Consider the following 288,358-nt stretch of genomic DNA (forward strand, 5'->3'; position numbering starts at 1 on the left):
AAACTAGGTTTCCCACCTGTGCCCCAGTCCCCATCAATTCTGCAACGCCTGCCGCCTTACCTCCCAGGCAGGCCACATCGTAATGATCAGTCTTCGTACTTCTGGCCCGGGGCTGATAAAAGATGGGTCTCTATGACGAATCTGGTTATACAGCACCACCAGCTGAGGCCAAGAGCCTGCTAGCCTGCCACCAAGTGTACCCCAAAAGAGGGGTGTGTGGGCCCGAGTCACCTGGGTGGTTCTTTCAGGATTTGTGACTCTGAGGTGGCCCCTGGTGCTGGAATTTGGGGATGTGAAGGGGATACAGGGAAAACATTCTGGGCGAAGAGTGGAAGATCCATAGGTTCCTTGGTGACCCTCTTGGGGACAGTACACCCGGGAGAGTCATGTTCTGCAGGTACCCAGAGCTCAAGGACTGACCCTCCTCTCCTGCCTCCTCTGGCCTAGGTGCTCCGAGTAGATCCAATTTCCTTGGAGGTGGGGGTGGGGGGTGTTGGGCCTGGGGAATCTATTGCTGCTTACTTGGGGAGGCTCAGGCTCTCACCGTTGACTTTTGCCCAGTTTGTTTCATGTAAGTAGAGCAACCTAGTTTCAAGAAGGAAGCACCAGGTCATTGGTCTCAACATTTGGGCAGGAAGCACCAGTGTAAATCATTCCTTTCAATACATTTGTTGGAGCATACTTTGTTCTTTTAGGGTAACTCTTTTCCTTGGTCCACCCCATGTGTGTACAAGACACACATGCACTTCCTTTAGTAGGTTGTCCCTGACTCCCACTTCCTTCAGGTTGATCTTGACCTACTCTGGTAGTTTCCCTGTCTTCTCCCTAAACAAGTCTGCCTTGGCTACAGAAGGGGAGGAATCAGGGGTTCCCCCACCCTTCTCCTGTTCCCCAGGACTGGAGAAGGACCTGACTCCTTGCTTCCTCCTGGAACACGCAAATCAAGCTCATTGTGGCTGAGGGATGGCTGCCCAGCTGGCTGAGAGTCATGCTCAGCAGTTTCTGCTTATCTGCCCCCTACCCCCAAAGTCAGAGGTGGAGGGAAGTAGCAGAATCAAGCCAATTTCCTTCATGATTGGAAAATATTTTAAATCAAGAGGTAACTTGCAGGCCAGGCACAGTGGCTCACACCTGTAATACCATCACTTTGGGAGGCTGAGGTGGGTGGATTGCTTGAGCTCCGGAGTTCAAGACCAGCCTGGGCAACATGGTGAAACCCCCATCTCTACTAAAAATACAAAAAATTAGCCAGACATGGTGGCATGCGCCTGTAGTCCCAGCTACTTGGGAGGCTGAAGCACGAGAATCACTTGAACCTGGGAGGCGGAGGTTGCAGTGAGCTGAGATTGTGCCACCGCACCCAGCTCTGTCTCCAAAAAAAAAAAAAAAAAAAAAAAAAAAAAAAAAACCACACACACAAACAAACAAAACAGATAATTTGCCATCTTACAAACTAAAGAGTATCCAAATCAAAGTACATTTTAATGCTTGAAAAGCATTAATTCTCCCTCCAAGATTTTCAAAAGCTGGTCCATATCTACAGTTTTATAACCTTCCAATTCATTCATTCAAGTCCAACAGGTCATCAGGGGCTGTTTTTTGTTTTTTGTTTTTAACTTAAAGATCATTTTTCAGTAAACTGAAATGAAATGATTTTTAAACATTTAGTCATAGAGGAAACCTAATATCCTAAATTGTTGATGCTCTAGCATTTGCATTTTATATATCTCATTTAATCCTCACAATAATCTTATGAGATAGACCCCATCCCCCTTTTATAAGAGAACAATCAAGGCGGTGAATTTAGTAACTTATCCAGAATTACACAGGCAATAAGGGGCAGAGCTTGATTTTGAAGACAGAACAAGCTGGTTCCAAGGCTCATGTGCTGGCTTCTATGCTATGCTGCCTCGGTTTCCACATTTTTAATAAGGATAATGCTTAACTCATTGGGTTGATATGAGTACTAAATATAAGAATGTATTTGCATAGTTAGCACAATATTTGACATCAACAAAGCTACCTCTTATTTAAAAGAAAACTCCCTCGGTGGACACACCTTTCCCTTCTCTTAGTTCCTTTCCACTATCTTTATGTTATCATTTTCGTATCAGCTCCTTTGCTTGAGCATATGCATGTACATGCACGTGTACACCTCTTCCTATGGGAAATATCTTCACAGATGAATCAGGAGGTATGAAGTTGTTTCTCAGCCTGTGGTGTGAAAGAAATTAGAAAAAAAATGACAGAATGCAATTTAGAGCAAAGCAATCATTTTTCCTAAAGGGTGGTGTGACATTTTGTATTGGAACACCTCACTCTCTGAGCCAAGTGAAATTCCAACTGTAGCCCCTTGAAGCTGTGTGGAGACTCAGGTATGCGCCTTCACCTACAGACACTGCATCTGCCTGGCTTGGCCACTGCAGCTCCTGTTTCTCTGCATGTGGAGCCTGATAATTATGTGGCCTTCCCATTAAGAATCTGTCTGGACTGCCTTTGCACACACTTGCTGCAGCTGGTCTTGAGCTCAGTATAATCTCTTCTGCGAGAAGCCAATCACAGCCTCTCCTCCCTGTGCAAACAAGAGAACTACGTTATGCTCTACTGAGAGCCAGTAAAACCCCCTGTCAGTTTTCCCTTTCCTTTCTCCTACATGCTTATTATAGAGGGTATGTTTAAAGAGCCCCCTTCTTCACTGTGATCAGCCTCCCCTTCCTTCCTGATTCATCTGTGGAAGTGATTGTGGAGTTGTGAGCACCAGAGCCTTCCTTGAATAATTCAGGCCAGCTGAGCTTACCGTTTTAGATCAGCAGTTACCCAAGATACTGGGGAGTGAACAGCCCAGACATTCTTTGGGAGGACGCACAGCCATGGGCCCAGCATTGAAGGAATTACAATTCCCACAGTCAAGCCCCAGGAAGCAGTGACTGGGCTGGCTTCAGGTGGCTGCAGGACCTTCCTGGGTGACAGCAGCAGACAGCCGGGCTCAGAGGGAAAACAGGATGGGGCACCTGGTGTAGTGGGAGGGCAAAGGAGAGATGCCATCTGTGTATACGAAAGGAAGAGAGGGAAGTTTTATTAAGGACTCTGGAGAACTGTGTTTAGGGAGAGTGAGGAGATTTTAATGTGTTAAGGGGATTTAGAAAAAGAAATCTATTGTCTAAATATCAGGTCCCTCTGGGGCCTTAGCTATTAGTGTGTTCCTTATCTCTTGCCAAAGGAAAAAGTAGGAAACCTTATGCTGGGCTCATTTGTACAGTTTTCATCACCAGCATAATGGGCAAGGTAAGAAGAGATAAGAGGCATTTGCTTTGTTCTCAGCTACCTTGGTGATTTTTGTTGCCAGTGTTGTCCGAAGACTGGTCTGACCTTCTGCTTAACATCTTCCATCCCCCAGCTCTCAGGCCTACCTTTGGAATGCACATTGAAGTTGAAGATGAAGCTCGAATCTTTCCTTTCCAGAGATTTCACAGAATGGCTCTAAAGCCCAGTACTGAAGTGTGGAGGTTGGTGTTCCACTAGTGGTCCAAGCAGCTCCACGTCCTAGTCAAGGTGCTAGGTCAGAGTCTCTAGGATTCAGGGTCACCAGGTGGCTACCACATGAAAGACATTGTATAGTTTGTGAACTTCCTAGACAACAGGATGCAGTAGCGGTACCCACAGGACTGAGCACAACTGCTGTGAAGCCGTTCCATTAAGCGTGCTTGGAGGCAGGATAACTCTGCATTCAATTCTGTCCTCCTATCTTTGCTACTGTCCTCAGCAGTCTCAACCACACAGCCATACCCTTCTGGAGACTGGAAAGATTGCCCTAGCAGGAGTGCCCCTGGGAAAGTCCTAAATCAAGCACCCAGAAATCCTCAGGCAAGTACACTTAATGATGTTGATGGAAATAGGGTAGTGATGATTAACAGAAGCAACAGAGAGATAGGAGAAAGAAAATATGAAGAATCAAGGAAGGAGAAATCAAAGAACTACAGAGAGCTGAAAAGATGGCTTGATAATTTATTTTTCAGTGATGGGTCAGTGTGCCTGATAAACTCAAGAGATTCTCCCCAAGCTCAGAGGAAAAGGGAAAACAAATTGGGAGAGCTAAGGTATGAGACAAAGCCAAAGCCAGAATATCCAAAATAGTAATGGAGTGCTCAGAAACAAAGAGAGCTGATAGAGGAGAAACTTCTTACATCCCCCAGAAGGAGGGACTAGTGATGGCAAGAAGGTGTTAAGAATCCCATAGGTCTATAAGGTGGAGAGGATCTTGTTTAAAGAGACTATGAAAGGTGCACGGATAAACTTGCATTCTGTGACAGACGTCCAAACCGTCACATTGAACGTCTCATCCCATCCCCACCCCCGGCTTCCAAACTCCCATTGAAGAACCAAAGGAAAATAATGTTAGGGGAAAATCTATGTCATTGTTCAAAACTGAAAGAAGGATTCCACCCACATGCCAGACGTTGTAAGGAATTTCTGTAAGACTTAATGCAGATGAGACTAGTTTGACAGAAGGATTTGACAACCTTCAATTCACCTTAGAGAAAAGCCTCTCCAGGGAAGGACCCCCACCCCCAACCCCAGACTCAGTAATGCTCCCAAACTGGTGATGACAAGAGCTGCAGGCAAAAATAAACCACAGAGGCTGGGCACGGTGACTCACGCCTGTAATCCCAGCACTTTGGGAGGCCGAGGCGGGTGGATCACCTGAGGTCAGAGTTTGAGACCAGCCTGATGAACACAGCGAAACCCTGTCTCTGCTAAAAATACAAAAAAAAAAAAAAAAAAAAAAAATTAGCTGGGTGTGGTGGTGGGCACCTGTAATTCCAGCCACTTGGGAGGCTGAGACAGGAGAATCTCTTTAACCCAGGAAGCAGAGGTTGCAGTAGGCCGAGCTCGCGCCACTGCACTCCAGCCTGCGCGGCAGAGCGTGACTCTGTCTTGAATAAATAAATAAATAAACATGTGGGGCAAGTCTCCATCCTCTTGAAACATTTAGGAAGTGCCCAGGTACTGGGGTGCATACAGAGCAGGGATCCCACTGACGGGATCCTAATTCGGGGCCTGGTACAGAGAAAACATTGCTGGGGAGCAGTGGCGAAGGCAGCCACACAAGCTCCCTGCTGGCTTTATGTGTTTACAACATGCGGGGAAAAGAAGCTCTTCAATATGAAGGCAAAACTCCGCTCTCTTGGGGGCCCCCACAGAGCACCACTGGCTCTTAATAGTTTTCTTTCATCTCTTCATTCCACATTTGTTCATTGCAAGCCTGTTGTGTTCCAGGCACTGGATTAGACACTAGGTATTCAACAAGGGACAAGTAAAGTGTTTTCTGCTTTGCGGAGCTACTCAGGCAAAAGAATCAGGTTACCTCCAAAGTTAAAAACAATCAGAATTGACATTGACATTTGACATAATTGCCAAAGTAAACAAAGCAATACTCATGGAATTTTGAAGGGAAATGATTGTGACACAAAATTCCATTTCTTACCAACATATTTCAGATAACCTATTAAAAAATAAACCATTTATGTACCACTCCAAATGAAAACAAAAGAATCCACAGAGAATATTCCAGCCAAGCAAATAAGCTCAATAAAGTAAAAGAAATGTCAGTGAATGACAGCAATAAAATTTAATGTTGAACCCAACTCCTGATTTTTAATATGTTGTACTGCTCACTGTTGGTTGTCAATAGGATGGAAATTTTACTTTCCTTCCTGCTAACAGAATCCCAATTATGTTTGGTGGACAGCATGCCTCTGCCCATAGGAGAGGCAAGACAATGCCTTGGCCTTTGCTGATGATTAACCTGGGGGCAGGCACATGACTAAATCTGGCCAGTGAAATGTCAGGGGGAGTCTCCTGTTAGGCTTTTTGGGGAGGAATTTGCTTCTTGATAAAGACAGGCAGCAAGGTAGCTTGACTTTCTGCCTCGAAGTTGGTTGTCAAAAGATGAAATATCTGGAGTTGTGGCATCCATCTTGTGACTCTGAGGAGGCCAACAGAGTCTGAGACATGCCCACCTTGACACTGAAGAGCTAGCTGCTGAGCCAGCCCTGGACCTGTTTCTTTCTCCCATGTTTCTGTGTGGGGTGATTACAATCTCCGTAATGCCTGAGATAAGGAAGAAAGTTCTAAAACAATATACATGAATTAGGAGTTGGGACTAAATAATAATAAAATAAATCTAAAGGCCCATATTATTGTCTTAGAAACTGGGAGGATGGGGTGGCATAGGAGAAGGGAAAGTAAAAATGTGCTTCTTTTCCTTCCTTCCTTCCTTCCTTCCTTCCTTCCTTCCTTCCTTCCTTCCTTCCTTCCTTCCTTCCTTCCTTTCTCTCTTTCTCTCTTTCTCTCTTTCTTCTTTTTTTTTTTTTTTTGAAGTCTCGCCCTCTCACCCGGGCTGGAGTGCAATGGTGCGATCTCGGTTCACCTCCACTTCCTGGGTTCAAGTGATTCTCCCACCTCAGCCTCCCAAATAGCTGGGATTACAGGCATGTGCCACCACACCTGGCTAATTTTTGTATTTTTAGTAGAGATGGGGTTTCACTGTGTTGGCCAGGGTAGTCTCAAACTCCTGACCACAGGTGACCACTCCTGCCTGCCTCAGCCTCCCAAAGTGCTGGGATTACAGGTTTGAGACACCATACCAGGCTCATCTTTTGTGGAAGAGAATTAATAGCTACTGTGAAATCTTTCCTCTGATAGAGAAATTTAAAATTTATTTAAAAAGTTAAAGGTAACTAGTAATAGGATAAAAATAGAATTTATCCAAATTTCTAAAAAAACAAAGAGAGTGAGCAAGAGATGTTGTGTGTAATATTAACGTAGCAAGAAGAAAGAACAAAGAAAATCCCAAGATAGAAAAGCTAGGAAGCATATATAATATGATCAGATCGGTAGAAGTAGGCACAAATATATCTGTGTTCTTGTTAATCATGAATAGGCTTAACTGCTCCTTTAAAACACAAAATCTGACTAAAGGCTTGTAAGAAACACACCCAATAGTGATTTATATCACTATTAAGCAAAAACCATTGCTCAGTAAATGCAAACCAAACAAAACCTGGGGAGGTGATACAATGAGGAGAAAACAAAAATTCACTACAGAAAAGAAATTAATATATACACAGGATCATTTTAGTCAAAACTATTAGAAATATAAGAAAAACTACAAGGACAAATTTATAATTCCTTTGTATTGGTAGACTGTAACATTAATGGCCCCCAGTGAAGCAAAATTCCCATTACCCTGTCCTTGTGTAGTCCCCTCCCACATGGACTGTGGGTTTGGCCATGAGACTTACTTTGGTTGATGGGACGTGAGTAAAGAGAATGATGCATGCAGAGACTTCATAAACTCCTGTGCATTAGGGCTTGTGCTCTTGGAATGTTTCTGCATCATGGACAGCTGCCAATCTAGTCTACTAGAGGCTGACGAGGGGCCGCATGGGGCACTGCCCCCATTACTGAACCCAGCCCCTCACCCCACCTACCAGTTGAATCTGGCTGTGAGAGTGAACCCAGTCAACCCACAGAATTGTGAGCAATAATAAAATGCCATTGTTTTAAGTCACTAAATTTTAGTGGGGCTTGTTATGCAGCAGTAAGCAATGACCACACTTTGTCAAACCCGAGCATCTCTGTCTGTCTATGGCTTCTCAAAAGGAAAGAAATTAAGTAAAATTATGATTAATTTGAATAATTTGTCCAATATAATTAATAAATACAAATCAAAATTTTCTACTCTGTAAATATATATTCCTTTCAAGTATCTTTAGAAGATTTTTAAGAAATGATCATATGCCAACCCTCAGGATCTTAAGTAATTCTAAGAAAACACTTTTTAGGTTATAGCCATTGACTATAAGACAATTAAACTAGAACTTAATAACAAAAGGACAACTTAAACATCTAGTCACTTGGAAATAAATTTTTTTTATCCATACTACTCTCAGATCAAAGAGAAAGTGAATGCTACAAAATGATTATGAGAGCAAAATCAAAACATTTGGGATTCAGCTAAAGTTATACGCAAAGAAAAATTTGTAGACACAAATTTTCTTTTATTATCAAGAAACAAAACTCACTAAAGTAACAAAAAGTAACTGAAATGAGAAGGAAAAAGCAATAAAGTAAAACTAAGGAAGGCAAAAATATGGGTTTACAATTAAAGCATACCTTAATGAATTTAAAGATTGGAAAGCAATGCAAGAGCATTTTGAAAATAATGAAACCATGACAAGACTAATCATGAACAGTAGTGAGAAAATTAAAAATGCACAATGTTGGGAATGAGAAGTGGCATAGAAAAGGTATTTTAATTATAAGAAAATGTGTGATTGAATGTTAATGAATTTTAAAATTTTATTTAAATTAATAAATTTTCCAGGAAAATGTAATTGCTAAATCGACTCAAGAGCTAGAAAACTTGAAAAGACTAATAATCAAAGAAGAAAGGGATATATTGTTAAATAATTACTCTATAAAAAAGGCCTGTTCCAGAGTTATACCATGGATTTCTTTCCACTCAAGAAATTTCATGTTCTTGCTGTTTAAAATATTCCAGAACATTAAAAAAGAATGAAAAAGGTCCCCATTCAGCTTCTGAAACTAAAGGAATCCTGATACCCCAAACTAACTAAATTAGCAAAAACAAAAAGCAAAAAAGAAAACAAAAGACCGATCTGACCTAAGAGTATGGGTGAAAAAGGTAAGTAAAATGCTACCAAATCAAAGTTCAAATGGCATGAAAAATCATACACTGTGACAAAGTAGAGTTTGTTCTAGTAATTCAGGTAATGTTTCATTAATATAAATAATTACATCTTAAAATAAAAGATAGAACTGATAATTATCTACAGTGGCTGGAAAATTTCTTTGTTAACTGGAAATAGGATATTTCATTTATGTAAAGAATACCTCTGTCAAATCAGCGTTGATAAAATCCTTCGTATTAAGACATTTGGAGTATTCTTATTAATGGGACCAAACACGGATGACAATTTAACCACAATTATATAACATTTTCCATACAGTTTGATTTGTGGTGAAGAATCTTAAGGTTTTTTGATACTGAGTACATTTATCCATTCTTTTCCCCACTTCAAACAAGGTATTGTTTGAAATAATACTTTTATCACATGGCAAATTATTTAATATTCTTGGTTCCATGCTCCCCCCCTCAGGATTTATATTCTGTATTAATTATTTGTCTGTCTCTGTCCCCTTCCACAACTTCACACTGTTTTGCATTAGTTTAACTTCATAATATAAATTATTGATTTTTCGGGTCACCTACACCTTGGAGAGTCTGGTGAAAACTATGAGCTGTTTTGCCTGCTACTCCCATATATATTTATGTTTGTATCCATGTCTCTATATACCAAATTGCACATATTATTATAGGTATTTATAGACTCTCCGAAATTTATGATGGATCCCAGGTTAACAACATCTGCAGTAAATACTCATCTATACTTATTCTAGCACATTTACATTTTACATTTTTTGCTCTTTAACTCAATGGAAATGTATTTTGATGACTATTTACAATATATTCCTAAAAATGTACAGTATGATCCAATTTTTGTCCCTCCCCATAAATATGTTATATACATGCACAGAGAAACAGAAAGCTACAGATACAGCAAAATGTTTCAATACTATGGGTGGTAAAATTGAGTGATTCTTTGTCTATTCTCTGCTTTTCTTTATTTAAATTTTCCACAATGAATATATTTTGCTTTTGTAATAAGAAACAGATGAATTTCTTTCAGAAGGAAAAGCAGTGAGAATGGCTTGGTTGGTTACAGAGCTACAGGGAATGAGAGGTGGGAGAGTTTCTCTTCCTTTGTGGGTAGAGATGATTAGGGGGTCGTGGAGAGTGAAGTTTGAACATCAACTGTTTGCACTGGTGCACCAGGGCAGGCAGGAATCAGAGGCTGTCTGGGCCAATCTCACTGCCTGGACACAGGCGCCTCAGTGTGAACCGGGGCCTGTGATGGGCCGATACTGCTGGTTCCTGGAACAAGGGCCCTGTGTCTTCCACTGTCCAACACAAAGGACAGAGGTCCCCTGTTTACTTTGGATTAGAAATGTTCAAATGAAGGACAGCAACAACATTTGAGTTTTTCCTCTTTTCAGTTTCTTACAAAAAAAAATTGTAGTAAGTTGGAGATTTTTTTGGCATCTTCTGTGAATAAAATCAATCAGACTAGATTGCTGAAGGAGTCTTAAAGAGCTTTCCTTGTTTACTATGTTTTTTAGATTTATGGCTTAAAGCTTAAGAAGTAGCAGTGACTGACTAGGCCTCTGAATTGTCCATTCATTTCCCAAGAAATGGGGCATTCCCAATTCCTTGGTCAGTTGGGCCAAGTGACCTTTGACCTTTGGCAATAAGCTCATTCTAGGCTGGAAGTACTGACATAATTATGGAAACACTCCTTCCTTTTGTCCAACCTCCCACACTTCGAAATACTCCTTTCCTTTCAGATGCTCATTCAAAACCCCCCTCAATTAGACCTGCTAAGACATAGAGTTTTTATCAGAGATAGAAGTCTTTAAATCCCACTTTTTTTTATCTCGAGTTTCTATTGGCCACCAGCACGAATGCAGAAAGGTAAAGTGTAGTAAATCCTCATTTAACATCATTGATGGGTTCTTGGAAACCGCAACTTTAAGAGAAATGACGTATAACAAAACCAGTTTTACCATAGGCTAATTGATATAAACAAGAGTTAAGTTCATACAGCATATTTCTGGTTACAAAAACATCACCAAACTTCTGAATAATGACCAAAACACTTCTAGTATTGAACACTGAAATAAATGTGAGCTATACTTACATTTAAGAAAGATGAATAAAAACAAGTAAGATTATTATTTACCCACTTATTCCAGTTCAGGGGAAGGGGTGGCTGGAACATATCCTGGCAGCTCAGAGCACCAGGCAGGAACCAGCCCTGGACAGGGCACCGGGCCACCGTAGGGCGCTCACACACACACCCACACTCACTCAATAGGGCCCTGTGGACACAACAAGGAACCTGACGTGCACATCTCTGGGATGTGGGAAGGAACTGGAGAGCCTGGAGAAAGCCCACACGGACACAGGGAGAATGTGCAGACTCCATTCAGACAGTGGCCCCAGCCAGGTATTGATTTTTTTTCTCATCAACATTATAACAAAACGACAGTGAACAAAACATTATTTGAGGACCCACTGTGAGCCAACAGATTTTAAGATATAGCCAAGCTCACACAAAGAAAATTCCCTAAACATAAGTCATTTCTTTACACATCACGTTTTCCAAATTCCAATGAGAACAAGCATTTATTCCCCCACAGGTAGGTAAGTGATGTTGAGAGCAGAAGTGATTGCTCTAAGAAACTGTCGGAAAACCAAGAGTCAGTAAAGTCAGTAATTTATTTGGCGATTCATGCTTCAGGGGACAGGAGCCATTTGTTGGGCTCCACGCTTACTTTAGAACCTTTTGTTGGCCGGTTGTGGTGACTCACACCTGTAATCCCAGCACTTTAGGAGGCCGAGGCAGGTGGATCATGAGCTCAAGAGATCGAGAACATCCTGGCCAACATGGTGAAACCCCGCCTCTACTAAAAATACAAAAATTAGCTGGATGTGGTGGCGCACCCCTGTAGTCCCAGCTACTTGGGAGGTTGAGGCAGGAGAATCCCTTGAATCCAGGAGGTGGAGGTTGCAGTGAGCTGAGATCACGCCACTGCACTCCAGCCTGGCGACAGAGTGAGACTCCATCTCAAAAAAAAAAAAAGAAAGAAAAAAGAACCTTTTGTTGCTTCCTTTCCCTGGGCTGTGTTGTCTCTCTCCTTGCCGCCCCACTTGCGCTTGCTCTCCTACCACCTTTTCCTTTCCCTCTTGTCCTCTCTCTCTTCCTATTTCTCACTTTCTCTCTCTGTTTACCAGCAATAAGAGAAAGTAAGCGCCTATACGATATTTTATTTAATGTTAACGTCATTGATTTTAAGAGATCTTTATGTTGTCATTTTTTCTTGTTTTAATTAAAAATCTAAATTTAGTTGACCTTTATTCAGATATAATTCACTTAACTTTTTTCCCACTGTGTGTGCATGTATTTTAAATTAATAACAATCCTTTGACTTCTGTGCTGATCCAAAAGGTGTTTTATCCTGCCATTTTATTTCTTACTGTTAGACAACTGACCTCTAGTGTGTGTGTGTGTGTTTTTTTTTCTTGCATTTTTATAAACTTGACAATGTATGTTTGCAAATATAGTAGAAAGTAACTCAGCATAATCCAGTTCTTGCTCATGACACAGCCTTCACCTATGCTCTGAAACTGCACCTCAGATCTGAGAAAAATGTGCCCGCCCGGTCCTTGACTTACGTATCACTAAATATCTGGCCAGCAGGCCTCTTCCTGATGCCAGACACAAGTCAGGCGAGTAACTTGCTTCTCCATTTGGGCAGGACCTTGGGATTCCCCTGGATGAGAGTCCTGGGTGGGGGTGGGATAGGTCCCCTGATATTACTGTTGGATCACACTGAATGAGATAACCAAATTTTCCTTCTCATGATGCCACTTACAAAGAGCTTCTGAATAATTATCTGTTTGATCCTTACACCAACCCTGGGAGGTGAAGCTACTAATGTTATCCCCAATTTAAAGATGTGAAAACTGAGACTCACAGAAACTAGGTGACTTGTCTAGGGTCACACAGCCAGGAAACATCAGGGTGAGAATTTGAACCCTGGGCTTCTGAACTTCAGATCCAGGGCCTGGCACAGAATGGGCCCAGCAGACATTTCTTCTTCCCATCGCACCTGCCATGAGCTAAAGAAAAGTCATCACTTCTGTCTTGTAGGACCAGCTCTCCATGGAAGGACATCCCCACCACCAGGACCTCTGGCAGAGAGGAATTAAAGACCCAGTTCTGTTGTGATATTCATTATTCAGATCTCAGAACTCTCACGGATCTCTTGGATGTCCCCTGCTAGCTCAACTGATGAGACTATTACTTTATGTACCACTGCATGAAAAAGAAGGGAATCTCCTATTTCTCACACAGGATAACAGTTGAGCATCATTACCACAATAAAATAGACATGTTGGCGGCCAGGTTCATGTAAGGACTAAGCGGCCCCATGAATCACATAAGACTGGCTACTCCTAGGACACTCCTCTCTGTGGTTTGCTAGGTAGCAGAGAGGGGAAGCTAAATAGTAGTTTCTAGTAACAACTGGGAAGGTTTTTTCTTTTTAAATAAAAATGGAATCGGCATAATTGGGAATGAAGATAAAGCTTGGAACCAAGTTAGAGAAGGTAAAGTGTACGTAGAAGGGCTGTTGCAAATATAAAACTTGGCTGCGTTCTTTGTGAAGGCTCAAACTTGGGAAGGTTAAATACCATAAGTTTTTTCATTTGCTCTGTATTTTGATCCTGAAAATAAAGCTAGCTTTGCCCATTTATTATTTTTAAAACTTGGGGGAAAGGAGAAGAAAGGGACAATTTAAAAAAAACTGTCTGGAAACATTACAGCTGAAAGAAGCTACCTAGGAGCTGGGTAGAGAACCTAGTGACTAAGAGAATGAGGAATGCCGAGTATGCGTCCTGTGGGCGGGGTCTACCCTCGCCGCTTTCACATACGGGAATCTTGACACCAAACATGTTCTTACATGCATGGTGGTGTGAATGATTTGGAGGAATTCATAGTTAGTACAAGGAAGAACCTGGAACATGCTTAATGATTTACCCCTGGAGATCGTAATAAATAATGTAAAATTTGGGAGACATCTCTGAATTCCCTGGCTCTTGCAGAATTCAGCTGGGCAGTCAGAGCCAGTATTGTGCCCTTGGGAGTGTCGCTGGAAGTCCCAGGAAGATAAGAGATGTCTAGACATGAGACTTGGTTGAGCCAACCCTACTCACCAGCTATGCTCCCAATCAAAATGCCATCCTTCTAATTCTATTAGAATTATTCCCACACTTACTGCATTCTCATATTCTCAGAAGCACACACACACACACACACACACAAAGAATATTCCATACTGCCAAGTTTAAATGGCTCCTGTTAACTCCTAGTCGCCCTTAAGGGCTCAGCCAAAACCTCAGCTTTTCAAGGTCCCCCTTGATTCTTCAAACATGGTCAGGGCCACCCATGAACTCATACTGCCCTATAGACCTCCCCGTGGCATTCATAGCAGTTCCTTTGTCCCCATCTCGGGGTGTTTTGTCTGATCCCACAAGGCAGGTATGGATGCCCTTCTACCCCAATATACCTCTCACTAGATTCTTTTGACATTGCAAGCATCCTGGGGTGTTCAGTGGAAGGATCCCCAGAAGGATGTGGAGGCTGTGTGCCTCCTGGGTGGAAGTGGGAACCAAGCTGGACATTGGAACCATGGGGATTGGGCTTAGAGAAGAAAGTAGCTGATTCTGTGAGCTCGACCGCATGGCACCATCTTCCTTGCAGTGGTAAGACCTCTGATGGAGAGCTGCTAAGGTGCTGTGAATTCCAGGCACTAAGCCTGTGAACTTGGGTCCCTCAGTGGGGGCTTGCCATAGTCAAGCATAGAAGGAGGGGCTCCTCCACAGAGGCCAGCCCCTGTGGGAGCCACCCAGTCTGAGGAATAGGGCTCTACCTCATTTTCCTGGATGACATCACCCAGGGATAGCAGGGATCAACGGATGAACACCAACAGCCTGGGCTTCTCAAGCCAGATTTAATTTCTCAAGCCAGATTTAAAGGGTCTTTTCTTTCATCTAAATTTATAACTATTATGCCCATAGAACAATTACAATTACATAAGGACTTCCAAAATTGTTAGTTTTCGTGTCTACCTTCCCTGTTAGAAGTGTATATACCTAGCACAAAGTCTAGAAGGTGCCTGATTCTCAATCAGTATTCGTTCAATCAATGAGTGAACTAATCCTTGAAACATCCTTAAATCTTCCAATAATCCCAAACCCTTTGTTGGAACCTTTGACCAAAACAAAATCATAAAACCACCACTACCCCACATGTCTTTGGGAGCTAGTCTATGTTAGCCTTGCAAGTCTGAAAGCATAGGTTTTTTTGTTTTGTTTTTATTTTTAATTTTTTTTTTCATACAGTGTCACTCTCAGGATATGACAGCACCGCTTTTGAAAAACAGGTTGTTGTTGTTTTTTTTAAAAAAGGTAAGAAGACAACACAGAGTCGGCCTCACACCGTGTGGATTAGATTTCTTAAGTGCTCACCTTCCACCTCTCGTGGTCGTACCAGATCACCCTTTTCTCTTGTGTTTTTCCAGATTTAACTGCCTGATCAAATAGTTTTACGAGAATAAACTCAGGAAGCAGGTTGAGAAATGAGCAGCTGAGACTGGAGTGTTCACTTTGTAAAGCACATACTACGAGAAGATCTGCACTCTAGGAGGTCTCAGCTGATGGGGAAGATGCTAGCACAGTGTCCTATGGTCAGAAAAGATGACCTGGCAAGATGCGGACTGGAGGACAGGCAGGAAAGGGGATCCCTTCATGCTGAAATCAATGCAATGATGTCTGATATATAGAGAAAAACAAGTCCTGTATAAATATGTCATTACAAGTGACAAGATAATAGCGTTCTCTAGTGTATGGATTCTATTTCCTTATGTCATTCTGCTCAACCAAAAACAATCCTATTTGGCAGATTTCTGGCACTTTGCCTCTTCTCCTAATGACAGATCTAAACACATATATAAAAATACGTGGCCACAAAGAAATAACTTCTAGCTTTAAATGTCATTTGGCTAGAAATGTCTCAGGCAGTCTCTCCTAACTTTCCTACGATATCTTTGAAAACAAAGAAAAAGACAAGAACTTAAAACAAGCACCAGAAACTTTAACCCAATCAAAGACTTATCCAGATTCTTGGAAGCATTGTTCTCAATCATAAGGCAAGAAACATAGGATTGATACAAACCCATCCAAATTATGCCTCATGTAATAGAAGGCAATGGGAAGCCAGCTGCCCCTATTTTCTTAGAGACACAGAGATTCACAGTCTGTACCAACCAGAACACTAAGCAGGCACTCCTGTGCGATGGAAGTGCTGCTTTTTGAGGATGCTAGTACTACATCTATTTGGAGATAGCACCTCCTAGGAAATAACTGGCCAGGAAGTGTGTATATATGTGCGGGAGGGGTAGGAAGAAGGAAAACCAGCAATTTGTACTGTATCTTGGGAGGTGTAACTTTAACTTTACAAGCTAAACACTACAGACAAGGGTGGAGACAGGAAGAGTCCTAATAGCAGGACACTCTATCAATTGCAGTTTTGCGGGTGACTCTATGGGTCACAAGAATAGAGAACTAGATGGGGGAATGTGCTACCTCAGTAGAATGAAACTGTTATTTGGCGCATGCCTGCTAGAAACTGAAAATTGGTCTGGACTCATGCATGTCAACTTGTACTCCAGGTCTGAAAAGGGGGTGCATATGTATGAAATTCAATAGAATGTACAAATAATTAGGATTAATAAGTGACCTAGGTCAGGAGATCGAGACCATCCTGGCTAACACGGTGAAACCCCATCTCTACTAAAAAATACAAAAAAAACTAGCCGGGCGAAGTGGCGGGCGCCTGTGGTCCCAGCTACTCGGGAGGCTGAGGCAGGAGAATGGCATAAACCCGGGAGGCGGAGCTTGCAGTGAGCTGAGATCCGGCCACTGCACTCCAGCCTGGGCGACAGAGCCAGACTCAGTCTCAAAAAAAAAAAAAAAAAAAAAAAAAAATAAGTGACCTGATCAAGGATGCAGAATACAAGGTCAATTAATTTCTATGTACTAGCAGTAAATAATTTTAAATGAAGTAAAAATACCATATACAACAACATAAAATCATCAAATATAAGGAATAAATACAACAGAATATGTTTAAGATCTCTACATTGAAAACTACAAAACACTGAAGGGAAAATGTTTAAAAGACCAAAATAAATGGAGAAATATACCATGTTTGTGGATCAAAGCATACAATATTGTTAAGATGTCAATCCTCACTAAATTCTATTGTAATCCCAATCCAAATCCCAAATGTTCTTCTACAATATGGCTTTGCCACTGCCCCATTAATAGAAGTTTACTTTTTCTCTCTTTGAATCTAGATAGGCTTGTATGCTGCATGGCTTCCTCAGCAGGTGATAAATGGCAATTCAGCTTCAACCTGGATTACAGGAATAGCCATTGTTTTAGACTACAACTGTCATGTAAGCAGCGCAGCTGAACTGAGGCACCATGACATGAGGAAGCCCAAAGTCAGCCTATCTGGAGGGATCGCATGGAGAGGTCCCAAGACTACACGAAAAGAAGATGATATGAACGCCTGGCCAGCCCCCTGCTGCTCTAGCTTCTTGCTGTTCCAGCTCCAGCCATCATCCAACTGCAATTGCATGAGAGAACCCAGAAGCATAGAGCTAAGCCCTTCCCAAATTCCTTCCCACGGAAACCCTGAGAGATAATAAATGACTGTTGTTGTTTTCAATCACTGTTTTGAAATTGGTCGTTAGGTAGCAAGAGAAGCCAGAACAGGGACCTTGGAGTACACAGAAGTTTCTTAATCAGTATACAAAAAGAGCTAACCACAAGCTTTAAAAAGTGATATATTGGATTTTGTTAAAATTAAGAATGTCAGTTTATCAGAAGATACTACTTAGAAGAGAGTGAGATGATGACTGGCAAAATGGGAGAAGTTTTCACAAAACATATCTGACAAAAAGACTTGTATACAGAATGTAAAAGAATGCCAAAAAGTAAAAAGAAAAAGACAACAAACAACCCAATAAAAATGTTCACAGAACCCTTAAAGAGTCACTTTGTAAAAGAGAATAGCTAATAAGTATATATCAAGTTTTCAATATTATTATTCATCAGGAAATAGGAATTGAAACCACAATGAGATACCACCACACACTCACCAGAATGGCTAAAATCAAAACTAACAAAAGTAAGCATTGGCAGTGATGTGGAAAAATTGGAACCTTTATATACTGCAAATGGTAGTATAAAACAGCGCGACCAATTTGGAAAATTGTTTGGCAATAGCCATTGAAGCTAAATATAGTTATGACCCAGAAATTTCACTGCTAGGTATACACCCACTAGAAAAGAGTTCATATGTTCACCGCAAGGTATATACAACAGTGTTCACAGAGCTTTAATTAATAACATCCCCAAACTGGAAACAATGAAAATGTTCATAAACAGAAAATGGGCAATAAATTATGGTATATTTACATAAAAGAATACTCAACAATAAAAAGAACAAGCTACTGATACCACAAAAGCATGGATGAAGATCCCAGACAGTATGTTGAGCAAAATAAATGGGCATTAAAGAATATATACTGTATGTTTCCATTCATAGTAGTCCCCCCTTATCTGTGGTTTTGCTTTCTGAGGTTTAGGAGCCAGTGGTCAACCTCGGTCCAAAAATAGGTGAGTAGAGTACAATAACATATTTTGAGAGAGATGGGGGGAGGGAAGGAGGAAGAGGGAGACCATATTTACATAATTTTTATTGCAGTGTATTGTTCTATTTTACTATTATTGTTAATCTCTTGCTATGCCTAATTTATAAATTACACTTTATCATAGGTATGTAAGTAAAGGAAAAAAACATAGTATAGATGAAGTTTGGTACTATCTACAGTTTCGAAAAGGCATCTACTAGGGGTCTTGTAACATATACCACGTGGATAATACAGGGACTACCTCATATAAAGTTCAAGAGCAGACAAAATTAACATGATAGAAGTCAGAATAGTGGTTACTTTGCAGGGGTAAGAGGAACAAGGGAGCTTTCTGGGATGTTAGAAGCATTCTGTATCTTTATCTGGATGGTAGTTACACTAGAAAATGCATGTGAAAAAATTCATTGAGCTATACATTTAAGATTAGTGATTCCACATATTTTACCGAATATATATTATACCACTACTAAAAAGTAGAAAGAAAAAAACAGAAAAAAGTGCCAGAGTATTAAGCGTATAACCAGACTGTCGTGAGAAAACTGGCATACACCACCACCCTATTTTTTGGGGAAAGGGACAAGAATGACATAAGGAAGTTTTTAATGGAAACTAAACTATAATAAATTAAAATCCACTTTGAGTTCAGTGAAAATCAGAATTAGTGCTGAAGAAAACTGAATTAGTTATAAGAATGAAAAAAAAAAAACAGGAAAAAACACCTCATAATTAAGATGAAAGGGGCAAGTCGTGAAAACAAGAGAGAAGATAATAGGATAGATTGGTGACCAACATTCAGCTAACTGACACCACTGAAGAAGAACCAGAACAAAGCAGACCAGAAATAATCAAAGATATGGCAGAAGAAAAGTATTTGAACTCTAGGTACTAGCAGAAGAATTCTTTGTGTCTCACTCAGAATTTGTGAACAGGAGCCCATCCATGGCAGAACTGCCTAACTGACCACCATAGCTTATGCTCCCCTTTCCATGGCACAGAATTGTCAGCAGGCAGTTTCCCAGACAGGAACTACATTTCCCAGCTTTTCCTGTATCTAGGACAGGCCATGCACTAGTTCTCATTAATGAATGTTACACATGTTATTTCCACACCATTGTAGTTAAAAAGTCAGTGACAGACTGGATTAAGAAAATGTGGCACATATACACCATGGAATACTATGCAGCCATAAAAAAGGATGAGTTTGTGTCCTTTGTAGGGACATGGATGCAGCTGGAAACCATCATTCTTAGCAAACTATCACAAGAACAGAAAACCAAACACCGCATGTTCGCATTCATAGGTAGGAACTGAACAATGAGATCACTTGGACTGGGGAAGGGGAACATCACACACCGGGGCCTATCATGGGGAGGGGGGAGGGGGGAGGGTTTGAATTGGGAGTTATACCTGATGTAAATGACGAGTTGATGGGTGCTGACGAGTTGATGGGTGCAGCACACCAACATGGCACAAGTATACATATGTAACAAACCTGGACGTTATGCACATGTACCCTAGAACTTAAAGTATAATAATAATAATAAATTAATTAATTAAAAAAAAAGAAAGAAAACAACCTCAAAAAAAGAAAAAAAAGTCATTATGCCTTCTTCTCCCTTTTCTGCCAGCTAGCTATTGATGCTGGTGACCTTAGAAGCCATTAGTTGAAGACGGCATGTGTTCCATCAGCCGAGGTCCCTGAATGACTGTGTGGAGCACAGCCTTCTCCTTAAGCCCCACCACAAACCAGAAACTACACATTAGACACTTCTATTGTGTTAAGCTACTGACATTTTTGGATTTATTTGCTTCAGTAAATATAAAGCAATGGGAACTCTCAGAGTTGGCTGATTGGAGAGGTACAACTACATTGGAAAACTGTTTAGATTACCCAATAAAGTTGAACATGTAGATACTCTTTGACCCAGCAATTCAACTTCTAGTTATATATCCTATATGCAATGGATGTTTATAGCAGCATGGTTTACAGTAGTGAACAATAGGAAACCACCCAAATTTTCATCAAAAGTATGTCAGATGAGGGTTGAGCTCAGTGGCTCATGCCTGTAATCTCAGCACTTTGAGAGTCCAAGGCGGAGGGATGGCTTGAGGCCAGGAATTCAAGACCCACCTAGGCAACATAGAAAGACTCTGTCTCTACAAAAAATAAAATAAAAAGTAGGTCACATGAATGGTGACATATTCATAGCAATAATAAACCATAGAAAAATAAGCAAAACAAATTACAGATTATACAGTAACATGGATAAATATAAAAACATAATATTTAGCTGAAGAAGCATGTTCCATAAGAATATATATAATATGATTCCATTTACATAAAATACAAAGATCAGGCAAAACTAAGCAATATACACCTATATCTTGCTTAAGGACTTTAACCCACTCTTGGAAACCCTGCTGCTAGATAAAAAGCCATTAAATAAAAGTACTTTTTCATTCATTAACTTTCTCTGGGAAAATTATGATATACTCCATTGAAACCCAAGATACCTAAACAAATTGTATAGATAAAAATATGTTGATCAGGCAATGAAAAATAAAAGCTCTAAAAGTAATAAACACCAGCTTGAAAGGAAACAAAAACTATCTTAAATGTATGTGTTGACATTTATTGCATTCACAGAGATTGTAGAGAAGTCTACTCAGAAAATATTCATGTTATTTAAATGGTCTTAGAACAAGAAAGGACAGAACATTTCTCAATGCACTTCTCAAAGCTGGTATAACCCTGATACCAAACTGGACAATGACTATGACAAAAAGAGAGAGATGACTTTAAATTATTGATCTGACCTAGGAATATAAATTCTTAGAAAATCATAAAGAAAATACTAGCAAATTGAAATCATCAGAAATTTGGAAAAAATACTCCATGACCAAGTAGACCTTGTTGAAATAATGTAAGAATGGTATAATTATGGACATAAATGCTTAATTTATCACATTGTAGGTCAAAGAGAAAAACAGGGAATTAATAGCTGTCAAAAGTAATTTGATAAAAGTCAATATTTACTTTTGATTAATCATCTAGTAAATTGGGAACAAGGGTTTTTTTTCTTAATATATATTTAAATAAAACTGACTGCCAATATTATTTTTAATGATAAACACTAGAGGTATTCCATTCAAACCAGGAAAAAGACAAGGAACATTCTATCGCCTATTCTTATCAGTTTTCTGGAAGTGCTAATAAATGCAATTAGATCTTTAAAGAAATTAAGTAGTGCAGGTTGGAAAAGCAGAGAGAAATGATCATTTTAAACATATTATCAAATTTTCTACCTGGAAGACTGTTAGATGGATGGAATGGAAGAGGCAGTCCTCCCTCAGTGTAGGCAGTAAGAGCGTGTATTTGCTGTGAATTTTAAAAACTGATAAATTGACTAAAAGTCTGCCTGCTTTTATAATCACTTTAGAGGGACAGTTCTAAACAATACCAGTAATAAAATATTCCTCCTCCTAAAAAATACTCTAACTTCTAAACAATTGTTGCAGTTGTTGTTGAGTTTAAATAATGCATGTTTCCACTTAGTTGATTTTCATTACTTATCTATTAATAAACATTGCATCCTACATGGAACTAATTGAGACCTCTCAGGTAAACAGTCAGCCCCTGATACATATGGATTCAGTTACACAGGTTTGGAAAGTAAGTTTATAACAATTTAGAGTCATTTAATCCCATTTCAGAGGCACTTTGTGTCTCCAATTCTGTGGCATTACATAGTCCTACACCGAAAGAGACTTGCAATAAACAACAATGGCACAGTGACTGTAAGGATAAAGAGGTAGAACTGGAGTTACTTCAATTTAGTTGTGTGACCATTGCCAGAAGAATTCAAAAGGGCAGAGTTTCAATGTCTTGATCATTTTCACTAAGAATAGAAACTCATTCTTTTTTTATTTTCCTTAACTGCTCCTTGTAGATTAGAACTACCCCATGGGCAGTGCGCTGACAGTAGCCTTAAACATTCTATTTATTTATTTTTGAGACAGAGTCTCGGTCTGTCACTCAGGCTGGAGTACAGTGACATAATCTTGGCTTACAGCAACCTCTGCCTCCCAAATTTGAGCAATTCTCCTGCCTCAGCCACCTGAGTAGCTGGGATTACAAGTGTGCACCACCATGCCCAGCTAATTTTTTGTATTTTTAGTAGAGATGGGGTTTTGCCATGTTGGGCAGGCTGGTCTTGAACTCCTGACCTCAAGTTATCTGCCCACCTCGGCCTCCCAAAGTGCTGGGATAACAGGTGTGAGCCACCGTGGCTCGGCCAAGAATGAAAACTCATTCTAAAGCAATGGATCAAGTAATGGCAATGTTTGCTATCATCCACCTATTTTCTATGATTTTTGCATAAGAAGAAAAACTGCATAGGTTTTTATAAAATGTAATAGAAATAAATGATGAATTTCTTGGTGAAGATATTTAATGAAACCATCATTGTTTCTGAAAGTATAATTTCTACCAAATTCATCCTTGTCTTTTAGACTTTTCCAAATTGTTTGTATATCTGGTGCTTCATGTGATAAAAACTTTTGAAATTAAAATGAATTAAAAGTGGGTTTTTTCAACTATGAACAAAGATTGATAAATCTGGCCGTTTCATCCAATGAATATGAAGACGCACAAATATCATTTTCGATGAGGGCAGTGACAAATTTGTAGAGGTTGCGTCTCAAAACCAGAAACTATTGTTATTATTTTATAACTCATTTCTGTGCCAGACCACTATGTAGGTATGCGTTTTCTCTCTTTTTCAAAAAATACATTGTTGTCATTAAAATGCATTAATTTATTGTTTTTCTTTGTTGTAGTATTTTATAATAATTGGTTTTTTACTGGTGTGATAATATATAAAAGGTTCAATAAAAAAATCCACTGTTTCTGCTGTTTTTATCTGTTTCATTATTACTATTAAAAACAATTTCATTGTATATAGGAGAGGGGGATTTTTAAAAACCCAGCCCGCTCCAGGTATCAAATACGCTAGGTACACCAATGCCAATATTTTGAGGATATTAAATTGCTAACACAGCTTTCTCTGAGGATCAAGCCCATTGTGTTGATTCTTTGTCTCATGGTCTTCATTACCTGCACAGAGCTATAATACTTTAAAGTTAGTATGGGTTTCACATAATCCGGGTCCTTGGCTGTTCTTTCCAAATGTAGAAAATGGCTCTTGCTTCCAGGAAACTCCATTAGTAACTTTATTGGGAGCAACTTTAAAGGGTCAAATACAGCAGATGTTTAAGGCTCAGTTCTTTATGTGCATCAGTCCCCTGCACAGTGACATAGTGTCCAGCTCATTTTCTGAAGCGAGTTGTCTCACAGTACAGCCTCTACCATAATACTTGGACTTACAAACAATAAAGGCAAATTTTCAAGATAGCACAGGTAAATTTCCGAATGAACAAATAAATGTTAAAGACAGCCTACATCCTCAAAGCTTCCTGATGTTTGTCCTTGAATGTATGCACTGCACAGATACAGGGCGACCAACCGTCCCAGTTTGTATCCAGTTGAGGGTTTTCCGGGAAGGCAGGACTTTCAGTGCTAACACCAAGGAAGTCCAGGCAAACCAAGATGACTCAGTCATCCTAAATGTAAGATTAGTTCATCTGCTCTGTATATATATTTGTAAAATTTGGGAATGCTTTTGGTGGCTAGCAATGTAAAACCCTCTTGATAGTTGTATGATCATTGTGGGTATTCATTTTCTTATATCACAAGTGACTGGAGGTTGGGAGATCAGGCTGCGTGTGCCACATACAATGCCATTCTTGTTCCAGGTCCCTTTCACATTTCTGGTTCTTTTGATTTTGTGATTGCTAGAATGTTTGCTATCCTCCAGGCATCATCTTAGTCCCAAGGCTGGAAAATATGGGACGAGAGGGAGATGAATGACACCAGCAGGCTTCTGACTTTGTCTCACGGGCCCCACTGTGTCCCCGATCCCCTGCTGGCTGCAGGAGTTGTTGTTAAACCTGGAATTTACCTTATAGCCTCTAGGGCAAGGAAAGGAAGACAGAGGCTGGAAATGGGCTCCTATAGAACTGGAGTTAATTCAATTCAGTCATGTGACCATTGCCAGAAGAATTCAAAAGTGCAAGGTTTGAATGTCTTGATCATTTTCACCAAGAATGGAAACTCGTTCTAAAGCAATGGATCAAATCACAGCAACGTTTGCTATCATCCACCCATTTTCTATGATTTTGGCATAAAAAGAAAAACTTTCTAAGTTTGTATAAAATGTAATAGAAATTTATGATGAATTTCTTGGTGGAGATATTTTAGTGACAGCACTGTTGTAACAATAGATGCAAGGAAGCCAGGGAGGATCCCCTAGCGATAATCCAGGTGGAAGGAGATGGTTACTTGGACCAGGGTGATATTGGTGGAGTTGGTGAGAATTTGGGGTGCATAGCAATGATAGGAATGGCAGGATTGACCGATGGTGGTGTGAGAGGAAGAGATTTCCAGCCTGAGCACCCGGGCAGTTGGAAATGCCACTTACTGCCATGGGGAAGAAAATGAAAGGTACAATCTTTTTAGGGGGTGCAGAGGTTACTTTTGGACATGCTAAATTTAAAAGTAGATATCTAAGCAAACTTGCCAAGTAGGCAGCTGAATATACCAGTCTGGGCTGGAGGTATGGATTTTGAACCCTCATGAAACAAGAGGGTCTGTTTCATGAGTTGGGATTTTGTCCTACCAATGCTGAAAACAAATAGGAAAGGACAAATAACCAACTTCATAATTAAAATCTTTAGGATTAGATGATTTAGCTTGGATCACACAACTGTAAAGACCAGATTGCATCTATTGGGATCCCCACCCATGCTTTGGACTTCAATTGTGTTAACCTCTACATCCTCAGGAATTGCTCTGTAGCACATTTACATGTGATCCAGGAATGCATCAGTAACCGGTTTTTAACTAATGTGATGTCAGTGAGTTTGTGACACAGCTGAAGCTGGAAAATCTCCTCCATGTCAATGGATTCAGAGAGGTCCCCCATAGAGGCTATAGGCCTTTGTTATAGGACTTTGGCTCATCAAGAAACAAAGTTTTTAATATTGCTCACCTATTCTAAAATTGTTTCTATGCCTTTCTGAAACTTTTTCCCTTTCAAGAAAAAGCCATGGGGGCAAGGTCAGGGTTGGAGGCCTTCCAGCAGTCTATGGTGGTGATAATGGGCATGCCTGCTGCGGTCCCCAGTCTCAGGCTTGCTATCTCTGGCTTGTAAAGCCTGGTTTGGGTACCAAGGGTGATACTAGGGTTTTCTGAATACAACTGTAACTTGCAATTAAGAGCAACCCAAAGTAAAATTTGGCAGCTGTGGAGGTCATGCTACCACCTCCTTACTTAGGAATGTAAGTACTTTTTACACTCCTACCAGCATTCTGTGTGGCCAACTTTAATTTGCATTTCTTTGTGTACTAGTGAAATTGATCATTTTCTCAGTATATTCATCAGCTGTTCTTTTTTCTTCTTTAAATCCTGTCATTTTTAACCAAAATTCTTGTTATGTGTAGTCTATTGGTTTTATTTTTAGTAGCGCATGAATTGAAATTGTTTACTCCATAAGAATTTCCATTTTTTTCTGTTCTGTTCTAAACGGTCTCTGAATATATCCTGAATATCATCTTTGAACATTTTATTTCATTTCTGGTGGTAGCACTTTAGGGGTGTCCTGATGTTTAAAACCAGCTAACTTGTTAATCCGCCCCCGCCCCGTGAGTGGCCAACTGGAGTCAATGAAGAAGACTTCATTCAAATCTCCTCCAATATTGCTGCATTTGAGGGATTCGTATAACACAACTGAAATATCCATGATCAAGCCAAGCCTTTTCTGTGTGGCTTCCTAATAAGATATATCTGCACAATGCTGTTTAACCATATCTACTTAGGCATTTTGGATTCTGCACAGTCTTCAAAAGTGAATGCCTGAAACCAAACACCCAACTCACTCTCCACATACTTTCTTACATCTTCTGTGCATTTGGACATGGTGGAGGGATGTGGGGGTGGGGAATGAGGAAGTGACTGCTAGGGGCCCTGAGGTGGTAAATGCTACCAAAGTCAGGATTTCTGGGGGAAGTAAAAAGCTATTTTAAGCAGACAAATTGCTGTCACTCTAGTTTAGGTTAAACCCTACAAGCTTCTCTGGAGTTGCAGCTGTCTTTGTTCAGTTGGGATAGCTGTAAAAATAATAGGGCCCATCACACAGAGCACACATAGTCTTGTATTCTTTCACATCAGCTCTAGGGTTCTGCTGGGATTATAGAAACTGTTGCCCTTGCAATGGTCAAAATAAAACCATTCCGACCGAGGGCACCCTGACGCCACAATTCACGTAACCTCATAAATTCGTTAATAGATAATGTAGCATTTTTATAAGCTCTCTATGATGTTGTTGAAAGCTTGCTGATAGCATGAAAGAGGACAACTGAATAACAACAACAAAAATTCACCTTTCATCATCACAGCAGAAAGCATGGAGTATTTGAATCTCTAAGAATAGTTCTGCATTAAATCGACAAGTTGTCTACCTGGTGCTAAGACGGAGAGAGAAGAAAAGCGGATGGCACTTTAAATTCATGAAACTAGGTTTCCGTTTGGGAGCTGATACTTACAGATACCCTAATAGGACTTCAGAAGGATCTAGGGAGCCTCCCCAGCCCAGTGAGTCTCAGGAAGAAATCTCTAATATCTCCCAGTCTGTGGCTTCTCAAATAAAGCGACTTCACTTAACTGCATGAAGTTTATCTTTATCCTCATATGCAGCTTGAAAACTATTCTCCCCCATCCATCTCTGCATCTGTGCCAACAAAAGGAAATATATATATACTTGTAAGCGTATATGTATTTATACGTATGTATGTATATGTGTGTACATGCCCCCCACACACCAACTTGTAAGATAATAAAATTATTTTTCTGTCAAACTTCAAGCAAATGTTTAAAGTCTGAAGATAATTCTAGCTCCAAACATCACCCAAGCACAGTAGTCCACCAGGAAGCATAAAGCTGATAATTTTCTCTTCCGGTGATCACAGCTGATTCAGCACTGTAGGATGTAGAGTGAAGATGAGAATCTAAAAACTCTGAATCAGAAGACAGAGCTGCAGCTTCTGAAAAACTTCCTGACTTTATGTGTATCTTTAGATATGCCTTGGAAACCCTGGAGTGTCATAGTAGTTTGATTTTTTTCACGTGGGCTGTGGATTTCATGCAGAGGTGGTAGAAATGCAGCGAGTCCACGCATTGTAATAAGGTGTTGCATGGGCGCCGAAGGGGCTTCTCCACCTGCTTTCATCTAGCACAGGCCCCCTTTTCCTCTCTCTCTTCCTGTCTCCTTTGCCCACCCTTCCTGCTCATCAGTCACATTTTTCCAAACATTTTTGCTCTGCAGGTGATTCGTTTCCCATCAGGTGACCCTTGCAGCATACAGAACCATGCTCAAATGTGTCTTCTGCGGATCATAGTTGCCAACTGACCTACTCGTCTTCCTCAAACCCTTTTTTGTGCTTCTTTCTTATAAACCTGCATGATGAAGAAGCTACAACAGGAAAAATGTGTGGACATGAAGGGAACTTGTGAGTAAGTGCTGTTGAGTACATGCCTGTGTGTGTATACATGCTAGGGACACCTACCAGGGAGGTCCAACTGGATAAGGCCTTTGAGTAAGATTCTGATGGTATAAACCAATTTGGTTTACACACGCTTAGGAGTATGACATGGTTTTCTCATCTTTTTGGAAAAGCTTCTACGTCTGAGGGATGTGCGTGAGGAGAGATGGGCGCAGGGAGTGGTGAGGGTGCTGGGTGTGAAGGCTTACATTGTATTTGGAAATCAGCTTCAGGTTTGGTGTTGCACATTTTTCTGAGAGTTTTAGAGCTAGTGTTTCTTAATTTTTGAGTCTTTTGTAAAATATTATCAAACAGCCAAGACTAAGAGAGAGATGAGGGCAGGGAAAGGGGTTTGAGGCTGCTGAAGCCCCAGATTCTGATGTAAACCCCAGAGGGGTTTCAATTCAGGGATCTCAAACCCTTATCTGAGCTTTATTTCTACTTTTCAGAGGGTTTCCTCACCACTCACCCTACCCCACCCACAGAAATAGTCATTTCAGACCTACGGGGGTGGAAGCATTTTCTGAGAACCAGGTTGGGTACTGGTAGTTTCTGGTACAATCTTTTAGCAAGATAGGGCTATAAGAGATCTTAAACATCTTGGTTTAGTTTAGACATAATGGCTGCAATCTTATTTATGGAATGAAGATTAAAAGACATAACCAAAAAATGTTCGTGGGGGTGGGCTGAAGTGGGCTGCTGATTAAGAGGTTAGCTTGATGACATTAAGATGAAAGTGAAGGGGTGGGGGAGATGACTGGATTAATTAAAAGCATATGGCCAGTGTATAGACTACAGATGCGTTTTCACAGTTTAAGGCTTCTGTTCCTGGTAAGAGATTTAATGTGAATATAACCCTTTAGGATATAGTCATTCCTTCTGTGGCCCTTTGCTTTAGTTGATGTATTTGGCAAACAGGATACAAGCCTCCTACCCTGAGGGTCTGTGGGGGAAAGCAAGTACTGGCCACAGCACACATCTCAGGTTCGGGACCCATCCAAATCGTCACATCCTTACGGAATTCTCCCTGCCTCCACTGCATCCCCAAACAGCTTGGACATGGACTTGGGAGGGCTTTCATTGGCCTCCAATTGCTGCACGCAGGGTTTCTGCCTAAGACACCCAGCGCCCCTCGCATTTCAGTGTGGGGCTGACGTTATTCTCAAAGCCTCATCACTGATGACAGTGAGGTGAGCAAGAATCAAGGGCTTCATTTTTTTAAAACAGTCTATCAGCAGCTTTCAAAGTTGAATCTCAGGTCTTGTCCTCCCCTAGGCTTTAGTGATCTCTGGTAAACTGAATTAAAGCACATCAAATGCTCATTTAGGAGCACATTGGCCACTTTATCCAAAGACACTTGCAAAGGGTGTAGGAGATTGGCCTAGTTTAGTAGCATCCAGGCACAGTGAGGATGTGGCATCATTGTGACCTCCAGCCTCCTGCAGTCTTTAAACCTCAGACTCTGAGTCTGTTTTGGCTGCTATAACAATATACCTTAGACTGGGTAATTTATAAGCAGTAGAAATTTATTACTTACAGTTATGGAGCCTGGGAAGTCCAAGATCAAGTCATCAACAGATTTGGTGTCTGGAAAGGGCTTGCTTTCTGCTTCAAAGATGGCACCTTCTCACTGCCTCTTTTATAAGGGCACTAATCTCATTCATGAAGACCTAATTACTTCCCAAAGGCCCACGTCTTAATACTATTGCATTGAAGATTAGGTTTTAACATATGGATTTTGAGGGGAAACATACATTCACACCATAGCACTGGGTTAGCCTGAATTCTTCAGAATTGGGCCTGATGGAACAGGGAACAATATTGTAAACAGTTAAAACAAAAGCTGGCGGTGGGGGTGTGGGCAGATGCGGTGGCTCGTGCCTGTAATCCCAGCACTTTGGGAGGCTGAGGCGGAGGGGTTGCTTGAGCCCAGGAACTGGAGACCAGCCCAGCCAGCATAGTGAAACCTCGTCTCTACAAAAAAATACGAAAATTAGCTGGGCTAATTGAGTAGTCCCAGCTACTCAAGCGACTGAGGTGGGAGGATCACTTAAGCCTGGGAGGTCAAGGCTGCAGTGAGCCATGATTGCATCATTGCACTCCAGCCTGGGTGACAGTGCAAGACCCTGTCTCAAAAAAAAAAAAAAAAAAAAAAGAAAAAAGGGTACAGAGACAGTGCTAGCCACGGAGATGATCAAGAGATTCACCTTCACTATGGGCTTCTAAAATCAGATTATGGTAATAGCTGCACAATTTTGGAAATATACTAAAAAGTATTGAAAATCATTACAGCATGTGAATCATAGCACAGTAAAGCTGTTAAATAAAAAAGAAAATGTGGATCGCAGACACCTACTTCTGGTGGATGGACAATACCTGGTGACTCTAGCATAACCCAAAGCTGCATTAGAAAACCCTAAAAATTCTGCTTTCCCTGAACAAAGTCAGTGAGCAGAAATTCCAACAATGCAGATTCTGCCTTAGGAATGGGCCTTCTGATGATTACTAAGACCCAATTAGCGAATGGAAGACTTTCGGTGAGGTAGTGCCCTCCCTAACCCTAGATTCATACTCAGCAGTCTACCAGGGATGGAAGACCAAGGACTCTGCATTGAAATAGGTGTTGTGATGCCTCCTGGGATGATTCCAAGCTCTGAGGTCAGGGATCCTAGTGTTGGGATGTGGCAAATCCCCTTTTCCCTCTGAGATTCAGTTTGTCCATCCAGAAGCTGGGGATGGTTTCTGCTACGTTTCTAATTCATCTGGATGGGATGTTTATGTGATGCTCTGAGATGTTGATCAAAGAGGCCAGAGGAACACAGATTCCCTGAAGACTTAGACTTAGGTAATGACAGGAACTTGGCAACTGACAGACTACAATTGTGCGTGCATAATAATAGTAATTAGTGCAAGAATAATAACTTCATTTTCTATTTCCTATTCCCACTTTTATTCTGGGCAGCCCACAAGCCCAATAGAAAAAAAATTTGGCCACTTCTGGGGTGTGGTCTTACAGTAGTATTTTAGTGTTTGTTTTAGTACTAATTGTTTAAAAAAATTATAAAAGTGCTATGTTGCCTGTAAGAAATTTAGAAAAGGCAGAAAGCAATAAAAGGTAATATAAATTAAATCAGAATCCCATAACCCAGTGATAACCACTATTAACATATATATTTGTTGTATTTTGGTATGTATCTTTCCAATCATATAGAAATATATTGTTTTACAAAAAGTATAATGTTTGTAAGCTAATTTTAATTTAACAACATATTGCAGTCTTTTTCCAAGTCATTAAATATGCTTCTAAAATTATCTTTAATGGTTGCACAGTTTTGTATTACACTCTATTAATAGAATAGATAGGTTTATCTATTAATAGAAAATTAATATATTACATGTATTAATAATTACATCAATAAATTATTATAAAATTAATATATAGTTTATGTTAAGTATAAAATTTTATATTATTTAACATATTTTATATATTACTATTTATTAAAATGTGAAATTGATATATGTTAATATATAAGGATATATTAATATATTTAATCTATTTCCTATTATTGTAGCTTTAGGTTACTTCCAACTGTTTCTGATATTGGCAATAACATTTTTTAGATCAAGATTTTGTCCATATAAAAATAGGCATTTTTTCTTTTTGAGACAGAGTTTCATTCTTGTTGCCCAGACTGGAGTGCAATGGCATGATCTTGACTCACTGCAACCTTTGCCTCCCGGGTTCAAGAAATTCTTATGCCTCAGCCTCCCCAGTAGCTGGGATTACAGGCATGCACCACTATGCCCAGCAAATTTTGTATTTTTAGTAGAGACGGGGTTTCACCATATTGGTCAGGCTGGTCTCGAACTCGTGACCTCAGGTGATCTGCCCACCTTGGCCTCCCAAAGTGCTGGGATTACAGGCGTGAGCCACTGCGCCCGACTAAAAATACGCATATTTTTATAAATGCTCTGGACATGGACCCCAGATGTGTAATTTCTGGTTCAAAACATAAACATTATTCAGATTTTTGTTATTTATTTCTAAAAGGTCCTTCAAAGAGTTTGTGTCTATTATACACAAGCCATCAGGGCATTTCTCTATATCTTCTTTAATTCTAGTTATTGTCATGATTAAATATGCCAGTTTTGTAGGTATGTATTCAACGGTATCTCATTTTTTTAAATTTGCATTTTTCTGGTCATTATTGAGCTTGACTATTCAACATCAACATTTGTTTATATTTTTCCTTTTGTGAATTGCATGCTCATGTCTTTTGTTCATTTTTTGTTGGACAATTCATCTTTTTTTTGTTGATTTATATATTTTATGGATAGCAAATCATTGCTTCCTCTATAAGTTGCAAATATTTCCTCCCAAGTTGTTGTTTGCCTATTAATATTTTTTGGAGGGAAAGATATGTTTATTCTTTTTAAAATTTTTTTATTGCAGTAAAATATACATATATAATTTACCATCTTTACCCTTTTTAGGTGTACAGGTCACAGTAATAAACACATTTATATATTTTTTCCCTTTATCCTTCCCTCCCCCTTACCCTTCCAGACTGGCCTGTTATTTTTATTTAAGATTTTTTTGATATACACATTTCTTCACATTGTCAAAATCTAATGATTTTATTCATTTACAATTTCTCTTTGGTACAATTCTCAGAAAGTACTTCCCTACCCAAAATGTATATAACTATTTTTCTTTGGAGTTTTTATAATTTCACTGTTTACATTCATATCTTTACATTACCTGGTATTGATGTGGATTTATTGTGTGAAGTAGAAATTTCTTTTTTTTCCAAATGGTTAGGCATTTGACCAATTATTGAAAAATTTACTGTCATTTATCTAGTTTGAAGGGCCACCTTTATCATGCATTACAATTTCATGTATATTTTGATCTGTTTTTGGACTTGTAATTCATTTTCATCAATTCGCCAGCCTTAGCCTATGTTGCTCCCAGACTATCTCAACTAATGTTACTTGTTATCCATTTTGTTATATGTTGTAATATGTGGTAGGACGAATGGCTGCTGATTTCATAGAAGTTTATTCTAGATATTTGACAATTTCTGTAGCTATGGTTATTGGAAACTGTTTTTCCATTAGATATTTGTAACTAGTTACTGCTTTTTAACTATATGCTTTAGCATGCCACAACTAACTAAATTGTTTTTATTAGTTTGAGTATTGTTCCATAGAAAGCAGAAAAATAACTTATTCTAAAAAATGACAGAGCAATCCTGAAAACAGACTTTGGTGTAATTCCATCACATGGGAGCAGATGTTTCTTCTGCACACTTTCTCTTTCTGATTGTCCCACTGGGGCCTTCGGCACCGCAGCAGCCTCTGCACACGTCTCAAACACATGGCTTGCTGTCATGTTGCGAATGGACAGGAGCCATCTTCAGATTCCCAGATTCACTAAAAGAGATTTAACGTATTTCTCTCATATGTCAGAAAGGAACACAATACTGAACTTCAGAATAAGCTATTCAAATTTTCAAGACATCTAAGAGCCAAGCAGATGTGTTGAGGAAGGCAGTCAGGAGTAGGAGGTGCCCTTGCAGATAAATGAATGCCTTCTGTCACCAAGATAACAAAGTACTGAGCAGTGTGTCCTCTTCCTCGAGGCCAAGGATGCTTCCATTTCATATTTTAGTTGTGGTCCAAGGAGAGGGTTGAAGTGGGCTGGAATTGCAATTAGTCAAAGGAGATGGCAGCAAACTAACCAGGTTGTCAGAATGGTGACGAGAGCTTCCCAGTGAGTACCCTGGGGATCAAACAGGGGACCAAGGCCCAAGAACACATTTACCCAGTGAAAGCGCTGTGAGGCTTTTGTACACCAGGGCTACCACCATAGCTGCCACCTCTGAACCTGCTGATGCACTTTACTCCCCTTGCAGTTCTGATATTTAAAAAATTGATTCCCTCATATTTCCTGCTAGATAATAATATCTGCAATTGATGAAGATTTCATCTGTTTCCCATATATGTCTTTCTCTTCTTTATCTTTTTTGTGGGTTTTACTGCATTGACTAGCCATTTAAATTTTTTTTAATTTTTAATTTTTATGGGTACATAGTAGCTGTGTATATTTATGGGGTATATGAAATTGACTAGCCGTTTTAGACCAATGAATAAACAACAAGCACACAAGACAGACTTATCTTTACCCTATTATAAACCACTGGAATGCTTCTAATTTTTTACTGCTAAGTATATTGTTGGCAGTTTGTTCCTGAAATAATGTATTAATTATACTAAGACATTTCTTTCTTGTCCTTATTCACGAAGAATTCTCTTCTTAAAAAAAGAATTAGCCAGGCGTGGTGGCTCAGGCCTGTAATCCCAGCACTTTGGGACGCCAAGACCTGGTCAGGAGTTTGAGACCAGCCTGACCAACATGGTGAAACCCTGTCTCTAATAAAAATACAAAATTAGCTGGGCATGGTAGCGTATGTCTGTAATCTAGCTACTCGGGAGGATGAGGCAGGAGAATCACTTGAACCTGGGAGGTGGAGGTTGCGGTGAGCCGAGATTTCGCCATTGCACCCCCAGCCTGGGCAACAAGAGCAAAACTCTGTCTCAAAAAAAAAAAAAAAAAAAAAAAAAAGAATTGATGAATGTCTCTTTGTTATTTTTCTAAACTATTTATATGGTAAATTATAATAATAGATTTTCCATTGTTGAGCCAGAATTTTGTTCTGGAATAAACTACTCTATCTGGAATAAACGTTGACAATATACACTGTGTGGTATATTATTTAAACTATACTACTCAAAAAGATTCTCTAATATTGTATTTAGAAATTTTCCCTCTGTGTTGATAAAATAAAATGGTCTGTAACTTTTGTAGTCATTTTTGCATCAGGGCTATGTTAGCTTATTTTACAAATTGAATTTTACTTGATAAATCAGAAAGCCTTATATATTTTTGTATTCTCTAGAGCAATTTTTAAAAGCCTCTCCTTTAATTATTTTTTTCTTAAAGGCTTGAAATAACTCTCTCGTAAAGTGTTTGAATCTGCCCTTTCAGAACGTTGCCTCCCAAGTCATTGGCGAGTGCCCATCATCAATGTGTTTTTTCTCTCTCTCTCCTTATATTCCACATTCCCTGGTCTGACATCTTCAAGGTCCATTCTCAGATGTGCTCCCTGGCTCCAGTATCCATGGGTGAGGTCCTATAACTCTTCCTGGAGCAAAATCCATATTTCTGTCCTCAGGCTGGGTTGGCACATGATCGTTGTTGCCAGCCCGCAGACATGAGTGACACTGTTGCCAGCCCTTGTCCATGAGTGACGAGGACGGATATCACAAGGTACCTGCTTCAGGTGAAGTCTCTGAAGTGCCTCCAGGCAAGGGGAGATGCTCTCTCTGATAACGGGGAGATGGCCACTCCTGCTGGTGCAGACAATTCAGGGGAATCTGGGAGTTCAAGATTATTAGGTTCATATATCCAAATTTCCGCATCTTCGTTCTCACAGATTCACTCTTTGGGTATCACTTGAACATGTGAGACTTACGGTGAATACAGGTAGTCTCTTTTTCTATTTTGCTACCTTTACAATTGGATACGGGGCCTGACTTTTGACGTGGTCAGCCTTATAGCTGCTAGAAATGAGGGATCTCATTAAACGCTTCTATAGAAGCAATGTGACTTACATAGCATGCTTTGTGTGTTCAGAGTTGGCTGTCCTGATTCCACCATTTTCTTTTTTTCAAGACTTTCAATGCAGTTAACAAAAGCTGGACAACTCCATAATCCTTGTAACTGCCATTGCCATCCAACTGTCCAAACACTACCCCTACCACTTAACCCAACACATTCCCTTCTGGCTGTGGCTCATCCCAGGTAACCCCAGGTAAGACCTCTAGTAATTTTGATGTCAATGCATGTTAGGAGTTCTTGTCACCCTACTTACCACCAGTTATGGAGACTGATGGCCATCTGACCCAAGAGTGACCCATCTGAAGTCCTACCCTGAAGGTCCACTTTCTAGGACTGCTCTTACTACCAACGGTTATAGCCTGAGTTCCCCTTAAAGCAGAGTCTGAGACCAAAGCTTAGGTATGATTGCTCATTTGGGAGTGTGGATCTAGGGATTAGGACAGGAGCAAGGGAAGAATAAAAGAAATAAACAGGGAAAGAGGGAAAATCACCACAAGGATGTGTTATCAAGTTGAACAACTGCTACAGGGTGCTCAATTCCAATGGACAATCTGAGACAGGTTATGATATGTGGCTCAAGGTCTTGCTCCTGGGAAAAGACAGGGGAAAGCATTTATCCACTGGCTCCCCTTTTCTCCCAATTCCTGGTTGAAGGTTGCTCCAAAGGACATTAACTACTTTTCATCTTGGTTGAGTGGGCAGGGAACCACTAACATCCTGCACTGAGGAGTGTCAGAGAAGGCCTGACACAGGGTGAAACAAAGTGCTGTTGGATTGCACCTGCTGGAAGCTGTTCAAAGCCAGAGCAGAGCTGGTAGCCATAGTTGTAGGTGAAATAAGAGCTGAGGCCCAGAGGACTAATTATAGTACCCACAGTTTGGGTACCCACAGTTTGGGTACCCACACTTTGGGCACTACCTTTAGTCCTCTGGAACTAAACACTGTGATTAGGAGTTTTCTGTTACAACTTTTAAAATGTCTGAGGTCTGCAGATCACTTGAGGTCAGGAGTTCGAGACCAGCCTGGCCAACATGGTGAAACCCTGTTTCTACTAAAAGTACAAAAATTAGCCAGGAGTGGTGGTGCGTACCTGTAGTCCCAGATACTCAGGAGGCTGAGGCAGGAGAATCGCTTGAACCCGGGAGGCAGAGGTTGCAGTGAGCCGAGATCTCACCACTGCACTCCAGTCTGGGCAACAGAGTGAGACTCCGTCTCAAACAAACAAACAAAAAAACAAAACCAGAATTAGTAAAGTAATGAGGCTTTCTATCTCCTGTTGAGTTCATTTTGGTAACTTACATCTTCCTTTGAAAATCATTTCATTTCATTATGATCTTCAAATATGCTAGCATGATTTTCTCTCTCTCTCCCTCTCTTTCACTACACTTTTAAGGGGTTGCCTAAATTAATGTTATTTGGTTCTTTTTTTTTTTTAGAAAGAGTCTCACTCTATCTCCTAGGCTGAAGTGCAGTGGCACGTAATCTTGGCTCACTGCAACCTCTGCTTGCCGGGTTGAAGCAATTCTCCTACCTCAGCCTCCCTAGTAGCTGGGATTGCAGGCATGTCCCACTATGCTTGGCTAATTTTTTTTATTTTTAGTAGAGACGGGGTTTTGCCATGTTGGCCAGGCTGGTCTTGAACTCCTGGCCTCAAGTGATACGCCTTGGCCTCCCAAAGTGCTGGGATTACCCCCGTGCCTAGCTGTTTTTGTTTTGAAGGTTTTTTTTTTTTTATCTTTTCATAAAAACCAGACTGGATGGAATTATTAACGGCACTTTTCTGTTTTTCGACTAATCAATTTCTGCTTTCATTATATGAATACTTTTTAACAGCTTTATTTTACATTAAAAAACTTTCCTTTTGAGATAAACAGTTCATTTATTTTCATTATTTCTTTTTAAAAATAATAGCATTTTAGAATATGATTTTTTTTCTGACTATAGCTTTGTCATCTGCTAAAAGTTTTGAAATCTGGTGTTTCATTATTGCTATTTTCAGAACAGTATTTAATTATATGTTTTATTTCCTTTCTTACTCAAGAGTTATTTAGAATAATATTGCTTAATTTCTTGGTGTTTTGATTTTACTATTTAATATTTTTCTCACTAATTACTTGTGTTGTGATTACGGTCAAAGAGCATTTACATTTTTAAGAATTTATTGACATTTTTTCATGGCCTAATATATTACTTGAGTTTATAAACTGGCCTTTTAAAAGGAATATTAATTAGGTACTTGTGAACTATAAATGTTGAAAAACTTATTGATTATTTAATTCCTTTATGTATCAATGTAATACATCATTGTCCATGATGATAAGAAATGATACATGTTATTGATAAGATTATAGTCTTATCAATTTCTACTTGAGTTTTAAGATCTAATTTTTAATATTTAGCGGCTATTTTATGCAGGACATAAACATTCATGAGCTTATCTTCTTTGTGATTTGCATCTTGTATTGGTATACTATTCCATATGTTTTTTTCTTGAATTCTTTGTTCGATATTAACATTATCATTCCTGCTTTAGTTGTTGCTTTGTCTTATTTTCATTTATGTCCTATATTTTTGTACATCCTTTTAAAGAAGATCTTTATGGGTCACTTTATTTTAGGCCTGACATTTGTAAATACTATATATGACTCAGATTTCTGTGGAAGAAATAGAAAACCCCTTATGTGTTTTAAGTGGAAAGGGATTTAATATAAGGAATTAGGTGTCTACAGAAGCATGAGGCTAGGCTGAAGGAAGAGGTTGGCGGCCCCCAGTGGACTACTGATTTCAAGTTCACAGCACCACATCTGCTGCCCGTGGGTCGAGAAGTTATTGCTGCTGCTGCCAGCACAACTGCCTTTCAGCCCATGAAGCTGGTTACCAGGCACCGGAATGCAGGTCCGGCTGCTACCAGTAGTCCTGTCTGTCCAAACCTGTTTCCTGTCAACCAGCAGCAGAAAGGTGGCCTCCACTTCACTTCCACCTGCTAAAGCTCCTTTGAACGCATCTTATTGGCCCAACTCAATTTGCACCTAGCACCCTCATTTGGAAGCCCTTTGAAAAAGGTAATTTTTAGTTTTATGACCCCTCCAAGTAGGCGAATGGAATGGAAGTTAGGAAAGCCAATCCAAGAATCTACCATATGGTGTTGAAGTTAGCCTTCTGAATTCTGAGAACCCTTCTGTTTCAAATGGAGAGTGTAGCCCAGTCACATTTATTATAGATAATATTGATCTAACTTCTTTATTCTTATGCTTATGTACATTTCTGCTTTTCTTTTTAATCTTTTGGCATATTAACTAAGTGATTTTTTAAAGTAATTTGTAAGTTTTGTATTCCATTTATTCTACTATTGATTATCTTTAGTTGAAGTATACATAAATAAATATATATTTAGATTATGTATATCTTTAGGTTAAGTATATACTTCCATACCTTTTTCAAGGTCAAGCATGAATTAGTATCTGTCAACCCGTCTACCGGATATCCTAGTCAGGGGGCTCCTGCTGGCAAAAAAGAGAAGACTTCTGCGAATCTGAATAGAAGATGATTTCAGTGAAAGGATACTTGGTGGATCATAGAGTCGGTGGGAGGCCTGGAGAGCCAGGCTGAGGGAGTGGGCAGGTGGCAGGAAGCTAGACCAAGCCCCACCCAGGAGCAGGTTGTTTAGAGTCCTGCTACTGCCACTCCCACTCCTTACCTCCCTTCCTCTAGGTTCAGACCCTGGACAGGGCTTCCAATTAGCTGAATTTAGGCCATCCACCTGGGCTCTAGTTGTTAGGGGTGTGAGAGGAAAAAGTATTTGGCTTTATTTATTTATTTATTTTTGAGACGGAGTCTCACTCTGTCACCCAGGTTGGAGTGCAATGGCACGATCTCGGCTCACTGCAACCTCCGCCTCCCAGGTTCAAGCGATTCTCCTGCCTCAGCCTCCTGAGTAGCTGGGATTACAGGCATGTGCCACCATGCCCAGCTAATTTTGTATTATTAGTACAGACGGGGTTTCTCCATGTTGGTCAGGCTGGTCTTGAACTCTTGACCTCGTGACCTGCCTGCCTCAGCCTCCCAAAGTGCTGGGATTAAAAGGCTGGCCCCACATTCCACCAAGACTCACACAGTGACTGATTCCTTGAACCTAGGAAGGTGTCAGGTGCTCTACCCCCAAAATTGAAGTGTCCACGGTACATATCCCCTCATTGTAAGAGACGAGAAATTTAGTCTGTTTTCTCTTCTTCTTTTCGGTCTGATCAACAAGCATTTATTGACTGCTTTGAATGAATCAGAAATTGTCATAGGCACAAATTATGTAAATCAAAAGGCCAGTTCCTGTCTGCAAGGCATGTATAGCTTGGTACGGGAGAGAGCTAGATACTTAAAGATGCTGTTTTACTGTGATAGGATACATACTAGAAGCATGTATGTTCACAGGGTCGGATTGGAGCAGAGGAAAGATGCTTAGCTCTGTCTGAGTGGGAGAGGATGAGTCTGATCTGATCTCAAAAGAGGATCATTTTTCAGGTGTTCAGGGTAGGGGAGAAAGACACAAGCACTCGGATACGTGGAACCACATGGTGCACAGAAAATATATGCACTTTGTTGTCACCAGGACAAGTGTCACCCACATAGGCAGAACCAGAGGAGCTGGGGCTGGAGAGGTAGATGGGGCCACTTCACGTTGACCAGCAGAAGCGGACCCAGCAGAACATGGCCATCCCTACCCCAGCCACATTGGAGCCTGCTGATTCTCTCTCTCTCTGAAATTTACTGAGTCTTTGGACCCACAGAGCTTCTAACACTGCTGGAGCCTGGAGAAGAGGTGGGAGAGGGGGAACAGAGAGATAGTGGAGCTGAGAGAAGGGTGCTGAAAGATGCACCCTGCTTCTGGCTCAGTGAAGACATGACCTTCCCCACAGTTCAGTAGGCACCAGAGAAGGTGGCAAGGCTTGAGTGGCCTTTAGGTTAAGGGGCGCCTGAGGCATTTTCTGAAGGGAGGACCACCTGTGTCAGGAAACTTGCATAGGGGGAGGCCTCGCTGGGCCAAGAGAGGACAGCATTTGGATGGCTGAGGACCCACTGGTATTAGCCAGAGAAGTATCAAATGCCAAACAGAGTGACCACAAGAGGGACCCTTTGAAAAGAAAGAAGGAAACAGCAGGTGCTAGAGAGGATGTGGAGAAACACGTACGCTTTTACACTGTGGGTGGGAGTGTAAATTAGTTCAACCATTTTGGAAGAGTGTGGTGATTCCTCAAGGATCTAGAACCAGAAATACCATTTGACTCCACAATCCCATTACTGGGTATATACCCAAAGGATTATAAATCATTCTACTATACAGACACCTGCACACGTATGCTTATTGCAGCACTATTCACAATAGCAAAGACTTGGAACCAACCTGAATGCCCATCAATGACACTGGAAAAAGAAAATGTGGCACATATACACCATGGAATACTATGCAACCATAAAAAAGAATGAGTTCATGTCCTTTGCAGGGACATGGATGAAGCTGGAAACCATCATCCTTCGCAAACTAACACAGGAATAGAAAACCAAACACTGCATGGTCTCACTCATAAGTGAGAGTTGAACAATGAGAACTCATGGATACAGTGAGGGGAGCATCACATACCGGGGCCTGTTGAGGGGTGGGGGGCAAGGGGAGAGCATTAGGACAAATGCCTAATGCATGCAGGGCTTAAAACTTAGATGATAGGTTAATAGGTGCAGCAAACCACCATGGCACATGTATATCTTTGTAACAAACCTGCACGATCTGTACATGTATCCTGAACTTAAAGTAAAATTTAAAAAGAAGATCTAGGGATCTAATGTGCAGCATGGTGACAACAGTTAATAATGTTGTATTATATACTTGGAATTAGCTAAGAGAGAGTTTATCTTAAGAGTTCTCACCAAAACAACAAAAATTAAAGGGAAACTATGTGACTTGAGGGATGGACAAGTTAATTAACTTGATTGTGGTAATTATTTTACAATACACACCTATATCAACTCTTCATGTTGTACACTTTAAATATATACTTTAAATACGTGAAAAAAAAAAAAGAAAAGAAAAGAAAGAAAACCCTTCATGTCTATGCCTCCAATGGGCTGAGCCTTCTGAGCCTTGGCATTTGTTGGTGGCTAATTGAGGACGCCAAGGAGGGAGTTCACTACAGGGCTTGGAACACAGCAGTACTTCCTTAAAATTCTCCTTAGAATCTCTTTCTTCTCCCAGTCACTGCTCAAATCCTACCCAATTCCACCACCTCTTAAATCTTTTTCCTGACTGCATTTTCTTACGTAGAGCAATCTACTACTGCCATCGGTTCATTCACTCACCAGAACCTGTCTTGCCAGGACCTGACCTCAGCAGACTGAGTCACACCTGCATCATCCTTGTTGGGGCCCAGGTCTGCATTGCACTTCCGGCCCCAGCCCCACTGTTAGCTCCATCAGGTTCTCTGGGGCACACCAAGGAGGCCGTTTTCTCTCCCTTTTTCTGAATTAGATCCCCAGAAGCAAGACATCAGGCTTCCTGGACAAATCTAATTTTGCTCATGAACTTGACATTCATTGTTGCTCAGTTACCTGAGCCCAGCTCTTTCTGCCTTTTCAAACTGCACTCAGCTGTGCCCTTGAATGAACTGGGGCAGAAGTCCTTAGGTCCTGATCACACATGCTGTTCCCAACTTCCCTTCCCCTTGCCATGCTGTGGTGAACTCTGAATTCCAGCACGTCTCCACTCTGCTGTAGAGCCTTTCTAGGGCTGGCAGACATTCTGCCACAGAGCTGGTCTTTGTGGCTTTATGCCCACAGTAATTACTAGGGCTGGGCCATGCAACCCTCTAACCTCTTCAATTTACAGCCTCCAGGATCTGCCACCCCTGCGGCGTTTGGAGGGTGTCTAACCACAGACCGGATGTGCGTGGTAGCAGGTGGTCTGCTTGATTGCTGGTCCTTCAGTGACCCCTCTGCTCTCCAGCGGCCAGACAGGGATTCGGAACATGCCCAAGCATGTCTGCTACTGACATCCTCATCCATGAAATTCCCAATATCTGCAGAAATTGTGTATTTGTACATGTTGATTCTATAATAAATACTGATTCCCAGCTTGTACTGCAGAAAAGCTTCCTCAGCTTCTCAGTCTGGCTTACGTAAAGCACCATAAGTGTGATTCTCCATTCACACATCAGGGCCCTTAACACTCCATGCCCTCATGGTTCTAATTCTGATTTTGAAACAGACCCCACCATTTCCCTCTTTTTGAAGGTGACTTTGCAAGGATCACATAACTCCTGTTGGGCCAACTTCCTTTCCCTTGTACCATGAACATAACAACCAGGTGGTCATCCCGAAAGCTCATTCTTGTCACAGTTCTGGGGAGATCAGTTACCTGAAGGATACTCGGGTTGAGACCCCAGACAAACCTTACCAAATATGACCTGAATGTTCCAGGCTGCCTTGTAGACCTTTACTATGGTATCACATCCCAATAAACACAATCCCATCTCAAAAGAAAAAAAGAAAGATTGGTAAGTAATGCAGGTCTTTACTTCTTTTAAACCCAGGAGAGAGGATTAGATAGCATGTCAGACAAAACTATCTCTTAAAACCCTTTCTAAGCAATTCTTGTTATGCCTGAACTTTGATTTCTCATCACAATGTCTGACGGTGAGTGCCCTATACCTAAATCCCTTCAGTATTTCCTGCATTTCTTTGCCTCTCTGTTCCTTTCTTTCTTTCTCTCTTTTTCCCTCTCTCCTTCTGTCCTGTTATTACATTTCCTTAGTATTTCATTGCATCTACTTCTCTGGTCAGCAAAACAAAACCATCTCCTTTGAGGCCCACCCTTCTTAAAAGTACCAGAGGGATAATTTTTTTTTCTGCAGCTATTTTTTAATTAAACTTTTTCTTTTGAGATAAATGTAGGCTCACATGCAGTTGTAAGAAATAATACAGAATAGTCCCCTGTGTGTTTCCCCAATGGTAACATGTTGCCAAACTATAGCACAATTTGATATTGTCATCAATATAGTCAAGCACAGACCATTTCTATCACCATAAAGATCCCTCATGTTGCCATTTTATGGGCACATTTACTTCTCTCTCTGTCACCCTCCTTAGCCCCTGGCAATCACTAATCTGTTCTCCATTTTGGTAATTGTGTCATTTCAAGACTGTTATATAAATGGAATAATACAGTAGATAACCTTTTGAGAGTGGCTTTTTCACTGAGTGCAATTCTCTGGATTCATCCAGGTTGGTGCCTGTATCATATTAATAATTCCTTTTCATTGCTGAGCAGTATTCTACAGTAAGCATATACCACAGTTTATTTAACCATTTACTCCTTGGAAGACATCTGGTTTGTTTCCAGTTTTTGGCTATTGGAATTAAGCTGCTATTCATGCACAAGTTTTGTGTAAACCTAGGTTGTCATTTCTCTGGGATATATATCTAGATCTAGATCTAGATACACACCCAGGAGTGCAATTCCTGGATCATTTGGTAGCTATATGTTTAATTTTTTTAAAAGAAACTGCCAAACATTTTTCCAGAATGACCTTTCCTTCCTTGCCCACATTTGGTTAGTGTCACTATTTTTCAATTTTAGCCATTCTGGTAAGAGTGTAGTGTAGTGTATTTCATTGTGGTTTTAATTTGCATTGTCTTGATAGCTAATGATATGAAGTATCTTTTCATGTGCCTTTTTGCTATCTGTATGTGACTTTCCATATCTTTTGCCCGTTTTCTAAGTGGATTATTTGCTTTTTGACTGTTGAATTTTGAGAGTTCTTTATATATTCTCAATACCAGTTCTTTGATAGATGCATGGTTTGAAAATATTTTCTCCAACACCCTTTCTTATCTTTTCACCCACTTAAGAGGGACTTTCACCAAACAAACATTTTTAAGTTTGATGAAGTCTAATTTATCAATTTTTCCTTTTATGGACCATGCTTTTGGGATCACATCTAAGAATTATTTGCCTAACCCTAGATATCAAACATTTTTTGTGTGTTTTTTTCTGTAAAAGTTTTATAGTTTTACATTATACATTTAAATCCATGATCCAATGTTGAGTTAGTTTTTGTGTAAAGATGTGAGACTCAGAGGTTCATCATGTCCAGTGTCCCAGCACCATTTGAAAATGTTGAAAAGCTGTCTTTCCTGTATTAAATTGTTTTGCATCTTTGTCAAAAATGAAATGGGCATATTCATGTGGGTCTATTTCTGGGTTCTGTGTTCTGTTTCATTGATTGTGTGGCCTTTGTGATATTTGCTAATATCACACTGTTTTGATTACTGTAGCTATATAAGAAATCTAGGAATTGGGTAGATGGCTTTTACTTTATTCTTCTTTTTCACAGTTGTTTGAGCTATTCTAGTTATTTTGACTGCCCATATAAATTTTATAATAATCTTGTCTGTCTTTAAAAATCTTGCTGAGATTTTGATAGGAATTGTGTTAAAAGTGTATATTAATTTGGGGAGAATTGAATTTGTTACTATGTTGAGTCTTCCAATTCATATTGGAAGTCTTCCATTCATATTTCAATATTATATTTCTTCAACATTATATCTCTCCTATTATTTATATCTTTGGTTTCTTTCATCAGTATTATATAGTATTCAGCATAGAAGTCCTATATGTTTTGTTAGATATACATCTATTTCTTTTTTAGTGATTATAAATGATATTACATTTTTCATTTCAGTGGCTGTGTGTTCATTGCTAGAATATAGAAATACACTGTTTTGTATGTTTATCTTGTATTCTGTGGCCTTGCTGAAGTCACTTATTAGTTATATGAAGGTTTTTAAAAAAATATTCCTTAGGATTGTCTATGTGCAAATTGGGACAGTTCTATTTTCTCCTTTCTAATCTGTATGCTCTTCATTCCTCCCAGCTCCCCATTATACTGGCTAGAACTTTCAGCACTTGCTAAGTAAGAGTAGAGCAGACATCCTTGCCTTGTTCCCAATCTTAGGAGGAAAGCATTCAGTCTTTCTCAACTATGTATACTGTTAGCTGTAGGGATTTTTTGTAGATGTTCTTCATCAAGTTGAGGGAATTCCTGTCTATTCCTGCTTTTTTGTTTGTTTGTTTTTTGTTTGTTTGTTTTTTCTGAGCGCTTTTATCATGAATCACTGTCAAATATTGTCAAATGTGTTTTCTGCAACGACTAATCGTGTGATTTTTCTTCTTTAGCCTGTTAATATGATAGATTACATTGGTTGACTTCAAATAGTGAGCCAGCCTTGTCTGCATCCCTGGAATAAACTTCCTCACTTGGTCATGTTACATAAATCTTTTCATGGATTGGTGAATTCTACTTGCTAATATTTTGTTTAGAATTTTTGCATCTGTATTCATGAGGACTATTGGTCTTCAGTTTTTAAAATTTATACTGTCTTTTTCTGGTTTTGGTAACAGGGTAATATTAACTTCATAAAATGAGTTGGGAAATGTTTTTTCCTCTTCTGCTTTCTGGAAGATACTGTGTAGAATTGGTTTTAATTCTTATTCAATGTTTGGTACTAAAATAATCAAGGCTTAGGAATTTCTTTTTTTTTTTTTTTCTTTTTTTTTTTTTTTTGAGACCGAGTCTTGCTCTGTTGCCCAGGCTGGAGTGCAGTGGCACGATCTCGGCTCACTGCAACCTCCACCTCCCGGGTTCACGCCGTTCTCCTGCCTCAGCCTCCCGAGTAACTGGGACTACAGGCACCTGCCACCACGCACGGCTATTTTTTTGTATTTTTAGTAGAGACAGGGTTTTACTGTGTTAGCCAGGATGGTCTCGATCTCCTGACCTCATGATCCGCCTGCCTCGGCCTCCCAAAGTGCTGGGATTACAGGCTTGAGCCACTGCACCCGGCCAGGAATTTCTTTTGTAGGAGTTTTATAATTACGCATTAAATGTTCTTGATGGATAAAAGGCTATTCAAATATGTTTTGTATTGGGTGAACTGTGATAGTTTGGTTTCTGTAAGGAATGGTTTTTCTTAGAATTTCTGAGACTGAAATTCTTCTTTTTTTTTTTTTCTTTTGAGACAGGGTCTTACTCTGTCACGTAGGCTAGAATGTGGCGGCACAATCACGACTCATGATAGCCATGACCTCCTAGGTTCAAGCATTTTTTGTGGAGACAGGGTTTTGCCATGTTGCCCAGGCTGGTCTCAAACTCCTAGACTCAAGTGATCCACCAGCTTCGTCCTCCCAAAGTGCTGGGTCTACAGGCATGAGCCACTGCATCCAGCCAGTATTCTCTCATTTTTATGTCTGTAGAGTCTGCAGTGATATCCTCTGTTTATTCCTAGTATTGGTAATTGTGTCTTCTTTTTATTTGTCAGTCTTGTTAGAAATTTGTCCATTTTATTGATATTTTTCAAAGAACCAGCTCTTCCTTCCATTGATTTTATCTATTGTTTTCCTGTTTTCAAGTTTATTGATTTGTGTTCTTTGTTATTTTTTTCTTCTGTCTGCTACAGGTTTATTTTGTTCTTTTTTTATGCTAAGTTCTTAAAATTGGAGCTTGTGTTTTTAGTCAAGTCTTTCCTTTTTTCCCAATTATATACATTTAGTGCTACAAATTTCCCTCTCAGCAGCTTTAGCTATGTGCCACAAATTTAATATGTTATATTTTCATTTTCATTCGGTTCAAGGTATTTTTAAAATTTCTCTTGAGACTGCATCTTTGACCCATGTATTATTTAGAAGTATGTTATTTTGTTTCCAAGTGTTTGAAGATTTTCCTGTTATCTTCTTGTTGTTGATTTCTGGTTTGATTTCATTGTGGTCAGAGAACATGCTCTGTATGGTTTTACTTTTTATATCTATTGAGATTTGTTTTATGGTCCAGGATGTGCTCTATCTTGGTGTATGTTCTCTGCGAGCCCTTGAAAAGAGTGTATATTCTGCTGTTCTAGGGTGGCGTATTCTATAAATGCCAATTTGATACTTTTGGTAGATGGTTCCGTTAAGTTCTTCTATATCTTTGCTGATTTTCTGCCTAGTTTTATACAATTTTGAGGGGTGATAGTGTTGAAGTCTCCAACTATAATTATGAATTTGCCTCTTTCTCATTTCAGTTTTATCAGTTTTTGCTTCAAATGTTTTGTAGCTCTGTTGTTTGGTACATACATATTTAGGATTGTTAGGTCTTCTTGATGGATTTACCCTTTTATTACTATAAAATGTCCCACTTTTCTCTGACAGATTTGTTTGTTTTGATGTCCACTTTATCTGATATTAATATAGACAATTTTGCTTATTTTTATTTTGCAATTTACATGATATATCTTTCCCCATCCTTTAACTTTTAATCTGCCTATGTCATTATATTTGAAATGAGTTTATTTCTTGACAGCAGTTATAGCGTGTTTTAAAGTTTACTTTGCTAATCTTTCTTTTATTAAGTGTATTTAAACCTTTTAATATTATTGTAGATATGATAAGGCTTAAGTTTCCCATTTTATTTTTTGTTTTAAGTTTACTCTTCTTTGATATTTTGAGTTTTTTCTTGCCTTCTTGTGTGTTACTTAAGCAATTTTTTAGAATTCCATTTTGATTTATCTATGCTGTTTTTGAACATCTCTTTTTGTATAGCTTTTTTTTTAGTGGTTGTTTTAGGTAGTACATTATATATACATAACTTAGCACAGTGTGCTGGTATTTTCATTTTACCAGTTCGAGTGAAGTATAGAAGCTTTATCTACCTTTGCATATATTTATCATCTCCCACATTGGACAGTTTTACAATTTTTGCTTCAATCATCAAACATAATTTGGTAAACTCAAGAGGAAAAGGAAAGCCTAATATATATTTACCCATATTTTTGCTTATAGTAATCTTTCTTTCTCTCTCTTTTTGATGTCCCAGTATTTCTTCTTTTATTGCTTCATTTCTATTTATAGAATTTCCTTTAGCCATTCTTTTAGGGTAGGTTTGTTGGTGTCAAATTGTCTTAGTTTTCCTTTATCTAAGAATGTCTTCCTTTCTGGGTTGGCAGTTTTTTTCTCTTTCAGCACTTGAAAAATACTGTGCCACTTCCTTCAGGCCTCTGTGGTTTCTGATAAGAAATCCTCTCTCATTAGAGTAGTTTTTCCTCTATTGGCAAGTTTTCATCTGGTTGTCTTTAAGATTTTTTTGTCTTTAGTTTTCAAACGTTTAATTATAATGTGTCTTGGTATAGCTTTCTTTGGTTTTGTCCTGTTTGGGGGTTTATTCAGCTTTCTAAATCTGTAGGTTTATGTTACTTGGCAAATTGAAGGAATTTTTGCCTTTATGTCTTTAACTACTTTTTCAGTCCTATCCTTTTTCTTCTCTCCTTCCAGGACTCCAGTAACATGAATGTTAGATCTTTTGTTACAGTTCCATAGATCCTTAAAGCTCTGTATATTTTTAAAGTAATTTTCTCTCTTTTATTCATATTGGCCAGTTTCATTGTTCTATCGTCCAGATCATGAATTCTTTCCTACATCCCTCCTTTCTGCTGCTGAGCCCATCTACTGAGTTTTTTATTTCAGTTATTATATTTTTCATTTCCAAAGTTTATATTTGGTTGCTTTTATATTCTTTTTTTTTTTCTTTTTAGATGGAGTTTCACTCTGTCACCAGGCTAGAGTGCAGTGGCTATATCTTGGCTCATCGCAATCTCTGCCTCCTGGGTTCAAGTGATTCTCCTGCCTCAGCCTCCTGAGTAGCTGAGATTACAGGCATGTGCCACCACACCCAGCTAATTTTTGTCTTTTTAGTAGAGATGGGGTTTCACCATGTTGGCCAAGATGGTCTCCATCTCCTGACCTCGTGATCCGCCCCCCTTGGCCTCCCAAAGTGCTGGGATTATAGGTGTGAGCCACTGCCCAGGCCTATCTTCTCTTTTCTTCCTGAGATTTTCTGTTTCTTTGCTGAGGTGTTCTGCTTTTTCATGTTTGAAGTATATTTGTAATTTTATATTGAAATATTTTTATCATAGATGCTTTTAAATCTTTGTCAAATACTTCTAACATCTCTGACCTCTTGATGGTGGTGTGTATTGGCTTTTTTATAATTCAATTTGAGATCTTCTTGGTTCTTGCAAATCAGGGGAATGATTTTCAGTTAAAATCTGGACATTTTTGTTTTGCATTCTATAACTCTGGATATTCTCTTTTAGCTGGCTTTCTCTGACACTGCTATGGCAGGTTCCTTAGGTCCCAGGTCCCTGGCTAGTCTGCCTTCTTCTCTCCCCCCTTTTAGAATCTTCTTATGCTTATTTTACATGTAATGTCCAGGACTTTTAGCTGTGATTTGCAGGAGGAATAAGAAAAAATACATTTATTCCATCTTCCCAGAAGTGTTTGTTTGTTTGTTTGTTTGAGACAGGGTATAGCTCGGTCACTCAGGCTGGAGTGCAGTGGCACTATCTTGGCTCAGTGCAACCTCCACTTCCCAGGCTCAAGTGATCCTCCCACCTCAGCCTCTCTAGTAACTGAGGCTACAGGTGAGTGTCACCAAACCCAACTATTTTTTGTATTTTTTTTTGGTAGAGATGGGGTTTTGCCATGTTGCCCAAGTTGGTCTTGAACTCCTGGGCTCAAGGGATCTGCCCACCCCAGCCTCCCAAAGTGCTAGGATTACAGGTGTGAGCCATCATGCTGGCCAGAAGTAGAAGTCAGGCAATAATTTAAAACTATTACGTGTAAGTTATTGTCTTTGTCACACATCGAATCAAAATAATATTTTTGTTTTATACAAACTGTTCTAGGGGCTATATAGCAGGTGGATTTGAGGATAACCCAAATGGAATCTGAAAAATTTTGAAGTTACTGACAGAAATGGAAAGAGATAGTGGTGGGGTGGATGGAGAGAAAGGGAGAATTCTAGGAATACCATAATGTGCTGCATAATGATGTTTCAGTCAATTAGGGGCCACATATGGGACAGTGGTCCCGTAAGATTACAATATCATATTTTTACTGTACCTTTTCTCTGTTTACATACACAAATACTTACTGTTGTGTTACAGTTGTCTCCAGTATTTAGTACAGTAACATGCTGTACAGGTTTGCAGCCTAGGAGCAATAGGCTATACCATATAGCCAAGGGGTGTAGTAGGCTATGCCATCTAGGCTTGTGCAAGTATGCTCTATGATGTTTGCACAACAACAAAATCACCTGACACATTTATCAGGCATATCCCCAGTGTTAATCAATGTATGGCTGTATTTAGGAGACAAAACAGATAGGACCAAGTGATTTTTTGAATATAGGGAATGCATGAAAGGAAAGAGGCTAAACTGTTGGGTTTATGTCTTGGGATCCAATATGGTGAGTTCATTATAAGACTGGGAATGCAGGAGGAGGAGTAGGTCTCATAAAGAGGAGAAGGAAGAAAGATATGTTTGGTTTTAGATACGTCGAGTTTGAGAGGCTCACAGATCATCCAAGTGGAGTTGCCTATCAAGCAATTATGTATACCAATGTAAAGAAGTATAGGGGAGAGGCCAGAGCTGGTTCTACTTGTTTAAATGTCCTCAGCACAACATGGTAGTAAAACCATGAGAGAGAGAGATGACTTGGGTAAGAATAGAGAAGGAATAGCAGTGTGCCAAGGAGCAGGAGCTTGAATGTGGAGGAATAAGAGGGAGGGGAGAGAGTGGAGAGAGCAAGCGTAGACCTGCTTCTCATGGTTTGGTTCACAGGGAAGGATAATGGCAGGAAAGCAGCTACATAGTGAGGATTAGTATTAATTTTCTACTATGCTTATAGGAAGAAGAAAAACATGTGGTAGGGAGGAAGTTGAAGATATAGGAGAGAGGGGCTGACTGGTGGACCAAGGGGCAAGCAACCAATTGGGGATGTAGGGGAAGGACTGGCTTTAAGCCCAAGCCCAGTTACTAGATCCTTTGAGTCTGGAGAAATGGAGGTGAAGATGCGGTGGATATAGATAAATCTTCAGATGGGGAGCAGGAAAGGGAAGTCGTTTATAGATGTCCACTCCAATTATCTTAATGAAGTGGGTGGTAGGTCCTCTCCTGGGATAATAGAGACGGGGAGCTTGGACATGATGCTAAGGACTTGAAAAGAGAGAAGGTGCTGCCTAAGGACAAGGAAAGGGCTTGTCAGTTGGGTCTAAGGACTCAGCTCAGGTTGGACACATGGACCCTGCAGTGTCAGCCCCACTGTTAAGGACTAAGATGGTTTTCCAATCGAGTACACAAGTCGGCTGTAACCATATTTTAATCTGTGTAATGTGGGCCAGAATGGATACGTTCTTGGCAACAGAAAAAAATGAATAAGACATCTTACTGATGGTTTTTCAATGCAGAAAAAAAATGTTAATGTGAAATTTGGTCTACAAGACATTCATTTGTAAATACCACTGGTAACAGATTTGTATGATTTGTGTTGTGTAATTAACGTGAAAGAAAGAAAGGAATTCCATGAATTGCCTATATTTCACTGCTTGGGCACTGAATCAACTGAGGTCAGGTAATAATAAGCAGTCTTGCTACCAGCCTTATTCATTGAATCATCTCTTATGCTGCCAAGACAATGCTCCTCTTTATGCCACATGGAGGCCTAGCCTCTGTGATTGTAGGAACTCCTGCCAACTCAGCACTTGGCTTGGTGACCCGAGAGTTCTCAGGCCACATCCTCAGAGACAGCCGGTGCCACGGACACATCCGTTGTCTTGTTGCCACACGATAGCCATTGAAAACCCCAAGGTGGAGACTCACTGCAGAACCTCTATTCAGTCCATGCAGAGCCCCAGGGAGAACAGGGCTGACGTCATCCTGGGAGGTGAGAGGCCTGGACCCAGAGAAGGCAGGCTGTGTTCCAGGACATGACAGTTTCTGTGGAGAGAAGATATATGTCCTTCTCTCTGCTAGAGCCTGGCTAAAGCTGGAGGGGCAGTGAAGCTGAGCCCTCTAAGGAGTTCAGTTCATACATTATTCAGGAGGTGGCCAAGAAAGGCTGAGATGGCAGCGGGAGACAAACAAGTTTATATTTCAAGCTGAAGGTTTCATTATGAAACCAAATTATATTTAAATGAAGTCCTGAGCCTGGTCATCCAAGTAAATTCAGAAGTAAGAGGAGTCCAGGATGGTCCCTCTATCCTCAGGCAGTGTGAAGAGTCTGCTATTGGTCCTAAATTGGCTTGGATCATCTCTTCCTTTCACTAAAGAAAGAACAAAAATGGGCATTTATTGAATACCTTTTGTGGTTCACCTTCTTGAATAGGCCTTCCTTAATCTTCACAACAACCTGTAAAGCAAAGATAAGCACTTACCTTTTACAGTAGTGGAGAGTGAGGAGTGGAAGGGGGTTAAGGAACTTACCTACTGACAAATAAATATAAATGGTGGGGCTGGGATTAGGACCCAGGTTTTGTGACATAGAAGGTTACAAATACTCTTCCCCTTGTATCCAAAGAAACCAGTAAAATAATCTCTGTGTTTCTTTCTGTTCAAGGTGCCTATTTAGGCATCCTAAGAATTTGTAGCTCAAGACTGAATGATCTCAGAGGGCAAGTGGGCATTTGCCCAGTGGCCTAGAGGGTTGGAGGGTAATTTTTCACTTTTATGGATTTTGGAAAAGGCACAACTCAATGTCTTTGAATTTGATGTTTCTCCCCACCTAGAGCACTCATTTTATACTTGTTTATATCCTGATGCAGGTACATCCTGGGAGACCAGACTTCAGTTGCTTCATCATTTCTGCAACGGGGAGTTGAGGTGTTGGTTTTTTGGGATCCAAAAGTCAGAACACATAGTCTTACCAAAGCCTGTTTATTATTTATAAACATGTGTGTATAAAAGGAATAACAACTGAAACCCATCTATTTGCACAGGTAATAAATTATTTTTATGGAAGGGTTCACAATTATGAGTCATCTTTTCTTTTCCTTTCCTACTTCTCTTTCCCCTCCTTCCTTCTTCCTTTTGACTGAACACACATTAGCAGAGTCGAATATTCCATCCCTCTGTATAGCACTCATAGAACTCCCCACTCCAGGAGCAGTTAGGGGACCACCATGTAACAGCACAATGTTACCAAAACTTGCTCTTCCTTTGTGCAGGAGGAAGGTGTCTGGTCATTAAGCTGGTGGCCAAAGACCTCCACTGTCTTGGTCTGCAGGGGCTGCTGTAACAGACTGCCACAGTCTGGATGGCCTATCAGCGACAGAAATTGGTTCTCAGACTCCTGGAAGCTGGAAGTCCCAGATCAAGATGCTGGCAGATTTGGTGTCTGGTGAGGATCTGCTTCCTGGCCCAAAGACAGATGTCTTCTAGCTGTGTCCTCACATGGCAGGGGGAGGGAGAGAGCTCTCTGGAGTCTCTTATAAGGGCACTAATACCCTATGAAGGCTCCATCCTCAGGACTGAATCACCTCCCAAAGACCCCACCTCCTAATATCATTACATTGGGGGTTAGGGTGTCAATATATGAATTTAGGGGAACACAAACATCCAGTTTATTGCATCCACAAATGAGTCCCACTCAATAATTCATACTGTAAACTCCAGTCCAGCCTCTGCTTAGACAGACACAGTGTGTGCCAATGACCTCACATCTCCAGCAAGGCTGGGAGATCCAGAGGTTGGAAACAACACAAGACCCTCTTGCCTAACTGTGTGTTCTGCTGATGGTTCAGGAAATCCATATACAGTACTGCCAAAGGTTCCAGAGATCCGTAAAGCACATTTTTACAACATGAACTGCTTCAGCTAAACCCTCTAGTCCTGTATAGCCCAAGACCGGTAACTCAGCTTGTAAAGGGTTAATTACTTGTGGAGTTCTGCTCTGCCTTGGAAAGTAAAGAAAGCAAGGAAAGCAGGTGACAGGAAGCTAACAGCAGCCCCTCCAGCTGTCTTTGCAGGAGAATCTCCTATTGCAGTTAGGTAGCCCTTGCAGGGTATCTGGCTGGAGATGAGGATTCCCTTGGAATACCCCCTTGCTCAGCTCACTAAAGGCAGCAGGGTTCCTCCTGGAGAGCTTTTCTGGAGGAGCCGCCAGGTGTGAGCCACTTATGGCTAGCCACATCCTGAGTTCAGACAATTCATCTGGTGTGAAACCTCTTCTGGGAATATTCTCCTAACTCAGCAGAGTGGAGTGAGTAACCTGCTCCCAGGTGCCTGTCACAGCTTGACAGGTCAGCCTGACATCACATCTAGAAGGCAGGTAGTAAAGCCCAGGGCGTGTTGCAACCTTGGTTTATAACCACAGCACGTGTCCAGGGTAGACAGAACGGAAGCGCTGAGCCTGATACTCCACGGGGCTCACTCCTGAGAGCCAGGCCAGCCTCCGGGCATGACAGGGGGTTTCACCCCCTTCGCTGTCATACCAGCCTAGCTTGCCTGAGAGCCACTGCTCCCCAGGCAGGGCAGAGCATAAACAGTGCACCTTGGACACACCAGCATGGAATGCTTCTGGGTGCCCTGTGCGTTTTGTTCTCCTGCATCTTCAAGGAAAAGAAGAACACTCTGGGAACAGAAGACTCAGGGAAGAAACCCTTTACTCCTCATAGGGCCTGAGTGTTTCAAGCCCACCAAGCCCTGTGGCCCAGAACCTGGGTCCTACCACGATAGAAAGATAAAGCTCATCTTTTCAGAGAGGACCTCAGATGACTGTAGCATGGTGCTTGGTAGTTCCGGAGAAATGTTGCATCCAGCCAGCCTAAGTCTGTGCATCAAAGGTTGTGAGCCACCCTCTTGAAGATCACAGTTGCTGAAACAAAAATTAAGTGACAGGGAGGTGACAGGTTGTAAGGTACCTATAAGGACAGACAGACAGGGTAGGAGGAATCAACCTCAGCCTGGAAAAATTCAGACCCTGTAGTTGTTGGCAAAGAAAAAGGCATCCATGGTCTAGCTGAAAGGCTGACTTGCTGGAACATTCCAGGGAACTGGGCGCGGAGAGTGTCAGAAGTGTTCACAGCATCTAAACCCAGTCCCAGTTTGCGCCTAACCTTAAGCAAGGACTGGCTTAGGGAATCTGTTTTCCACGTCTTCGAAAAGCGTTTGATGATACCTACTACTTGGATGTGCACTGAAGTATTTAATTAATGTTTGCAAAGCACTTTGAGATGCAGTTGTAGGGCCCACAGCCAAAAACATAGCCAGCTTGTTTAGGTTGGCAGTAAAAAAGTTAAGCGCTCTTTACTAATTAACACCCTATTAGTATAACAGCAATATCCATGTCGAGTTACTCAAGACCGTGTTTATTTTCACCACTCTGTGTAGTTTGGTTTCTAAGCTAAGGAAGTCTGAACTTACCTGGTGGTGTGAAGTAATCAATTACTGAAACCTCCCTTCAAGCCAAACTCTACCGACAAAGAAATATGCTAAGATGGGTGCATGCCAGGAAATGCCAGTCAAACAGGTGCCTGTTGGGGAAAGACCATAACCAGAAACCCTGGCAAATGTTTCCCAAACCAAAGCTCCCTGGACTCCAGAATGCAGTTCCTGGGAGGAGCCTGGGCATGAGGAGGGTGCCACCTGCTGGCACCAAGGTGTATTTTCTGTGATTTGCAAGCCTACGTGCAAGTGTCTGCAGGAACAGAATTTGAGAGAATTGGCTGGGCTTCGCATCTGTAACCCCAGCACTCTAGGAGGCCAAGGTGGGTGGATCACCTGAGGTCAGGAGTTCGAGACCAGCCTGGCCAGCATGGTGAAACCCTGTCTCTACTAATTAGTTGGGCCTGGTGGCGCATACCTGTAATCCCAGCTACTTGGGTAATCCCAGCTACTTGGGAGGCTGAGGCAGGAGAATCACTTGAACCTGGGAGGCAGAGGTTGCGGTGAGCCGAGATTGTGCCACTGCACTCCAGCCCGGGAGACAGAGCAAGACTCCGCCTCAAAAAAATTATTAGACCTACCCACATTTCTATAAATGGCAATAAAGTCCAACATAACCATTATGGGAAAGTAAAATACACAAATATAGGCCTGTGTGATGTAGTATACCTGGAAACTTTAGAAAGGAGCAGAGGTTGTTTTTTGCAGCTAGTCATCTTGCAGTAACAATGGCAGATTTATAAATTGTAGCTCAGTCGGGACCTACGTTTTATCTATTTCTATTTAACAGATAGATGTCTCTTAATTAAGGTGTGTTGACCAGTTGAAAATGTCTACACTGGATTTGGCAGAGCAATAAATTATGCTTGCATTAATTTTCATCAGTGTCGAATTTAGTGGCTTCAAAACATTTTTTGGTGTGCTACCAGCCCTAAAGAGGTTATGAAGTTGAGAGAACTGTCAATACAGGCAAAATCCACTATGTAAGTAGCTAACAATTGCTAGACAATAGATGAATAGCCAAACATCAAGAGTAGCCAACCTGTACACAAATAAATTAATCTCTGAACCAATTCATTCAAAAGGGGAGGAAGTGAGCCGTGCACATATCAGAGGGGAAGCTGCACAAGTCAGAGAGCATAGAAATGGAAAGCTGCTAAGGAGGGAGTGTTCCTGGCATCCTAAGGAGGAGCAGGGAGCCAGTCTGCCTACAGTGGAGTGAGTGGGGACCTTTCAACCTGGACACGTAGAGCAGTCTTGAGTCCAGTCTGGGAACCAGAAGCTGGGAGTCCAGTCTGGCCTAGCCTATCCCATCCAAATCACAGCCTATCTATAGACCTAGGAGCATAGAAATAAATTATCGGGGTTGTACGTCACTGAAATTGTAAGACCACTTGTTATAGCATTATTATAGCAATAACTGACAAACACATTAATCTAATAATCACCCTATTGTAGTAGCAGATGAGATCATACAGGTAATGGGGTGAAGGGCAGATTTATAAGGTCTTGTAGCCAGTAATGGAGGAAGAAAACCAGGAGAGTGGTGTCCAGAGGTCAAATGAAGAAAGAATGTTAAAGAAGACAGCAGGACGTCATGTATCAAATGCTACAGATAAGAGACTGACCATATACTTTACTGTACAAAGTATGGCACTTTTAAAGTCAAAAAAAGGGCACTCAACTTTGGCAGGACAACAATAAGCTAGGGATTTTCTGGGCGAACTGAGATGTACGGTCAAGTAAAGTAAGATCTGAGGTTTGAACCCAGATTGCGCAACTGAGAAGTCTCTGATAATCTCCCCAAGAGCAGTTTGGTGACCTGGAGGGTTGAGTTTAGTCCGGTTGGATTGAGTTCAAGAAAAGGTGGTAAGAGTGTGAGCATAGGCAACTTTTCTGAGAAATGTTGCTGTAAATGAGAAAAGTGAAGGGGGCAATAGCCAAAGGGGAGATGTGAAAACAGTATCTGGCCTTTTGTAATGGAAGAAAGACATCAATGTTTATTTGCTGATGGGAATGATGCAGCTCACAGGAGAAAGTTTGTGATAACAGGGAGAGGGAGAAATGCTAAGTGAGACCCTTGAGTATAGGAGAGAGGCTGGGATCTGATGGACAAATGAGGGTGTTGTCCTCTGCTAGGATCAGGATCCACTCATCCAAGGAATAAGATGGAAGGCAAAGAGTAGACACAGAGTGAGAGATGATGGAATGTTTCTTTAATTTAATCAGTGAAACTGAAAGAAAATTCATCAACTGACAGGACAGCTTGCAGGAGGAGAGAGGGAAAAGTTTGAAATCACTGATACAGAAGCCCAAAATAAATTATTTAGGCAGTCAGTGAGGGTAAGAGAGTCCTCAGTAAGGTTTCCCTTTTAATAAAAAGCAGCCCCAAGATCATTTCTTTTTTAACAAAGAGCAGCCTGAAAAATCAAGCTGCAGACATAGAAAAGCAAGCTAGAAGCTTGCACGGCAAATGCCAGCCGCTGCGCCAATAGAAAAGCGATACCTGGAAGCCAGGCATGTTCAACATGGAGGCTCCTTCTTCCCTTTTCTTTGTCGACATGTGTGCAGTAAAGAAGCAGACAACCAGGGGACGGCCAGGCAGAGGATTCATCTGCATAATAAAAGATTAGGGTGGGGTGGCCAGCTTCTTCCCAAGCTATGTAAATGGCACACCTGGTCCGACCAATCTTTTGGGCCCTATGTAAATCAGACTCTGCCTCCTCAGGCTAATCTTTGATAGCCGTGCATTTCACCTCGGAACCTGAAGACGCACTCCAGAGCCCCACTCTCTTTGCTGAAGAGAGAGCTTCTCTCCTTCTTTTGCCTATTAAACCTTCATTCTTAACCTCACTCCTTGTGGTCCACTTTCTTGATTTCCTTGGTGTGAGGCCACAAACCTCTGGTATTACCCCAGACAAACAATACCACTTCATCACTACCTAGGACCTGGGAGGCTGATTACACCAGGGAGACACAGTAAGATTGCCCACCAGCAGTAAAGGGCATGCAGTCGGAAATCGAAAGTGCGATCCACGGAGGAGACTCCGTTTCTGCTTAAGATGTAGAAAGCTGCAAACGAACATATGCTACCCCATCCTAAGCTGCTACACAATCACAATTTCTCTGGAAACCATCAGAGAGCTGAGGTTACAAAGCAACAAACTACTTGAATTTCAGAGAGAGGTAAGGTTTCCTGAGGAGAGATGGGACTCACTAACTCTATCACTTGTGGCAAAGCAGGGGAGGAAGGAGCTCCAGGACGGACAAGTGGGTAAGAAGAAATAAGCTAAAGCACTGGCCAGCCACCAAAGGCCAAGTGTGAGCCAGTGTGTCCGTCCAGAGTCCCCCAGACCTGTGACCCAGGGGCGTTCGGGCTCCCGTACAAGCTCCTTCCCACCAGCTTCCATGGGCAGGGCGGGAGATCAGAGGGCCCTTGCCTCTGAGGCACAAGCAGGCCAAACAGTTCCCCAGGCCCTGCTCTTGGACAAGAGAAGAAGAAGAGTGAGAGGACAGGGCAAAAACATATTTTAAGAGATAGTACTCAGTAATTTTATAAAGATAATGAAATACATCCAACGACAGATCCAAAAAACTCAGAGAACCAAGAAAGATAAACACCAAAAGATACAGATAAACCAAACAAAAACACCTGGACACAGCACAGTCTCCTGGAAAACCAGTGTTAAAGAGAGAATCCTGAGGGTGGCCAGTGGGGAGGAAGGGAGGAAAAGGCACATGACATACAAAGGAAAAAAGAATCACAGTAGAAGCTCCTCAGAAACGACACAAGCAGAAGATAGTGGGGCAACACCATTCAAATACTAAGAGCAAAAAAGTTCTCCATCCAGAATTCTCCTTCCAGTGAGAAGAGCTTTCAAAAGTGAAGGCAAAAGAACAACTTTTTCAGAAAAACAACCAAGAGAATTCGTTGCCAATAGACTTATGCCACAAGAAATGTTAGAGGAAATTCTCCAGGCAGGGGGAATATGGCACCAGACAGAAACTTGGATCTGTAAAAAGAAATCAAGAGTGCTAGAAATGCTAAAAACGAAGGTAGATTAATTCTTTTTAATTGCACTAAAAGATAATTTTCTAAAGTGAAGTCATCATTTTGTGAAAGGGCCAGATATTAGTAATAAATATTTTAGGCTTGCAGGACATACAGTCTCAGTTGCAGCTACTCAGATCTGCTACTGTAGTGGGAAAGCAGCCAGGACGTGTGTAAACAAATGGGCGTGGCTATGTGCCAGCAAACTTTATAAAAATGTTTGGCTGACCTGATGGTCATGGTTTACTGGCCTCTGGCCTAAAGCAAAAATTATACGAATGCATTGTGGGATTTAAAAAAATTTTAAAGTAAAATGTAAGACAAAAATAACACCAAGGATCAGAGAAACAAATTGGAAGTATACTGTTGTAAGGTTCCTACACCATTGTGAGTGTTACAATATTATTTAGAGGTATACTGTAATAAGTTAAAAATACACCTTGTAAACTCTAGGGCAGCCATTAAATATTTTTTTAAAAGAGGCGTAAGAATAAGCCAGTAGTGGAGATACAATTATATCATAAAAAGTACTCAATCCCAAAGCAGACAGAAAAAGAGGGAAAAGAAGGAATGAAGAACAGATGGGACAAATTGAAAACAACTAGCAAGATGGTAGAGTTAAACCCAACTATGCCACTAATTAGATGTAAATAGTCTAAATACTCCTATTAAAAGACAGAAATTGTCAAAATTGTATTTTAAAAGGCTCAACCATATGCTGTCTAGAAGAAACTCGCTTTTTTAAAACTTATTTTAGGTTCAGGGGCACATATGCAGGTTTGTTAGATAGATACACTGTGTCATGGGGGTTTGTTGTACAGATAATAGTTCATCACTCAGGCACTAAGCCTGGTACCCAATACTTATTTTCTCTGATCCTGTCCCTCCTCCTACCTTCCACCCTCAAGAAAGCCCCAGTGTCTGTTGTTCCCTTCTTTGTGTCCATGTGTTCTCATTATTTAGCTCCCACTTACAAGTGAGGACATGTGGTATTTGGTTTTCTGTTGCTGCGTTAGTTTGCTAAGGATAATGGCCTCCAGCTCCATCCAAGTCCCTGCAAAGGACATGATCTTGTTTCATTTTATGGCTACATAGTATTCCATGGTATATATGTATGGACCACATTTTCTTTATACGGTCTGTCACTGATGAACATTTAGGTTGATTCTATGTCTTTGCTACTGTGAATAGTGCTGCAGTGAACATTTGTGTGTACATCTTTATGGTAGCACGATTTACATTCCTTTGGGTATATGCCCAGTAATAGGATTGCTGGGTCAAATGGTAGTTCTGCTTTTAGCCCATTGAGGAATCACCACACAGCTTTCCACAATGCTTGAACTAATTTATACTCCTACCAACAGTGTGTAAGCGAGAAACCCTTAATATGCTTTAATATGAACACACAGATGGGATAAAAGGTAAAAGATAGAAGAAGATATATGATGCAAATATTAATCAAAAGAAAGCTGAAGTGGCTATATTCATATGAAAGACTTCAAAGGAAAGAATATTACTAGGGATAATAAAAAGCAACATTACATAATGATCATTTCATAACAAAGTCTTAACAATCCTAAATGTGTATGCGTCTAAGAACAGAATTTTAAAGTAAATGAAGGCCGGGCATGGTGGCTCATGCCTGTAATCCCAGCACTTTAGGAGGTGGAGGCGGGTGGGTCACTTGAGGCCAGGAGTTGGAGACCAGCCTGGCCAACATGGTGAAACCCCATCTCTACTAAAGATACAAAAATTAGCTGGCATGGTGACACACGCCTGTAATGCCAGCTACTTGGGAGGCTGAGGCAGCAGAATCGCTTGAACCTGGGAAACGGAGGTTGCAGTGTGCCCAGATTATACCACTACACTCCAGCCTGGGCAATAGAGTGAGACTCCATCTCAAAAATAAATAAATAATTAATTTAATTAAATTAAAACTGAAGTACTGAAAGGAGAAAGACAAATCCATAATTATAGTTGAAGACTTCAAAACTCTGCTTTCATTAATTGACAGAAAAAGTAAATAGAATATCAGTGGCGATATAGAAGACCTGAAGAACATGAACAACCAACTTGACCTAATTGACAATGCTAGAACACTTCACCTGGTAACAGCAGAATACACATTCATTCTGAGTGCACAGGGAATGTTCATCAAAATAGATCCATCATAGTTTGAACCACAGAAAAAACTGCAACAAATGTAAGAGAATTAAAAGTACAAGGTACAAATGGTCAGAATGTTTTTACACTTATATCCACCCTGAATCATTTGTGTGGGTTTAGGTACAACGTAGACAAGAGTCGGATTTAACTAGGTTTGGGATTTTTCCATGTGAGCTGGTGTAAAGAGGGAGTGGGTAAAGGAGTTTTAAGAAAGTGATTATAGGATTGGACAATGGAATTTAAGTTAGGTAAGACACAAAATAAGAATATGAGGAGCATTGAAAAAGTATACTAGGATCAAAGGGCTGGAAGATCTGATTATAATTATTGATGTTTGAGTATCAGAAAAAGCAAGCTGGCTGTTTACATGATGATGGTCAAAGAGTGGATGCTTGAAGTAGATATTACTGGTAAAGCCAAGTTCAGAGGTATAACCACAGGAATGAGTAACTGAGGTACAATGGAGAACATGCTCACTGAAAGAGACAGAGTTGAGGAACTGAGATGCTGGGTACTGGAAATGTCATCCGTGTGGCTAATGAAACATCATCAATTGTGAAAGGAGCAGCTTTGAAGATTGTGATTGTGAAATAAGAGCTAAAATCTTTGAAGAATAAAGGGAAATGACTGGGCAGTGGTAGATGTCTGCCACAAGATGGGCAGTGGGTAGTATGTAGTCTGATGACATGAGATGTTATTAGTAGGAAGAGAAGACCCATCTAATACCAGCAATGAACATCAAGGAGGCACCTAATGCCCTGCCAGGCTCAATGGTGCTAGGAAGCAAGAGAAAAACACCTTCCCAGAGGAAGACTACCAAAGAAGCAATGTCCTTAAAAGAATGTGAGCTTTTCAAAAAGAATCAGGCAGCATTCTAACTCTTTCCTTACTGTTAAACAGGTAAAGTACCATGAGGATTTTAAAGTTTAAATTGGAAGGCTAAGCACACAATTTTTTTTTTCCTTTCCACCTGAAACTCCAGTAAAATGATGGTGAAGGAATAAACTCATATTCTAAATGAAGTGAGAAAGAGATCATTGGCAGGTAAGGGATTTCAGTGAATTTCTTACAGATGAAAAGAGAATGTAAGACATTTCATGAATAAACAGGGTGAAACAAAGCATCTCAGAATATGCAGGAGGAAACTGCAGCAGAGGAGAAAGCTAATGGCTCCAGGAAACTCCAGAAGGCTTCAGGACCAGGCCCCAGCTGGCAGTTATAAAGGAGGGCAGGGGTGAGAAGGAGGGTCCTAAAAGAAAGGAGTTAACTCAAAGTGTATCCCTCTTACTTCTTTTTAGGCCTATTGCCAAGAAATACATTGTAGGAAGCCCAGCATTTCCTTCAGGCCAAAAATTACAGGACGCTTCTCTAAAGATACTTAACTTACTTCCAAGGGCCAAATAGGACTCCTGGAGTCAGTAAAATCCTTGAGAGTAAAGCCCTCCCTTTATGTAATTGGGAAGTCCCAGTTTGGAGGCTGACTTTCTACAGTTTATCTAAAAGAGCATTGGGCCTACAGCTGATCCCTGCCCACACTGCAGAGCTTCCAGTCAGCATACGCATTCCTAGGAGACAGCTAGGAAGAAAAATAGACACACCTTGTATAAGCAAGCAAACCCATGGCAGTTCTGGAGAAAAATCAACACCATTCCCCATTATTAAGAAGAACCAATCATCAGAGAGAAGACAAACACCTAAGCATAAAATGACAAGGCTAATGCAAACAGAACAAATCCCTCCAAAGAAATAGGTAACTCAGTGAAGAAAGGAAAACATTAAAAAAAAAAAAACCCCTCTAACAAATAGCCTCAGAATTTTTGAGTTGTTGTATGAATATGGACAAAAACACAAGCAGAATGCTATTTAAAAAGAACAATAAGAAAATTAATTAGGAAAAATTAATAGAACAATTGAAGGATAAAGTCAAAGAAATTTCCCAGAACATAAGGCAAAGAGATGGAACCAGAGAGAAAGGATCTATTTAGAAAGTCAATTATCAGACTGATAGAAGTTCCAGAGCGAGAAAACAGAGAAAGTGGATCAAACAAATAATATAAGAAATTTTCCCAGGGCTGAAAAGAAGCAGTTTTTAGCCTTAAAAAGTTCATATAGAGCTGACAATCACGCACTCTTTAGCACCTTTCTGCACACCGAAGATGGGGTACATCTAAAAGCAGAGAGAGACTCAGGGAGAGAGAGAGGGAGAGAAAGTGGCTAGTGGGGGAGAGAAACAGAAATGCCTTAAAAATCAGAAGTCAGATTGACATCAAACTTCTCATCAGCAACTAGATTCTAGAAGATAATGGATCCAATTCCTTCCAGGTTCTCAGGGAAAATTATTTTGAATATAGAATTCTATATCTTGCTAAATTATTAATCAAATGTCAGGCTGAAATAAAATATTTTCAGAAATGCAAAGCAAAGGAAGTGTGGCTGCCATCAGAATGTGCCCTGCAGATCTCTGATTACAGGAGTGTGACTGACCATGGGCCCCACTTTTGTGCCTGAAATCTATTGACACATTTGTGTCATGGCTGCTCCCAGCCAATGACTGAATGTAGCAGAGATACTAACCCAGACCCGTTCCTGGGAGACAGAGGACTCTCCAACATCTCTGTCAAACCCTTCCTTTGACTGAATGGAATCCAGAACACTTCTACCCAACCTTCTCTCCCTCTCTCCATCACTCAGGGTCAAACCTGCATCATGCTGTGTTATCTCTCCAAGCCTTACCCAGATCTTTCTCTATTTTTACTCATGACTTGAAACTTACTTTTCAGGGGACCCAGACTAATAGAAAGTTTATCTCTTGTGGAACTTCTTGAGGAAAAAACCTGCAAAAACAAGGGTGAAAAGGGGGAAAAAAACAAACAGAATGAGCAAGACATGAGATATAAATGGCAAACCTAACCAGAGTTCAGTAAATAGGAAGTTGTGCAACAGGTCTGAAAAAGAAATTAGAGTGGATGTCTGGCTTGAATACAGCCATTCAAAGTTACCTCTCTCCCTCTCTCTTCCTGGAATTTATCCAAAAGTAACAAGGAAAATGAGACACAGAACTGTAAACTTCACTTTAAAAGAAGCTTAGAGATGACTAAAACACCAGTCTATATGATAAGTGGAAGAATTGCCATAAATAGGGAGCTTGACAGCGGTGTTTGTGTACAGAAAGAATGCTGCAGAGAGAAGGTGCCGTGGCCACAGATCTCAGAAAAAGCCAGCAAAATTACTGATCTTAAAGATGAAGGGCATTCTTGGTGGCAAAATCAAAACCTTGTTTTTCTAATTGTGTTGAGGAGCACTCTATCAGGAAAAGTGATCCTGAATCTAGTTTGGTTCCAAAATACAAATGAAATAGAACAAGAAATCATACTGTTAAGCCATAATAATGGAAAGTGGTCTATCTCTTTGGCAGTGAGGGGAAAAAGAGCTCTTGCATTAAAACAAACAAACAAATGGCACACTGGCCTTTCCTCATTAACTGGGGAACAATAAAGTGAAACCAGCACACACACAAATTCCAGTTAGTCTGGAACATGGCCCTGGCCCCACTAACACATGAATCTCATTCGAAGAGGTGCTCCAGAAATAACTCATTTTCTGCAATGTTGAGTAATGTAAAACAAAGCAGCATATAATTTTTACAAAAATGATCAAAGAAAAGGAAAAGAAGCAAACAGGGAAAACAAAAGACAGAGAGCCTGAAAATGTTGTCATGGAGCAGATGAAATTTTGACCACAAATATTTCACTATGAATTAAAAATATATGCAATAAGCAATTATCTTTCTAAAGTAAGAGGACAAAGAAGAGATGCAAGAACTGTGGAAGAGACAATAAAACAGTAGGAGAAGACGAAAAGTAAACTGGCAGAACTCAAAAAAGCAGTAAAAGAAATAAATGAAGCCATGATTGAAATGAAGGAAAAGAAACATTGTGAAAAACAAATAAGAGAGACATAAAATGTTGAAATTAGAAAATCAAGCAATATTAAATAAAATAATCAAAATGTTAAAAAGGATTCAGTGGAAAATTAGAGGTAGATACAGACAAAAGAGATCCAACATACACGTAATTGGAACCCCTGACAAAGAAAATCAAAATAATGAACCACAAATATTTACTTTGCTAAATATTTGGACATGGTGAAAGGGGGTGAAAGGGAGTGAAAGTATATGCTCTGGTCTCCCCTTTTGGACAGAGGCCTTTCAAAATTCTCAGCATGCCTCAGAGTCTTCCTTGGCTTTGAAGCTACATGGACTTGGATTTGAATCTTGGCTCTTCAAGTTGCTACAAGAGGCTCCAGCAAGTTATTTAACAGCTCTGGGCCCCAGTATTCTCATCTGTATAATGCACCCATTAATACCTACTACGTAAGGTGCTGTGAGAATTAAATGAGAATTATGCACAGTGCCTGAAACATAGCCGGCAGGGTAAACAAAGATCATTTAACTAGAAGAGAGCCATTGAAAGGAATCCTAACCAGATCCCTTTTTGTCTTTTGGTAACTAAGTCTTAGAAGATAAGAGAGAATAGTAACATTCCTTAGGCTAGACAGCGTACAGATGTGGTGCCAAATTCCTGGGCTTGAATCCCAGCTCCACCATTTACTAGTTGGGAGATCTTAGACAAGTTACATAACCTCTCTGTGCCTCAGTTTCTTCATCTGATAACAATAGTGCTCATCTACTAGGACCAGTATGAGAATTCAATGAGTCAATATATATAAAGTAGTCAGATGACCTCTTGGATGGTAATAAACACAGGCATGTGTCACATAGCAGCCTTTCTATCAACCAACAGGTTATAAACTTTTCCACATTTAGATATATTTAAATACACAAATACCACTGTGTTACACTTGCCTGCAGCATTCAGTACAGTAACATGCTGTACTGATTTGAAGCCATACAACATAGCTGTGTAGTAGGTTATACCATACAGGTTTGTGTAAGTACACTCTATTATCTTCACACTATAATGAAATCAGCTAACACTGCATTTCTCAGAAAGTATCCTCAGCATTAAGTGACAAGTGAATAAATGTTGGCTGTCATTGGGTTTGGAAAATTAGCCTTGAGGGCCTCCAGGTTAAGATGTCCAGTTGAGACAACAAAAGCAAAAAGAGACAAATGGAATTGCATCAAACTAAAAAGCTTCTACATGACAAAGGAATCAATTAATAGAAAGAAAAGGCAACCCACAGATTGGGAGAAAATATTTTCAAATCATACATCAAATCAGAGGCTCATATACAAAATAAACAAGGAACTCAAGCTACTCAATAACAAGAAAACAAATAACCTATTAAAAAAATGGGCGAATGACTTGAATAGACATTTCTCAAAAGAAGACATATAAGTGGACAACAGATATATCAAAAAATGTTCAACATCTCTAGTCATAAGAGTAATGCAAATTAAACCACCATGTGATATCACCTTATACTTGTTAGATTTGTTGTTATCAAAAAGAGGAAAGATAACAAGTGTTGGTGAGGATGTGGAGAAAAGATAACCTTTATGCACTATTGGTAGGAATGTAAATCAGTACAACCATTTTGGAAAATTGCAGAGGTTCCTAAAAAAAAAACCAAAAAACTAAAAATAGAATTACCATATGATCCAGCAATCCCACTCCTGGGTATATACCCAAAGGAATTGAAATCAGTATATTGAAGACATGTCTGTACTTCCATGTTCATCACAGCACTATTCACAATAGCCAAGATATGGAAACAACCTAAGTGCTCATTAATGGATGAATGGATTTTTTAATGCAGTGTATATGTAAATGGAATACTCTTCAGCCTTAAAATAACCCTGGAAATTCTGTCACTTGTGACAACAAGGATAAACCTAAAGAACAGTTCAGTGAAATAAGCCAGGCACAGAGAGACAAATACTGTGTGATTTCATTTATATGAGGAATCTCAAAAGTCAGTCTCATAGAAGAAGAGAGTAGAATGATGGTTACCAGAGGCTGGGTAGCAGGTGGGAGGGTCTGAAAGGGAAACAGGAGACACTGGTCAATGGGTTTGAAGTTTCAGTTAGATAAGAGGAAAAAGCTCTGGTGTTCTACTGCACAGCACGGTGACTATAGTTAATAATAATATATATTTCAAAATAGCTAAAAGAGGATTTTAAATGTTCTTGCCAACAAGGAATGATAAATATTTGAGGTGATGAATATGCTAATTCACCTGATGTGATCATTCTACAGTGCATACATGTATTGAAACAACACATTTTACACCATAAATATGTGTAATTATTATATGTCAATTAAAATAAAACAAAACTTAAAAATACAAATAAAAATCAATTTTAAAAAGATTCCTATGTGAATATATATCTGATGTCTCTCGCCAATGAAGAAATTTTAAAACAAATCGAAAACGTAAACTCACGTGGGCAAGAGGAGAGAACATCTACAAAATATTTGAAGCTAGAAAGCAGAAGCATGAGTGGTAACTGAATTGGCAGATCTGATAAAGCCGAATCTTAAGTCACCTATAGAGAAAGTGAAGAACCAACTTGATTTATTTCACAGAGTCCTCAAAGTGCTCAGAAATGGGCAGCATTGGGCACTTCCAGAACTGTGGGTGAAGGGGGACTCAAGTAAGAACAGGAAGTGAAATCCGTTGAGAAGTGATTAGATTCCCAAGTTCCCTTCTTTACTCCATACTCCTGGTGACTGCCCTTCTCCCACCCTCTCAGAAGACTGGGAGTTTCTCTGTAAAGAGGGGAAACAAAGGCTTGAGCACTGTACAGAAAACAAGGATAGTTAGTCAGCACGTACAACTGAATTCCAAACCCCCAGTCTACTTTCCACATTCGTCTCCCAAAATGTCAGGATCCAGAAGCTGGAGAAGAGAAGAGTCTTTCTTGAAGAATCTAAACAGCCTAAGAAGAAAGATCCTGAATTGGAAGTTCCCAGCACACAACCCTGAGACCACTCCACCACGAAGCTCTAATCTGTCAAGGCCTTCATACACTCAGAACTTCTCAGAACAGCTTTGTATACCCCAATCTTAGTCAAGAATAGACGGCCAAACACTGACAAAGTTCTCTAATGTGAAATAAAGAGACCCAAACAAATAAAAGTGGAAAGCAACCCAGAGAAAACAGTCAATGCAGAAAGAAGAAAACTTTTTTAAAAAGTCGTTAATATTCCTGGAGAACAGGAGAGATTGCATCAATGAAGGAAGAACAGGATGTTATCTTAAAAAGAAATAAAACATTTGATAAACAATAACAACAACAAAAACTCTTTAAAATTAAAATGTGATGATAGAAAGAAACTCAGTAGAACTGGAAACGAAACTGGAAGAAATTTCCCGAAGAATGGAGCAGAAAGACAAAGAAATGGGAAGTAGGAGAGACAATATAAGAACATTAGAGGGTGAGTACAACAGATCCAAAATCCAACCAATTGGAATTGCAAAGGAGAACAGAGAAGGCTGTAGGGAATAAATAATCAACAACAGCTGAAGAAAATTTCATATTCTTATACGACTTTCTAGATTTAAAGGGCTCAGTGAGAATCCTGCAAATTGATTAAAACTAAGCCTATGTGAAGGCATATCATCGTGATATTTAGGAAACCTGAGGACAAAGAGAAGATTTTAAAGCTTCCAGAGAGAAAAACTATACCATATAAAAAGGAAAAGGAATCTGAATGGATTTGGGCTTCTCAATAGCAACACTAAAAGCAAGAAGACCAATGCCCCCCAAATTACAAAAAGTTACTTAAAAATTTTCCAACCTAGGAAATGTAATTTTTTTCAAGCTATAGTTCTATAGTTAGTCAATAATCAAGGAAGTATATGGGCATAATAAAGACATCTTTGGACACGCAAAGTCTCGAAAGATCTGCCTCCCATGTCTGCTTTCTCAGGAAACTATTAGAAATTGTTGGAAGTAAAGCAAGAGAGAGAAGGACATGGGACATAGGATAAAGAAAATGAATTTCAGCCGGGTGCAGTGGCTCACGCCTGTAATCCCAGCACTTTGGTAAGCCGAGGCGGGCGAGGTCAGGAGACCAAGACCATCCTGGCTAACACAGTGAAAGCCCATCTCTACTAAAAACACAAAAATTTAGCTGGTCGTGGTGGTGGGGGCCTGTAGTTCCAACTACTCGGGAGGCTGAGGCAGGAGAATGGCATGAATCCAGGAGGCGGAGCTTGCAGTGAGCTGAGATTGCACCACTGCACTCCAGCCTGGGTGACAGAGTGAGACTCCATCTCAAAATAATAATAATAATAATAAAATAAAATTTAAAAAAGAAAATGAATTTCAACCCAGGAGAGAAGTGAAGGAAATCACCAAGAATACAGTGAACAAAGATCCCAGAGTGACATCTGATGACGTACAGGGCACCTGGTTCAGACTGAAGCAGTGTCCTCAAGGGACAGCCACAATGAGGAAAATCATCACTGTGCCCATCACTGTTGAACCATCATTTTAACCTGATCAGACTATTGGAGCATGTATTCCATTAAAACAAGGTATTAAACTAAAAAGAGGAAGACATCAAACAAACAGAGAATCCAACTCAAAGAGAAAGGAAAAAAAAAAAAAAAAACAAGGATGGCAGCTAAAAGAAATCAGTCCCAGAAAGACAAGTATACAGCAGGCTTGCAAGCCTAGAGAAAAACCAGCCTAGATAGGAGAAGGCAAATCTTCATGAGAGATGTTTCTAACAGAAAATAAAAACAAAAAAAGAACTGTTAGATTGCTTGATGTTGTTGGCTTTATAGAAAAGTGTCTGAGAGACTTTCAGAAGTTGCAAGATAAGTTAGCAGGAAGTACAGAAAATTAAGTAAATAAAAAGAAGGCAATTGTTAACTACAGATAAAACAAAAGGTAAGAAAGGAAACATAATCATAGTGCACTGCAGTGCTCAGCTGTGAATAATATTTGTCCAGGCATAGTTATATAAACAGATAATATTAATCTGACCAAAAACTATAATCTAATTGCATGGGGAGGAGGGGGACAGGAAGCAGATGGATGGAAATGATGCTGTAAGAGAACTAGATCTTCATCTAGCATAATAGGAAGTCAGTAGATAATATCTCAAATTGATAAAGTTAAAGATAACAGAATATACATGTTGTTTAGAAATATGAAGATACGTAAACCCAGGAAAAAAACAGTTGAATCTGAATGGCTTTGGGCTTCTCAATAGCATTGAGGGAGGGGAACAGGTGGGGTGGGGAAGGATGGGACAGGGAATCATATTTTGTTATAAGTATATTCACTCAATTTGATGTTCGGAACTGTGTGCACTAAAAAAAAAACTAATTTAAAAAATCAATTAATTTCTCTTAGCAAGAGGTGTCTCATGGCTGCCCTGGCTCAAAGGTAAGGCTTAGAAAATAATGACAATCCTGCCCCTCCCCCAAAAACCCAGCCTCTTATTTTTCTGTAACTGTGTATTTCTTAAAGTATATTATTATTTCAAAGAATTATACCCACATCAAATATCTTGGAGATGAAAAAAGTTATTCACTGGGAAGAAAATTATAACAAAACAGGAAATGCTTAAATGCAAGTTAAACACCTTCCTAAACTTCAACTATTGTAATTTATCATGTAGCTAATTTTCTTTTTGACTTGTTGGGAAATCTTTAGGTTTACCCCCATTCCTGTGTTTTTCCGGTTCAGCTCTTGGCCTGTTGATGGCCTTTTAGCTCCTTGGGACCTACTCTGGGGGAGCTCCAGGGACTCAGGCTCCTCCTGGCTTCAGCCTGTGTGCAGTTCTTTTTCTTTTTTTTCTTATAATAGTGAGTTTTAAGAAGATTTTTATTTTGTTTTTTAAAAAAATGTTAAGAGACAGGGTCCTGCTATGTTGCCCAGGCTAGAGTGTAGTGGCTATTCACAGGCATGATCATCATAACTACTGTCGCCTTGAACTCCTGGCCTCCAGGGATCCTCCTGCCTCAGCCTCCCGAATAGCAGGGGTATCAGGCACACACCACAGTGCATGGCTCCTGTGTCCAGTTCTTTCTTAACTGGCTCATCTTCCACTTGACAGGCAAGAACATACCTTCCCTGGGGACAGAGACCTGCTCACCACTCTGAAGCTGGTACAGAAAATGCCCAAAAATTATTAGTTGAAAGAAAGAACTGCTTTCCTAACCTCAGAACAACCCTGAAGTGGCTGTTAGAGCTGAAGGGATCCTAGTGTACCTAGTCCAATCACCTTATTTTGCAGAAGCTCAGATAGGAGCCAGCACTGGTTCAGGCCACATTGTGAGTTAGATGCTGAGCTAGAGATATTCTTTTCCTGTGGCTGCTGTAACAGAGCACCACAAACTGGGTGCCTTTACAACATCAGAAATCCAAAATCAAGGTGTGGGCATGGCCAAGCTCCCTCCAAAAGCTTTAGAGGGGGATCCTGCTTTGCCTCTTCCAGCTTCTAGTAGCTTCAGGAGTTACTTGGATCATGGCAGCCTGACTCCAATTTCTGCCTCTACTTTCATGTGGCTGTCTTCCCTCTTTGTCTGGGTGTCTGTGTGACTTCCCATGGCATCCTCCTTTTGTATCTTCACGTCATCTGTCTATAAGGACACCAGTCATGCTGGATTAAAGGTTCATGCTACTCCAGTATGACTTCATCTTAACTAACTATGTCTGCAATGACCCTATTTGCAAATACTAATTCAACCTATAATAGTATGGAAAATAGATTTTCTGTTCCTGGCTTGGTAGGTTTACCACTAGGTCACCTGGCTGCCCTTCTTTCTGAGTTAAGTGGCCTATCTCTATCCCTCCCTGTAAAGATGGTTCTTCCAGCTTGCTGATAGGAATACTTTAATGTTACCGCTTAAAGGTGAGTTTGCACTTTAAAAGGAGCTCTTAAAAATCAGAGGTTCCAGGTCAGGAGATTGAAACCAACCTGACTAATACGGTGAAATCCTGTATCTAGTAAAAATATAAAAAAATTAGCAGAGCATGGTGGCACACAGCTGTAGTCCCAGCTATTTGGGAGACTGAGGCAGGAGAATCGCTTGAACCCGGGAGGCAGAGGTTGCAGTGAGCCGAGATCGTGCCATTGCACTCCAGCCTGCGTGACAGAGCGAGACTCTATCTCAAAAAAAAAAAAAAAAAAAAAAAAAAATCAGAGGTTCCATCGAGAACTAAATAAGTGAAATACATGATAAGTGAGAGACATAATTTCAAACTTGGTGAAAGGCAGTGAGGGAGATATTTGAAAACGTGTCCTTCCTGGCATCCCTCCAGCCCACTTCCTGAGTTTCGCCCTCTTCTCATGAGCCCAGACATGACAGAGGGCATTCTGGCAGAGAAAGGCTCACCCTGCCTCTGAGAGGATGCAATGTCAGGACCACTGTCCTCTTCTGCTTCCCATACCTAAGCATCCTCCTTACCCTAGGGCTCCCAGCGATGGCTGGAAGGTTGGAAAAAGGAGGTGGAACAGAATGCTCCCGTAACACCTTGCCCCTGTCACTTTGAGTCTGTGCCTCTCCTGCCATGTTCAATGGCCTGCTCCCCTCCAGGTGCCACAGTTACCCAACCAAGCCCACAGTGACAGGGAAACAGGAGCCCAGGATCATGGGTCTCTTTCTCATATGGAAGAACAAGGATGATGGTCTCACCCTTTAGGATGACACAATCTTTTGAGTTGGGACACGCTGTCTTTGCTTTTTTTCAACAGAGACCACAAGCCTCTGTGGATAAGAACAGGCTGTCGGGTCACGCTGGTTCTGTGGTGTTTATTTTTAAAGCCACGAGAATCAATCTGATTCGTATCTTTAATGATTCAGCCTTCCCCATAATTGTGAGGGAGGAGGGGTTTGTCTTGTGGCCTCCACGTCTCCCTCCTGGTTACCTACCCTTCTCCCCTCCATTGCCATAAGTTGCACCAATCCTAAAGGCAATGGCCCACACCTTTGTGGTAATGTGTCACCCCTCCCAGGAGTCTTCACACTGTTAAAGAGTAAAGCAGTGAGGGGACACTGAAGGACAGTGCCTTTTGTATGAAGAGGCCCATTTGAGGATGGGGTTGAGGTTGGATGGCTTCCAGTCTGCCCTCCACTATCTCTGCTCGGAACTGATGTGGGTGGTGGGCTTTCCTGCCAGGAGCCCCATCTGCCAGCCGGAGGAGGGCCTGAAGGGCGAGGCTTAGGGGCTGGCAAGGGCGAAGGCAGGTCGAGGGCCCAGTGAAGTGGCCACAGGGACCAGATGCAGGGAAACCATCACGTGCTGCCACCAAAATAAACTTCAAAGGCAATGATAAGACAGACACGCTGGGTAATGACATCCTGGAGCTTCCTTTCATCTCAGCATCTGGAGTCCTGAAAACATTCATTCCACCTTCCTCCCTTCGAAGGGAGGAAGAATTGTGCAGCTATCACTGGGGCAGGACATCTCAGGTCCCTGGGAAAGAGCCCTGGGCTGGAGCCAGGAGTTCCATGGGCTTCCAGCCTCAGCCCTGTCAGTGCGGTGGTTCTTAGGCAAATTCCTTAACCTAAGTTTTGGTTTTGTTGTATTAAAAAATGGAAATATAGCCAGGCGAAGCGGCGGGCGCCTGTAGTCCCAGCTACTCGGGAGGCTGAGGCAGGAGAATGGCTAAACCCAGGAGGCGGAGCTTGCAGTGAGCTGAGATCCAGCCACTGCACTCCAGCCTGGGTGACAGTGCGAGACTCCGTCTCAAAAAAAAAAAAAAAAAAAAAAAAAAGGAAATAATAATAACAAACAGGAACCTTTGGGAAGCAGTTGGCTCCAGGTATTGTATGAGGGTGGCACCTACCTTATCCGGGAGGCCCACACAGTACCTCAGGAGACCAGGGTGGCCATGGAGCCCATTCTGCAGATCAAAAAGCCGAGTCCTTGAGAGAGTGATTGACCTTGCCAGTAAGTAGAGATGCTGGTGTATGAATGCAAGTCTGCTGGCTGCAAAGGCAGGGCTGATAGGCTGAAAAGAAAGTCTAGTAAGTGGAGGTTCTTCAGAAAGTTCTGCCTTACACAGAAATCAGAGGCAGGCGAGGGACCAGAGTCTGGGCCCATCCTGCCTTCCACACCAGGTCAGGCTGTGGCATCTCAGGGCCAACTTCCCTGCTGCTGGTGCTTGTACAAGATTTAGTCAGATTTCTAGGACTTGATGATGTGGAAGGAACAGCATAGAATGTCCTAGACTAAAATGTTGTCTTGTTCCTTTCAAACCCCTCACATGGCTTCTTAAACCTTCAGCCTAGGAAAGCCAAACCGTTCTAGCCTTAATCAGTTCTGGGAACGCAATCACCAGAGGGGGAAGAAAACTTTAACAACATTCTTCTCTGGTGTTGCTTTCTACCCCTCCCCGGGGCTTGAGGAACATTATTTGATGGTGGAAAAAAAATTGGGGGTGGGGAGGGGAAGTGTCTTTTCTCCTTTTGCTATTGAAAAGGAGATTGATTTTGTAATGAACAATGATGCACTTTAAATTAATGCCATCAAGATTCCACAGCACCATGGCCTGATCCTTGCTCTAGTACCTGTGAATGACCAGCCAGGAGAGAAAGCCCTCCAGGGCCTTGTGCCCTCTGCACCAGGAAAGGCAGCCCCTCAGAGCGCCTGTGGCTTCAGAGCTTTCTCCCTCTACGCAGGTTCACTGGGCACTGGGCTGAGCACCACGGTTACACTGGGTGGAGGATGGTGAGACCACCCTTTCTGGCAGTGAGCCATGGGGGACCACACTTGCACTGAAGGGCCAGGTGAGGAGTAGGTGAGGTGGGCACAGGAACGCAGGATGGTCAGGACACGGGATGGTGTCCTCAAGTCCAGGAGGTGAGCCTGGAGGCATAGTTAAGGCCAGATCCAAAAGGTATCCTTGCAAGTCGTGTTGAATGAGTGGCGTGCCCAGTGAGGAATGGGCAATCTTGAAGGTTTTTTTTTTTTTTTTGAGATAAGGTCTCATTCTGTTCCCCAGGCTGGAGTGCAGTGGCACAATCTTGGCTCACTGCAACCTTGACCTTCCTGGCTCAAGCAGTCCTCCCACCACCTCAGCCTTCCAAGTAGCTGGGACTACAGGCGTGCACCACCAAGCACAGCTAATTTTTGTACTTTTTGTAGAGATGGGATTTTGCCATGTTGGCCAGGCTGGTCTTGACCTTCTGGGTTCAAGTGATCTTCCTGCCTCAGCCTCTGAGTAGCCACAGGTACAGGCCACCACACCTGGCTAAGACAGGGTTTCGCTATGTGGTCTAGGCTAAATCTAGAAGGATTTGAGGCAAGAATGTAGAAGAATGTAGAAAACCTGGTTGATTCCTGTATGAGAGGAGCACCCCTGGGAGGCTGAAGACATAGACACGTGCTATATTTAAGCTTTTTGTTCAACTTTCGGCAAAAGAAACCACTGTCTATTGAATATTCTATGTAGCTAGTGAGAATTTAAAACATAAAGCAAGATTTCCTCAAAAGATAGGCATTGTTTTGTGATTGCCGTCCAGGGCTGGAGTATGAACTTGAGGAGATGAAATCAAACATTCATCACAGGATTTCAAAATCCTTTTCTTATTTCAAATTGTGGCTGCTTGTTGTTCTTCATTTAGGGACTCACTTGGTGGTTATAATAATAATAATGACAGCTGACACAGAGCACTTCTTCCATGTCCTGCTGGGTTCTAGGGGCTTTATTTATTTATTTTAGACAGGATCTTGCTCTGTCCCCCAGGCTGGAGTGCAGTAGTGCGATCTTGGCTCACTGCAGCCTTGACCTTCTGGGCTCAGGTCATCTTCCCACATCAGCCTCCCGAGTAGTTGGAACCACAGGTGCACACCATCATGCCCAACTAATTTTTATTTTATTTTTTTTGTAGAGATGGGGTTTCACTGTGTTGCCCAGGCTGTTCTCAGATTCCTGGGCTCCAGCAATCCTCCCCCTTTGGCCTCCCAAAATTCTGAGATTACAGGTCACCACGCCCAGTCTAGGAGCTTTAAACAGATCAAATTGTTTCATGTTTACCACAACCCAAAGAGCTGGGCATCACGAGTGGTTTTTTGTTTGTTTGTTTTGTTTTGTTTTGTTTTATGAGGCAGAGTCTTGCCGTGTCACCCAGGCTGGAGTGTAGTGGTGCGATTTTGGCTCACTGCAGCCTCCGCCTCCCAGGTTCAAGTGATTGTCCTGCCTCAGCCTCCCAAGCAACTGGGACTACAGGTGCCTGCCACCATGCCCAGCTAATTTTTGTATTTTTAGTAGAGACGGGGTTTTGCCATGTTGGCCAGGCTGGTCTCGAACTCCTGACCTCAGGTGATCCGCCCACCTTGGTCTCTCAAAGTACTGGGATTACAGGCGTGAGCATCCCACCGGTGAGGGCATTAAATAACCGCACAGCTAGCAGTGGCAGAGCTGGGACTTGAACACAAGCAGCCTGGCTCCAGAGCCCCACTTAACTGCCCTCTCATAGTATAACATGCCCAGGACAGGCCAGCAGGTAGTGGTACCAAAATGCAGGTTGGTTCTTTACCCGGAAGCATATATGCAAGGTTTTATGTCTGTGTTCATTTTCCTGGAGAGAGAGTCTAGCTCTTGGCACCTTCTTGATCCCAGTGGGTTAAGAGCCTCCAACAGTAACAGTTGGGAGCCCTGGGGTCGGTCTAGCCCTGGCTGTATCACTAAGCAGCAGTGTGACCTTGGGCAAGCTGCTTCACCTCTGTGCTTCAGTCTCCTCATCTGTAGAATGGAGGAGGAGCAGTAAATTGCGTGATCTCAACAACTTCTTCCAGCTCTAACGTTCTGTAGCTCTGAATTAGTTCTATAAATGTCTGAGCCTCTACCCTGCATAAGCCAAGGCACTTTGCTAGGTCCTGGAGTGACAAGGAGGAAGAAGAGCACCCTGCCCCTCAGAGGAGCTTGCCTTCTCGTCCAGGAAAACAGCCACTGGGTCTTGTCTCCTTCAAGGACAGCTGGGGGCTGAGGGAGGAAACAGCACCATGATGTTGGGATAGCACCCTGGGGTAACGATGGAGGTAGCACCCCCTTGGGACAATGGGAGCCACAAAGCCTGCGAGTGGCAGAGACCTTGGCCTCAGGTTGCTGTGAGCTGGGTTTTGGACCCAGTCACCCCTTGGGTATTAGCAGAACTCTAGATGCATCTGGGGGAGGCCTCAAGAGGGAAGTGCTTGCTGTTCTGTCACTATGGCTGTATGGAGCCGGAACAGTGAGTGGAAAGAAAGTAAGAGACATGGTCCCATCTGCCTCCCAAGCTGGTTCATGGGTTATGGGTGATATTTATAGAAAATACAGCTAGGATAAAGCCCAGAGCAAAAGGCCAGGTCAGCAAATGCTGCTACCTCTAGTGACAGTGACAAGAAGTGTCACACGGAGGCTGGGATTCAAGACCTATGGTTTTCTCCCAGGAGTGGCAGTGTTTGGGAGATGGCTAATAGATACGATGAAGGTACCTCCCTAAATGCATTGAGGAAGTAGCCACCCAAAAGTGCAATCTGTGGAAAATAAGTTGTCATCCTGAGCCAGATCACCTCTGGGTGATCTGATAAAGTCAGTTTTCTAGCCCTACAAGGGGGAAAGCCAGAATGACAGTGACCTAACAATAGGCCAGCGCACTTCCTGCCTGTGTGTATCATGCTCCAGTGCCCAAGAATGGGAGGGAGAGGTTTGCTGTGGCTCATCATTAAGATTTTAACACCACGAGAGGGTTCCTGGTGTCACTGCATATCAGTATCACCGTGAGGAAATTCTTGCAGCCTTTAGACCCCAGGGAAGGCAAAAGGAGGCTTTGCTTTTTCCAGCCCTCATTAACCTGACAAATCAACCAGCTGTCTCCGACAAATCTTGGCAAGTGTTTGTCTTGCCTTGTTTATAACAAAACATTTCCCACCCAAGCCTGTGGTCAGGTTTTGTTTTTTAACGAATGGGAACGAGGATATTACACTGCCTTCTCATGAACGTCACAGAGAGTCACCACTGTTTCCTGACCTCTCCTTGGGACTTCAGGCAGCAATACTGACCTTAGACCCCAATAAAAGGGGCTTGGATCCTGTGCCTCAGAGGGCCCTGCCTGACCCTTTCTTTGGTCATGTCTTTCATGAGGGTAGAGTGAGCAGGGCCAAGGAGACACACTCACCTGGTGCTACACTGTGCCCTGGTGATCTAGGACCCCAAATTCCCTGCCCAAACAGCTGCAGCCTACTTCTAGGGTCTACACAGGTTCTTCCCAGAGTTCATTTTCCTAGGGACTCACAGGGTGTCCAGAAAGCAGCCATTTGCCCTGGGGGTATGGATGAAGCTCTGGGTGTCCACATGGGTGCACACAAGGCCACCTGTGGCATGGGGTGGACATAGCATTGGGAACAGAAGGATAATGGTCCTCTCCCCACACTGCTATTTTCCTCTGGGGAGCTCCAGCAAGTCTGAACTCTACATTTGAACCTAGCTTTCTAGCTCATGATGAATTTGTAAAAGTAGGAGGATAGAATATACTTAAATTAAAATGTTTAGCTTGACGTAAAACTCTTCGATGTCTAGAGTATTAAGCCTCCAATGATATGCAAACCCTGCACCACCAAAGGTTCAGAGCAGTTGTGTTGGTCAGAACTGATCTTTGTTGTATGCTGAGATTGTACAAAGCAAAGACCCACCTCTAGAGAAGCACTCCTGTTCCTAGCTCTGAAGTCAGGATATTTTGAACAGGTAAAACAATGTAAACGGAGATAATCAATTTTATTTTAGAATGATGCCAATTATGTGAGTGTGGCTGTGTGTGTGTGCATGCATATTTGGATGTGTGTGGTTGTGTGTCTATGTGTGTATGTGTGTGCACATGTGTTTGTGTGTATGTGCATACATTAGTTTTAAGAACAGTAGAAACCAATGTCTAGAGGTCTGAATCAGTGCAAAATTTTATGATGTCCCCACTGAAAAATTCAAAATTACAATAATCTTAAATCATCAAAAATTAATCCCCTAGATTCTGATTTTTTTCCATATTGATTATTTCCCTGTTTTGCAGATGAGAAAACAGTGGCTTGGAGACCCAAGGGCACAGAGCTCATGAACCGGAATCAGGGTTCACACCAAACAGTGTGGCTCTCGGGCCCCTGGCTCCTGTACACTGTTCTGTATGATCTCTTGGCCTGGAGAACAGACCCAGGTGGACTGGGGCCATCACTCTGGATGCCCAGAAGATAAGGACTTAGGAAGTTGGGCAGCGAGCACTAGATATTATTAATAGATGTCAATAGCTGCTCAGACATAGTAATCAAATGAGTTCTAAGGTCTTGAATGTAACGAGACTCACCACTTATCCTTCATCCCTTTGCTGGTGACAAGAAGAGACCAAGGTTTGTGATGGTACTGCTGGGGACTGCCTGCCAGAAAAAGGAAGGCATCCCGCTTGGCCTGGTTTCTGCAGAGGAAGGCGAGAAAGGAAACGTCGTCCCCTGGTGGGCATCGTTGGTAGCGGCAGTAGGAAGTTGACCAGCGTTAGGTATGAGGACGATGGCAAGGAGGTTTCTCACGTCCTGGTGAATGATCATGTTGTAACTATCCCATGGCCATTTAAAAGGAATGTGCATTCTGCCTAAAGGATATATATGTGTCTATTAAATCAAGATTTTTTATTGTTACATTCTTCAAATCCTCTATATTCATATATAAATTCATGCATATTAAAATATACGAATATATAGTCTAAATTCACATACACAGTCTATATTCATGTATGTATATATTTCTTGTGTCAATTATGAACAGGCAGAGAGACATGTTAAAATCTCCTGGCTATAATTGTTATTTGTCTATTTTCCTTCATACACTGCTACGGTTTGAATATCCCCTCCAAAACCCATGTTGAAATTTAATTGCCATTGTAACAGTACTGAGAGGTGGAATCTTTAAGAGATAATTAGGCCATGAGGACTCCATTGTCTCGAATGGATTAGTGCTGCTATCATGGGAATAGTTTCGCTATAAAAGGGTGAAGAAAGACCTCCTTTTCTTTCTCACCCTCTCTTGCCCTTCTGTCTTCTGCCATGGGATGATGCAGAAAGAAGACTTCACCAAATGCTGGTGCCTTGATCTTGGACTTCCCAGCTTCCAGACGTGAGAGAAATAAATCTGTGTTCATTATAAATGACTCAGTCTCATGTAATCTGTTTAGCAGAAAAAACAGACTAAGAGTCCCCCAGCTGTTTTTGCTTTAGACATTTAAATACATTCCCAAATACGGTGTTACTGTTTGCAGTGTACAGTATGTTACTCAACACACAAAAAAATTTTCTACTGTGATGTCTTCACTGTGGATTGGGCTTTTGTGTAAACCAGGCCCCTAAACCTTTGACCCTGATATCTGATATATCATATAACATCTCCTGTTCTTCCTTCCGTTACATTTGCTTAATTGTTTCTTTGCACATTCGTTCCTTTATCATTTACATTTCTGCTATTTGATATGTATCTTTTGTACAGCAGACAATGGATTTCATTTTTTGACCCAATCTGAAACCCTCCCTTAAAAATTATAATAGTTTAGTCCATTCATATTTATGCTGAAAACATATATTTAGTCATATTTCTTTTTTTTTTTTTTTCCAAGACGGAGTTTCACTGTTGTGCAATGGCACCACCTTGGCTCACTGCAACCTCCGCCTCCTGGGTTCAAGTGATTTTCCTGCCTCAGCCTCCGGAGTAGCTTGGATTACAGAAGCATGCCACCACACTCGGCTAATTTTGTATTTTTAGTACAGATGGGATTTCATCATGTTGGTGAGGCTGGCCTCTAACTCCTGACCTCAAGTGATCCTCCTGCCTTGGCCTCCCAAAGTGCTGGGATTACAGGCGTGAGCCACCACGCTCGGCCTAGTCATGCTTCTATTTGGTGTTCTGCTTTTCATTTTTAAAATGTTCCCTTGCTTTTCCCCCCTTTTTTCGAACTTTTGGTGTATAAATTAAGTTTTAAGAGCTTTATGGAGGTACAGTTGACATGCAATAAATAGCACATGTTTATGTATATCAATGTATATAACAATTTCTGATATATGTATGCACCCATGAAACTATCACCACAGGTAACACACATCTCCATCACCTCCAAAGGCTTTTGTGTGTCCCTTAGTAATCCTTCTGCCCCACATGACACCCACCCCTGTCATCACTGATCTATTTTCTGTCACTCTAGATTAGTCTACATTTTCTAGGATTTTATGTAAATGGAACCATACAGTATACATTTTCTTTGGCTTCTTTCTCTGAGCATTATTATTTTGAGATTCACCTATATTGTAGCATGCATCAAGAATGTATTCCTTCTATTATGGAGTGTTATTCCAATATACAGGTATATCACAGTTGATTCACCAGTTGATGGGAATTTGAGTCGCTTCAAGTTTTTAGTTATTACAAATGAAACTGCTATGAACATTTGTGCACAAGTCTTTGTATGAACATATGCTTTTATTTCCCTTGGGTAAACACCTACAAGTGGAATGGCTAGATCATTTAGTAGATATAGGCTTAATTTTTTTTAAGAAACTAGTAAGCTGTTTTTCAAAGTTGTACTGCCTACGTTACCAACAGCAGTGTATGAGACTTCCAGTTTCCCCACATCCTTGCCAACACTTAGTATAGTCTTTGCTCTTAAGTTTAGCCATTTTAATGGGTGGGTAGTGGTATCCCATGTGGCTTTCATTTTCATTTGATAATCCTTTCATGTTCTTATTTGCTATTCATCTGTCTTTTTTAGTAAAGCGTATATTAAAATCTTTTGCCATTTTAATTGGGTTTTTATTGTGATATAATTGAGTATCCCCTGTTCAGAGTTTATTATACATTCTGGATACAAGTTATTTATCAGATATATGCTTTGCAAATATTTTCTCCCAGTATGAAATATTCAGCCCAAAATATTAATAGTGCTGAGTATGAAAAACTTCGCTGTAACTGTTTTATAATTTTACTGACAATTTTAGGGTTTATAAGATTTATATCTTTAACTTATCACAACATACCTTCACCTTCAACTGACATTACTTCATATATAGCAGAACATTGCAGTAATACACTTCAATTTCCCTCTCCCAATATTTATACTATTGTTGTCAGACATTTTGTTTTTACAAGTTATAAACCCCATGCATGCCACAATGTAATTTTTGTTTATACAGTCAGTTGTTCTTTAAATAAATTTAGAGTGGGCATGGTGGCTCACACATGTAACCACCACACTTTGCGAGGCCAAGATGGGAGGATCACTTGAGCCCAGGAGTTCAAAACCATCTTGGGCAACATATGGGATGCTGTCTTTACAAAAAAAAAATACAAAACTTAGCCAGGTACAGTGGTGTGCACCTGTAGTCCCATCTACTTAGGAGGCTGAGGTGGAAGAATCGCTTGAGCCCAGGAGGTTGAGGCTGTGGTGAGCCATGATGGTGCCACTGCATTCCAGCCTGGGCAACAGAGTAAGACTCTGTCAAAAAAAAAAAAGAAAAAAGAAAGAAGAAAGAAAGAAAAGAAAAGAAAAGAAAAGAAAAAAAGGAGAGAGAGAGAAATGTAAATAGCCTCCCAAATCTTACATCTTTCCTCCTGTAGTTACCATTTCTGATGTTCTTCCTCCTTGGTGCGGATTCACATTTCCATTGAATATTTTCCTTCTACATGAAGAACATTAAGATTTCTTGAAGGTGCTTCTTCTGATGATGGATTTTTTTTTCAGCTTTTATAAATCTTAAAAAGTATTTCATCTTCACTTTTTTGTTGTTAAAAGCCCAGCCGTGTAATCGTCTTCACTTTTGAAAGAGATTTGTACTGGACATGGAATTCTACATTGACAGTTTCTTTGTTCAGTACTTTAAAGGTGTCATTCTATTGTCTTCTCACTTGCAGTGTTTCTGAGAAGAAATCTGCTTTTATCTTCATATTTGTTCCTCTGCGCATAGTTTTTTTCTTTTGATTGCTCTTAACATTTTCTCATTATCACCCGTTTTGAGCAATTTGTTAATGACGTGCCTTGGTGTGATTATCTTCATGTTTCTTGTGCTTGGGTTCATTGAGCTTCCTGGATCTGTAGGTTTATAGTTTTAATGAAATTTGGGGAAATGTTGGCCATTATTTCTTCAATTTGTTTCTCTGCCTTCTTCTCTCTTTCAGAAACTGAAAACACACATATATTATGTGGCTTGAAATTGTCCAAGAACTCACTGATGCTCTGTTAATTTTTAAAAATTCTCTTTCTCTGTGTTTCATTTTGGATAGTTTGTATGGCTATGTCTTCAAGTTCACTAACCTTTTCTTCTGCAATGTCTAATCTGCTGTTAATCCCATTGAGTGTATTTTTCATCTCACATATTGTAGTTTTCATCTCCAGAAGTTTGTGTTTTTTGAATATCTTCCATGTCTCTACTTAACTTTTTGAACATATGGAACGTAGCTATAATAATACGTCTGCCAAATCCAACATCTGAATTAGTTCTAGGTCAGCTTTGATTAATACATATTTTGTCTTCATTATTAGTCACATTTTCCTGTCTCTTTGCAAGTCTGGTAATTTCTTATTAGATACCAAATGTACATTCTTCTTGTTGGGTGCTACATATTTCTGTACTCTTGTCAATAATCTTGACCTTAGTTCTGGCATGCAATTATTTAGAAACAGTTTGATCCTGTCAGGTCTTGTGTTTAAGATTTGCTAGACAGGACCAGAGCAGTCTTTATTCTAGTGCTAATTATTTCCCACTACTGAGGCAAGACTGATTCTCTCAAGTGTACTCCATCCAATGACCCATGAATCATGAAGTTTTTCAGTCAGTCTGGAAGGGACAGACACTATTCCTGACCCCCACGTTGGTACTGGGCACTGTTACTTCTAATCCTTTGGGTAGGCTGTTTTGTTTTGTTTTGGTTTTCAGTCTTGGGTAGTTTCCTCACATACATATACTGATTGGTATTCATCTGAACACTCAGAGGGGCACATCTGCATCTATGTACAGTCTCTCCTTTCTGCTACCCTATCCCGCAAACTCTAGCTAGCTTGTTCTCCCAGGACCCTCAGCTCCATCTCCTTAACTGAGTTTGCCAGGCTCTGCCTGGATTCACCTTTCCTGTGCCATGGCCTAGAAATTCTGTTAAGGCAGTAAGCTGGGACAATCATAGATAGGGGTCACTTCATGGATTTTTCAACTCTCCAGCATCATTGTTCTTTACTACTAGATGTGAAGTGGTTTGAAGACCATTGTTTCATATATTTTATTCATTTTTTGGTTATTGTAGGCAGGATGGTAAATTTAGTCCATTACTCTATCTTAGCTGAATTCCTATTGTTATTTTTCTCTTTAGTGATTTGGAAGATATAGAACCTTTTAATAAAGATTATCTTTTAAATTCTTATAAACCATCTCTAAGTTCACAACTGCTGTGGACTGAATGTTTATGCCTCCTCAAATTCCTATGTTGAAATCCTAATCCCCAATGTGATTGAATTAGGAGGTGGGACCTCCTAATTTGGGAGGAAGTTAAATTATGAGCATGGAGCCCTCATGAATGGGATTAGTGCCTTACAAAACATGGCGAGAACTCTCTCACTATCATTCCACTATGTGGAGATACAAGGAGAAACCGGTAATCTACAGCCTGGAAAATGACCCTCACTAGAACTCAACCACGCTGACGTCCTGATCTTGGACTTTGAGTCTCCAGAATTATGAAAAATAAATGTTTGGTGTCTGACCCACCCCATCCCTGGCCATTTGTTACAGCAGCCTGAACTAATACAACAGTTTTATATGTAATTGAGCCAATATTCTTCCAACAATTTAAAAAATAATCGGCCGGGTGCGGTGGCTCAAGCCTGTAATCCCAGTACTTTGGGAGGCTGAGACGGGCGGATCACGAGGTCAGGAGATCGAGACCATCCTGGCTAACACGGTGAAACCCCGTCTCTACTAAAAAATACAAAAAACTAGCCGGGCGAGGTGGCGGGCGCCTGTAGTCCCAGTTACTCGGGAGGCTGAGGCAGGAGAATGGCGTAAACCCGGGAGGCGGAGCTTGCAGTGAGCTGAGATCCGGCCACTGCACTCCAGCCTGGGCAACAGAGCAAGACTCTGTCTCCAAAAATAAATAAATAAATAAATAAATAAATAAATAATCCATTAAATCTCTTTTGTCAATAACGAGAAACTTAGCATGTTTAACTCACTGCTGCTCCAAATTATTGTTTATAATATACATATATTCTAATAACTTTTTAAACATTTGCATTGAGTTGGTTAAATTAATGAAAAATTAGACTTAGCAATACATTTATTTGGTTTCATTGCTTGCTACCTTATTCTAGTCACATGTCTTTCTCCTTCTTGAGTGATTCACTTATATACATTTTCCAATCCACTGGACACATGATTGTCTAATTTTTTTCAAGGGGTGGGCTTGGGATCCTTCCATGTTTAGACATGTCTTTATGTTCTCATCTATGATAAATAACATTCAACCTGCTATTGATGGTTTATGCCTCGTGTTTACATATGGCAGTGTTTTTCATCACTAACAAAAAAGGTTTCTTGACTTAAAGTGCTCCCTTTTCATAACTGACTGATCTTTTTGATAAATGGTATATTAACAGAGATTTCCTTAACCCTTCTCCTGCTTCTTGCAGTAACTCAGTGGCATTGAGGACAATGTGTTCTACTTTCTCAGCTTGGTCTTCTTTTAAGCTACTAAATTGTGATGTGATTTTTCTCCATGCTTACTCTTAACACAATGAGATCCCTATCCAGATTAGAGTTGGCTCCTGTCAGAGATGTGCATCCCCCTGTGCAAAGGCACAAATGAAGAGAAAAGGAACATTTTCTATTTCTTATGGTTACATTTTGCCAGATTTGAGATCTAGCTATCTGGGTGGCAGTGGTGGAAACCACAATAACTTGGCTGAAAGTTTCTTTTTTCATGTTTATCCAGGTAGCCGGGATTAGGGGGGCCACAGCGCCCTTCCTTGATCCTATGTGGATTCTGGTGCTTCACATCGCTGACTCTTCCTCACTTCCTCGTTACTTAGATCTTGCAAACAGGGTCTGGCAGTGTGAACCCCAGCACTCTGCTCACTGTTCTTGAAACCAGAAGGGGCCTCCACCACACTTTCCTGATGGTCTCTCTGCCACTCTCACTGCTCCCTCCAAGTAGGAGCTGCGTCAGCTATGGGTCCTTCCCACTTCTTCTCCAGCCCGACTTCCCTTTCACATGTAGTGACTTGTGGGTTTCACTTCCTGCAGTTTCCGTTACCTGTGGCCAACCGGGGTCCAAGAAAATTAAATGGAAAATTCCAGAAATAAACAATTCATAAGCTTTTGTTGTTGTTGTTGTTGTTGTTGTTTTTGAGATGGAGTCTTACTCTGTCACGCAGGCTGGAGTGCAGTGGCACAATCTCAGTTCACGACAACCTCTGCCTTCCAGGTTCAAGCAATCCTCCTGCCTCAGCCTCCTGAGTAACCTCCCAAGACTACAGGCACCCACCACCACACCTGGTTAATTTTTGTATTTTTAGTAGAGATGGGGTTTCACCATATTGGTCAGGCTGGTTTTGAACTCCTGACCTCAGGTGATCCACTCGCCTCGGCCTCCCAAAGTGCTGGGATTACAGGCGTGAGCCACCACGCCTTAAATTGCGTGTTTGTTCTGAGTAGTGTGTTGCAATCTCTCATCATCCCACTTTGTTCAGTGTTATCCACCTGGGGCATGAATAACCCTTTGTCAGTGTATTCACGCTGTCTACACTACCTGCCCATTAGTCACTCAGTAGCCATCTTGGTTATCAGATTGGCTGTAACAGTATCACCATGCTTGTGTTCAAGTAATGCTTATTGTACTTTTATTACAGCACATTGTTATAATTGTTCTAATTTATTATTATTGTGACTCTCTTACTGTTCCTAATTCATAAATTTTCTCAGAGGTATATATGTATAGGAAAAATCATAGTGTGTATAGGGGTCAGTGCTATTTAAGGTTTCAGGCACGGGGGGGGTCTTGGAAAGTATCCCAAGCAGATATGGGGGGACTGCTGTATATGAGCTGGAGAAATTTCTTAATGTTTCTGGCAGATAGAGGGCACTCTGCTCCTATGTTTGTTTCCCTTTAGTCATAGTGCAAACTTAGAGTTCAGCTTGTGGGTTTGTGTGAACGGCGCGATCTCAGCTCACCGCAACCTCCGCCTCCTGGGTTCAAGCAATTCTCCTGCCTCAGCCTCCCAAGTAGCTGGGATTACAGGCACCCACCACCACACCCATCTAATTTTGTATTTTAAATAGAGACGAGGTTTCTCCATGTTGGTCATGCTGGTCTTGGCGTGACAATCTTAACCTGTAGCAAGCTTTATAAAGTGGTGTCAGCAGATTGACTATTGTCCTTGACCTGATCAATGCACACAGCTGTGACAGCACAGAGAAGTCATGTTTCTTACAGGTGGATTCCTGGGTGACTGCAGCAAGGGAGAAACTGATGGCTTGGGGGCACCCGAGGGGCTGGGTTCCTTGTTTCCAAGTTTACAGGAGCCTTGGAAACTTCAGGATACCTGGATGCAAGAGGAGGAAGAGGGGCTCTACCCTTGGATACAGGCAGTCTGGAAAGCAGACCTGCCCAGAACAGTGGGCCTCAGAGTGCTGGCGGGGACTGCTCTTGGGCTCAGGGCACCCGGCAGTGAGCAGCGGTGGAAACAGCCAGGGCCTGGTTACCTACAAGACTTTAGCTGAACTTGAGCTTCACCACATATTAACCTGTGGCCAAGAAAAGTCTCCTTAATTCATCTGTAAAGTAAGTAGTAATAACAGAATCACCCTCTGGGTTTTATGGGGGTTCAGTGGGGTGCGATGCATGAGATACTTAAACAGCACCTGCCACGTATGTGTGGATGCTCAAGGAATACTGAGCTCCTGAAGTAGTTTTTGAATAAAGAGGAGCCAAATGCTCTCTTTCCTCTTTTCTCTCTTCCTTTCTCCCCACCTAGTCTCTGTATTCCCCTTTCACTCCTTGGGGTGACTTCTTAGCCCTCTCCAAGACTCTCACTCTGGTTCAACACCCTTTTCCATTCCAGCCTATAGATCTGCCACTGCTGCTGCCCTGCAGGGCCATCCACGTGTATGTTTGTGCAATGCTCCTCCCCTATCCTAACCCACCTAAACTTAACTTCCTCCACAGACCTGTTTCAAATTCACATGGCCTTTTCCTTTTCAGGGGAGTCTAGTATTTTATAACCACCCTTCCCAAATCAGAATACAAGTAGACACATGTTCAGCTTTCCACGTGTGAGAAATGGCCTCAAGGGTACAATTTTCTTGCACAGTCCATGTTTCCACAGGGCCCCCTTTCTGACTTCTCCCCTGGAAGCCAGGAGAGCTGAGGAGCCGACAGAGATGGGGCACACACACTGGGAAGCCAAGCACATTAGATTTACTCGGGTCATATCTGCAGGTGAGGTAACAGCACACACATACAGAAATTCACGGGCAGAGATGCCACCCCAGCATCACCGTCAGACACCAAAGCAGCAGGAGGGCTCAGGAAGTGGCTTTGGAAAGTTCTCGTGAAAAATCAAAGGGCAGCTTTGGTGCTCAGAGATTCAAACAGAAAACTATACAAAACCAACCCTTAAATATATATATATTATATGTGTATATATATAAAATTGCAAAATAAAAGCCCAAGAAACTAACCATCAATCTGCACGTCAGTGGCTCAAAAAGTGTTAGCATAGAGAAAGGCAAAACCATTTGTGGGGGTGATGCATACTCCAGGGGGACGGCATTTCAGTAGCAGAAAGAGTATTTACATGGAACCCCTATTTGAAACCTCACAATACTAGGAAAAGCTAAACACAGACAATGTATGTACAAGGGAAGACAGTAAGTAGTACTCTTGCGTGACGATTGTCAGACACAGACATTTCACTGAAACCATCCATAGCTTTAGAGAACACTGCACTCTATCTAGACTGGGTTCCTGCTAGCCTAGACCCCAGCCAGGCAATCTCAGGCTGTGGAACGTATATTCTCCCCCACTTGGCCTCTTCCCAGAGAGGGCAAACACTCTGGGTTGCAGCATAAATTGCAGGAATTTAAAGGTGGAGCAGTCCTCGGGTATCAATCAATCACCCACAAAGCAGGACCAACAGGTGTGAGGTGGAGTGGAAGTGTGGGGGTGGGGTTCCCTGAAATATATTCCCATTTTATAATGTGTTTTAAGTGTGGCCCCTCTGCCCTTGGTCCAATTGCCATCCTCCTTCTGATTCACTTTAAAAGGGGAGATCTGGCCTTTGGGTTTTTAAACATTATATAGGATAATTTGCTGGGGGAGAGAAGAGTTTAGGATCTTTCTACAGTTATTCTCCCACCACTCCCCAAACTCTTACATTTTCTTTAAACTACCTAGAGATAAGTAATTTGCCAATCACAGCTGGCCTCAGTTCGGGACACAGTGGGTGAGGAGAGGAGCCCAGGACCTGACTCTATTAGAAAACCGCCAGTGCTTTCTCACACTGAGCCTCGGACTCCAGCTCTGCGTGAACCCCTCCCCTGCATCAGTAGTGATCATTTCTCCCCCATCTTCAGGCCACAATTTCCCGTAGCAATGATGCAGCTTTTGAAAAATCTAGAAGGTAAGCGGCACCAAATATCAATATAGCCAAACCTAATTATCACCTAAGAATGAACCAGTGCGGCCCATTGTTTCTGTGTATATAAGAACACTTCCAACTGGAGATTCTTCCTAATTGTTCCTAAGACGAAACGCCTACATTCTCAAGGGAACCGTCTCTATAAAAATGATGAAAGGTGTTCTCCACTAAAGGACACCCCACTGAAGTCCCCACACTTCTTCCCGGTGAGTGTGGCTGCTCACTGTGAGAAGTAAAGGGATGTTGGGCATGCCTTGGTAACCGAGCTGTGTGTGGCCTCTCATTTATGACAGAAAGTGTGCCACATCTGAATAGGTTAGTGAGACACGGCTTCCGGAAGTAATTACACTCTGTGTATGCTTTCTTATATTATGCTGCAAGTGGAAATGTGCACAGATAACCAATGTGCACATTTCATGAGTTTAGAGTCACTTACAGGCCTCTTACTTCTTGCATTAAACTATCCCTTTCAGAACAGATGTGAAACAGATGATAGGCTGCCCCATTGGCTTTCAAATTGTAGGGTGCTCTGTCCTTTCTGTGGGAGTGGAGAACTTAAATTGAGCCTCTCCCTCATTTCTTCTCAGACTTTTTGAGTGCTAAGATCTTAGAGAGTTCAACTGAGCTCAAGTGATGAGAGAGAATGTAAAAAGACCTGTTTCCTCTACACTCAGAGTCAACTGCAACTGTGCCAACCAACTCTAGAGTTTCTGCTGACCCGCATGTGTAAAATGAGTAAGGGGCAAATGTTCTCTCATTTGTTCAGCAGTCAAGAACTGATTACCCTTGTTCCAAAACTAGAACATAAAATTCATACATAAGAAAAAACATGTTAGCCAGCATGGTGGCTCACACCTGTAATCCCAGCACTTTGGGAGGCCGAGGCAGGTAGATCACCTGAGGTCAGGAGTTCAAGACCAGCCTGGCCAACATGGTGAAACCCCGTCTCTACCAAAAACACAAAAATCAGCTGGGTGTGGTGGCAGGCGCCTGTAATCCCAGCTACTCGGGAGGCTGAGACAGGAGAATTGCTTGAAAAACCGGGAGGCAGAGGTTGCAGTGAGCTGAGACTGCACTACTGCACTCCAGCCTGGGCAACAAACAGCAAAGCTGCGTCTCAAAACAAAAACAAAAACAAAAACAAGAAAAAACATGTCATCCAGACCTATGGGTAAGGCTGTGTGTCTATCCTACACATACCTTCACGGAAAAATTGAAAATTATTTTTAGACTTTCAGAGGCTAATCATGCTGTTGGGGAAATGGTTCTTTCAAATCCATGGCAATCAAAGAAGTGGATTTATAGCATTTTCCCCCACACTGGCAGTAGCCCTGCTACAACAATGCCAAACATCTGAATGACTGTCTTGCCATGTCACCATAAGCAAGTGACAGTGTCATCCACAGGGAATGGGATTCAAGTTCAGTCTACATGCACCAGTGGCAGAGCACAGTGCTTTACAGTGGGGTTCTTACTATAAGAACTTACTGCTCTTCATCCAATTTCCCCCAAGTCCTTTAAAAAGAACTTACCTGTTCACAGAGGAAGAACCCTGTTTTAGTTATAGGAGAGTTGAGGGGGGTCAACTGGCCAAAGTAGGACAGTTACTTGGATCGCATGCAGGCCAGGAGGCTCTTAGGGAGTTCAGATCTGGGCTAGAAGGTGTCTCTTTCTGCTATTTGGGGGGAAGGTCACATGGTATGGATGGCTCTCCCATGCCACTGTTGGGTGCAGCCAACACTGTGCAGGGAGTCATTGGAGGCAAGCCTGTCTCTGTGAAACCACTAATCCTTCTTGTCCTCTCTCCTCCTGCCTGCCTTCCGATGGAAATAAGCTCAGAAACCTCTCCACTTCCCAGCTCAGCCAGCCACAGAGCAGCACACTGGTTCAAATGTTACCCTTTCCTCTGGCATATCCAGGCACAGTGGCTCAACCAGACATGAACCTACTGCCCGCCAAATCTGAGTTCTTGAATACACATTTTCTCCAGTCAGATATTGGTCAAAGTTTTCAGCCAACTCTTATCCAGAGCTGAAGAAAATGGCCTTTCCTTTCTAATAGCCTGTAGATTTGTTTGGACCACACGTCTGTTTCTGTAGCATTTGGTGCATGTCCTCAAGCCTGGAGCTAAGTGTGCCACATTCTACGCAAGGGAAGAAACAGCAGGATGGCTGGACACTTCTCCCAGCAATTCTGCACCAAGACAAAATAAAACTGGAAACATAAGCTCTTTGAATGCTCCCCTCTCCTTGTTGAAAATCTCTCTTAAGGTGTTTTATCCAAAGATTTTTATGGAAATAAATTTTGTGTTGGAAACTTACTATTTGCTGTAGAGGAAACATTGTGTAAAGCAGGCCATCAACTATGTTTTAGTATTGACATTTCAAAAAGGTCTCATAGCTCCCATGCCACCATCCCATGCCCATCCAGTCCACAGTCTCCATTCAGCCACCAAAGGGATTTTCCTAAAATGCAATTCTGATGCTGACTCTATCCTGATTTAAAGGCTTCAGGGGCTCCAAACCCCTTACATGACAAGTCTAACTCCTCCACACTTCCTACCAGTTTCCTTAGGATTCAGCCCTGCCTACCTGTGAAGGGACCCCTCAACCCCCGAGCTTCCACGTCATGCTCTGGCAATGCCACATTGCTCAGTGGAACCCATCATGGCATTTCATGCATCCACACCTTTGCACACATTCTTCCCTCATCGTGGCATGCCCTGCCAACCCTTTCATTCTACTGGAAAATTTCTCTTTGTTTTAAAACTCTAACAGCCATTGCTTCTCTCAGGGTTTATCTGGTCCCCAAGATAGTTAATTGTTGCTTCCTTATGCCACCTTGGTACCCTTGCCTGTTTTGCAATTTGTCTATACATCTCCTATGCTCATGAACTTCTTGAGGGCAGGAACTATGCCTATCCTCATGCCTGGCCCTTGGCTTGACCCAAGCTCAATGCATGTTTTTGGAATGCATGAGGAATGAACCAACTGATAGGTTTCATCTATCAATAGATGGCCATGGCATAAATTCCAAAAATAATGCTGCAGCAAGACTCCATCCAACATTTTCACTAAGTGAGGCCTCATTGTCAAGGGAATAAAGAGAGTGTGTTGAATGCAGACGCAATCAACATCACTCCTGAAGTACAACTCGCACACGCACTGCTGCATCAGAGGTCGTGTTCACCATTCTCACAACATTGTTTGCCACTTATTATTCTAGTCATAATGATGGCTCTCTTTCAATGTCAGCATAACGCCTGGTGCTCGGTGGATCCTTAACAAATGCCACGAGAGGATAAATGAATGTGAACTATACTTTTTAAAAGAAGGCATCAAGGGATTGGCTTTTAAAGGCATTGCCCATATGACAGATTTTTCTGAGGCATCAGTGGGTTGTCCCTCCTAAAATCTGACCCAATCAGGGAGTAGAACACAGATGGAGCCTGGGGTAGCAGTTAGGAATCTGCACTAGAGAGACACAGTGTCGGGTTTACCTTGGTACTAGGTCAGTTTCCTTCCTTCTCAAGAAATAGCCAACTATGGATGGTATTTCCTGCCCCAACCAAAAGGCTCTTGCCTATCCTTTGTCAGAGGCACACAGTAGCATCACCACAGTCCACATTGACCAGGAACTTCAAGTGCACTGATGACGATGAGCAGAGGGAGTTCCCTACCTTTGCTTCAAGTGCTAACATTATGCAATGGAGACCAGTCATAGAGACAAGTCCTGGATGAAAACCACCTCCCCTGAGGATTAAAGTTGTCTGGTCACCATAGCTGTTAAGAGCAAAGGCTCTGGACTCAGATTGACCTGGATTCAAATCCAGAATCCAGATCTTTCTAGCCAAGTCAGCTGGGACAAGTCAATTATCTTTTTAGGGGGTCAATTTCCTCACCCACAAAATGGGAATGATCTTACCCACCTCAAAGGATTACTGTGAGGGTTAAAGGATGTAATGTATGTGAAGCCTGCACAGTGTCTATAGATAGTAAGTGCTCAAAAGTGGGAAACTATGATTAAGAACTTTCAAAAATATTTTCACAATAGTCAGATGAAAAGGAAAAATATTCTTTCAAGACACTGTGCTTTTAAGAGAATGGATTGTCTAATTTTTAGGAGCCAACAATGCTCATTAATCAATGCCCCACAGAAGAACATGAGAAGACAGTGGTGGCATTTAAAACGATAACTGTGGCCATTACCAGGCCCCAGGATGGACAGAAAGGGACAGGGACAGGGACACCCAGCATTTCTCTGAGAGCTGGTGTAAGAGGATTAATCCTGAAGGGCTCATTTCTGATTCTCCTCTGCTGGACCTAGAGTGACTCAGAGTTGGAACCTCAGAGGGTACAAATCAAGGTGCCAAGAGTAAGATGCCAGTTTCGGTCTGTAAGCAAGTGTTTCTGGGGGTGAGGGAAGGTCAGGGGACACCTTACTGCTGGACAGGAGTGAGGCAGGTACAGTGCATTGCTCCAGGTGTCATGCAAAGCTAGAAAGTCATAGCATTCCCTCTGTTGTTTTGATCCTCCTTATACAACCCAAAGCCAACAGAGGATTTCAACTTCCCCAAATTTCTACCCTGAGCATTAAACAACTTTTTCCTATGCTAAATTTGGTTTTAGTTTTGAAGTGCCTGAGACGCACAATACAAAGGGGTCAGGTTCCTGGCCTCTTATGTGGATGAAACCATCCCCAGTCCTCAGCTTACATGGCTTGCCCTTATGCCTGCCACCTCTTACAGCTCTTCCATCCATCATTCAAGAGGTTCCATGAAGAAAGCTCAGGGTTAATGTGTGGGGAAGTACAAGCTAAGCCATCAGCCCTTGGGAACAAAGATTACTTTCTGTTGGAGGGGTCAATTTGGCTGGTTGCTTTGAGCAGCAGGGCAGGGACCCAAAGTGGAAAAGAGAAGAGATTTTTAAATGTAGAGATAGCTCCATCTGCAGGAGATTGTATTCCTGCGAAGAAATGGACCTTACTCAGGGGAAGCCTCGACCTGTCTGATTTAGTCTGAGCCTGTAAGAGATCACGGCCCATTTCTGGCCTTCTTGCCCTAGGCTCAGATTAGTGGGCAGCATCCAAACAAAGGCGGCCCACAACTAGGCAGTGTTGTGTAGCAGAAGGAGCACTGGACTGGAAGTCAGGAGACCTGAATTCGAGTGCAGGCTCTGCCGCTAACTAGCTGTGTGACCTTTGGCAAGTCACCTGATTTCTCTGGGGCAACGGTAAAATGAAGGGTTGGTCGGGCGATCTCTAAGTTCCCCTTCCGAGTGTGGTCCAGGGTCCTACTCTATCCCTCCTTGGCCCTGTGCTTGCAGGGACAGAGATGGGAGAAGGGAAGGGGAGGAGAGAGAGGAGGCAGGAGGGAGCCCACAAGTGTCGTGAATCAGGACTCCACTTTCTCCTTCTTTTTGCTCTTTTTCAGGAAGGAGGGGGTTCGGAATTTCTTTTTCTTCTTTGAGGGAGACTTGGAAGGTGAGCCTTCTGGGGACATGGGGCCGCTGGTGACCGACTCGGTTTTGTCCTTAGAGGTATCAACATCCGTGTCAGCACTGGTGGTCATCTGGCTCAGGCCTTTGCTGAGGATTTCCTCTGCCGTCTGCTCCTCCTCCCTCCCGTTGACCACCACCCCTTCCGGCTGGGTTGTTTCGGGCTCTGTGGTGGTGGCTTTGCTTGTTTCTGTCTTCTTAGTACCTTCTAGAAAAAGATCAGAAGATATGACCGTAAGATTTCATTCAGGTGACAGCTTCCACCTGGGGCTAACAGAACCATTTCTAGGGAATTCTATAAAGTCAATCCAGAGCGAGGGGAGGGCCAGCCTGATGTTGAGGGATGGCTTCCAGAGACAGATGGAAGGACTGGGTTCTGATCTGCACCCTCTTCCATGTGGCCTGTCCTGGGAACACCCCCTTGCAGGCCGGCAGCTCTGGGCTCTTGTCTATAAATTTAGATGGATATTAATGTCTGAATGTGGCAGGGGGCCCAGCTGGGGTCCAGCTCAGTTTTTGTAGGCAAGAAAGAAGAAACAGACACAGAGGAAGGAGAAGGCGGTAAGGTGTACAGCTTGGTGGAGACATCTAAGACTTGTTGTAACCAGTTCAGATTCACCAATAAAAATATGGAAATTACATGTTCTCAAACCCATTTCATTTTCTACACCAGTGAGGAACTCCAAGAAATAAGGAGAATATCTTCCCAGTAGGCAGAGGGAGAGTGGAATTCCTTATATAACATGGACCCCGTATTTCCCAGACATGTTAGTCAAAACGGGAAGACCCCTGGTCAGCCCATTCTAGCAGCCACTGGGGCCCCCAGGTCTTTATTCCACCTGGGAATCTGTTGGGATCGCTGGCATATTCAAGGCCAGAGTTGCTCAGGCCCCAGAAACCAAACCCTCCTTCCACCCTTTCTCCCCCTCCCCACTCTCACTCAACCTTGCTTCCACGCAACCTTTCAGATGCCTGGATGGGGTGAGAGTCAGGGAGATTGTAAAACCACAGACTGAAAAGTAGAAAGCAAGGTAAATATCACCTGATGCCCCTCCTCCCCGCTGTACAGCTAAGAAGGCTGAAGAACACAGTACCATGGTGGGTATACCTCGGCTTACCAACTTCCGGTTCAGTTTCTTCTCACCATGGGAACTGAAAGGAGTGTGTGTGAGTGAGCATGTGTGAGGGTGTGCAAGTGTGTGTGTGAGGGTGTGCAAGTATATGTGTGAGTGAGCGTGTGTGAGGGTGTGCAAGTGTGTTTGTGTGTGTGTGTGAGTGGGCAGGTTGTGTGTGGTGTGTGTGTGTAAGTTTGAGTATGCAAGTGAGTTTGTTTGCCATGAGTGTGTGTGACTGAGCATGAGTGTGTGATGTGTGTGGTGTGAGCATGTGCAAACCAGTGTGTCTGACAGTGAGTGGTATATGAGTGTGGGAGTGAGCATCTACAAATGTCCTTGTGTGTGCAAGTGTGTGTGAGTACACATGAGCATATGCAAGGGTGTGAATGTGAGTAAGCATGTGACACACCTGTGTGGTGTGTGTGTGATGGGCACATATGAATGCAGTGTGTGTGTGTTGCCACATCACAAGAAGGAACCCGGTATGCTGGGGTGTATGAGATCGTGGGTGATGCGGAAGGTATAGTCAGTGTTACAGAGAGAGTGAGTGAAGGACTCGGTATTAGGAAAAGCCTGGGATCCTAACAGGCGTGAAGTCTGGGGAAGTGCATGGTTATATGGAGGATGGGACAGAGTGGGGTAACTTGAGGACAGTTAGAGTGGACTAGTGAACTACCTGGGCCAGATCTCCCTGTAACAAAGCCTTCGTAACTCCTGACGCTGCTAGGCAAGTCAAAGTGCCCCTCCAGACCACTGTGGAGCACCAGCTCCCTATTGGTACCAAAGACTTTGGCCATTGCTCCCAGTCTTCCCACTGCCCGGCCCATGTCCTGTCATCCTCATCCAGCCTCTTCTCCCGTTCTGCCACGTAATCCTGTGGCCATCACCTGGCAGTACTCTTGAGTGCCATAAACCAGGCTGGACACAACCATCTCTCTGTCCACTCTCCTATTCCCACTTCGCCTGCTTTTTGCCATATCAAGCTGCCGGTCCCTGGACCTCTCACTGTCATCTCAGCCCGTTCCCCTCTGGAAGGCCCTTCACTCTCCTCTGTGTCCCCAGCCTTCACTCCATATAATGAATCAGCTTGAGTGTTACTTCTTCCTTCAAGTCTCTCCTGATCCTCATTCCCACTTCCAGGTAGTTTATCACTCCTTTCTTTCTGCCTCTGCTTTCTAAACTTCCATCCTAGCAACTTCAAAATGATCACGCATTTTTTTTTTTTTTTCCCCTGAGACGGAGTCTTGCTCTGTCACCCAGAGCTGGAGTGCAATGGCGGGATCTCAGATCACTGCAATCTCTGCCTCCCAGGTTCAAGCAATTCTCCTGCCTCAGCCTCCCAAGTAGCTGGGATTACAGGCGCCCACCACCACGCCCAGCTAATTTTTGTATTTTTAGTACAGATGGGGTTTTGTCATGTTGGCCAGGATGGTCTCGAGCTCCTGACCTCTTGATCCGCCCACCTCGGCCTCCCAAAGTGCTAGGATTACACGCGTGAGTCACTGCGTCCAGCCCACACTTGTTTTTTATGCCTATCTCCTCCCCCTTCTAAACTGAAATAAATTAGGGCAAAACTGTGTCTAATGACCTATGTTACTAGCTCACAGAAGGCACTAGAAAAGGTCTGTGGAATCCATGAATGGTTGAAGGCATGAGCAAATAAATGAATATGTGGATGGATTTATTCTAACCAAGCTAATAACATCACCTAATCTTTTCTTGTCTATCCCAGCCTGAGCCTTCTAAGCTGAACTGGATCCATTCATGTAAATGAGCACCAGCCTTGAGTGCTAGCCTTTGTCTCCTGTACCTACTGCTCTGGTCTTCCCTCTCATCTTCCTTGGCTCTCCATGGCTCTGCAACTTCAACCTAGACCCTCACTGCAGGGCCTTCACTTGAATGACACATTAGGATGCATTTCTCAAGCTTGACCCTTGGCGCTGTCCTCTGAGATGGTTTGGGCACTTGCCTTCTAGCTCCATGTAGACAACTATGGATAAGAGGGGCTCCCACTTTCTGTCCAAGTGTCATTTCCTGCCTGGTAGCAACAAGTATCCTCGCTCCAATGGCATCCTTCAACCATGCCCCTCATCCGTGTCCCTTTGCCCATACCTGCTCTGCTGTCAACCTAAGCAACAGCCTCAGTCCCTGGTGTGTGTCTAGTTTAGGAGAGCAACACTCAAGGTTCTTCTCACCATGTAGAAAGTGGGGGCGACAGATAGTGCATCTGCCATGATTCAGAGAGGTTCCACATCATGAATTGTTTGAGGAGTCATGACCCATGGAAAATGGGGATTAGAGGAGCCAGGTTCCTAACTAAGGTCATTACTCCCTCAACTACAGAATCAGAGACCACTGGAGGGTTCCACTGGCCAAGAGAAGGGACAGGGCTCCAGAAATCAACATGTGTTAGGCCCCTGGAAAGTACTGAGGACAGGCTCTGATAGCCTAGACCCCTCCTCTGTCAACAGGTTGAAGACCAGGCTGGGAGAGGCCCCAGGAACTAGGGTCAGATGGGAACTCACCTTCTAGCCTCTTCTAAGAAGAACCTCTGACTTTGTCTCCTGAATGGGGGGAACTTGGAGCTCTGGGAATAGGGGATATTCTGGGAGTGAGTAGAGTGGGGCAGAAGTTGGAAAATGGGGGCTGTGTCCAACGATGGTGACTGGAAAGCTGGGGGAGAGACAGGAGGCATTGGGAGAACAGGTGGCAGGAGCAAGACTAGACTCAGAAGACAGGGCCCACACCCAGACCCTGTGGGTTGGGAGACAAAGGACTAAAAGGCTTCTAGAGGCTGGAAGAGGAAGGGGGCTTCTGTGGGAGGTGCAGAGCTGGTTTGGACACTCTGCCTCTCCAACTTGATTTCTCACTAGCCCACAGCCTCCAACCACTGGCTGTCTCTTGGCCACCAACGAACATGTGGTGGTTAATTTTAATGCGTCAACTTGACTGGCTAAGGGATGCCCACATAGTTGGTAAAATAATATTTCTGGGTGTGTCTGTGAGGGTGCTTCTAGAAGAGATTAGCATGTTTTGGGGGGGCGGATGGAATTTCGCTCAACCTCTGCCTCCTAGGTTCAAGCGATTCTCCTGCCTCAGCCTCCCGAGTAGCTGGGATTACAGGCGCATGCCACCATGCTCAGCGAATTTTTGTATTTTTAGTACAGACAGAGTTTCACCATGTTGGCCAGGCTTATCTCAAACTCCTGACCTCAGGCGATCCATAAGCCTCAGCCTCCCAAAGTGCTGGGATTATAGACATGAGCCACCGCGCCCGTCCAGGATTAGCATTTGAATCAGAAGTCTGAATATAGAAGATCTGCCCTCACCAACATGTTTGGACACCATCCAATCTGTTTAGGGCCCTCTCACATAGAACAAAAAGGTGGAAGAAGGGCAAATTCTCTCTGTTCTTGAGCCGGGACACCCATCTTCTCCTGCCCTCAGGCTTAGAGCTCCTGGTTCTCAGGCCTCAGGCTCAGACTGAGTTACACCACTGGCTGTCCTGTTCTCCAGCTTAGAGACAACATACTCTTCAGCCTCCACCATCACATGAAGCAATTCTCCTAGGGAGTCTCTTCTTATCCCTCTACATATCCTGTTGGTTCTGTTTCTCTGGAGAAGCCTAATACAGTCCCCTTCCAGGAATGCCAGCTCCCCCAGCTTCCTAGGCACCACCCCTGCACAACCCATTCCACTCCTCTCTGCCGCTCCAAGCATGTCCCTATCCAAGGTCTGGCTCAAGCCACACTGTATCTGGACAGCCTCCCCTGACATTGGACAATGAGCTCGCCTTCCTCTAAACCCACTGCTCATATATTCATTTTACACTTGCATGTGTCATTTATCTTTTTTTCTTTTGAGAGTCTATTCATCACCCAAGTACACTGTTCATGACAGAAACTCTGTCTTTTACTTCTCTGACAATCATCATGCAGCTCAGTGACAACATGTTCAAGCCATGTTTACTGCTGCTGACGTTTGTCAAGTGAGGCCAGATTGAAGGCTCAACAGAGGGTGCCTTGCATCAGCTCAGCAGCTGGGCTCTTCTGTGGCCGTGCACTGCGATAAAGACATGGAGAAGGAATATGGACCTTGCATAACTGAAGGAGCAAGGCTGCCTTTCCTCCCTGGCCTGCTGACATCTCAGGCTCAAACACATGACCTCTTGCCTCAAGCCCCCCAGCTTTGAGAAGTCTTCTCTTTGCAGCAGAGAAGACACCAGTGGAGGGCCTAGAAACAGGATTTGCTGATGCACTTCTGAACACAAGGTCAATCTGACAGATCCTGACCTATATTCCAAATGCATGGAGAATTGGTCGCTGCCATGTACTGCTTTTATTTCCCTGTTGAAACGGTAGTGCCATACCATTGCATAGAGAGGTCATAGAGAGATTCATTAAAGACCCTGAAAAAAAAAAAAACATGTTCTATGTTGACACAAAGGCTGAGCACTCATCCAGCAACAGTCAAAAAGGCCCAAAGGTGCTCAAAGAACAGAGCACAAAGGAAGAAGAGCAACAAGCTGAGCTGCCCATGGCTGACCATTGAGCTGGATGCTGGCCATGCAGAGAGGTTTGCAACAGAGTTTCTGTCTGGGTTTAAATTCTCAAACATCAGTGTCTGAAAGAATCACCCAGAGAGCTTGTAAAAATGCAGCTTCCTAGTGTTGTCCTCACAATAAACTGAAACAGAAGGTGGGCCAAGAAATAGATATTTTTAACAAGTCCCCAGGTAATTCTGATACAAAAGGCCCATTGGCCACACATTGAGAAACGTAAGTTTAGAATGCTATGTTTTCTGCGACTTTTACTTACCCCCAAACCTAGAGTACTGCTGATAAAAAAGAAAGTAGAGCTTCTCATAAATGGATGCAGTGGACTCTGTGCCTCCCATCCACTCACCACAGCTGGGATATAAATGTTCCTCTAAGTACTCAAATATACTTTCAGTATCTGGTACAGCTTGTGTGCACATATGACCCTAATGAACTATCCCTCCGGGTATCCACACTGAATCTGGGCTGGCCCTGTGGCTGGCAAAACCAATAGAATGCAGTAGAAGTGCCACAGAGCAGGCCTCAGGCCAAAGACTTAAGAAGGCCTAGCAACTTCTATTTTCACAGTTTTGGGAGCCTTATACCAAACATGTATAAAGTCCAACTACCCTGATGGAAAACATGTAGAGAGGCCGCATGGGTGGGCCCTGAGACCACACAGAGGGAGAGAGAGAGAGAGAGAGAGAGACACAGAGACAGACAGACAGACAGACACCCAGTCATCTCAGTGTCCCAGCTGAGCCCAGCCTTCTAGCTGCCGCTGCTGAGGTACCAGGCATGTAAGTGCACCATCTTGGAAGTTCCAGCTTAGTCAAGCTCCCTACTGACTGTAGCCCTCCGCGGATATCACATCAATCAGAAATCATCCAGCTAAGCCCCATCAACCCCAGTCAACCCACAAAAGAACCAGTTTCCGTAATACTAGTTCTTATTCTTCACCATGACTTAACCAAATATTATTGCTGCATCACAAACCACCCTAAAACTTAGTGGCTTAAAACATCAAGTGCTGTATTAGCTCTTACAATTTGGAGAACATGGTAGATAAAAAGGACTAACTTACGTAAAGCATGTTACAAAGTACTTTTATATTCAGTAGCTCATTTTATCCTGACAACATGCTGTGGGTTAGGAAAGGCAAAGATTCATGTTATTCCCGTCCAGCAGTGTTTTTAAATGACTTCTTTGAGATGGCTACATTAGTTAGTGGCAGAACTGATCATGTGATATCAAATACAGGGCTATTTCTTTGCAGGCATAGCCAGTTGCCCTGAGGGTTCAGCAGAGGATAAGGTGAGCTGGGACAAGGTCCGACAGGAGCTAAAGAGAAGGTTATAGCACAGATGGCCAGATGCAAAGGCTCTCTTTGATGGCGAGCCTTCAAAGAGGCTGATGGGGTAGGAATCAGGTAGACAGATGAGGAGTGACACTGAAGTGACTCAGCATAAGAGGATTTGAGGTCATGGTAGCAAATGGTTGGAAAAAGCCATCCCCGATCTGATGGGTGGGCTAGATGTGAAACAGCAGAGACTTGCATGGCAGGTCAGCTCTGTCTGCCTAGGAGCTGGGCAAGCCTGTGAGCAGCCCGGCCAAGGCTTCGCACCAGGCTCCCCACCCAACTACAGCTTGTGTCCTCGTCATGCAGGGTCTGCTCCAAGGTGCCATGCTCCCTAGCTCTGTCTGTTACAGGAAGTGGGTTATGGGAAGTGTCTTCAAGACAACTCTTCTAACAACTCAACAGTGGGCCCCTCCAGGGGAAGAATGAAAAATCCTGCTATAGGGTGTAAAATGTCAGGCAGTGGGTAAACAGCTATCCCACCCACTGCACGCCCCTCCTGGCCCTTGTCCCACTCCTCCATGAGCCTCCTCTCCAGCCCTGGATTTCCTTTCTGCGGCTGGAACACATGTCCTAAAGACCCTAGCAGACCAGGCCCTCTATGCATCCTTATAACGCAGTTCAGGCTCTAGCCCAAAACCTAGATGAGGCAACAGGCTCCTTCAAGGTGCCCGTGCATTAGGAAGAGTGAGCGCCTGACAGCCATAAGCACTCTACCGCCGGGAGTGCCTGCGAGCTGGCCCTACTGCCTGCAAACTCTTGGGAGCTTATTGCTTCTGGGCGTGTGTGCCTGTGTGTTTGTGTATGTGTGTGGCCTATGTGTGTATATCCACATCTCCCATAGAGAAGCCTAATCCATGCATAGTGCATGTGGAATTGGCCATGAATTTTACAGCCAGGAAACTTCCCAAAGGCAGAGTTGTGAGTCGCAAAAGAAAAACATGGGGAGAAATCTATTTCTTTTGGGAAAAAAAAAAAAAAAATCCTCCCTCCCCCATTGCAAGGGTTGCGGTGAGTTAGTAAACAGCCTGTCTATACTTACTACAGAGACAAGTATTCAGAATCGGAGGAAACTCCTTTGATGAAGGCACAAATGGGAAGAGAAAGGAAGACATTGTGGAGACAGGTTGACAACACCACGGTGAGACACAATGAACACAACAGTTGGGGGACATCCGCTTGGGCTCTGGCCTCAAGCAGATGGGTTTCCTCTGGCAACGCTGCACATGAGGCAGTAGTTTGCTTGTGGAGGGAGCTCAGGGTTGGGGATTCTACTGGAATCCACATGTTTGGCCGTTCTACCCCAGAGGGAGAAGATTCCAATAGGCCACCATATTGCTGCTCTCTGGAGAGTAGGACGGCTCTGTCTGGTGGGGGTGTCCAGGGGACCTGGGATGGAGTGTTCATGCCCTGGAGTGATTCCAGGAGCTCAGTAAAGATACTTTTACGATTTAGGTGGCCAGGAACTATAATTCTTATCCACTTTATGTATATTATTAACCATAACCATAATAGCATCTTAAATTATTTAAGTCCTGCTTTTACTCTTTCAAGGTATGTTTTCACCTACATTTCCCTTATACATGTATGAAAAGGGAATATATTAGGAGCCCCATCTGACAGTCAACGAAACTGAGGCACAGAGATGCTATCTGATTTGCTAAAATTAGCAGTTATTACTAGTTAGCAGTTCAGTTGGGCCTAGAACTCAGTTCTTTAAGCTAGTATCTCTCTACTGAAGCTGTTTTCAACCTGGACCACACTTTAGAGATGTGAAAACTCCAGGCTGTACTCCTCAATCTACCTGACTGAAGACTTTTCTGAGTTTTCCTTAACTCAGAAAAGCTGGGAGTGGGATCAAGCCTGTTAAAGCTCCCCAGGTGATTCCAATGTACCGCTAAGGTTGAGTATGACATCATTACCCTCACCTGGGAAATTCAGCCTCTCAGGCCACATCCCAGACTTAATGAGCGGAATCTTCAGTTTCACAAGATCCCCACACGGTCCCCATACACGTTAAAGTCTGAGAAAGGGGCTAGTGCATCTGGAAAGGCCTAACAGCCCCAGCCAGGTCTGAGTTGAGGCAAGGAACCAGGGGCCACTTATTCTTCATTGCTTACACTGGGTTTAAGCTGCAAGGTGCAGTGTTACAGCTTGTGAGTGAAACAACGTGAAACTCGATAACCCCTATTTCTGATTCCCTAGAAATAGCAGAGAGGAAAGATTTTCAGATTAGGAGCAACACGAGTGGAAGGCAGGGCACCTTCCCAGCCTGCAGATGCACCCCTCTCCCTCCCTCCCAGCCTGCTCAGCTGGACTCACCCTCTAAAGACTTGGAAGGAGAGACTAAAGGGCTTTTCGTCTCTGCCTCCTTCGCTGGGCTCTGCACCGGAGAAGCAGGTGCAGACTTTGCAGGTGAGCCAGGCTCTTCTGGGGCAGTTTCTTTCTCTCCTGAAAAAAACAGAAAACCACCTCAGGATAGAGGTCAAATAGAGAAGAGATAATCAAGGAAATAAAGCCTTCTAAAAATTACTGTTTTCTATGTGGTCATCAATCCTTCTGGCTGATAATGAACCTTCTGGCTGAAGTTAGCTGCTCTCCCTAACCTTTTTAGATTTCTGCTACTTCCCTGGGAAGGCCAATGGGAGAGGGTGGAGTCATGTTTCCTTCATCGAAACACACCTACCAATATGTTACTCCAGATGTGGAGGACAACACTGCAGGAGAACTTGCACACGGCCGGACCAGAGCCTGGCTCTCATTCCTGTCCTGTCTCTGAAGAGAACCAGCCAGGAGCTTTATGTTGTGAGCACAGAGCACATCAACAGGTAAGAGGTGGACCCACAACCACCAACTCCCTTTATTTATTTTTTGCTGACTCCCCTTAAAAACACCCATGATTTCTTTGCATGTAACTACTGTTTAATTCATCAAATTTACATTTTCTGTCCAAGCAATCCCTAGGGATATAAAGTGCCATGTTCTTCTATTTGCTTTTCAGTTGGCACATTAGAGCTCCAAGCGAGCCAGCAAGGGATTTTTTGTTTTTGTTGTTGTTGTTTGAGACGGAGACTCCCTCTGTCACCCAGGCTGGAGTGCAGTGGTATGATCTCAGCTCACTGTAACCTCTGCCATCTGGGTTCAAGCAATTCTCCTGCCACAGCCTCCTGAGTGGCTGAGATTACAGGCGCGCACCACCATGCCTGGCTAATTTTTGTATTTTTACTAGAGACGGGGTTTCACCATGTTGGCCAGACTGGTCTCGAACTCCTGACCTCAAGTGATCCACCCGCCTCAGCCTCCCAAAGTGCTGGGACTACAGGCCATGCCTGGCCAGCAAGGGTTTTTTTAAGTGCCTGCTTTGTGTCCAGGAAGGTGGCTGACTTGGGATGAGGAGGGGAGATGGTGGAAGACCCTGCCCTGAGGGTGTGACAGTCTAGCCCAGTGGACACAACCAAAAGCTGAATTATGTGTCTCAGACCCCAAGTGGTCAGGAAGCAAAGAGAAGGGGCAGCTCAATTTGGGTGGAATAGAGAGGGTGACAGGGTGGCCTTCCTAGCTGGAGAGGGGTTTGAGAGGAAGCCAGAAGTGTGGATGACTGACCAGGCTAGCCAGGAAGGGGAACCATGCCAGGAAGAGACAAAGGTAGGAACAAGGGCACATGAGCTACTGTGAGTGAATATTTGGGAGTCAACACGGAGAGATGGGCTTCACTCAAGATTCTGAAATAAAGGAGTGAGAAAAAGACATAAAGGTGTCAGCTGGTGGAGGGTTTTGATTGCCAGGCTAAAAGGCTTATACTAGACCTGGTGGGAAATAATAATGATGACTATGATCATTATTATAGCTAAAACTGATCTGGTGTTTACTGGCCTAAGCCATATTTCTAGGCACTTCTCTAAGCACATTACAAGTATTAACTCCTTTATGAGAGGGTCAAGTGACGTCATGAAGGAACCGAGTAACTGTCAGGAACAGAGCAATGAAGAGCATTTTTGCAATTAATGGAACTACGGTAGATATATTCTTTGATGATAAGCAGGAAGGTCCTCTCATGGTGGTCCTGAGCTCTCCCCTCCACCCTGGGGACTTAGAAGCAAGGGTGCCTCAGGGTCATTTACCATCAAGTTCTAGTTTCTTCCTCTCCACCTCTTTCTTGTACTCCTCCAACTCCTGGTCAGTGAGTTGGCTGAAGGGGTTGGGCACCGTCTCCTCTGAATCATCTTTGGTATCCTCGTCGCCCTTGGACATCAGCTGGCTCTCTGTAGACTGAAAGTTAACCACAGAGGGTGTGTCGCTCTCTGAACGCCGCAGTTGGGGCACAGGCCCCAGCTTCCTTTTAGATTCATGTGGCTGCAAGCGGTCTTGCTAGGGACAGCATGGCATGCAGCTCCTTGGAAACAGCTCAGGGCCTCGGGGTAGGGGTTGTTCATTCCTCCCCATTGCTACCTCACCCCTAGACCCAGATTTTTGCAACTGGCTGGATGAATATAGGGGGTCCACAGTCTGCCCCTGAAATAAAATCAAAGGATGCTCCCAAGCAGAAGGAAGACACACCTTTATTGCAATCCCTTCTATGGACACTTCCAAGCCATCACTATGCAAATACAGTTGGTGGCCCAAAGGCAGTCAGCCAAAGCCCAGCAAGCATAGCATTGGCTCAAGCAAGCTTCATGCCAGCCATTCCCCATCACTGCCCTCCCCGCCCGCCCCCACAGCAGTGCAAGCCACAACACACAGCATTAAGTTATATGCACAACACACAGCAGCTTCAGTGCTCTTAGTCCAAACTGTTAGTCCTGTTTCGCACACAGTCGTAAGTGACAAAAGGGCCAAGGTTCCTGAGTCTCAGATCTTCAACCTGCCTGTACCGCAGGTCCCTGCAGGGATAGTGGCAAAATCACTGGGTTTTGCCACCTCTGTGGAGCCCCTGGCTCCAAGGAGCTGACCAGCCGGCCCTTGCATAAGCTTCAGGAATTCTTTGACCCCTCCAGCCCAAGATAGGGACTAAAATTCAGACTCCACAGCCCTTTCTCCTAATTTGGCATCCTCATCTTGGCCTTTGAGGACGCAGCACTCTGAAGCTGAGGAGCAAAGAGAGTGAAGCCAAAGGGAGGTGAGCCTGGAGCCTGCCAGTCCTCCCTGCCCTGGCCCGCCAGGTCTTCTGGCCCCTGGGCCCCTTCCAAAAGGGAGGCCACAGCAGGCCTAATGTAGGGAATCACGGAGTCAACCGAGAATCCAAGACCAAAAACCCAAGAAGAGGGACTCTGAGAAGAGCACTTGGTATACATGGCAGGGGAGATTTTTGTTTGTTTTTTAAGTTTTGCTTATTGTACTAAACTCTCACCTCCCCCCAGAACATGGCTATTTCTATCCTTGACCCTACAGGATGTTCAGTGTTCCCCATCTTGGCTGAGTTGGGGTTGAGGGGAGGAAGGTGTGATGATGCAACTTTCGCACTTCTCCTGCCAACGGGCACCCACCCTGTGGGCTGCAGTCTTGATCTGAAATCACTGCATCACCACAATTTGCCCTGTAGAGAGGAACATTTCCTGTATTTCCCCGAGTTTTACTGCTAAGGAAAATGTCATGTCCATTGCTACCTTGCAAGGAGCAGCGGTGATTTCAAACACATGCCAGAATTCTGAACTTCACCCATTTTGCTAAGCACTAGACAAAACACTGTTCTATCTCAAGCACAAAAACAATGACAATACTTTCTAACTCAATGTGGGTTTGTGTGGGCAATCTTGTCCCTTCCCATCCTATAGGAGCATAGGTCTTGTCTTCATGCCCCCTCTCTATGGGTACATGATCATTTTCCCAGAGCTCTGGCTGGATGACATCATACCAGGCACAGAGGTCAGAGACACTCAGGGCTGGGCACACCTGGGAGTCTCCAGGCCCAAGCCTGTGAGTCCCCACTTCATGGGGTAGTAAGGGAGGACAGAGTGGAGTTCCATGGCAGGAGGTACGGAAGCTGGCCGCATCACTCCTGTGGGCAGGCTGGGCTGCTGTTCCCCTGCCCAGTGCCCACCAGGGCCATCAGACATTGTCCTCCCTGGTCCTCACAGCACCCCTGTGAGGTGGGCCTCCATTCTGCAGCAAGAGCACCAGCACCCAAGATCACAGGGGAAGGTGGGTATGAGGACTCAAGGGTCCTGCAGCCCAGCCCCAGGCACAGAAGACCCCGAAGGCAAACATGTTTCCCCGCCAGTCAGGGGCAGCCTCTGCTGTACCGGGCTTCGGCTCTTCTCGGCAATGACACTCGCCAGGAGCTGGGACTGAGGTCCCGCTGACTTCACATCTTGTCGGTTTTGTTCTCGAATCTGTGTGGAAAGGGGAGAGGGAGAGTGAGCTGGCTGTTTGGGATCAGTGTGGAGTTTGGGAGGGGGCATACTGGTGTGCCTGGGTTCTGGAAAGGTCCTCCAGCGGTGTGGGAGCCTGTCTTCTATCATAATGCAATCCTTGCAGTCTAAGGGGGGGCCTCCAAGTCTGTTCTAGGGTGAATTAGCAATTTATGTAAAGCACCAGATTTTCATGAAACCAGAAGGAGCTGTAAACTATGAAAAGTAAAATGAGGCATAGTTGATCCTAAGAAGCCCATGAGGAATTTGTTTTAAATACAGATTCTAGGCACCCACCCCCTCCCACCATTGAATCTGAATGTCTGGGGAGAGGGGAGAGGGAAGGAGGGTGGTAGAGGAGGGTGACCCAGGAATCTAAACTTTCAACAAGTGCTGTAGGGTATCCAGGCCCACACACTGCAACACTATCCTGTGAGTGATCTGACCTGTTAGAGGTGCCTGCTACAACTGCAGTTTTAAAGTAACATTAAAAATATACTCAAGTGAACTGTCAGGCAAAGGTCCGGAAACAAACACAGTGATCTTGAAATATTGCAAATAAACCAAAAGGAAAATGGTATAAAATTCATTAAAACTCAGTTTGTGGGCAGGCCTTTCAGACACAGCAGATGTGTAAACCAAGCCCCGCTCTAAGTAAAGGGTTACGGGACCACATGAGTACGGCGCTTAGCACGACACCTGGGCCATGGTCAGTCAATGGTAGTTTCCCTCTCCTGTGAGGCATGTGAGATTGTGAGATGTCAGCAAGTCAGGCACATCCTGGGAACTCAGCTCCCGTTTGCGGGACTTGAGACCCCCAATGTGGGAGAAGAAAGAGCGGGATAAACGGCCTCCACTTACCTTGTTCCTCATCTCCAGCACTTCCTGGGGGTCGGTATAGAGAGGCACAAATTGGTTTGGGTTTTCGATGCGAATCGGCATGCCACTGCTGGATTTCTCCACCTCGTCAGCCTTCATCCACTGTACAAACACAAGGCCATGGGGCTGAGGTGAGGGAACAGGCCCATGCATCCTCCCTGGTGGTCCACCCATGAGATCTGGGCCCAACGGCCTGCGTGGAAGGTCAGCAAGCCTACTCATAGACACTCTCTCTTCTTCGGCATCTTTGATGTCTGTCTCCAGGAGCAGAGAAGGGCAACAGATGACCCAGTTACCAATGAAGGCCCTCAGGCCAAAGGTCGGCTATAAAGAACGTCCAAGAGTCGGGGTCAGAACCTTGGGAAACAGCTTTGACACACAGGCAAACATTTGGGCTTCAGTATTAGGTAACTTGATTTGAGTTTGGAGAGCTTCATATTGTTTGTTTGTTTGTTTGTTTGTTTTTTGAGACGGAGTCTCCCTCTGTTGCCCAGGCTGGAGTGCAGTGGCGCGATCTCGGCTCACTGCAAGCTCCGCCTCCCGGGTTCATGTCATTCTCCTGCCTCAGCCTCCTGAGTAGCTAGGACTACAGGTGCCCACTGCCACGCCCGGCTAATTTTTTTGTATTTTTAGTAGAGATGGGGTTTCACCGTGTTAGCCAGGATGGTCTCGATCTCCTGACCTTGTGATCTGCCTGCCTCAGCCTCCCAAAGTGCTGGGATTACAGGCATGAGCCACCGTGGAGAGCTTCATATTGTTTTATGAAGAGCTATTCTGTTTGGCTATTGGCTACTTTTATGTTAAAGAGAAATTGACAGCCTGTGGGTGGGGAGAGGGAAAGAAAAGGTAACTTCATAGAAGTGGCTGTGCAGCCCGCCTCCTGGACTTGCATCAGATCTGAAGTCCCAATGTTAAATGCTCCTCCCTTGAATTTCCCAGAAGCCCCCTGTGGATGTGGGAGAAAGAAACACAAACCAACTGGTTCTGTGTCATGTGCCTGGCCCAACTGCCTTCTGGAGAAATCTGCTCCTTAGATCCAAAAACTCAGGCAGAGGTCAAGGAGGAAGCGGTCAGGGGCTCAGTGGGCCTGAGCAGCTGCTCCCAGAGGCCAAATAGGAAGCCCAAAGAGGATGCTACTAACCTGGGGCAGGAGAGGTTTGTTCTGTTCCTGTTTTAAAGCTGCTTCATCCTGCAAATGCAGCCTGCCCCTCTCTGCCCGGGTGTGTCCTGGGCTCCCCCTTACCGTGGTCTTGGGTCGGGGGCTGCCCATGCTCCTCTGGACCTCATCAGCCACATTGACCCGCAGGTAGGTGTTGGGCGTGTTGAGCCAGCGGGTCTTCTCCTTCTGCTGCTTCTGGGCATGCTGTCGCAGGGCGGGCACTGGGGCACCATCCTCCTCAAACACGAAGGCTGTGACCGTGGCTGGAATCTCCACCTCACTTTTGTGTTTGGTTTTCTCTTGAACAAAGGGGTGGCGGTACGTGTAGCCCGTTCTGTAGCCCTAAAAAGGACAAAAACAGAACCACTTATGGGGTGAGAAAAAAGGCCTGTACATGCACATACACGCACACACACCTTTCCTTCCATCTGCTTAAAGGACTCTTCATGTAAACCCAAATCTCCATTAAATAATCTAGGCTTTCCACTCTTCTGGTATATTTCAGAACTGTTCCCTCTTCCTGGTCCCCTAACCCCTCTCTTTCTCTGCCCCAACAAGTCCTCTGATCTGGGCTGAGAAAATCCCTAGACCTTTGTGGACCAGACAGACAGAGCTCCTCATCCAAATGGAGCCATAGATTTCCTCTGGTCCAGTGGCTCCCAGCCCTGGCCGCACACTGGAATCACTGGGGGAGCTTCACACAAACACTGACGTCTGGGCCCTGATGCAGAGTTGCCCATTTAATCAGATCACGGCGTGGCCTGGGCTACAGGATCTTTAAAAACTTCCCAGATGATTTACCAGTCACCCCTCCTTTCCTTGACTCTGAAGCTTCTTAACAATTTCCTTCTAAGAACCCTGAAAGCAGACTCAAGAACATTCCTGTCTCCTAAGCAAGGCCACGTCCCTCAAAGCTGGAGCTGACTGTTTCTTGGAGAGAACAAACATTCTGGAATCCTGGCAGCTGTTGGAGCAATATTCAACTCTCCTTGTCTTCTTTTATTTTTAAATTAAAATGGCATTAAGGTATCTTTCTGATTATAAAGGAAACACAGATCCATGTAGAAAAATTAAGGGAAATAAAGAAATAAGGAAAAAACTGAATTTTATGCAAACTCCCACTCCAGAGACAACCACTAAAAACCTTTCCAGTCTTATCTCTATGCATACGCATGTGTGTCCATGTATGTTTGATACTAGTAAAATGATATTTCCAATTACATATAATGGCTACTTAACTATTTTCCTTTGTAAATTTGTTTATGTTCTCAGCCCATTTTTCTTTTTTTTTTTTTTTTTTTGGTTGAGATGGAGTCTCGCTCTGTTGCCCAGACTGGAGTGCAGTGGCCGGATCTTGGCTCACTGCAAGCTCTGCCTCCTGGGTTTATGCCATTCTCCTGCCTCAGCCTCCCGAGTAGCTGGGACTACAGGTGCCCGCCACCTCGCCCGGCTAGTTTTTTTGTATTTTTTTTCAGTGGAGACGGGGTTTCACCGTGTTAGTCAGGATGGTCTCCATCTCCTGACCTCGTGATACGCCCGTCTCGGCCTCCCAAAGTGCTGGGATGACAGGCTTGAGCCACTGTGCCCGGCCTCAGCCCATTTTTCTATTGATGTTTCTCTTTTTCACATTGATTTGTAAGCTCTGTAAATTAAGAATATTAATTTTTTCACTATCATAGATGGTGAAAATATTTGCCTCCATACTTTGTCTTTTACCTTGTTTATGGCGGGGGAGTGGTTTATAGAAATGCACATTTTGAATTGTTTAATATCGTATCTATCAATATTTGTCATGATTGCAGACTTTTCTGCCGTGCTTGATAGGTCTTCCCTAACACAAGGGTATCAAAAACATAAATCTATGTTTTTTAATATCCCTATGAGTTCACTTTTTATGTTTACCATTTTGATAAACCAGGAATTTATCTTGTTGAAATAAATGAAGTAGCAATCTGCCTCAGTTTTCTTTCCCAGATGGCAAGTAGTCTATCTTTCCCCCACTGATTTATAAAGTGCCTGTTTTTCCTGTGTTAAATTCTCATATATTTTGGATCTATTTCTGGATTCTCTAAGCTGTTGCGTTGTTTTGCACGTCCATTCTGCTAGTGCCATGCCATTTAGTTGCTAAAGTTTTATCACACTTTGTCATGGTGGAATTAGTATTCCTAATTACTTTTATTTTTGTAACATTGTCCTAGCCATCCTGAATTTCACATGGAAGGGCATTTTGTCAAGTCCTTGTATCTTCCCTCATTTTTGAAAGAAATCCATTGAGTTTACTGATTAATTTTGGGGAAGTAACGTCTTTACCCTATTGAAGCTTTCTAACCAAGAATAAATTATAGCTCTTCACTGACTTCGGGTTTTCTCTGATGTCTATTAATAAAGTTTTATGGTTTTAAAAAATGGATTCTGCTTTTTAATATTTTATGATTGTACTCCATTTGCAAATAGGATTATTTTCTCCCATTATTATATTTTCAAAGTAGTTAATGTTAAGACACAAAAACTTCTGATTTTTGTACATATTTGCATAATTGACCACCTTAAACTGAAATCACCTTTGCAAAATTATGACAGTAAGATAAGTAAGATATGACACGGCTGACTCTGTCTTGCTTCTAGCCTCACAAGCTGGCTGGCTTTGCCCATTCCTGGATGTGAGCCAAGCCAACTTCAGGAGAAATTTAGTTTATAGTGTAAACGATGACAGCCCTTCCCAAAAACTAAATTGCCCTTGGAAAACTAATGAAAGACCACCAAGTTAGGAAGAGGAAAGGGGCCTGAATTTTCTAACATGTAGGCATAGTTAAATAATTACCAGCCATTATTCCAGAGGTCACACGATTTACAACTTCCCCAGTTACTCCTGTAAATAATATCACTATTGTAGAACCTAAGATTGGCCTTTGGAGATATCTTTTCAGGCTTTTGCATTTCTGACAACTGGGACTCGGTCAGTCCTGTGGCCCCACCCATAGGCAGACTCAGTGCACAAGCACCATATTCCACACTCCTATAACTGTATCCCCAACCAATCAGCAGTACCCATACCTTAGCCCTCTACCCACTAAACTATCTTTGAATCTTCCTGGCACAGTGGCTCACACCTGTAATTTCAGCACCTTGGGAGGCTGAGACAGGTGGATCACTTGAGCCCAAGAGTTTAAGACCAGGAATCTTTGAAAAACCCCCTTTGAAAAATCCCTAACCTCTGAGGCTTCAGTGAGATTGATTTGAGTCTATCTCCTGCATGGTGTGGCCAGGCTCGCATCAGTTAAACTCTTTCTTTACTGTAATGCCATGGTCTCTGTGAAATGATTTTGCTTGTGTAATGGGCAGGAAGAACCCATCAGGTGGTTATAAAAGTATTCTCATTATTTCTAATATTTTTTTCAGTTGATTTTTTTTTGGACTTTATAAGCATGTAACCACATTATCTGTAAATAATAATTTCCTTTCCTTTAAAAGATTTATACCTCTTTTTTTTTTTTTTTCTTGAGACGGAGTCTCGCTCTGCTGCCCAGGCTGGAGTGCAGTGGTGCGATTTCAGCTCACTGCAAGCTCTGCCTCCCGGGTTCACGCCATTATCCTGCCTCAGCCTCCCTAGTAGCTGGGACTACAGGTGCCCACCACCACGCCCGGCTAATTTTTTGTATTTTTAGTAGAGACAGGGTTTCACCATGTTAGCCAGGATGGTCTTGATCTCCTGACCTCGTGATCCACCCGCCTCAGCCTCCCAAAGTGCTGGGATTACAGGCGTGAAAATATTTATACCTCTTATGCTTTTTTGTTTTTTGAGATGGAGTCTCACTCTGTCACCCGGACTAGAGTGCAGTGGCACAATCTCAGCTCACTGCAACCTTCACCTCCCGGGTTCAAGCAATTCTCCTGCCTCAGCCTCCCGAGCAGCTGGGACTACAGGTGTGTGCCACCAAGCCCAGCTAATTTTTTTTTTTTTTTTTTTTTTTTTTTTTTTCTTTTTCTTTAGTAGAGCCGGGGTTTCACTGCATTAGTCAGGCTGGTCTCAATCTCCTGACCTCGTGATCTGCCTGCCTCAGCCTCCCAAAGTGCTGGGATTACAGGTGTGAGCCACTGCGCCCGGCCTAGACTACAACTTTTCATAGAGGACTCTGCAGATATGACAACATCCACAGCACTTAGTTGGTGGTGGCAAAGTTCACAGTTTACAAAAATTCAACTACTATTAGAATAACCACACATTCTAAATCAAATTTCCCATCAACGAGGCTTCAACAACCTAACTGTGATGCTGGCCGTTCTTGTGCCCACCCGATGCCTTGTAATTCCTAGTTCCAGGGGGCTAAGCCTCAATGGACTGGTCTGGAAGGGCAATGTCAGCAGACTCACCAGGTTGTCCAGCATCCTCATGAGGGCCTCAAACTCGTGCTCCCCCAGTCGGCTCTTCTGCATAGGCCCAAAGGTGCTCCCGGCCCACTGCACAGAGCCCACCTCGTGGGGCCGGTGCTTCTCCTGCTCCAGGAGGATGAGGTTCTCCACTCCCCCGGCACTGGACAGAGCCGACACCTGTAGCAAAGAGCAGAGAGCCCTCAGCCCATGTGCACACGAGTACCTTGCACTTACGTATGCTCCTATATGTGATGAGAGAGTGGGGAGTCACAGAGGAGAACTTAGAGGCCAAACTGAGAAAGAGCCACCCACATTTGATAGGCATGCACCCATTTCCAAGAAAAGAGCTATTAGTTTATTTCCTGATGCCAGTTCTTAGAGATTATAAAGAATGAAATAGCAAGCGTTAAACCTTAAGACTCAAACAAAACAGAGGACTTAAAGTTACCTGGGATACAGATTAACCTAGAATTGTGATTATATCTAGGGAGGGAGGGAAGATGAGACTGGAAAGGACTTCAAAGGGGACTTCAGTTCTTGTTTGTAGTATTTTGTTTCTTCAAGATTTGAAGCCAGAGGTTATGAATATGTTTGATCTGAGTGGTAAGTATGGGTGTCTATTATGTTAGTCTCTGCATTTTTCTGTATGTTTGAAATATCTCCGATGTTTTTTATTTTTATTTTGAGACAGGGTCTCTGTTGCCCAGGCTGGAGGGCAGTGTCACAATCTCAGCTCACTGCAGCCTTAACCTCCCAGGCTTAAGTTATCCTCTCACCTCAGCCTCCTGAGTAGCTGGGACTACAGATGTACACCACCACACCCAGCTAATTTTTGTATTTTTAGTAGAGATGGGGTCTGGCCCTGTTGCCCAGGCTGGTCTTGAACCCCTGGGCTCAAGCAATCTACCTGCCTTGGCCTCCCAATGTGCTGAGATTACAGGCATGAACCACCATGGCTGACCTCTCCTATATTTTTTTAAAAGTCACCTGAAAGAAATAGGCTGGCTCCCAAGCCAATGAAATTTATTTGTAACCTCATGGGATGAATTCACAGGTCCAAAGGAAGAATACATTCTCCACAATGGGGTTAGTCAGTCAAGGAAGCCCAGAAAAAGGAGACAGATAAAATGCCTACAGCCAAGCGCTGTGCAGGGGTGAGAGTTCTCACTCATGGACTTAGATTGTCTGTCCCATTGTCAAGGCTACATGGGGAGGGCAATGCAAGTGGTTGTAGGCAATGGACTCTGAGTATTAGGATAAGAGGTGTGTGTATACAGTAGGCAATTTTAGAATGATCCTAAAAAACACTCATTAATCTAACAAATCCTCTTATTTTTTTAATTCCATGCTCATCTAATGGTACATTCTATTTACCCTCAAGTATCTACTACTCAGATATAATTGGTTAGGGTCTGGCTTCCTGGATGATAAATCCAGCTACATAAAGGGACAGTGGCTTGTGAATATTCCAGGTGGTGAGACAGGTGTTTTGCACTGCACATTATTATGTTAGCATTCCGAATAAGATATGATATCCCATGTTAGCCTGCTTGTTATGGGAAACTGCTTTAATTACACAAACTTTCAGTACTTTTATGACAGTTACTTTTTACTGGAAATGAAAAAATCCAGTTTAACCTGCTGACAAATACAGGTCTATGAACCCAAGAGGATCAGGGACAGACCTTAGAGTGTGTTAAATTCATCATTTAACAAATGCCCCTGTGCTACTTCTCTGAGGTCAGCCAGACAGCCTTCCCAGGTGACCCCTGTCACCCTGTGAAGAGAAGGAAGCAAGAATATTATCTACGCCCTTCTCATCCAAGCCATGCGTCTAGCGGAGGACAGACAGACCTCTCCCACTGCCCCTCACAGCCTGGTGAGGCAGCGCTTCTCCAGGTAATGTTTAAGGGCACGGACCTAGGCACCAGGCTGCCTGGGTTTGAATCCTGGCTCTGCCACTTACCAACTATGTGACTTTTAGCAGCTATTTACCATCTGTGTGCCTCAGTTTCCTCTAAAATGAAAATAGCAGTACCTACCTTATGAGAAGTCTTTAAGGTAATACATCTAAAGCACTTAGTGTAGCACCTGGTACATATGGGGTGCCATATAAATGTTCTGATGAATGAATTTTGAGAAGCGCTATTCCCTGGGGACCCATACTTAATGGAGAAGAAGAGAGGGAGAGACTGCCCACAACCTTGTAAGAGCTGCCTCCTCCCACCTCCCTCTTCCTCCCCCGGTTTCCATGGTGATGGGTAGCAGATGGAGAAGAACTGCCTGAGCTTCTTCCCATCTGCCTGTCGGCAGAGCAGGGAGCTGCCATTCTCAGTGGGGGATGACCCAGTTTCCCGGAACCCCAAATTGATGGGGAGCAGAGAGAACACCATCCCCAGGAGAAATAAATAGGCTCTCAGCCTTGAACTGCTAACATGACCATAGCCACGTTCGCTTGTTTGCCAAGGTCACCAAGGGAGAAAACTTGGCCCACAATGGAAACAGAGCTTCAGTGCTGGCCGCTTCACCCAAAAATGACCTGGCCAGGGCTGTGCTCCCAGCGGCACCTGCAGTCGCTGTTACCTAGGCTCTTCATGCCCTGATCCGCCCACGCCTCCTCTAGGTTTTCCTGCTTTTTTCTTCCACATCTTCCAGCTCTATTCCCGCCTCTAGAAGCCTCTCTGCTCTACCAGCAGGGAGGAAAAAAAAGGTCACTGGAGCTTTCCCGGGGCTATCCGTCTGCATTGCCTGAGGTCCTGTAACAAGGTCTCAGCAAACCAGTCCTGAAAAGAAAGTGACAGCAACTGGGGGAGTGGGGCTGTGAGGTACAGAAGCCCGCAGTTCTGCCCTTTACACTGTCCAGAAACTGTTTCTGGGGGCCTGCACCCTGGGAGAGGCGTACTTTACCATGTGGGGTGGTGCGACACGTGGGCATCCCTCTCCATTCATTTTTAGGGCTGAGCTATCTTTGCAGAGATGATGTTTTTACAGGAGATATTTTCTTATTGAAGACTCTTCTCCCGAAGGAAGATAGGGAGCTCTTAAGAGTTCAGATGTGGGAAAGGGAGAGTAGCTTCCCTGTATCCCAGAGGCTCCACCAGATTCTTCCACCAGTCAGTGGTCAGAGCTCAGGGCCAGAATCTTTGGTTGGGCAGCAGGCGGGGGCACCACATCACATCAGAAAGGCACCAGCTGGGTCTGTGTCCACCTGCTCCTGTTCTGACCACTGCCTCTAACACTTCCTCATCATTATCTTCACAGCTGTCCTCACCACATATCCTCTAAAAATGACTGAAAAGGTCCCACTGCAGAGCCTCCACCAGTGACGTTTCCAGGCAGATCTCAATCTCCCCAGAGTACCTCCAAGAGAAAGACCTCTTCCTCTGGGTGGTGCTCTGCCTAGGCCGGCCAGGAGAGGGCGGACAGGACACCAAGGGGTTGGGCGAAGAGCTGACTCATCCAGGAGCAACGGGCCTCTATATGTCAGTTGAGTCCTAAAAATATCATCAGCAACACCCCTCTTTGCGTCCTCACAGCAACTCGCTGGGCCCCACGTCTACAGTTGAGGAGACAGAGGCTCAAGCAAGGCAAGTCCTCTATCCAAGGGCACACAGCCCAGAGTGGGGAGAATGGAGCCCGGTCAGCCTGGTCTGGTTAATAAGGTCTTTTCAGGGTTGTGCAAGGCCCCCTACCTGCTCCTGACCAACTTGCCACATTGAAAAGTGTGTGGTTGGCTTATCCAACACCACCTTGTTGTCTATACAACTACAGGTTTGTGGCCGGGCGTGGTGGCTCACGCCTGTAATCCCAGCACTTTGGGAGGCCGAGGCAGGTGGATCATGAGGTCAGGAGATCAAGACCATCCTGGTTAACACGGTGAAACCCCGTCTCTACTAAAAATACAAAAAATTAGCCGGGCCTGGTGGCAGATGCCTGTAGTCCCAGCTACTAGGGAGGTTGAGGCAGGAGAACGGGGTGAACCCGGGAGGTGGAGCTTGTAGTGAGCCAAGATCATGCTACTGCACTCCAGCCTGAGTGACAGAGCGAAACTACGTCTCAAAAACAAAAACAAAAACAAAAAAAACAAAAACAAAAAACAACTACAGGTTTGTCTGTTTTCCTACTGCTTCTCCACCAACTCCTCTAAGGGGTTCCCTGATCACTGACACGCCTGTCATCTCCATTCCTTCCCAGTTAGGGATTCCATGACAGCTTCCTGGACATCATTTGGGGTTGCCCTGGCTATTAAGGCTGCCACATCAACACTCCGATTGGCCTGCTTTCCGCTTCTCTTTCTGGACTTGACCATGTTCCTGGCCTTTGCGAACCAACCCCCTCCCCTCAAAAAAAAAAAAAAAAAACCTATCTGTGTGTCCGTTGGGCATAGGTGCAAACAGGCTATACCCCATGTAACATATGAGCATGGTAAAAAATTTCTATGCCTTATTACAGTTTCTCCCACTGTCCAGTTGATGAGCCCAGGCAGCTCCCCAGACTGGGCACTGACTCCCAAGAAGTGGGTATTTATTGGTTGTTGGACAATGCTGATACATTTTTCAAAGCCACAGAACTAATTCTAAGTGTGAAACTTCAGGATAAGGTGGTGCCAAGGCAGAGAAATAGGGCAAGGCCTTTAGAAGGCTGGCATCAAAAGACTCCCTGAATCACAGCCAACAGGGTCACCACATATGCCCACAGGCCCCTGTCAGAGCTCACTCCTGGGCCCACTTCCCAGGAGAATGTGCTCACCTGTATCTCACATGCAGCCTGCAGGTGAAAGATCTTGTAAAATGCTTCCTCTACGGTGTCACCCAGAGCAACCACTCCATGGTTTCTTAGCACCAGGATCTGTAGAGGAATAAACAGTCAGTTAAAACCTTAAGTCTTCTAAACTTTAGTTAAGAGAGAGAGGTTTTTCATTTTATTTAGATCAACTTCCACAACCAATCCCAGGGCCCCTTCTCCCAACTCCTTGTTTATGTTCTCTAATCAAATACCCGAAAGCTACCCGATATGGGATTTTAACTCAAAGCATCTACCCTGAGAAACTGAAAAGGCATTTTAAAACTGGGACTAAATAGCTTGATCAATTTCTTTAGGCAAAGCCTGGGTTTTTAGGCATTTTAAAAATTGAAATTGAAAAGGCATTTTAAAACAGACTAAAGAGCTTGGTCATTTCTTTAGGCAATGCTTGGGTTTTTAGGCCTTAGACAGCTTAGAAGTTTGAAAAACTGGTGTGCGTATTAAAGTGAACAAAATTATGTGTTGTCCAATACAAAGTTCCCACCTCAAAAGCCATCTCTTGCTCCTGTGACTTAGTCGATGTGGGAGTCAAAGCCCCAGGGGGCAGTTCTCTGAGCGGTGGCCCTGCAGAAACAGGTGAGCCACATCACCGCTCTGGGCCTTAGGTTTCTGCACCATAAACTCAATGAGGCCCTATCAGCTCTGAGATCTCACAGCTCTAGAAAGAGGCCACAGTGACCTTCTAATCTAACTCATGGGTTTTACAGAGAAGAAAATAAAAGCCTGAAAAGACTAAAAGTCTCAGGCAGGTGTGGTGGGTCACACCTGTAATCCTAGCACTTTGGGAGGCTAAGGTGGGCGGATCACTTGAGGTCAGGAGTTCGAGACCAGCCTGGCCAACATGGTGAAACCCCATCTCTACTAAAAATACAAAAACCTAAAAATTAGCTGGGTGTGATGATGCCTGCCTGTAGTCCCAGCTACTCGGGAAGGTGAGGTGGGAGGATCACTTGAACCTGGGAGGTGGAGGCTGCAGTGAGCCAAGATCGCACCATTTGCACCCTAGTCAGTGACAGAGCAAAACTCCATCTCAAGAAAAAAAAAAAAAAAAAAAAAAACTGAAAGTCTCTTAGCTAATTAGGGGAAGCATCTGAACTAGAAGCCAGGGGTTCTCACTATTAGTGCAATGTTTTAGACTCAGTCAGGGAAAGGTAGGTAAAAGTCAGGGAACCCAAACTGAATTTGTACCAAGAGCACAACTCCCTAAAGTCCAACTGCGTCTTCCCTGCCAGAAACTTTTCTTCGTTGGTTTTACTCTCAAGAACTCTCTGGAATGAGATGACACCAGCCTGGGAGCTGGGACACAGATCCATGTGTCAGATCTGTCTCCAAGCAGAGCCTGGGCTGAAGCCTCGTGGCTCTCAACATCACATCCTCTCTTGTTGAAAACAGCTGGTATTTTTTCCTCTGAAGTGCCAGAGAAACAGAAAGAGACGATGACTGTGGCCCACAAAAAGTACTACAAACAATGAATACCCCATCTCTCAAATTCTTGTAGCACTTCGTAGATGTGAACATTTCATCCCTCTCCCCACACTCTAAATAACGCTCTGGAGGACGTCAGAAGACAGAGGCGGGATGCCTCACTGTGTTAGAGAAGACAGGGACTCGTGGGAAATGACTCGGGCAGTGCATTCCTTGCCAGGACAGTGGCAAAGCACCCATCAACCCAGACTAGCTCCATGGCTGTGCCATACTGAGCTAACCACCCCCAATTATGTGCTGTTATAAAACTGGGCTCAAGAGTTCAGTCAAGCAACGATAAGATTCCATTTTTCTCTTGCAAGTTGGTGGAAAAATAAAGGCAACAACACTCAAGTTTGGGGAGACTGCAGGGAAGTGGCACTCTCATATCCTAGACATGGGGTGGGACAGTGAACAAACCATGTGAGGCAATTTGGCGACATGAAGTAAGAGTTCTAGCCCGTGCAGCCCTAGGAACTTGTCCTAAGAAACTCATCCCAAGCTCACACAAAGATTTAGCTGAGAGGATTTTCATCAATGTGTTGTTTTTATAAAGAAAAAACTCAGAAAGAAAAAAATCTTTTTTTTTTTTTTTTTTTTTTTTTTTAAGACGGGGTCTAACTCTGTTGCCAAGGCTGGAATATAGCAGTGTGATCACAGCTCACTGCAGCCTTCACCTTCTGGGGTCAATCAATCCTCCCACCTCAGCCTCCTAAGTAGCTGGGACCACAGGTGCATACCACAAAGCCTCACTCATTTTTGTATTTTTTGTTGAGACAGGGTTTGGCCATGTTGCACAGGCTTGTCTTGAACTCCTAGGCTCAGGTGATCCACCCGCCTTGGCCTCCCAAAGTGTTGGGATTACAGGTGTGAGCCCTGCACCTAGCTGGAAAATACCTTCTCATCTTCAACCACAGAAGAGTATTCAGGTAAAGTATAGCACAACTATTCACATAATGAAGTCTGTGAGTAGTTGTACTATAATTTAATTAAATTTAATAATTTAAAATGGTGTTAGAGAAAATATTTAATAACATACCCAGGTAATTACTATATATTGCTGAGGGAAAAACAACTTATTTTATGATCCTAGTTTTGCAAATATAAATTTGAATATATTTGGGGTGCACAGCAAAATCTCAGGGTAGTGGGATAGGGAGATCTTTCTTTTTTTCCCCCCTCTCTTCCTCCCTTATTGTCCAATGAACACATGTCACTTTTGTGATGATGGCTTTTGATAATGCCACTCCAGATTATTGTCCCAGAAGAGCTAAGCTAACCTTGCAGGTGGGTCCAAGGCACTTCTGCAGGTTGATCCGATCGGCTTCCTGCTCCATTTCCCCATTGAAGTCATAATAGGCCATGTCCCCCACCAGCAGGGCGTTGTGGGAGACAGGCAGGAGGCCCCACTTCATGGCCGACACCTTAGAGAGACAATGGCGTGGTTAGCACCTGCAGCCCTCCCAGCCCTTTCCTCAGAGCAGCACGGTCCAGCTCCACTCTGGGGGCTGGTGAAGGGTGAGGGTGGGGAGGAGGCACAAGAAAGGCCTGGGCTCCTCCACCACCTGGCTTGGGTGTGCTGTCACGTGGCTTGCTCTAGCGTCTTTCCATCACTGCTTTCACAGCAGCCACGTCAACATATCACCTTTTAGAACTGCTAGAAAGAATGCACTCCAGAGACCTATTGCTGCCCCTCCCACTTCCCCTGCCTCACACAGCTTTGCTTTTGTCATATAACTCTGGGAAGGGGTAGGCTGTGGTGGAGTTTGCACCAGGCTAGGGTAAGCAGAGCCCAGATCTCTTGGGGTAGGCTGGAGACCCTCAGCTTTGGTTTCAGTGCAGACAAGATCATGACTTTTGACAAAGAGAGAGGCCCACTGAAAAGTCCCATGTTAAAAGGAATGAAATTATTAGCTACCCAATACAAAGGTCCCACCTCAAAAGCAATCTCTTGCTCCTGGGACTGGGATAATACAAGTGCTGGGGACCAGGGTTGAAACACAGGTTGTAACCCATTGCCCCACCACTTATTAAAAGTGAGCTGCTCATGGTGGATAGAGTGTGCAACATTTTTTTTTAAGCAAGGAGCATGGAGGGGTTTAGAAGAACCCTTGCCCTCCTTCACTCATTCTGCCCTGACTCAGCCCTGAGCTCTGCAAAGATGCATACTCGGCACAAATACATCTTCACATCTTAGTCCAAATTCTGGAAGGTCTGAGTGCTCATAACCAGTGTACTTTGCTGAGAAAACGGGCTGATAACAAGTCAGCCTACTCTGTCCCTGTAGGTGTGTGGCCTAGGGGTCAGCAGGGTAGGGTGGGGTTCGGGGGGAGTGCCCAGAACTGGTTGTCTGCCGTCTTTCTAAGTGACATCGCAGTGCCTTAGGCACACATGGAGAAATGACCGGGGGGGACAACCTGCTCCTTGAGGCTCTTCTTTCTATTCCCTCTCAGTTTTGTTTGCAATGTCCCCTACTCTCAGCCTACGCTGAGCTATGGGAAAGTGGACACAGTCCAGGTTCCCACCAACTGGTTGTCCTCTGTCAATATATCTCCTCACCAGAGCCTGGCTTCGTGGGGGCAGGCCCCACCCCTTGGTCCAACAGGACTGACCTGAGTAGAAACTTAGAAGGCACTGTCCCCTGGGCAAGGGGTCCCAGCTTGTGTATGCAGCAGGGTGGGGACACAATGGAACAGACATTCCACGTCTTCACGTTATGCTATGACTTTAGTAGTCAGAAAGGGGGAGAGGCTGGGCGTTTCCACGTTGGGAGGTCTCTCGCTTCACCTTGGCCTGAGTTCTAGATCTTTCCAGACTGTTTAAAGTGACGAGATTGCTACAACCTCGGCTGCCTTATGTCTTTCCCCGGGTGGCTGAGAAGGAGCCCACTCACCGCTGCTGTGGCCGGTGTGTGCAGGTGGATGATGCAGCGCACGTCGGGCCTGGCTGCATAGATGGCCGAGTGCAGACAGAAGCCCGTGGTGTCCACTGGGAAGCAGCTGCTGCCCTTCTCCACCACCTCTCCCAGAATGTTCACCTTAATCTGCGCCAGGGAAGAAGAGAGACTTATGGCAACAGGGTGGCGGAGGCCCCTCACTCCTCTCCCAGCTGGTGGGCCCAGCATGTGCCACCCACCTATCTTCACACATTGCAAACACCATGAGCAATGATGGACTTGGTGTTGGAAGAAAACAAACCAGTTCCTGCCCTCAGTGAGCGCATAGTCTAACAGGAACACAGACGATTGTAATTCAGCAGGAGAAATGCGAGAGCAGAGTTTCTCAGGTTTGACTGTGCATGAGAATCACCCAAAGCCCAGTCAAATGCAGGTTCTGATTCAGAGGCTGAGAGGGGCCTGAGAGCCTGCATTTCTAACAAGTTCTCAAGTGATCCACAGACCACACATGTGGTAGCAAAGTGCTAGAAAAGAGTCATGCACAGAATTCTCTAGACAGAGACAGGGGGAGTCTTTCATCCCAGCAGAGCATCTGAGAGGCCTTCCAGGGGGAGTAATGTCTACATTGAGCCCTTTCTCAATAAGGCGCAAAGAGGCTGCGGCTGCTTTACCAATGACAGCTCTAGCCTCACTCTGCGCCCTCACTCCCCTGCCTCCTGGATAAAAAGCAGTAAAATATTTAATCACAGAATTTCCCATGTCCTGAAAGCCCACAATCCAAGGTAAACAGAACTCTCTCTCAAATCACCCAGCACAAATCCAAATCCTGAAGCCAGCCCCTCCCAGTGCACTGTCACTGAACACCTCCCCAGCTTCCCAGAGTGCAATCTCCCGGCAGCTAGGAGTTAACCTAACTTCACTGACTGCACTTGTTCCCTGGACCTGTTAACAAGTCAGATGATAGTCTCTAAAACTCACCACAAATTTAGCCCTTAAAACTGATGCAGCCATGACATTCTGAATGTGGCACACAGAGCAGTTCCTCAAATTGCCCATCACTCCCACTCCAGAAAGCCCAGGCAGACAAGATGGGCATCAAAGCAGGGAGACCGACACTAATGTGGGCGGAGGGATGTGCTGCTGGCGTTTGCTTATACAGAAGCATCAGGAAGATGTTCAACAAATCTTCACTTACAATATCCTATTTTAAGTGAATCTCACAGACGTCAAGGCAGCATGACCCCTAAAAGCTGCAGCAACTCTCCCACCTCAGGTATTTAAACCCGAGTATGGAGTGCTGGCCTCCAGTTTCCTTTAGCCCAGCTCCCCTACTTCCTCGGACATGTGGCCTGTTTAGAATTCCCTCTCTCAGATGATCTCTCTCTGATCTTACATATTTTATATCTCATCATTGGATGTGTGATCTGTTGTCACTCAAGAATCTCCACAGCCTAATACAACAGCCACCCTCCCATATAGTGCCTTTGTACAAATGGGAAAGCAGGTACTCCTTCTTGAGGACAGCCCAGGGACATAGGGCTTGATGTGTGGGTATTGCCTTTGTGCAAATTCAAAACAGAAGCCCAATGCTAGGACACACTTAGTGAGTGGAGTACAGGTTGGATTTCACTCTCTCTTCTCTTATTAGCCAGGCTCCCTTGTGCAGTGCACAAACTGTACAACCACACACAGCAGCCCTACGTCTACACACGCTCCATAAACATCTCATGCCCATGCCTCAAACCTGTATCTCTAGCCTGCATCTCTTCTGAACCTAGAATAACCAAATGCCAACTGACATCTCTTGAATGTCCCACCAGCTCCTCAAATTCAATTCCATACTCCCAACCCAACTGATCACCAGGCCTACTAAGCACAGAAGCCTGGAATTTCCTTCCCAGCTTGCTGTAATAACCCCACCTAGGTGTCAGTTGGCCTCCACACAGCTTTCAGAGTGATCTTTCTACAATAGAAACCTGCTTGCATTACTCCCCTGCTTGCACTTCAGTGGCTCTGCGTGTCCAGCAGAATAAAGCCAAAACACCATAACAAGATCTTCCATGCCATTTATCACCTGGACCCTATCCCCTTCCAAGATCACCTCCAGATACTGAACACTTGAGTCAGACTCGGCCACTCACCTGTCCTCCCAAATGCATGCACAGGGCTCTTATATGCACCTGGGCTTGATGCATGCTGCACTCCTGCTGAGGACAGAGTCACCTCCGCCAAACCTCTCCTTGCCACCATGGTCTAAGTCTGCTTACCCCACTGGTTCACATCCCACTGACTCCACTCCTGTACCATGGTTTCAGCTAGAAGCCTCCTCCCTCATTCCCTCCTCCTCCTACAGCTCCTGGTGGGGTAGGGTGCCCCTTTCCAGGCTCCCCAAGCTTCCTTCACCTCTACTGGAACACTCTCTACCCTGAGCTTAAATAGCTGATTACCTCGCCTCTCTCCTCCAACCAGACCATGAACACGTTACAGACAGAGCCTGTGTCATCCTTGTCTCTGTGGTTCCAGCTCTGACTTGGCCATCACCTCCTTGGGTAGCCTTGTGCACGTTGCTTACCCTCCCTGGGCACTAGTTTCCGTTCCTGCCTCTCAAGTGGCCTTGGCCATGGTAGAAGTCCTACCCTACCTAGATATTCTATGACTTGCTGAGCCTGGACTTTTGACTGAGTAGCTGGGCTCTACACCTAAGCATGTCTCAAGCCTGGCAGAGGCCCCCAAGGTGGTATCCTCCTCTCCGAGGTACATGGCACAGCAGCCGCAGCCCATGTATCTGAGAAGGATTGGGCCTTTTCTGCTTCTAAGACAGTCCTTTCTACACTTTCCTCCTCCCATCCAGAAATATTTCCTGAACTAAAGTAACTTTTGAAAGCCTCTACCTCATCTAAAAGGAGCAACACTGAAAGGGGACCCAGAAGCATCTCTAATGGTGCCAGTGCTGGACAAATCTCGTGCTGGTTTGGTTCTTACTCTAATGTACCCCCTATCCAGAAAGGCCCCCCACTCCCAACTATTGCAGTCTAATCCCAGGCGTAGCCATCCCATGAGTCTGCTGAGAGGATGCCAGGCCCATCACTGCTCCCTCCTCCCTCTCACTGCACTTGCCGCCTCCTCCTGGCAATTGGTCTCTTGGTCGCATCATGCTCTGGCACTTAGTTTGTTCCATGTGTCTTCTCTGCCCTACCAGATTGTGAGCTCCACAGCGCAATAGTGACCAATTTGGAGATGACCTAGCACTGTGGGAACAGAGAGAGTGCTGTCATTTCAATAAGGAGTGGGCAGTGATGCTGGACTGTACTCACCAGGCTGGACGCTGTGACTTCACTGCAAGAAACTCCCTTAGGGCTGATCAGGAAGTGGTCCTGCTCCTTGCTGACTCTCAACTGGAGGAAAGACACACGTTCTCAGGAGGCAAGGAGGGAGAGGGGACATTTCCAAGGACACTGTGCTTGAATCCCCTCTTCCCCTGAATCCACTGCACCCAAGTCTTCCTCTAATGAACTCTTATCTCTCCCCCTAGCCATGAGAGATAAAAAGGACTCAGCCTTTATTTGGAGCAGGGGAAAGGGAGCTACAAAAGGAAACTTACTATGATCAAGGGTAACTCTAGTATACGATCCAGGAGTTCCTTCCCATCCAAAGAAGTGCCCGCTGGGCAGGCTGCCTTATCAATGACCACAGTGGCTAAAAACCTCGGCAGGGCTCAGTGCATTTTGGCCAAAGGTCACCAGCAGTGCCATGGCCGTGCCAAGGGTCAGGAGTTCTCCCTTTGAGTTTTGTGGGACCACACGCGGTGCCCCACCCAACTCCAGGGTGTTCTGCTCACCGTGACATAGGTGTCGCTCAGCTGGGCCCAGCCATAGAGGTCCAGGAGTCGGTAGACACTGCTGATCTTGCACCGCATGAGCCGCTCCCCTTTGGCCAGGTTCAGGGAGTCAGCGGTGTGGAGGTCATTAATGGGTGTCATCATGGAGACATCTGCAGGAACAGTGCAGTTCTCTCAGGGCCAGGGCCCATCTGCCCTCCCCTTCCTTGCTCCAGTGTTCTCCAAATTCTCACTGGCACTAAAACTGCACAGGAGACTTCCCCAGGCAGGGAATTAAACATTCTTTGACCCTTACCTGGGGAAGGAGTCCACAAAATTGACATTTGTGCCCAATAATGTCTGCTCATTCAGATAAGCTTTTGCTCAAAAATCATGGCAAGTCTCAAGGCCACAGAATGAAGGGTTCTGGAAATGCCACACAGGTTCTGGGAATGCCAGGCTTACCATAAACTCTGAAGATGGGCACTGAATCAAAGCAAGAGTAAATCTGAGTGGAAACAGGGGTATATTTCATCAGTTATTATTAATGAAGAAGTTACTAGTCATTAAACCAGCTATTACATTGTTTTTAACGACACCATGTAATAACATTTTCTGTGATTTAGAAACAGGGAAAACAGAAAGCCAGATCAGGGATGGGTGCGGTGGCTCCCAGCATTTTGGGAGGTCAAGGCCGGCGGATCACAAGGTCAAGAGATCGAGACCATCCTGGCCAACACAGTCGAACCCCGTCTCTACTAAAAATACAAAAATTAGCTAGGCGTGGTGGCACATGCCTGTAATCCCAGCTACTCAGGAGGCTGAGGCAGGAGAATCGCTTGAACCTGGGAGGTGGAGGTTGCAGTGCACCACTGCACACCAGCCTGGGGACAGAGTAAGACTCCATCTCAAAAAAAAAAAAAAAAAAAAGAAAGCCAGATCAGCCTGGAAGTAACTTCTTCAAGTTTTTCTAAAAAGTCATAAACTTCTGGAAGTGGGTGCAGCTGTGGCTGGCTGAAAGGCTGGCTCAGGCAGGATACCTAGGCTCCTCTCTGGGCATGCAGTCCCTTAGCTATATGGTGGTTCTTTCTGGGAATCTGGGGGGATGTGGAAGGGATTTGGAAATGGGCCTAGAGGGTTTGATAGTCTTGTCCTCAGGGCATGCAAGGGTCTAGGAGATGACATCCAGTCTATCCCGTTAACTATGATGACCACTGCCTACATGCCTCAGGAAGGGAGCAGAGGGCATCTGAACTCCAGCGCCTGAATCAGCATCTAGGAACCAATAAGAGAATCAATAGGAAAGGTTCTGGCTTAAAATGGTTTCTGGCTGGGAGCCTCCTGATGCTGCCTCTCCCAGCTCCCACCAAAGATTTTAATGGATCAGGATGCTCTTTGGAAGCTTTTACCACCTCTGTGAACCTTGCTGCGGTACAATGTATGTCCTGCATCGAGTGTGCTATTAGTGGAAGTGATGATGTGGTCTACAAAAGTGAGGGCGGACTGGGTGCTGGGCCAACATCCAGCGAGCAGAGCAGGCCTTGAATCATCCATGTCAGGAAACGCACACAAGGGCCTGTGCCAACCAGAGGTGATACACCTCCAGGGCAGGTGCCCTGCAAACACAGATAGCGGGGACAGCAGTGGTCCAAAAGCCTAGTTAACTGCCAAGGACAACAACAAACTTCCAAAGTTAAGGATTCCTAATTCAAATTGACCAGTCTGGGATTGCCTCCTCCCTCTGTGGGTTCCCCAGACAAGAAATTACCTCTCTGCTTCATGTCTAGCAGTAAGGAGGGCATGTCAAAAGCACAGGGCTCCAGGCAAAGGCGGGCAGGTGGGGCTGATGTTGGGAGGTCTATACAGTCTATACCACAGTTCTTTGAATACTTCTCCCACAAATAACCATGGGGCCCCAGTGATGGCCAGGGGGCCAGAATAGGTCTGAAAACACTCACCCCATCACATCCTCTGTGTCTGTATCAAAGAGAGTCTCCCTCCCCAACCCCTTGGAGGTTCAACTAAGAGGATTACCTCACCCACAGGTACAAGGGGCAGAAGAAGAAGAGAACAGGAGGGCTCAAAAGGAGCTCCCGATCCCCTGCTCTGAGTCTCAAGAGAAGGGGGATGAAGAGAGGTTGATTAATGAGTACAAAAACACAGACAGACTGAAGAAATTCTGGAATTTGAAAATACAATAGGGCAACTATAGTTAACAAGAATTCATAGTGCATTTCAAAACAGCTAGAAGAAAAGATGTGGAATGTTCCCAATAAAGAAATAAGTGTTTGAGGTGATGGTTATTCCAATCACCCTGATTTGATCATTACATTATATTTATATATAAAAAGTCACATGTACCCCATAAATATGTACAACTATTATGCATCCATTTTTAAAATAAAATAATATTACAACAAGTTTTTAAAAGCTTATTCTAAATGGCCTCACAAAGGTTAGGATGGCTAAATGTCACGTTTATAAATCAGATCTAACTGAGCCATTAAGTCAAAGTAACTAAGAAAACACAGAAAAAGATGAAAACTCACCACGGTCCCTGAAAGCTAAGACTTAAGGGCACACTGATGTGCAAAGCTCCAATTTCTAAGGCAAATGGAGCTAGACAGATAACAACCTATCTGGGCTTGAACTTCTGATACTTGAAACTTCCCCTCTCCACATCCCGGACTCAGATATCCCGGATGTGTACTAAGCAGATTTCCAGGCATCCATCTGTCTTCCTGACAGATGCTGATTGGTGAGGCAATGGGAATGCTGGTCAGCCCTATTCCTTTCTCAGGAGGAAGAGTATAAGGACAGACATGGAAAGGATGGTAGAGAATATGACAGATTTGGGAGACAAAAACCAAAGAGCAAGGCTATAGATATGCGAGTACTCATTGATTATGGGAAAAGTTCATATAAAGAAAAAAACCTACAATTATATGCTTCCTGGTAACATTTCTGAAATATAGGGATAAGGGGAAAATATCCATAAGCATCTAGAAAAAAAAACATTTGGCTACCTAAAAAGGAAACCAAAAAAATTGGCTGATTTCTCTGTTATAGCCACAGAATGTCAGATGGCAATGCTATAGGAAGTTTACAAAAAATAAATACAGGCCAGGCACAGTGGCTCACAATTGTAATCCCAGCACTCTGGGAAGCTAATGCAGAAAAATTGCCTGAGCCTAGGAGTTTGAGACCAGCCTGGGCAACATAGTGAGACCTCGTCTCTATAAAAAATTTAAAAATTGCCCAGGCATGGTGGCACATGCCTGTAGTCCCAGCTACTTGGGAGGCTAAGTTAGGAAGATCATTGAGCCCAGGAGGTTGAGGCTGCAGTGAGCTGTGTTTGCACCATTGCTGTCCAGCCTAGGAGACAGAGCAAGACCCTGTCTCAAAAACAAAACAAAACAAAAAAAAAACCCCACTAAAATAAAGTGGCCCAAAAGAGGTAAAAATAAAAGGAAGTTCAAAAGTACACCAGGCAAATATAAACAAAAACTAAGCAGAGGTCATCACATTATTATCAAAATAGAAGTTGGGCAAAACAATATTCTCTTATACAAAGAAGCTATTTTTGTAGGTCATTTTATATGAATTAAACGTACAATCAATAGTGAAGCTGTAACTATCAGTCATGCTTATGCCGTGAATATTTCAAGACAGAGAAAGCAAAAACTATCATAAATACCAAGAGAAATAAAGAGAAATCAAATATAATGGGAGAAAATTTTTGACAAAATCAAATTAAAACAAAAATATAGATTAAATACCATGCTATAGAGATGGTGTATACCCATTATCATTCTAAAATGATATTAGGCCACAAAGAATATCTCAATAAATCTCCAACACAGAAATTAAATAGGCTACATTTTCTAAACATAATGCAATAAAATCCAATGCTATTAGCAAACCTGTAAAAGACTAAGCATTCGACCACTTGGAAATGAGAAAACACTCCCAGATAGCTCTTAGAAGAAAAATAAAGTCCAAACAGCAACTGCAAGCTATTTAGAAATTAACAATAAAAGAAACACTATGTGTCACATTCCTGAGATAAGGCCAAACACATACTCATAGAAAAAAATGTATAGCCTTAAATATCTTTATTATTGAATTAATTTTTTTAAAAATCAATTTTATGCTACTCTAGAAAATACATAAACAACAAAATAAACAGAATTATGGAAAAGGATTAATGAATATAGAAACAAAAGTAATGAATCAAGAAGCAGAAAGAATAACAGGACCAATAAGTAAATCCAAGAATTGGCTTATATGAGAAGATCGATGAATAAACAAATACCTAGATTGGTCAATAAAGAGAAAGTAAAAATTTACATAGCACCAGGAATGAGAATGGGATGTTATCTCATCTACTTTAGCAGGAAATTTAAATGATAAAAATAATATTGTAAATGACTCTAATAATTTTGAAAAGCTCCATGAAATGTATTATTTTACACAAAATATATGACCAAAATTTAACCAAGAAGCAGCAAAATAAATTTTAAAACTCCAGATGAAACTGAAGACAAAAACATCAAAAATCCCTAAAAATACTCCAGATCTAGATGACTTTCTAAGTGAATAATAAATCTCACGGAACAGAGATTTCCTATCTTATTTAAACTATATCAGGGTAAAAAAGAGAGTGAAATCACCTTGATTCATGTTATGAAATTACAGCCGTAATGTCAATACTAGGTAAAGACTGCCCAAAAAGTGAACTGCTAACCAATCTCATATGTGAATATGAATGCAAAAATCTTTAATAAAATTCTGGAAAATCAAATCCAGAAGGGTATTTTTAAAAGAATGCATCAAGACCAGGAATGATTTATTTCAGTAATGAAAAAGGAGTTCAATATTCAGAAATCTGTTACTATAACTCATCACCTCAATAGTTCAAGGAAAAAAAAAAATCAATAAATGGCCAAAATGTATTTTATGACATTCAGCATCCATTCCTGAGAAAAACTCGTAGTGAACTAGAATAAAAAAATACTTCCTCAACATGACAAAAAATAATTATCTCAAACTCTTGTGGTGAAACAACTTTCATTAAAGTCAGAAATAAGACAAGGATAACTATAATCTATTATTAAACATTGTTCTGAAAGTTCTAACAGATTCAAAGAGAAAACTGGAAAAATAAACCAATGGGTAAATGTTAAAATGAAGGAAACAAAATGATTATGATTTGCAGATTATGTGATTTTTGTATATACAACACCCAAAAGAATTAACTGAGATGATATTAAAATTTAAATAAGAGTTCAATAAGGGGCTAATGTATACACACACACGCATACACACACTTTTATGTATATATATATATCTAACAATTTATCTTAAATGAGAACTATAACCAGAAAGAAAATAGAATGGATAAAGATTCATTTAAAATAACAAAGCTATTTTAAAATTCCAGAATAAACTTCATAAGAAATTAGTAAGAACTACATGAAACTAATTACTAAACTTTTCTGATGAATATGAAAGAAGACTTAAATAAATAAAAGACATATCTCATTTCTGAAAAGATTTACAATTCACTCATGTAAATATTTTTAAGTACCTACTATGTGCCAGATACATTCTAAATCAAAGGATATAGCGGTGAACCAAACATACAAATTTCCCCTACAGAGCTTACATTCTAATATAAAATTATAAATTTATAAATTCTTCACCAAATCAACTTATTCATTTAATGTAATCCCAATCAAATCCCAAAAGGAATTTTTAAGGTCAATGGGGGGACTTGACAAAATAATTCTAAAGTTTGTTTGATTTTTGTTTTTGCTTATTTGAGATGGAATCTTGCTCTGTCACTCAGGCTGGAGTGCAGTGGTGCGATCTCGGCTCACTGCACCCTCCACCTCTGGGGTTCAAACAATTCTCCCGCCTCAGTCTCCCAAGCAGTTGGGATTACAGGCTTGTACCACCATGCCTGGCTAATTTTTGTATTTTTAGTAAAGCCAGGGTTTCACCATGTTGGCCGGGCTGGTCTCAAACTCCTGACCTCAGGTGATCCACCTGGTTTGGCCTCCCAAAATGTTGGAATTACAGGCATGAACCATTGTACCTGGCCTAAAGTTATTGTAAAGAATAAACTTGTACAAACAGTTGAGAAAAATTGACAAATGCATAATTAAGTGTATTTGTTCCATCGGATGATAAAACATGGGAAAGATATTTCTAAGCATGCAATCAAATGCAGAACACACAAAGGAAAATTACAATGGTTTCCACTACACAGAAACTAAAGAATTCTATAAGACAAAAAAAAAAAAAAATGCCATGAACAAAACTAAAAGACAAAGGAGAAACTGGAAAAAAAAATGCAATATATTTGACTATAATAGAGAAATAGCTTTACTTTATAAAAATGTAAAAATCTATAAGAAAATAACACACTAACAGGAAAACAGGCAAAGGATTTAAAAAGGCAATTTACTATAAAAAGAAAGTCAGGGCCGGGCACAGTGGCTCACGTCTGTAATGCTAACACTTTGGGAGGCCAAGGTGGGCGGATCACTTGAACCCAGAAGTTCCAAACCAGCCTGGGCAACATGGTGAAACCCTGTCTCCACAAAAAACACAAAAATTAGCTGGGCGTGTGGTGCATGCCTGTGGTCCCAGCTACTTGGCAGGCTGAAGTGGGAGGATCACTTGAGCCTGGAAGGTTGCAGTGGGCTGAGATTGCACCATTGCACTCTAGCCTGGGCAACAGAGTGAGATTCTGTGAGAAAGGGAAAAAAAGAAAAGGAAAGAAAAGGAAAAGGAAAGGAAGAAGAAAAGAAGAAGGAAAGGAAAGGAAGAAGAAAAGGAAAGAGAGAAAGAGAAAGGAAGGAAGGAAGGAAGGAAGGAAGGAAGGAAGGAAGGAAGGAAGGAAGGAAGGAAGGAAGGAAGGAAGGAAGGAAGGAAAGAAAATCATGTCCAATATGTATGTGAAAATACATAATATATCCAACCTCATCAGTAGTCAAATAAATGCACATTAAAACACAAATAAGGTATTATTTGTCACCTACTGAATTGGAAGGATGAAACAAATGGTAATATACACTATGGACCAGGGTAGAGGAAATGGGCACTCTACCGAATTGCTGTTGGGAACGTAAATTGGATCCATTTGGAGAAAGGATGTAATCTGCCATTATGCATTAAAATCTTTAAAACATGCATGCATGTACTTCAATTCAGCAATTCTACTAGTAATTTATCTTAAGAAAATAATCATGGATATAATCTCAGGTTTATTTACAAGGATGTTTATTGCATTGTTGTTCCTAATAGAAAAAGTTGGAAATAACCTAAAAGTCCAACAATGGGAAATTGATTAAATAGCATGTATCCACCAAAAATTATATTATAGAACCATATTTTATGTAATTACATTTGTGTTTGCATAATCTACATATGTTAAGAAAAAAAGGACTGGAAGGATATATGTTTACCAAAATATTAAGAATAGTAATTTGAGGGCTTTAAGAACACAGTAGAATGATTTCTGTTTCCCTTTCTTGGTTATTTTCACAGTTTTCAGCCATAATCCTGCAATAATCTTATTGAGGGGGAGTATTTTTTTATGCTTGTTTTTTAAACGTTATGGGCAGACCATAACAGCCCAGGAGGGTGGCTTCCTGCATAGCCCTGGCTGGCTCCTCTCAGCCCTCATCTGTGGAGTCAGGTGGGCCTGTCTAGTGGGGCATGGAAACACACGCTTCAGTGGTCTCCTCCCATCCGCTGAAGTCACCTCCGCCTTCTCATTCCTGGCATCAGGGGTAATTCTTCTGTGGATGTTTAATTTGTATCAACATCAGAAGCAGAGCCAGGTACCTCTCTGGCTGCTGCTGAGCTCCCCAAGGCCTGATAACACAATAGGCTGCTTGCTCCATTGCCTGGCAACCAGATGCTTCTTGCTGCTCCTCCCTCTCTTCCCCACCCCACCCTCCCCTCTACCTCTGCTCCTGGCAGTTCCCCAGACACCACATACTCATGGAAGATGTTGGGAAGACTGCGTGGGAGGTGCTGGCCATGAAGTCCGCGATCTGCCGCAGGGCCCAGATGTTGGAGGAGTTGTTCCCCTTCTTCATCTGCTCCTGGATGAGGCCTTCCAGCTCCTCCCTGAAAGACTAAAGTAGGCCCCGAGGTGCTGGTCTCCCCATAGCCTCTCACACAGCTGCCAAACAATGAGCTCTTCCAAGTGCCCACCCCTTGCCCCTGGGTCAGCTAGGTCAGGGCCATGCTCAGGATCCCTGGCCACAAGGGACACGGAGCAGTTCCACTAGGACCTCAGGAATTGCTGTATGGGAAGCAACAAAGAAATGCTGGGAATGGATCTTGTGTTCCCTTGCCCTCTGGGCAGTAATCCAGATTCCAGATCCTTTCTGTGTCTAAATGAGGGCCAAGACCCCTCCCCACCATCAGACATGGTAGGACTTCACTTTAGTAATGAAGGACATTTTTTTAGGCAGAACTGAATGGAGAGAGCCACCATCCCTCTCCATTAGCGATGCCTGTGATTCTTTCCGGCCTCAGTTTCCTCATGTGCTTAATGAAAGGGTAGGAGCCAGAACAGGAGGATTTGATGGCCTCTGAGGTCGCTTCCACTCCTGATGTTCAACTCCAAGCCTGGCTTTTCAGACCATGGGGCCATAAGCAAGGAATCCCGCCCACCAGGTGGCAGGAGAAAACACTCAAGAGGAAATGGGGGGCCACTTAGGTGTGTTGGCCAACCTATAAAAGGACAGAAGGAAGCAGACCCTCCTCCAATCCCTATTTCCTGCCTGAGCCCTGAAATCTGGACTGGTGCTAACTCTGCCACCTCTCCTAATCCCCTTGTCACCCCTCCTAGCCACACTCTGGGGTTTTCCCAGGGGCTCCTCACCCCAGTGCTTTCAGCATCTGCCATATTTCTCCAGGTTCCCCAACACAATATCACCCAGACCTGGGTCCATTCCCTGGAGCTGCTCTGTGAAGCCTGAGTAGGCACCATGGCTCCCAGCCAGGGCCTCACACAGCCCCTGCACAGGCCCTGGCTCTCTGGAGCCCAGAAGGCCAAGGCAGAGCGGCTCCCACCTCCTGAGCCCATCCTGGCAAGCAACTGGAGACGCCAACTCTGTCCCTGGGCTTCCCGATCCTTAGGATCATGGGCTGATTCCTGAGGACCCCCAAACTCTACAGTCAGATCCCTCTTGCCTCCTCCACACTGATCTCCCTCTGTCTTCAGTGGTCCACAGGGCCCATGCTTCTGCCTTCTCAAAAGGCACTACCTGTCTCAAGGAGGAGCTCTGTGTCCACACCAGGCAGGAATCAACCGGCCCCAAGTAAGGAGGGAGGTGAGTGATCTCAACTTGCCTTCCCTTCCCACACCGCATCCCATAGCCCTGCTGAGTCCTCCACTCTCCCCACCTCCTGGGGCTTCCAGGCCCTCCTCAGCCCCATCCCATTCATGTCAAAGCTTCATTTGTCCCGACAGAAAGTTCTTACTTTGTGGTGTTCAGTAAAGGGAGCCCCAACCCCTCCTTCTGGTACCCTGCAGGTCTCCAATTTACATGGATTTTTCCGTTCACTGTCATAGCTTTCAGTGAGGAGGGAAGACTGGGAACTGAGGCTCCGAAGGGGCACAGGAAACTGAGGGGGACTTCTGTCTCCGTCCCACCTCCCCCTGCCCCCTGCCCCCCCCCCCCCCCCCCGCCCCGCACACAGCCAAACTGCCGCATACAAGCCAGTTTCTGTCATCCACAAGGGAAATTCAAGGCCCCTGGTGACCAGATCCGTCTTGCTCAGTGGGCTTACATTTCTACCGACCCTGAGCAAGGGGAAGAGGAGTTACTCATCTTTCGCGTGGGTATATGCCCTGAAGAGCCAGCGCCCCCTGCGCCCTCTCCCGTCCGGGTCAGCCCCACTCACGGGACTCTGCAGGATCATGGTGACGCGCTTCTTCTGCTCCATTAGGTTGAAGTCCTGCCGCAGGTCTGCTGCCTGGTTGCGAAGACGCATGTACTCGGGGTCATCCTCTGAGAAGCGGTCAAAGTAAGGCTGCCCCTGCGGGGGCGGCGGCGAGGCAGCCTCAGGGACCGTCTCTTCGCTCATTTTCCCGGTGGGTTTGCAATCCGCTCCTGGAACCCTACAGAGAAGCGGAGAGGGTATGCAGTTGGTTGGTGCTCCCCATCGGGGTACCCGCTTCCCAGAGAACAGGACTGGGTTCGGTTGGATTCTCAGTGGGGTGCGGCTATTCCCAGGATAGTAGAGGCAGAGCCTGGGGAGGAGGGCAGGACGCCGGCAGCGGCCCCATATATCCATCTATAGGAGCGCTGCTGTGCCATGAGACTAAGTAAAAACATGGGTTCAGGTATCCACTCCCTTCCCCAACTAGCCAGCGCTTAAATGGTTCCACTTGGCTTGGAGTAGAGAGTTCCCGGAATGCAAACATGACCTGCAGACCTTGTTGAGCATTTCTGTGATGCACACCTATGTAGTGGTAAGCTACTTACTGGAAATTAGTACTTCATCTAAAATGGAAACCCTCTAAGAAGGCCCCTCAAAAATTATGGTGGAAATAGCTACTGCATGCTGGGCTTAATACCTAGGTGATGGGTTGACAGGCGCAGCAAACCACCGTGGCACACATTTACCTATGTATCAAACCTGCACATCCTGCACACGTACCCCAGAACTAAAAAGAAAAAAAAAGTTATGGTGGGAAATTCACAAAAGAACATTAGTATTAAACAGGGCCTACTGAGACTACTACTACAAGAGCATGGGAACTACTAACATGTGGGAAGCACTTCGCCCAGTGCTTTTCTTTACAACTTAAACTTCGCTCTGGCCCCTGGAAAGGAATTTATCAGTGAATCTGTTTCTGTGAAACTTGTCTTAATGCAGAATCAGATTCTCATTTCAAGTTTAAAAAGAGGTATGCAACTTTATTAATGGAAAATTATTTTCTCTTCAATCCCACTCAACTCATGTTGAGAAACAACAACTAAGGTTTGCAGGGTGCTGTGCTGCCCGGCTGCCAGATCCCCACATGCTGTGTGTAAACCTACTCCCCGGAGCACGGACGATGACAGCCTCTGGAGAGTCAAGCTGCGGGAAAGCCGTGGATTTTTTCTAATCAAGCATGCTTTTTAAAATGTGTGAATGATGAATGAAGAAATGTTTTCTGTTGCTATCTTGGAGCCCTTCTGAAGAGTAAGCCTGCAGTTCCAGGCTTCACTTCCTGGCTGTGGGAGTTTGGTCAAGCCCATCTCCCTTCCTGTGTCAGCACTGCAAGGCCTTTAAGTCAGTGCTCTGCCCCTTCAACACACAGGGTGGCCTTATAGAGCATTGGCCTTCTCCCTGCTGGCCGATTCTCTTCTCAGCAGAAGGCAGCATGTACTTTGGCTGAACAATAATTAGCTTTTTAACATACATGTGGAGATACAAATAAAAGAGCATTACAAGGGACCAGGACACCTGGGTTCTCATCCATAACCTGCCACTCCCTTGCTTTACCTCCATGGACTCCCATTCCATGAGGAGATGGCGTGCTCTCTTGTTCTTTGGGAGAAGGCTCCTGGCCTCCCGGGTCCTGATCTGCCCTTTGCCTGTGGCTGGCCGGTCCTGACTCCCTCCAGCCTTGCTCCAGCAGTCCTATTGGCCCCAGCCTACCCTTGATTCTGGTCAGAAACTCATTACAAAGGAGACTTTGCTGATGTCCAGTAAAGCATATTCTTGTTGTCCCTGAGCTGCCTGTAACCTCTTCTTCCACATTCTATCAGAACTCCACCCTCTACCCTTGCAATCTCTCTGGGTGGGGTGAGGGGAGAATGATGCCATAGATAAGCTTGGAGGACAGTGGGAGGCCATTCCATCAGCCCAGAATACACAGATGGTTTCTTGTTGTTCTTGTTTGCATTCTTCCTTTAGGGAAAAGGCAAAAAGTTCATTCAAGGGAAGGCACATGGACAGAGTTCCTCAAGGATCAGCTGATGGCCTGAGCCCTCAGCCTAGAGCAGTGGTTCTCAACCTAGAGTGCACAATAGCATCACCTTGGGAACTTTAAAAACTATTGATACCAGATATTCTAATATAATTAGTCTGAGGTATGACCTGGACATCAGGATTTTCAGAAGCTCCCTAATCCCTAATGAGCAGCCAGGGTTGAAATAGCTATAGTTTAGATGTTACTGGTTGCAACATGTAATGGAAGGTGTCCATTCCAGGTGTTGGCCATTTCTAGCCAGTTGGACATAAGATGGCACAAAACCTCACATGTCTGACTGCCACACCACAGGCCACTTACCATAGCTGTCTTGGCCCCTCCTCTCATTCAAACCACCACCTCCCATGATACACTTGGCCTGGAACATGTTACATTAAGTTTGGCCTAAAGCTGCCTCCTTACATATTTTAAGTGTAGCCTAAGGGCTTTTCCACGTATAATAAACTGATGTGTAATAGACTGTAACCTACTCTTGTGACAAGTAGCTGAGTCTCAGCCAACCACAGCAACTGAGTTTCCACCAATCACAGGTAGCCAACTATTCAAACACTGTTCCAATAAAGCAAACACAGAGCCGTAACCAATCCAGCCATGTCTGAACCAATCCAGCCATGTCTGTATCTCACTTCCATTTTCTGTAGGTCACTTTCCTTTTTCTGTCCATAAATGTATCCAATCATGTGGCAGTCTCAGAGGCACTCAGAAACCATTCTGGTTCTGAGGGCTCCCCAGTTCCTGAATCATGCTTTGCTCAAACTCTGTTAAGTTTAATTTGCCTAAAATTTTTCTCTTAACAGGCAGTGGGAGTGCTCCAAATGCCACCATGGCCCGCTTCTGCAAAGCTGCCAAACCAGGACCTATGATCTTAATCATTCCACTAGTTAGTCATCTTCTTATGAAAGCCCTTACCTGATTTCCCCCAACCAGCACCACACTTACCAGCAGTGTTGACAAAATATTTGGTAATAGGAGATGGAGATGAAGGGTTGGAGGTAGGGGAAGGGGTCTGCTGGGAGTGGCAGCCAAAAAAAAAAAGATTCTGTAAAGAAAGATTTTGGAACAGATTTGGCAGGCTGCTAGAATAGTTGTTATACTTAGCAACATTTAAATCCAGACCCTTTCCTTTCATCTGAATGGAAAAAGAGTGATTGAGTCAAGGATGTTGCTGGTGGACTGAGCTCTAGACTAGAAGTCCAGGGACCCACAGTCTTGCCCCTATGTGTCACTCAGTAGCTGCATGGGCTTGGGCAAGTCATTGCCTCTCTCTGGGTCTCACTTTGCCCAGCTCTAAATGAGAAAATGAACCGAATAACCTCTGGGGTCCCTTCCAGCTCTGACACTATGATTTATCTGAGTTGGAGACAGATACATTCATGTAATAAAGGCAGAAGGATGGAGGATCTGGGTTTCCTGGAGCAAGAGACCTTCCTGCTTTCCCCCAGAGCCTCTCCCACAAGTCAGATGCCAATAGAGAAACATCAGAAAAGAACACACATTGGCTTTGTGGATTCCAGTCAATCCCATGTGCATGGGGTTAGTTAAGAATATTTCACGTCTCTCATGCTCACACCCAACCTCATCCCTGGACCTTGAAGATAAGAAGGGATGACAAAGTCAAACATAATGGGACTGCATCGGAGCCACACAGACATGTGGCCCCCACCCAGATTCTTCTGGGCAGGCAGCACTGCAGAACAAAACTCTTCCAGAGACATCACCTCATCGAACCCCATTCCTTCTCTGTTTAGTGACTCATCATAGTAAATTAATTCTCTCTGGCGCTTTCAAAGCCCTGAACCTTTGATGTTATTTTTAAAACAGCAACAAGCAACTCCCCTTCCCCAGCGAGTACACTGGATGTGAGCATAGGCATGTGAGCCCCCTGAGCTCCCTAGGACTCCAGGCTCCAAGCCAACTGAACTCTCAGCTTCTCTGGGACTGGGATCATTTTGGCCAGCACAGCCTTGTACTGAGCCTTCCTGGCATAAACCCTTTTTCATCCAGGCAGGAAAAGGTTGACCATCTCCCCTTCCCCATGGAGCGGTTCCATTTCCCAGCAACTGGTCTGTGAAGGCTGTGAAGTAGCTCTGCCCTCTCTGAAGTGCAAACAACCAAGAAGCTCCGGGCCTGATGGACAGGAGCTCACACCACTATGCCCCAGGGCCTGCCTTCCCTTCTTAGGGCCCAGCCCCAGAGGGTTGCTCCAGAGGTACTCCGATGGGGGTGGTGTAGGACATGGAAGCCCCGACTCCATCACCATCACAACAGGGGCCTGGGTCAAGCCTTTGGCTTTGTGAATCAGAGGCATCCTCTTGTGCTCCTTCCTTCTGTCTCCACAAAGTTATGTGCAGAATGGCTTAGCAATTAAAAGCAGAGACTCTGGAACAAGACCATCTGGGTTCAAATCTCAGCTGTGCCACTTATTATCTGTGTAATCTTGAGCTAGTTACTTAACTGCTCTGTGCCTCTGTTTCCCCACATATAAAATGGGGACTATAGTAAATTAACTACCTTGAAAGGTACTTGTGAGGATTAGTGAACTTAAGGTATGTAGAGTATTTAAAACAGGGCTTGATACATATAGCAAGTGCTATTAACTATTTACTCTTATTATGTGTGATTTCAGGGCTTAAGTCATCTTAGCATTAGGAATTCAAGTAATGAGAGGCTTGTGATTCAATTATAAACAGGTGCACACTAAATAACTGTAATTATGTGTTTTAGTCTAAAAAACTAATTCAATCTTGAGCTATATTGACAAAAAGAAGAACATTCAGAAAAAGACTGAGAATGTCCAGTTTCCCAACCAGATAGTGGGAACAGGTCAACCTCGGTATCACAAAAAAGCAGCTAAGCAGGATGCTGGAGATCAGAGACCAGCGTGTGATGAGCCAGGTGTGATATAAGAAAGACTATATCTGGTCTTTGTCCCTGGTTCCTGGCACAGAGATTCAAAAACCTTTGGAATTCCTAAAATGCCCAAAAGACAGTAGGAATGTCTTTTGTTATTCATCACGAGCGCCTTTCAACTGAACCTGAGTTTATACTAATAAGGTGACGTATAATAGGCCCTTAGTTTCAAGGAAGTGTCTAGCCACCTCAGAAAATCCAAGAACATGATTAGAAGCCTGTAGCATCAGCTCCACCCCCACTGCCCCCCCACCCCACCACTTCCAAAGCAGGGAGAGGGGCTAGAGATTGAGTCCAGACAAGTGGCAAATGATTTAACCACTCATGCCTCTGTAACAAACGCCCCTTGATTTTTAAAAAAAATCTCTGGACTCCAAGGTGTTGGGGAACTTCCTGGTTGGTGAACACATTGATGTGCTGGGCAAGTGGTGTGCCTGGATTCCACAGGAGAGAGCACAGAAGCTCTGTGCGCCTCACCTTACACCCTGACCTATGGATGCATCTCTTCCATGTGGGTGTTCCAGAGTTGGACCCTTTGAAATATGATTGCAAGTACCATGCTTTCGGTGAGTTCTGTGACTCATTCTAATGAATTATTGAACCTGAAGAGGGGTCACGGGAACTCCTAAATTTACAGCCAAGTCAGTTGGAAGTGTGGGTGACCTGGGGACCCCACTTGTGGCTGGTGCCTGAGGTGGGGATGGTCATATTCGTGACCTTGTCCTTTACCTTGTAGTAGTTAGCTTGTGTGCCCTTCAACTTGGGGTAGTGCATGTCAGAATTGAATTGAATTGTAGGACAGCCAGCTGATGACAGGGAATTGGTGACATAATATTACCAAGCAACTTTTTATTCATGATGTATTTTCGCCCCCAGGACCAATCTATGAGGTCGATATTATTGTTCCAGTTTTACTTAAACAAAATAAAGATAGGCCGGGCGCAGTGGCTCATGTCTGTAATCCCAGCATTTTGGGAGGCCGAGGCAGGTGGATCATCTGAGGTCAGAAGTGTGAGACCAGCCTGGCCAACATGGTGAAACCCCATCTCTATTAAAAATACAAAAATTAACTGAGCGTGGTCATGTGCATCTGTAGTCCCAGCTACTCAGGAGGCTGAGGCAGGAGAACCTGGGAGGCAGAGGTTGCAATGAGCTGAGATCACACCACTGCACTCCAACCTAGGTGAACGAGGGAGACCCTGTCTCAAAAAAAAAAAAGATAAAGATAAAGAAACTGAATCACAAAGTGATGAACAAACTTGCTCAAGGTCACACAGATAACAGTGGAGTCAGGATTTCAACCAGGTTTGTCTCTAGCCCCACATCCTGCACTTCTCCACTCCATCATTCTGCCCCAGAACATCTGCTGGGCTGCCATGTGGAAGAAGGATTAGGCTGGTTCTCTAGAACCTCAGAGGCCAGAACTAGGAAACCAGGTGGTTTTTACAGACAGGCAGATTGCAGCTGAGGGCACAGGGGAGAACTTCCTAAGGGCAGGAGCTACTCAGTAATGGGAAGGTGGAACAGGCTGTCTTGTCAGGTGGGGAGTTGTCTCTGCTGGGAGTCAGAGTGAGCACAGGATGCTGTAAAGGGACTTCTGTCTTTGCTGAGTCACAGGCAGGGGGAGGACTAGTGACTTCTAAGGTCCTTCAGGTTCTGTGGTAGGTCTTGAGTCAGCAGGATAAGGGGAGTTCATGGCAATGACCTGAGTGTCTGGAAGCTCATCCTCATGCAAAGGGCCTTGTCTGCACCTCATGTGATGGGCCCAACCAAAAAGTGTGCGTCACCCCCATCACCGCCAGAAACTGCTGCTTACTTACCGGGAGACTGGCCCAGCCCTGTCCAAGGCTCCTTCCGTTCAGTGTTCAGTCTGCACCCCCCAGTTCCACTCTCAAGGGTGCCGGCCACATCTACACAACCTCAAACATCCAGGTGGAAACTGCAACACACAAACACGACAAGTGTCAGGGCCTTGCCTGCACCACCATGACTCTTTACCTGATTTATAAGAGCTTCTGGGAAATTCCTTAAAATGAACTTGAAACGAATTTTTATTTTAAAAGCAAATTATGCCTTTAAAAAGGTAAAGAGGCCGGGTGCAGTAGCTCATGTCTCTAATCCCAGCACTTTGGGAGGCCAAGGTGGGGGGATCACGAGGTCAAGAGATCGGGACCATCCTGGCCAACATGGTGAAACCCCATTCTACCAAAAGTACAAAAATTAGTCGGGCATCGTGGTGGGTGCCTATACTCCCAGCTACTCAGGAGGCTGAGGCAGGAGAATTGCTTGAACCCGGGAGGTGGAGGTTGCAGTGAGCCGAGATCACGCCACTACACTCCAGCCTGGGGGACAGAGAGAGACTCTGTCTCAAAAAAAAAGGTAAAGAAAGCTGCATTATCTTTACAATTGGGATAAAAATTCCTTTTAAAGAAAAGAATTGGATAATCTCTTTGCTGAGTCCTGGCTGGCAAGGCCTCCAGGGACAGCAGTTGCGCTGGCCTAGTGGAGGGTGCAGAATGTGGAACTCCTGCACGAGCCCAGACGGGGTTGCTAGTTGCTGAGCTGGGAGGATCTCCATTCCTAAGACCCCCAAAACACTTCACTAACAGCTGCTAAACTCACAGATGCTAATGTGAGTGATGTTTGGATGCAGCCCAAGACGCAGAAGCAGCCTGAAGAATACTGCATCCCAGGAAAATGGGAGAGTTTTAGATTTGCACAGGCTGTCCATGGGTGAATTCAAGGCCATTTCACCTAGAGTTCGAGGGGAAGAAAGGCCCCAGCAAATACCTGCATAATAGATCCTAAAGTACTACTAAGGAGGAATATAAAGTTGTTAATACCTTACAAACTAGGGTGAGTTACTAGTCTAAAACTCCTAGGAATCAAGGTCTTCAAAGCATTAATTGTCAAAATGTTTAAAAATAAAGACAAGTGATGACAAGTGATCATTTTCCATTTTCACTTGGACATCCTGTTGTTCTGACCCAGAGCTGCTGGGGGCTGTCTCATCCAGGGCTGGCAGCATCCCTGACCACCCCCACCCTACCGCTGCCTGCCCATGGCTCTGGCTCACTGGCAGCTCAGGTCCATCCCTGACCCAGTGCTGTCCAGAGTGGAGCCATTCGGAGAGACTCGTCCCACCAATGAGGGACAAGGAAAACTCATCTTGGTAGGTACAATGTGCCTGTGGGAATCCAGGACACCTGCACACCCACTAAGGCTCAGCCTCCTCCTCAATCCAGCCAGGGGGCCTGGGGCTCAGTGTTTCAGTGCCTGGATGGTCCCTGAGCCCAGTCCTGATGCTCATGATTCTACTTAGGAACTTGTAAGTTGCTTCTAAGAGCGAGACTCTGCGCGCTGCACATCCAGTGCCGACTAAGGTCTTTCTCCCAAAGGTTCTATTTTTAACTAGAACGGGGTCCCAGCCACCACTTGATGCTGCCTCTCTCCAATGGTGGGGTTTGCTGATGTATCTCCACTGCCCTCCTTAAGGACCAATCTTGCAGCCTCAAGCACCAGCTTCCTCCCCTTCCCCAGAAGGTCTGAGGCTGCCCTGTGGCCATAACCTGCTAAGATTTGAATTTTCAGAATCTCAGCTATTTTTTGTGTTTACTAATAGAATTAATCCTTTGCCCCCAGAAGTAGCCTGCACCATTCCTGTAAGAAAGCAAACATTTATCCCCAACGTAAATATCCAGTGAACAAAATAATTCCCACCCCAACCCCCACTGCTGCTGAAATTCCCCATCAGAGCACATTCCTTGGGTTATGGTGTTATGCCCCTGATTAAAATGAAAATAGTCCTGAGAGGTATTTGAGGCAAGTGTATTATCTAGAAACCATTGTCCTGTGGCAATGAAACTGTCAAATCTCTGATCGTGGAGTTGGGCTGAGCAGGCAAGACAGGCACCAGATCAGCAAGCTTTAATGAGAGAAGGAAGAGAAAGAGGCCTAATGCCAGGGCTGCTCTAGTGAGGCCCCAGCTGCTGTCCTGGGGGAATTTAGATAATCCTGGCCAGACAGAACCCTCTGAGCCTGCTGAAGCTGCTGTACCAAGCACAGCATCACCCCTTGTGCAGCCTTCAGCTTCCCAGCACATGCTTTGAGAACCTAGCTCTCTCCAGCTTCCAGCCCCCACATCCCTCAGGCAGAGCGGAGATGCAAGGGACAGTGTGAGCCACGGTGCCCCATGTAGTGAAAACAGATGCCTGACATCCCCTGGGTGGTTCAGAGAGCACCAGAGGCACAGCCCCCTCAGAGCCACCGGCCCCCTGCTCTTGGTGTGCAATCACGCTGGGCTGTGAGGCAGCAGGAGTTAGGGCAGTGCATTCTAGTCCTTGTTGGCTGCTCTGGATTGTAAGCCCGGACCTAAAACACTCAGGGAACTTTGCCTACTCCTGTATCCTGCAGCCTCTTTAAAAGTCAACCTGCAAACGGACCATCACTCCTGCCCACCCCACACCACAGCCTCCCCCACCCCCTCCTCTCTGCCCCCTACCAACCAGGCATCCCACCATGGGATCCCATCTTGACTCCCTCAATTTGCCCTGCACATTTAATTGGTCACTAAGGTCTCTGGTTTTATGTCCTAAATATCTCTCCACCCGCAGTGCCAGGCCCTGAATCATGCCTCCATCTCTCCATCCTTTAATGATCTCTGGCCCACAGTCTTTCCTGGCCCATGCCTGACACTGCCCTGCTAAAAATCCATCTCTGTCGCCAGGGGCAGTGTTCCTGAACTTTTTTTTGTTGTTGTTCTTTAAAGCCCTGCTTTTCCAACCAAAACCTAATCAAATTTAGCCTTTATTACCAAAATGGCAGGTATACTTTTCACATTTTCCAAATATACAATGTTAAATCTGAACGGGCTTTGTCAAACCAAATGCACACCCCATGTTAACAATCCAAGCCCATTGATGCCCAGCTGGGAGCTGTGCATTTTTCCCTCTGCCCAGCCCCTTCTCCTTGAGGACAGCTACCCTGTAGGATGAGGCTGAGACTCAGATGACACCTCTACTCCCAGCCCCCTGACCTCTCTGCATTTGCCTTGCTCTCCAGGGGCTATTCCCAGGACCCAAGAGGCACAAAGCAGATTCTTGGTTGGGGCTGGAGTCTGCCAGGAACACCCTCCTCTCTTCACCTCCTCCCTGCAGCTCAGGTGTCCTCTCCTCTGGAAGCCTGTCCCCTACACCCCCGCCCTGGGCTCTCACATCACTTTTACTTGCCTCTTCCATTCCACTTGCAGCCCAGCAGCAACAATCTATTACCGTGAGCTCCTGGTAGGCGGCCTGTGTCTCTGCATTTCTCTATCCTCCCTGTTGCAATAAAGCCTGGTGCCAGTTAGGTGCTGAACAAATGTTAGTTGAAGGTAAATTGGGAAGAGCTGGGCCCGCTTAACAAAGCAGCCCTGTCCAGCCCTGAGGTCCCAGCGGCAAGTGAGGCCTGAGGGGAGCTCATGATACAGTGTGAGGAGACAGACCCTGAAGGCTAAGGTGCTGAGTGTTCATGGAGGAGTGCATGGCAGGTGCCTCAGTGCCCAGATCACCTCTTGTCTTGGTATATAACCCAGTGGCTGGCCCCTCAGCCACCCTTCTTGCCTAACTTGAGGCAGAACCCAGCAACAGACTGCAACTCTTACATTAACAAATCCGACATTAATTATGGGGAGAAGAGAAGAAGGTAATATTACATACCATACAACACACACAGCAACCCCTTTGGCTCTCCCATGTTCAGCCCTGCCCTCTCTCTCTCTCTCTCACCTCCTCCCTTGAGCACCCCCTCACCCCTCTTGCCTGGGACCCTCCTCTGTGCACAGAGGAGCCCAGGAGCTCCCTCTCAGCCTGGCCAGCTCACTTCCTCACACCTCTGCAGCCTCTCAGCAGGGTCCCTGCTTGGGATTCGCCCTGGTAGGATGGCAGCTGGAGACTACACATCACGAGACGCGCTTCCTGTCACCAAGCATCTTCTTCCCCGTCCCACTGAAGACCAAGTACATGTAACCACTGGAGTATGAAATCGCATTTCTATGGATCGTTCCTTGTGGCTATAAGAGAAACAAAGGTCTATAAGGGGAGTAACAGATGCCCGAGTTGTCTGACTTTTTGTTAAAATCAACTTAAGCTTCATGTGCCCTGAGCAGAGGCAGGCGCTGTCTCCTGCCACTTCAGTGGGGGAGTCTCCAGACAGGAAGAGACAGTCTGTGTGGCTCAGCACCCAGAGCTCAAAGTGGAAAGACGCAAGCTGCCACTTCCCAGGTGCTCCCCAACAGCCATGGCTATGGGTCTGTCAGCTGTCCTGGCCTCTGAAAGCCCCAGGCCCTGGTCCTACGGGTCAGCTCCCAACAAGGACAGTGTAGCATTTGTTCCAGGACTTAGGCTTGAAGTCAGAAGCCAGACTCACCGATCCCTGAATGAGACTCCCACAAGTGAGACAGAAGACGCTCAGGGCTGAGCTGCTGCTACTTTTGCAGAATAAATGAAGACGGTTGAATAAGGGACTGGACCACACCCTGCCTGATGTGTTCAGATAGAGAGAAAGCTCATGCCTCTGGCCAGTGGGATTATAGGGAAAGCTTATCATCATTTCTTCAAATACTTCTGAGTTTTACAAAGTTATAGATTATGTATTAACTGCTGTGATCATTTAAGCCAAAAATAGTTGTAAAGAAGAAAGAAAGAGGCAGGACAGCGAGGGTAAAGTCTATGTCCATCTTAGTTGGAAGAATCCTTTAACCCCTTCACTGCTGCAGGCCCCGTAAGTTACTTATTTCTGGGCATCCCTGGTGCAAACATTCCTAGTGAAGTCCAGTGAATTTTAAAAGCCCTCCAGCAAACAGCCTCAAACCTAATAGTCGGTAGGCAATGTTTTTCTGTTCTTCTATCCCGGAATTAGACTGTTGGGGAATGAATGGACTGAGTATTCTTTCTTACAGACTTGGAATCATTCCCATACCCGCTAACTAAATCAACAGTTAATTTGTCAAGTATCTGTTGTTGCCCAGGAATGAGCAAGAACTGGAATTGATGTGAGAGGGAAGATGGCTGGGAGAAACGAGACATGGCCCTGCCTGCTAGAGGCCCACAGTCATGTTTGTATTCATGAAAAACATGCATGTAAATGAAACATGCACAGATACATGCACATATACGCAGATATGTAATTCACTATTAAGGCCAACACACTACAGGGCCCTGACAATGAACGCCGAGGTGATCAGAAATGAATGGGTTCAACGCTTTTTGGGAAGGGAGACTGGAAACCTTGGGTGCACATTATGAGGACCAAGGTCCTGAGTTAGATCCTGAAGAAAGACATTATTCCATCCACAAAAGCTATGAAACTCCAATAAGTGCCCAGTGCTATGCCCAGCCCTGCAGTGAAGGACCCAGCATCCTGGTTTTTCGGGAGAGGAAATTGAGACTGCAGGAACCTGGGTGACTTGATTCAGGCTGCAGAGTTGGTGAACGACAGAGCTTGGGTTTGAACCCCTCTAGTTCCAGAGCCTGTTCTCCTTTTACTTCACCACACTTTCTGCCCCTCATTCAAACAAAGGTGAGCAGATGCCAGGGGCCTGGTAGGAAGTGGGGCGGGGAGGGGAATGGACATCAGCAAATGGCCAGAGCCCAAGTTCTATATTCCTGGTGGAAGCCCTGAGGACTTGGCCAGCACCAGAAAGGATGATTCTACTTCCTATTTCTGGCATGCAGGGCTCAGAACCAAGCTCTTTCCCAGCACAGCAATGGGGATTAGGAGGCAAGGGAGAGAGTAGGCACCTCTGGGACTCGCTCTGACAAAGTGAGCTGAGCTTTTAGGTATAGAAGATCCACTGGCCCCTCAAGAGGACAGATGGGCTGCAGTGGTGACAGCTGGTGGTGGGTCACCCACCTGCACTTCCAGGGCTGCCAGTCACTGCAGTGTGGGTACAGCCACCTATGAGACTTGCTTCATATGGACTCAATACAATCCTTCCACTAAAAGATCTGCCATGGGTCAGGACCTGGCTCGCCACTGGGGACACAAAGGGATGCAACTGCAATCCCATTTCTCAAAAGGCCCAGGACAGGGGCGTGGGGGGCGGCTCACAGAGAGATGATTACAAGACTGGGGCACAGTGATCTGGTAGAGGTTCATGAAAGTGACCAGGGGGTCCTAACCTCGAGGCTCCAGTACTGGGCTTTAACTCACTCATCAGCAGCCTCTGCCACTGATCACAAAACCATGTGGACCTCATGCCTTCATGAAAGGAAAGAAAGGGTTGTTGGGGAAGCCCTGGTGATGCAGAGACAGTGCTGAGCTAGCAGGATGGCTGGGCTCAGTCTTCCCATACTCAGTGCCTTCAGTAAAAAGGTCGAACTGGGAGACTATGCAGATAAAAGCCCATCAAAAAGGCTGTCTAATTGAGCTGACTGTCCTGATTTACTGTTGCACCTCAGGCTGTCCTGGAATCCAGTCACAGATACTTTTAAGCAGTCACCTTGCCTGCCTTTTTGCCTTCAGGCAACTCAATGGAGCTATATTTTGAAAAGTTTCACCTCAATCAAATTCAGACATGAAACAGTTGATTCTGCTCCTTGGCCCAATCTGAGAGCATCTGTCCTTCAATAGGAAGGTAAAGTGTAACTCATTGGATCATGTGACAGGATTGTCTTGTCCCCATCCCCAACCACCCCCCGTCAAGAAATCCAGGAAACAGCTATCGGGTATGTATCCTTTTTTGTCTAATAGAATAAGCCATATCCTAAGCCATAAGAGGTGGGAATAAATGCTCATTTGGCACATTAAGGTTGAAGTTGTTTTGTGGGTTCTTTTTATTGGGCATTTCCCCCCACTGTTTGGGCATAAGAGAAAATAGGAATATTTTGCATCTAAACTGGAGGGTAATCCTGCACTATCTCTCCCCTCTCCAGACTGGGGAAGCTGTGAACATTCAAAACTGAAATGAGACTTGGGAGTGCTGGTGTGGAGGAGGGGAAGGAGGAAAGTTAGTAGGCCCAGAGAGAGGAGATGGTGGGAAGCAGAGGGAGTATGTTAAGGGTAGGAGGTCAAAAGGCTCACATGGGGAACTGCTGGCCTCTGGAACATCCATGTGGAGACATCTCAAAAGCCTGAGCAGTGAGGCTCAGGCCATGACAGGGTGTTAAGAATAGGATGGCAAAAATAGGAGAGATGTTGACTGTCCATTCCTAGGATAGCGAAAATAGGAGAGATGTTGTTTGACTGTTCACTCCTCTCTCTGATGATTCTGTATTCTAAGTGTCTCCTGCAGGATCACCAGTTATCCATATGTTGGATCTCTGTTCTCTAAATCTATTGTTATCGTCTCACTGATTCTGTTGTTGACATTTTCCTTACATTCTGACAGTTTGTCAGTATTTTCCACTTCACTTATTGGATTTTATTATGGGGATATTAAGGAAAGAGCTATTTCACCTTCTGTATATTTCTGTGTGTATGTTTGCGTATCCATGTGTCAGAGACAATGCTATGTGCTCCCCAAACCCATTTCCTCTTCTTCCTGGGAGCCCATGTTTCCCAGCCCCGCTTCTGTCTGGACAGGACCCTAGGGAATGTAAGCCAGTGGAAAGTAAGCAGAAATAATGTCATCCCCAGCAGCCAAGCCAAGGCAATTAAGAGCAGAGGTGCCTTCTCCACTCCCTTACTCCTCCCTTGCCTCCCTGCTGGAGGCAGAGGATGCAGTGGAAACTTCCAGGCTCTAGGAAATGACGCAGCCACCAAATGGAAGAAAACGGGAAGTCACTGCAAGCAGCCCACTGAGCATCTATTTGATTGGAGTTTCTGAGGCTGTTGTTATGGCAGGTCACCTACCCTGAAAAACACATTCCCACCTGCCTTTAGGTCAGAATAGTCTTATTCTAGTGTCTCCTGCAGGATCACCAGTTATCCATATGTTGGATCTCTGCTCTCTAAATCTATTGTTATCGTCTCACTGATTCTGTTGTTGAAATTTTCCTTACATTCTGACGGTCTGTCGGTATTTCCCACTTCACTGATTTTAATTCAGCAAAATTCATGTGGATTTTAATGCTGATATTAAACATTTTATCATTTTGCATACTATCCTTACTTTATCTCCATTTTCACCTCAAATCTTTCATCTTAGTCTATTCTCCCCCCATGACTCTATTTCTTAGAAACCATGTCTTTTTGAGCCATATATACTAAGGATACCAGCTTTCTAACATTCTTCTGGTTCCTATAGCAGGTTATTATAAGAGGTAAATGCTCCTTTTGAGTCCTCCAGATAATTTATCTTCCCCTGAAATGTATTTTCTCAAGATATTTCTAATTGTTTTCCTTTATTCTCAAATAAGGTGAAATCAAGTCCCCTAAGATACAACCTTCAGGGAAAATAGCTTCTGGCAAAATGTGATGAGAAAGCCACATGTTTTCTGGAAATCAAGTGTGATGCACACATAATTAATAGTGACTTTTAATACGTCCAGGCAATTTCTGTACTAACATGAACAAAGAAATTACCTTAATGATTAGTCCAATTAAAATTAGAGATACAAAAGGACAATTATCAAGGAAACCAGCCCATTCCCACATGCAGATTTTTTAAATGGGTAGTCCATTTAGAGAAAACTTAAAATTCAATCAAACTCATTTCTGGATGGTGGAGTGATTGGTGACTAACATCAGACTCAAGGAAATAAATACTTAGGTGAGCCCACAAATTTTAAATATGACCCCCTGCTTTGCAATTTCCTGTCATGCCATAAAACTATTAATAAGATAGAGGAAGGAGGGAATGAAAAATAAACATCATGATAGCAATTTGATAACAGGACTATCAGATCCTGGAGACCCAGGCCAGCCTCACTTCTAGGACATCTCCTGCTTAAAGGAATGGCATGGGAGGTGAGTCACACAGATGAGCATAAAGAACACCTTTCTTTGATGTAGGTCTCAGAAGTGAAGGCTGAGAGATAGAAGCCCAGGTGTTGATTTGATAGAGGGGTAAAAATAAAATGAGCATTGGCATGACTGTATTCTTCAATTATAAGACATCCTTGATTGATTGGCACACCAATTATTTTAAATATTACTGAGAAAGAAAAAAAAACATTGCTAACTATAATTATAAGTCATCATTGATTGGGGGACACATCCCAACTTCAAAGATGTTGAAATGCGGGGGAAAATGTGTGTCTTAGAATCAATGAAGTAAGGAACTCAACTTAGAAACTGGTGTCACTACTCTGGGACTGCCTTTTACATGGTGGATGGCATATCATCTACTGGGTCAGGGAGCTGAAGGATGAGACAAGAGAAACAGGCCATGAGGGCCTTGGGAGAGCCCCTTGACACGTGGATTCAGGGCTTATCAGTAGACCAGATTTGTTGGCTGTCAATCCATGCTTCTGCCCAGTACAGTGTCCTGAGAGCTACGACAAGGCACTGATGTGCATGGCCCCCAAACAGGTTTTCACTCAGTGTATATCTCAGTACATCTGCTGAGGAAGCATCTTCTTCTACTGTGAAATAAGAGCTTAATGTCATAAGGCAAGACCAGACTAAGATGAGAGGCAACAAGATGAGATAAAAATGGCAATTGACCCACCACCTATATTTCTGATTAGGCTCAGTCCATGAAAACCACAAGGGCTTTTGTTCTCCAGAGGGACATAGCACATAGTAGGTGCTCGATCAATGCTAGTTCCCATCCCCTATATTCTCTCTACAAGAACATTCCCAAATCTGCCATTTGATTCTGCCCTGTGTTTTCCCAAAGTTGGGAGTAGAGAGAAAATTAAGAACTATGGTGGGGAGGGGGTAAATAACTCCATAGAGGCCCCAAACTCTTTCTCTACATGAAGGACCCAGGGAATTGGTTCCACCATATAGCACCATGGCTACAAATCCAGGCTCTGAATGGCACGAAGGGCCTAGGAATGAATCCCAGCTCTGCCTGTTTCTAGTTCTGTGACCTTGAACAAGTTGCTTAATTTTTCTAAACCCCAGGTTCTTTGTCCAATGTGGAGAAGAACAGTCCCTCCTCAGAGGATTATATAAGATAATATATGAAAGCACAGGCTTTGCACAGGGTCTGACAAATACTAAGGACTCCATAAATGTTAGGTGCTACTATTAAATCATTCCTCATATGGGTTCTTAACACTGCAACAACTGAATTTTTTTTTTCTTTATCACAGTCTGGATTTTATCTAGTCAGCAAGCACACATCTGGGCTGACTGCTCCATCAAATGTTCTCAAGGGAACATCAACGAATCTGAAACGAGCTGAATAAAATCAGGCAGGTTATGTCTGCTGCTGAATTTCTGCACTACAAGACATAGGTAGATTTTTAGCTGATACGCACTCTAAATGGTGGGCTCTGCTTTTCCATCTGAGCAGGTAATCTGCAGCCCACGGTGTTGGTGACAACACTGCTTGCATGCCTGGTGAGAATGTCTGGACTGGGTTACAGGTTTTTTCAGCTAATTCCCTGACCCCCTTGACACAGCCATTAATTACAAGCACAAAATGCTGTGCCCAGCCGTCTCCTGACACACTTGCACCTCAGGAGGATCTTCTTTGAGCTTGGAACTCAAAGAATGGGGTCAGATTTTTGGCCTGGAGGGAAAAAAATGGCAAAGGGCTACAAACAAAGGCCAAAAATCATGAATGGTATAAGGAGGGTAAATGCAAGGGGAGATCCCACCTCTCACCACTTAAGGCATTTCAAGCACATTCAATGAGGATTCATATACTGGTTAGCAAACAAATGGAATATATTACCCCAAGGCAGCGTATGGACCAAAAGTGCCCAGTGATGAGGCCACAGTGAATATCCACCTAAAGACCTCCTTGCATGATGTACACATGGCATAGGCCTTAAAAGCTGTCTTGTGGAAACATGTACCTTCGTGGTATTAAATGAAAAAGGTGTTGGGGTGGACTCAATATACATACTTTCAAGTGCCTTCTCTGTCCAAGTACTGTGCCAGGCACTGTTCTGCCATGCGCCTGTCATTCCAGGGCCCACCCCGTGCTGTGGAATGAGGGCCTCAGCAGCTGTGCTGCCTTGGGTGAGCCCCTCCACCACTGTGTGCTCATCTCTAAATGGCGGCCATTGCAGTACCTCTGCCATAAAAATGTTCCCCCTGCATTTCTGGGTAGCCTCTTCATGAGGGCTTCAGAACTTGGCTCAGCTGCCAGCTTCCTAATGAAGCAGTGCACCTGCCCAGGGCAGGTATGTCTCTACCCTCACCTAGCCCCACACTGCTCCCCCACACACACCATGCATGTGGGTTTTCCAGAGCTCAGGCCAGGTTGCATGGCTCCCTGGGCTGCTCCCCCAAGCTCCCCACAAGGAGGCCTGCTGTCATCTCTCTTGTGGCTCTTGGCCCCCCTGCCAGGCTCTCTGCTTTTGCTTTGGGGTCTCCTTGACTTGGGCCCCCCTCAAGGCTGCAGGACTCAGGGTTGCTGCCGGCCACAGCCGTGCTTGTGCTCCTCTGACAGAAGCGAGGCACTGTACTAGGTGCCAGCCACTCAGTGGTGAGGGAGATGTGCTCTACATCCTCCACGTGCCAACAGCTGGGGGGCCCCAAACTTTATGCAGTGTTGGGTGTGGACAGGACAGACGTCCACACTGTATCTTGGCTTTCTTTGTGCCCAAGTCTCTCCAGAAAGTGGAACAAAGTCCTCTGATGTCATCTCTCTCCTCTATTGCCTCTTCTTTCTGTTGGGAAGATAACCTTTTAAACCCTTCGTAATCTCAGAAGCATTATCCCATAAGGGTGAAGAACAAAGACGGTGCAGTCTGCCTAGTTTATATCTTGGGTGTACTTTCACAAGCTGCAAGCGTTACTGAACCACCCTGTACCTCAGTTTCCTCATCTGTAAAGTAGAGTGGTAATTATGGTAGCCACCCCAAGGGGCTGTTGCAATTAAATGGGTTCATCCACGTAAAACACTTAGGATAATGCCTGTCACAGAAGCAGCATTCAATAATGCTGGTCTTATCTGACAGTTTACAGTCAGTGTGGGTAAATCAGAAAACTCGGCTGCACTAGCTGAAGAAGGTGAGTACAAGTGAGGACCTGGGAAGAATGTTGCCTGGGAATGTTCCAAGGGAATCTGTATTGGGTTGAATATTCCTCCCCAACTCCCTGCCAAAAATATATATGTGTGTGTGTGTGTTCTAACTCCCAGACCCTGTGAATGTGATCTTATTTAGAAAATGGATCTTCACAGACATAATAAAGTTAAGCATCTGAAGATGAAATCATCCTGGATCATCCAGGTAAGCCCTAAATCCCTTCACAAGTATCCTTATAAGACACAGACACAGAGGAGATGGCCATGTGAAGATGGAGGTAGAGAATGGAGTGAGGCAGCCACAAGCCAAGGAACACCAGGAGCCATCAGAAGCTGGGAGAGGCATGGAAAGATTCTCCCCCAGAACTTCTGGATGGAGCACAGCCCTGCTGACACCATAATTTTGGACTTCTGGCCTCCAAAACTGTCATGGCGCTTCTCCAACCACGATGTACATGCAAACCACCTGAGGATTTTGCTAACCTGCAGATTCGGATTCAGCAGGTCTGGGATGAGGGCTGAGAGTTTGCATGTCTCAAAGGCCCCCAGTGATGCCCATGTTGCTGGTCCACAAACCACACTTTGAGTAGCAAGGTTTAAGAATGTATTGTCATCAGCAGTACCATGATGACAAACGAAACCACTGGAAACAAAGGGGCAGAGGTTGTAGATCCAGTGAGCCACAACAATGCTGGGCCCCTGTGACAGCATATGAGAGCCCAGCTTTCAGCTGCGGGATAAAGAGTAGAAGCAAGCCATTGACCTTTAGTGGCATTTGTCCCTGGGCTCAATCAATGCTTCTGAATTGAATAGCAGCTCACCCGGGCAATGCTAATGGGTTTTGACTGCTCTAGTTCATCACTCCCTAACAGGGTCAACCAAGAAGTAGTCGCATCCTTTTTGCTAGGGCGGGGGAAAAAGGTTTTATGATCCCTGCCTTATGGAGGACCCAGAATAATTCCTGGGAGAATGGAAATGTTGGTGACAGAATTCCAGTTTCCTAATTTCAATGAACTTGATGGAAATGTATAAATCAAGACTTTTGTGTTAATGCTTTTATGGGCAAAAAACACTTGATCCAAAAAGAAGACAAGAGCTCACCTCTAATGTAGCTTGTGCTCTTCTGTGACTGGGTACTGAGACGCTCATTTTGGTAGACAAGAGAGGAGAGGCCCCTGGCATGCATGCCCCAGGATGGGGGAGGTAGCTTTACCCACTAAAAAAGCCTACGTCAACAACATTTTTAAAAAGCTGGTCTACCAAACCCAACACAGGAATCGGTAGGAGATACAGACAGCCCTTAGCCTACATTCTCACTGGATTCTCCCACTGCTCTCTCTCCAGCCCCCACCCCACAATGCATCCCACACACAGGGTTATATTTCAAAATGCTCCAGAAAAACCATCTGTGACTTCTTGTGGTCCACAGCCAAATGGTCACAAAGCTTTATACCACGTACAGGCTCTGATCAACCGGTAGTGGCTACCTTTGAAGGGCTTCAGTCCTTCTTCACTCCGTGGGAAGAATGCTAGGATTGATTTCCAGTGTCTGCCATAGACTCAGAGCAGGAAGACTGGGACCCTGCCATTTCTTTCAGGACAATAGGATAAAGTTATCTCATGGCTTTCAAGCTCCTTGGGCTACCATTAAATCATCTCCCACTCTTTTACATGAAATGCTCACTCCAGACAAAGCCCACACCAGCCCAACACTCCCCAATATGTGATAACACTCCCCTTTGTGGCTGGGGTCCAGCAGAACTTTCCCCTTCCTCATCCATCCCTCCAATCCCCAACGCCTAATTCCCTCTCCCTCTCCTGGGCTCTAGTGCCTCCCATTTATCACTAAACTGCCTTCTTTTCCTGCTGTTACTCATCTCTGTAGATGAGTCAGGACAAAAATGACTCCTGTATGAGTATTCCCAGATTTTCCACTCCCTCAGACCCTTTTCTTCCCTGAACTCCCAGAAAAGCCTGCCTTGACTCACTGGCTCCTTGGATCTTTAGAATGCAGAATTGGCCAGGTGTGGTGGCTCATGCCTATAATCCCCGCACTTTGGGACGCTGAGGCGGGCAGATCACTTGCAGTCAGTAGTTCGAGACCAGCCTGGCCAACATGGTGAAACCCTGTCTACTAAAATATACAAAAGTTAGCTGGGCGTGGTGATGCACGCCTGTAATCCCAGCTACTCGGGAGGCTGAAGCAGGAGAATTGCTTGAACCCAGGAGGTGGAGGTTGCAGCAAGCCGAGATCGTGCCACTGTACTCCAGCCTGGGCGACAGAGGGAGACTCTGTCTCTATAGAATGCAGAATTGCCAGGCAAGGGAGACAGGATAAGAACAGGAGGATGGGACCTTCGAGGACGTCTGTGGATTTGTAGGGGCCTTTTGCTGAGAGAGGAGAAGCTTTGTGAGGTTCAAGGGCAAGGGCATAGCAGAGAAAAGCGAATTCAGAAGAAACACTGCTGTGCTCTGCATTCTTCCCATGTCATATTCAAGAAAGGCAAGTAAATGCCTGGAGCTTCTGCTGGTCACTCTTGTCTGTCCCTGAGGCCACTGCAGTGCCCTCTGTCTGGACCTCATAGGGCATGGCCTGTATGTGCTCTCTTTCCCAGTGCCTTAAAGGGCCATTTCCAGTATCTGTCTGCCAGGGTTTCTGGGCTGGGCTCTAGTGTGACAGAGTCGAGATGGCCCTTAGCATATACCCGACTCCCTCGCTTTACAGATAAAGAGCCTGAAGCCCACAGTGGGGGGTCAGTCTGCACCTCAAATTTCACCACGGCTGAGACACATGTGTGAGGAGTCAGTCCTGGGCTGATGTCAGAGTGTGCCTGCCAATACCACTTGTCCTCCTTTGAGAAGAGGTGCATTAGGTGAGTGGATACCAAATCAATCCAGTTTGACAGGTATTGATTGAAGACACTCTCTGAAAAGGTATTGTGTGTGAAAATACATTAAACGTTCTAGAAAAACATGCTATGGATATTGCCCTTTTGTGAGTTAGTTTATGATGGGATATATACTTTTTGCACAGACAGTAACCATCCCTGCTCATGGGAGAAGCCCTTTGATGTCTGTGCCTTTGGGTCTGGCTTCGTGTGTCCCTTTCCACCCACAGGCATAAACCCTCTTCTAACTCCTCCTTCTCATCCTCCTCCTACCCACACACAGACACGTTCCTTGAGGACTTGCCTTGTTTTACTCCCACACAGGCAAGTCCAGTGCAGAAAAGTCACCTTGGCAATGTTTATTTTTGATGGTGGGGAAGTAGGGAAGCCTCATGAAGATCACTCGGGCCTGTCGGCATGGTTTTCCACTGGCATACTCTCAAAGATACGCTGAGCTTCCAGCTCTCATTGAATGTCAGAGTTACAGAGACTTTGAAGGCAGCCTGGGCTGGGCCTTCACTGGCCTACCCATTCCTCAGCCTTTCCTGCTGACCCCTGCAGGCTCCCATGGCAGCTGGCTCCATGCTGGGTTGGGGGCGATTAGAGCCACTGCCTGAAGATGAGAGAAGATGCCAGGGCATTCCTCCCCTCACGCACTGTCTCAAGAAATATCTCCTCCATGGCCCCAGCTTCTGCCAGAGGCCCACCATGTTTCTTCTAGTTTCTGCAGGGTGACCCTGGCCCCTGGGCTGGAATAACACTATCTCCTTCCTCCCTCTGCCTCAGGGTAGGTCTTTGGGCCACCTCCCCAAGCCTTGTTTGTTGGTTGGTTGGTTTTCAGCTCCTTCATTACCTGTGTAAATTTTCTGCATTAAATTTCCTCTGTTGAAACACTTGAAGAAATTTCTATTTACCTTGTTAGGCCCTGACTGAAACATGGCCCAACCTCTCCCCACCCCTTCATGGAACTTATGAAGAAACCAAGGCCAAGAGCGGTGTGCTTTGTCCAAAAAAGACTCATGGACACTTAGTTGTCAGTGACTGGCCTGGGTTTCTCAGTTTCTGTACTCCACACCTCTGCAAAATATGGCAGGACATGCTTCCTTTTTAGTTTTAATCCAAAAGAGTTATTGGGGTCAACAGTTTTGAAATGTGTGGCTTCTAAGGAACAACCACAGTTGCAGTTCCAGTCCTTTCACTTTCTAAATACCCCCTTGGACTATCAGGAGCTATTTAAACCTTGTTTCTGAGAGATGGAGACGTCAACTAGAGTAGCCCAGACTGTAACCACAGCCAGGTCACTGCCCGCTTCCACGCTTCCGTTTCCAGCCTCTATTTTCATACTTAAGGAAACTAACGCAATACAAAATGACCATTTCTAAAAGTATTTAAAACTTTCTTTTAATATGTGCAGCAAAATTCAAATCCACACATTTTTGGACCAGATGGTTTCTCAACTCTGCAAAGTAGGTTTAAAGTAATAGTTATTTAAGCGTGCCATATATTTTAAATACACAGTGCTTCTGCTAATTAACACTTCATGATTTCTCAAGAGTCCCACAGGCAATAGTTACCATTTGTAAATGGTGAAATATAGTGTCAAGAAAATGAATCCTATTTTGCTCCCAAATTGCAGCCCTAGGAGGGTTTACGTGAGATGTCTCAGCCCTTCCCCACTGTGTTAATGGAGGGGTGAGAAGATGAAAGTGACTGCTCTGGAGTTGGATGCTGGGAACATGTGAACGTGATACCACATCGGGCCTCTGCACACAGAGGTTCTTCAAAAGGCAGATCCCCTCCGCCCGTCATGGGCTTATGGGCCAAAATTAGTTACACAGACGCATGCAAGTTAAACAGCGACCTAACAAGAAGACATGGATACACATGCACACATTTACACACACCTGTTGTGTCCTGTGTTTGGAGGACAAAATAGCCACAGTCTACGTGAGCCTGAGAGGCAAGGCAAGCTAATGTACGGGCATGAAGTGAGGCTGGCCTCTCTGCCCCAAATCTCACCAGGCCACTTACATATCCTCCCCTACTCCTCTTTGCCTGAAGTTCAATCATTTAAAGATTGATTTGACTAATATGTCTCCTCTTTTTAAAAGTCAGTGCTCCTGGAAGAGTTGATCAGATACAGTCACATGCTGCATGATTTGGTCAATGACAGACCACATATATGATGGTGGTCCCATAAGATTATAACACTATATTTTTACTGTACTTTTTCTATGTCTAGATACACAAATACTTACCATTGTGTTGTAATTGCCTACAGTATTCAGTACGGTCACACACTGCAAGGTTTGTAGCCTAGGAGCAATAGGCTAGACCATATTGCCTAGGTGTGTAGCAGGCTAGGTTTGTATAATACACTCTCTGATTTTCCCACAATGATGAAATCACCTCATAATGCATTTCTCAGAACACAGTCCTGTCATTAAGCAACATGTGATTAAATTTTTAATCCTTCATACATCAATGTGGCCGAATGAGACAGCTTTCTTCCTGGTGCTTTGCAGACATCAGGGGCTGACAGGTTGGAGAACCCAAAGAAAATATGGAGTGCTTAGGGGAATATACTAGGAGGATGCAGGCTGCCTTGCTTTATTGTAATGGGGGGTCCTGGACACCTGGGCAAGTGGGGAAAAGGGGTATTTAGAAATTGATGGGGCACCAAAGAGAAAAGGAGGAAGAAATGTCTGCTTACCCAGGCTCTGCCCAGGACTACCTTGCCTGGACAGGACGCCACTGTCCACACCTACTACTGTCTCAGGATTGCTTCCTCTTTAGGGTAAAGGAGACATGAGCAGAAAGCTGACACTAAAGCAGAGGACAAAGGTAATGGCAAAGACTATGTGCAATTAGGAGAAAGTTCACTGCGGAAATTTCTTTATTGAAATCCTAAAAATAGCAAAGAACTAGACTGTGCTTTCACCTGTCACTAGACTGGAAGTTTTAAGCAGACAGAGCCTTGTCTGACTTTGCACACCACCATATCCCCAGCACCCAGAATAGCGTTCATTAAAAGGTGCGCTCAGCGGGAATTGGTTCAGCGCATGAGATGGTACACACCAAAGTGCAAGCAGAGGACACCTCAAGACCCTTCTAATCCCCTCATTTCTCAAGGCCCAGTGACCATGTGTGGCTGCACGGTCTCTTGCTGGAGTTATAAATGGGCTGCTTGAGAAAAGACAAATCCCTCTACAGACCCCACAGAGATTCACTGCTGAGTTCTGCTGTTCCCCAGGGACACAGCCTTCATTAGGCAGCACCTGCTATATGGCCAGCCCATATGTATCATGTCAGGCAGTCCCACAAGAGGAGGCAGACACTGCACCAACCAGCCTTAAGTTTCCCTTAACCAAATCTTCCAATGAGTGACAGTGTCTGCACCAGAAGAAAACAAACAGAAATTATTTGGGGTACCTCCCACCTTTCATTTTTGAGGCACCACAAGAAAAATGAAACCGCTGATATTCTGTGGGACCTGATGCCCCAAGGTAATGTTTATGGTCATATTTTCAATTTTCCCCTCCCTTCTCATTGAGTTGAGAGGATGAAGTGGCACAGGCAGCAGGGGAGAACCCAGCCATGATTCTGAAGGAAGGCAGGACAAAGTGAATGGGCTGGAACCACGGCATGAAGTTGTACGAAAATATATAGTATGAAGCATTTGGGTCTTCACAGTTTGCAAAACCATTTTGTCAATCAACCAAAAACAGCTCTGGATGTAGCCAGCGACACTCCTTCCTAAAGTTCATCTACACAGATCCAGATGTACGCCCCTTGCTGAATGCTGAGCTTACAGTAAGTCATCAACTAATTCCTGTCCAACTGAGAAACATTTGAATGCAATGATATCTGGACCAACTGAGATCACATATATGTGAAATAGAAAGCTTCTCCCAATTCCTGGGTATGGACTTGACCCCTGCACTATACAGAGAAGGCAAGGCACTAAGCTGGCATCCTGGGCACTGCATCATGAGGGAAAAGCACTGGACAGACTACGAGACCAGGGTCTGGTCCCAGATCTCCCTGAGCCATCCTCAGATGGCCTTCAGGGATGTCAGAGGTGGGCATGGAGACGAGGATCCTGTCTGTCTAGAGCCAAAGCAGTAAGGTCCCCGGGGGCTGGGAGGTTTTTGCCTCTACACAAAGAACTCGGCCAGCTAATGTTTCCTCTGAACCAAACCCACTGCTTGCCTGGGGAAGTCAGTGTCTTTCCTTTGCGGAGATGAGGGAGACAAAGGAACTTTTCAGAGGGTTTTAGAATGCCACAGCTCACCGCAGGTTATTGGGGAAGGGGGATGTGCAGGAGCTAAATTTGAGCCCCAGTGCTGTGAACTTCACAAGGGGAAAGAGTTGCCGAAACGCCTGGGGGAAACAGTGTAGGGTTCTGGCCTCCATCTGTCTGTTCACACATCTGTTTGATCCGCCTTACCCTGCTAATTAATTCCCATCTCATCACAGCCACTCTTGGCTCATAAGTCTCTCTCACAGTTTCCCATCTAGGTTATTTAGCATTCAAGGATTACATGCTACAAAAATTAGCCACGTTTGAGTAAATTAGCTACTTTTATAAGCCCGGCGTCCAAGGGCCATCTCTATTAGATTTGGCATAGGCTACAATTTTGCAGAATGTTTTCCCTGAGTTTTTCCGGTGGCAGATGTTGCCTCTTGCAGAGAGATGCGAAATCACTGCTGGCTCGTCTTCTCCCCAGTGATCCCTCGGCTGCTTTTTAAGGAGGCTTTAATAATGCATAGGAAGGAAAGGCGGTGCATGCATAAAACGCCATGCCACTATCAGGACGTGCTGCCTTGAAATCAGGCCTGGTGGTTAAAGAAAATGGGCCAGTTTTTAGAGGAAGTTTTCTGGTTTGCACCAAGCATGAGGGTTTGGATTGCAGAGCCTTTCCTGAAGATGCCATCTGACAAGTGCAGGTTTGAGCCAACATCAGCTTATCAAGTGCTGAGTTTAATTTCCTCGCAGCAGCCAGGCCACACAAATCATTGCCTGTTGAGGAAGGAAGGAAGGAAGGAAGGAATGCTTTTGATGTAGCCATTGAAAGTGGTAAGGGTGAATGCAGATTTGGCTGAACATGTTGGCTAACAAAACATGTTATCAAAAAGGTGTTCTGGGTCTGGTAAAATATATCAATGTGGTAGAAGGGAACGGAAGATTCTATATCTGGATTCCCAATTTGCAGATTACATAACTGATGTCACTGTGCCACCTGGGAGGGTTTTAATATTGTTAATAATACAGTAAGAGCTGGCGAGTTTTCAGAAATGGCTTGCTGTATTGATAAAGAAAGGATTGCCTTTCTTGTCCCCAAGTCCCAGTGCTTTCCACAGACACACAAAAGCCCACCCCCGGCAGCAGATGAGCAGACTTCATCTCTGTTGTCAAGGAAACCAGTCTGTTCTTAGCTCTAGAATTAGAAAGCCTGGGTCTGGCCTCAGCAGTGCCTTCCACCCACTTCTCCTGCCGGGACCTGCTATCTCTACCCCCCTCTCCCTGGGGACACTGAAGACCCTTTCTCTAGCAAAATCTCTAGCACATCACTGGAGTTGGGGGCTCTATTAGCAGCTCAAATCAACCATCGGGTGGGTGCACAGGCCAGATGAACAGACACATGGGGGTAAAATGAGTTTATCTACATAGAAAAGGAAAGGACAATTGGCAAGGATCTAGGACAACCGCCAAGTGATTGAGCCATGTTATATGGAATGGCTTAGGGAAGCAGGAGTGGCCACTCAGTGCTGGCCCAGCACTTTCTCCCTCTAAAGCATCTACCCCCACCCCTCACCCCCTCACACACACATGTTGCTCTAGATGACACAGGTAGCCCACTGGCATCACCAGTGGACCAGACCTGGCACTCTGGACTGCCCCAGGGAAGCCTTTTGGGGTAAAAGGTGTTGGTAAAATGCTCCCAGGTCAGGGCACTTAGAGAGTCAGGGGTAGCACACTGGTCTGGAAGGAGGGAAGACAGGACCCCAATGTCACTACTACCGAGGAAGGGAAAACTGAAATGGAAAGGAAAGAGAAAGACAGAGGAGTGAACCAGCCACTGGCAGGAGAGGAGAAAGGATGACCAGTATCTTTGGATATATGCTCTGTGGAAAAGGGTGGGTACAAAATTAAAGAAAGCTCGGACATGATACCCATTCAGGACAGTCTTACCCAGGAAGCAACCATGTGCTTAATTCTCTGAATTCCCCAAGCCAACCATGTCTGTACCCTTTCTGAATTTAGCAGCATCTAGCTTGCATTGCACCCATTTGAGTAAGTGTGTTATCTGTCTGTTTAAACCAAGAGCCCTGAAAGATCAAGTTCTGACCCATTTTTCTATTTCCCATAGCCCTGGAAGAACCTGCGTGTACTAGGGGCTAGTGAGGATTTGTCTTCATGAGTGAATCCTTATTTTAGACACTGTGAAATCACCTACAGAAAGGGTTCAGAATTTTGAAATAATTATGAGAAAAAATGTTAAACTGTTATCTCTAAAATTTCAAACAATATTAGTTCGATTTTTACTTCTCCTAGTGTTTTTTCCAACTGTCGCAGTTATTATGATTGCCTTATTATTATTAACGATGATGGTGATCATTTCTTGTCAGCACAGGAAAGGTACAGTGAGACACCCAAACAGAGAAAAGAAGGGAAAACAAAAGAGTGCCCTCTGAATGAAACCCTGAGAACACACAGGATGTTTGGGGGCAGAGATTTGCATAATGATTAACTGAAAAGAAAATGACTCCTCAGCCACTCGGACTAGATGTTAACCTGACAGTGTATTAGTGTATCAAAATTCCATCACACACCTGGGTCGGCCCTGGAGGGATATCACAGGCATGGGGGGCACAGTCCACACAACCCAAATTTAAAATATCTCAAATGTTTTGCTAGAATTTCTCAAACACTGTGAAGAATAGAGTCCCCAAAGGAGCTTTTAAAATTTTCCCTTTTCCTCTCTGATTTGCTGCACCCACATACACAGCTACCTCCATGCCTTTTTCCTCAAACATCGACCTCCCCACCCCTAAAATTTCCTCTGCCCTAGCCCACTTGCTCTGCCTTCTTTCCCTCCTCCCTCTTTCCCAACAAACTCAGTGTCATTGTGCAAATGTAAAACCTCATTCCACATATCCTTCCTTGATCCCCACGCCCCTGCTCACCTCTCCTTCCAAGTCCAGTCTCTATTACCCCGCTTTCTTTCTTTCTTTTTTTTTTTTTTTTTTTGAGATGGAATCTCACTCTGTCACCCAGGCTGGAGTGCAGTGGTGTGATCTGGGCTCACTGCAACCCCGCCTCCTGGGTCAAACAATTCTGCCTCAGGCGCCCGCAGCCACGCCCGGCTTTTATTTATATATATATATATATATATATATATATATATATATATATATATATATATATATTTTTTTTTTTTTTTTTAGTAGAGATGGGGTTTTACCACATTGGCCAGGCTGGTTTTGAACTCCTGACCTCACATAATCTGCCCACCCTGGCCTCCCAAAGTGCTGGGATTACAGGCATGAGCCGCCACGCCCAGCCCATATTCCCCCACTTTCCATCGCACAAGCCTGACCAGGCAGTCGTGCCTTTCCCCCATCAGGAGGGCATGACAGGGCAAGGGAAGAAGCCCTATATTCAAAACCAGAGTCTCTAACTGCCAGAGGGGCAGAAAGGCTGAGAACAATCAGATAGAGGGTATGATTTGTCTCCCATCACATAAAGACTATGTCACGAAGGAGAACTGGACAGGTATGATGGCATAAAGGAGAGAGTCAAAGAGGTACTAGTTGGATTGGCACTAGATTAAGGGCTGAGCCAGCCGGGCAGATGCCTAGAGTCCTATCCTAATCATCAAGTAGTGTTAAAATGTCATCAGCATAAAGGAGAAACACAGCACCAGTTAACTTGAATTTCTGGATATGACTCCTCACATAGTGGTGACATTTAAACTGGTTCTGTTCCTATTGAATAGACAGAAAACTTTTAATAGCTCCTCACCTGTACTGACTTAGAATTTTTAAGTATTTTTGCAAAATGACCCTCCAGGTTTCATGGTATAAGCATGAAAGTCCCCTGAAGTCTGCAACAACATTCAGTTGAAATTTCTAAACCAAATAAGACATGACACAGGACACAGTGCTATGTACTGAGATAAGTTATTTAGCTTACTATATAACTTCTAGAACTTTTCATATACTTTTCAAGAAGCTGCCTAGTTCAGAAAATCTTAGTAATAGTTTCTGAAGAGAAATCTATTTTTCCTCACACTGTATGGGACATAATGCGAATCTATTTCTCCCCACTGTGTTGCTGTGTTGTTGTTGTTGTTGTTTTTTAAGTTGAATGAATGCTCAAATAATATGAGCTTGGAGGTAAGCAGAATCATTAGTCCAGGAGAGAAGGAGGGAGCATCTATTATAAAAAGGCTTGATACCATTTTGAAACATTCAATTCATCCAAGTCCCCCTGTCCTGATTCCATCTCCTGAAAAATTCTTCTGATTGTGATTCAGCTTCTCACATTCACATGAGGCCAAAGGAGCGCGAATCCAGTGTAAACCACTACAGCCTGCCTCTGGTCTTCACTACCACTCTTTAGAGTGGAAATTACTATCCCCCTTTTATAGAAAAGCAAACTGAGACCCAGTGAGTTTCAGCAACTTGCTCAGGAGCACACAGCCAATAAGTGGCAGAGCTGAACACTGGATCTGGGTTCATCTGATTCCAAAGCCCAGTACACCATGAGGTCTCCTGTTGTTTCTGCAGCTTGTTTAATTTTTAAAATAAATTAAACACTACTTGGGAGACATATCTATAAACAAAACAAAAATCCAATAAGGGAAGAACAGAATGTTCAAATGATTACAAATATCCTAAGAAATTCCTGTTTAAGATGGTGTCTGGTTAGTGATCCGTGAGTCAACCTCGCCTAACTTTTCACTAAAAACTAGTGTCAGTTCACACACAAAATTAGATCATAACCCATAAGAACTACAAAAATGAAAACTGACAATTAGCCTAGGACCAGAATGATGGATGATCATTTACTCATCGAGACCAATGAGACTGAAAAGAGAAGCATGAAGAGGGATTGATATAGGCACTTGTCTTTGCTACTTGGAGGACAGAAAGCTAATCAGCTGAAAGATAATAAAGCTTTATTCCACCCTCATTGCCTGCCTGCTAGCTCAGGGTCTGTACCCTCCAGAAAACTGAGCAATCTTCCCACTGTGATATGGAAGCTACTCCTTGAGAGGCCAGAGCCATTTCACACACGTATTGCCTCATGCTTAATCTGTACCAGGACTGCAGTGCTGGTCATGCAACATGGCCAGGGACAGATGTGGATTCCAATGCTGTATTGCAGCCAGAGATTTGGAGAGACACATAAAAAGTGCCTGTGACAGGATGGGTGTGGGAGTCAGACAAAATCCCCCTCTAGGCTACTGGTAAAGAGATATATCTATGATGAAGTCATAAAATATTACTTAAAATAATTAGCTAAGCCATAAGCAGAAGATAGAAACTGGACCCCTTCCTTACGCCATATACAAAAATCAACTCAAGACACATTAAAGACTTAAATGTAAAACCCAAAACTATTAAAAAAAACCCTGGAAGACGACCTAGGTAATACCATGCTGGACATAGGAATAGGCAAAGATTTCATGACAAAGGCACCAAGAGCAATTGCAACAAAAGCAAAAATTGACAAATGGGATCTAATTAAACTTAAGAGCTTCTGCACAACCAAAGAAACTATTAGGAGAGTAAACAGACAACCTACAGAATGGGCAGAAATATTTGCAAACAGTGTATCTGACAAAGGTCTAATATCCAGCATCTATAAGAAACTTAAACAAATTTACAAGAAAAAAAAAATTAAAAAGTGAGCAAAGAACATGAAGACACTTTTAAAAAGAAAACATACATGTGGCCAACAAGCATATGAAAAAAAGCTCAATATTACTGATCATTAGAGAGATGCAAATCAAAACCACAATGAGATACCATCTCACACCAGGTCAGAATGGTTATTATTAAAAAGTCAAAAAATTACAGATACTGGCAAGGTTGCAGAAAAAAAGAAAACACTTATACAGTGTTGGTGGAAGTGTAAATTTGTCCAACCATTGTGGAAAGCAGTGTGGTGATTCCTCAAAGAGCTAAAAGCAGAACTACCATTTGACCCAGCAATCTTATTACTGGTATGTACCCAAAGGAACATAAATCATTCTACCATAAAGACACATGCACACATATGTTCATTGCAGCACTTTTCACGATAGCAAAGACCTAAATCCCCATCAATGGCAGATTGGACAAAGAAAATGTGGCATATATACACTATGGAATACTATGTGGCCATGAAAAAGAATAAGCTCACGTCCTTCACAGGGACATGGATGAAGCTGGAGGCCATTATCCTTAGCAAACTAACACAGGAACAGAAAACCAAATGCTGCATGTTCTCACTTATAAGTGGGAGCTAAATGATGAGAACACATAGACACAAAGAAAGGAACAACAAACACTGGGGCCTACTTGAGGGTGGAGAGTGGGAGAAGGGAGAGATCAGAAAAAATAACTATTGCATACTAGGTCTAGTACCTGGGTGGTGGAATAATCTGCACAATAAATCCCCATGAAACAACTTTACCTATGTCACAAACCTGCACATGTACCCTTGAACCTAAAATAAAAGTTAAAAAAAAAAACTAAAATAAATAAATAATAAAATCATTAGCTCAATAAATATGCCCCAGGAAAAAAATAAACAAATTATGGCTTATGATATTTATATCAGAGACAATAAAAGTCAAAGTTAAAAGCGCTAAATGATTCAAAATATTTTTATATTTGAAAAAAGTAAATCCCATAATGAAACTATCATATTGAACTATTATGCACTAAATAACATAGCGCTGGACTATATATGTAAAGCAAAAACTGTTAAGAATCAGTAAGAAAATAACAGGATCATAATAATAATGGATTACCTTAATATGCTTTTCAGTCCTTGACAAAGATGCTTTAAAAAGAGGATAGGAAAATACCAGAAACCTGAATCAGTTGACTAAATTAGACTTAAAGGTATCCCTCCTCACTATCCACAATCTCACAATACAAACTCAGAAACCTAATACATTTGGGTGGCAAAAATTACATTACAGTAAGCAATTTCACTGCAAGTATGCAGAACAGAGTAAAATGCTAGTTAAAAACAAAACACCTCAGCTAACAATTTCTTCATTCTAGGAGAAGCATCATTTATCCTCAGGGAGATGGCAGAGTTTTTGTTGTCTTGTTTTTTGTGGGGTTTTTTTTGTTTGCTTGCTTTATTTTTTTTTTTTTGTCTAAGAAATTTTTTATTTTTATTTTTATTTATTTATTTTATTGATACAGGGTCTCACTCTGTTGCCCAGGCTGGAGTGCACTGGCACAATCACAGCTCACTGCAACCTCTGCCTCCCGGGTTCAAGTGATTCTCCCACCTCAACCTCCTAAGTAGCTGGGAGTACAGGCGTGTGCCACTATGCCTGGCTAATCTTTGTATTTTCAGTAGAGACGGGGTTTCACCATGTTGGCCAGGCTGGTCTCGAACTCCTGGCCTCAAGTGATCCACCCTCCTTGGCCTCCCAGAGTGCTGGGATTATAGGTGTGAGCCACTGCACCCGGCCTTGCTCTAAGAAATTTTTTGAAGGGTCCTTTAAAATGTGAAAAGTGAGTTCCTGCCTCCTTTGTCAAATTTCACAAATCTTGATGTGGGAGAGGATGATAATAAAAAAAAAAAGAGAAATTGCCCTGCAGAGAAAGTTGCCAAAGATCAGCAGTGGGAAAATAATGGGAGACGGAAAGAGAGTCAGGAGCATCAAGACAAGAACACGGCAAAGAACAGTGGCTCATAGAAAGAAACAGCCAGTGAGAAACTCCCTGTAACGGTGAATGATCAATAAATTTTGAGAATCACTGACATCTGACACTGAATTTAAAAGTTGTTTATAGTCTTACACTATAATTACCTTCTGATATGCCCAATCCTTTGATTAAGAGTCTGACGTGCAGAAGAGCTTTGTGTTAGTGGTGCTTTGGGAGAATAAAGGAGAAAGGACAGTGAGGGCAAATGTATTAACAAAGAGGGCAGCTCCTTTGGGAGTCAAGCTTTTAAGTGTGATGGATGCTATTGTTCACCAGTACGTGTTTCCTCTCTGCTTTGGCATACAGGAGAAGATGACATTTCCCCACCATATTCCAGGTCAGCATTCCCATATGTCTTTTTCTAGTCAATAAAATATGAACACACGTTCTTTTGGGAAGAGCATGTTAAAGTCTTCCTCCTGCTTTGCAGTCACCAGCAATTTCCAGATGATGACAGCTCCATCAGCTAAATCTCTGAGTAAGGAAGACATGGGACAGGACCCACACACACACTGAAACTGAATGGACATGCAACAGGAGCAAGAGATAAATTTCTGTTGTGTTCAGCCACTGAAATCATATGGTGTCTTGGTACTGCGGTGTAGCTTGGCCTGTTGTGATCGCAGCTTTCGTCATAATACCAGCTCCCCCCGCTACACATCCCACCCAGCTGTGGGCTCCCAGGCAAATCCATTAACCAATTTTGACATTTATCTAATCAACAATAAAATGAAGATGTTGGACTGGATTGGAAGTTTTCAAACTGTGTTCCAAGAACCTGGAAGTTTCCAAGAGGTACATCAGGGGTTCTCCAAGCATTTGATCCAATCTGTTTTAACTATTTAAAAGACCATTATACACTACACCTTTAATGTTCCTAATTCAAATACATCTGAGACTACCAATACCTTGTGCTAATTCTTCTTTTCCCTGACTTCAGAATAAAGCTTCCCTGCCTGTGCGGATTTAAGAACTACCCAAAACATGTTTTTAGTTAAGAAAGTGCTATTTCTGAGCTAGTTATTTTTCAGAGAGTAAAGCCCATTTATGTCTGCTCACATGAAAATGTATAATCAAGTACATCACCAGAGAAAATATTCACTGGGCCCAGTGACACCAGAAACAGCTCAGCTACAGCTGCTTAGAATCAGCTCTTGACAAGGCAGAACTAAGTTGTAGGTGTTCTTAGCTAAATTTTAATATTTAAACATATTATTTATTTTAGATGAAGTGAAATCATTTCCCTTAAAAAAAAGAAATGGACTGCTGGTTGAAGAGAGGGAATTTTACAAGAAAATATGACGATGTCTGCAATCAAAGTGATGGAGTTCAAGGTGAAACATCAAGTCAGGCTCAACTGGTACTTATTGATTCTTCAACTCTTGTTGCCTATAGAACAACAGTGAATGGGCCGGGTGCAGTGGCTCACGCCTGTAATCCTAGCACTTTGGGAGGCTGAGACGGGCGGATCACGAGGTCAGGAGATCGAGACCATCCTGGCTAACACGGTGAAACCCTGTTTCTACCGAAAATACAAAAAAAAAAAAAAAAAAAAATTAGCCGGACGAGGTGGCGGGCGCCTGCAGTCCCAGCTACTCGGGAGGCTGAGGCAGGAGAATGGCGTGAACCCGGGAGGCAGAGCTTGCAGTGAGCCGAGATCGTGCCACTGCACTCCAGCCTAGGCGACCGAGCGAGACTCCATCTCAAAAAAAAAAAAAAAAGAACAACAGTGAATGAAATAAGAGGAATGCCGCAAAGAAAACAAAGTACAGTAGCCATTATCTATCTTTGGGGCTGACCTTTTAGGGCAGTACAGTCCACTCAAGTCCTTGATGTGCTCTGTATGTATAAATCTGGCAAAAGAGTTCTGTGTTCCCTGCCATAGAACATCATTTGAACAGCACCTAGGGAGCCTACAAACGAGGTCCCTGGCTATACTTACATACATCTTAATGTTATTTTTTTTAAGTTATGTGATATTATTTAATTTTGTCAAAGTAAGTTTAACTTTGTCCACGAGAGAAAAACATACACTCTCTTTGAAAATCTTATTAAATCCTATCCTATGGATCCTATGTTATAGATGTGTTAAGTAAGAATCTTGCTTCAAAAATATTAGTACTGCTGTTGGATAGCACAGTGCACTCAAGAATCCAAGACTGTATTTAATGAATTAGCTAAGGAGGTCAACATTATCACAGCAAAGTCACATCTTATGACAGATGGGTCAGAGTCCATAGTCTGTCAGTACGCTCAATATTGGCTGGAGTCAAAATTATCCTCGAACATCTCCTTAGTGGATGTCAGGAATAGGGCGTGGTTCTCCATATATCACCCCACACAGTACTATGCATGTGTAATTGGATAATACATACAGTAGCATATGACTCATAAAAGGACATGTGCAAAATATAATTTGGTCGTATTTTTACTCCACTTCTCTGGGAGCTGGATTACCATGAAAGAAATGTGAGCATAAGGCACCTCTGGTCTAAAGGAAAAGTTCAGCATTTCACAGAGGAAGAGGTGGCATCTTATGGCTGTCTCCTCTCTCCAGGCTGCTTTGTATGTTACAATCAGTTAGGTAATTTATAAGGGACAATATCTGCTTCAAAATACTTAACACTGGTAGAAGAAGAGAAGAAAATGCTTCTTTCTTCTCGACAAGTGTGTAACATTTCAAAGAAGTTTGTAAAATTCTGAGATACTTGCCAGGTCTATTTTAAAATAAATTTGGTTTGAAAAACCCAGAGTAGAGGCTTCCTGGAAGCTGTGGCTATACCATATTTAAAGTCATCAAATCTTGTAAGGAAAAATAAGAGTCAACAATGAAATAGGAAGAAAAAAGTGTTCCAGGCCAGAGTACTATAGCATATACAAAGGTCCTGTGGTAGATCAGAGCATAGCGAGCATGAGGAATTAAAGGAAGGCTAGTGTGGCTAGAGCAGAGCTGAAAAGCCTAGAGGGGGCAGCAGGGATGACACATGGCAGCCAAATCATGCTAGGTCATAGCCATCCAGTCAGCCATTTACTCATTCGTTCATCAATCAAATATTTACCTTCTATGTGTCAGACACTCTTCCTGGTGCCAGGGGAGATAGAGTAGTAAACAGGCCAGGTAAGGAGCTTATTTTTAGTGTTTACATCCTAAACGGATAATACATCCCACACTCTTAAAACTCAGAGTAATAAGAACTATGAAGAGAATTAAAATAGGGCAACATATTCACCATTTGGTAACCACCATGGAAATAATTGGAAGTGGCAAAATTTGAATAAACCCTATAGATTAGATAATAGGATTGTATCAATGTTAATTGCCTGGTTTATGAAGGGTTTGTCGAGGTTAATTGTATAGTTTACAATTACCAAAAATTGTATTGGGTTATTATGTAACAGAATGTCTTTGTTTTCAGGAAACACACATTGAAGTATTTATTATAGCATTATATCTGTACTTTATTCAAACGGTTCTGAACTAAATTGTGTGTATGTGTTTGTATAGCTGTATGTATGTACAATACATATAGACATACTAGGACAGGGAGAAAAAGGGAAAATGCCCTCTGAAGAGGTCAAAGGTTGAGATATAAATGACATGAAAGGGCACTGCTAGTGCAGGGAACAGCTAATGCTAAGGCTTGAAGGCCAGACAGCACTTGATGAGTTGAAGGAGTAGAAAGAAGTCCATTGTAGCTGAAGCTGAGTGGCAAAGGGTATGAGATTCAAGCACAGAGGAATTCTGCCTTTTTTCTAAGAATAATGGGAAGCATTAATGGGCTTTAAATTGGAGGATAGCAAGGACCCATTTGCATATTGAATGCTCACACTGAAAAATAGAATAGGGGATGGGTCACTAGTGGGAGTGTGGGGGTCAGTTAGAGGCAGCAGCAGATGTTCAGGTGGGGAAGACGGGGCTTGAGCTCAGGGCCTGGGGGAGCTGGAGAACAGTGGATAGGCTTGGGATGTTTAGGAGACAAAAACAAAACAAAACACAGGACTTGGTGGTGACCTGAATGTACCTCTAGTTGTCTTCTTTCGAGCATTGGATCAGTTAATGGAACTAAACTTAAGATTTCAAGGTGAACTATTTTTGAAGTGCCCCAACCCCATTCTTGCTGCAGGGTTGTTGTCGGTTTTGTTTCTTATTCCCACACTCCTTTCTGGACAGTGCCACAAAGTACAGAATCAGAGGAGATGGAACAAGTTAAGATGTGAGAGGAGGCCTTCAGAGTGTAAACGTTGTACTCAGATGTGAAAGGGTTGGTCTCCTCCTGAGACGCAGGCCGCCTTTCTGAAGTTCACAGTGTTTCTAACATCCCCACACAAAACAGAAAAATGGCATGTGCTGGGAGAGCGGGAGGGGCAGGAGATCTCCATCCAAAGCCAGACTACACAGCCTTACCAAAACCCTCCCAGGAGAGCAGCTGGAAACAGTAGATTGCTTGCCGCTCTTTCTCGAGAAAGCGCAGCAGATGCTTTTTATATAATGTCCAATTACTCCAAGAAATGTCACCATCTTTATGATTAATCAGTTTATATACTCAGGGACATATGTGAAATGGTATCCAAGGGCAACAAAAGACCCTGCAGAGAGGAGATAAATTGAGTCCAAGCCCTGTAGCCAATAGTTAGAGAAACAGATTAACTGTGTATATTACATAAATATCATTCAATGTGAGTTATTGTTAAAATAAGGACTGTTTTTATCTAAATTCACTGCGAAACAAATCTATTTTTAAAACCTACAGGTTATGTAAATGATAGGGAAAAGTTGTAAATAATAGATATCCCTTTTTCAGAACTCAATAATGAGCTAGTGAGACTGTCGTTGTGATAATGACTTGTATAATAGCACCCAATAAATAAAATAGCTTTTGTGATTAAAGGGATTCTTCCAAGAAGGAATCGAACCAAGCAAGAATATTCCAACTTGCTTTGTAAGGCCCAGCTCAAATGTCAACCCCTTTGTGAGATTTTTCTCTGATCTCTGGAGCAGAATTAATAGGCCTCTCCTATGAGCTCTGAGGGCGCTCATCAGTGGGGGGTGGAATTATTTACCATGATAAAACTGTCTCGAATAGTTCTCTTTGATTACAGTACCTAGCATACTACTCAGCTTCCTTTTCTTTTTGGAGCTTTAAAGAAAATGAAAACATTAAAAGCATCAGCAGTAGTACAGCTTGCAGCTGCTAATACTTATGGAACATTCATGGGACCAGGCACTAACTCCAAGCATTAACCCTTTAGTCCCCACAATAACCTTAATGAAGTAGGTACCACCAAGATGAGGAAACAGTAGGAGAGGTGAGTAAACATGCGCAAGTTCCCATTGCTAGTAATTGGGGGCAATTAGGATTCTAACTCACGGAGTCTGACTCTACCACTTCCCCAATAGGGTAGGATGGGAAAACACTGGGCCGGGAGAGAAAACACTTGGAGTCAAGTTTGTATTTATTAGTTTGTCAGCTGTGTAGCCCTAGGATACTCACCGAGTCCACTGGCCTCTGGGATTTCTCTGCCGCCTCAGAATTCAAGTCTGCTCCACACTCTGGCAAGATAGCAACAGCCCCCATGCCTGGCCTTCCCACCACTGACCCACAGCCTGGGCCTGCCAGGCTAGCATCTGAGCCAAATGTTTTTGATGGGACAAATATTTTTGGATAGATTTACTTAAGCATCATTGTTCTCCAAATGTCTACTCTTCTCACAGTTTTTGAAAACTGGGCTAAGTGCTGAGAGACAGCAAAGATTTAGCAAATGGTCCCTGCACTCCAGGAGCTGAGTCCAATATGTATTTTTTCTTTTTTTTTTGAGATGGAGTCTCGCTCTGTTGCCCAGGCTGGAGTGCAGTGGTGCCGATCTTGACTCACTGTATAAGCTCCGCTTCCCGAGTCTATGCCATTCTCCTGCCTCAGCCTCCTGAGTAGCTGGGACTACAGGCGCCCACCACCACGCCTGGCTAATTTTTTTGTATATTTTAGTAGAGACAGGGTTTCAACATGTTAGCCAGGATGGTCTTGATCTCCTGACCTCGCGATCCGCCTGCCTTGGCCTCCCAAAGTGCTGGGATTACAGGCATGAGCCACCGCGCCCAGCCTAAGAGTCCAATATGGATTTAAACAAGAAAGCTGAACCTCAAGATTACAATCCAGAGTTGTATGATAAGTGTTCTCCCATCATGCCACATGCTCTCCCATCAGACCATGTGCTCTCCCATCATGTCACATGCTCTCCCATCATGCCACATGCTTTCACATCATGCATGTGCTCTCCCATGATTTCATATGCTCTCCCATCATGCCGCATGCTCTCCCATCATGCCATGTGTTCTCCCATCATGCCACATGCTCTATCATGCCACATGCTCTCCCATCATGCTATGTGCCTCCCTATCATGCTATGTGTTCACCCATTACGCATCATGCTTTCCCATCATGCCACAGCATAGTCACTCAGGCAAGAGAAACCCATCCTGTCTTCTGCTATATTACCCTTTTCTTTACATCTTCTGCACACATTTTGTGTCCAGGGACAGTTTCTTTTTATGGGCCAGTGACTTGGGAGTCACTTATAATCTCAGATTGACCTTTCTGAAACATTACTCAGTGGAAATTTGAAAACAAACTGTTTCCTTTGCACCCAATGGGATTATAATTTGAAATTCAATTGTTTTTTGTATAGTAGGTCAACAATCGAAATGGTACAAAGGCATTTGCTCTTTTCAACTGCCACCTTTGGATATGAGGCTTTATGTGACCTGTACTTCCTTGAAAATGTATAATGGCATACATTTTTAATGTTTTTTTTTTAATCTTTACATATTATTGCTGATAGGAAAAACAAATGTTTTTTTAAATCTTTGCACCCAGAACCAAAAAAAGAGTCTGTGGTCACAGCAGGGTATGGAGATGGCACAACCTCCATATAGTTTTTCTCCTGGGACACCATGCCCTCACTTGTGAAGAAAATTTCTGTTCTTAAGTTTGAAGACATGATTGCCTTATCATATGGGTCCTGCCCTCCTCCTCACTCCAAGTATTTAGAGGTAAAATTAGAATGTCACATATTCAAACACTGATAAAAAAGGAATCCTTTTTTGGAATCTATTCTGTGTCTCTGTATAACTATCATTGACATTATTATTCATCAAAGTAAGCTGAGTTATGCTGAAGTAACTAGACTCCTTCCCTCTGGTCTTGAGTGGCCTCTCTGACCACTTAAGGTAAATAAAACAAGGAGAACTAAAAGACAAAGATCTTTATGGCTTCTCCTGCCACAATAGGCTCCTCAAAGCAGGTCCATTTTATCCGGATCCAAAGCAGAGCACTTCCTACCTGGGAATGGAGGCTTTCTCTGGCTCCCCTGGTGACTAGAATGTGTGACCACAGAAGTGATCATTGAAAACTGCTGCCACTGACAAGGTCCTCTGAGCCACTCTATAGCATCCATTGTCTTTGAGAAGGTGAAAGCTTCTGTCTTTTCACCACTTAAAATGCTGGCCAGAAGAAAGCATTGCTGGCCAGGCGCGGTGGCTCAAGCCTGTAATCCCAGCACTTTGGGAGGCCGAGGCGGGTGGATCACGAGGTCAGGAGATCGAGACTATCCTGGCTAACACGGTGAAACCCCGTCTCTACTAAAAATACAAAAAACTAGCCGGGCGTGGTGGCGGGCGCCTGTAGTCTCAGCTACTTGGGAGGCTGAGGCGGGAGAATGGCGTGAACCCGGGAGGCGGAGCTTGCAGTGAGCCAAGATCACGCCACTGCACTCCAGCCTGGGAGACACAGCGAGACTCCGTCTCAAAAAAAAAAAAAAAGAAGAAGAAAGCATTGCTTCTACAATGCATTTCAAGTATATTACTTTAAACGTGGCAGCTATATGTCCAAAGGATTTTGGAGGTTTGTAGAGAGGTAAGTCCCAAATGCCATTATAGCACATTAAAGAAAATGAAATTAGCTTAGGAGTGCAACACAGTTCAAGCCATTAAATAATGTAAAAGGCACTTAGTGCAGCACTGAGCTATATGAGTATGGGCACACTTAAACTGCTTGAGCTGTACTGAACTAACTCAGTACAGATCCTGTTTGGCAGGATCAAACTTGGAGGCTGCAGTAGTCCATTCTCATGTTGCTATGAAGGAATACCTGAGACTGGGTAATTTATAGAAATAAGAGGTTTAACCAACTCACAGTTCTGCATGGGTGGTGAGGCCTCAGGAAACTTACAATCATGGCAGAAGACACCTCTTCACAAGGCAGCAGGAGAGAGAATGAGAGCCAGCAGGGGAAATGCCAGGCGCTTATAAAACCATTAGATCTCGTGAGAATTCACTCACTGTCAGGAGAATAGCGTGGGGGAAACCACCTCCATGATTCAATTACCTCCCACGGGATCCCTCCCATGACACATGGGGAACAGCGGATTATAATTCAAGATGAGATTTGGGTGGGGACACAAAGCCAAACCACATCAGAGGCTAATGCTAAAAACCTAGAATTGCATAGGAAGCACTCTCTTGTGAAGGACAGTTAGGACAAATGTTTAACAAGGGCAACTTCCTGGTCACTAATGCCAGGGGAAGTTATATGTGTGGCAGTCACTGCTAGTTAGGCAATATTTACCTCCCCTTCTTCCTCCCTATCAGGAAACAATATGGCCAGCTAAAAAAAAAAAAAAAAAAAATGCATTTCCCAGTCTTCCCCGAAGCTAGAAACCACCATTTGATACAGCCCTGGTCAATAATGTGTTAGCAGAAATCTTCTGGGAATTTCTAAGAGAGTCTAATTTCCTGATGGAAATACTATCCTTTTCTCTCACCTCTTCCTCCTCCTTCTCCCTTTCTAGAAGGTAGTTAAAAGGCTGGAAATGGAGTAGCTGCAAACTTTCAGGATAAAAAATACCACCTGCTAAGCATGGCAGAGCAGACTGACAGGAGCCTGGCATGTTGGTGCCATAAGGAGTCGCTGCACCAGCCCCGGTTTGCCAACCTCTGGACTTTCTAGGGAATGGAAATAAGTCCCTATTTGGCTAAGCCACTATGGCTAGGTTTCTGCTTCATGCAGCTGGAGGCAATTCTTAACCAATAGAGTGTTACACAGACAAAAGATTTTCCTGTCCAATCAGTTTGGGGATCAGTAGGGTAAACACAGATCCTTGTTACAGGACCTTTCTGAGCCTTTTATATCGTAGGTGTCGGATGATGCTCTTGAGAGGGGGGCAGAGTACAGTGTCTCCCAAATTCTATTGGCCATGGACACTTTTATTTCATGTTACATCTCTTGGGAATAATGTTCCACCAAATATATCTTAGGAAACAATGTTCCAGGTGTGCACATGCTCAAGCTTGCTCTTTCTTTTTCTTTCTCTCAACCAGGGAAACATCATACCTTTCCAAGAGGTACAAACATAGATTCTTAGCAAATGTTGAAACAGAAAAGTCTCCCAAAATTCATGTCCCCAAAGTGTCTCCCAACAATTCACATCCACCTGAAACCTGTGAATTTGTCTTTATTCAGAAACAGGATCTTTGCAGATGCAATCAAGTGAAGATGAAGTCATAGTGGATTAGGGTAGGTCCTAAATCCAACAGTCAGCATCCTTATAAGGAATGGGAAGATTTAGTCATCAAAGTCATAGAGAAGACACACACAGAGAGGAAAGACCATGTGATGGCAGAGGCAGAGACTGGATTGATGTAGCTGCAAGCCAAGGAATGCCAAGAATTACTGCCACCATCCAAAGGTAGGAAGAAACAGGGAAGGAGTACCCTAGAGCCTTCAGAGGGAGCACGGCCTTGTCAGCAGTTTGATTTCAGACCTCTAGCCTTCAGAATTGAGAGAGAATACATTTCTGTTATGTCAAGCCATCTCCATTTGTGGTACTTTGTAAAGGCAGCCCTGGGAAACTAATATACTCTATAGCTTTATAACCATGTCTAAATTACGGTTTTCCTGTGTCTAGGGATGAGAATTAAGGGTCAACACTGAGACCTGGCCATGTAGAGAAACTGCCTCCCTGCACCCCCAGCTCCTCTACCATATTTTACATTCCTATAAAAAATTGATATTCTTCCTGTCACTTTTCCTTGAAATCAAATAGCATCTTGAAAACTCTGACATTAAAAATGGGAGGAGACGCTGACATTTGAATAGAAATGCCCTAAAGAAAAACTTTTCAGGAACCTTGAATTTGCCATTAATTATCTGCCTCACTTTGGATCAGTGCCTTATCTTTTCTCGGCTTCATGTGTCTGATTTCTATAATGAAGAGCTTAGACTGGAAGATCTGTTTGATCTCTTCCACTTTGACACCCTGGAATTCCAGTGGGAATGTTTCAGATGTATAACAGTTGACGCTTGTTACTCAGAAACCTAAAGACAGGCAGGGCTGGATGAGATGAGGTCGGAGCAGCAGGCCCTTACTAACACTTAGGGTACCTTGTTAGCTTTTCTGAGTTCACTTATACAGAAAAATCTTACTTCCTAGGATGTCTCTTTGAACTAAACTAGAAAAAGGAATACAGTATTATGTTTGGTGTTATGTTTGCCTTAGCGTCTTAAAAGTCCTAAAAGAGAAGATTCTTTTAGAGGGCTGTGATAGAAATTACTAGGACAAAAATGAATTTATCTCCCTTTCCGATTCTTAAAAGAAACTTACACTCCTAAAACTAGGTTAATTATTCACATTACAAAAGACGTCTTTATTTTATGAACAAGCTTACTAAAGATTTCCTTTACAATAAATGTCATAACAAAGTAGTTGCTTAACTGCTCTTCTCCAATCTAAACAACTCGATTCTTTTAGGCTTTGGTCATACGAGCTTGTTTCCATCTACTTGACTATTTTGGTTGTTTTATCCAGAGCACCAATCATTTATCATCATACACTGTAACTGTGATAACCAGCACAGAGCACAATATTCTCAAAATCAATCAAGACAAAGGAAACTTATGAAAAGGAACACATCTTGGAGCTTGAAGTCATTCTCTCAAGATACCTCACCAGTTCCAGAAAATGCGAAGATATGATGGGAAATATAAGAGTCCCCGCTTTTCACAAGGACACACAAGACAAAATATCTTAGCAAGGCACATCATGACATTGTAATTATTAGCCATAAACATTTTTAGTACCTTAAATGCATATAGCCTTTGTCAAAAATGGTTTAAAGCCAAAGACGCTACAAATTCTGTAACACACACACCCTTTGGACATTTGCCAATGGACATTTGCAATGTCACTGGTGCCTACCAAGGACACAGAAACCCTAATTCTCTAAGCATATCAATAGCATTATTGAGTATTATATTTACAACAAGGGAGAAAAATAACCAAGAGAATAAATTGGGGTTTTTTAGGTCATAAACTGCAGGTCTATGTAGGGTTACCTAGTTATAAGTTATAAAGTATATTCATGTATTCAATCCGCAAATAATTATTTATTGCCTTTTATGTGTCCACTTTTCTTATCCAAGAAATGAGAATAATAATACCATCTACCTCATAGGGTTATTGTGATGATTAGACTTTAAATATTTATAAATATAAATATATGTCATTAACACCGCCTGATATGTAGGAAGTACTGGATAAATATCAGCTACTACTATTATAATGGAGCCAAGTAGAAAGATTTGGGATATGTTTTGGAGGATTGAGCCAACAGAATTTGCTGATAGAATGAATGAAAAAGTGAAGGAAAGAGAAACCAAAGACAACTCCAAAATCTTTGGCTTGTGCAACTGGGATGATGACATAAGGAAAATGCAGAGAGAAATGGGTTTGAGTAAAGAAATAAAGAGCTCTAACAGGGTCATTTAGGTTTGGTCTGAGATGCCTGTAAGACATGCATGCAGAAATGTCAGGGGAGCACTTAGGTATACAGGTTTTCAGCCTCACTACCCAAAGCAAGATCTGGAGACCAGCAACATTAGCATTGCTGGGAGCCTATTGGAAATGCAAAGTCTCTGGCCCCACTCCAGACAAATAAGACTGGAATCTACATTTGAACAGGATCCCCAGGTGATCAGTGTGCACAGTAAAGTTCCAGAAGCAATGAATTAGAGTTCTGGGGAGATAGGGACTTTGGATTCATCAGCACATAAATGAAGTCTAAAGCCAAGGCCCAAAAGAGCTCACCAGAGAGTGTATAAGGAAGACAAAGTGGCGCAAGGCAAAGCTCTCTCACACTTAGAGGTCTGGTGGAGGAAAAGGAACTGCACAGAAGAAAGGCAAGGGAAAACCAGGAAAGGGTAGTATTCCAGGCCAGATAATCCAAATGTTTCAAGAAGTGGTCAACTGTGTTGAATGCTGCTGACATGTCAAGTAAGATAAGAACAGAGAAGAGGCTATTAGATTTGGCAATATGGAGGTCATCTTCAATGACCTTGACAAGAATAGCCTCAGTGCCATAAGAGGACAAGTATAAACAGTGGGGAACAGGAAGAGATATGGAGCAAAGGCAACTTTTTCAAGGAGAACATAAAGGGAGAAATGGGAGGAGGGAGGAGGGAAGAAAGAGCCTGATGATGCAGAAAAGAGAAAGGCCAATTGCTATGGTGGTGTTTTTGAGATGGCGAGAGGGAAAAAGTCCCAGAGCCCAGAAGGAAAGATGGCCTCTGATAGAAGCAGGGGCCACTCAACCCATAGCAGCATGTCAGGGATGTGTGTCGGGGGCTGGGGGGTGAGAAGATGGGGGAGCTCTGGCCTCACTGTTTGTGTTTCTCAATGAAGTTGGAGGCACCTAGAAAGGTGGGTGGGGTGGAGAGGAAAGGAAATTTAGAGAAAAGAAGAGTGAATTCGTCATTCTGGAAAGTGGGAAAGTAAATGCCTTAGAATTGCCAGGTAGCACAGGATGCTTTTTTGAGATTTTCGGCCATGCATTTGAAAAACCCTACGCTCTCCCACAAAATGCTTCATTCTTCCAACATGTCCTCATATTCTAATGCATAGAGGCATAAATCACAAGAAAGTGCATCTTCCCCATCAATTCTCATTATTCCTGTAAGCATTTTATTACATTAAAGGTCACCATCAGCAGAACAAGGCTAGACAAGGGAGTCATCATAGAGCCACAGCAAGATGATGACACAAAAGGACAGAAGCCTTCTGTCCCCTCCATGAGATTTATGGCTGAAGGGTGAGGCTGGAATTAATGACATGAAAACACAAGATGCCTCAAGGGAGGGAGTTCTTACAATTCACAAGAACTGCTAGGAGATCCCTCCTGAGACAAGTGCTTTGGTAAACAACACCAAGTACTGTTAATTGCCTTTAATTGAGTTTTGAACAAGCCCAAAGTCAATAATCCCTCCTTGGTTACCTTCCTTCCTGCTTGGAAACCAATCGAATTGAACAATCACATAATTCTTCGCAGCACTTCCAAATTCAGCTACATAAAGCCCACTTCTGTGATCCACAAACCAAGAAGCTAAAGTGTGGCTCTCCCCCAGCACACTGTTGCCCCACAGCCCTCTCTTCTACACCCCAGGTACTTAGGGCCTGGGTGCACATCTCCTCGAGCCCTATAGTCACCTCCAACTATTTCCACTCCTTCAAAAACCCCATCACCTTGGAAGCACAGTCTTCCAACTTGACTTCCTGTCACTCCTCCTTGTGACTGACTCTCCTCTACTGCTCTCCCAGCCACTCCCCTCATTCTCCGAGGACTCCAGCTCCTGGCTAACCATCTTCCCCTCCACCACTCTCCTTACTCATTCCTGTTGATGTTGACATCTACACAGTGATCTACCTGACACCCACCATCACATCTTCATGGCCTCCAATGCCACTTATCTCTCCTTCCACCCCAGCCTCAGTCACCCTCTCCCATGGTTGCCGCCACCAAGATCACAACCTTCAATGTGTGGATGTCAACATCCTGCTCTTTGACCATCCCCTTCCAGCTCACCTACTCTGGCACCCCACCTCCTAGCAATTCTCCAACATCTCTGATACCTGCTAATCACTTTTTAATTATCTACCTCCAAACTCTACTTTTCCCATATCTTCTAGTGTAGCTTAAATTAAACCATCCAGCTGTGTAAGTAACCATTCCCCTGCAAAACACCTCTAACTCCTCTGCCCTCTCACCCACCACTGTTTCTGCCTCACAGAGCCCCACCCTTAGTTAAACCCTATGTGACCTTGCCCCTGCCTGCATCTGAGCCATTGACCCTTGCACAAAACTCTGCAGACTGGACTCACTTCAAATTACCCTCTACACCTTTCAAATTTCTTAACATTGCCAAGCAACCTGCCCTTCCCTCAAAGTACAGACTCTTCAACAGGATTATTTCCCACCTTCTCATCTCAAATCTCCCTGACTCCCTCTTCACTCCACTCTCAGCCAAGAATGTGGCCTCAAATGGCATAATGAAAATACCTGCAGTCAGCCAGCACTAGCTCATCCTCTGATCCAGTCTCACGAACCCACCTGAAACAGCTCACTGCTACCTCCCCAAAAGAGCCTCTCTGACCACTCTGGCAAAAGCAGCCTCCTCCCTCATGTTAAAATGAGTTTACCTTCTGCATAATAGGTATCAATGCTTGACACTGTTTGTTTTTATGCTTAGTGTCTGTCTCTACTCACTACAGTGTAAACTCCTGGCTCTTGGCATCCCCAGCACTGCACAGTAACCACACATAGAAGGTGTTCAGTAAACACCTGTTGACTGACTGATGAACTGGGTTGAACCACACACTTACCTACCACTGTGACCAACTACACATCATCTAGTACACCTCCAGCAAATGTAAATGCACATTTTCTTAAACATTTTTTATTTAGCCCTCCCTCCCTCTCCTCATAAAAATGAACAGTGGGGCTGCTATCCAGGTCAAATTTATCTATTTTAAAAAATGTTTACAGCCAGGCGCGGTGGCTGATGCCTGTAATCGGCCTTGGGAGGCCGAGGCGGGCGGATCACAAGGTCAGGAGTTCGAGACCAGCCTGGCCAGCCTCATCTCTACCAAAGATACAAAAAATTAGCTGGGCATGGTGGCACGTGCCTGTAATCTCAGCTACTCAGGAGGTTGAGGCAGGAGAATCGCTTGAACCCACAACTACAGGTTCCAACTGTAACTTTACAACTTGTAACTTCAACAGTTAAGATACACAGCAGGATTCCAAAAACTGTCTTCATGATCATCGCTAAGACTGAAAAATGAGGCAATACTCTCCAAAGAGATGAAAACATAATGGCAATTGAAATGTTGTATGCATTGTAACTCCATATTTACTGCTGAACAAGAGCCTTGGCACCCACAAATCCCTCCTTCTCACCCAGGTGAAAAAAAGCCAGCAGCACCTTCCTCTGTGAGGATCTACTCTGTTAGTTCACTTAGTTACTTCCTTACTTTCCAGGTCTAAGTCAAGTATATACTGGCGACCCTGACCAGTAACCTTCCACAGCACTTGGAAAATAACTGGCACCCAGGTTCCTAAGGAAAGTTTACATCTTCTCTTAGTCCTCATTTTTATCCTAATCCCTTTCAAACTATTAGCCAAACTGTTCTTTCTAATGCCACTTCTAGTTTTCTGAGTCTCTTGAGAAGAAATAACTGAACTTGTTAGAATGGTTTGTAAACTAAAAGTCAATCATCTTTTAGTAGGGAGGAAGCATGTTTTCATCTGTCTGGACCGTTCTAGATGGGAGAAGATACTGGAATTGAGTGGATAAGGACTGCAGCTACTTGAAGGCATTTTTGTAACAAAGAAAAGCAAAGTTCACCAGACTTTGAATATAAATTGTGGCCATACTAATAAGGAAAGAAAAATATATTACCCCACAAGGACAAAGTAAATCAGGTCATAACCAGAGGACAGATTTCAACAAATTTCTGGAAGACAAAAAGCTAGTGGGGGACTGGTGATTAATGTTTGAGGATGAAAGAAACCACACCCTAGATTTCAGGCAGAGGTAACTAAGGCAGGGAGGCAGCCAAGTTGTCTAGCAGAGCCCCAAAGACGTCCTGGACTCTGAGATGGCAAGTACTGTGGAGGGCAGGAAAAAAAAGAGAAAAAGAGGCTGGGCTGGGCATGGTGGCTCATGCCTGTAATCCCAGCACTTTGGGAGGCCAAGGTGGGTGGATCACCTGAGGTCAGGAGTTCGAGACCAGCCTGGCCAACATGGTGAAACTCTGTCTCTACTAAAAATACAAAAATTAGCTGGGCATGGTGGCACATGCCTGTAACCCCAGCTACTTGGGAGACTGAGGTAGGAGAATTGCTTGAACCTGGGAGGTGGAGGTTGCAGTGAGCCGAGATTGCACTGTTGCACTCCAGCCTGGGTAACAAGAGTGAAACTCCGTCTCAGAAAAAAAAAAAAAAAAAAGAAAGAGAAAAGAAAAGAGGCTGAACATGGGGTAAACTGCAGGTCTCCATAAAGAGTAGCAGATCCTGCCCATCCCTTCTCCTCCCCCAACATACAGCGGTCCCCAGCCAGTCACTCAGTTATCTCTTTATCTCAAAATAGCATGCATAAACTGTTCTTGCTGGATTTATTAGCTTCAATCACTAGATGGGTCTTCTTAGAGAAACTGCACACACTGCAGGAGAGAGCTAGAGCCATACTATGATGGTATTGGTGCCCCCAGAGTAAAGCCCATCTCAGGGGGTCACTTACGGGGCCCCAGATAACAATTCATGTGAACTCCTCCCTGGATTGAGACACTGGAGTCCTAAGAAGATGAAATCCTAGGCCAGGCGCGGTGGCTCACGCCTGTAATCCCAGCTTTCAGGGAGGCAGAGGCGGGAGGATAGCTTGAGCCCAGGAGTTCGAGACCTGCCTGGGTAATATAGCGAGACCCCGTTCTCCACAAAAAGGGAAAAAAAAAAAAAAAGACAAAAAAAAAAAAAGAAAGATGAAATCCTAGCACGCTACTTATTGTGCAGTAAACAATATCAACCCAGTCAGACACTGAACACTTTTAAGAGTTTTCAGCTGTTTTAATTACCTTATTGACAAATCATAGAAACCAACCATGGCTAGGGAACAGAATATTTTATCAACTTTGATAGTACAAAAGTAAGTGTACAGCTAGAGAAGGAGGGAGCAGGCAAGGAGATGTGGTGGTAATAGCCTTATTTATGGTGTAGAGAGTCAGGTGACACGATCAACGGTGAATGGAATGGGAAATCTGGTTGTAATGAATGTATTGTCTGGAGTTGCCGGATGTCTAGAAGAGAGGTGAGGAAATGGAGGTGTGGTGCAAGTAAGCTTCAACCTTGAGTTGTTTTTTTTTTTTTTTTCTGTGACAGAGTTTAGCTCTTGTTACCCAGGCTGGAGTGCAACGGCGCGATCTTGGCTCACTGCAAACTCCACTTCCCAGGTTCAAGTGATTCTCCTGCCTCAGCCTCCCAAGCAGCTGGGGTTACAGGCATGCCCCACCACACCTGGCTAATTTTGTACTTTTAGTAGAGACAGGGTTTCACCGTGTTGGTCAGGCTGATCTTGAATTCCTGACCTCAAGTGATCCACCTGCCTCGGCCTCCCGAAGTGCTGGGATTACAAGCATAAGCCACCGCGCCTGGCCGATTCAACCTTAATATTTATGGCAGAAAGTCACTAGACAACGATCACAGTTGATACATTCAGAAACAGCAGTACATGCATATTATTTTGAGATACAGAGATATCTACAGCAGAACAAAAAAGCACAGCTAAAACTGGTTTGCCTGTGGATAAGGGATTTGGGGCGGGATTTGGGCAGGGATTGTTGCCTTTTATTAGAAGGCCTTCAGTCCTATTTGATTCATTAAGTATGAACAAGTGTTGCCTTAAAAACTAAAAGTTTGGGGACAGGAGAAGAATAAAGAAAAATAGTGGTATATTTTATGAAATAAGAGAGAGGAAGTCTCACACACAGTATGGTAGGAAAGAGTGTGGAACGGTTAAGCTGGATACTGCATAACTATGGTAACAGATGTAGCTAATTTAAGACACAAATGAGGGTGTTGGAAAGATCTAAGAGAAATATGGTGTTAAGAGGGAAGGAGAATAAATTCTAAAAAAAGGGATGCTGAGATAATCAGTATGGATGCTATGCCATCTGACATCAGGAAAGGAGGAAAGAACCGAATCCGCCCTCACTTTTCCTGTCTTTTCACAGTAGATTTTTCAAAGTAAACCCCTAGATATTCTTATGGGGACTCCATGCCGAGTAAAGAAAGCAAACAAGATAAAATTCATACTCAATAAAATAACACAGGCAGAAAATCACGTCCATTGTTAAATGAAATTGTGTTTCATAAAGCCTCCATGCATTTCAAAGTTTAATAACTTCATTTGTTCTTTGAGAAAAACAATTTAAAAATAACATTCAAATGCCCTTGTATTGATTTTGCCTTCAATAAAATGATTCACAATCAAGCACAAACATTTAACAACCCTTTCAAAATTCCACAGAAAATTACCAAAGGAATGTAAAAATAGGAACAAATCTCCATCACTTTTGGTTACCAGGGAGGCTGCCATCCATGCGGCAGGAACTGTGAGGGATCGACATCTTTATAACACTGGTTCTTCCCATCCGGGAACATGACATTCTATTTCTTGAGTAAATATTGGTAATGCATATTTTCTGTGGAAATAGTCCATTTCATCAAGATTTTCACAGATGTTGGGATGCAATAATGCACAGTGTTCTTGAGATTTCACATCTTTTCTCCATGCTCTTCCATATGTCATTTCTAGCTTTGTGAATGTTTTTTGCCTTTTCATCTTAATTAGGCTTTCTGGAAGTTTGTCTATTTTATTGGCTTTCTAAAAGAACTAACTGGCTAGATAAAAGGTGGGGAGAGGGCATATAAGGAGGTAGAAAGAGTTGCTTTTGGAAGGGTTGGGAGGGTGGGAAAGCATGTTCAGAAAGATGGAATGGTTCAGCCTACCTAGGGGGTAGAGCATAAAGGAAGAAGAAGAAAAGCAGTTGAGGCAGGTAAGGAGTTTGGGCTTTATCCAGAAGGTAGAGAAATGATGAGATTAGATTTTTGTTTTAAAGAGATCATCTATGCAACACAGTGAGACCTCATCTCTACTAGATATAAAAAAAAATTAGCCAGGCATGTTGGCATACACTGTAGTCCCAGCTGCTTGGGAAGTTGAGATGGGAGGATTGCTTGAGCCCAGGAGGTCAAGGCTGCAGTGAGCCGTGACCGCACTGCTGCACTCCAGCCTGAGCAACAGAGCAAGACCCTGTCTCAAAAAAAAAAAAAAAAGATAAACTATGGATGGAGGAAGACTGGACTGGAAGCAGGGAAGAAGGTGGGGGGACTCTAAAGTAATCCAGGGTTTCAGCCAGGAGCAGTGTGTTCATATGAAACAGAAACCCAAGCAAAGTAGCCCAGGCAGAATGGAAGGCAACATCGACATGGAAACCAAAGTCTAGCCTGGACTCATGGAAACTACTAGAATTGTAATCAATTCAGGGAGCCATGGGGATGGGGTGAAGGATGTCAAATGGTCCTTAGAGCTGCTACTGATAGAAGCCACAGGGATTTACTACTTGGCCTAGTAAGTTTTTTGAAGCCACTTCAAGACAGGAAAAAAGGCACAGATAAACATTCCTGATATTAAATGGAGCAGAGAAATTTGTTTTCAGGTACCTAGATCCTAAGCTCTCTGGCCTCCAGATTCTGCCCTGGAAGCTTGCAGGATGAGGCCCTATACATTACGGGTATTTACTGCTGGGTGGAGTAGCATTTATTTACGTAATTTTGTATCTTCATTTTTAGCTGCATCTGGTGAAGTGATCAGAATCAACCTTGATTGAAGCTGGATATATTATATCCCCACTTTACTGGGAGCTCCCTCAGCACATGTCTGAGGAACTGAGGGTGCTATGGTTTGGATATTTGATCCCTCCAAAGCTCATGTTGAAGGAGGGGGTGCCTCTTGGGAGGTGTTTGGGTCACGGTGGTGGATCCCTCATGAATGGCTTGGAGCCATTCTTGCAGTAGTGAGTGAGATCTCACTCTTTTCATTCCCATGACAGCTGGTTGTTAGGAAGAGCCTGGCATCTCCCTCCCCTCTCTCTTGCTTCCTCTCTTGCCATGTGATCTCTGCACACACCAGCTCCCCTTTGCTTTCTGTCAGGAGTGGAAGCAGCCTGAGGCTTCCACAAGCTGCCCAGTCTTCCAGCCAGTAGAATCATGAGCCAAGTAAACCTTTTCTCTATAAATTACCTAGCCTTGGATATGCCTTCATAGCAACACAGGCAGACTAAGATGGGGGTCTGCCACTCAAGGTGGCAGTGCTGATAGATTTCCCAGGGCCCTTGGATTTATATCCCTCATCCCCACCCCACTAACCATACCACAGCCCACCTAGCCCTGTTGCATTAAGCCTGGGGATACTAGCACTCAGCTGAGAGGACATCACTGCTTCTTCCCAGGAAAGCCCCTTGATGCTCATGGGCTGGTTGATATTGGCTGGCACCATCTGTACTCTAACTTTTACAGAGTCCTTAAAGAATCTAGGCCCAGTGTTTGTTCTCTTCTCTAAAACTCAAATCGATGTTTTCCTTACTATATTTGTCTTTGTTCATTTTGAAGAAAAGGAAGGCAAATATTTAGGCCAATGGTGCCATCTTGAAACCTACATATGTGTGTTTATAACCCTGTACCTGCAACTCGGACCTTGGGTCCCAGCCCTGACACATGCATACATCTGCCTCTCTACTGGCCATCCCCACCTCAAACTCATCTTGTCTAAAACTGACCACTGTCTTGCACAAACCACTTCCTTCTTGGCTGTGCTGGATTCCCCAATAATCAGACAAAGTGAGTCTTAGAGCACCAAGCAAAGCAGGGCTCCAAATACTCTTGGAATAAATTTGATCTATATTTTTTGAAGCATCAAAGTAGTCACCATGGAGATGTTATAACAATGAATAAGATACAAATGGTACAATTCTAATTTTTTAAAGTTTCTGAGAAACAAGTCTGATGTACTTTGTTTGAGGATACAAATTTAGATTATAAAATTATAAAAAGAAAGCAAGAAAATGGTCACCATAAAAGGAAGGTGAGTGGTTACCTCCAGGGGGAAGCAGGGTGTGGTCCGAGGGTACACTGGGCTCCGGGAGCTGGCTGTGTCCTGCTTCTCGACCTGCATGGTGGTCACACAGGCATTCACTTTATATTTTGCTAAACTGCACATTTGTTTCATGTCGTTTCTTATATCTGTTATGTTTTATATATTTTAAGGTTTTTTAAAATAAAGTAGTCACTACAAGGGAAAGAAACAAAACTTCCGTGGGCTTTCATACAGTTATTTTGATGAAGTTGGCAACAAACTTATCTTCCATCATACAAAATGCCAGAAGACAAAAGAAGAATATTTGGAGTTTTTAGGTTAAAAGATTATGATGAAGAAGTGTATGCCCAAAAGGATGATGTTACCGTGAGAGGGCAACATAAAGAAGTTAGAGGGCAAGCAAGAACTACTGGAACATACTACCTTTCCTGAAAAAGATTCCAGCTAATCAAGGAATAAGTGAAAATGAAGATTGAGCATAGGAAATGGACTGAGTGTTGTAACCTATATAACTCTCAGTCTAGATAGCAGCTGTTAGTATGGTTAGGAAACATAATATAAATGTCAAAAATAATTCTGGAAAGCAAAAGCATGCACTGCTTTTTTTTTTTTAAGAAAATAATCTGGATCTAAAAGCCAAATTTTTTTTTTTTGAAACGAAGTCTCTCGCTCTGTCGCCCAGGCTGGATGGAGTGCAGTGGCGCGATTCCGGCTCACTGCAAGCTCCGCCTCCTGGGTTCTCGCCATACACCTGCCTCAGCCTCAGACGAGTAGCTGGGACTATAGGCACCCGCCTCCACGCCCGGCTAATGTTTTGTATTTTTAGTAGAGACGGGGTTTCACCGCGTTAGCCAAGATTATCTCGATCTCCTGACCTCGTGATCCACCCATCTCAGCCTCCCCAAGTGCTGGGATTACAGGCGTAAGCCACCACACCTGGCAAGCCAAAATGTTTTTAAGGCAAAAAGTTAGTGGCAATAGATGGGCAACAAAAAAGAAATTAAAGCTGGGCATGGTGGCTTACACCTGTAATCCCAGTACTCTGGGAGGCCTAGGCGGGTGGATCACCTGAGATCAGGAGTTTGAGACCAGCCTGGCCAACGTGGTGAAACCCAGTCTCTACTAAAAATACAAAATTAGCCGGGCATGGTCTGGTGCCTGTAATCCCAGCTACTTGGGAGGCTGAGGCATGAGAATCACTTGAACCCAGGAGACAGAGGTTGCAGTGAGATAAGATCGTACCACTGAACTCCAGCCTGGGTGACAGAAAAAAAGAAGGAAGGAATTAAAGTATACTAAATCTCTCATTATTTATGACAGAACAAATAGACACAACTATATTTTTTAATGTTAATGAAGACAAGTAGAAAAAATGGGCAGACAATTTCCCTTTTATCTAAAGAACAAGGGACTCTTACACTACATTTAAGTTAAGAAACGGGATGGGAAAATAGCTTGGAATTTTTTTAATGTAAAATAAAATTTTAGAAGATCTGTGACTGTATCACATACAATAAATGTAAATTCAGTCACAATTGGATTAAACATCCAATTATGATGCTTAAAATAGACAAAAATCAAAATGACATAAAAGAAAAAAGCTTAAGAAGAAAGAGAATGAGCATCACGCCAGGGAAATGAAAACAGAAAGAAGGCAGGACCAGATTTCTTATCACACAGTAAAATTTAAGACAAAAATGAAAATACAACGAGACAAAGAAGGTCTGGAAATACGGAAGATTCACCCCACAATGGAGAGTCAAGAGTCACAACGTCTGTGTCACAGAGGATAACCAGTCATCCCCATTTGCCTGGCACTGTCCTAGCTTCAGCACTGAAAACCCCTCATCCCAGAAAACCCATCAGTCCTAGGCAATCAGGGCCCTAAGTAATACAGCATCAAATGTAACTATGTAAAAACACATAAAATATACACGAATACATATCTATAGCATATAATTACATAATTATATATCAAATAAATATATAAATATAACTGTATATAATATATATGGATTTAAAGGTGTAGGGATATGCTAAAGGACATAGCAAAAGGAAAGCGGTCAAAAATATCATTTTCTTTTTTTTTTTTTTTTTTTTTTTTGGAGATGGAGTTTCACTCTTGTTGCCGTGATCTCGGCTCACTGCAACCTCCACCTCCTGGGTTCAAGCAATTCTCCTGCCTCAGCCTCTAGAGTAGCTGGGATTACAGGCGCCCGCCACCACACCCAGCTAATTTTTGTATTTTTAGTAGAAACGGGGTTTCACAATGTTGGCCAGGCTGGTCTGGAACTCCTGACCTCAGGTGATCCACCCTGCCTCGGCCTCCCAAAGTGCTGGGATTATAGGCGTAAGCCACCGCACCCAGCCAAAAATATCATTTGAGACTAACATCTTTTGTATTCTTTGACAGATTACTTAGGTACAAAGAAAAGTTTAAAATAAATTTGAATAATATAATCAATAAATTTGTTTAAATCTATACAACTGAAGTTTAGCCTCCACAGAGGATATACTTTCTCTTCATCTCTTTCAGTAACATTGGCAAAGCTTTCCTATGTAGTTTATCTTGGAAGACAGACCAGGATGAAATCTTTACTAGAAGCTTGCCATTCCATGAGTGCTCTTCGAGTTTGGAAGATTTAGTGGTGGTTGTCATTGAAGACAGGCAGTTTTTTGTATTACTGCTTTAAAATTCTTTCAGGCTAAAACTGTAGCAGCCAAGGTATATGGAGTCAAATATTGTGGCTGCAATCTCTTCTAAAGATTCAAATTCTATTCCAAGAATCTATGTGTGTCCCTGTACATAGTTCAAAATGCTTAAACTATATAAAAATCCCTTTTGGAGGAAAAAATTTCTCATAGACCTCGTGGTTGACCTAAGTCACTTTTATTAAAATGTAACTTAAATATGTATACTCATAAATACCAGTTCTAAGCACCTATGCTTTACAGCTTTATATTATTAAAATGCCAAAACAATATATAAACACAACCATCAACCTTAAAATATCAAATTAATAAAATTAATTTATTGCAATAGGTAAGTCTTTCACATGTAACAACTCATTCTTATAATATCGCCATGCAATCAATGCCATATATTTATTCCTATATTATCATAAGAAACTGAGCAGCAGAGAGGTTGAGTAACTTGCCTAAAGTCTCACAGCTAGTAAGTAGAAAAATAATTTTTGAAGTCAGACAGTCTGCTATCACTCAACCATCAGAACAAATTACCCATCTCATTTTCTTTTCTTTTTTTTTTTTTTTTTTTTTTTTGAGATGGAGTCTCGCTCTGTTGCCCAGGCTGGAGTGCAGTGGCGTGATCTCGGCTCACTGCAACCTCTGCCTCCAGGGTTCAAGTGATTCTCCTGCCTCAGCCTCCTGAGTAGCTGAGATTACAGTTGCCCACCACCATGCCCAGCTAATTTTTGTATTTTTAGTAGAGACGGGGTTTCACTATGTTGGTCAGCCTGGTCTCGAACTCCTGACCTCAGGTGATCCACCTGCCTCAGCCTCCCAAAGTGCTGGAATTACAGGCGTGAGCCACAGTGCCCGGCCCCGTCTCATTTTCTTAGATGTAATGTACCTATTGGAGAGTTACTAAATATGCATTAAATGAAGATCTAATTCAAATATTGTTAAAATCCACAACAGCTACTTTTCTGTTGTGTTTTTACTACATCTGCTGCTAATAAATTGCTGCACACTTGATCCACACACAGGTAGAACTGGCATGAGATCTTCAATCCCTGCCAATAGAGCAGTGGTCGCCAGGAGCTGTTCTTTTGGAGTTGGCAAGCTGTGTGTGCCCTGTGTAGACTCACTCTCTCCACTATTCAAACTCCCCTTCCCTTCCCATGGGCTGTGGCTGGAGCCATCAGTCCTGTCCATGGCTCAAATGGAAAGATACAAAGGCAAACACAGACTCCAGCATCGGTTTCAGCCTTGCCATCAAGATGATCCAAAACACGTTTTTATTGCTAATTATTTATGATTAGCACTGGAATATGCCAGGCATGGTGGCTCCTGCCTGTAGTCACAGCTACTCAGGAGGGAGAGGTGGGAGGACCACTTGAGCCCAGGAGGTCCAGGCTGCAGTGAACTATGATCATGCCACTGCATTCCAGCCTGGGCAACAGAGCAAGATCCCTACTCAAACAGTCTGGGTGACAGAGCGAGACTCTGCAAAAACAAAGATTATCACTGGAATAAAACCACTAATGTCAGAGAATACACAGAGCCTTCAAGATATCTTCAGAACCCCAGGGGGCTGAGAGACCTGTGGCCTGGTATCATTAGCTCACGCTGAGGGCCCCTGTAAAAAACAACCCTGTGAAATTTGTCCTTGTGTCTGACGAGGAGGTGATTGAAGGCATCATTTCAAACACTATGTCATATTAGGAAAAAGTTCCTTTCTGGTCTGGGAATCAAGAACTGTCGGCTGGGCAAAGTGGCTCACACCTGTAATCCCAGCACTCCGGTAGGCAGAAGCAGGTGGATCACTTGAGGCCAAGAGTTTGAGACCAGCCTGGCCAACATGGTGAAACCCTGTCTCTACTAAAAATACAAAAATTAGCCGGGTGTGGTGGCATGCTATTTGGGAGGCTGAGGCATGAGAATCACTCGAACCCAGGAGGTGGATGTTGCAGTGAGCTGAGATCATGCCACTGCACTCCAGCCTGGGCGACAGAGTGAGATTGTGTCTCAAAAAAATACAAAACGTAAAAAATAAAAAAATAATTGTTGTGTTTTTATGTTCTGGCCATATATTATTTTGTGTTTTGTGTTTTTCCCACACAGCTGTTATCACAATTTGTAATTATATATTCATCTGAGAGATTTCTTGACGAATGTCCATTTCTTACATTTGTCTTTAAGTGCCCATCAGGGCAGAGACCACGTCTATCTGCTTTATCCCTTTGTTCCCAGTACGTCTCACAGCACCCGGCACGTAGTAAGTCCTCACTGAATGTTTGTTGTGTGAAGTGTGTGAATGAGTTTAACAAATGAATAAAACATATAAGCCATGGGTTCATCAATTTCTTTTTTCCTTATGCTGCAAGAAAGTTTAGAGCTGGATTTGTTTCCTGCCTGTAGCCATTGTAGAAGGTATCATGCTCATGTTTTTGTATAAGCCTCATGCTTAAGACCATTTTATGACTCCACCCTTAGTGTCCTTTTTTCTTTCCCAACTACTTCCAAGTTAGGCTGCCTTGCCATATTTACGAATCCCTGTAAACTATCTTAAATCCCTTGTGGAACAGGTGGTAATAAATAAATATATCTGCTAGTCTTTTTTATATGTATTTAAAATCTTAACACTAAACCCGCTGCCAGCAAACACATTTGCTCATCTGTTAACCTTAAGAATAGCTGAGATCTGCTAATTCCAGCACTATACTAATATTTAAAACAAATTCAACCCAAGCCTAGAAACCACAGCATATCATGTCAGGCATTGTTGTACGTTGTGTATGTGACAAGCATGTTTCTAATAAGGCTACTTTCTTGTGGACAAGAAAGAACATAGGGCTTACTACAAAATTCTTATGGATTTTGGATCAAAGAATAATTCATCTTTAGTGGTTTTTCAAAATGTGTTGACATCATACTAATAATGAAAACTTTGCTTTTACTTGTGCCCTATGCACGGAGGAGTGGGGGAGGAGGTCTGGGCAAGATCCTGATCTATAGGAGAAAAGTCTCTACAAAGAAAAGTTTGATCACCTTACACAATTAAAGTAGAACATTATAAAGTAAAAATATTAAATGGTCTAAACCCCCCTTTTAAGTCTCTAACATATATTATTCATATGCTAATGGAGATATTATTTGCAAGTCTGAAACGTCATAGTTCTCGTCTTTGGTCAGATTCATTTAAAGCACTTAAAATGCTGCCTTGCTATTTTTCTCTTAAAAAAACAGAACATAATTTTCTAATCCCATTAATGAGAACACCCCTCACTGAACAAGTTAAACATCTCAGGAATCCCAGCTAGACCCACAAACTAGAAGTGAAAGCAGTTGCTTGCACCCTATCCAATCCCTTTGCTTCCGCCAGGATGCCAGACCAACCACTCCTTTTGGGTTACTCAGAAAGCACGAAATGTGCATTTAGGAAACTGAGATTCGATTTCTATTATCGATAAAGCTCATGTGAGTCCGTTGAATCTTGGACGACAAACGGCAAGAGGGAAGAGTGGGTGTAAGGAAACAGATGGGTAATAACCGTGTGTCAGAGATAAATGACAGTTTTTAAAAGAATTTTATAGGGTGTGGGCTGGAGCTTGCTTTTTTGTTTTCTATTTCTGTTTCCTATTCTCTATTTTTATTTTTGGGCAGGAGATGGAGATTAGGGGTGAGAAAAGGAAGGAAGAGAAAAGGCAAGACAATAGGCCAGACCCGAGAGCCTGATCTGCATCCTAAAGCAGTCTGCCCCTCCCTCCCTTCCCCCCAACACCAGGTAGGCTGTGGTGTGATTTCAAAACAAGCAGACGCCGACTCCCGCCTCTAGGACCGGGATGGCCTCCGCCCCGGCCACAGAAAGGGAGGGAAGGCAGGGAGAGGAGAGGGAAGATGGAAGAGGGGAACAGACTGGCAAGATCCCCTCGGGGACAGTGGGGGTTTTTTCCCTCCAAAGTGGTGGAGCCGCATAAAATCCAAACCCACGAGGCCCGCTCACGTGCCGGTTGCCCCGATCTCAATGTGGGCGGCTGCCGACGCCGCACCTGCTCGGCCCGCCAATGCGGCTGAGCGCCGCGCCGCCGGCGATCGCGAGGCCCCGGGGGACGCGCCCAGCCCCGCCAAGCCCGCCCCGCACGGCTCTCCCGGAGGGCGGCGGCCGAGCGGGAAGGAAAGAGAGGGGAGAGGAGGGGCGGCCCCGCCCGGCTAGGCGAGGCAAGGCTCGCCGCCGCTCCATTCGGACCCAAAAGAAAGCCCCACCTGTCAGGCGTTACGCTCCAGGCGAGGGTCCCACCATCCCCAAGCAGGGGCCAGTGCTTGCAGCCCCGATTTCCTAGGAGCCTCCGATGCTACATCATCACCAGAAACCTTTAGGCGCAAAACACACTGGCGCCGGCCAGGGCTGCAGCACCGACGCGCTCGGCAACAGAGCGCCCCACCTGGGCCGAGCGGCTCCCGCCCGGCCGAGGGATGCCAGGGTCTCCGCGCCAGGACACCAGCGACCCCAGGCAGCCCACCAAGCCCACTCCCCAGACCCTTACCTCCTGAGTGGCATCTTAGCTCTCTCCGGTCGGCCACTGCGGGTTGGTTTTGTTATTTTATGGGTTTGGGGGCGGGGGGGGGGCGCTTAAAAAATCCACCCAGCTAATTTGCAGAGCAGCGTTTTCTGCCCATGCTGCAGCCCGCGCTCGTCAGAGCTGCTGGGAGATTACCCAGCAGTGCAGCGGCTCCGCGGCGGCGGGGATGACTGGCCACGGACGCCGCAGTTCCTTGACAAAAGGCTCGGGTTCCCGCTAGTTCCTCACAGCCCTGCCGTCAGAATTAAAGCCATTTCCCGCACGAGGCTGGGAGGAAATGAGAGCTCTCCCGGCCCTGCGCGCTGACAAAAGGCCGCTGCGCGGTGCCCACAGCGCCCCCTCCAGCGGGCCGAGCCGGCCGCCCGAGGGCCGCGGTGCTGCAGTGCCCCCGCCCGCAGCGCCCCCCACCGTCCCGCAGCGGCCCCGCCCCGCAGCGCCCCCCTCCGCCCGGCAGCGCCCCCTCGCCGCAGCGCCGCCGCAGACCCCCCTAGCCAGGCTTCCAGCCTCCTTCCACCCCGGCCCCACACCACTTACTGCCCGGGATGGCCAGAGCTCAGCAGGGGAGTCTGTTACTAGGGAGAAAATCTGAAACAGAGCTCCCTTGGGGGAATGTATCCTCCCTGGAAGGGAGAAAGCAAAAGTCTTACACTTGGAATATTTCTTTTCGTCTGGAAAGGACAACTAGCCTTCGGAAGATAATTCTGTTAGTGATTTTAATAGCAATTATTTGACTGAATTCCAAACCAAAATTCTCTCTGTCCTGATTCTCACTTCCTTTTCAACTAGGACAAAATTTTTGTTGTGGCCCTGCCCTTGGGGGCTGTGGACCCAACGCTCTCCAACTCTCACTACATTCTCCTCCCACTCCTTTCCTTCCTCAGGTCTCCGGCCCCAGAAGGAACAGGTGTGTAGTGAGTGGGGAACTGATAGGGAACCAGAATACTTCGGTTGCCGTCTTAGAGCTGCTCTTAATCAGCTGTGTGACCTTAATCAACCCACTTAACCTCTCTGGGCCTCGTCGTCTTCCTCTGTAAAATGACAGTGTACCTAAGGCACCTCGCATTTCCAATACTTTCAAGGCCTGGCCCTCAGAGAGTAGGGGTATTAAGAGGTAGCTCTGGACTTTTCATCCCCATAATCTCCACCAGTTCCCAAAACTCCCCTCAATCAACATCCTCTCCAAGGGCTTTTGAAAATGTGCTTGTGAAAACGTACAGCTTCCAGAAAAGCCTCTGGCCACTGATCCAAAACCTAATCATGGCCCCTCTGCCCTTCCAGGTTCTGGGGCACCACAGCCCTCAGACACCCTCACAAAAGTCACTGGCCCCCATCACAGTGCTGCTGTGGAACCAGAATCTCTGGAGGTAGGCTCAGGATTTGGTAATTTTAACAAGCAACCCTAGTGATTCCTTTGCATACTAACACTTCAGAAACACCACTCTGAGAGATACTACTGATTTAGAAAAGAAAATGCCCATGACAACCCTAGAACTTCTGTTTCAGATGCCAGGATAAACTTGTCTTTCTGCTCCAGCCCCTCTTCCCTTACAAGAAACACACATGCACACCTGGTCCCTGCACCCTCCTTCCATACTCAGAGCTTCTCACTCATTCTCATTCAGAATCACTGATGCCACAAGCCTTCTCCCCATTCTCCTGTCAAAACCTGCTAGAAGAATTGTAACAAGCTCAGCCACACAAGATGAAACCCCTTCCCCTCCTCACCCCAGGACCTAGGTCTGTCTGGTCAAGGAAGCCAGGAAGTGTTATGTTTATTGAGACATTCCTGGCAGCCATAGCTCTTTTGGTGCCAATGGGTGATGAGATCTGAGAAACAGGGAACCCCTTCTCCAGAGCTCAGAAGTCACAGGTAAGGTGGGCTCTATATCTTAATAGATAATACATATCTTAATAGAACCCCCAAAGAGAATGGAGAATTTTTGTTAGAAATAGCAGGTTTCATAAGTCACCCCAGTCATTTCCATCCCTCCAAATTTCTCTTCCTAGTGTGTTATTTTGTTTTCTCACACGAATCCTAGCAAACCCTTGTTGGTTCCTGGCACTGTTCTGAGGGCTTTACATGCATTTTCACATAATCCTTACAAAACCTCTGTGAGGGCGGTACTATTATCATCCCCATTTTATAGATGAAGAGACTGAGGCCCAGAGATGTTAAGTCGCTTGCCCTAGGTCACACAGCTAATAGGTGACTGAGCAAGGAATCAAACTCAAGTGCTGTGACTCCAGAGTTTGTGGGCCCTAAACACTACACTGCATGGCCTCCCAGAGGGGACAAGAAAAGAAACTTTTTTTTCTTTTGAAACAGAGTCTCATTCTGTCACCCAGGCTGGAGTGCAGTGGCACAATCTCGGCTCACTGCAACCTCCTCTCCGTAGGTTCAAGCGATTCTCCTGCCTCAGCCTCCCGAGTAGCCAGGATTATAGGCATGCACCACCACACCCAGCTGATTTCTGTATTTTTAGTAGAGATGGGTTTTCACCATGTTGGCCAGGCTGATCTGGAACTCCTGACCTCAGGTGATCTGCCCGTCTCGGCCTCCCAAAGTGCTGGGATTACAGGCATGAGCCACCACGCCAGGCCGAAAATAAACTGCCTTGTATTTATATATATATATATCATATATATACATATATGTATGTATATATGACATACATATATGTATGTGTGTATAGATGTATGTATATATTATGTATAATATATGACATATACACAATATATGTATATATTATATATGACATATACACAATATATGTATATATTACATATGACATATATACAATATATGTATATATTACATATGACATATATACAATATATGTATATATTACATATGACATGTACAATATATGTATATATTATATATGACATGTACAATATAGGTATATATTATATATGACATATACACAATATAGGTATGTATTATATGACATATACACTGTATAGGTATATATTATATATGAAATATACACTATATAGGTATATATTATGTATGACATACACTATATATGTGTATATTATATATGACATATACACTATACATGTATGTTATATATTATATATACACAATATATATTATATATTACATATATTTATATATATATGTCTGGCATCTCCCAGGGTCCATCTGATACTGCATACTGAGAAAGTGGTGCCATCCTGGGACTTCGGAATTGTCCAAATGTCAGACAGGAAATAAGACTTCATTAATTCCCACATTCATAGCCTATAAGAAATTTTAATTGAAGTTCCAGAAATTCTCAATTTCAAATTCACTTCAAAATCCAAGAAAAGGAATCACAACTGTAATTGGCTCCAACTCTCACTGGAAGACCACGAGACTTCAGAGCTTCCACTGCAACAAGCCCAAGATGCCTGGCCCTTAACGGGGGCCAGAAAAACATGAGACCCCCATGTCAGACCCAGGAAAATCACAGCTGGCTAACCTTCCATGGCCAGATAGTTTAAAATTAGACTTTCTGACTGATTTGCAGTAAAATTTCTCATCTTCCAAGTCTTCTGACAAAAATGTAGAATAACTAGTAGACAGAGAAGCTGGCAGTGCAACAGACACTGGCAGTGCCCCAGTGAGCCCTACCTCTTGGTATCCATGCCCTGTGTATTACCCTCTCCTTAGGTGCTGGCACGACTGTGGCTCACTTCTAACCAACAGGATAAGCCAAAGGTAATGGGATGTTCACTTCTGTGATTATATCACATAAGATTCGTCTTGCTAGCAGACTGCCTCAGTTGGCTTCTTGACCTGCATGCTTTCATTAGTAGCCATGTTTGGAAGATCTACATGGCAAGGAACTGAGGGTGACATCCAGCCAATAGCCAGCTGGAAACTGAGACCCTCAGTCCAAAAAAGTCCTAGAGGAAATGAATTCCACTAACCATCACATAAGTTTAGAGGCAGATCCTTCCCCAGTTAAGCCTTCCACTGAGAACCCAGCCCTGCTAACACCCTGATTTCTGCCTTGTGAGAGACACTGAAGCAGAGGACTCAGTTAAGTAAAACCAGACTCAACTCCTGGCCACAGAAACCATGAGATAATAAATGTGTTGTTTTAAGTTGCTTGGTTTGCATTAATTTGTTACACAGCAATAGATAACTAATACGGGAGCTTAGCACTCTATAGGCCCAGGCATGCTTATCAGTGACCTTTTCTAGGGCATGCTGGAAATACTGGAGAAATTAACACCCCTGGGATCAGCCCTCAACCAATGACCATTAGGAGTTTGTGGATAAACAGCCTGGCTCACTCATCCCTGAGAGTTGGGAGAATACCTCAATGGTCTCCATTGTCTCCCAGAGAGCCTCAGCAGGATTGAGCCCCAGCTGCCCACAACAGCAACTTACCTGCTCACTCATGCATCTTTTGTGGACTTTTCTTCCCTATATCACTTTCCCACTCCCTTTCAGGTGCTTCCCGGGCTTGCTTCCCAACTTACACTCAAATCGTAATCTACTTTTAGGGGAACCCACTTTAAGATGGGGCAGGGGAGGGAAGATAGTGCTTTCAAAGGAAGACCACTGATAAATCGTAAGTCTAGATGTTCTGAAGATACCCAATAAATGAAAGTTCACCTCTATGGCTGATGCTGCTCTGGAAAGAGAACTGAATTGGAAGTCCAGGGCCTGGGGCTCCAATCTCAGTCCCAGGGAGCATGTGGACTTAGGAAAGACCCTGACCCCTTATTCTCCCTTACCCAGCTATAAAGTGAGGGTAACAGCACTTGCCCTCTGTTATGGGCTGAATCGCATCCCCCTCAAATTTATGTGTTGAAGCCCTAACCCCCAGTGCTTCACAATGTGACTGGATTTGGAGCTAAGTCCTTTAAAAAAGTAATTAAGGTAAAATGATGTCATATGTGTGGGCCCTAATCCAGTATGATTGATGTCCTTGTAAGAAATTTGGACACAAACTGTCATAAAGGGATGACCATATGAGGACACAGCAAGAAGGCAGCCATCTACACTCCAAGAAGAAATCATATCTGCCCACACCTTAATCTCAGACTTTGAGCCTCTAGAATGGTAAGACCACACATTTCTGTGGTTTACCATTGCCATCTGGAATGCTTTGTTATGGGAGCCCCAGAAAACTAATACATCCTCCACGTGGCCAAGGTTGTCATGTAGACAAAATGGGACGTCAAGTGAAAGCACTTATGGTCTTATTACTTATTGAGACAACCAGACAGTGTAACCCCAGCCACACCAGGAAATAACCAGAGTAGTTCCAGAGACAGAGAGCCCCAGACTCCAGTTCCCACCATCACATTAAGTCCAGACCTGGAGAGCTGTGGATAGAACCATGCTGAGCCCTGATAACAAGTAAGTCCCTCTGGGGCAGGACCTCATGGACCTAGATGTTAAGTGCACTAGTTCCTCCTACCAGCCCACAATTTTTTTTATGATCGCCACTTGCCCAGCAGGACTTATTATTCTGGAGTTGTTATTCCTAGAATGTGCTAAAGCTTTCAGAGTCTGTCTTGAAACTTGAAGCTGATACCTCAGATAGACCCAGGGATTTGTTTCTGGTACCATGACTCTCTTACTACCCAATGCCCCTCAGGCGACTAGACCAGTAGATGGCTCTCATTCTGATTCTGAGGAATTCCGCTTAGGGCGTGTACAACTCACATCAGTAAGGGCTTCCTCATCCTTACCCCAAGACCCAGTTCCATACAATGCCACATTCAAAAGAAATAATCCCACTGCCAATGCCTTGAAAAGTTCTGCAAGTCATTGAATAGATGGAAAGGAGAGGGAGCAGGGGAAATTCTCTCTCATCCTCTTTGTTCAATGTAGTCCTACACCAGTGGAAGTTATCCTAGGAATTCCTAACCCTTCTCCTACCTTCCAGAGCTTTTCTTCTGTAGGTAGCTCTCTTTCCTCTCTAATAAAGATGGTGATATGGTTTGGCTGTGTCCCCACCCAAATCTCATCCTGAATTGTAGCTCCCATAATTGCCACGTGTTGTGGGAGAGACCCAATGGGAGATAATTGAATCATGAGAGTGGTTTCCCCAATACTGTTCTCGTGGTAGTAAATAAGTCCCATGAGATCTGATGGTTTTATAACGGGTTTCCCCTTTTGCTTGGTTCTCATTCTTTTCTTGCCTGCTACCACGTAAAACGTCCCTTTGCTCTTCCTCCATTTTGGGCCAGGACTGTGAGTCCATTAAACCTCTTTTCCTTTATAAATTACCCAGTCTTGGGTATGTCTTTATTAGCAGCATGAGAACAAACTAATACAGCTAGTCTCGCCTTCTGTTCTCCTTCCTTCTCTTCATTTACACCATTCCCCCGATGAAGACAAGGGACCCAAAGCCCAGTAGACAAGCCAACAAAGCTACTCTTTAAGGTGGGGGAAGGGAAAAGGCTGTGATCAAACATCCCAGTGTATCTGTGAGGTTATTTCTGGATGAGATTAACATTTGACTGAGCAGACCAAGTAAGGCAGATTGTCCTCCCTAATGTGGGCAGCTTCTGGACTCCAACTTAAACCATTGGCTCTCCTGGTTTTCGGACCTTTGGACTCAAGCTGCAACCATCCCATTGGCTCTCCTGAATCTCCAACTTGCTCACTGCAGATCTCGATACTTCTCAGCTTCCATAAAGGCATTAGCCAATTTCTTACAATAAATATATAATCTCCTGTTGGTTCTTTTTCTCTGGAGACCACCAATACAGATTTTGGTACCAAGGGTGGGATATTGCTGTAAGAAATACCTAACAATCTAGAAGTGGCTTTGGAACTGGGTAATTGATAGAAAATGGAAGAGTTTTAAGATTTATGCTAGAAAAAGCCTAGATTGCCATAAAGGGACTGTTGGTAGAAATATGGATGTTAAAGATATTTCTGGTAAGCATTCAGAAAGAAAACAGGAGAGCTGGAGAGAAGCATTCATCTTCTCAGAGAATAATCAGGAACAGAATGTTGGTAGAAATAAGGCTGAGGCATGAGAATTGCTTGAACTTGGGAGGCAGAAGTTATAGTGCACTAAGATTGTGCCATTGCACTCCAGCCTGGGTGACAGATTGAGGCTCCATCTCAAAAAAAAAAAAAAAAAAAAAAAGTGATCCTGCTATAAAGTGGCAAACAATCTGGCTGAATAGCATTCTAGCACTTTTGGGAAGGTAGAATTTGCAAGTGATAAAATTAAATATTTAGCAGAAGTGATTTCTAAACAAAGTATTAAAGGTGAGATTTGGGTCCTCCTTACTGCTTATAGTAAAATTCAGGAGACATGAGATGAACTGAAGAAATCAAAAGCAAAAAGGAATCAGAGGCTGGGTGTGGTGGATCATGCCTGCAATCCCAGCACTTTGAGAGGCTGAGGTGGGTGGATCACTTGAGGCCAGAAGTTCAAGACCAGCTGAGACCCTATCTGTACAAAAATACAAAAATTAGCTGGGTGTGGTGATGCATGCCTGCAATCGCAGCTACTTGGGAGGCTGAGGCATGAGAATCACTTGAACCCAGGAGGTGGAGGTTGCAGAGAGCCAGGACTGTGCCACTGCACTCCAGCCTGGGTGATAGAGACTGTCTTAAAAATAAAAAATAAAAAATAAAATAAAATAAAATAAACAGAACTTGGGGACTTGGAAAATTTCTTAACCTATCCATATTGCAAAAATTGAGAAAGCTTACTCTAAGAGATCACTAAGGGTGTGGCTGAGCAACCATTTGATAAACAGATCATGAGTGTGACTCGTATACCTAATAAGCCATCTCAGCTGAAGCCAGGAATACCGACGGGATTATACCAGAAAGACACTGATACCTGGAAAGAAAGAGGACAGAGAAAGTGGGAAAGAATAAAGGTAAGCTGTCAACCTTCTCAGATTCTATAGGACTAGACCATATCACTCTTTGGCTATAAACATGCACTATTTAAGCAAACGAAAGAAATGACCCCAAAGGCAATTCAGAGATCAGGGCTGCCACTCAGTGCGTGTGTGTGTGTTTTGGTGAGGCCGGGGCGGGGGGACACGGGGAGGAGAAGAGCTGAGCTCCTCCTCAGTTTCTGAGGGCAGGTCACCCTGCCAAGCCACAAGGATGACACTACATCAAAGCAAAGAGGATTTATTCTTGAGGCTTAAGATATAATGGGATTTGCTTCAATAGGTTTTGGACTTGCTTGGGACCCATCAACCCTTTGTTTCCTATTTTTCCTTTTTGGAATAGGAATGTCAATCCTACACCTGTCTCACTACTGTGTTTGGGACACATATAACTTGTCTGGTTTCAGAGGTTTACAGCTAGAGAAAGATAGGAATCATAGCTCAAGTCTCACCCATACCTGATTTAGAAGATATTTAGATGAGACTTTCTACTTTAATGTGAGAATGAGTTTAGATTCTGGGGGCTGTTGGGGTGGAATGCATATATTTTGCATGTGATAAGAAAATGAATTTGGGGGAAGGGCTAGGGGCAGAATGTTATGAACAGCATATGTTCACCCAAAATTCATATATTGAGAGCCTAATCCCCAATAAGACTGTATTTGGAGACAGAGTCTCTAGGAGGTATTAAGATTACATGAAGTCATTAGGATGGAGCCCTAATCCAATAGGATTCATGCCCTTATAAGAAGAAGGGAAACCAAAGCTAGCTATCTCTCTGTCATACGAAGACACAGTGGCAAGGCAGCCATCTGCAAGCCCAGAAGAGAGCCCTCATCAGAAACCGAACAATGCCATACCATAATCTTGAACTTTCCAGCCTCTAGAACTATGAGAAATAAATTTCTGTTGTTAAGCCTCCCAGTCTATGGTATTTGTTATGGCAACCTGAGCTAATGATACTTTCTGTACCTTGGTTTTCCCATCTGTGAAACGGGGATAATTATGCCTTTATCTTAGGCTTATTGTAAGAACAAGTTAACACATGGAAAGCATAGGGAACAGAATCCAGCATATAATAAGTACTATGTCTTTGTGAGCAACTGTTATAAAGATGAAGTCTTTGTGCTCAAGGTGCTTGGCTGTCTACCTTGCACAAAAGGTGTCATTTGGCCTTAGCTGGGTATTTAAAAACCCTTGAAAACTCTCACCCCCATTGGCCAATGTTTACAACTCTTCTAGCTTAAGTCTGCATTTCTATTAAAGTTAATTTCTATTGGAAGGGTAACAGTCACTTATTTCTCAAAGCAATGAAAAAAAGATGGACTGAAAGATATTAGATGTAGGTCCCCAGAGGATGATGATGAGTTGGAAGCAAAGGCTGAAGCCCCTGAAGCCTATTTCTTCGAAGCATGAAGTTAAGGAGAAAGTAGAGTGGAGTAAACTTGAGACAGGCAAGGCTATTTAAAACGGTAATTGTTAAACTCTGCATTATTGCAAAATTTCTTTTTTAAAAAAGAGACTCCCTCCAGGCACAGTGGCTCATGCCTGTAATCCCAGCACTTTGGGAGACTGAGGTGGGTGAATCACCTGAGGTCGGGAGTTCGAGACCAGCCTGACCAACATGGAGAAACCCTGTCTCTACTAAAAATACAAAAATTAGCTGCACGTGGTGGTGCATGCCTGTCCCAGCTACTCAGGAGGCTGAGGCAGGAGAATTGCTTGAACCTGGGAGGCGGAGGTTGCAGTGAGCCAAGATCGTGCTGTGCCACTCTAGCCTGGGTGATAAGAGTGAAACGCTAAAGAGAGGAAAAAAAAAAAAAAAAAGACTCCAAAACTTTCAAGACTGCATTTATTTGTCTCTAGAAGGTAACCCTGGGCCTTTTCATTTTTCATACTTGTGGAAGTCTGAAACACAGAAAAAATTCCATTATAAATAGTTAAAAATAAGAACAGTTTACAAAAGAAATACAATAATGAAATATGCAAAAAAAAATTTAATTAGTAATCAAAGATGTTTAAATTTAAAGATACCACTCTTTTACCCATTAAGAGTCCATCTTTTAATAGAGGTCACTGATAAGAATGTGATGGAATTAGCACTCTTATTATACCAGTGGTGTTATAAACTGGCACGATGCATCAAGTTATAGAGTGACCTACCTGTGATTCAGCAGTTCTACTTCTGGGAATCTATCCTGCAAAAACAATACAAAATACAGAAAGGGCTAAACACATCAGTTATTTGTCACGTTTATGAGAACAAAAAAACTGAGACCATAGTGGCCAACAGTAAGACAATTGTCCCACCTAATGGGTCACATAAACATGCCAGTGATAGAAAAATCAAGAACAGGCACACAATGTTACGTACCTGATAATTTTTTAATTTTAGTTGCAAAGGAAAAGAAATTGGAAGGATTTTAGTGTACTTCCATCAGTGGTTTTACTAGCGTGGCAAGATCATTTTGTCTCTGCTCAATTTTCTGAAACACTCAACTTGAAGAAAAAAGAACCCCATGACTGAAAAATAAAGCCACTCAAGTCATGGTCAGGCTGTTTGGATACTGAAACCCATTAAGTATATATCACTGTGGATGGTAAAGCACTGCAATCAAATGCTTTAACTTAGCCTTAAACATTTATCTATTTTCTAGTCCACCCTCCTTTATATTTCAAGGTTCAGCTTTGTTAGAATAAAAGTGATTAAAAAGGACTTAACACTGTTATACCCACATCCCCCCAACCCCAACACTTCATTGACTTGCCGATATTGGGCAAGTTACTTCTGTTCCTTAGTTTCCTCACATGTAAAATGGATATAATTGTTTGTATAGCACAGGGTGGTTGTGAAAATTAAATAAGTTAGTATGTATATGCTGCCAGGAACAGTCTCTGACACAAAATATGTACGACTAGCTTTTTTTTTCTAATCTTGATCGAGTCTTTCCACTATACATGTGATCAACCTTTCTTTTGTTTTATAGTTCAGACTTAGCTTTAGAAGCTTTATTTTTAAAATAAATTTTAATTTTTTACATATTTAGAATTTTTTATACTTAAGAGACAAATTCATATATATTTACCTGAAGGATTAAAGGATGACTGTATACTGCCTATAGTCTAGTGCATTTTAGAACATTTGTTTTCGTTTGTTTTTGAGAGTTAGCTGGAGAATTTCAGAAATGTAATATTTAAGTATGAGAATAGAAAACTTGCCAAAGTTTATAAATGTTGTCTTTATTGTCACAGCTCATTAAAAATTGGCTGTTGGTCTCATCTAAGCCAAAGAGTTTAAGGTCCAAGAAGAGGGTAGTCTGAAGAATAGAAACCCAGTTTGTAGCTTAATGTCTTTATGAAGGCAGGCACACTCCAATTGTTGGCGGTGTGGCTGCAGAATTTGACATATTATCCAACATACATTCCTCCACCCACTGAGCCAGGCTTGGTGAGGGAGATGGGGGTAAATAGAAATCCTTGCTCACTCAGCTTTAGAGCTCAGTCCCTGTTCCTATAATAATTTGAAAAGCAAGGCTCACCTTTCCAAAGTCCCAGAGAACTACAAGCATAGGCACCATCACAGCATCAGAACCTAAATCCCCAAAGTACAGAGAGCACAGTAAAATCCCAGGGCTATAAATGCAGTCACTGGAGCAGCCTTCCTGAGCCACTGTGCCCTTAGACCAGGGCAGCAAAACCCAACACCTTACCAGGTGAAATATGCTACTGTGGTGCAGTAAGGAGTGGGGAGGACTAGGACAAACCAGAAAGCACCCACCCCATTAAAAAGGAAACAACTTTGGAAAATACTGGGCTGACTAATCTCATCAGAATATGCCCCATAGGCTATCAGTGAACCCCGGGGCAGATGACTGTTCTTCTCAAGCAAAGGGAGACCCATCACTTACTGTGGTAGAATTTTTACCATCGCATAGAGCCACTACCTGGGGGGATGTGAGATGGAGGACAGAAGAAGGAGGCTCAGGGCTTTCCCAAGGTGCTAATGAATTCATCCCAACTAGCCAAACCGTCTCATTTCAGAGCTTAAAATGCTATAGGAAGAAATGCCCCCAGTGACTAATTTCACAGATTACCACAACTTGGAATAGGGGTGGTAGGAGTCTACCATCCACATAGGCTTCTTTCTCCCAGAAACTCTCTCCAGGAGCTTTCCCATGACATGCCAGAGTTTGGAAGTATACACTGGCAGCATACCCAAGCCTCTGGAACAGACACTATGTCTCTCCATATGTCCTTTTCCAAAGGCCCTCAAGCCCCAGCGCTCTTGGCATCTCACTCCAAAATTGAGGGTGGTCTTTGTCTAGAGACATGGTCTCTACAGGGTCACTGGCAACTCTGAACGAAATTTAGAGCCATGCATAATCCGAAATGCCAGAGCACAACCACAGGTGGCAAATAGAAGCAATATACAATGGCAAGACAGCAAACACCCTGCCATCTAGCAACGCCAACCCCAATACGGCAAAAACCTACACTTCGAAGCTCTAATTTTCAACAGGCCTCTCCTGGACCTTGAAATTAATTTTTCTTCCTACCAACACCATATGCTGTGGCTTCACATGGCTCATGGCCCTCTCTGTCTGCATGAATACTTGCCAATTCATTCCCCTAGTGAACCTGCTCTGGCCCCAGAAGTTAATCTCCATCCCTGTCATCAGCAGATTCTCATGTACTTCATTCAGGAGTTTGCCTCCCAGGAATGTTGTTGATCTTGTACAGCCTGCTCTGACCCCATCTCCAAATCCCCCAAAATGCCCGTCCCTGCCACCACCAGGATTTCACTCCCTGGGTCCTCATCAAGGGCAGGGAAAAGAGTACCACTCCTGCAAACTGAAGCTGGAGAGGGCCTGCCTCCCACATCTTAAGCTCCTCTGGATATGAGAATTTCTGTCCAATGAGCCACGTTAACTGTCACTAGTTCTCTAGTCTGGTCAGGATCCTGAAACCTTATGGAATCACCCCTTCAGGAAAGCTGGGCTAAACTTTATGAGGATCCTTTTGTCAAATAAAGGTCAGCCTGAGCATCAATTCCTTGGACACTTTTTATCTTCAGCCCATCCTGGTTCCTGATTGTAAAATGCAAGCTTTTTATAAAGTTAATAAAGGTGATATTAAATAATTGCTCAACTCACATAGAATATCTCAGAGATAAATGTTAACAAAGAGAAAACTAGACAGAAAGACGGCTGCACAATAGGTACTTCAAAGAAAATGCGAGTTCTTCTCCCTCCTGAACAATTCAGTACTAATGTCATTAGTTGGGTCACAGTTAGTGAGAAGCCACAGTGACCCAAAGTGAGGTGGTATCAGAGCCCAAGCAGGGTGAGATGGCACCCACATATAGAGGCAGCCCATCTGAGTGGGAAAAGACCATCTCTAAAGGTCACATAATGTATGGTCCCATTTTTATAGCCTTCTCAAGATTAATTATAGAAGTGGAGAACAGATTAGTGACGTCCAGGAGTTTGGAAGAATAGAAGGTTGGGAGCAGAGTGTGGGTGTGACCATAAAGGGGCAGCATGAAGGAGATCTTTGTGGTGATGGAACAGTTCTGCATCTGGATTGCAATGGTGATTCCATGAATCCACACATGTGATAAAACAACATACAACTATGCATACATGGTACCAATGTCAATTTCCTGGTTTTGATATTATTATACTATAGTTACAGAAGATGCAACCATTGGGGAAAACTGGGCTACGGATGCACAGCACTTCTCTGTACTATTTTTGCAACTTCCTGTGAATCTATAATTATTTCTAAATTACAAATTTGATAAATGTAGAATGTTTGATGAGTAATGAGATATTTACGTAGTTTCAAAGCACCTCCTCACAAAATACACATTAATTACAAAAGAAAAAGATTAACTTTAAAGTGAAAGGCTTGGCAGTCACCACCTTAAGCAAGTGATCAAAGTGAATATCATTAGAAATAGAATAAATCAAAATCTGCCCCATGTAACAGGATGCAATGAGTAGAAAACAGCATCACTTTTGTTATTCCTGCTGACGATGCGTATCTGAATCTAATCGAAAGGAAACAGACAAATGCTGATCAAGACACACCCTATAATAAACAACTGGCCTGTAAGCTCCAAACGTGACATGGTTATAAGTCACAGAAGCACCAAGAAACTCTCCTTCCAGACTGAAGGAGCCATGGCAACTAAATGTAATTTATGATTCTCAGCTGGGTCTTTTTGCTAGAAGAGACAGTTTTGAGACTACTGGTGAAACTTGAATAGGACCTGAGGATTGTATGGCAGTAACACGACATTAATCCCCAGACTTAGTGGTTGCATTGTGGCTACGCAGGGGAATGTCCTGTTTGTAAGAAATGTACACTGAAGCCTTAGGGGTGATGGGACATCAGGTTGACCCTCAAACATATCAGGAAAAAAGTTCTTTGTACTGCACCTGCAAACTTTCTATAAGTTGACTATTGTTTCAGACTAATTTTTTTTAATTTTAAAAATGAATGGCCGGGCACGGTGGCTCACGCCTATAATCCCAGCACGTTGGGAGACTGAGGTGGGCAGATCATGAGGTCAGAAGTTCGAGTCCAGCCTGGCCAACATGGTGAAACCCCATCTCTACTAAAAATACAAAAATTAGCGGGGCGTGGTGGTGTGAGCCAGCTACTCAGGAGGCTGAGGCAGGAGAGTTGCTTGAACCCGGGAGGCAGAGGTTGCAGTGAGACAAGATCGTGCCACTGCACTCCAGCCTGGCAACAGAGCGAGACTCTGTCTCAGAAAAACAAACAAACAAACAAAAAACCAAACAAACAAACAAACAAAAAAGAATGATTTGAATGTAAAAGGATGAAAAATTCTTGACAAAACTGATGAAATTCTGGAATGCTTCTGCAAAAAAAAAGGCACTCTTTACGATCAGGCCTCAGAAGTCATACTTGACAGTAGTGACATGCACTGTCTATAAAAATCTCAAACGTCGAGTCTTCCTTGGTTCATTCTACAAATTAGCACTCTTCCAATTAACAACAAACTTGGTTGGCTAAAAAGACGAAAAATTAAGTGTTTTATTCCCTTTTTTGAAGAAAATTCCAGTCAGAACATTTCTGGCTTTTACTAGGAAACGTTAGTCCCCACTCTAAATTAGTGTACTGTACACGGCCTATGCCCAGGATCAATTATCCTCGGAAAACCAGGACCTCCCATCATACGTACTTGCTACTAGTACTGCCAAGCACAGGCCTGCTCTGCTACCGCAGAGGCTCCTGCCCAAGCCCGGGTCCAACAGGACTGGCAGGAAGGTGTAGCCAGGTGGCTCACCATGAGAGTGACATGATGATACCTACCTGAGGAGGATCCATGAGGATTAAGCGCAAGTCAGATTTTCACCTTGATACTAGCATTTGCAGAAGCATTACTCTTCTTAGATAGTCAGGTTCGAGGTCTAGATCAGGTCATTTCTTCACTTTTTTTTTTTTTTCTTTTTTTGAGATGGTGTCTCACTCTGTCACCTAGGCTGGAATGCAGTGGCATGATCTCAGCTCACTGCAACCTCCCCTCCCGGGTTCAAGCGATTCTCCTGCCTCAGCCTCCTGAGTCACTGGGACTACAGGTGCCCACCACCATGCCCGATTTTTAGTAGCAGTGGGGTTTCACCATGTTGGCCAGGCTGGTCTGGAACTCCTGACCTCAGGTGATCTGCCCACCTCGGCCTCCCAAAGTGCTGGGATGACAATTGTGAGCCACCGCACCTGGCCCCACTCTTTTGTTGTTCTTGGTCTTAGTCATTCCATGTCAGCTTACATAGCAGCAACAGAAATTCTGTCTCCTATGAGTTGACTGGCCTGGGAAATCTTATATCTCAAGTGGTCAGAATACGAAAATCTAGACGGAGCATATGCACAAATGAATCCTTAGAACACATTAATCAAATCAGAAATGGAAGCCAAGGCCGCCCACCACCGCTTTCCCCACCCTCCCGCCCCCACCAGCCAGCAAGAAGCCTGTAGGACCTCAAATCAGAGCACAACATTGGTGAGAGCCAAGTGAGAAAACTCGAAACACTGGCTACAAAGCTGGAATACCTGTGGCCCATTATTGCTCACTAATCAATGTTGATTGCTCATGAGTCAAGAAAATTTGGTATCTGTCCAAGTGACATGACAGGTATTATGCCAGATACTTTGCTGACATGATATCATTTGAAGTTAGTTATCTTATATACAAGGTAGGTACAATTATTATACCTATTGCTCAGATGGGGAAAACTGAGGATTAGAGGCATTCAGTAGCTCATGCAAGATTACACAGCTAGCAAGTGGTAAAACCAGGGCTTAAACCTCAGCAGTCTGTTCCCAGAGCATACTCTCAACTGCTCCCCTAAACTGCCTCCCTCCAACCACCATTTGTGACTCCACAGCCCTCGCTGTCCCTTATATCATACCATGTAACATGTTTGTTACGGCATGCTTACTGCACATTCCTATACACCTTTCTTATTTCAATAGTAATTGTGTTGCTGGGTAGGATAGAGCAGGGGGCCTCATTTATGTATACCAGTTCATGGCAAGGGCAAAAAGTCCACTTCTGGACTTGGAGAAGCATGCTGCCACTTCCAGCTGTCTCTTTAGTTGACAAAGTAGTAAGAGAAAATGAACTGCTTTATTTCATTTAAAATGTTGTCTTACAACCAGCACCACCCTCCCGGCTCCAATCCCCACCAAGACACACACACAAAAGTATCACCAAGCATGCATCTTTATGTATGGCAAGCTACTTACTTCTTTTTCTGGAGACCACGGAGTCCAGAAAACCTTTCGATGGATTAAATAGGATCATTTAAAAGATAAACTTAGGTCTGTATTGGGTGGTTCGGGAGGAGTTTCCCCTTCCCTGGAGCTGCTTACCAGTTAATTTAGAAACAAAATATTCTCCCAAACTAGTAAACCCCACTGCCCCACCCAAGGGCTTTCATAAAATTATCTTGTTTTAATCACACTTTAGCATGGAAAAATTACTCATATCTCAAAGTATACATGTTACGGTTTTGATATCTGTACAGCTATTTAAGAAGGAATATTTTACCAGACTTCTGGTTGGGGAGATAACTTCAGTCGTAGACATCACACCCTGGCGACAAGTATGCACCGGCTCACCACTGCCACCATCTGCCCAAGGCCCTTCCTCTTCATTCTTCAAGCCGAAAGCACAGCTGATACGTTGGGTGACGTTTCTTGATAGCTCTCTAGCCGAGGATATATGTGGTTCAGAAGTGTTGTTACTGTAGCTCTGCTCATCTGGGTCTTGTTTCTGGAAACCATACTTAGTTGTCAAACAGTATAATATGACAGAAAGATTCTGATGACTTAAACCAATACATTTCAAAGTTTTAATGGATGAGGTTTCATTTAAGTGATAAGGGCAATGCTTAAGTTATCATGGAGAGAAAAGCATTGTTCAATTGACCGTATTTTGTTCTCCTATAATCTTAAAATGTTATGCAATAGGTAACTGCATTAAACATATTATGGCTTGGAACAGATTGTATGTTTTACAACGAACAAAGCACTTCTGTTACACAATTAACACGCAAGAAAAAACTAAGGTAGCCACCTGCACATGCCCAAACACTGTGACCATACCACAATCCAACCAGTTTGGCCAGCAGGACAATCCACTCCTGCCATTGCAGAATGTAGCTTCCTAGCAGTCACCTGGCTAGGACTAATAGAGAAGAAAAAAATATTCAAAGGTACTATGATATACCTGGAGATTTCTGCCCCAAATTTCTAGGATAATTGTTTCTTTTCCCTCTAGTGTCTCCCTTCTGTTCCTAAACATGATCAAATTTCTACTTAGGAAAGACCTTCACTTGATCTAACAACTTTTCTGCGGTTGTTTTTTTTTTGGGGGGGGGGGCAGGGGGTAGGGGAGTGGGGGGGCAGGGGTGGTTCTTCTTCCCACTTGGAACTGCTAGGTTAAATGGACTTGAAGTTTGCCACTTTCCTCTGAATCTGCTTGGATTCCAGATATTTACCAATCATGCACCCTCAGTCTCCTCCAAGTTGATGCCCAGCCCAATTCTCTTTCACCTTTCAAGTGCTAGACATGGTGCCTTCTCCAGTCCTGGCCTTCTTCAGCCTCTCTGTAACCTCTCATACTCCTCACCTTTAGTTTCCTAAGGTTCTCTCCTCAATTTTATGACCCCATCTTGTTCCTCTACCTTCTTGCCACATTCTAATGATGATTCCTTCCTCCTACCAACAGAGTTGCTTAGGGCTCATTTCTAAGGTCTTTTCTCTCTTCCTATTTTGTCTCCCCAGATGACTGATTCATTTTCAGCCCATCAATGTTTGCCTCTCCCTGGAACAAGTCCATAAAACCAGCCCACACTTTACTCTGCCTAATGGACACTTCTGAGCTATCCCACTCTGAAAATGGTGGTGACACTATGATACTTCAGTTTACAGGGCCATTTGTGTCATTCCTGCTGAATGGTTGCAAGATCCCATGAGACTGGTATCACCAGACCATTGCTGAGCTCTTCAGCTGGCCTCAGGGAGGGTCTCTTCTAAGAGAGGTCCCTTGGGGAAAGAAATGCCTCTACCTTCCTGTGTCCTGTCTGATGTGCATTCTACTGTAGGGAAACCACCACAGTGCTTTTAGGAAAGCCCCCTCCTATGTCCAGCTGTAGAAATCCTATCAAAGATTCAACAGTCAGGAACTAGGTGCCCCGGACAGTGACCATAGGCAAGTATAGATGGTCAGAGACTCAACTCCAAAGCTCATGTAGATCTGAGTTCAAATCCCAGTCCTGACTTTTCATAGCTGTGTGGCCCTTAACTATATTTTGTTTTCCTTCGCTGTAAAATGAGGGTCATAAAAATAGCTCAGAGGATTGTTATAAACATTAACTGGAAAGTATACATATATCACTTGGCACAGAGTCTCGTACACAGACAAGGCCTAATAAATGGTGGCTATCATTATTCTAAAATCTTACACCTTTACCTTTGAGTCTTTGGCTCCTCCCAAAAGATCACTGAGAACCTGGATATATTCAGTTGCACCTTTGAGGATATCAACTTTGCTGGGCTTCCTGCTTTGGGGAAGAAACGGCACAAGTGCCTTCAATTTGGCAAAACCACGGTTGAGATTTTTTATCTAGAAAACAAAAAGGCACAGTGACACACAGAGAAGCCAATTTGTACAGACATCTCCCCAAGCTACAGAAGGGGTTTTTTTCCACAGCCTCCTTGTCTGAGGGGCAAATCTAAACAGGCATATGCCCCAAAGAGTCACCGTTCCACCAGCAGTGCAGTTCATAGTAAAAGAAGAGGGAATGGCATAAACTTGGAACTGTGGGCAGAAGGGCTGCAAGGTGTATTCGTGTTCATGCTGACCTCACTCCTCTTCCTTTGAGAGCGTACCCGCTGTATCATAATGCAGAGGCAGTAGAGGAGTGGCCAAAATCTGAGTCAACTATACCCAGGTTTAAAATCCAGGTCTATCACTTACAAGAGTGCGTGGAATACTTCACATCACTAAGCCTCAGTTTGTTCATCTGCAAAATGGAAAATATCTTAAAGCTTTCTGGGGTGGGGTGTGATTAAGTGATATAATGTACACATAAGATACCTCACCCAAACCTGGCACATAGGAAGTCCTCAAGAAGTGGTATTGCTGCTGATGAATCAAATGTACAACTACTTGTCAAATCAAGCACTGAGCTATCAGCTCTTCAACCTCTTTCCCCACCGAGTTAATGATATAGAGGCAAGGGTGAGAATCCAGAGAGTTGGTGAGACTTGAAAGGCTCCTCATATTTTATTTTTCTCTATTCTCCAGCGTCTAATCCCTGTCTCTGAAGGCCTATAATTCTGATGGTCACCCTCCTGGGAGACACAGGCCTTGGGAGAACTGGCTCCCACTATACCACAAAGTCAATATATTTTGAGTATATCCTACCTGGAGCAAACCAGGCAAGGGACATAGTTGGCCAATTCACAGGAGAATACAACAACCAGTCAGTGTATAAAAAGAATTTAATAATCAAAGAACTACAAACTAAAACAGAAATTAGATGCCATTTTTCATGTATCAAGGTGGTAACATTTTTGTTTTATCATACCCTGGATCAGGGATAGCATGAAAAAGAGAACAGTCCTAGACCTGTAAGAAGGGATAGAAATTAGTAAACCTATCTAGAAAGCAATTGGGCAACTTGTATCAAAAGCTCTTCGATTGTATATGCCTTAAGTCTCAGTAATTTCACTTGCAGCATTTTATTCTAAGGAAATTATCAGACACGCACATAGAGTTACATCGATAGGTATCAGTAAAAAGCTACAAAGAGCAAACATGCCTAATAAGAGAATGAATACATTATGGTCCATTTTTGGACAGACTATGCAGTCAAAAACTATTCTTTGAAAGAATACTTAAGAATATAAGAAAATGCTTTTGATAATGTTAAGTAAAAAAATTACAAATATGTACCGAATGACAATTCTGTAAAATTATATATATATATATATATATATATATATATATATATATATGAATACACAAAACTAGAAAAAGACTGGGTGGATATACACAAAAATGTTCACAGTAGTTATATCTGTGTTGTGAGTGTCGCTTAACCTCTTCAGTCATTTCTGTCTTTTCCAAATGTGTTAATCTTACCATTATAAAGAATAATACAGCTCGTTAGTGTTTTAGTGGATAAAACCAGGACTGATTCTCTGGAGAAGACAATTCCTTCCTAGTGGGAAGGACCACTTAAACTATTAGGTCATAATCTCTTTGTAGGGCCACCAAATCAGATCACAGGGTTCTGGCCATCAAGAGTCTAGTACCGGTAAAAGCAGGAGACTTAGAGAAGTCTCCTACTCTCCTGTCGTCCTTTCTCCACTTGCCCTCTCCCTGCAAAGTTCCTACTTGATTCTCTGGGACATTTCTAAAAGGCCTGGGGTGCTTAGGGACAGCCCCCGGCGGAATTTCTCTCCGCAGTTCCAGGCCTGAACGTGCGCTCTGCTCCCTCTTCCACCCCTCACCCTTCCCTCTCCCAGATTCGCCTCTGCTGCAGCCAAACCCGTAGAATGCAAACGCTAGGAAGGAGACCATGTCTCCCAAGTTTGGGGCTGAGTTTCCTTAGAGATAGTAAAATCTACCAGCAGGTGCCGCTCCAACCACGGCCCCCAGGACCCTTCCCGTTTGCGAGATTGCTGCCGCTCGACTGGGAAAGTCACTTTATCTTGACAGAGTTGAGTGGGAGTCTTGGGTGCACACTGGGTCGTCGTGTTTCGTTACTTTAAAAAAGAAAAGTCACTTCCGTCAGGCCCCCCTTTCTCCTCACCCTCGTGTGTGCTTCGAGGCCGAGATGCAGAAAGCAAGAAAAAGGAGCGAAGGGGATCCCTGTGCGCCCCAAGCACCCACCAGAGCCTATGGTGTGAGATGAAAGTTCACCCCCTGAGCGCGAAGCTTTTAAAACACCTGCCCAGGGAGACATTTTTGAAGTTGTCAGGGCCCCTCCTCTGTCCCCTCCCGGACCCGGGTCCTGCACAAATCCTGGAGGGTTAGCGGGCGAGGCGACCAACGCAGCGGCCGCCAACGAGCAGCTGCACGGAGGTGCAGAGGAAGGAGGCCACTGCCGTTCTCCCGACAAGCTGGGGGCGCGGGAGGCCTCGGGAGCTCGAAGTCGCCTCGAGCGGGGGTGGGCGGTGAGTGGGCCCCCGGGTGTTGACCAAGTGTTTGGTGGTGAAGCAGGGAGTGGGAGGGGGGAGCGAGCGTCGACCCTGGGGACCCCTCACCCGCTCACGCTCCTTGGCGTTGGCCACACGCCGCCGCTCCAGCACCAACTGGAGGTTTTCGGTAGACGAGTAGCCGCCTGAGGGCAGCCGCTTGAGCCGGCAGACAGCGGCCAGCTGGGGCAGCGGCCCGAACTGCTCCCGCAACACGTCTTCTAGCACCTCGGCTTGCGGGGCGCACAGGAGCGCGGGTGGCGCGGCGCGGGGATCTAGAGCGCCGGGCGCTGGGTCCATGGCGAGGTGGAGGCCGCTGAGGCCGGGCTTTCACCGGCGCACCTGGGGCCGCACGAGGCGCGGGCGGGGGCGGGGCGGGGGCGGGGCTGGACCACCTGCACTCATTCCTCCAGCGTTTTCCAATCCCGGCCTGCTCTCTGGAGGCTGCGTCCAGGCATCGCGTTGAACCAGCCGCACAGGTGCGAATCGGCAGGGCTGGAGCGCAGTACCGGCTGCACACTGGAACTGCCGGCAGCGTGGTGGTGGTGTTTTTCTCAATCCACTTGCCACAGTTCCAGTCCCCCAAATTCCCGTTTAATCAGTCTGGGTTGGGGCCTGAGCTTCTGGATATGTGTATACGGAAAAATGGGATGGATAGTCACAAAACTTAATTCGTTTTGAAATAAAAGTTGCAGAGAAAATGGCAAGAAGAATTTCTAAGAGCTCCTGTATCCCCTTCGCCACGCTCTCTACTTACTAAGTTTTCACGTTTCCTCCATTGCCCTCTTTCTCTCTGTGAATATTCTCATTTTCATTATTCTTTTTCCATTCTATTTGAACTATTTTCTTTTTTCGTGGGTGGGGGGATACATCGTTTTACTCATTTTCTCCCTTTTCCACACAGACCTTTATTGTCAACACAGCCAAACACAGTTGTTACTTCAGAAGATGTGCTGGAAAATAGCGATCCCGAACTTGTTAAATAGTAGAGTACAATTTAGTATTTTAGAAATAATTAGCTACATCTTCTGTTTTGACTAGATTACTCATGAGAGTTTGTTTCTCTGGAGGTTATCAATATAACTGGAACATTCTGATCTTGCAACTGGAAATCAGACATGTTTCTGGAAGTCCTCTGTAAAATCCTTTCAAGTATAAAAATACTTTTTTTTTTTTTAAGTCTGAGAAAATATTTTTTATCCACTTTTGTTTTAGGTTCAGGGGTATATTGCAGGTTTGTTATGTGGGTAAATTGTGTGTCGCTGAGGTTTGGCGTACGAATGATCCTGTGGCCTAAGTAGTGAGCCTAATACCCAATGAGTATCCTTCCAACCCACGCCCCCCTCTTACCTTCCCCTCAAGCAGACCCCAGTGTCTATTGTTCCTATCTTTGTGTCCCTGTGTATTCAATGTTTAGCTCTCACTTATAAAGTGAGAATGTGCAATGTTTGGTTTTCTGTTCCGATAATGGCGTCTAGCTGCATCCATTGATCTATTCTTTTTTAAAAGTTTTTAAGTTGCAGACCTGCTATCATATCACCTCTAAATACTCCAGTGGGTATTCCCCCTAAACAAGGCCTCTCTTCCACACAACCACAACACAACCACTCAAACTAGGAAGTAAGCATCGGTACTATGCTACCATACAATCCATGGACCCCATCCAAGTACCACCAGCTGTCTCAACAATGTCTTTTTCCCTTCTGGTTGGAATCCAATCCAGGAGTACAAGTTTCATTTTGTTGTCATCTTTCTACTCTCCTTCATTCTGGACCATTTCCTCCATCTTGTCCTGTCTTCATGCCCTTGACAGTTTAAAAGAGTAAGGGCCTTTCATTCTGTAGTATGTCCCTCAACCTGGGGCTGTCTGCTATTTGCTTATGTCCAGACCCCAGCCATGCCTTCATGGAGGGACTCCGTATAAATGATGCTGGGCTCTTCTCAGTGCATCACATCAGGAAGTACATGAGGTTGATCTGCCCCACCACTGGTGATGTTAACCTTAATTGCCTGGTCAAGTTGGTGGTGTCAGGTTTTTTCACCATAAATTGATAAATATTTTGTGGGCCAGGCGCGGTGGCTCACGCCTGTAATCCTAGCACTTTGGGAAGCCGAGGCAGGTGGATCACAAGGTCAGGAGATCGAGACCATCCTGGCTAACATGGTGAAACCCCCATCTCTACTAAAAAATACAAAAAAATTAGCTGGGTGTGGTGGCAGGCACCTGTAGTCCCAGCTACTCAGGAGACTGAGGCAGGAGAATGGTGTGAACCTGGGTGGCAGAGCTTGCAGTGAGACTAGATCACGCCACTGCACTCCAGCCTGGGCGACAGAGCAAGACTTCATCTCTCTCTCTCTCTCTCTCTCTCTCTCTCTCTCTATATATATATATATATATATATATATATATATATATATATATATATATAGTGTGTGTGTGTGTGTGTGTAGATACTCCTCATCCGTTGTTGACTCCTGCCTGAATCAACCAGCACCATGACTAGAGTCAAATGATTAGCATTCTACTGTGAAGAAGAGCTTTCCCTTCTTCCCATTCATTTATTCATTTTGTATTTATGTCAGCATGGGCCCATAAATTTCTGTTTTATTCACAGGATGTAATTTATTTACATCATTATTTTAATGCTCAATTTGTCCCAGATTTGGCCTATGGGAGGCCCTCTAAGCTGGCTCCTCTGTCGTTTTCATGACCCCCTCATTCTTTGTGCACTTTCTTATTTGTACCAGGAAGGTGCTTCTTGAATTTTCCCAGCTCCAGCCCAGGAATCAGTCTATTCTTCTTTTAGTGGAAGTTAGGATTTAGAAACCAAGATCTGTATGCTTGGTTGCTCATTCCTTTTTGGATGTCATTGCTTCTAAGCCCTTTTTGCAGATATGACACATATGTAGGTAAGTATATATGCATATAATACGTATAGCTATATCTGTGTATCTAAGTACGTATATATTTGAAACCATGAGTTCACACTAATACCTCCAACTCTAACCAAACACCTCAAGTTCCCTCTAGTTTCCCTGCTTTCCTTTTTTTTAACTGCTCACCCCATATCTGCTTTTATAACTCCCTTCTCCAACAATGAGAAACTTGACTCACATTATCCTCAGTGTAATTACTTATTTGCTCAATCCCTGTACATAACCAATTTCCTAACCACATCAGCCACCTCTTTGGCCCCACCGTTCTTCAGCTCCCACTCTGACACGCCTCCCAGCAAAGGTCAAAGGAAAGAAGGGGACACACCAAATGTTTGAATGAGGTTCCTTGAGCATGGTCCGGGAATGGGGAAGTGTGACCTGCACATCACATCCTCTATATTGCTTATTTCACAATAAGCATGGGCCAATTCTGTAATTTAAAATATATTTTTAAGTATGAAAATATTTTGTTTGCTCTAAGTTCATTTGGTGTTGTCTACTGGCAGGCAGATAGAAGGCAACAAGGGCCAAATGTATGGGAACAAAGTTTAAAATGGAGATAGCTTACCCATTTACTTAACTTTCCTTGAAAGCATCATAAAGGACATCATTGATATTATTCTACTTTATTGCCAAACCTTGCAGTGAACAAGGTGGTGTACATTAGGAACCCAGTGTGAGCACACCAGATTTGATTCCTTCATACCTGTGTTCTTCCATAAACTCCAACTCTTAACTTTCTGACCTCTGGTCTGTTAGATTCATACGTTATGTCATTGTTCTCAGGAAAAGCAGTCACGTGAACTGATTTAAGCTAAAGTGTTACACCTGATAGTGACTTAGTGCTGAAACCTTGCCATACACCCAATAATACAATGGCCTAATGAACAAAAAGTTTCACTATCCTCTAACAGCGTGAAAGGTGTAGGTCAGCTCTGCTCCTCATGGTCACTTGGGGACTTATGTTCCTTCCAAATTATTGTTCTTCCATCCCTTAGGGCCAACTCCCCTAGGGCATTGTCATCGCTGGCATGGCTGAGGCTCGGTCGCCACCATATCTGGGTTCCAGGAGAAGGGCATGGAAGAGATCTTAAGGCCTGACCAGAGGCGGCACATAGGATTCAACTCACATGCCATTGGCAGGAATTCACACATGGCTACACACGGATGCAAGAAACGGCGGGGAATGTATCCTGACTGGGGAGCCATGTTCCTGGCTACAATTCTGTTCAATGGGGAGAACGCATTTGGTTGACAACAGGAGTCTCTGTCCTAGTGCCCCTCCTCTGTGTTCCAGTAGCGCCCATAAAGCCTCTGCGAGATCATTTATTTCTCTTATTTTGGCTCCTGGAAGGAGGATCACTGGCCACAGCATCTCCAGCACCTACAGAGTGCTGGCTTGGCACAGAGTAGACATCCAATAAACATTTGCTGAATAACTGAGAAGGCAAATGAATGAATAATGCTTGCAATGAAGTAAAAAAGCTACTTTGACATGGGTAAAATAAGAACCTGCTTATTCAGGTAAAATCTTTCATGTTTTGCCACAACTACTTGACCCTATAATATATATTTGTGAATAAATAAACAGATGAATGAAAAAGTTTACCTAAGATTACATAGAAAGTAGGAAGATCTCTCTGCCATGGAAAACTGAAGGATAAGTATCCTGTTAGATGCTGGAGATATGCTATGGTTGGTGTACACAGTACTGGCTCAGTTGCATTCATCCTATACTACTCTATGGGTCTAGTAGGGAGTTTCCCCTTCCAGGCTGCCTGAAGTGTGTGAACATCTTTAGGTACCATAATGCATTGCTTTCCTTGTGTTTGCTATTCCTGCTTATTGCCCTTCCTTTGTGGAACCAGACCTCTCAGGATGCAACTGATGACATCCTCTCTTTACTGCTTTTTTGTTTCCTGAGTCCTAAATACCTTGTAGCCCAGTACAATGCCAGCTGAATGGAGTCCACCCTTGGGGTAAGGATGGGGACACACAGCTATCTCAAAACACAATGGCCTTGAAGAAAGGGGATCCCTGTCTAGTTCATTGATTGATACAGACAGTAGGTCTCTGAGTCAACGGTGCAAACAGCAGCGTAAGGCTAAAGGACCTTTTACCAATTTCTTATTGTTGCTCTGTTTCAAAAAGCAAGACATGTGCTTGCTTCAAATCATGTTTCTGACTTCAGCTCCATGACTACTACAGGTAGTTGGTAAAATTTCTCTGGCAATTGAGCTACTACCTGTCTTGGTTTCGGCTGCTGCTGTCGGTTTTGCCTTTTTCTGTGTGTTATTATGTATTTTAGAGTGAAATGAGAAAACTCTTGGTCAAATGCCATTTTAAAGAGAAAGTTCCCCTAATACTGGCTTTAAATAACACTTTTTTTTTTTCATTTAAAATTAAGAAAGCTATTTTTTCACTTAGGGAGAGTTAGAAGGCATGCAGTAAGAAGGAACTCTTCACCTTTACCTGATAACATAAGGCTGGGTGAGATGATGACTCAAGGCTGGCACATGTTGAGTGCTAACAAATGTCACCATTATTGTCACTTCTTTTGCTAGATAAGCTGTTTCCCTCCATGTTTGTGGGCAGCTAAGAAAAGGTCAAAACTGCTCTGTCTACTTGGGGACAATTAACTAACACTCCTTCCGAATCCTGCCCTGGAAGGGGAATGCAGGGACAGGAAGGAAAGAAGGGGAACCTTAGCAGTAATCAGGACTCACACTCCAGGCAGAGGCTTCAAGCAGGCCAGGGAAGCAGAATCTCGGTTTGGACCCCTGGATTTGGAGAATGAATTTTTCTGACTTTGGGCCGGGGGACATTTTTGTTTGTTTTTCCCTTCGGCTTTCAATACTCTAGCCTGTTTTACTTGTGCAAAGGGGCCTATGAATGATATTCCTAAAGCCAGGAAGAGGTAACCATGCTGAGTAGAGTCAAAAAAATATCAGGGTTTCAGGTTGTTTTCTTTGTTGTTGTTTTTTTGTTTTTGTTTTTTTTTTGCAGTACCTCTTTAACAAGCCATCCCTTCCCTTCAGGAACTCCCACCCTAGGTGCCTCATCACCCGACCCCACCCGTTCCAGAAGGGATTGAGAGAGATAAGGTAGGTGGGGTGTCATTCCTGAGCTGTCTTCTTAGAGGCCTCTGCAGGGAGCCTGCCTTGCAGCAGCAAAGACCTCATGCCATTCCCCCCAGCAAGGCTCAGTATAGGCTCAGAAGCTCTTCTATCTATTCTAAGCAGATGCCAAGAGATTTCATTCAGGATCCTGGTGCTTACATAACCATCAGAGGGCTGGAGAGGCAGGAGAAGCTCTGAGTTTGAGAACACACCACTGCCACTGCCATTCAACTCCACAAATGTGGGAAAGGGGCCTGGGACACTGTGGGGGAGACACACCTGGCCCCATCTCCTTGCTCTCCACAGAAAACAGACGAAAGGACAGGAAGGTGAGCTCTGCCTCACTTCCACCCTCTCAATGTCCTACAACAGTTTCTAATTAAATCATCTTAATTAGCATTCAGAACACTGAGTCCAAATTCTAAAAAATGAAGCTTCTGCAGTGCCAAAAGGCATGAGGTGGAGGCAGTCAATCCACATTATCTTCTCCTACGAGACACAGATAAATTGCCCTCACTCCATCTCCAGCCAGTCCACCTCATCAGTCTTTGCCCATTAGTTACCCTGGGCCTAGGTGAGAAGAACTCTCCCCTGCTGGGTCTGCCCTCCTAGGCACTCAGCACCCCTCATCACAGTGCCCAGATTGTGGCTCACACATGCCACCTTTCTCCCATTAGCTCAGGCAAGACATGAAAGAGCTGCTAAAAAAGCAGCTTTAGTAAAGAAGACCAAGAATGCACTTTAAACAGGGACCAAAGACTATAGTCACGTCTATATTGCCCAGAATTCCCATCCAAATCGATTTGGCAATTTCATGTTGTTCATATTCACATAAATTCACATTATTATGATGTTATATTATTTTTGGCACGGTATTATTATTTTATCCCACCATATCCTGGGCATTAGACTTTCCTCCCATTGTACAGAAAATCAATAAAGTTTAATGACTGGGCAAGGTCACGCTGCCAGTCAGTAGCAGAGCCAAGTCCAGAACTTAGCTTTGTCACATTCACTGCACATTTGTCACATTCACATTCACTGCAGCTCTCTTTCCTCCAAGTCTGAGTGGCCTCCAACCCAAGATCACTCAGCACAGCCTCACATTTCCAGCTGCTTGAGTCCTGGTACACAGGTCCTGCCTGCTTGCTATGTGGAATAGTTCACTTCCCTTGGGGGCCTTGTCTTCCTCCACCCCCACCAAACATGAGCTAGGGTCAGTGTATTGGCTACACCACCAGCAGGGTTAAAAGAGGGTCAAAAGTGTGTCTCAGAAAGAGGACAGAGAACAGAGAAAAGGAATAGACACAGAGACTCTGCCCTTGGGCTTTGTCCCCAGGAAACTGGCCAAAGACCTTCTCTTCCCAGAGCCCCTTAGCTCAGGAGCTTCTCATTGGTGCTGCTGTGCTTCGGAGCCCTGACAAAACATAGACCTACAGCCTCATGAAGGGGCCCTGGGAAGCGCCGAGCCATGTGAGCTTCAGTGGCTTTGCAGAAGAGCTGAGAAAATGAAGCAGAGAGTGGGGGCTACAGGCAGAGGGCCATGGCTGTCAAGAGGGACCTTCTGCAGCAGGGCATTTGTATGACCTTCAGGCAAGTCATCTGTATTCATTCATTTTCACACTGCTGATAAAGACATAACCAAGACTTGGAAGAAAAAGAGGTTTAATTGGATTTACAGTTCCACATGGTTGGGAGGCCTCAGAATCATGGTGGGAGACCAAAGGCACTTCTTACATGGCAGTGGCAAGAGAAATGAGGAAATGCAAAAGCAGAAACCTCTGATAAAACCATCAGATCTTGTGACACTTATTCATTACCACAAGAACAGTATGGGGAAACCACCCCCATAATTCAAATTATCTCCCACTGAGTCCCTCCCACAACACGTGGGAATTATGGGAGTATAATTCAAGATGAGATTTGAGTGAGGACACAGAGCCAAACCATATCATTCCATCCCTGCCCCCTCCAAATCTCATGTCCTCACATTTCAAAACCAATCATGCCTTCCCAACAGTCCCCCAAAGTTTTAACTCATTTTAGGATTAACCCAAAATTCCACAGTTCAAAGTCTCATTTGAGACAAGGCAAGTTCCTTCTGCGTATGAGTCTGTAAAATCAAAAGCAAGCTAGTTACTTCCTAGATACAATGAGGGTGCAGGTATTGGGTAAATACAGCCATTCCAAATGGGAGAAATTGGCCAAAACAAAGGGGTTACAGGGCCCATGCAAGTCCAAAATTCAGCAGGTCAGTCAAATTTTAAAGCTCCAAAATTATCTCCTTTGACTCCAGGTCTCATATCTAGGTCATGCTGATGCAAGAGGTGGGTTCCCATAATCTTGGGCAGCTCCACCCCTGTGGCTTTGCAGGGTACAGCCTCCCTCCTGGCTGCTTTCACAGGCTGGCATTGAATGTCTGCAACTTTTCCAGGCACACAGTGCAAGGTGTAGGTGGATCTACCATTCTGGGGTCTGGAGGACGGTGGCCCTCTTCTTACAGCTCCACTAGGTGGCACCCCAGTATGGACTGTGTAGGAGCTCCAACCCCACATTTCCCTTCTACACTGCCCTAGCAGTGGTTCTCCATGAGGTCCCCGCCTCTGCAGCAAACTTCTGCCTGGACATCCAGGCATCCATACATCTTCTGAAATCTAGGCGGAGGTTCCCAAACCTCAGTTCTTGACTTCTGTGCACCTGCAGGCTCAATGCCACATGGAAACTGCCAAGGCTTGGGGCTTGCACCCTCTGAAGCCACTGCACAAACTCTAAGTTGGCCCCTTTCAGCTATAGCTGGAGCAGCTGAGAAGCAGGGCACCACGTCCCTAGGCTGCACACAGCATGGGTACTCTGGGCCTTGCCCACAAAACCATTTTTTCCTGCTAGACCTCTGGGTCTGTAATGGGAGAGGCTGCCATAAAGATCTCTGACATGCCCTGGTGACACTTTCCCCATTATCTTGTGGATTAACATTTGGCTCCTCGTTACTCATGAAAATATCTGCAGCCAGCTTGAATTTCTCCTTAGAAAATGGGATTTTCTTTTCTATTGCATTGTCAGGCTGCAAATTTTCCGAACTTTTATGTTCTGCTTCCCTTTCAAAACTGAATGCCTTTAACAGCATCCAAGTCACCTCTTGAATGTTTTGCTTAGAAATTTCTTCCACCAGATACCCTAAATCATCTCTCTCAAGTTCCAAGTTCCATAAATTTCTGGGGCAGGGGCAAAATACCACTAGTTTCTTTGCTAAAACATAACAAGAGTCACCTTTGCTCCAGTTCCCAAGAAGTTCCTCATCTCCATCTGAGACCATCTCAGCCAGGATTTCATTGTCCATATCATTATCAGTATTTTTGTCAAAGCCATTCAACAAGTCTCTAGGAAGTTGGAAACTTTCCCACATTTTTCTGTCTTCTTCTGAGCCCTCAAAGCTGTTCCAATCTCTGTCTGTTAGCTAGTTACAAAGTCACTTCCACATTTTCAGATATCTTTTCAGCAACACCCCACTCCTGGTACCAATTTACTATATTAGTCCATTTTCATGCTGCATTTCAAGATGCACCCAAGACTGGGAAGTAAAAGAGGTTTAATTGAACTTACAGTTCCATATGGCTGGAGAGATCTCAGAATCATGGCGGGAGATGAAAGATTCTTCTTACATGGCAGTGGCAAGAGAAAATGTCGAGGTGCAGAAGTGGAAATCCCTGATAAAACCATAAGATCTCATGAGACTTATTCACCACCAAGAGAACAGTATGATTCAAATTATTTCTCACCGGGTCCCTCTCACAACAGGTGGGAATTATGGGAATACAATTCAAGATGAGATTTGGGTGGAGACACAGAGCCAAACCACATAATCATCCAAACTCTCTGGGCTTTATCTCCCCATTTGTAAAGTGAGGGTTCTAATAGATCCTTCCTCAGAGGTGAAGTGAGGAGTGAAGTAGGCCATCAGCAAAACAATCACCACTAATGCTTGCATGGTGGGATCCATGTCCCATGCACTATCCTAAATTCATCCTATGCATTGACTTTCCTAATTCTCACAGCACCCCCATGAAGGAGGTACTACAGTTACTTCCATTTCACAGAAAAGGAAACTGAAACACGAAAGTCAATGAACCAGCTTTCCGAGCTAGAAAGGGATGAAAATGGGATTGGACCCAGACTGTTTGACCTCACAGCCTGGATCTATAGCCACCAAGCTCTCCTGCCTCCATTAACCCCCATCATGTTGTTAGTTAATGGTAGTATGATTTATGAACCACACAGAAAGTCCAGAAATGTGGTTATCATACAGACAAATCCTAAGTGACCCAGGCTAAGGGGTGGTTGGAGCACCAGTGCAGAAGCTACAATCAGAGCTGGTTGAGGAGACACTGAGGGACTTGGCTCAATTCCATTGACCCCATGGCAGAAATGTGATGAAAGGTTCACTGGGGTCACCTTGAAGAGGGCCTGGGATCCCAGTCCTGGGACCTGTATGGCGGAGAGTGGAAAATACTTGTCAGGTCTAAGAAGTCAAAGATTGCAACAAAAGCAGGGCTTTGGGGAGATTCAAGAGGCAGTGAGATGCAGCTGCTTTGGGGAGTGAGGCAGGGTTGCACTATAGACAGTCTGCGGCTTGGGGCCCTGTCCTGCAGGAAGAAGCCAGATGGCATGGATCCTCTGGCTATCCTAAAGCACATGGACCCTCGTGCCTCCCAAGAGGAGCCAAGGCATACTTACTCTTCCATGATTCTCACTGGGGCCTGGGGCTCTCACTGGGGGTGGGGGATCCTTGGAGTTGGTTGCCTAAGCTGCAGCAGGAATTGCTGATTGGCAAGGTGTAACAATTTATAACTGGCTCTTATAAGTGAGAGCAATACACAAAAGAGAGGGTCCTTCTGAGAGGCATGGTGGAGGCACACAGGAAGGGTTGGGCCTAGGCCCAAATTCATGTGTCAGAGCAGTGAATGCTGTATGTATCTAGTGCATGAAAAGAGCTGGGCATTTGTTGATAGACACTCAAAATTACTGACTAAGCAAGTGTAGATTTTCCTCTAAACCAGTGACATCCCTCATCCTCAAAATGCTGTTACATCTTCCTCCAGAATGTGAGAAACTTCTCCCTGCCCCCGGAAAACCAGGTCTGAGAGTCATTTAGTAACAACTGTAATTTCTATAGCTTCTCCTACTTATGCTAGAGTCAGGTTGTTCCCTAAATCATAGTGAGTGGGACCCCAGCCTCCACGGTGAGCAACATGCCCACAAAGACTAAAAATCTCTGGGAGAGAAGGCTGTGGGTACCTGATTGTCAACAGCATACCCCGTGTGGTGGCAGTTGTCTGTCACAGCCTGCTAGTGCCACCAAAGCAACCCAAGGTCACAGAGAGTGGCAGGTATACAGAATTCCCGCAGTGGAGGCAGGGCGGGCAGGCCCTCCAGCGAGACAAGCTGGCCACTTCCCCCGAGGGCAACTGATGACTGCACTCTGTCTCCCCAGATGGTCCCAGTCAGTCTGTGGAGAACTTCATTCCTCTGCCTCTCTCTTGAGGAAACTGCAATTTTCGGAACCTCCCCTGAAGGAGAGAAGGGGACTTCAGGGACATGAGAATTGACCCTGAGGAGTTGGCAGGAGGGAGTCCTTCCTGTTTACCTGCCCTAGTCCAGCCACTTCTTTGTTACCTTTAGGCTGCGGGGCCCCATTGCTGTTCTGCGAGATTGGCTGGATTGATTATGAACAGTTCCTTGCTACTCCACACCATCACCTCTCCACAGGACTCCTTCCTGGGGTTGTGAGAAGGGGCTGAATGTGCTAACTACCTCTGCTCCCTACTAGAATGCTAGCCTCATGAGGGCTGGGATTTTTATCTGTTTGGTTCACTGTTGAACCCCTAAAATCTACAATAGTGCTTGGTACATAGTAGACGTGCAATGAACGTTCCTGGAAGGAATAATTATTGATATAAAGTAAAATTCCTGAAGTAGATTTCAGAGTTAATGGATCCTAGTGGCTGGGCCCGTAATCCCAGCACTTCGGGAGGCTGAGGCGGGCGGTTCAGTTGAGGTCAGGAGTTTGAGACCAGCCTGGCCAACATAGTGAAACCTTGTCTCTACTAAAAGTACAAAAATTAGCCAGGCATGGTGGTGCATGCCTGTAATCCCAGCTACTGGGGAGGCTGAGGCAGGAGAATCGCTTGAACCCAGGAGGCAGAGGTTACAGTGAGCAGAGATCATACCACTGCATTCCAGCCTGGGTGAAAGAGAAAGACTCCATCTCAAAAAACAAAACAAAACAAAAACAAAAACAAACAAACAAACAAACGATAGTTAATGGATCTTGGGCCAGGCACAGTGACTCATGCCTGTAATCCCAGCATTTGGGGAGGCCAAGGCAAGAGGATTGCTTGAACTCAGGAGTTTGAGACCAGCCTGGGCAACATGGTGAGACCTCATCTCTACAAAAAATAAATAAAATTAGCTAGGTGTGGTGGCATGTGCCTGTGGTCCTAGCAACTTGGAAGGCTGAGGTGGGAGGATCACATATACTGAGAGGTCAAGGCTGCAGTGACTCAAGATCTCACCACTGCACTCCAGCCTGGTTGACAGAGCAAGACCCAGTCTCAAAAAACAGTGGGGGCCAATGGAGGGTAGTTAGTTATGAATCTTTAGACATTAACCAAAGTAACTGAAACGTAAGAAGCAGCGAGAATGACCCCCCGACTGATCAAAGCCCACTTGTGGCTGCATCCCGGGCCCAGTGTCTAAGTCCCGCTGCTGTCACTGCCACCACCATGCCCAAAAGGAAGACTGAAGGGGATGCTAAAGGAGATAAAGCCAAGGTGAAGGACACACCACAGAGAAGATCCACGAGGTTGTCTGCTAAACCTGCTCCTCCAAAGCCAGAACCCAAGCCTAAATAGGCCCCGGCCAAGAAGGGAGGGAAGGTACCCAAAGGGAAAAAGGGAAAAGCTGATGCTGGCAAGGAGGGAAATAACCCTGCAGAAAACGGAGATACCAAAACAGACCAGGTCAGGAAAGCTGAAGGTGCTGGAGAGGCCAAGTGAAGTGTGTGCATTTTTGATAACCGTGTACTTCTGGTGACTGTACAGTTTGAAATACTATTTTTTATCAAGTTTTATAAAAATGCAGAATTTTGTTTTTTTTTGTTTTTTTGGTTTTTTTTTTCAGCTATGTTGTTAGCACACAGAACACTTCATTGTTGTTTTTTGGGGAAGGGGCGTATGTCACTAACAGAATGTCTCCAAAGCTGGAGTGATGTGGGGAAAACACCTTTCCCTTCTGGTTTTGGGAGACTTCCTCTTGGCTCCCAGGAGGAGGGAGTCCCTGACTTTCATACACATGACCACCTTGGCACAAAAGCCTTAGGGTATGGAAAAACCAATTCATTTTTATGTCCTCTTCTCCCTGTCCATCTTTCAGCATAGACTTAACTCTCTTAAGCCTAGACATCTGTTGGGACCTGATCCCCAGTCATTTGTTACCAGTGTGTCTGGCAATCTGGACTTTCCAGGGATGCCACTGAAAGGACACCTGTCTAAAAAGCAGTGGTTCCATTGTTAGATTGCGGCTCTTCAGATACATTCTGCAATTTTCATTTCACTTCCTGAAAGTCAGGGTTGGCTCGTGAAAAGTTATTAAACAACATGCTACATGTGAAACGTCAACTCTCACTCTAAACTTCCCCTGTTCAGAGCATCATATGAAAACTTCATTGTGTTTTATGGTGGCTTTCTGAGTTTTGGTAGTCCATTGAAGAAGGGAGTTTGAAAGTTGTTGTATACTGTTAATAATTGTCTGCCTATGTCCTGCCTGAAATACCATGATTGTTTATGGAAAGTATCTTTAATAAAGCTGGATACAGTTTGGATTGGAAAAAAAGTAACTGAAATATATATATATATATGGCTCTTAGAAATAAAAGGAAAATGTGACAAAATGATAAACATAATGAGACAGTTTTAAAAAATCCTCTCAGAGAAATTGATTGAGTAGACAAAACATAAATGAGAATGTAAAACGTTTGCATATGAATATTATAAGCTTAATCTAATAAATATACCTCTAGAACATTTATAAAGAGTGAGCATATACAGGACACAAAGAAATCTCAGGAAATTCCAAAAAAGTAAGCCATGTTATTATGATTATACTTTAAGTTCTAGGGTACATGTGCACAACGTTCAGGTTTGTTACATGGGTATATATGTGCCATGTTGGTTTGCTGCACCCATCAACTCGTCATTTACATTAGGTATTTCTCCTAATGCTATCCCTCCCCCAGCCCCCACCCCACGACAGGCTCTGGTGTGTGATGTTCCCCAACCTCTATCCATGTGTTCTCCTTGTTCAACTCACACTTATGAGTGAGAACATGTGGTGTTTAGTGTTCTGTCCTTGTGTTAGTTTGCTTGTAATTATGGTTTCCAGCTTCATCCATTTCCCTGCAAAGGACGTGAACTCATCCTTTTTTATGGCTGCATAGTATTCCATGGCATATATGTGCTTTTTTTTTTTAAACGCATTCTCGTTCTGTCGCCCAGGTTGGAGTGCAGTGGCGCGATCTCGGCTCATTGCAAGCTCCGCCTCCCAAGTGCACGCCATTCTCCTGCCTCAGCCTCCTGAGTAGCTGGGACTACAGGCGCCCGCCACCACACCTGGCTAACTTTTTTGTATTTTTTTTTGTAGAGACGGAGTTTCACTGTGTTAGCCAGGATGGTCTCGATCTCCTGACCTCGTGATCTGCCCGCCTTGGCCTCCCAACGTGCTGGGATTACAGGCGTGAGCCACTGCGCCCGGCCGTGCCACATTTTCTTAATCCAGTCTATCTTTGATGGACATTTGAGTTGGTTCCAAGTCTTTTCTATTGTGAGTAGTGAAAGCAGGCCACGTTATTTAATACTTCCTCCTGATGACACAAAGCTAGAAAAATCCTAAAATAAAGAATAGGAAAACATACATAGAAAAATATATATACATACAAACATTTGTACGTGCAATTGAACCATGAGCAACCTAAGTGTGAAAAGCATGGTCCACTTGTACGTGGATTTTTGTCAATAAATATTTTGAAAAAAATTTTGGAGATTTGCCACAATATAAAAAAACTTGCAGATGAACCATGCAGCCTAGAAATTTTTTTTGAGATGGAGTCTTGCTCTATTGCCCAGGCTGGAGTGCAGTGGCATGATCTCGGCTCACTGCAGCCTCTGCCACCCCAGGGTCAAGCAATTCTCATGCCTCAGCCTCCCAAGTAACTGGGATTACGGGCATGCACCACCACCCCTGGCTAATTTTTTATTTTTTATTTTTAGTAGAGATGAAGTTTTGTCATGTTGGTCAGGCTGGTTTCAAACTCCTGACCTCAAGTGATCTGCCCGCCTCAGCCTCCCAAAGTGCAGGGATTACAGGAGTGAACCACCATGCCCAGGCGCCTAGAAATATTTTTTATTTTATTTTTTGAGACAAAGTCTCACTCTGTCGCCCAGGCTGGAGTACAATGGCATGATCTCAGCTCACTGCAATGTCTGCCTCTCAAGTTCAAGTGATTTTCCTGCCTTAGACTCCCAAGTAGCTGGGACTACAGGTACCTGCCACCAACCCTGGTTAATTTTTGTATTTTTAGTAGAGATGGGGTTTCACTGTGTTGACCAGGCTGGTCGCGAACTCCTGACCTCAGGTGGCCCTCCTGCCTTGGCATCTCAAAGTGCTGGGATTACAGGCATGAGCCACCACACCTGGCTGAAATATTTTTTTAAAAATAAGAAAAAGTTAGGTCTGTCATGAATGCATAAAATATATGTAGATGCTAAATCAATTTTATCATTCACTAACGTAAAATATATACAAATCTATTATAAGAAATTAACATTTATCAAAATGTATGCACATCAACACTTACAGCCCATACACGGTGCCATTTGCAGTTAAGAGAAATGTAAACAAACTTCAAGATGCAATATTAAATGAAAACTGCGTAAATTAACTGTGGCACATACTGTACTATTGTGGTAATTTTGTAGTCACCTCCTGTTGCTACCACGGTGAGCTCAAGTGTTTAAGTATCCACTTAAAACACTATGTGATGCTAATCGTCTCCTGTGAGCAGTTCCTCACTCCAGTAAATTGCATATGACAGTAAAAACTGATTTAGTTCTCATGTATTTTTCATTTTCAGTGCACTATCATAAACCTTGAATAACATGATGGGATCCATATGCGATGTCACTAGTAAGTTTGAAAGTACTCCCAAAAAGCAGAGAAAAGTCGTGACATTCATTATCCAAAAAAGTTGAATTGCTTGATATGTGCCATTTATAAAGATCTGCAGCTGTGGCTGTCTGCCACCTCAAGACAACTGAATCCTGCAAAGGACAATTGTAAAATAAAGAAAAGGAAATTTGTGAAGCCATTACTGTAGCTACACCAGCAGGCACAAAACCCTTGCACTTTTTGCAAAATATCTTTTTAATCTCTTACTGAAAAATGCAGTTTTTATGTGGGTTCAGGATTGCCATAAGAAAGGCATACCTACAGACTTGAATATCATTTGAGAAAAAGCAAAATCCATTAATGACAACTCAAAGAAAAAGGAAGGTAAAGAATCTAAAGCAGGAGAATGTATTGCCAGGAAAGGATGGTTTGATAGTTTCAGAAAGAGGTGTGGCTTTTAAAATGTGCATGTGACAGGAGAAGCAGCTTCTGTCAACCAAGAGGCAGTAGACAAGTTTCCAGAAAATCATGCAAGAGAAAAGGTATCTTCCTAAACAGGTTTTTTTGTTGTTGTTTTTGTTTTGTTTTGTTTTCTGGGTTTTGGTTTTTTTTTTTTTTTTTGAGACAGCGTCCCACTCTGTCACCCAGGCTGGAGTGCAGTGGCGTAATCTCGGCTCACTGCAGTGTCCCCCTCCCAGGTTCAAGTGATTCTTGTATCTCAGCCTCCCAGGTAGCTGGGATTACAGGTGCGGCCACCACATCCTGCTAATTTTTGTATTTTTCGTTCAGACAGGATTTTGCCATGTTGCCCAGACTGGTCACGAACCCATGGGCTCAAGCAATCCACCTGCCTTGGCCTCCCAAAGTACTGGGATTACAGGCATCAGCCACTGTGTCCAGGCTGAACAGATTTTTAATGTAAATGAAAGTGTTCTACTCTGAGGGGGAGAAAATGCGACAAAGGACATTTGTTAGTAAAGAAGAAAAGCAAACACCAGAATTTAAAGCAGAAAGGGATACACTAACTCTACTGTTTTGTGCAAATATAGTTGGGCTTATATGATAAGGACTGCCCTTATCCATAAAGCTGCTAACCCCTGATCCTTTAAGGGAAAAGGTAAACACCAGCTGCCAGTCTTTTGGTTGTACAATAAGATAAAGCATCCATTGATGCTTTATCCCTAAAGTCAGGAAGTACCTTGCTAATAAGGACTGCCTTTTAAAGTTCTTTTGAGGCCAGGCATGGTGGCTCTTGCCTATCATCCCACACTTTGGGATGCTGAGTAGGAAGAGGGCTTGAAGCCAGAGGTTCGAGACCATCCTGGGAAACAAAGAGAGAAAGCCCCATCTCTACCAAAATTTAAAAATTATCTGGGTACAGTGGCATGAACTTGTAGTCCCAGTTATTTGGGAGGCTGAGGTGGGAGGATCACTTGAGCCCAGGAGTTCAAGGCTGCAGTGAGCTATAATCATGCCACTGCACTGCAGCCTGGGCAACAGAGTGAGACCTTGCCTCTAAAAAGTAATTAATTTAAAAATATTTTTTTAAAGTTGTTTATGATTTTCTGCTCTACAACGTGTGTAAGACAGCCTTATTAACTGGGGAACAAGCGACCTTATCACATCTCCTAAATAGAAAATAGGAGCACATCTGACCTCATGCACTTTAATATTGCCTTCATTTTTTAAAAAAAGATTTATTCAACACTTCTGTGCTGGGACTAAGAAAAATCAGTCAAAATGTGCCCCTCACTCTTTCTTTCCACTGTACTCCAGCCTGGACGACAGAGCAAGACCCTGTCTCTAAAAATATATATATATTTTACTTTTTTTTTAAAGAAAAAAATAGGCGGGGTGTGGTGGCTCATGCCTGTAATCTCATCACTTTGGGAGGCCGAGGCAGGTGGATCACTTGAGGTCAGGAGTTTGAGACCAGCCTGGCCAACATGGTGAAACCCCATCTCTACTAAAAATAAAACAATTAGCCAGGCATAGTGGCATGTCCCTATAGTCCCAGCTACTCAGGAGGCTGAGGCAGGAAAATTGTTTGAACCTGGGAAGCAGAGGTTGCAGTGTGCCGAGATGGCACCACTGCACTCCAGCCTGGGCGACAGAGCTAGGACTGCTAGGACTTTGTACTCCTATGAAGTCCCTGTAGTTTGTGTTCAACCTCTGCTGTTTTCAACAAACTAGCAAAAAGTTGCTAGCTATAAAGCCCTTAATAAAAGTGTGCTTGTTTTGAGACAGAGGGAAGGAGAACCAATCCAGGGAGGAGAGAGTGTAGTGGCCGCCACAAGGGACAAGCAAGCACAAAGCTTTTGTTGATTCAGCAAGTATTTATTGAGGACCTGCTGTCTGACAGGCCGGCCTGTGCTGGGTGCTGAGGGGCTACAGGGGCACAGCAAGGCTCTTCCCTTGAGAAGCCACTGATGTCACCAGTCACTCAAGGTAAGCATGTTCGAAAGGGCTAAATCAAAGAACAAGGCAGGAAGTCCGCAAGGCCAACGGAAGGCCCCAGAGAACAAGTAGAGCTCAGAGGCTCCGAAGGCATCCAGGAGGAGGAGGGTCAGTATTGGCGGGCAGGAGCAGCCCCTCAGCTCTGGCCTGCCCTCAGGCCACACCATGGCCCATGGGCTTCTTGCACACCCACTGATAGGGGGTGTCACAGGTCATGTCATTCCACTTCTACTGAATGTGGACACAGTCTTCAGTCTGCCCATTCTTGTGCTGCCAGTTGTCAGGCCGATTCCTTTCCCAAAACCTGGAGACAACGGGGTTTATTCTGTTGGATGAAGGAAACGTCCCTTCCCCATGCTGTGGCTTAGGAAGCTGACGTGTGATGGGTCTAGGGAACTGACATGAGATGGGTCCTTCATCCGCTAGTGGTCCTAGGATGGGGACAGGGCTGGGAGAAGGAGTACCCTGAGGGTGTCTGTGCTCAGGTTGCCCTTAGTTACTGAGGATCCAGGGACAGGGAGGGGTGTCTATGAAGCTGCAAGCTCCCACCCCAGAATTCACACTAATATGCCTTCTGAGGGGGCAGGATCCCTTGGAACCAGGCCTGAGTAGGGTAGGGAGAAAAAAACAGAAAGACCTACTCATTGGCTGCATGCCAGCCTCAGGACCTGTCTTTTCCTAATGACCCTCTATGTAGGAGTCCAGGTAAGAGCGATGACCATGCCTGTGTGTCCAAACACACACACATCACATACATAACACACACATACCTCGCATACCACATGCATTACACATGCCACATACATGGCACACACACCACACATACACCACATACACATCACACACATCACACACACATATACACACAACACTACCACTTACTGGGAAGGGACACACAGTGTGTAGCTAGGCCCACCAAAGACAGTGCCCAGGACAGTGCCAGATGGTGGCTAGACTCACGTTTTGTTCTGGGCGACGTTGAATGGTGTCCCGTCTGTCCAGCACCAGGAGCCCTCTGTGCCCCTGTCAGTGAGACCGATCCAGTAGTACGCTTTACCTGTGACCTCTACCAGAAATGCCTGCAGAGAAAAGGCAGTGTCATTGTTTGCCTTGTGTGTGTGGAGCCAGTTCTCCAGGCCACCTGGAGAACCTGCTTATAGATGTACACATAATTATATATGCATATCAAAAACTGTAAACAGAATTTTAAAACACTTTTATCTCATTTGGAGAAAGTTAAGAGGTAAGATAAAACTATGTACTATAGAATTTTTAAAGATAGCTAAATTCAGGGTAAAACCAAAGGAAAACATTTCTACTTCTTTAGTAAATGGCTTATGTGAAACATCAAGCTCTCACTCATTTTTTTTTTTTGTATAGATGGGTTTGTTTGATGAGGATTGTGATCCAATGATTGTTTAGCAGCAATGTTACCAAACTGTAAATTCTTTTATTAACAGGCATTATAAACAGATAATACTAATCTTATTTAAAAACCATGAGTGCCACACTGGTGAATATACAGCTTATGAATAACTTAAAAAGTATTTCTCATTTTAGGCCGGGCGCAGTGTCTCCTTCCTGTAATCCCAGCACTTTGGGAGGCCAAGGTGGGTGGATCGCCCAAGGTCAGGAGTTAGAGAGCAGCTTGGCCAGCATGGTGAAACCCCTTCTCTACTAAAAATACAAAAATTAGCAGGGCATGATGGCAGTTACCTGTAACCCCAGCTACCAGGGAAGCTGAGGCAGGATAATCACTTGAACCCGGGAGGTGGAGGTTGCAGTGAGCCAAGATCGCACCATTGCACTCCAGCCTGGGCAACAGAGCAAGACTCTGTCTCAAAAAAAAAAAAAAAAAAAGTATTTCCCATTTTAAAAGGCAAACACAGGATACAAAAACCTATACTAAACAAAGAAACTATAATATGGATACATGATTGATGTGTCTAAAATGATATATACAGTACATAACTAATGTTAATTATGTGGTCAGTACATTTTTCCATATGATTTCCTTCATGCTTCACTTTCCCCAGAACTTGAATTCTGTACTTCCTCTTCTAAAATTGGTACAATCAGGTTATCCTTGGACATCAAATTATATTTCATCACATATTTAATAAACTGATGACACAAAAATGCTTAATTTTCATATTCATTAAACATCTGCTGATGATGGGAAATAAACATGTGAAAATATTCTGTAAATCTCACGGCATACTGATTTTGGTTTCACTACAGATGATTTCTTTATGCTAACCCTGCTGGAAAAATATTTATTGCTCTTCAGAAGACATGCAGCACCATTAAGTGTGTGTCTAGTATAGTCTACAGCAGGACACTCTTTTGGAGTTTTATGAGCTGCACAAAGAAAAATCCACTATTCAGTTGCTGTCATTTGAGTACAAGTATCTGGATGGCATTCACTCTGAAGTTTGACAGCAAGTCAAATTAGCTCAAGGCACAATTGCCTTAAATGTTCATACTTCCATACACATTCATCTTGGCCATTAGGTGCTTCAAGAATTTTGTCAATATTGGAGTAATCTGCTCTTATGTTCTGTTAAATATACTGTTGAGCAGCTAGTGTATTGTCCACTTCATCAAAGGATTCATCAGGCCAATTCTAGATATCCTGTGCCTTGGTGCCCTGCCTGTTCTGCCTCAGCGCTGCCATCCCCTCTGCCGTGACCATAGGGCCAGCGCCTCCCATAGCTTGTTAAGAAGATGTGGTTTACAAAGTTGCATGTTCTTTTTCAGATCAGTAACAGTGGTCTCAGGAGAGCCACAGGGGGTGGGCAGTTCTGCAAGTCAAATTGGACCACAAACACTGTGGTTCTTTGTTAGTAATCCTGGCAAGTTCTAATAAGGACCACGACAGATGAGCCACCTGGGACAGTATTGCATTTGGTGGTCCTCAGACTCAGAGTTGTGTGCCTGGTCTTCCCAAGAAGCCTGGGTCTCCTGTTCATGGGCCCTCTAAAGCAGCTGGATTAACTGACATTAAAATCAAGACAGGCCAGATGCAGTGGCTCACTCCCAGCACTTTGGGAGGCCCACGTGGGTGAATAACTTGAGCCCGTGAGTTTGAGACCAGCCTGGGCAACATGGCGATACCCCATCTCTACAAAAAAATACTCCCAAAAAATAGCCGGATGTGGTGGTGTGCGCCTGTAGTCACAGCTACTCAGGGGAGCTGAGCTACTCAGAGGTCTGAGGTGGGAGGATCGCTTGAGCAAGGAGGTCAAGGTTGCAGTGAGCCATGATTAGGCTACTGCACTCCACCCTGGATGACAGAAAGAGACACTGTCTCCAAAAAAAAGGTGACTGGAAGCAAGCCTGAGGGAAAACTAAATGCATGAGAAGGGAAATGTGCTCCTAGCACTTAAGGGCATCACCTGATGCCCTTGGCCTTCCTTCCTGCTGATGTCTCTTGACCTCTGGTATCTCCCTCATTCATGGAAGACATGGAGGTTTGCCATCAGTGGTTCTACCTCCAGTGCATGTGCTCATCAGAACTCAATCAATATTTGCTCCCTGCCTGGCAGAGGAGACATGGAGGTCTCTGTCATACCCGCTGAGAGCAGGAAGGCCAAAACACCACAGTCCCTTATTCCACACCAATTCCACCAATAATGCTCGTAGCTCTGATATGCTCCTCCTTGGAGGCCACAGATGCCAGGTGGGCTCCCTGGGACACACAGAACTGCTCAGCCTCATGCCAAGACTTCTTGACATGAGAAAAATAATATAAGCTTCCACCATTGAACTTCCAGGCTTGCAGGACCATCTGGAGAAGTTGACCTGGAGCAAAGACTGGGGAGAAAAGAGAACCAGGAGCTGCTGGTGGGGGTCTCAGAGGGAACTTTTCTGACCTCTCTGGGGCCTGCCCACTGAGGTTCACAAGCTCATGCAATTCTTGATGCCCAGTGCTCCAGGAGCAAGGCCTGGGGGGCTGCACTGCCGTCTCACTACCCAGCACTCCAGGAAGCAGTGCTCAAGACACCTGGCTTGGGCCCTCCTGGGAGGCTCAGGCAGCTCTCTTTTCCAGATACCTACTTCCTGGCTATACTGCCCTCTCTCCCAACTCATTGCTACCACCTGACAGTCCTCTCCACCCCAACTCCTGCCATATTCCCTGGGGATTTTACAGCTATCCCATAGCCTTACTCATTTCCTTGTCTTCATCTCCATCCACTTCCACTGCCACACCCATGGCCATCCTGGGACCTGGTCATCACCTGGTCTGCCTGGTCTTCCATTTTTCAAACTCTTACAGCTCATCCTGTAAGCACAAGCCCCGATTCTGTCAGCTCTTTCATCCCTCCTTGCCACAACAGCCTGCTCTTTGACATCATCTATGCCACAGCTGTTTGAAATGGTACCACACAAGTTCAATTAATCACCAAATTGTTCTTTCGTTCAACGTGCATTGTGCAACGTTCCTTAACTTCTTCGAGCTAGCCACTGCCACACTGTACAAAGATCAATCAGACATGATTGATGCCCTTAAGGAACTTAGAGTCTAGTAAATGAGACAGATGGAGAAAAGGTGTTGAAGATGCATTGATTAAAAAACACATGCACAGTAGAATAGTCATGGAAGAAGGTATGGTCTGTTTCATCTGAGCAGGAGGTGGGGCTTATGAAGGACACCCTGGATGAGCTGTTACTGGAGCTGAGTATTTTTTTGTTTTTTGAGACAGAGTTTTGCTATGGATGCCCCGGCTGGAGTGCAATGGCACGATCTCAGCTCACTGCAACTTCTGCCTCCCGGGTTCAAGCGATTCTCCTGCCTCAGCCTCCTGAGTGGCTGGGATTACAGGTGCCCACCACCGTGCCTGGCTCTGTGTTTGTGTTTTTTAGTAGAGATGGGATTTTGCCACGTTGGCCAGGCTGCTCTCAAACTCCTGGCCACAGGTGATCCCCCTGCCTTGGCCTCCCAAAGTGCTGGGATTACAGGTGTGAGCCACTGTGCCCAGCCTGGAGCTGAATCTTAAATGACTGAGGAAGAGTTTTCCAGGTGTTCAGTGTCAAGGAGAGCACCCCAGGCTGGGAAAAGCATCAGCACAAAGGCATAAAGGTCTGTAACAGCCTGGCATGGCCTGATCTATTCAAGCTACTTGGTATTCTCGGGACATAAAGGATGGGTGAGCGATGAATTTGGACAGGTTCACCAACACTAAATGGTACATCCCATGTAAAAGAGTTTGGATTTTTTTTCCCCTATGAGCAATGGGAAGCACTGCAAGGTTTTGAGAAGGATGGTAATATGTCCAGATTTGCACTGGAAAAATGTCAACCTGGTGGAAGCTGAACCAGAAGAAGGCACTCTTGATCAGGCCAGAAACACCAATGATAACACAATGGCGAAAATCCCGGTAAGAGATGGGTGTAAATCAGGGGCTGGAGAAGTGTGGTCCCAGACCATCAGCATCACCTGACAACGTGGTAGAAATGCAAATTTTCAGGATCACCAAAGCCCTCCTGAATCCAAAATTATGTTTTAATAATCTGCTTCAGCAAGCCCTCTGGTGGTTCTGATGCCCAGAACTAGTCGTCTAAACCAACAACTGGCAAACTCCAACCTGTCAGCAGTGTCTTTTTAATAAAGTTTATTGGAGCATAGCCGTTCTCATTAGTTTACTGTCTTTTTCTTTTGCTTTATAATTCTGAACAGAGTTGAAAAGTTGTAACAGAGACTGTACAGCCCCAAAGCCTAAGATATATATTTCTTTGCCCTTTAAGAAAAAAAAATTAAGCTAATGGTTCTCAGCCGAGATGTGAGAACTAGGGAGTTAAAAAAAAATCCTGATGCCAGATACCCTCACCAAAAAAAAAATCAGAGTTCTGGAGGTGGGTCCCCAGGTATCAGTATTTTCAAAGCTCCTTGGGCGATTCCAGGGGGCCCCAAAGTGGAGAAACACTGGTCTCACCTAAAGCAGCAGTGAGAGCTGGGAGGAATAAGCACATTGGGGCGCCAGCAGAGGTGTGAAGAAGGGGGCCTCTGACCCCAGACCAGGAACCAGGCAAAGCAGGAAAGTGGAACGTCACTGCTGCCCACCAAGCCCTCATTTGTCAGCCCCCATTTCTTCAGTGGCTGCCCCAAACACTCCCTTCTGTCTCTCAGCTGCCCTCTTGTCCATAGGCCAGTCAAACAGAACTGGCTGAAGTTTCCAGAACCTCATGATTTTGTGTCTCCATGCCTGTAAACCTACTGCTCTATTACCCTATTTGCTTGGCAAACACCTATTATTCCTTCAGGACGAAGTTCAAGAGCCATCTTCTCACAAAGCGTCTTTTGATCCTTTCCCCACAGATCTCTTCCCTCCCCCTAGAAGATTCCTTTTCCTTTCTTTTTGTTCTGCCCCCAACCCCAGTTCTCAGTACCTGCTTTTAACCTATCAGTCTTACACCTGTCTGTGTGTCTTTCATGCATGTCTGTACTACTAGCCTGTAAGCTTCTCAAGGGTACCTATTACACCTTATTCACTTTTTTACCCAGCACATCACAGGGCCTCAATAAAGAATCAGGTGAGGGCACGAATGCTGGGTACTTTGTTAAAGGCCTTACATGTGTGACCTCATTGGATCCTCACTGTGATGCAAATATTATTGTCTCCCCCTTGCAGATGAGAAAAGTGTAGCTCAGAGAAGGTAAGTAACATGCTCAAGATCATACCATTTGGGATAGCGGGAAGTCGGAAATAAGGCTGTGTGGCCCGCTAGCCCATGCTGTCCTTATCACACACGTGCACCATTTACAGTTGGTTTCCCATGTTCATTTGGTCACTGTGACCAGGTTATAAGCAACATGAGAGCAGGAACTTCCCACTGCACACCATCTCCACCACTGCCCAGGCTCTTCGGGCCCATTTCCTTGGATTTGGTCCGGGAGATGCATGTTGCAGTAGAAAAGAGGCTGATGAGGCAGGAGACTCTACCCTCTCAAGAGACTGTGCCCTTCCCAGCGGGACTCTCCACTCCCACTTACTTTGGATTCTTTGTAGCTGTTCCTGTGAAGCAACAACCTTGTGGAGGGTCTTCAGGCGACTCTGCTCCTGCTGGATTTCCATGGTTAGAGCTTTGGTGTTCTCTAGATCCCCTCTTAACCTCAGGATCTCAGCACTGGCCTTCTGCAGATTGCTGTCTAACATCTGGGTCTGGGAAGTTAAAGCCGAAGCATTCTTCATTTCTTGTTTTAGGGTCTGCATCTCTCTGCTGGCATTCTTCTTATGACCATTTAAAACCCTAATCTGGGCATTTAAGGTATTGGCATTTTCCATCTCTGCTTTGAATACCTGAATCTGAGCATCTGTCTGGTCCAGACGGCCATTTGCTTTTTGGGTCTGGGCTGTGACCGTTTCCAAATCCCTTTTTAACATGTGAATTTCATCACCAGCCCTTTCCAAATGACCTCTTAGGAACTGGATCTCAGCACTGGTGTTGTCGAAACTGCCTTTTATAAAGGCCTGGGTCTGGGAGTTTAAAGCATTTGTATTCTGCAGATTTTCCTTTAGTCCCTGGATCTCAGCATTGGCTCCTTCCAAACTACTTCTTAAAACCTGGCTCTGGGTCCTCAAGTCATTGACCCTATCTAGATGGCCTCTCAAAACATGGATCTCAGCATTAGCGTTCTTTAAACTGCTATTGGCTAACCGAGCCTGGGCATTTGCCATTTCCAAACTGGCATTCAACATCTGAATTTCAGAGTTTGCATTTTCTAAGCCTCTGCTTAGCATGTGGAGCTCAATGCTGGTGTTTTCTAAACTGCTTTTTAAGAAATTCTGGGTCTGGAAAGTTAAAGCATCTGCCTTTTCCAGGCCTCCCTTGCGCCTCTGGATCTCAGCATTGGTTCCCTCCAGGGAACTCCTTAACATCTGGGTCTGCAAACTCAGTGTAGTGGCATCCTTTAGAACTCCTTTTACCATCTGGATGTCAGCACTGGTGTTTCCCAGATGATCATCGAGCAGCTGGAGCTGCAAATTGACATTGTCCACTCTGCACCTCAACATCTGGATCTCTGCTACCCAGGCGCTGGAATTCTCCATGTGGCCTTTCAATATCTGGATAAGCTCTTGCATTTCTGCCTCCCTGCCAAAGTGGTGATGATCTGGAGGGAGGAAGTGAAGAAGGCAGCCAAAGAGGCCCATTATGTAGGGTAGCGTTGTATGGGCCAACCAGAGTGTTCTTAACATTTCCAAGTGAAATGGGTACTGCACAGCTCCGCCAAGCACCCTGCTGGTCACACAGCCACCCAGACCCTGGGGATGGTCCACCTGAGAATGTGCGCCAAGAAACAAAGATCTAATTAACTGTTACACACAAATGATGGGGTCAGAAGGATTGAAATGCTTGCCTGCTGTAAGCCAGCTGCCACCAGGAGTCATGCTGGTAAGGCTTGGATTATTTTGTCATTATAATTGCTCAACTTGAAAGTAACCGATTATATCATTTAGAGCTGTTGAAGTTTAATTTTATTGAAATTTGACCATAGATGGGTTGTTATGGGAAAGAAAATAGATATGAATAAAGCCTGTGGTTAGTCCTACATTATATTTGTACACCAAGTATAGAGGCTCTTGATTCACCATTGTTACATGCTAAAAACCACTGCAAACATAAGTTTTATGACGGCGAATTCCATGGAGAAGAAAACACAAAGGAAAGAAACAAAAACAAAACAAAATAGTTGCACTTGGAGGAAGTACCCTGTTCAACCCACAGGGTTATGATAGAGGCATGCCATGCCCTCCAGGTGACTAACACTGGACCTCAGCTGAAATGGCCTTTTAAAGAGCCAGCACCCCCAGTGTTGCACAGGGCAAGGGTCCCTACAGAACAGTTTGAGGATACCGGAAACCTGAGTAAAAAGCCTTGTGCTGGGGTCATTGAAGGACACTCTGCAGCCTCCTTTAATCTGCAAGGTCTTTCCCACCAACCTCATGTGCATCTACCTCTGGTCCTGCTGGTATCCTTTATTGACCTCACGAACTAGGACCTAATCTCATACATCCATGATCCCCTTCTGATTCCAATCTCCCCTCAGGAATAGGGAGAAAAACTCAAGTTGGCAGGGACCCTTTCTGGAGCATCCATTCTCTATTTCTCATGCACTGCCTATGTAAATGTGTGAGACCTCAGTCACTGTGCTAAGGTAAGAGAAGAGACCTTTCAAGGTACTGGAAGTTCAGTCAAAGATTCTGCTTTGTAAAGATAGACAAATAAATCAATGTAACAGAATGGAGAATCCAGAAGTAGACCCCCACACATATGGACAATTGATTTTCAACCAAGGTGCAAAGGCAACTCATGGAGAAAGATAACTTTTTCAACAAATGGTGCTGGAACAATCCGTTTCACACCATTATACAATAATTAACTCAAATGAGGCAGAGACCTAAATGTAATACTAAAAACTTTACAATTTCCAGAAACAAAGGAGAACATCTTTGTGGCCTTGGATTAGGCAGATTTCTCACATATGAGACCATGAGAATAATCCATAACAGAAATAAAATGATAAATTAGACTTTATCAAAATTAAAATCTTAAGAGAATGAAAAGACAAGTCAGAATGAAAAGACAGACTGAGAGAAAATATTTGCAAATTACATGACTAGTAAAGAACAAAGAGTACATACTCTATGATCCCTTTTCTATAAAACGCTAGAAAAAGCAAACTAATCTGTAGTTACAGCATGTAGATCTGTGGCTGCCCAGGGATGAGGGGAGGAACGGAGAGGAAGGAATTACAGAGAGCCACAAGGAAACTCTGGGGTGAGGAGGATGACTATGTGATGATGATTGTGGTGATGGTTTTGGGGGCACATACATATATCAAAACTTATCAGATTGTATGCTTTAAATATGTACACCATTAGACCGCAATAAAACTGTGTTTTTAAAAAATTATCTCTTTCTATGAGGATGGTGGAACCCATTCAGTGGTCTGGTGGTACTGGGGGAGAAGTTCATCCTAGGGTCTGAGCATCTGAAGGTCCCGGCTCCCTCCGCACCCCACCCCCACTGTGGCTACTCGCTGTTGGGTTCAAAAGGTAAATGCCCAGTAATGTTGTCTCCCAGAATCATGGCTTGCACAGGCTTCGGCACAGGTCTTGTGTGCTGTTGAACTGAGACATTCCATTTTCCCAGGTCAGCAAATCCCCAGCCCTGAGACTGGGAGGATACACTGTCCCATACACAAGTAGGGTTCCAGAACCGGGAAAATAGCAGCAAAGACCCTCCCTCATGAACCTCAGTTCTTGGGATGCTCCCTCTTGGACAGTGGCCTCTATCTGGTCCCAGAAAAGCTGTGGCTTGGGCCTGGAGCTGGAGGTAGAATGATCTTTCTGGGAGCAGAGAGGCCTAGAGAGGTGCATCTGGGGCCCTTAGAACTTTGTGCTGAAAGGAGAGAGAGTCAGTGAGATTTGGGTCACCTGCGGGCTTACCCACTACAAAGAGAGTCACAAGAGAGAAGACCAAGGTCACAGCCATAAATGCCGGGGTAGCCTGAATGAGCCTTAGTATCTTGGGGGCTGCAGAAGCCGTTGCCACAGAGTCCACCCCTGTAGGGGAGAAGCCAGTGTCCAAGGTGAGAGGGTGCTGTGCAGGCTGAGACAGAGTCAGACTATCTGGTTCCATTTCCTGGGTTGTCTAATGGGGATGAGAACCCCTGCCATGCTTATCATGCAAGTGGTTATGGAGAAGAAAGATGAAACACTCTGGACTGTTCACCAGAACGAGGTGTGGGCATGGTAGCAACATAGAGGCAAGGGGCTCTGAGACCGAGACCACTGCTCTCCAAATCTCAAGGAGGCTTTGGTGGTGCACAAGGCACAGAACCTGGCACAGGGCACAGAGCAACAAAAGTGTAGTTTAAATGAAACAAGAAAGGAAGGGAGGGAGGCCTCACAGGACCGGCTCAGTGTGCAGAGCCAGGATTCTGAATTCAAAGTTCATCCCCTTTCTCTTGACAGGTCTGCATCCCCAAGGACAAGGGTCTGGGGAGAGCAATAAGACAGCAATAAGCTGCCTTATGGCAGAGGGCCAAAGGACAGGCAGGCTAATCCCTCACTGCGCATGAGCTGGGGCCCCAGTTTTCTCACCTCGGGGGTGCAAGGAGACACACTGGTTATCTGTGCAGAAGCGGACTGCCTCACCATCCATCTCTGCTTCCTTGATCCTCCAGCACTGCTCCCAGCCACTGGCTCCTGGAAGGGCCGTCCCGCAGACCAATGGCAGTGGAAGCAAAGCTAAGACACCCACACTTCTATGCTCTTGACAGAGGTCCTGACCACCCTCCCAGCTCTTCCTCCCTCCCCGCCTGACTGCAGAAACCCGCCCCAGTGGGCCCCTCCCCTAGAGGCTCCCAGACACCCATCTGCTCTATTTTCTTCCTCTTCCCATTAGCACTTTCCCATCAGTTCTCAGCCCCATCATCCCAACCTCTGCCGCATCCAGCATAACCCCAAACACGCCTCTTCTTCTCTGGAGGCTGGGACTGGCCACCTAGGAAGCGGGTCTCAGCTTTGCATAGAAAACATCCTTATGACTATGGCTGACCTTTAATTCTAGCCCCAGAACCTCTTAAGTAAAAGGAGTCAGGTAAAGGAGGGGCCAGGTCAGCCGATATTTGCAGGTCAAAGGAGGAGGCGGGGTGGCCAGCCACTTGGGGCCTCACAACTGAATTATAGTATACAGGAGGATGTGTGGAGGTTATATAAAAATACCACACGATTTTGTACAAAGGACTTGAACATCTGTGGACTTTGGTACCCGTGGGGGTCCTGGAACCAATCCCCCGCAAATACCAAGGTACAACTCTGTAAAAATGTGTTTGGTCTTCATCTCAGTTCCTGACACGGAACTCCTAAAACCCTTAGAGTTTTCTGGGTGACAGGAGTGTCTTTTGTTATTCATAATAAGCCCCTTAGGACTATCCTTGGATTTATGCTAACGAGGTGACACAGGGTGGACCCTTAGATAATTTCAGGCTGGAGGCTGGTCCCAGAAAGACCAAACATGGGATTAGACTTTAGAAGATTGGGACTTTCAGCCACCCACTCCCATTCTCTACTCTCCCAGACCTCCAGGTGCAGGAGACGGCCTGGGGTCTGGGCTATATATAGACTCTTGAAAAATGAGATTCAAGGAGCTTTAGGGATTGGTGGTCCACATGCCAGGAGGGTGTCGTGCCCTGACTCCACAGAGACAGAGTCTCCTGCACTTGGGACCCCACTGGGCCTTGCCCTGTGTACCTCTTCATCAGGTTGTTTTTGTCCTTTACAAGAAATGAATAGTAAGTATAGTACTGTGAATTGTTCTAGTGAATTATGAAATTGTGAATTGTTATGAAATTGTGAATTGTTATGAAATTGTGAACTGTTCTAGTGAATTATGAAATTGTTCTAGTGAATTATGAAAACCGAGAGGTTGTTGCAGAAACTCCTCAATTTTCTGTTTGAGACAGGGTCTCCCTCTGTCACTCAGGCTGGAGTGCAGTGGTGCAATCATAGGTCAGTGCAGCCTTGAACTCCTGGACACAAGTGATCCTCAGTTCTCAGCCCCATCATCCCAGCCTCTGCCGCATCCAGCATAACTCCAGCATAACTGGGACTACACGTGTGTGCCAGCATGCCTGGCTACTTTTTTATTTTTATTTTTTTGTAGAGATGGGATCTCTCTTTATTCCCCAGGCCGGTCTGGAACTCCTGGCTTCAAGTGATCCTCCCACCTCAGCCTCCCAAAGTGCTGGGACTACAGGCATGAGCCACCTTGCCTAGCCAGAACCCCCAAATTTGTAGTTGACCAGGCAGAAGTGGGGGTCACTACCTCACTTGTAGCTGGCATCTGAAGGGGGGCAGTCTTGTGGGACTGAGGCCTTTCCCTGTGAGATCTGTGCTAATTCTGGAATTTTGTGGCAGAATCTGTTTGAATTGTTGGATGCCCAGCGGGTGTCAGAGAATTGGCTGGTGTCAGGAAAAAGCACACATTTCATGTCAGAAGTAGTGTCAGAAAATACCAAGCAGGCCCCAACTTTAGCTGATTGGATCCATGCCTCCTGAGGTGACCAGGTTCTCAAGACTAACTGAAAAGAATCTGATGCAGCAGGCTGGGGCCAATGTGCAGCTTTCAATGAGCCCTGTCCCTTCCAGGAGGAACAGATACTGCTTCAGAGGGTTCCTGCTACCGGGTGGGCCTAGCATTAGAAGAGAAGGCGTGAGGCAACCCAGTGGACAGTGCCATGGAGCTGTGCAAGCCTGATGTCCCTGTCCCCACCACAGGGGTAACCAGCTGAACAGAACCAATATTCCCATGGCTGGTCAAGGAACCCCTCTAAAAGTCAGTGTTGGGGTTACCAGCAGATTCTTGTTCTTTGGTTGCCTCTTGTCTCCATTACTTCAAACGGGCACAATCGTTTTGAAATAAATCACATTTTCTTTCACTTTGGGAAGTCTAATTACATATTACACCATTATAGCAACTCTTAAACAAACTCACTTACAACCTTGCAAATGACTTGTTCCATCCGTGTTGTGTTGTTTCTTTGCTACTTTCACCCTCCGTTCCCATGTCCCATTCTCATGTCTTCTGCACAGATCCTGGGGTCAGCCTCTCATAGGTCCGCAGCTGCACTAACAACACTGCAGACCAACCACAATGGCGGAGAAGCCACATGGAAGGTGCCTCCTCTGGGGCCGGGCCAGGAAAACAGCTTCAGCCCAGGAGGAGCCTGTGCCATGTGTGGCTGATGTCAACCCGGCAAGCAAGTTGCCCCGTGGGCAGGGGATCTGCAGGCAGGAAGGGAGCGGTTGCCCACACCCAGTTCATGATGGGGTGGGGGTGTGTGTGTGTGTGTGTGTGTGTGTGTCTGTGTGTGTATTTTGAACTGCGCACTATAGGGACCCAATGTGTAGAGTGCAGAGGTACCATCTGCTGCCTTTTACCTCCTGTTTGATGAAAACTGACCTTAGAGGGGAGGGCACAGCAGGAATGAAGGGTGAAGGCATCCATTTCTGGACTATCAACAGCTCTGCCTGAAACCAGTGGTGTCTGCCAAACTCCTTCTCCACCACATGGAAAGGGGATGGGAGCTGCTGGAGGTGCCTCCCCAGAGGCCCATCAGACAGCCAGGGGTCGTGGCTGAAAAGAAATGGCTTGTCTTGGTTTATGTTTCCCCATACACAGGAAAGGCCCAGGCTGGACCTACTCAGGTCCTATTTCCTCCTGGGGCCTGAGAGTTGAGGGAACCTCGAAGGCAGAACTCTGCGGATCCCTTGCCCAGCTGGGAGGTCAGAGTCTGGGCCAGGAGAGGGGCATAGTTCTTCCCTGGCCTCCCCACCCACCCTCTGGGCCCTAGCTCTTATATTTCCCACAGGAACTCCATCTACCAGCAGGTGAGAAAAACCAGGGGGTTGCTATGTCTTCACTGAGAGGCTCTCTGTTCTCTGGCCAGACAAAAACGAATGGGCATTAATACCAGAACTGGCCAGGCGTGGTTGCTCACGCCTGTAATCCCAGCACTTTATGAGGCCGAGGCAGGTGGATCACTTGAGGCCAGGAGTTCGAGACCAGCCTGGCCAACATGATGAAACCCCTGTCTCTATTAAAAATACAAAAACTCGCAGGGCGTGGTGGAGGGTGCCTGTAATGCCAGCTACGTGGGAGGCTGAGGCAGGAGAATCGTTTGAACCCGGGAGGCGGAGGTTGCAGTGAGCCGAGATTACGCCACTGCACTACAGCCTGGATGACAGAGGAAGACTCCGTCTCAGAAAGAAAGAAAGAAAGAAAGAAAGAAAGAAAGAAAGAAAGAAAGAAAGAAAGAAAGAAAGAAAGAAAGAAAGAAGGAAGGAAGGAAGGAAGGAAGGAAGGAAGGAAGGAAGGAAGGAAGGAAGGAAGGAAGGAAGGAAGGAAGGAGAGAATGAGAGAGAGAGAGAGAAAGAAAGAGGCAGAAAGGAAGGAAGGAAGGAAGGAAGGAAGGAAGGAAGGAAGGAAGGAAGGAAGGAAGGAAGGAAGGAAGGAAGGGAGAGAAAGAGTCTACCTGGCTCTAAAGCCAAACCAGAGAGGGCCAGAGCCAGGAGAGGGAGAGAGGCTGATTCCTTTTTTTTTTTTTTTTTAATCCAGGCCATTTTATTTAATAGTAGGGACAGCTTCTTGACATGATGTGAGCACTTGTATTCATCAGTACAAAGTGTACACCCCACAAAATATAGCAACAACAATTCATCACATTTACAGGCCTGAATGCAAACCACCATCTCACCTGGCTTTTATTCCATCCATCTCCTAACTGTTGTCCCTGCCTCTCCTCTTACCCACTCTCAAGTCCTGTCACCACGGTGCAAGCATAATGATCTTTACAAAAAAAAATTAAGTGTACACACAAATATTACTTAGCTCTCTCAGCTGGGAGAGGCAATGACGTTCTAATAGCAACAGCCACACAGCACCCAGGTTTTGGTTTCTAACACCATTCTCCAAAAAAAAGAAACCAGGGCTCATTAGAGAAATGGCTGACTCTAGAACTGCGGCAGGAAATACACAAGCTAAGCCTGGAGCATCTTGTAGTACCAGAAAGTAAGGAGATGCTTTGTTACAAAAAAAAAAAAAAAAAAAAAAAAGTGATGGAAGTATGTCAAATGACACAGGAACCAATGAAGGAGCTCCCAATGGTCAAAGCCAGAACAATTTGAGAAAAACAAAAACAAAAACAAATAAAGTAGCACTGGATTATAACCCAAAGTGTAAAAGAAATATCTGTGAGTCCATACTGACATAAATGAATGTCTGAGTAAGTAAATAAATAGATAAATCTCGCGCAGAAAATGTCCAAATGTTTTATGTAAATATTCTAGTCTGAGAAAAGTAGAGCGTAACTTCCTACTCTTTCAATGTGAGCTCCATATAGTGACTTCCTTCCAAAAAGTTCAGTATAGGAAAAGGGAGAAAAGAGTAACTCTGGAGTCAATAAACTTGGCAAACACTATCGGAGCCTGGAGATCAAGGTCAACACCAACAGTAATGAATTCTATTGATGGTATGTACCCTTGATAGGATGTGATAAGAATTGCCCTTTATCTCCATGGTCTTCCTCCTGAAACTCGGTACCCCAGTCTAATAATGAGAAAAACACCAGACAAATTTCATTTAAGGGACAATCTACAAAGTACCTGACCAGTGGGCTCCTCAAGGTCATCAAAAACAAGGAAAGTCTGAGAAAATGTCACAGCCAAAAGGATCTCAAGGAGACATGATGACTAAATATAACGTGGTATTCTGGATGGGATCCTAGGAGAGAAAAAGGCTGTTAGGGGAAAAGCAAGGAAATCTGAATAAAGTATGGACTTCAGTTAAACATTGGTTCATTAATTGTGACAAATGTACCATACTAATATAAGATGTTAACAATAGAGGAAATGGGAAAGGGTGGGTATATAGAAACTCTCTGTATTATCTTCACAATTTTTCTGTAAAGCTAAAACTATTCTATAATGCAAAGTTTAAAAAAAAATTTTAGAGACAGGGTCTCACTCTACTGCCCAGGCTGGGAGTACAGTGATGTGATTGCAGCTCACTGCAGCCTTGACCTCCCAGGTCCAAGAAATTCTCCCACCTCAGCCTCTTGAGTTCCTGAGAGGACTACAGGCACATGCCACCACACACAGCTAAGTTCTGTTTTGTTTTTCTGTTTTTGTTTGTTTGTTTGTTTTGTAGAGACAGGGTCTCCCTATGTTGCCCAGGCTGACCTCAAACTCCTGGGATCAAGAGATTCTCCTTGAGTTCTGTGTTCTGTGAACACAGGCATGAGCCACTGAGCCCAGCCTAAAAAAGGTATTTTTTAAAAGATATTAGGGATGGCTGGGTGTGGCAACTCACACCTGTAATCCCAGCACTTTGGGAAGCTGAGGCAGGAGGATCACCTGAGCTCAGGAGTTTGAAACCAGCCTGGGCAGCATAGCAAGACCTCATCTCTACTAAAAAAAAAAAAAAATTAGCTGGGCATGGTGGCGCTCACCTGAGGTTCCAGGTACTCAGCCAGCTGAGGCTGGAGGATCCCTTGAACCCAGAAGTTCAAGGCTGCAGTGAGCTATGGTGGTGCCACTGTACTCCAATCTGGGTGGCAAAGGGAGGCCCTGTCTCAAAAAAAAAATCGAAATTACCATCCTGGATAACGTGGTGAAACCCCGTCTCTACTAAAAATACAAAAAATTAGCCAGGCGTGGTGGTGGGCGCCTGTAGTCCCAGCTACTTGGGAGGCCAAGGTAGGAAAACGGTGTGAACCCGGGAAGCAGAACTTGCAGTGAGCCGAGATCGTGCCACTGCACTCCAGACTGGGAGAGAGAGCAAGACTTCCTCTTAAAAAAATAAATAAATAAAATAAAAAATTCGAAATTAAAATGAGACATAAGGTAGTAATTATGGAATCTCAGAAGACCAGAGTCAAGCTTTAGAGCCTATGCTGGCAGGAGGAATGCTCCAAGAACACTGACCTGGTTCTGGGAATGATAGCACTAAATCTAGTCTGAGCTCTGAAAAACCACCAGGACAAATCAAAGGTGTCGCATGGTTGAATCCGACTGGTGGTCCCTGGGTCACATGACTGCACTTCAAAAATAAATAAATACATAAATAAATAAATATTAAATAAAATTAAAACAGGGTCTTGCTCTGTAGCCCAGGGTAGAGTGCAGTGGTGTGATCATGGCTCATTGCAGCCTCAACCTCTTGAGCCCAAGCAATTCTCCCACCTCAGCCTCCCAAAAGCTAGGATTACAAGTCCACGCTACCATACCCAGCTAATTTTTTTGGTATTTTTTGTGGAGACGGGGTCCCACTGGGTTGACTAAGCTGGTTTTCAACTCCTGGCATCAAGTGATCCTCCTGCCTTGGCCTCCCAAAGGGCCTCCCAAAGCATCTAACCTCATGCCTGCACTTATCTGCAAGTAAGGTTGTAAGTGTTAGTTCTGCTTCTAACTTGAGAAGGTCAATTCAAAATACAGGAAGATACCTAAAACAAAAAGCTGCTCAGGATAAAAGAAGAACCACAAAAGTGTGACAAATGTTTTCCAGTGACATAGTTCTATTGCATGTCTGTAGATCTTGTTATTCCTGGAAGCATTTAAGCTTTCAAATGTAACAAATCATTTGTCACACTTCTTCAACACTAAGTAAAAAACCGAACAATTGGGATCACGTCACTCATCTGCCTAAAACACTTCAGTGGTTCCTTGTTGTCCTTCAAATAAAAATCCAAAACCCCTCCTTTGGCTTTGAAGGCCCCCGAAGAGCTGCCTGCCCCCTGCTTCACCCCACACCACACTCCAGCTAGACTGGACTTCTCTTGCTGCCTCAGGCCTGTCACACTCCTCTGCATTTTCTGTTGCCTCTCTCTTTCCTCGTCTGTGCCCCAATCCCACTCACTGCCTAAATTCTGCTCACCTCTCAAGGCCCAGCTTATGTGCCTCTTCCTCAGGAAGCCTTGGAAATCCTTTCGCTTTAGGCTCCCATAGAACAATAAAAATTTCCTTGTTGAAAACACACTGAGTTTATCATAAATTGGGTAACCTGTGTTTTCTCCCCCAAAAACAGAGATTCATTCTAAAACCTAAAAAAAAGAAGGAAGTTGCCTTGGGACAGATAGGAGGGGAGGCTCTTGGAGGTCTGGGGTGTGAACAGAGAGGTAGAGAGAAAGGAGGGCCTGAAATCTCTGAAGGAGGCAATGCATTCCCCTGCTGGGGGCGTCCCGGAGCCCTGGCCAGGTGGGGTCACCAAGGGAGCCAATGGCAGCCCCCATGCCCAGGGCCCAGCCCCAACCAGGGTGTCAATGCCAGGAATAATGCCAATAATCCCAGAAGCCAGGATGCTTTGTAAGAAAAAGGGAAAGTGCTAGACTACACACATGCACACACACAGATATGCGTGCACACACACACATGCACACACACACACGCACACACACACACACGCCCCACCTAAATAATGGTTTATCTTCCAAAGCACTGGGAAAATTAAAGCAAAGAAAGCATAGCTCATACAATATGAGAAAAAGAGGAGAGAGAGAAAGAGAAAGTGAGAGAGAAGGACAAAGAAAGAGAAAATGAAGTAACTATAGATAGATCAATAAAGCATAAAAACAGAAAAATAAAATATTATAGTACACGTTCACAAGCATTAGGACTAGTTGGTCAGTAGGGGTGAATCAAGTATTTTTTTCTCTTTTTCTTTTATATTCAAGCACAAAAGGATAAATTTTTCAAGAGTATTTTATTGCAACATTGAAAGAGGGCATGTCAAGCCTTGTTAACCTGCCAAATCAGAAAAAAAAAAAAAAAGAAAGAAAATAAGCAAACAAAAAAAAAACTTATGGAATACAATAAATACCCAAGTTGACTGAGAAAAAGTTCTCACCTGTCCCTGGCTCCCAACTTTTCACCTGACAATGGAAAAATCCCCAGAATTTCACAAGAAATACTGTGGGGTCCATGACCCGAGGAGCTGCCCAGGTATTGATAATGCCCCAAGACCCACTAGAGACTGGACTACAGCACTATCAATGGTGGGACTTCCTGGGCGAGGCCGCACTGCCAGCAGAAGGGCAGGTGCCCATGTAGCGACGTCCCTGGAGAAGTAAGACGTGCATACAGTGGGGGAGGCAGCCAAGATCACATGACAAAGCAAAGCGACAGGTGTCCCAGCTTCCTCAAGGGAGGAAACCAAGGCAATGCTGCACTTGTTGGGTCCAGGCTGGGGCACAGACTCCAGATAAAAACACATCCTCACTGACTCAGGCTCTTTCAGTTTCAAGAAAAAGCAACTGGCAGGGTCAGGAGCACAAGCCTCGTAAGTTCCCCGTGCACAGAACCCAGGAGGATCAGAAGGGCTGGGAGGATCTGAGGCAGCACTGGGAACAGGAGCAGCTGGAGCCCCTCAGCCTGCCCTCCAGGACCTCCATCGCAACTCCTCGAGCCATTCTCTTTTCTCTGACAGCTATAATCCTCTGCAGTCACTAATTTTTTTTTTTTGAAACAGTCTTGCCCTATCACCCAGGCTCTAGTGCAGTGGTGGGATCTCGGCTCACTGCAACCTCCGCCTCCCAGGTTCAAGTGATTCTCCTGACTCGGTCTCCCACGTAGCTGGAATTACAGGCACCCACCACCATGCCCGGCTAATTTTTGTATTTTTGGTAGAGATGGGGTTTCACCATGTTGACCAGGCTGTCTTGAACTCCTGACCTCAAGTGACCCACCCACTTCAGCCTCCCAAAGTGCTGGGATTACAAGCGTGAGCCACCGAGCCCGGCCTGCATTCATGTCTTTCCTCTGCCTTGTAGCTTCTGCTCATTGCTAGTTTCTTCCAGTGCCCTGTGACGGCCCCTCCAGTCTTTCTCTAACTCAGGGCCTTCCAGCTCAACTTCCTTCTGTTAACAGCCTCATCCCCTTGCTACTTCCTGGTTCAAATTCTTTCCCAGAGAAATGGTCTGATTTTCCCAGCTCATCTCCTTGCCAAAACCAACCAGAGATCCCCAACCGGCCTTGTTTTTTGTCACCTCCCATTTCCTCTATTGGTGAGGGAGGGATCCCCTGCCCTAAATACGACAAGATGGCCAAAACACGACATTTGACACTGGGCAGGTGAGATTGACAGCAGTTTACTAGTGGGGAAAGATATCACAAGCCATGCAGGGCCACACGGGGTCACCCTCAGGAGCAGAGTGAACCAGCCAGGGCTGTGGAGGCAGGCCTTGTAGTAACAAAATGATGAGGTGCCCTGGGTTCCTTAGGAGGATGTGATTGGCTTTTTTGAATAGTTTATCAGGCTGGCAGATAAGTGAAATCCATTAAGTAGAAAGCTGGGTGGAGTGCAGCTGGTCCCAGACGATAGGAAACTAGCCAGGTGAGGACCGAGGGCAAGGGCATATCTGGTGAGAGGCAGGGAACTTAGGGTTAGGTCTTTGGGGCCCTGTGAGGCATAAAATGTCACAGCAGCACATGCTATTTCAGGTCTTACAATACAAGCCTGTACCCTCAGCTCTGACCCATTTGCACCCAGAACAACACACTGCTGGTCACAGTCATTTAATGAAGCATCTTTTCCTGTGGACCCTAATGAGGACCTGTGCTCACTCCACTCTCCCCTCCTCTCTGTGGTGGCTGCTGCCTGGATTCCTGCTTTGGCCACTGGACTTGAGATTTGGAATTGATGCCTGTGGAACTGGGTCTCTGTGAAGAGCGGGAAACCTGTTGAAACTCGTTCTTGGGAATTGAGCTAGAGACTAGAAGATTGTCCAGTAAACACCCAAGAAGAAAGACCACCAAGATCGTGACATTGGAGACCTTGGAGACCTTGCTCTACTTTATTTTAATAAAAACTAGAAATAAGTACTAGTCACATTTTATGGCATTTCCAGGGCTGGAACTTCCCTAGTCCTTGTTATTTTTGACTCCCCAGATGTTTCCTGATGATACTCTAGAACTTCATGTCCAGCAGAGGAGACCGCCTTTCCCACATATTCACCTGGACAACCAGGAATGAAAAAGTGCACGTGGAGTGAGGCCTTGACCCAGGCAGCATTTTATTCTGAGGAAGCTGGAAGGCGAATTCATGAAGGCACTGAAGGCTGCTTCCCACGCACAAGACACAGGAAGACAGGAAATGCAGAAGGAGGAGGAGGTGCCGGGGAGGTGAGGACAGAGGCTGGATGGACACTGGGGCGGAAGGCAGGGCTGGGCACCCGGGTGTACTAAGTGAGTGGAAGGAGAAGGGAGTCTGGGTACTGGCCGAGTTCTGAAGGAGATACAAGTCCATGTCAGCCGCTGACTTGAACCAGAGAAGAGGTTCAGGCTTTAGATGATGTGGATGAAGAAGCCACTGAGGATATACCATGAGCAGGATCTCCAAGAACAGAGCTATTCCCACTGCAAACACAGCCAGCTGCCAGCTGCCAGCACAGCTAAGCAGACACGTGGAAATTCTAGAGGGTTTGGCCAAGAAAAGCCCTGAATGACAATATCAGCAGAATTGCTTGGTTGCTCTGAAATAACTTTGATGTGATGAAGCTGAGGCTTCTCTGAAGAAGTGGAAAACCCCAGGTGTTGTCCCGGATTACGGGTCTTAATCCTCCTTAGCAGGGCAATTGGAACTTCTAAATCCTCTCTACCCACCCCTCCCACTTTAACCTGAGTTCTCCTTTCCATTCCAGCTGCCTCCATGGGGTCAGAGAATTTCCAGCCAAGACAGATGGACTCCAGAATGCCACTGTGGGACAATTTTGAAGCAAGAAAAATTAACGTGCAAAGTCCTCCTGGAGTCTGGGGGAGAAAGAGGCATTTCCTCATGTTTGACAAGCGTTGGAATTCAAAGAGTGAGCTTGGGAGCCTGTTCTGTCACGGTTCTGACGGGACGTAGGGTCGCTTACAGATGAAAAGAAACGTTTTGTCACATTGGGCATCATTCCAGGCCTGAAGCGAGGAAACCCTTATATTGCCACAGTGTTCATTGTTCCCAGCATTGTTGGGCTCACCTGGGATCCAGAACCTACCAAGAGGGAGAAATAAGGATGGATTTACAAAGTGGAAAACCAAGAAGAACTTATTTCCAGTGAAGAAATGAGTTAACTCAACCCCAGCTTGAGTCCTAGGGAATGGCATAGTAAATGTCTGCACCCAAGCCTAAGAGGAAGGGGACTAGCGAGACTTAGACCTCTAAGCTTTCACTCACGCCTCAAGTCCAGACAAAACCAACCCACCACTCTCAAGTCCCTACACAAACCCACACTGTGAAGACCTAGACTCATGACAGGATCCCTGCTGAAGCCGGCCAGGTAGAAGGCCTTGCTGCCACACCCCAGAGGGCGTGGAGGGCCCAGATCCCACAGCCAGTTAGTGACAGGATTGCGCTAGATCTTGGTTTCAATGCTCCTGTCACCCTAGCACAGGGAAGAATCAGAAACCCTGTCTCATGGGGAATATCGCCCCAACTCCCTTCATGCCCTGGCCATGGCCGGGGAAAGTCAGGCTGGCAGGGAGGGCTCCAGGGACTTACTTCGCACTTTGGACCTTGTCGAATGGCGTGTCATCCACCCAGAACCAGTCCCCTTCCATCCCTGCTTTAGTCAGGCCAATCCAGTAGGTGAGTCCCCCCGCTGTTTTATACAGAAACTCCTATAGGAAAGACAGGTTAAGCAGAGGTGCGGTCACACTCCGAGCTTGATCACCTGTCTCTGGGTGTTCTTCACCTGTGCTCAGTGACAGCCCTGACCCACAGATGCACTGCACACTGGCCTCTCAAGCCTCTTCCTGCCCTTGCCCAGAGCCCAGATTTCATCTTCCAGATTATGATGTGTCCCTGCCCTGCAGCTAACAGGCTCAGGACTTAAGCATTTCTGCCACTCAGGAAGCAGGTGCTGAAGCACAGGAAGGCCTCAGCTGAACTCCAGAGCATGGACCGCAAGAGAATGGTTCATATGACAACACCTGAATCCACATACGGCACTGTGCTGAGTCCTCCATATGCATTCACTCCTTTCCTCTGAGGCAGGTGCCATCACCATGCATGTTTCATCACGTGAGGGCCAGTGAAGTTTGCCCAGTGAAGTTGGGTATTCCACCCAAGCTGCTAGGACTAGTTAGTTGGCAAGGTTAGGGCTCTAGAACTACTCCAGAGCCCAGGCTCTGACCTGAGCTGCTATCCCACCGCCCAGATGAAAAGGGCCTGCCCAATTTCTGCCTCACCAGGCAGGAGACTTCTTGAGTCATGTGGAATCATTAATGCTGTTCACAAATATTTCTTTTTTTCTGGGCACATGGAAAGTAGCTCCTCTCTGCCCTGTTCCAGGAGTACTGGAATCCAGGATCCTCCCAGTCCAGGAGTACTGCATCACTTACTTAACTTACTTAATGTAACTTATGCCAGTGAAATGTAAGCAAAAATGAGGTATGTTAAATCTGGGCAGAAGCTTTGCACAATATGTCAAGTTCCCTTTTCCTGCCCCAGCAATTGTGGAAACATGTTCAGATAAAGACTCCTTCGGCCTGGGTCCTTGAGTAGCCATAGTGAGCACAGCCCCCTTGCTGGCCCTTATTGGACATAGTACCGAGAACTCCTTCTTCATTAGGTCATCAATATTTGGGGATTTTTGTTCGCACAGTATAATCTTGCCCATCCTCCCGGGCCTAGTGCTCATATGCCCCCTTCCCAGAGCCCACAGGCACAACACTCACCTGCTCACTCTCTGAGGTCACCGAGGTCAGGTGTGAATTCCTGGACACACAGAACTGCTGGGCACTATACCAGGTCTTTGTGACGAGAGAAAAGTAATAGAAGTTCCCCTTGAAGTACTTCCAGCCTTGAGAAACCACCTGTAGAATGTCATCTAGAGAACAAGAGGTAAAAGTGAATACTGGTATTCTTGATTTCTTGGGGTGCTGGCTTGGTGGGGGCACTTGAATGAGGTCTCAGAGACAGCAGCAAATGGAGCTGTGCTCTGGTGTCCTTGGCTCCTTGTGTAGGGGATTTGGGACACTCTTTCAAATCCTGAAAGTCAGACAGAGACTAATAGAGTGTCTGGGACTGGAGAGGTTAGAATGCAAGAGGATGGACAAAGAGTGTCTTTCCCATGAGGGGAAGCAACCCTCCATCGGCCATGACAAGTGGCTGAGCCCCTGGACTCTAGAAAGGAACTTGATGAGAAATGACTAGGTATGGGCCAGGGTGGACAGCCCCTAATGCTTTTACATTCTGCACTTTGGTGTGGGAACTCTAGCCGGACCCTGGTCTCTTTTCTCCTAACCGCGCCTAAGTCCTTCCCAACCTCAAGCCCTCCCTCCTTAACTTCCTAGTCCATGGCTGCCCCTCTCTTCCCCCCGGCCTCCTCCCTAACCCACCAGCCCAGTGACCTCAGGTCTGGGACGGGTAAGATCTCATGGGCCGCTGGTCAGCTTCAATGTAATTTTCTGAGTCACTTACTTTGTCGTTTGAGCAACTTGCTCATATTGTCCAAGCTGCCCTGGAGTGCCCGGATCTTTGTATTCAAAGCACTGGCTTTCTCCAAATCACTTTTTAACTCTGGGATTTGGGCATTTAAGGTACCGACTTCTTCCCAACTTCTTGTTAAGATCTGGATCTGTGCGTTGGCCTTCTCCACACTGGTTTTTAACTTCAGGAACTGAGAACGCACATAACCCAGGCTCACATTCACCGTCTGGATCTGAACGCCAGCTGCCTCCATGCCATCGCTATTCTTTTTAATTTCAGAATCCAAGGTGCTGATGTTGTCCACACGACCTTTCAGCAACTGGACATTGGTCTTTACATCTGATATGTTGCCCATAAACCAGGGATCTGGGATTGAGAAAGTCAGGAGGTCAGCTGAGGGGAGCCCCAGGGACAGGAGTGGGGCTGTTGTCAGGTCGATCAAAGGAAGGGAAGAGAAGGAACAGGCTGAAGCTTCCCAAAGAACCAGGACAGTCCAATGGGCCACCCCAACCCTCCAATCATTCATTAAGATACAACAAATGTGCAGTGGGCACCTACCATGTGCTAGGAACACAGGTGGATACAGACAATGGGGAGATGGATGAAACACAGGCTCTCTGTGAGAAAATTTCACAGGCAAGCAGAAGCAGGGGTTAGAAACCAGTCCTGAAATTTCTCTGAGTGTTCATGGAACATTTGATAAAGGGGTGCCCTCCATGAGCCCCATCACTCTCCCCAGAACTTGATTCCCCCTGGACCCCACCCCTTGGTTGCCATCCCTCTGCTTTCAGAAACCCCTGCAGTGGCTGTCTGCTAGGACAGCACCACTCCCTCACATCTGTCCATGGGCCCCTCTGTGACCATGGGAAGAGCCAGCCACTAATCTGGAAGTGGCTTCTTCTCCAGAGAACATGGAAAAGGAGATTACAAAACTGTTTCTCCCCTTCCCTTGCCCTACCCACTTTCACATTCTGCTCAGGTCCCAGGCCTGGGTACCAGAGAGAGGATCAAAGATAAACCAAGAGGCTCAAAGGCGAGCCCTGAGGAAAATGCCATGCTAGAGGCCAGGGGTCTAGGATGGGGGAAGGGGGACTCTGCTCAGAGCCTACAAGTCTAAGACCAAGTATGTCCCGAGGCCACAGAGGGAGAAAACCAAACCCAACAGCTTCTCGGGTCCCCTTGCTCCACTTGCTGGAGCCCTGGCAGGAGGAAGAAGGCTCTGCCAGCAGCAAAGGGCATGAAGCCTGACAGAGCCAGAAGAGGAAGAAAGATAAACCCCGCAACACCAAATGAGTAGGAAGGCTCCCTAGACATGATTTTTGCAGGGACAGGAGAATGAAGAGAGCACGAACGGGTCCTGTTGAGGGGACTGAGTCATGGAGATCTGTTGGCTTGTTGGTCAGGCTCTCCATCTGGTGAGTTGGGGCCAATGACACATGAGGCTTAGTCCTTCACAGGGTCAGGAGACATTGCACTGTCAGGGACTGTCCACAAGGCTCCAAATCCAAGGAGCAGAGCTCAGATTGGTGGGGGATGGAGGGAGAGAAAATAGCACAGCATGAAAAACTAGATAAATGTTTCCTGAGGACAAAAGAATGTATCCTTGAGCACCAATGTGCAAATGCTGATCCCAATAATCTCCCAGAAATTGGGAGGGAAAGAGCATCAGCTCACCGTACTGGGGGCGGCACACCCTGTTACTGCACATGGAAAGAGGAGAAAGGAGACAAATGAAAGTCGGAGGCAGGAGAAACCTGGAGAGCAGGGAAGTGGTCTGGATCTGGAGGGAGCCAGCTGGCCACAGAGAGGGGCTAAGCCCAGACGATGAAACATGAGGACTTACAAAGGACGGCCTGCAGCAGGATGGAGGCGACCAGGACCAGCGTCAGGCAGATTAATGCAGCACGGACTGTGGGTGTTTTCCCCGGGAACAGAGATGGACCAGACTTGGGAGGAGGCTCTGTTGGAAAAAGAAGAAAATGTGTGTTGAAGGAGTAGCAAAGGGCAGGTTTGCACACAGAACACGGAGCAGGTTCTCAGCAGTGACTGTGGCTTGCCTCGGGGCCAGAGGGAGATGTTCTGTTTGTCCACAGTGAAGTGTGCATCAGGGACCTCCCTCTCGGCCATCATCCTGAGTGCTCACCCTTACCCTGGAAGCACAAGTGCTTCTGGCTGCCTGTCTCTCCAAGGGCTCTTATCTAGAGGAAACAGGAAGTCAGTCCCACACTAGGTCACCATATCATCCCAACTTCCCTATTCCTGACTAGATACCTTGTCTGGCTTACTCCCCTCCTCAGAAGTCTGAGCTTTCAGAAAGAGGCCATCTGTTGTCTTCTCTGGGGGTCTGTTACATAGATACATTAACCATCTTGTCCCAAAGCTATCCCATTTCTCTTGTAAGATTCTCTTCACCCATCCACCCATCCATTCACCCCACAAATACGGACTGAGTGCCTTCTAGGTACTGATGCTGTACCAGGCATAGGGCCACAGCGATGAATAACTCACAGTCCTTGCACCAAGCAGCTCACAGTCTGGTGGGAAAGACAGACATGAGCAAATAAATTGCACAAGAGACAGATGTGCCCAGTTGAAAGAAGCGTGTGAAATGGAATAATGGAAAAAAAACTGCAGTAGAAAGATAAGCATATGCCAAAGGATGGAGCTTAAGATAGCATGGAGTGCTTGGCAAACTGAAAATAGTGGCAATATTGCTGGAACATAAAATATACACAAAAATGTGAGGAAGGGGACTCACATAGGGTGGAAGAGGCACCTGGGGTCTGATTATGAAGATCCTTCTGATCATGTCAAGGAGCTTCACCTCTAGCTCGTGGGTGACATGAGGCCAATTAAGGACTTCAGGCAGGAGAGAGACAAGGACAGGGACACTGTAAAAACATCACTCTGATTGTGGTGAGGAGCACAGACTGGTTGGGGGAAGCCAGGAAGCAACCATTGCAATAGAATATTCTGCTTCCTGTTATTAGCGCATCTTGGCTGATACAATATTCCTTTATAATATGCAACTTGGAGATTCAAAATGTAAACCTAAGACTTGAGTTCTCCTCCCTGCTTCCTGTAGCATGTGAGCTTTTCAAACAAAGTAGGGGTGCTCAGCAACGTCAGACTAGGAATCTTTCTGTTTCTCTCTCCTCTCTCTCTGTCCACAACTTCCTCTCTCCTTGCTTGTAACCCTGAATAGAGAGTTCCATATGTGCAAGAAGCTCAGGGCACAGAGGAGCCTATTTGGAGCTCAGTGAAGGACTACATTTTCTCCTGGGTGACTTCTCATGCTTTGAAGAAGTCTGCCAAATCTGAGAAATTTGGCACATGGCAGACTCTATAAAAATATTTCTTGGAATGTAGGAAACAGGAGAGGAAAGAGGGAGGGAAGGAAAGAAAAAAGAAGGAGGTTGGTCCAGATAATTGGAGGATGGGTGAATGGATGAATGAATGGATGGAGGATGCATGGACGGATGGGTGAATGGTAAGTGACTGGGAGACTTAATAGCTAATCATGCCACTCTGATGTTTACACAGTCTGTGGCCTGGGATCTGCCTTCTAGAAGCTACTGCTTCTTTCCGCTATCTCCAGAAGTTCTCATTCATCTTCAAAGCAAAAGCATAAGGGGAAGTGTGATTTATTCCTTACTCAGGAATGAACAAAAGCTCTGGCCGCAGGACAAGAAAGCTGTCCTGGGCCTGCTGAGGCTGAGCCAGTAGAGCTGGATGACAGGCTGTATCAGGGACCAGGGTTAGAGGTTAAGCTAGCAGGGCCAAGGAAATATCTACCTATGCTTTCAGGGGCTCCTGCTGCCTTTGGTACTTGGGAGGATGGTGGCTGCACGCTCAGCCCGTGCCCATGTGCAGCTCATTGTAGTTACAGGCCCTCGATGCTCTCTCTCTCCAGTTAACCAGGCCTCAGGCTGGAGTCACTTCTCAGACTGGATGAGGGAACCCAGAGGGGACCCCACACTGGGAAGCTCTGGGAAGGAAGCCGGGTAACAAAGATGGTGTCTCATTTGTTCTGTCTCATTGCTTCCCTACCTGCTGTCTGCTCTAAATTTTGATGTTCGATAGTCCCAAACCTCAGGGTCTGGCTCCACCTCACTGCCTGCCTCTGAACGCCCATGAAGATTCCCACTCTCTTCAGGTGGCTCGTGTGGTTGCAGAGCGTTGGTTCTGTCAGGGCTTAGACAGGATTAGAATGTTCCACTTCTGGACTCTCATGCTCAGGACCCAGCCCAACTCCAGAGCCATCTCTGCCCTTCTGCTCCTGACTCCTGGCCCTTCATCCACAGCCTGTCCTATTTCTGGGCCTGGGGATAGAGAAGAATCCAAATTACTTAAGACCCTGGTAGAAGAGGCCTTGCAGGGGTCCTGGTCTCCTCCTGCAGCATTTGAAGGAAAGAAGCTGCCACACAACATGCCTTGGGAGTGTCTTGTCCCTTTCCCCTAGGTCAAAAAGTTGGGTTTTCTCTGCTGGTTTGTGGCATGAGTTATTCTTTATAGAGCCCCCAGATGCCCTCTCAGTGGTCCCAGGAAAGGATAAGGAAGCCTCAGCAGGCTGGGCCCATGGCATAGGAAGAGGCTGCGCCGATGGCATAGGAAGGGGCTGGGGCAGGGAGCATTTAGTCCAAGTGATGGAAATGGAGGCTCAGGTAGGTAGAATACTGAGAGGCGAAAGGATGATCCAGCATGAGGAAGCTGAGCAAAGGCATGGAATCCTGGGTTGTGGGCCCTCTGGGGTTTCAGAGGACGTGGATGTAAAAGTCCCAAACCATAAGAAGTTTCATTTCCCACTTTGTGGAGAGGGAGGGAGTCACGAGCCGTCTTCCTATAAGCATGCTCATCTGCAGGTATTTCCTGAGTATCTCTCCTGTGCAAATCTCTGGATGCTCTATCTGGCACCTGGCCTGACAGGAGAAAAGACAGAGAAGCAGGCAGGTGCCTTGGCCACACTTGCCAGTCAGGAAGGCGGGCGGCTCTCCTGGACACTCAGGCTTCTGAACCCTCCTCTTCCAAACAGAAGAGGAGCTCTGATCAGACCTAGTGACCAAAAAAATCACTTCTGTGGTGAGAATGGGAAGTCTGTGCTCATTTCTTTCATTTCTCCTCTTCCTGTGCTCCTGGGGTTCTAATACTTTCTCTGGACAAGGACAGAGGAAGAAAACAGCTTGGCCACTTTTTCCCTTTCTCTTGTTGGGACTATGGTTGGGACCAGCCTTATGCTTGGAGGAGGACCATGGACTTAATCAGCAAGACTGGAACAGAGACCTGGGTTGTTTGAAATGCTCCAGCAGTGCCGAGAGTCATCTCCCGGGAGGAGTCACCCGAGTCCCTCAGTCAAGTCATGGAGGAAACTAGAGTGAACACCGAACTGCGGAGTGGGGACAGGGAAGGAGAAGCGAGGGAGGAGGGAGAATGACTCTGAAATGAGAGGGGATTACAGCTGGTCACACCTGGCTTGCAGGCCTCAGATGGACTCCTGTGATGCAATGGGGGATTTGGCCCACAAAAAATCAAGGGATTCCATGCCACCCTCTGGACATGTGCCCTGGGCACAGGGGATAGGGCAGAGAAACCAAGGAGCATAGGTGGCATCACTTACTCCTCTAGAGTCCTGCTGTGCCCTAGGTACCAAGACACAGCAAGGAAAAAGACAACTACAGACCCCGCCCTCAGGAATGGTTTTCCTGTTGTTGAAAAAATATGACATCCTTAATGCTGGGGAGAAGGGAAGTCTCCCAAGACTAAAAATGACTGACAACACTATAGGGACCTCCCCATGTCTCCCTGGACCCTGATAATGGGTTCCTTTTTTATGACATTGTATAAGGATAAGTCTCTTTGGAACAGTGACAATGAGCCAGACCCTACTGATCAGGGTATTTCACCCAGTGCCATCATAAATAGTGTGATATGTAAATGGGCTGGCAACCTAGCCACATGGAAGAGCTGCTGTGTACCCGGCAGAGAAGGCTGCTCCAAATTACATTGTAGGTCAAAGAACTCATGCCTATAGCTTTAGTGAGAGGGGCAAATCTATGTTAGGAAAGTAATGAAAGGCTTTTAGGGAAAAAAATGTTCAGTTTCTTTTAAAATCTTTTATTTATTATATAACTAATGATATTAATTATAGAAAAAATCCAAGTAGGAAAAAAAACCCACCATAGGCTGGGCGCAGTGGCTCACATCTGTAATCCCAGCACTTTGGGAGGCCAAGGTGGGCAGATCACCTGCGGTCAGGAGTTTGAGACCAGCCTAGCCAACATAAACCCGTCTCTACTAAAAATACAAAAGTTAGCCAGGCATGGTGGTGTGTGCCTATAGTCCCAGCTACTCGGGAGGCTGAGGCAGGAGAATCACTTGAACCCAGAAGGCAGATATTGCAGTGAGCTGAGTTCATGCCACTGAACTCCAGCCTGGGTGAGTGAGACTCTGTCTCAAAAAAGGAAAAAAAGAAAGAAAAGAAAAAAAGAAACCCACCATAGAGACAACAAATGTTATACCCATAGTTCAGTTTTCCTTACCACCCATGTATATACATGTACACATCTATATCTATAGCCATAGCTATGTCTAATCGTAACTATGGATATATTATATACATATTTAACAAGACAATTCCTGCTTATTTTCCCTAGCATCCTTCCCCACCTCTCCTGCATTTCTTTTTTGTTTTGTTTTGTTTGAGATAGAGTCTCACTCTGTTGCCCAGGCTGGAGTGCAGTGGTGTGATCTCAGCTCACTGTAACCTCCACCTCCAGAGTTCAAGCAATTCTCCTGCCTCAGCCTCCCATGTAGCTGGGACTACAGGCGCCCGTCACCACATTTGGCTAATTTTTTGTATTTTTAGTAGAGATGGGGTTTCACCATGTTAATCAGGATGGCCTCAATCTGCTGACCTCATGATCCACCCACCTCGGCCTCCCAAAGTGCTGGGATTACAGGCATGAGCCACTACACCTGGCCTCTCCTGAATTTCTGATACCAAAAATCCCTCTCCACTGGGAAACTTTTTTCAGTTTGTGATTCAAATGGGGCTGCTGATTCCAGGCATAGGAGTGACAGCTCACAATGATGGCTGCCCAAGGTTTGGGTAGGAAGGTAGCTCTCCTCTCTCCCTAAACTGAGGGCCCTAAAGATATGACTATAGGGCAGCTAGTAACCAGTTCCTCTGTCATGTGGAAGACCTCAGTAGAATAAGACCAGCACAGAGACAGAAGCTGTAACAAAAAAACGAAGAGACAAAAAGTGAGTCCTGGTGCTTTTGAGTGCTGGATCCTGTTGAACCTGAGTTCCATTCCCCACAGACACTCTGTTTCTTGGTTTGGTTATATGAACATAAACAAAAACAAAAATCTCTTATTTTCATTTGAATTTAATTGGATGGGTTTCTGTTTCTTGCAACCAAAGAGTTCTGTCCAATGCATTATGTAAGCACATAAATTTTTTTTACAAAACTAGAACTCTACCCTATAGTGTGTAAGGTTTTGTTTTTGTTTTTTTAGTTTTTTTTTTTTTTTTGCTTAGTAATGTATTATGGATAACCTTAAAATCAAACTTACATCTTCATAATAACTTTTATTTTTAGTTCATGCTCTACTGTAACTTTGTTTTCACTTTTTATATTTAATACATTTGGATTTCATGATATCCCATTTTTTTCTTATCTCTTATTGTCTTGTTCGAGTATTCCATGATTTTAGAAAGGAATCTAACTTATTTATTTCTAAATGGGTAGCCTGCTGTGCTGATACCATTTTTTAAAACAATGCATAATTTTATTTCTGACTATGAAGTACCATCTTCATCATGTGTTTCATAATATGTTTGAGTTTGTTTCATATATTTAAAGGTCTGTTTCTGGATTTTCTATTGTGTTCCATTTGTCTTTCTATTGATATACCAAAACTCTACAGTATTAATTAGTATAGATTTATAATGAAGGCCCTATCTCCAGACACAGTCACGTTGAGGATTAGGGATTCAACTGATAAATGAACAGAAAACACAGTTCAATCCATAACACAGCTCATAGAACAGACTAGCAAAAAAATGTAACCCATAGTAAGGATAAAAACCAATCTACTGAAACTAACCCAGAACTGATACAGATGTTAGAATTACTAGGCAAGGACATTACAATAGACATTACAACTGTGTTTCTTGTGTTCAAACAGTTAAATAGAGACATGAAATATTTAACAGATACAAATTGAACTTCTAATGATTAAAAAAACTACAATGCCTGGTATGAAAAATACACTGAAAGGGATTAATGGCAGGTTATAAATTGTAGAAGAAAAGATCAATGAATTTGAAGATATAGCAATAGAAACTATCCAAAATGAAGCACAGAGAGAAAAAAGAGCAGAACATCAGTGAAGTCTGAGACAACTTCATGCAATTAATATACATGGAATTGAAGTTCTCAAAGAGGGTGAAGAGGGACAGAAAATCTATTCAAAGAAATAATGGTCAAAATGTTTCCAAATTTAAAGGCTATTTATTTACTTAATAACATGGATGGGTCCAGTCCAAGATGGTCGAATAGGAACAGCTCCAGTCTGCAGCTCCCAGCATGATTGATGCAGAAGATGGGTGATTTCTGCATTTCCAGCTGAGGTACCTGGATCATCTCATTGGGACTCATTGGACAGTGGGTGCAGCCCGTGAAGGGCAAGCCAAAGCAGGGCGGAGCCATCGCCTCACCCAGGAAGTGCAAGGGTTCGGGGGATTTCCCTTTCCTAGCCAAGGAAAGCCGTGACAGACTGTACCTGGAAAATAGGTACACTCACGCCCAAATACTGTGCTTTTCCCATGGTCTTAGCAACCAGCAGACAAGGTGATTCTCTCTTGTGCCTGGCTCAGTGGGTCCCACACCCATGGAGCCTTGCTCACTGCTAGCACGGCAGTCTGAGATTGACCTGCAAGGCTGCAGCCTGGCTGGGGGAGGGGCATCCACCATTGCTGAGGCTGGAGTAGGTAAACAAAGCAGCCAGGAAGCTCAAACTGGGCAGAGCCCACCACAGCTCAGCAAGACCTACTGCCCCTATAGACTCCACCTCTGTGGGCTGGGCATAGCTAAACAAAAGGCAGCAGACAACTTCTGCAGACTTCAACATCCCTGTCTAACAGCTCTGAAGAGAGCAGTGGTTCTCCCAGCACAGCACTTAAGCTCTGAGAGCAGACAGACTGCCTCCTCAAGTGTGTCCCTGACCCCATGTAGCCTAACTGGGAGACACCTCCCAGTAGGGGCCGACAGGCACCTCATACAGATGGGTGACCCTCTGGGATGAAGCTTCCAGAGAAAGGATCAGGCAGCAATACTTGCTGTTCTGCAATATTTGCTGTTCTGCAGCCTCACTGGTGATACCAAGACAAACCAGGTCTGGAGTGGACCTCCAGCAAACTCCAACAGACCTGCAGCTGACTGTTGGAAGGAAAACTAACAAACAGAAAGGAATAGCATCAACATCAACAAAAAGGACATCCACACCAAAACCTTATCTATAGATCGCTAACATCAAAGACCAAAGGTAGATAAAATCACAAAGATGGGGAGAAACCAGAGCAGAAAAGCTGAAAATTATAAAGACCAGAGTGCCTCTTCTCCTCCAAAGGATCGCTACTCCTTATCAGCAATGGAACAAAGCTGGGTGGAGAATGACTTTGATGAGTTGACAGAAGTAGGCTTCAGAAGGTCAGTAATAACAAACTTCTCCAAGCTAAAGGAGCATGATCTAACCCATTGCAAGGAAACTAAAACCCTTGAAAAAAGGTTAGACAAATGGTTAACTAGAATAAACAGTGTATAGAAGACCTTAAATGACCCGATGGAGATGAAAACCATGGCACAAGAACTTCATAACGCATGCACAAGCTTCAATAGCTGATTCGATCAAGTGGAATAAAGGATATCAATGATTGAAGATCAAATTAATGAAATAAAGTGAGAAGACAAGATTAGAGAAAAAAGAGTAAAAAGAAATGAACAAAGCCTCCAAGAAATATGGGACTATGTGAAAAGACCAAATCTACATTTGATTGGCATACCTGAAAGTGATGGGGAGAATGGAACCAAGTTGGAAAACACTCTTCAGGGATTATCCAGTAGAACTTCCCCAACCTAGCAAGGCAGGCCAACATTCAAACTCAGGAAACACAGAGAACACCACAAAGATAATCCTCGAGAAGAGCAGCCCCAAGACACATAATTGTCAGATTTGCCAAGGTTGAAATGAGGAAAAAATGTTAAGCGCAGCCAGAAAGAAAGGTCGGATTACCCACAAAGGGAAGCCCATCAGACTAACAGCGGATCTCTCAGCAGAAACCCTACAAGTCAGAAGAGAGTGGGGGCCAACATTCAACATTCTTAAAGAAAAGAATTTTTAACCCAGAATTTCATATCCAGCCAAACTAAGCTTTATAAGTGAAGGAGAAATAAAATCATTTACAGACAAGCAAATGCTGAGAGATTTTGTCACCACCAAGCCTGCCTTACAAGAGCCCCTGAAGGAAGCACTAAACATGGAAAGGAACAACCAGTACCAGCCATTGTAAAAACATGCCAAATTGTAAAGACCATCGATGCTATGAAGAAACGGCATCAATTAACAGGCAAAATAACCAGCTAACATCATGATGACAGGATCAAATTCACACATAACAATTATTAACCTTAAATGTAAACGGGCTAAATGTCCCATTTAAAAGACACAGACTAGCAAATTGGATAAAGAGTCAAGACCCATCAGTGTGCTGTATTCAGGAGGCCCGCCTCATGTGCAGAGACACACATAGGCTCAAAGTAAAGGGATGGAGGAAGATCTACCAAGCAAATGAAAAAAAAGGGGTTGCAATCCTAGTCTCTGATAATACAGACTCTAAACTAACAAAGATCAAAAGAGACAAAGAAGGCCATTACATAATGCTAAAGGGATCAATTCAACAAGAAGAGCTAACTATCCTAAATATATATGCAGCCAATACAGGAGCACCCAGATTCATAAAGCAAGTTCTTAGAGATCTACAAAGAGACTTAGACTCCCACACAACAATAATGGGAGATTTTAACACCCCACTGTCAATATTAGACAGATGAATGAGACAGAACGTTAATAAGGATATCCAGGATTTGAACTCAGCTCTGCACCAAGCAGACCTAATAGACATCAGCAGAACTCTGCACCCCAAATCAGCAGAATATACATTCTTCTTAGCACCACATCACACTTATTCTAAAATTGACTACATAATTGGAAGTAAAGCACTCCTCAGCAAATGTGAAAGAACAGAAATCACAACAAATTGTCTCTCAGACCACAACGCAATCAAATTAGAATTCAGGATTCAGAAACTCACTCAAAACCACATGACTACATGGAAACTGAACAACCTGCTCCTGAATGACTACATAAATAACAAAATGAAGGCAGAAATAAAGATGTTCTTTGAAACAAATGAGAACAAAGACACAACATACCAGAATCTCTGGGACACATTTAAAGTAGTGTGTAGAGGGAAACTTATAACACTAAATGCCCACAAGAGAAAGCAGGAAAGATCTAAAATCGACAACCTAACATCAGAAAATGGTCCAAGACTAAATAAGTTGGGGAAATATTTCATGCTGTCTACTTTTTTTTTGGAGAATCATATTAAAGTTCCTGGGAAGTCTTGTGTTAAATCTGTTTAACATTTTTATACCAGGGGTTTCAGGATCATTTTGCTTTTATACCCTCTTCACAGATGACACTTCTCACTCTGAGAAACACTGGCCTAAATTCAAGAAAGGACAATTCAGGGAGACTGAAGCTCTCTCTGATTTCCCAGTTCTAGTTGTTTTGCTCTGTGAGATCTTGCCACTTCCCCAGATGAATCAAGGAATCACCATCCCCTTCATAGGAAGCCATGCTCCCCACAGAATATCATCACCCTTCTATTGAATACTCTCTACCTTCCCCATTAAGTTCAGATGCTTCCTCAGACATTTATAAAGTGTTTTATTCTGGGGTCTGTTGAGGGCCTCTCTATTCTGTTTCACCGGTCTTCAAATTCTCTTGATATCACTAAACTAATAGCTGCTTTATAAAACATCTTAAAATCTGGCAGGTCTCCTTTTTAACCTTTTCTTAATTAAAATGTTCTTTGCCATTTTTAACTTGCTCTTTCAAATTACTCCTATTGAGATTTTAAGTGGAATTTTGGTAAAGCTGTAAAATAATTTAGGGAGAGTTGATGACTTTAGGATAGATTTTATATCCACATGCATGTGGCGTTTCTCTATTTCCTTTATATCTGTCAGTCAAAATTGTTTTGGTTTTCTTCTTGTGAGCACCAACCTTTTGTTTGAAGGAAGGAAGACAACATTATCATTTGTAGATGATATTATTTTTTTACCTATGAAATCTAAAAGAAGCACCTGGAAGAGTTACTTAAATTGATGAGGGTTAATCTTCATATAGACAAAAATAATCCACATTAATAACTTTCCTATATACCAAAATCAGCTCATTAGAAACAGTGGATATGCAGAGCAATTGGGGGGCTTCATATATATTTAGGAAGAGAATTAACAAGACTTGGTAATGGGCTTGGTGTAGAGGATGTTGGGGTGGAAGCGTCAGTGAAATGCTTCAGAATTTTGTGTGGCCTCCTTTTGCCCCACCGTCACCCTGCGGGGCAAGACTATGTTGGATTAGACATTCTCCTTTCCATTCCAAAACCCAAATTTCTGCCTCTTGATGACACTTCTCAAGGTTTTTGACATTCCTGGTTTCAGGACTGCTGGTATGGTCTTAGCTACTTTGTTCTTTTCATTTTGGTTGAATGGAAGTGGGTTTGATTAGCTTGTCAGCTCCTACCCTACCATTGTTCCCAGAAATCTGCCTGTAGGATTTCCTGCAGCTGTTCTGAGTCACTCTTCTCTGGTGTTTTGATAAAGTGGGAAGAAAGATCATCTGTGGGAGTTACAAAGAGGAACTGAAAAGAGGAGTGAAGATTTAGAACAATAGTAAAGGATAACAGAAGAGGAAACTCGCCAAAGACGAAGAAATGGAAGGGCAGCTCAGAGACTGCTTATTCATGGTGGTCTGTAAATGTCAAAGGCTCTCAGACACACATGGAGGTAGGCAAGGGAAATGCCAGAGCTCCCTTTCTGGGCTCACTTAAAACCTTGCAAGTTATAACCTCAGAAAAGAATATATATATATTCAATGTAAATATTGCTATAAGGGAATCAAATTATTCAGAAACATACCAATCAGAATTATAGACTTTTAGGATTAAAGGTTACCCTTTACAGTACATAAAAACAATCTCTGAAGTCCAGACATCTTAAAAGACTCCTTTGTAACTGGCCAGGTACAGTGGCTCTCACCTATAATCCCAGCCTTTGGGAGGCCGAGGCCGGCAGATCACCTGGTCAGGAGTTCAAGACCACCTGGCCAACGTGGTGAAACCCCATCTCTACTAAAAATACAAAAATTAGCCAGGCATGGTGGTGGGCACCTGTAATCTCAGCTAATCAGGAGGCTGAGGGGGAAGAATCACTTGAACCTGGGAGGCAGAGGTTGCAGTGAGCCGAGATCATGCCACTGTACTCCAGCCTGGGAGACAGAGTTAGACTCTGTCTCAAAAAAAAAAAGAAGACTCCTTTGTTACAAAACAGAACAGGATTATACACTTTCAACAAGTCTCCCCACTGGGCAAAAGAGTAAAACTGATGCTGTTTGTGATTATTCTCAATATACCTCCTTATCAGAACTAGCTTTAAGTATATCTGCTTTCCTATAGTTTTGTGGGAGGCACTATTTCTCCCCATGTCTCTAAGATCTGTTTTATGAGCACCATTCTTACCATTAAGCCTGTTCTCAAGGTTAAGACCATTAGTCCAGAAGAAAAGTCCTGAGAAACTTCAATATGAAAAGTGAAAGAGTAGCAGATAATTTTAAACAAATGGAATATGCAATTGTTCATCGGTGTTTAAAATTGGCCTCTTAGGTTTAAACAGAAAACTCTGATTTGAAGTTTTGCCAGTTATCATTGTGTAAATATCCCCACAATAGCTGATTTCAACTTGACACGATGTCGCCAAACACGGTTGTGCAGAGAAGCCCACAATAGGCTCCTGAAAGCCTGTAAAGGACAATGCCAGGGTGCCACTGTTTTCCCCCCATGGCCATGATCTATCCAATTGTGTAGTTTTTCCCCAGCCTTGCTCTCCAGAAAGGAGAAGAGAGGGGTTTGCCTATAGGTTTGGGATGGAAGGACAGAGGTACTAGGAGTACGACACTGTTAAATGCTACCCAGGAGACCCAGAGTAGGGAAAAGATGCAAAGGCCCCAGTATAAACTGGAAGGAATGAGCCCCAGCCCCTTTGAGGAGTCTCCGTTCTGAGAACTTCCCTGTCGATTTCCACCAACTTCCGCCAACAACCTACTGTGGCTTTTAAGTTCTGTCTATCTGTCTCCAAAATGAACTGTTCCTCTTCCCTGGCCACAAGAGGGCTGGCTGCCCCCACGCCACAACTCCCTGATGTGGGCATGGCTCCTTTACGTGATTGTGGCCTATGGTCACTGTCTCAGGAGTGGGTGATTGATAGGGAAAGCTCTGGTGCTTTCCCTGGAGCAAGAACCACCAGGACCACAAAGGCCTCATGTTTGACCACCAGCTACCTGTCTACAAGGAACCAAAATCCTTTCCATGAGTGTAACAACTCCAGGGACCCGAGGACATTTCCTGGGTTTGTGGGGAGAAATGAGATGAATAACGAGAGAGTAAAACATAAATCTGATCCCACTAGTCCCTTGCTTCAAAAGAGTCTCATTACCCTCAAAAGAAAAGAATATATCCTGATCATCTAACAAAACCCTTTGGGATCTGGAGCCTATCTTCACATTTCCATCTCTCACCACTCTCCTCACTGGCTTTCTTTATGTTTGGAAATATGCCAAGCCCACTTCTTCACAGGCCCTTTGCACTTGTGAATGTGTATATGTAGGTATGTATGTATTTATATACATGTACATATATCTTTTCTTGGTGAACCATTTGAAAGTAAATTGTAGCATTTCAGCATTATTTGGTACTTCAGCCGTTATTTCCTAAAAACAAACAAGGACATTCTCCCCCCCATAATTCTTATATAATTACCACACCCAAGGAATTTAATGTGGATAAAATATCAAAGCTGTTATAAAAATTTACAGACCAGGCACAATGGCTCGCGCCTGTAATCCCAGCACTTTGGGAGTCCAAGGCAGGAGTATCACCTGAGCCCAGGAGTTTAAGACCAGCCTGGGCAACACAGTGCAACCTCAACTCTACAAAAAACTAAAAAAAAAATGTAGTGGTGCATGCCTATAGTCCCAGCTACTGTGGAGCCTGAGGTGGGAGGATCACTTGAGCTTAGGAGGTCAGGGTTGCAGTGAGCCATGATCACACCACTGCACTTCAACCTGGGCAACAGAGAGAGGCCCTGTATAAAAAAAAAAAAAAATTTTTACAAAAACCCTTAAATGAAAATATTTACCCCAAATAAGCTAGGTTTATTTCCTGATCCCAGGATCCAGTTAAAGTTCACGCATGGTATTTGGTTGTCACGGCTCTTTAGTTTCCACTAATCTAGGCCAGTCCCATAACCACAACCATGACTCACACACACTCACCTCTTTTTATCGTTCGTCATATTAACACATTAGAGAGCTCATGTCCATTGCTTGTAGGATGCCCGATCCTGGATTTGTCTGATTGCTTCCTTATGATTAGACTCAGGTTGTGGTTTTCTTTTAAAATAAACTGTTAGTGCAGCTTGACACCCCTCATGTGAGGGTGGTGCTGAGTAGTGGCTTAGCTGAGAATCCGGCAAGTGTGTTCCAACTGTTGCCCAGCCTGGCCTCCAGGTGTCCCCTGGGCTCCACAGCCCTGATGCTGCTCAGGTTTTGAACCGTTCCCCACTAGAAAAATACTGAAGAATTTTCTGTGCTCCAGAGCAAGTGCTCCAGAGTTCCTAGGACCAACTGTTTATTGCCTTCGGATAACAATGTCTGAAACACTGGAACGAACATGTTTTGACGAAGGACATGGAAACTCGGACACACCTCTATCCAGAAGCCTCTGCGCCAAAGACCTTAATCAAGACCAAGAAGATGCCCCACTAGGCAGAGAGACTACCTATGGTGTTACACCCAAGGGGTGTATATCCTTTAAGATTCCACTGTGGGACCACAGAACCAGACATGTCACCCTCATCTATAATACCAACCACACCCAGATGGTCTGGAGAGGAGCAATGCATTTATTGAGTGAATCCTGAAAACAGGAGCTGGATGCAAATCTACCGAGATGCCCTAGGAGTCCTCTAGTGGCATCTTCTAAATCATCTGGGAATTTGGCTTGGCCTAGTTCAAAACTAACATGGTCAAATGAAGATTTGTGTTTCTGGCCAAGATGGAATAACACAGATTATGTTTACTCTCACACCTAAGATAAAACAGACAATATACAGAAAACAATGGTTTTTAGGACACTGGACATCAGGAAATGAAAAATAGTGATCCCTGAAACAAAGGAAACAAACAAGCTAAGCTCTATGATTGCCCCAGCTTACTACCCGCAGTTTCCAGGCCACAGCACAAAGAGGAAGAACAGAAGGGGCCAGGCAGACTCCCTGAGTTGAGAAGGCAGAGCTGAGAGTACAGGGATACCACAGCAGCTAGAGTACATAGGACAGAGCATGTAGTCCAGATCTCTGGAGTTCTGTATCTGAGCAGACAGGAGAGAGCTGGTCAGATACAGAACTCCAGAGATCTGCAGCATTCAGCAACAGTCAGCACATGTGTGTGAGGAAAGCACCTGAAGCTGGAGAAAGAACCATTCAAAGGGATTAGAAGGAAAAATGTTGTTGCCCATGCAAAGCCTAGAATGGTGCCTGTTTCCATCAGCCAGCCTAGAAAATGTATAATTCACAGGGCATTGGGTAGAGTACACAGGACTCAGGGCAGGAAGAGCATCAGGAAAAATAGCTAATGCATGCTGGGCTTAATGCATAGGTGATGGATTGATGGGTGCAGCAAACCACCACAGCACAAATTTACCTATGTAACAAACCTGCACATCCTGTACATGTATCCTGGAACTTCATAAAATAAATAAACTGTGTATTTAAAATAATAATAAATATAAGGTCATGTTGTATACAAACAAGGATAATTTGACTTTTTCCTTTCCAATTTGGATGCCCTTTATTCCTTCTTCTTGACTAATTGCTCTGACTAGGACTTCCAGTACTATGTTGAATAAAAGTAGTGAAAGTGGGCATCTTCGTCTTGTTCCAGATGTTAGAGAAAAAGCTTTCGGTGTTTCCCCATTCAGTGTGATATTAGCTGTACATTTGTCATATACGGCCTTTATTGTTTTGAAGTTTATTCCTTCTGTACCCAGTTTGTTGAGAATTTTTTAATCATGAAAGGGTATGGAATTTTATAGAATGCTTATTCAGCGTCCATTGAAATGATCATATGGTGTTTGTCCTTATCTCTGTTAATGTGATGTATCATGTTTATTGATTTGCTTATGTTAAACCAGACTTGTATCCCTGAAATAAATTTCACTTGATCATGGTAGATGAGCTTTCTAATGTGTTGTTGGGTTTGTTAGAATTTTGTTGAGAATTTTGTGATCCTATGTTCATCAGGATATTGACTGGTGGTTTTCTTTTTTATTGTGTCTGGTTTTGATATTGAGTACTGCTGGCCTCACAGGATGAGTTTGGAAGTTTCCCCTCTTTAATCTTTTGGAACAGTTTGAGTAGAATTAATATGGTTCTTCTTTAAATGTTTGGTAGAATTCAGCAATGAAGCCATCAGGTCCTAGGATTTTTATTGATGGGAGACTTTTAATTAGTGCTTTGATCTCATTACTTGTTACTGGTCTGTTAAGATTTACTGTCTCTTCAAGTTCAATTTTGGTAGGTTGTATGTGTCCAGGAATTTATTCATTTCTTCTTGGTTTTCCAACTGGTGGGTGAATCGTTATTTATAATAGCCTCTAATGATCCTTTGTACATCAAAGGTATTAGTTGTAATGTCTCCTTTTTTATTTCTGATTTTATTTATTTGGGTTTATCTCTTTGTTAGTCTAGCTAAAGTTTTGTTGATTTTGTTCATATTTTCCAAAAACCAACTTTTTGTTTCCTTGATGTATTACACTGGGTATTGTGTTTTTAGTCTTAATTTCGCTTATTTCTGCTCTGATCTTTATTATTTGTTTTCTTCTACGAATTTTGAGTTTGGTTTGTTCTGGCTTTTCTAGTTCTTTAAGATGCACTGTTAAGGTGTTTTTTTGCAGTCTTTCTACTTTTTTAACGTTTATTTTTATGGCTCCAATTGATGCCTCACTTTCTACTTTTTTGATGTAGGTATTTATTGCTATAAATTTCCCACTTAGTGCTGCTTTTATTTCATAGGTTTCTGTGTGTTGTGTTACCATTTTAATCTGTTTCAAGAAATTTTTAAAATTCCTTCTTGATTTCTTCATTGACTCACTGGTCATTCGGGAGCATATTGTTTAATTTCCATGTATTAACACAGTTTCCAAAATTCCTCTTGCTATTGATTTCTAGTTTTATTCATTGTGATCAGAAAATATATTTGATATGATTTTGAATTTTCTGAATTTCTTGTGATTTATTTTGTGGCATAACATGTGGCCTATCCTGAAGAATGTTCCATGTGCGGAGGAGAAGAATGTGTATTCTGCAGCAGGTAGGTTGTTGTATAAAGGTCAGTGCCATGTTTGGATATGGTTTGTCACCGCCAAAACTCATGTTGAAATTTGATCCCCAACGTGGCAATGTTGGGAGGTGGGGCTTAGTGGGTCATAGGGGTGGATCTCCCATAAATGTCTTGATTAGTGAGACTGGATTAGTTCTTGGGGAAATGAATTAGTTTCCCTGCGAGTGGGCTATTATAACACCAGGCTGCCCCTCAGACTTTGTCTCTTCACATATGCCCATTTCTCCTTTGACCTTCTCCACCATCTTTTGACCTAGCACGTGGCCCTCACCAGAAGCTAGGCAGACGCTGATGCCATACTCCTCATACTTCCCAGCCTACACAACTGTGAGCTAACTAAGCTTCTTTTCTGTGTAAATTACTCAGTCTCAGGTACTCTGTTATAGTAACACAAAATGGATTAAGTCAGATAGGTCCATTTGGTATAGAGTGCGGTTTAACTCTGATGTTTGTTTATTATTTTCTGTCTGGATAACCTGTCTATTACTGAAAGTGGGCGTTGAAGTTCCCTAATATTATATTGCAGTCTATCTTTCCTTTTAAATCAATTAATATTTGCTGTATACATTTGGGTGCTCTGATATTGGGTGCATAAATAGTTATAATTATACCCTCTTGCTAAATTGACTCGTTTATAACCTCTTGCTGAATTGACTCCTTTATCATTATATAATGACCTTCTTTGTTTTTCTTTACACTTTTTGACTTGAAGCCTATTTTATCTGATACAAGTATAGTTACTCTTGCCCCCTTTTTTGTTTCCATTTGTATGAAATATCTTTTTCTATCCATTTCCAGTCTGTACATTCATTTATAGGTGAAGTGAGTTTCTTATAGGCAACATATAGTTGGGTCTTTTTTTATTTTTTGAGACAGAGTCTCGCTCTGTCACCCAGGCTGGAGTACAGTGGCGCGATCTTGGCTCACTGCAAGCTCCGCCTCCCAGGTTCACGCCATTCTCCTGCCTCAGCCTCCTGAGTAGCTGGGACTACAGGCGCCTGCCACCACGCCTGGCTGATTTTTTGTATTTTTGTATTTTTAGTAGAGACAGGGTTTCACCGTGTTAGCCAGAATGGTCTCGATCTCCTGACCTCATGATCCGCCCGCGTCAGCCTCCAAAGTGCTGGGATTACAGGTGTGAGCCATCATGCCCGGCCAGGTCTTATTTTTTTAATTCATGCAGCCATTTATGTCTTTTAATTGGGGATTTAGTCCATTTATATTCAATGTTATTTTGATAGGTAAGGACTTACTATTGGCATTTTGGTTACTTGCTTTCTGGTTGTTTTGTAAGTCTTCTTTTCCTTTCTTCCTTTCTTACTCTCTTCCTTTGTGGTTAAGTGATATCTCTTAATTTTTAATTCCTTGCTTTTTATTTTTAGTGTATCTATTACAGGCTTTTGCTTTGTGGTTACTGGGTAACTTATAAAGGAAAGAAGTTTAATTGACTCACAGTTCTACATGGCTGGGGAGGCCTCAGGAAACTTACAATCATGATGGAAGGCAAAGGAGAAGCAAGTGCCTTCTTCACAAGGTGGCAGGAAAGAGAGAGTGTGAAGAGTGACGGGTGCACTAAAATCTCAGGCTTCACTACTATACAATTCATCCTTGTAAGCAAAACCCAGTTGTACTCCCAAAGCCATTGAAATTTAAAAATACTTTTCTAAGAAAAGAGACTGGCATCTCTCCTGCTCCCTCTCTTGCCACATGCCATGCCTGCTCCCCTTCCACTTTCTGCCATGAGTAAAAGCTTCCTGAGGCCTCACCAGAAGCTGAGCAGATGCTCGTATGACCTGCAGAACTATATGCCAAATAAACCTCTTTTCTTTATAAATTACCCAGTCTCAGGTATTCCTTTATAGCAATGAAAAATGGACCACTACAAGAAGGAAGATGTCCACTCCAGAAAGGACCCATGGCTCATCTCGCCGAGCCCTGCCTATGAGCAAGGCACAGCACATCCTCCCGGGAGCAGAACAGGCAGATGCCACAGGGGGAATGTGGCATCTCCATTGGGCGGGATGTTATTGGGGTCTTCCAACCCCACTGACTTCTTGCCCAGTGCTTCTTCCAGTGGAGCAGCATGGAGCAGGGACAAAGCTCAGTGTCCAGGTGACACCGCTTTGTGGAGCACTATGGCAGGACACAGTAACCTCTGGAGACTGGGACCAAGACCAGGAGAAAGGATACCTGATCTCAGCTCACCTTGATCCTCCATGCCCCTTTCCTTCTTCCTTGCAAATCCTCCCCCAAGCCAGTCCCAGAGGCCAGGCCAGGAGATAACACTTATAAGCGTTCTGGCTTCATGGTCATTGCCAGGTCTTTATGTCCATTACCCTTGAAGAAAATCTGAATCAGTTTCTAGGACTGAAATCAAACCACATCTCTTCCCTGCTTAAGAGGTTTCCATAGCTTTCCCTCCTCCATGGGGAAAAGTAGACCCAAGAAACCCAAAAAAGCCTGGTAGCTGAGGCCACCTCTCAGTGGCTCCTGAACTCAGTCCTGTATTAGTGCAGTCACAGGTGATCAACATGTTAATCAAACCCACCTATAAATGTTTATTTTATGTTCCTCATGCTCCATTTTAAAAGGCAGATAACATAGAATATATTTTAGAAGATGTGGAGCAGATGTTAACGGCAGATGCTAGAGAAACAGGAAAGTGCAGGGTGGAGACCTGGGCTCTGAAACCAGACTGACTGAGTTGGAGTCTTTGTTTCCCAGCACTGCATGGCCTTGGGCAAGTGGCCGGACCCTCTGCCTCCATTCCATTATATATATACTAGGAGATGAGATATCATCTAACTTATGGGATTGTTGTGAGGGTCAACAAGTTAATACCTGTTTTAGAATGCTTGTGAGACTGCCTGGCACTGGATAAGCGAATGTTGGGTATT

At 44.0% G+C, this 288,358-nt stretch overlaps 4 protein-coding genes, 1 long non-coding RNA gene and 2 pseudogenes across 10 annotated transcripts; 2 read left to right on the top strand and 5 right to left on the bottom strand.

Annotated features, from left to right (window-relative positions):
- Positions 1 to 62,320: 62,320 nt before the first annotated feature.
- LOC105465223 (uncharacterized) lies at positions 62,321 to 81,444 on the top strand. Of its 3 annotated transcripts, none has more exons than XR_011611891.1 (4): positions 62,321 to 62,380; positions 71,678 to 71,710; positions 80,640 to 80,796; positions 81,355 to 81,444. It is a non-coding gene; the product is annotated as an uncharacterized lncRNA (long non-coding RNA). The 3 variants fall into 3 exon arrangements; XR_011611892.1 differs by having other exon boundaries at positions 62,336 to 62,402; XR_977428.3 differs by lacking the exons at positions 80,640 to 80,796; positions 81,355 to 81,444 and adding an exon at positions 80,320 to 80,446.
- Positions 81,445 to 89,722: 8,278 nt separating this feature from the next.
- On the bottom strand, positions 89,723 to 201,668 carry LOC105465224 (adducin 2). 4 transcript variants are annotated; one of them, XM_011713512.3, is made up of 17 exons: positions 201,296 to 201,668; positions 194,067 to 194,138; positions 145,944 to 146,062; positions 139,134 to 139,350; positions 137,215 to 137,353; positions 129,222 to 129,373; positions 128,698 to 128,778; positions 125,381 to 125,530; positions 123,768 to 123,911; positions 120,970 to 121,068; positions 116,221 to 116,397; positions 111,934 to 112,191; positions 110,673 to 110,792; positions 109,704 to 109,793; positions 107,586 to 107,733; positions 105,787 to 105,915; positions 89,723 to 96,663 (listed from the first exon to the last, which is right to left on the bottom strand). In XM_011713512.3, the coding sequence occupies exons 4-17, from the start codon at positions 139,314 to 139,316 to the stop codon at positions 96,353 to 96,355; spliced, it is 2,181 nt and encodes a 726-aa protein (XP_011711814.1). In that variant the 5' UTR covers positions 139,317 to 139,350; positions 145,944 to 146,062; positions 194,067 to 194,138; positions 201,296 to 201,668; the 3' UTR covers positions 89,723 to 96,352. The 4 variants fall into 4 exon arrangements, with proteins under 4 accessions (XP_011711814.1, XP_011711813.1, XP_011711816.1 ...); XM_011713511.3 differs by lacking the exon at positions 194,067 to 194,138; XM_011713514.2 differs by lacking the exons at positions 194,067 to 194,138; positions 201,296 to 201,668 and adding an exon at positions 201,015 to 201,127.
- A 9,373-nt stretch (positions 201,669 to 211,041) lies between these two features.
- Positions 211,042 to 223,252, bottom strand: LOC105465225 (folliculogenesis specific bHLH transcription factor). The gene is made up of 5 exons (XM_011713515.1): positions 223,019 to 223,252; positions 220,215 to 220,367; positions 218,289 to 218,513; positions 211,370 to 211,404; positions 211,042 to 211,114 (listed from the first exon to the last, which is right to left on the bottom strand). The coding sequence occupies exons 1-5, from the start codon at positions 223,247 to 223,249 to the stop codon at positions 211,099 to 211,101; spliced, it is 660 nt and encodes a 219-aa protein (XP_011711817.1). The 5' UTR covers positions 223,250 to 223,252; the 3' UTR covers positions 211,042 to 211,098.
- Positions 223,253 to 235,784: 12,532 nt separating this feature from the next.
- LOC105465228 (non-histone chromosomal protein HMG-17 pseudogene) lies at positions 235,785 to 236,167 on the top strand (annotated as a pseudogene).
- A 5,855-nt stretch (positions 236,168 to 242,022) lies between these two features.
- On the bottom strand, positions 242,023 to 252,987 carry LOC105465227 (C-type lectin domain family 4 member F). The gene is made up of 7 exons (XM_071076886.1): positions 252,789 to 252,987; positions 252,132 to 252,248; positions 251,724 to 251,813; positions 248,675 to 249,793; positions 245,337 to 245,484; positions 242,641 to 242,763; positions 242,023 to 242,284 (listed from the first exon to the last, which is right to left on the bottom strand). The coding sequence occupies exons 1-7, from the start codon at positions 252,847 to 252,849 to the stop codon at positions 242,173 to 242,175; spliced, it is 1,770 nt and encodes a 589-aa protein (XP_070932987.1). The 5' UTR covers positions 252,850 to 252,987; the 3' UTR covers positions 242,023 to 242,172.
- LOC105465226 (MOB-like protein phocein pseudogene) lies at positions 243,537 to 244,724 on the bottom strand (annotated as a pseudogene).
- A 9,347-nt stretch (positions 252,988 to 262,334) lies between the features above and the next one.
- Positions 262,335 to 268,782, bottom strand: LOC105465229 (CD207 molecule). The gene is made up of 6 exons (XM_011713519.2): positions 268,713 to 268,782; positions 268,499 to 268,615; positions 266,647 to 267,021; positions 265,902 to 266,053; positions 264,724 to 264,842; positions 262,335 to 264,216 (listed from the first exon to the last, which is right to left on the bottom strand). Exons 1-6 carry the CDS (start codon positions 268,780 to 268,782, stop codon positions 264,066 to 264,068), a joined length of 984 nt encoding a protein of 327 aa, XP_011711821.2. The 3' UTR covers positions 262,335 to 264,065.
- Positions 268,783 to 288,358: the final 19,576 nt, after the last annotated feature.

The sequence above is a fragment of the Macaca nemestrina genome, chromosome 13 (assembly GCF_043159975.1).
Source record: "Macaca nemestrina isolate mMacNem1 chromosome 13, mMacNem.hap1, whole genome shotgun sequence".
Classification (NCBI taxonomy): Eukaryota; Metazoa; Chordata; class Mammalia; order Primates; family Cercopithecidae; genus Macaca; species Macaca nemestrina.

Bases quoted from the DNA above. Each gene is read 5' to 3' on its own strand.
- LOC105465224 (XM_011713511.3), bottom strand. From the start codon at position 139,316: ATGAGCGAAGAGACGGTCCCTGAGGCTGCCTCGCCGCCGCCCCCGCAG. The intron at 129,374-137,214 runs GTATGTGGTGTC...CTGTTCCTGCAG, and splicing joins CTTCCCAACATCTTCCATGA to ATGTCTCCATGATGACACCC. The intron at 123,912-125,380 runs GTGAGTGGGCTC...TGTCTCTCTAAG, and splicing joins ACACACCGGCCACAGCAGCG to GTGTCGGCCATGAAGTGGGG.
- LOC105465227 (XM_071076886.1), bottom strand. From the start codon at position 252,849: ATGGATGGTGAGGCAGTCCGCTTCTGCACAGATAACCAGTGTGTCTCC. The intron at 252,249-252,788 runs GTGAGAAAACTG...TCTCCCCTACAG, and splicing joins TGTCTCCTTGCACCCCCGAG to GGGTGGACTCTGTGGCAACG. The intron at 242,764-245,336 runs GCATATCAGAGC...TGCCTTTTCTCT, and splicing joins TCTGTGGCCTCCAAGGAGGA to GCAGGCATTTCTGGTAGAGG.
- LOC105465225 (XM_011713515.1), bottom strand. From the start codon at position 223,249: ATGGACCCAGCGCCCGGCGCTCTAGATCCCCGCGCCGCGCCACCCGCG. The intron at 220,368-223,018 runs GTGAGGGGTCCC...TTTGTTTTCTAG, and splicing joins ACGCCAAGGAGCGTGAGCGG to ATAAAAAATCTCAACCGTGG. The intron at 211,405-218,288 runs GTAAAATATTCC...TTGTTTTTGCAG, and splicing joins TCTCCCCAACCAGAAGTCTG to GATAGATTCCCAGAAGTAGA.
- LOC105465229 (XM_011713519.2), bottom strand. From the start codon at position 268,782: ATGGCCGAGAGGGAGGTCCCTGATGCACACTTCACTGTGGACAAACAG. The intron at 268,616-268,712 runs GCAAGCCACAGT...TTTTTCCAACAG, and splicing joins CATCTCCCTCTGGCCCCGAG to AGCCTCCTCCCAAGTCTGGT. The intron at 264,843-265,901 runs GTGAGTGTTGTG...TCTTTCCTATAG, and splicing joins TGACCTCAGAGAGTGAGCAG to GAGTTTCTGTATAAAACAGC.